Source organism: Mus caroli, unplaced genomic scaffold (assembly GCF_978045245.1).
Source record: "Mus caroli unplaced genomic scaffold, Mus_caroli_1 scaffold_11, whole genome shotgun sequence".
Lineage (NCBI taxonomy): Eukaryota > Metazoa > Chordata > Mammalia > Rodentia > Muridae > Mus > Mus caroli.
Genome location: NW_028227266.1, coordinates 21498219 through 21786576, shown reverse-complemented (window position 1 = coordinate 21786576; position 288358 = coordinate 21498219). Strand labels below are relative to the sequence as shown.

Sequence of the window (288358 nt, the reverse complement as noted above, 5' to 3'; positions counted from 1 at the left end):
CACACAATGGCAAAGGCAAGCTGTTAAGATCAATTTAAAGCTTTTAAAAACAAATTCAACCATATTGTTCTATTAAAGCAATCCTGACGGTTTAAGTGCTATAATTTGTAGAAAAAGATTGTTGATTAATCATAGGATACATTCCTAAAACTAAAAAAAAAAAGGAAAACAATTATGTACACTATCTATGTTGTATGTAAGTATTTGACAATTCTATAAAACAGAATCCAAATGAATGCAAGTTACTTATAAAAATTAGACTTTAGGACACACACACACAGGATAACTATCCCTCTCAGAAACTGATGGCTATTTGTGATTATGCTGAAATTTATCTCCTTTCTGACACAATTAAGAAGAACGTGGGTCAGAAATGCTGTAGCACCTGGGAGGCAGAACCACCAACTCCATGTCTTTTGCATATATATGATATATTTACAAAATAAAGTAATGTAAACTAGGTCATAAAGTCTTATCAATTTATAACTTGAAATCACATAGGAAATTAGAAGATACCCATATACTTGGAATATATTCAATAATCTGTGGGTCAAACAAGAACTCATAATGGAGTTAGAAATTCCAGTATGAGGGCTAGTTCTAGGGCTGGCAAGATGGCTCAGTGGAAAACACTTCTCTCTCTCTCTCTCTCTTTATCTCTCTTTATCTCTCTCTCTCTCTCTCTCTCTCACACACACACACACACACACACACACACACACGTGAAATAAATTAAGCATAGAGACTAAAAAAAAAAAATAGAAACAACTTCTAGTCCATGTGGGATATAGCCAGATAAGTTTTTAACTGGAAAAGTTATAGCCTTAAAGTAATATTTTAGTAAATAATAGAGGCCTTCCTTGTTCCCCTTAATCAGTTTGTAAATTGATTATATGCATATTTATATTGCAAACACATCTGCCTCCCAGGTTCTACATTAAGAGTCTATAACTATCACATCACACTTGGATCATTTAGTAATTTGCAGAGGGTTTTTTTTCAAGTATTTAAAAATAAATTCTATATTTTATGTCATGTTACTTATATATATTTTTTAATAAGGTACAGGGACTGAAAATATGACAATCATTTATTTTTACCAATTATTGATATAATAATTGATAAAAACCAAGTGTTTGGTTTGGTTTATGTACTTTACTGTAGTGTCTTTTCAAAAAGATTTATTTATTTATTTATTTATTTATTTATTTATTTTTAAGTGTATGTATGTGGGTCCAAGCACAGGAATACATATTCTCATGGAGGCCAGAAGAGGATGTTGTGTTCCTCTGAGCTAGAACTACAGGCAGTTGTGAGATGTCTGATGTGGGTCCTAGGAATTGAACTTGGGTTCTCTGCAAAAGCAGTACCTGTTCTTACCTGCCCAGCCTTTGGGTATGTCTTTTAAATGTACTACTTTATGTTCATCTTCATTATATATTTCTTTTTACTTTTTGGAATGCATTTTTGTTTTCCTTTTCTAACTTGGGAAGTAGATTTGGTTTATGTCAGTCCACTTCCTCATCACCCCATAATTATGCTGCAGTCTCTGGAAATGTCTTTTGCAACTCACCAGCCTAGGGACTGAACAACATGCCAGCTAGTTGAACTAAAAATAAAAATAAAAAAAAAAAAAAGTACTCATCAAGAATTTATTTTTTTTCCAAAAAGTTTTACTTTCCCAATATGGCAAATGATATCAGAAGACCTAAAGAATATCATCTTTTTATACACACACACACACTCACACACACGCACAACGTATAAATCCAAAATACTTACCAGACAAAAAAATGAGAAGGAAAAATATTCCACAGGAAATCAAGCAAAAGCCTTAGTACTTACAATTAAGAAACACAATTCAGTATTTCTAGCACAGTGAAGTACTATATCAGTGAGTGGGTCTAGCCACAGTGGTTCGAAGGAAGACTCATTGTCTCCAGCCTCCCCCTGAGCATAAAGGTGAGTTGGTTATTGGGTTCAGCCATCAACTCTGTAGATGGCTCATCCAGAATTTACTATGAGCTCAATATACATTTATAAGGCAGGGTGAGTATCAAGTGTAATATTCCCCACCTATGGGTTTTTAAATGATAAGATACAAGACTCACTAAAGCCGTGTAAAACTATCTTCCCCAAAAGACTTAGTCATTTCCCGTTATTCCTGAGAAGTTTCCAGAGGTTCCTAAATAGTGTTAAGTTCCTCCCTGTGTTCCAAGCTATCAAAAAGGTGGTTTATTTCACATCACTAAATTGCCCAGTGACCCATCAGCTGTATCTGTGAGAATAAAAACACACTGCAGTGAGAGCTCCAGTATGACCAGTCATCACTTGCCATTTCAGCTTGTAACAGAAAGACATTTCCCTAGAGGGTTTTCACTGAGGAAGAACATCCCCAGAGTTCTGTGGAGATGAGTAATTCTGACTAGAGGGTGATCTGCCATTGACACCGAGGACTGGGTGCTGGGATTCTTGGTTTCAGCTCCATTGCTACATGACCTCAAGTACCATGGTAAGTCCCCTAACTGCTGTGGCACAGTAGGGCCAAGTGTCAGGCTAATGCTATAAAGACATGCTCTGCAGCCACATGCCCCTCCTCCATCTCAGTGTATCATCATCCTTCAGTGTTCCCTGAGCCACGGGCTTCCTGTTTACGAATAGCAGAAGAGGCTGACCAGGATCTGCAGCTCTACAATGCCCAGGTCGGTCCACCATGCTCAGGATGGCCCACAATGCCTTGCCTACTTCCCAACAGTAGACATCTAATGCTAGTCTTATCACATTTTGTAAATCCAGATTTCACAGGGCAAAGAAACACAACAGTGGAAGATCTAAGTCACCTGTCATAGCAAATCCAAACCATTTATTTAACACATGGTTTACAGTGTTAAAAGAGCAAGGTGGAATGTAGAATTTCACAGCCAGCTCTGGCATCCTGTGATCACTAAGGAGCCTAGAGTTTTCCATACTTACAGTGGACTTTATATTTTTTGATTTTTAGGTGATCTAAAAGTGATACATGTTTAATCAAAACCACATCTCCAATTGTGAAGTTGCGTATTTTCATGAACTAGTAATATACTGGATTATATTTTCAGATACTGGGCAGAAGCAATGAGCCACACTCCCTAGTCATCCATGGAGTAAAGGCCAACTGCACAGACAACCCCCTAGTTATCCATGAGGATGAAGACAACTCTACAGACCACTGTGTTGCTTTAACAAAAGGTAGCTGCACTAAATATTTCAACTTATAATAGGTTCATTTGAATATAACACGTCATGAGTCAAGGAACATCTATATCTTCAACATGGGTCAGAAAATTAAAACAAAAGAGGGTTATTACTTTCCGTCATCTAATACTTTTCTTTAACTCCTGGATATGGAATCCATCTTCACTGATTTCACTACCATTCAAAGAAATCATCATGCACGAAGGGAGGTTCATCATTGAAGACCAGAAGACTACTAGTGATGAAGCCAGATGAGCCGTCCACAACAAGCCAGGCTCCTTCCAAGCCTTGATATTCTGTGATCCACTGAGTCTTGCTCCTCATTTAGCAGAGAAGTGGTCCAGGAGTTTTGGGGTTGGAGACCTCTCAGCAGTTTCCACAGATTCAGCAGCAGCAATTACATGGACTTTGATTGTTTCTATAGCTGAGAAACATCATTGAGATGAGTATAAATTAATAATCTTCCCCTGATGTGTATCTGAGTATGCTTATCAAGATCCTAATAAGCATTTAAATCAATAATAAATGCAAAATAACCTGGTTAAAAGCCAAATCAACCAGCCCAATGCAATTTTCCTGGTGTTGTATATTCTGTCTTTGTTTTACATTAATAGGAAAAGAAGTTAAATATCAGCTTTGAGGATCTTTCCACTTTATCATCTTAATTACTCCAGCTGTATTGATTAAATATTCTACTCTGTCTGAGAAAAGATGGAGATAAGACACATTTTCTCAGCAAGGACCATGTGACAAGAAATTGGCAGGTGCTGTAGATGAACCAACACAGACTAATTCTCTGAATTTGGAGGCAGTTGTGGATCTATGTTATAGTCTTGAACAGCTACAGGTTGCTAACAGAAGGACAATCAGGTATTTTCCCCCCAGAAACAAACTTCCTGATAGGTTATTCAACTCTAAACACACGTACACATGAGCAACACTAAATCGACTCCATAGTGTATGCGTGTGTGTGCGTGCGTGTGTGTGTGTGTGTGTGTGTGTGTATCAAGAATAATTGCAGAAGAAAAGATCATGATTTTGAAAGAGACATAGGGGGCATTGGAGATGGAGGTAAAGAGGTGGAAATGATGTAAATACAGTATTTACATTCCAATTTCTCAAAAATTAAAAAATTACATTGAAAAAGGAATTGCAGGTACATTTGTTAGTAGATATTAGATATGGTGTTCTTACAGCCCAAACTACAACTATGTTCTGAAAAACAGCCTTTATGCATCAGTACTTATGGAGTAGGATCAGAAGTGGGAACTGACAGACAATTGCTGACAACGTTTTTAAATTTAAATTTAAAAAATATGAATAGTGATGGCTTGTCTATTCTTGGACCAGGAAGTGGCACCATTTGGAGGTGTGACCTGGTTGCAGTAGGTGTCACTGTGGGTGTGGGCTTAATACTCTCACCCTAGGTGCCTGGAAGTTAGTATTCCACTAGCAGCCTTTGGATGAAGACATAGAACTCTCAGCTCTGCCTGCTCCATGCCTGCCTGGATACTGCCATGCTCCCACCTTGATGATAATGGACTGAACCTCTGAACCTGTAAGCCAGCCCCAGTTAAATGTTGTTCTTTATAAAACTTGCCTTGGTCATGGTGTCTGTTCACAGCAGTAAAACCCTAACTAAGACATGCATATTGCATATTTTACTTGCATGTATGCCTGTGTACCACATGTGTGTCTGATGTCAGCAGAGGCCTGAAGAGGGCATCAGCTCCTCCAGAACTTTCATTACAGATGATTGTGGGTGCTGAGAACCAAACCAAATCAAATCAAAACAGAATTTTCTTTAACTATCTCTCTGGAGATATTTTTGTCAAATTCTGTACATTCATTGTTGGATATTAAAAGAGGTTAAATCTGACTGATTGTGCCTTGAACTGGACCTGGACAGCTTATTTGCCTAATAAGAACTAGACCAGCCTGAAATTTTTTCTTTTCCTTTCTTTTCTTTTCTTTTCTTTTCTTTTCTTTTCTTTTCTTTTCTTTTCTTTTCTTTTCTTTTCTTTTCTTTTCTTTTCTTTCCTTTCCTTTCCTTTCCTTTCCTTTCCTTTTCTTTTCTTTTCTTTTCTTTTCTTTTCTTTTTTCTCTTCTCTTCTTCCTTTTCTTTTTTTAATTAGATCTTTTCTTCATTTACATTTCAAATGCTATCCCAAAAGTCCCCTATACCCTCCCCCTGCCCTGCTCCCCTACCCACTCACTCCCACTTCTTGGCCCTGGCATTCCCCTCTACTGGGGCATATAAAGTTTGCTAGACCAAGGGGCCTCTCTTCCCAATGATGGCTGACTAGGCCATCTTCTGCTACATACGCAACTAGAGACACGAGCTCTGGGGGTACTGGTTAGTTAATATTGTTGTTCCACCTATAGGGTTGCAGACTCCTTCAGCTCCTTGGGTACTTTCTCTAGCTCCTCCATTGGGGGCCCTGTGTTCCATCCTATAGATGACTGTGAGCATCCACTTCTGTATTCACCAGGCACTGGCAAAGCCTCACAGGAGACAGCTATATCAGGGTCCTTTCAGCAAAATCTTGCTGGTTGAAATTTTCATAAGCACAGACTTGGTTTATGTAAGTGTTTTTTTTAAAAAATATATACTTCTGATTACAGTCAACTGAAAGCCAGTAATTACAATAACTTAAAATTCTGAAATGAGTTAATAATGTAACAAATCGTATCCAATGTATTATTATCCTAGCAATATCAGAATCATTTTATCAATTAACATAATTTATTACACTAATAATTCAAAGGTCAAAGCAATACTATCCCTCTTGGAGAAAAAATAATTTTGTTAAAAATCAGCAATCATCTCCATTGAAACTCTTTAAAAATAAGAAATGAAATTTTACTTAACATGATAAAAGACAGTTTTTCAGAGAACAGCTAACATTAAGTTGATGGTGAAACACGTTGGTATATTTAAGACAAAAATAAACCCAGGATCAACACTGTTGCCTATGTTATTCAACACTGGCAAGTAAATTTTTTTCCAAAGAAGTAGGTAAAGGACAAGACAAACTTTAGATATGAGTAACAAACAATAAATTATCAAACCAGAGAACGTAGGCCCAACTAATACCTCTCATCCTATACATGTTAGGAGTCGTTCTTCATGATTAAATCATAGGAGTCACTCAACCTTAGAGATTTCAGACTTGACTTGTAAATTTTATTGTTCCTAACTATCTGGGTTAAGGGATAAAAACAGCAGGTCTTTGTGTCTGAGTCAGCCAATATAAGTTCTTTGTAGCATGACTTTTAAGTGTGCTATGGACATGGATTAAATGGTTTAATCAAGTTGATTGGTTCTAGATAACATCAGGTTTTCCTACTGAAGTACTCCTCATAACTTTTAGCATATTTCTCCAAGTCAGAATACTTCAGAGAGAGTCTGGTGGATGGTGCTCCCAAAATATACAGGCCATAGAGAACCTCCCCCACTCTCTTGCCTACGATATCTCTGGTGTCAATGTTCCGTGAGACATACTTCGGGAAACACTTCTGGGCTTGTCCCTCATTTCACCAATAAATGATCACCTGATCCGGAGATAAGAGGCGACTTGCTGGAGAACCTTGGGTGAACTCTCGCATAGGCAACTCATAGTGTGACTCTGCTCATCTAGTCCTCTTTCAGCTGCAGAGCCTGCCTCACTCAGAAATGTTCCTGGCATTATTTCTTCACAGGCTAGAAGGCCAGAAGCCCCCAGTTAACTTGTAGGAAGGATGTTTCCTCTTGAGGCCTTTCCCTCCTCTTTTTTACTGTGTCCCCAAATGGCCACTCCTCTGTAATACACATGTCTGTGTCCTACTCTCCTGTTCAGTAGGACACCAGCCATTTTGGATTAGAAACCAACCATATGACCTTGTTTGACTTTGATCATCCCTCTGAAAATCTACCATCAAATCAAGCCATAAGGCTACAGCATACAAATTGGGTGGCAAACAGCCAATAGCTATTTTTCAAAGTGTAGCCTTGAATTCTCAGGAGCAGGACGCATCTCATAGAGTATGTCAGATATCTTGCATAGCAGATAATTACATGAAGATTTATAACAGTAGCAAGATTATAATATGAGGTAGCAAAAGAATAATATAATGGACTGCATTAAAGGGTCACAGTATTAGAAAGGTTGAGAACCACTTCTTAGAGTATTTGATCATGATATCTTTCTACCTCCTAATCCATGAGGAATTTAAGAGCAGGGATTCTGTTAATATGACTATCAAATAGTTTACCTCATAGAATTTGCTAAATACTTATAAAAGTGTGTGAGCACCTGGCTTGAGAAGCTAAGGAACCTTATCATTCTATATAGCAGCGTGATTCTTGAAACAAATAGAGATATTAAGTACCTCCCATGATTTTGGTGAGAATTCAATAAGATACATCCTTGGCCAACTGCCTAGCACATAAACAGAGATCCATAAATGTTAATTGAATCTGTGGTTGTGTCTTCTCCCTGGATGTCTATAAAAACTAATTAATAATACTGATTGCAAATGCTTATAATCAAATTTCTGTGTAAAAACAATAGAAATGAGGCATCCTAACCTAGTCCACACAGGGGCAAGAATGATTTACCACCAACAACAATATTCTGTAAGTTTTATCACACAGGTTGATGCCAATTTCAATTCTAGGTAATTGAAAGCTTCTTGGCCAAGGACTCAGTTTCCTTTTGGCATGGGGAGAGCACTGTGTGACTTTTTTTTTTTCCCCCAAAGTGATGAACAGCATACACACTCCTGTGTCCTCTAAGGAATGGAATGCAGTTTCAGTTTCAGTTTCTCGGGACACTCCTGGTGCTGCAGTTAACAACAAACAGTGACAAACTTTGAGGTTATTCCAGGAAAAAGCATCTTGTCTAGTTTTTGTTTTTCCTTCTCTAGTTTTGATCAGAGTCAACGCATATGGTGAAGGATACCTGTCTCAGGTCACAGTGAAAATCTCTGGAGGCTAGAACCCTATCTGTTTCATGCTTTGGAGCTATCTGGTCTACCTCCCTAGTAGAGCTCCATGACAAAACACAATGCAGCTCAGGTCTCTCGATTGGTGATGAAAGGCTCCTGTTGGTGTCCTTCTAAACCCTTCCTCAAGTTCACAGTGGGACATTTCCTTTATGCTGCTCCTAACCCATGACTGAAAATATTGAGGTTACTAGTACAGACCTACTTCTGTGAAGCATGGGGCTCTTGTGGCCCTTGGCTCAAGAAATATTCATCAGACTGGTCAGAGCTTTCATAAAACCATCATATAGTCTGAGCCTTTTTTTTTTTTTTTTTGCCCTACACTCCTTTGTTATTTCATAGAAGTCCAATCTATATCTCAGTTTGAAGTTTGTCCCTATCTCTATTTCCTTACATTACCGGTGTTTCATACAATTAATCTCTTGCTTACCTAACTTCATGTTTTATATTCTGCTAAGAAGACCTGAGTTAACACACACACACTGAAGTTCAATCACTACAATCAATATCCTTTTGTTCATATGTGTTTATGAGCTCACAGAGACAAACTCCCAATTCAGCCACTGATATGAGTAAAGCTAAGGTAGTATTGCCTGGAGTTGCCCATGGATCACAGTCCGATGGTGGCTTAGTTTCTCACTGAATCACCTAGGATGAGCTCAGCTAGGAAGCTCCAGTTTGGAGACATTGAACTCTCCACCCTCAGGTTTGTGCATGTAGTATTCTCTGACGAGGAAGGATCCATGTTCTCTGCATTCTCATGTTGTTGAAACTAACATTAAAATCATATGCAGTGTTTTCTACCAGTCCATACAAAACCAACTCAGCCTTGTTTGAAGGAACAATTCCCGCTTCCTACTGGGAATAGCTAGCTGCAAAGTTCCATTGTAAAAGGCATAGTGATAGGGTCATGTAAGAAAGTTCAACCGTCACATCAAGCATCTATCTCACATTCTGTTTCTCAGCCTTCCCCCAGATATGTAAGCCAAGTGTAGTTCACACATCCACGATGGCCTTTGGTCTGACCTGTAATCACCATGTTTGGACCCTTGGCTGCCCATCACAGAAGCTTGCCATCTCCTGGATGCAGCTCCTGGCTGGTGTGAGGCACAGCAAGCGGCAAATCCCATTCTCCGGAGCTGCTTCTAGTTCTAAGCATACTGGGGAACTTGAAAAGCTTTGCTGGGTGCAACGAGTCTCTCTTCCCTCTGTTCGCTGTCACCTTACATCACTTTCAACTCCAAGTGTTAAGAGAAAGCAGGCTACATAAGCATTTGAACTCAACCACAGTTTTTCAAGGAGCAAACTGACAATTAGGGACTAGGACCAGCATCAAAAAAGAGCAACCCAGCATGAAGCCTGTCTAATTAGTCATATGAGCAGAGAGCTTCCCCTCCATTTCCTCAACAGCCCATGCTTGTCAGATCTCATAGGGAACCTTTGCTCCCTGACACGGTACTGAAGGGAAATTGGGAACAGATAGGTACATGTTAATACCATGAGCATCCCTTGCTCGCTCATGACACTGTTCCTCTGTGGCTGCTGGAGCTGAGAAGTGAGCATTTTAATTATGGAACAGGAATGCACAGAGAAGAAACCCTAGCACTCTGACGTTGGGACTTTTATACTTTGTCTCATGTTAATGAGAACCTGAACAGGTTGAAGAATTCAATATGAAGGCTAGACCTGGATTGCTAATCCTGGGCACTGGATTGTTTAGCTTCTGTGCTTGATCATTCTTTTCATCCCCTTAAAAGGTCCAAGTGCCACCAAAGGTCACCAGACCTGTCATCAAAAAAGATTAGGGAGGACATTGGCACAGCACCTTGATGAAGCAGCTCTCGATGCTGAAGAAACAATTTCCCTGCTTTTGAGGGTTCATTAAGAACCAAGTCTAGAGGAAGACAGGCCTTGGACCAGTATGTAACATGTTATTGCCTGGGTTCTCACATCAGGTTGGCCCTAACTTTCTCTGCAGGTCTGGGCATTTTCAGATTTGGCTTTTAGACAAGTGGTATCTTTTTCTGCAGGCGACTCTCGACCTAAGGACACTGTGACTACACCACCATTAGTGTAATTTTAAGCACTTATTCTCCAATTTGGAGTTCGAGCCAACCTTGTAGAAAACGTCTGTCTTTATTGAAACCACAAGCATACTTTATTTTTCTCATTTAATTATTAAGCAAAGATATATACATCATCCTGTGGCTTGGTACGTGAGGGGGAGAACAGAGAGACTGTTTCCTCTGGGCTCCCTTCACTTACCAGCTGGTAAAACCTTCTAACAAATGCCCTTGGTCAGTTTTGCCCTTCATTAGTTAACTGTGCTGCAAGCTCTTGACTGTTCATTGAGATCTCAGGAAGTTCTCTCAGACAACACGCCCACATTATCTCCCTATGCCTCTAACATGTAATGTCTTGCTGTGACCGTTTCCTCTCATGCCCACCTCACCTGTGGGCTTATACAGGCAAAGGTTAAGTTGTACAAATTGTGTGGCCCTGACAACTTCAGATCTTCACTCACTTCATTTGTGATGTGTGTGTGAAAAAGAGAGAGAAAGAGAGAGAGAGAAAGAGAGAGAGAGAGAGAGAGAGAGAGAGAGAGAGAGAGAATGAAACCTAATTATGCTACAACATACTAGTGTTGTGCATCAGGAAGCTTTGTCTATGGTACTGCCTGTTATTTAGTGAAAGGTGGGCAGCCTGAACCTGCCACAGAGGTTGATACCTAAGGTGCTGACAGACTGTCATCAAGTTGTGGGGCAGCAGGAGCTCTCAAAGGAACATTTGAATGACTCTGAGGGGTCTGCATGGCTTTCTGCATTTCAACCCTAATCCCTTCTTTTGGCCTTTGAGGGTGACCAGTGCTTGGGATGGAACTTCTCAGAGATAAGCCTCACACAAGCCACTCCCATTAGATTGTCAGCCTCGGGCCTCATGTGCTCTCCTGCAATCTGGTGTCAGTCCCAGAGACTCTAATCAAATGTTCTCTGGAAAATCACGAATTGCCTCCCTAATCTCCAAATCTAATGACTCCGTGAGTGGTTGTCACTGCTGGACACTCGTTATGGGTTTGAAATGCCCTCTTCCCATTAACTTGTTCTTCTTCACTGTCCCTCTACCTTAGAAAGTTCAGCTGATGTGAATTCCAGCTTTTGTCCCTGTAGGACTGCCTTTCTGTGGAGTGATGTACTTGAAAATGTGTTTCTATGTGGGGGATGTTAGCAGTCAAAGAACTGATTAGGAGTTCACACCTGGGTAGGAGGAATGGGATGGATATGTGTGACAAGGTGAGGGCACAGAAAAGGCATGTTAGAAAACCACGTATTTTTGTGGCATTAGCTGTTTTCCATGGTCTGTATCATACATGAAGTAAAACAGACCTAACAGTAGTACTGAGGGTAGGAACCAAGTATGTGGAGTCCAAACATTATAAGTTTTTGTATTGTTTAGGAAGACCTCATTGCTGGCAGGAGATGGAACCCCAAGAATACCCAGCATGCAATAGCAGCAAGATGACTTAATTTCAGAAAACTTGGAACTATTGCTAGAGTGAATCACTAGTTAAGAGCAGCGGCATCTGGGGCTGGTGAGATGGCTCAGTGGGTAAGAGCACCCGACTGCTCTTCCGAAGGTCCAGAGTTCAAATCCCAGCAACCACATGGTGGCTCACAACCATCCGTAACGAGATCTGGCGCCCTCTTCTGGAGTGTCTGAAGACAGCTACAGTGTACTTACATATAATAAATAAATAAATCTTAAAAAAAAAAAAAAAAAAAAAGAGCAGCGGCATCTGGAGGTTGGAGAGATGGCTCTGTGGTAAGAGCTCTTTCAGAGGACCTGAGTTCAATTCCAAGCACTGAAATGACAGCTCACAAGTGTCATAACTGTAGTTTCAGGAATCCACCACCCTCACACAGAATATATGCAGGCAAAACACCAATGCACATAAAATAAAAATTAAAATAAAATTTTAAAACCTGCTGCATCCAACCTTTACAAGAGAGATAAAGATGTCAAACACTGTGAGCTGTAGCATGATGTGCTGAAAGCTAACACACTGAAATTCTGAGATCTAACAGGAAAGCTGGTCTTATTGCTACAATTATTTACTAAAATTCGCTAATTAGACTTACATATAGTTGTTCTGGGTTGATAAAAGTTGAATGCACAGCTCAGCAAATCTCTTACACTAATGTGAATATCACCTTCTCCTATTAAAGCTTGTTTCACAGCAAGATCTGTATTTTCATCAAGACTTTCCCAATTCCCTCATTTCCTCTAAATTTATAGTTAGATCTCAACACATCTCTGTAGAGTTGGGAAATCTATTTGTGAAAATACAGTCATCCATTTTGCAAGTTTTAAGTAATTATTTTTATTTATTCATTTTAAGCCTTTTAGCCACCTTACAAAATAATATGTATCAATGCCACATTTTATTACCTTATGCTGCTGTACTTGGCTCATATCCATCCACTATATTCTCTCATGCTTTCCCCACGTCTGGTGGTCCTCCAAGCTTCCCCAGGGAGTCCCCTTTTATGGATGGGAAGGGTCAGACCTGGGGTGTGCTATAAGTTTCTGATTCCTAGTTCCACAGGTTCCTGGCCTCTTCACTTCTTATCTGTGAAATGCAAACAGATCCCAGATTCATCTGGCTTTTGTTTCAGAACGACAGGCCTTGGAGGATCTAAGGTGGTTCTTTGCAGTGTAATGAAAAATAGAAAGTAGTTAGCCTCATGCAAGGCCAGAGTTAAAGTGGACGATCTCCCTTTTCAGAGGACCAGCCTCTTAGGCCACCCACATGACTTACTCTAAGAGCTCTAGTGGGGTCGCATTCTCAGGTTTCTTGCACTCTACCTCCTTTTACACCAAGAGGCTACTCAGTCTGCATTATGGTAGGAATCAGGTCAAGAAAGAAAATCTCTCTTCACTCACAGCACACACCTCAGCACATCAGCTGTGTACCTGTGTGAGAGTGTCTGTGTGTGTGTGTGTGTCTGTTTATCTGTCTGAGTCTATCTGTGTGTGTATATGTGTCTGTTCTGTGTGTATCTATGTGTGTATGTCTGCTTGTGTGTGCCTATGTAGACTTCTCTCTTTCTGCACACACATGTGTGTTTGTGTGTTTGATAGAATGTTGCTCTTCATATATCTCAGTTAAATATATATTTATATGTGAATATATTTATATTATATAAGTACTTATGTATTTATATGTAAACATATTCATATTAGATAAATATATATTTATATTAAACTTGTTTCACAATAACAGCTCTATTTTCATCAAGACTATTCCAAGTCCCTCATTTCCTCCAAATCCGTAGCTAGTTAGAATTCAATACATATATTTATATATATTATATAAATGCAAATATAATTTATATATAAAACATATCATATATGCTATATATTTATCCTATTATATATATATATATATATATAATAGGACATATATATATATATGTCTTAGTTAGGGTTTCCATTGCTGTAAAGGTACGTCATGACCAAGGCAACTCTTGAAAAGACATTTAATTGGAGCTAGCTTACAGATTCAGATGTTCAATCCATTATTGTCAAGACACGAAGCATGACAGCATCCAGGAAGGCATGGTGCAGGAGGAGCGGAGAGTTTTACATCTTGTTCTGAAGACAGCTAGGAGAAGGGTCTCAAAGCCCACCCCTACCATGATGCACTTCCTCCAAGCATATTCAAACCAAACTCTCTCTCTCTCTCTCTCTCTCTCTCTCTGTCTCTCTCTCTCCTCTCTCTCTAATATAAACTATATTAGTATATTATTAACCACATAATATAATTTATTATCAATAATAGTATTATTAGTTATATTGTACATATATATACTATACAAATTATATTTTATATATAAGCATATTATATATTGTGTATTATATAAATAATAGATATAAATATGCATTATATGTAATAAAATTATATGTTTATATATTATTTTCTATTTACATTATATATTTATATTATGTATTTAATTTATCAATATATAAACATATGTGTATATATTTTATATATAATGTATTATTTATATTTTATACATATTAATATGTAATATAATACTTATTATATATTGTTTTTATATAATGGCACTCAGAGTCTAATCTAGATTTTAATTATATACATTGCCACATAAAACATTGTAAATACGTGGCTTAGACAGCACCTCCCTATGCCACAGTTCAGTCCTACCTACTCATTGAGAAACAGGCTATTCTTTTCCTCAGCTGGTTGGTCTCTACTCTCCTTGGCTTCCACGTTGCTGTTTCTGGTTAGAACGTGAAGCAGTTTAACTCACATTCTGCAAGCCTTACTTCCATGCCTAGCAAAGGCTCAACATTTCTCTTTCTTGGATGTAACATCAAAATTTCATGTGTCTGGAAAGTTGATTCCTCAAAAGTATGGTGATGTTGGAAAAAGAGCTGAAACACAGAGATCAGAGACCAGTAGCCATCAAGGTGTGTGTCAAGAGGGCAGAAATGGGTCAATGTGAGAGTTTAATGAATTTTATAAAAAGAGTTGGAGATAGATGGAGAGCATAAAATCCTATCCTTTTTCTTTAAACCACTTGTACTTTAATAGATCTGGCAGGTTATAAATGTGCTGAGTGACTTGTGAAAGATGGTGGCAGGGGCTGGGGTTTGGCAACTTTGAGAAAACCAAATATGCCTAACTGACAGTTGTCATGTAAAATGAGGAGCTTATGGATAGCATTTGTTCCTTGAAGATTTAATATCAAATAAGAAATACTTCTGCTTTATGAACCAGATGATTTTGGCCATGAGTCCAGCAGCTCTGGGTAGATCCAAGAAATACATACAAGATCTGAAGTCTTCACATCCTTGAAGACCTTAAACACCACATAGAAAAACTACTGTCTTAAAGAATGTGGCTTTTTCCTGAATGCTTAAAATAAATAATGAATAAATTCTATCAAACTATTTTAAAAATATTTCTGAATAATTGGTTTGTTAAAACCAAAGTACTATAACGTAGACTTTACTTACTAAAAAGTACAATTTATTAAATTTATTTCAAAGTGAAATTATATATGTGCATGTACACACACATACACCACCACTGCCACCACCACCTCTACATACATTAGATCCCAGGAAATGGTACTTAGTTTGCATAGCAAATGAACCATGCAAGAAGTATACAGTCATATTACAGGAGTCACTGGCACCTCAAAGGTGAGATGGCTACACCTACTAACAAAGCCTTCAGAAGGAATGACAGCAGCCGGAGACTCTAGAAGAAGCATCAGAGATTCTCTGCCCACTCTGCCTCCCCCAACCCCAGTTGTTTCCCTCCTGTCTCAGTTCATCACCAATACTCGAAGTCCTTTTTAGAGTCCAAGAGAACTGGGGAACTGGGTTAACAGCACTGGAGGCAGACCAGGGTTCAAGCCAAAGCACCACCATCTAATAGCTTCATGAAATACGGGAGGTTTTATTTCTGAGTTTTCCTCTGTCTGTCACCAATTAAGTGGGAAGTAGAAAGGTGTTGCTTCCTGGTACGTTTAGGCACTTGAAACCCATTATTACAGCTGCTTGTTTTACATGGCAAAGGGACAGCCATCTCATTCTAGACATAGCTAGGATTGGGCTTTGGGAAAAACTGGAGTTACTAAGATTGAAACTCAGCTCAGGAGGAAGGAATCCCATGCAGGCTGTGGGACTGGGCTGAGCGCCCAGCACATCCCACTTAAGAACCATTCACAAACATTCACTACTTAGAAGGTCACTTTACTAATTAGCCCTGCTTTGCTAATTACACTTTACTGATTAGAAACAACGCTGATAATTCCAGACTTGCTGTGAGTGCTAAGGAGGCCTTTTTTAAAAGCTAAGTCTGATAACAATGGTGAGTGATCTCTATGCCTGGGCTGTTGTTTTTAGGACTGTCAATAAGATGTCCTGTAAGAAATGTAAAGAAACTGAAGATCAGGGTGTTGGGTGACTCACAGCTCCTCTCTCTAAGCTAATATTGAAATCCTTTCCCCATAGATACCCCTTGGGATCAGGAGAAAACTTGATGGTGCAGGTATAGGAAGGTCTTTTGAAAGCCTGAAGTCTGTGGCTTGTAAAACCATTTTGATAATAGCAATCAGTAAATGCCTTGGGTATATTTACTGTTCAGCCTTCCAGGGTTTCAGCTTATTTATTGTGCCCACTGTCTATGTGACATAGGTGCCAACCCTCCATCCACTTCACAGTCATGACCAAGGAGGCACAGAGAGATGAAGGGATCTAGCCAAGGTCACACAGGTCCCAGTGAGACTGTAGTGACATTAATCCAGTCAGTGTTGAAAACCAATAACCTCCACGCACTGCTCAACTTCTTCCAACCTCCACCCCTCCGTCCTCCTTTTTAAATGAGGGGGGTAGGGTAGAGGGGTGCTTTTAAAAAGTCAAGTTTTGCCCTCCTAGTCCAGCGTTTGGGAGGTTGAAGCTGAGGAATGCCTTGAGTTGCAGGCTCGTCAGTAATGCCTCATTTTTTTTTTAAGAAGCCAAATTCTAATGTAATAGTAGCAATGCATAACACTTAAACACTCCGGGAGGGTCATCTTTCATCTTCATTAGCAGGAGCGGAATATCCCTCAAGACCCATTTTTCAGATGAGAAAACCGAGGTTCAAAATAGTTGGTGAGTGGCCTCTATCGTATAGAACTGGGAAGTCAGACGAAAGCTACGAAATCAAATTCCAATAGAACATGAGCATATAGAAAATTGGGCAGAGAAGGTCTCACGCTGCTGGACGTGTGGCCCTTTGTCACAATACCCCAGAAGTGCTGCAGCTGCGACAGGGACCCAACCCCCACCCTGCCCTGTGCTAATGGGGGGTAAAGCTGGCCGGCGCCATCCTGCAAGCCCAGTCTGATAATAGCCCTGATTAAATGGCGGGGCAGTCAGAGGAAGGCCCCGTCGCCGCCAGCGCCCGGTTCCCGCGCCGGCGGAGCAGGGACCTGCAGTGGCTGAGGCTCCACCTCGGCGTCTGCTTCCCAGCCCCAGGGCCACCGCAGCTGCAGCCCTAGGCGCAGTCCCTGGCCTCTGGTCTGGGAGGAAAGGTCATGTGCCAAAGGTGATCCGGGTGTAGATCCTCCCCCTCCTCCTCCCCCCCCCCCAAAAAAAAATCGTAGGGACTTCCGCAGCGCTGGCCTGGGGCGGTTTGCGGGAGCCGAGCCACTTAGAGCTCCATCGCGCCATCAGCCTCAAAGGCTGGTCGGCCTCTTACTGTCTGGGCCTGGGCCCCGAAGTAGATGCTAGGGATGGAGAAGAGGGAACCAAGGCATCCCAGAGCGGAGAGGTGGCTTAGGTGTTTGTGCTTCGGGGAGGAAGAGCAGGTGTGTACGACCTGCCAATCATGGCGCCAACTAGCTCCCCCCCCACCCCCACCCCGCCACAGCTCAGACACAGCCCAGCGGGTGCTCGGCGCGGCACAAGCCCTGCCCACGACCGACCACTCAACCTACACTGGCCTTCTGTAAGGTCGGGGCTACAGGACTCCCCAGTCCTTTCAAAACAAGGAAAAATAAGGCCCAGAGCAATACAGTGGCCAGGGTCACACCGCCAAAACGGACGGAGCTGACTTAACATTGGCAACGTGGCAAATTTAGGGGTCTAAGTAGATTCTGTGGAAACGAAGACGGACGCCCAGCATAACTAGGTAGCAACTCTCAGAAAAGAACTACCAAAGCTGTAGAGGCCATCGGTATCTCGAGTTCTCCCAAGTTTCTTCACACATTATCTAGTCTCCAAGGAATAGTTTCTTTCACGAACGCAAGAAGCTAGTATCGAAATTGATGTGGGCTGGAGGTGACCACTGAGGAACCAACAGACTGATCACGCAGACCAGGGATACATCCTCCAGTGCCTTGGGCAAATGACATATTGGTCATTGCAAAGCCTGGCAATACTAAGGATGTAAATAGATGCTTTTCGGATTCATGGAAAAACTGAAAGGTGTAAACACCTTCAAAGAGTTAATTACTGCGTGGCAATCCAGCCAAGAGCCTGTGGGTCTGCAGCTTTTCTAACAAGACATTCTCACAGCAACAGCAGAAAGCTGCCCTCCTCCACTTTGTTTCTCTCCACCTCACAGTTCCTAGCACACAGATGCCAGAGAGCCAGCTGTTCAACAAACTCCTTAAGAGTGTGGTTGGAACGCTGGTCTTGAACACTTTTTTTTTTTTTTTTTTGATAAGATATCATTTCTACACTAAAAAAGGGATGTTGACCAGTAGGAAAATGTATGAAGATCCTTGCTCACACACAGGGTAGATTTGGCTTCCTTTAATAGCTGGTGTAGCTATTTCATCAGTTCCCAAATTTGCAGATGTGGACACAAAACCTTCCTCTGAAAGCTGTTTATTTGTTCTTTGATGGAAATGTCATGCCCATTTTCCATATGCATGCTTTAATAAGCTGAATTCTCTTAAGTTCTCTTTTAATTTCCTTAGATCATTCCTACAATTCCTTCCTTTCTTTTTCTTTCTTTCCTTTTCCTCCTCCCTTCCCCTCTACTTCCCCCTTCTCTTTTTCCTCCTCTTCCTCATTTTCTGTTTTGTTTTCAAGATAGGGTTTCTCCTTGTAGCTCTGTAGACCAGGCTGACCTGGAACTCTTTCTGTAGACCAGGCTGGCCTGGAACTCACAGAGATCCACTTTCCTCTGTCTCTGAGTGCTGAAATTAAAGGCTTGCACCACCAATGCCTGGCTAAATATTTCCTACAATTTCTATATGTTATATGGTTATTGTGTGTGTTTATTATCCATGTCCCATATTGAGTTACACCGAGGCAAGATGTTTAGGATTTCGATCACTAAGCTTGGCACAGTAACCACACTGAAGTAAGCGCTAGGGATGTTGGTGAATGAACAAATACTGCATTTTTTGTTTACCAGATGCACAGGCATTTGCTCCCTCATGTTTGCCTCAGGCAACATCTGAAGCCAGTTAACCTTAATTTTTTAAGTTTTGTCAACTCCTGGAGGTAGGTGTGGGGCTTCAAACAGTGCCTTCTCCAGTCTCTTGCTAAGTGAGGTTCCTGGAAGAGACCTTGGAAGAAGGGCTTCGCCTTAACATTTTTAATCTCCGGATAGAGATATGGGTCTATTGTAATTGAACAGCCATTTCAGCTTCCTGGTGCAAAGTGGCAAATGTGGGACTGCTGCTGCAGTCACCAGAAGGGTCAATGCCCAGTTGTGGCAGCAAAAGAAACCATTTGAGCTGATTGGAGTTAAACGGGGTAGCATCTCCCAAACTGGCCATACTTGACAGGAAAATGGCGCCATAAGGTAGATGTTGAATTTGTTTCATTTTAAACGCCCAAGAAACCGCAGTTCTGGAGGTACCCTTTGGCTGATTATGGAGACAGCTATCCACACAGGCCCTATGCACGTCCTCCCGCACCGCGAGAGAATTTGTCCAGCTGGATTTTCACCAAAGGCCCAAGTGGACTGAGCCTGTGTCTGTTCCCCACTACCTGCTGAGGGGGCTGCTCTTAAGAGTGGACACTGTGAATGCAGGCGCGACTCTTCCAACGCTGCACATTTGCTTTCAGTCCTGATTCTACCGCTTATTGTCAGCATAATTTCGATCAAATTCTTAACCTTCCTGATAAGCTTTGGGCTGAGTGAGACTCCCAAATTTAGAAGTGACCCAACCTCAGCAATCAAGCAAATATTTTAATGTGATTTTAAAAATGGAAATATTTGAAATTCTTGACTTTTAAAGAGTAGTCTGCTTTCAGTAGCCGGTGGTTTGGTTTGGTGCGGGGAAGTGATACACTTCAAAGAAAACAGAGAGTAGGAAACAAAGATGCAGGGGTGGAGTGAACATGAGACGTCAAGGCCACAGGTCCAAAGACGCTGTGGAATGGGGCCAGGCCAACACTCTGGCAAGCGGAGGACTGGTCCCAAGAGGACATGGAAGCTACAGTCTCCTCAGCTGCTGCCTCTGGAGCCTACAGCTAAGGAAATATTCCGCAGCCCTTAGTGCCTGCTCTCCAGATCACGTGGGCACTGAAGATGAACAGCAACTGCCTAATGTCCGCGCTATGTCCCTCTCCTCCCAGCCTTGACTGGGCTGGAATGTGAGACCCCAGGTGCGCGTTCTTTTAGCTTCCGGGTGGTGACACGTAGGAAACTGTCTTTGCTTTGGCCTTAGAAAGGGAGCTGGGTAAAGAAGCCCAGCGCCTTAGAGCTACCAAGGTCCCCTGCAGATCTGGATGTTTAGGACCACAGCCCTCTGCGTTTGCTGGGACCCACATCCTTGCTTCCCACAAACCGCGAGTGTTCGAAAATACCTAACGTTTCCGTGGAACTTCTCGCAATTCTCAGTCTGATTTCGCGCGGAGCGCTCCTTACCCAGCACCAGCTCCCGCGCCCCAAGGAACGCTCCTGGGGGTGGGGGGTGGGGGCTTTTAGGGACGTGGCCGCCTCGCTCCCCGCACTGTTTGGGGCGTCTCTCCTCCTCTGCAAACCAAATTTACTGATCTAAAGGCTTGGTGGCCTTTTACTTTTAAAGTGTCTACCCGGAAGAACTGGAAGATCGGGATAGGACTTAGGGCCATTATAGGAAGCAGTTGCCTGATTACTGTGAAGCCGATGTCCCTGTTGCCCTTGACTTTTGCCTCCCAAGCTCAGCTGCGCGGTGGTGCCCTCTGCTTGGTACCTGGCCCAGCGCCCAGGCGCAGCTCTCACCCTCCGCGCCTGCGGACTGCCAGCTAGATTTTTGCGGGATCTGTCTCTATAGCTCCCGGCAAAGCGTTCAGAGAGCATTCGTTAACTCTGGAACCTTGGCTGAAAGCGGCTCGCCGATTACTTCCCTGACAGTTTTAGGGAGTTGTCTTAAGTTCCTGAGCACAGGGAGCTGCAAAAGAGAATTTTCTAATACGCGTGTCTTATATTAGGGGACATTGCCCAGACCTTCCAGACAGTATCGAAATCTTAAATGGCTCTGCTAGCTCTGAAGTTTAGCTGTCTGTAGCAGACCAAGCGCCTCTATGTGGTCTCAATCTTCGGTGTATATTCCAGAACAATCTGATATCTCTGTGGTCAAGAATATGCAGCTCAAATTCAAATAATTAAATAGCTGCATCGCTTTGCTCCTGTGGAGTCATCATTGTTACTTACAGTTGGGTGCTTTACACACACTGCACATTTTTAAATTCACAAAGCCATCTATCATATAGCAATAAAGTATCAGTCCCATTTTAAAAGTAGATGATGAGACCAAAGCTTGGAGAGGTTTGGGAAGCCCACATAGCCACAGTGCTAACAAGTGTTAAAAGTCAAGACTCAAAGCTTTCCTCAAGTCCAAAGCCGTTTCCAGTGTCTGAAAGCAGCCTGAACACACAAGCCTGTCAGCAGCCCGGGCGGGGTTGAGGGAAGTGTTAATGTGATTGCTTTGTTCTAGCTCTGCGGGGGTTTTATGCATTAACCCTTGCTCCCCGAGGGTTTTGAAGGGACCTCAGGACTAGTTATCCTCGGCTTCCCTAGGCAGGAGGTTTAGATTACCCTGAGGCGATTCCTCTCTGTCAGCACTAGCTACAGGTCTTATAGCAACACATTGATTCATATAGGCATTGGATCTAAGAGGAGAGCAGCTTACCAGTATAATAAGCCTGTAGTAATGTTTCTCGCTGTGGTGATAGTTTCAATGCCAACAAGATGCATAGCTTAGGGACACCCAAGTGACTCACCTCTGGCCTATGGCTTTGTTTAAGTGTTCATTTCAATTCCTTCAGCTTGCTGTCTCCTCCCACTTGCTCAGCCTCTTCTGCTTTTGAGTGATTTTCTGCCCACAGACATCCTAGAACTGGGACGCAGTAGCACTTGTAAGAAAGGGGAAAGTGAGCTCAGCAATTCTGCTCCTGTGCTCGTCTGCTTCTCTGAAACTGATGTATCCTTCAGGATGCCATTCCAACTACAATCTAAGCTGCTAAGGTAGTAAAGACAGTACCTCCCCTTATAAGATGGAATAATAGTTTTATTAATTGAGGTGTAACAACACGGTGAGCTATTGAAAACTAGATCCAACCAACAAAATCTACATTAGTTGAAACATTATATCAAGGTCTAAGTTAACCTCTCTCTCCCAAATAAAAACAAAACAAAACTCTCCTTTTCAAATAAACCCATCTTCCTTGACAAACTCTAAAAAAATCAGACAAGAAGCAAACCAATGGGAACCTTACAATAAAAAGAAAACAGGACCTTGATTAAGACATTGTATCTAAGGCCAGGAGAGATGGATGAGCAGCTAAAAGCACTTGCTCCTCTTTAGAGATCTGGAGGACTTCACTCCCTAGCACCCACAGAGAGGGCTCACAACAGCCTGTAATCCCAGCTCCAGGAGATCTGATACCCTCTACTAGCTTGCACTTGCATGCACACACTTATGAGTCCAGAGATTCCTGACCTGTGGGGAGGAGAGGGGAATGACTGGGACATGGTTGGAGGATGGGGGAGACTTGCAAAAAAGAGACACTGCTCTGCCAACTTGTCACCTTCGATCTTTTCAAAGTAGTTGGCCCAGACAAGGAAAAAAAAACCTTCTAGTATGAAAACTCTGCAGTTTTACTAATTTCTAATTTCCCCCAACATTGACACATTACAACACAAATGTTGAAATGAGCAGAGACAGGATGGCCAGGCCAGTCTAAATCAGAACTTCCTCAGATGCCAACATTCTGTTTACAAGGGATGTTCTTCATAGTTATTCTGGCTCTCGATTTCGCCCATAACTATGTTTCAGGAGCTGTGAAGAGGATGCAATGGGAGACAGGACATGGCTTTCTTTGTACGTTCTTCATCCCCCACCCTTCCCCTACCCCCTTAAGACCTACCAAGAGGTTCCTAATCGCCAGATCAACTGGCTGGAAAGGAGAGCAAATATTTACAAGTATAGCTTGAGTGTGTGTGTCCTCTAGAGTTTACACGGTTGAGAGTGAAGCGGATTACCGCGCGAATTTGGAGAATTCGAATTATTTAGACTGAGCAAGGCCAACAGAACTCCCTCCACAAGGCCGTGGGAAGTCCTTAGCCCAGTCTGCTTCTGCAAGGCAGATAGATGGTTCCGTGGGGGGGCGGGGGGGCGGGGGGGGCGGGGGGGGGGCGGGGAGGAGCCAGAAAGTCACTATGCATCGCATGGTCCCCTTAGAGCTCCAAGTCCTGACCCGCCCCCCCCCTTTGCTTCAGGCCACTTCCCTACTTTCAGAGTCTCCAGAATAGAAAACCCAGACTAGAAGGGAAACAAACCACCACACAGCAGAAAGCCAGGTTCGCCAAAAACAAAATCAACAAAAACAAACAAAAAAAATCAAAACAAAAGCATCCTTCCTACAGGCACCCTGCAGCTCAGCATTTCTTTCCCAGAGCCCTGCCTCCCCAGCTCTCTGTGAAAAGAGACATAACTTGGGGACTGTCAAGTAGGGGACCTAGCACTAGGCACTGTGCTGTGTCACCAGGTTAATGCCGCTCAGCGATGAGGAATTTGCTCTACTGGGCCCTTCTCAACTATTTGGGAACTTCTGAGCTCCAGTAGGAAAGGGAGAAAATGCGGAACTCAGTAGGACTTCCTTTGGTGACATTCAGTCCAGAGCAACGCAAATCCCTGGTTCTCGGTGGCAGTGAAAGTGCCTCTCTCAACAGCGCATGCTTCCCTCCTGCGGGATCAGAGACTCTGGGCGGAGGTGATCCGGCTAGCTCCGCCACCCTGTTCACTGTGCGTCTTCTCCGGCTCTCCACCGGGAGCGCAGAGGCAGGAGGGCACAGTGCCCTAGGCGCTCTCTCCCTGAGCCGCTCGGCCCCGCCCCACTCCGCAGAGTCTGGAAGCAGTGACGTGAGACCACGCTGACTGGCTGCTGCCCGCAGGGATGGCCACCGCCAGCAAATTAAGGCGCGAGGCAGCAGGCGCCTAGGCACACTTTAGGTCGCGCCTTGCTGCGCTCTGCAGAGAGGAGATCCGACTCCCCGGTTTCCGCACCCTCTAGAGTCCCACGGCTGATCGTCACCTCCCCGGACCTGGGCTACTTAGCGGACCCAAGGAGGGAAGGGAGGGAGAACTCGGCGTGGGTGCTGGGGACCCCGCGTTTTGCGCAGTGGGCTTACACACAGTTTTGAGTTCCCGGCTGGTCCCCACCCTGCTTTCCTGCTGGTTCGAAGTCTCTGCGGCTCCCCTGCTTTGCTCTAGTGGACTGGAAAGGCCATCGTAGGAACCTGGGAACGGACGCTTCGGGGGAGGGGGTCCCCAGTTCCGCTTTGCTTGCTCTCTGGAACTTTGAGCTGCAGTTTCGGGTCTTTGTCTCCCTTTGGGGAAGCTGGACTGTGGTTTGTCAGTCCAGGCTTCTGAGCAGGACCGCACGCTGGGAACCATGGAGTTCACGGCGTCGCCCAAGCCCCAGCTCTCCTCTCGAGCCAATGCCTTCTCCATCGCCGCGCTTATGTCCAGCGGCGGCCCCAAGGAGAAGGATGCAGCAGAGAACACCATCAAACCCCTGGGTAAGTCAGGGTGCTAGGCAGTCAGTATGGGCCCTGCTAATCTGTTTCCCGGGTGCGGGCGGTTTGCTCCGCGGGAAGCAAAGGTGGCTTTTTCTACCGGCTGGATCCACACTGCTAAGTCTCAGAGTATGGACCAGAAGTTGGTCCTGGGAGGAAGATTTTTTTTTCTTCTCTCAAGTTTTCTTTGGAGGCTTCACCATCAACTAAAGGTAGTGAATTCTCACTACCGGCTTGTGTTTGTATTCGCTTTCCCCAGTTTCTTGGAATCTCGACATCACGTAGATAGTATGAATGCTGTACAAATTTGTTTGAATGAAAACAAATTCAAGGACAAGTAAGGGTTAAGATGCGGGATCCACGGTGGTATAACACCGGAGCCTGCGCTTGGAATCAAAGACCCTGAGACTTCACAAGAAGCCAGTTTAATTTTTCTATCACAATTAACAGTCTTAATATGTCTGAATAGGACTATAAAATAGGCCGGTTTTTCCACGCAAGAGCCGGTTTTTTTTTCTTCCCCAAAGAAGCGCGAGGTTTGTCAGGAACCCCCATTTTATACTTGCCCATTTTCAATTGAGACTGGCAAGGCCTCCCCAAATTCCTCGAAATTTAGCACTGTTTCTATAAAAACTGTGTTCTTTACAGAGGAAACTAGGCACAGATTAAAGAGAGATGAGCGGTGAGGGTCTCTTGAGCACAGGAGGGTTGTATAAAAGAACTGCTCAAGATAGGGGTTCTGAAAACCCTTACAACCCAGGGGAAAAGAGTTGCTATTCTAAGGGCCTTGGTAATAATTATCGCACACCCTAATCGCCGACTATCAGAAATCAAGTAGCTAAGTTAAGACAATTGAAAAAAAAGTCACCACTTTTTTTCTTTTCGCTATCCCTTCCCAACTCTAATACATTTCACATCCAAGATAAACACTAGAGAAGGAAGGGGCTTGGGAAACTAAGGAGCTTACACAGTGACAGGAGATTACTAAAGTCCAAAACAACAGTGGTACCAAGGAGATGTAAGACAGGGAAATGAGTGTGAATAAGAACTCCTAACTTCCACCTAAGTCAAGATCTGCGAAGGCAATGTGAGCAAGCCAACAAATCCTGACTATTTAGAGATAGCATTGGCTACTACTGTCCAAGTTGGACCTGCTGAGGCTTCCGATCATTATCCTTGTACTTAGGGAATTTAATACCTCCATCTCATTTTGGTACCCAGTAGGAAAAGAAGATCTCAGGTCAAAATTCCTGACAGACTTGTGAGCAGTGGTCTGGAAGCTTGCCAGCTCCACTACTCTTATTTCTGTATCAGTTCTTTAACTAATTTTCTAAATAAAACAATAAAACAAAGTAACAACAAACACGTTCTTCAATCAAAATTACAAATTTTAAATGCTAAGTCAATCCTAGCTCTCACCCCGGCTACCCTTCTAGTTTCTGAAAGGAGTCTGTTCACCTGTTTGGAGAACAACTCTTGTCCATTTTATTCTTATCCCTTACACTCATCAGCCCAACAGAACGAATTACTTAATGTCTAAATCAAGACTCAGAAACTGAAACACCCAAAGGTTCTTTTAGGAGATAGAAGGTTGTTTCATTGGGGAAAAAGATGTCTGCAGACGGTGGATTTCCAATGTGTCTCTTAGTGCTCCATCACTCAAGTATATTAGTTCTACTCCAGTAACCTCCTGGGCAGTTCGGTTTTCTTGTTGTCCTTCTCTATTTCTGTAGTGCTCTGGCCAGGTGGCACTTACAGGGCTTGCCTGTCAGTCGTTGGAAAATAAGATGGTGTCCCAATTCCCTATAAAGATGTGGTGTATATTCACTTCCAAAAGTGTTTCAGGATGTTGGTACTTTCTGGGCTCCTTTGATTTTGAAACAACCTGCATGATAATTCACTTGATACTACTTAATTCACTCACGTCTATTTTCTGTTAGCCTCACATTAAGAAGCATGAGAGATAGGAACCAATTCATCGCACACACCACACACATGTGGTGCACACAACTGGCACTAGTTGGCATTCAGGAGAACAGTTGGAACATGCTGGTTTGATGGGAGGGGGCTTGAAGTAATTTCTTTTTTTAAGAGATGAAAGATAATTGGCAGAGGAAAACAAATACAATCAAACCAACACCCTGCATTGCCCCAAAGTTAGTGTCCAGTCCCTTACCTGCTGCGCCAGAAAAGGTCTGGCTCATACGCAGTGATATTTCAATCTACTGGTGGTTGGCAAAACCTTTTCCTCTTTCAATTCCTGCTATCTGGAGTTGAAGTTGTTTCTCTCACTTCCAGGGGTATTTGGAAGAAAAGCAGTTGCATACATAATCGCTCTACTAATCTATCCCTATCGTAGAAAAATAATAATCTGTTCGAGTCCACCCCTGTGATTTAGCATGCTGGGTGCTGGTATTTTTCTTGTGCTACCCTCTGCAGCAGCAAAGTCTAGAATTTGGGGTGATTGTCATAATAGTTACATTTTATCTTTCAAGACCACAGCCTTCCCTTTCCTTCATTCCTTATATTTTATTCTTAAGAGCTACAGCCACGTAAGTAATAAATCGGCCCTTGTTCTAGATAGATCCTGCTCATTTGATTTAGTTAGCGTCCAGCCCCGGGCATGTCCCAGGTTCATTTGCACAGTTATGGATCGTGCGTTTCTGCCGGGGTTTCAGAGTTTAGTCAAATCCAAGTACATGCTTTGGGTACTCTTCCCAGCTCCTTCCTACTGTGTTCCTTGTTAGTTAGTAATAGCGGTCAGTCTTCCTTCTCCTTTCCTCCAGAACAATTTGTGGAGAAATCATCCTGTGCCCAGCCACTGGGTGAGCTGACGAGTCTGGATGCTCACGCGGAGTTTGGCGGCGGGGGCAGCAGCCCATCCTCATCCTCTCTGTGCACAGAGCCACTGATACCCACCACCCCCATCATCCCCAGCGAAGAGATGGCTAAAATCGCCTGCAGCCTGGAAACGAAGGAGCTCTGGGACAAATTCCATGAACTGGGCACGGAGATGATTATCACCAAGTCTGGCAGGTAAGTTGGTGTGGGCGGGCGGGCACTGAGCAAAGGGTACACCCTGCGCTCTCGGGAGCCATGATTTAGAGCTGCCGGAAGGAGCGGGGAGCGGTGGCTGAGCTCAGGGGTCTCCGCTTCCCACCAGTTCCCTTAGAAAGGTCTGTGAAACTGGAAGTGAAACAGGGTATGGCTGCAGGACGGACGCCACACGTGGAGATCGGGACCTTGTGGCGCGGTGCTGCACGGCCTTTGCTCTGGTCCTGGCATTTTGGGTTCCGAGCAAGGCACGTGTGCCCTGCGGTTGGCTAGAGGTTACAGATAGGAGGGGAAAAAGGAGGAGGAAGCAGAGGAGGAGGAAGAGACTCCCCGTTATATTCACTTTGCGGAAGCCTCCCGCTTCCAGTGAAAACCCGGACTGAACTGAACGAGAACGTTGGAACTCGGAGTTGGGAGGAGACTGGGGCGGTGGCCCTGGACGAGGGAGCGGGGCTGCTCTGTTGAAAGGCGGGAGAGGCAGCGCAAGGTCGATCGCCAGGTCGTTCTAAACCCTGGGCAATACCTATCAGATCTCAGATTCTGACTCTAGGAATCCCCTCCCGAAGGAATGCCCGAGATTTTTGGTAGGTTGAGCGACTGAGTCATCTCTGGTTGTTGGGGAGAAAACAAAACAAGCGCAAATTTTTTTACCTACCAGTATAGTTCCTTGTAAAAGAGGTATGAAATCATTTTTGTGGGGAAAGTTGTGTCTCTGTGGGCACATCTTTCATAAACAAAACAAACCAAGCAAGCAAGCAATCAACAAAAACCAAGAGAGGAGTGGTAGTTCCAACCTTCCTTTCTCCCCAATTTGAGCTTCCTCTTTCCAAAGAGTGAATCGGGCCTTTCTTTTTCTTTGTCAGGAGGATGTTCCCCACCATCCGCGTGTCATTTTCTGGAGTGGATCCTGAGTCCAAGTACATAGTCCTGATGGACATCGTCCCGGTGGACAACAAGAGATATCGCTATGCCTACCACCGGTCATCCTGGCTGGTGGCTGGCAAAGCTGATCCCCCGCTGCCAGCCAGGTTTGTAACTCTGGACTTCTTGCAGTGTAGAGTGATATTAATCTTTCTGATTTAAGGGAATTTTAAGCGAGTTGTTTTAAAACATCGGGCTCTGGCCAGAAATGAGATTTCTAAGTAAGGACACCGCATGACTTAATACAAAATATGTCCCCTTTCAGTCTTCTAGAAAGGGGAAGTTTATGCATAAAGAAAAGGATCTCTTTAATTTTATCCTCGTAATTAAACCCAGACATTCATGAAATTTTAGTTTGAATATGTGTTAGAAATGTGACCTTTTAGAGAAACATGTATTTGTGTAATATTTCTAATAGGCTACTTAGGGTCAGATTAAATAAATGTGCCTATAATTGCCCTAAAATCTTCATGCACATAATATAGTTTAGGAAATTCTTAACAATGATTATATCTGCATAGAATAAGCAATATTTTGGTAAAACTGATTGGTTTTGACCCACAGAAGACCCAGAGGTTTTAAGCATTTCTTCCTCCTCTTCTACAGTTTTGATGGATAAACATAATTCAGTAAGCTAATATTCCTTTACATTAAACAGAACTAACACATTGGAGACAATCCAACTTGGTTTTTTGGGTTACTTTTGCTAATATTTTTTTTTCTGGGTGTACCCTGTCCTAAAAAGTCTAAACTTCTCTTTCGGAGCATTTTATTCAAAGAAGCATTCAGGAGGGTTCTGTCTGTACATGGTCATGTAAAGCAAGCAGCATGTGCTGAGAAACCCTGTCTCAAAAAACCAAAAAAGAAAAAAAAAAAAAAAAGACTTCATTGTTTTGAATAAGAAAATGTACCTTTCGTGACTCATTTTTGGCAATTGATTGACAGTTAGATCACACCCAAGCGTTTGTTTCAATGTACAGATTTAAGAGCCTTGGAGGTGTTTCAAAGATGTTACAAGGATGCTTCTTTGTAACATGTGTAACATCTTGTCTGTAGCCACTGACACCACAGACACAGTGGAAAGGTGTAGTTCTGAAAGAGCATCAGCATCACACGCACTAATTACATTATTGGCCTTGCAGCCTGTTAAAGAGAACAGGAAACAGATAACAGTATTTTCGGCTTTCTGTTCCTAAAAGAGACCTTACCAGGAAGGCCACGGTCCAAGTGAGCATATTAAACAATTAGAATTAAGAAATACTTGTAAATAGCAATTTGTTCTTCTAAGTGAAAAAGCTATACTTCATAATAGATGTTAAAATTGGTAGAATTTGGTGCTTTTTACTATTTACTTCTGAAAAGCCAATTCAGTTTATTTATTTATTTTGAATGAGATAGTGCTATTATGTAGCTCAGGCTGCCCTCAAACCCATGGTGCTACTGCTTCAAGATCAACGCTGCTCTTCGGCTTGGATTTTCATGGTTTACAAATGCGCGGGTTTCAGTTTCTTTTCAACACTGATTTCAAGGGGCCAGGGTATGAATTCGGTCATATTCCTAACCATTTTTTCTATTCGCTTTTGCTTTCTCTGGCCTTTCTTTTTCTCTAGTCTTTCATTCTTATGTATCCTTCGTCTTTCTTCCTCTCTGAAGGTATGAGCAAATGCTGCAGGCCAGCGGGGTTTCAGAAATATGACATGCTTGTTTATGTTTCTAATCTGTTCTGGTTAGAGAAAGAAAAGTGCCTACCGTGTGCTATCTTAACTGAAGCATGTTTAAGCAATTGCTGGAATTTTAGGTCAGGAGGAGGGGGAAGAGGGAAGAAGGGTTTCCTGTATGTTGTTTTGTGTATCCTGGCTCAGCTTATTTATATTAATATTAGATAAAACTATGAAATGGAAACATCTCAGATAATTCATGGAAATTCCTGGTTGTTATTATTATTACAGAAAATAGTTTGTTACGTTTTCTACCTTCATAAAAGAGGGGACTTAGGAGATTAGAATGCTTAAGTTGCTGGTACCAAGTGAGTTTCTATGAAACTTCTAAATCTGAGAAGACTTTTTTTTTTTCCTCACACTGAAGTCAGTGATTTCTAATCAGGAAGCACAATACTTGATAATATTATTTGGTAGTTTTAATAGTCACAACATTATTGATGACCAAAGCCAATATACTACTACATTTCCGTATTACTACTGTAATCTTTATTTAAACAAGTTAATAGCTATGCTAATGTAATTATGGATATTGAATATGATAAAGAATGAACATGCCATCTATTTCTAGATCTTTCAGTAGTTTGGGATTTTAAGAGAGAAGGACAATGTGAAACTGATCGATAAAATGACTATATATAAAACTGTTGGGTTGGAGAGTTAAAACTTGGGGTGCTATTGTATTTGAACTATCAAAGGATGCTCTTATTTACAAGTCAGTTATGAGCACTCTACTGAAAACAATGTAGCAAGCTCAGAGGAGGCCTGAAGAGTTCCCCTGTGGGTGGGGCAGGACTCTGGCACTTTTGCCCTGTTTCACACATTTCTGCATGGGAACAGATTCTCAGTCTTTTCATCTAATATACGGTGGCTCAGACTTCTCATTCTTTACCCAAATATTGCCAGGGGATGTTCATTTTATGACATTCCCCTGCCTTTTTCAACCAAACTATTTAGAAATTACAGCAATAAAGGTCCTATGTAAAATTGGCTGTAAATATCTGGGTATATGGGTAAAGGAATTTATCAGGGCTGGTCACATAGCTCCGTGATACAGCATGGGGTTAGCATTTTCAATTCCAAAGGTCAGTTCCCAGCGCACAACAAAAACAAAACAGAAGAAGAAAACAAAAAAGAAAAAGAAAGGGAAAGATGTAATTTGTCTTATGAAAAAGAAAAGGATTTTTGTTTTCTTCCTTCTCATTCATTCTGTCACCTCACTCTGGTTTTGGAAGATTTGGTGGGGAAGTCAGCAGGGTTAGGATTTGCAAAGTGTGGTACTTAGGGCAAGAGCTGGAATGAAGGAGTGGGTGACCTTCACCTTGTGAGGCTGTGTCCCTCCCACACAGCAACTGATAGGTAAACAATAGATTTTTCTTATCAAAGCTTCCTTGCTTAAGCCATCTATAAATAAATCAATTTAATAACCAGAGGTTCACTTAGCTTGTTAAAATAATGTTCCTTTAACATGTGTATATAGTTGGCAACAGTGCTGTAGGCTGGTGTGTAAAGAAGGCACGAATGGTGGGATCTCAGGCCTGACCTATGGACTCGTAAGCATTTGCTGTGTATCAAAATTAGCCTGCTTTTGTATTTGTAAATTAAATTGAGTCACTTTTAGGTTTAAGTAAGTGATTCTCTAAAATTATTTTCTCATTTAAATTGTTACTTTGCGTTGGTTTACAATAATGCCTCTATTGGAAACTATATTGAAAAAACCTGTGGCAGTTTTTTTTAATACCTCTAACAATAAGATCACACATTTGATAACTGTAGAACAGTAAACCAGAAGGGGAAAAATATAAAATACACAACTCATCTTTGCAAAATGGCTGGCTCAGTAGATAATAGAAAAGTATTCATTACTCCTAAGATCTCAGGGACATGAAGTACGTTAGATGCTTTGAGGTTCCCTCAGCATTGCTATTTTAATAAATTCAAGGCATATGGGACAAATAAAATGCCCCCCTTATGATGCTTATGTGTTCCCTTAGAATCAAAACATTTAGAATAAACACCGTTTTTTTTGTTTTTTTGGGGGGGGGGATTGTTTTTTTCCTGTGTGTGTGTGTGTGTATGTTTTGATTCAGGTTTCCACTTTGGTCTCTAACTCTCAATCCTTCTGCCTCAGCCTTCTGAGTGCTGACATGACAGAGGTGTGTGCCAATACACTTAGTGCAAGTCAGATTTGTTAGAGCATGCCCCAATAAAGCTCTCCAATACTCTGCAGGCTCTACGTGCATCCAGACTCCCCCTTTACTGGCGAGCAGCTCCTCAAACAGATGGTGTCTTTTGAAAAGGTGAAGCTCACCAACAATGAACTGGATCAACACGGCCATGTAAGTACAGAGCCTTGGATCCACAGGTTCCCTTAGGTGGAGTGGACATGTTATGTGAAATATCCTCTCTCCTCTCCCCTCTACCTTTCCCTCTCCTCCATCTTTCTAACTTCCTGCTATTTCTGAGTCATTCTATGAAAATCCTTACTGTTTTTTGTTAAAGCTGTTCATGGGGGTGCAATGTGGCTCTTTTTTTTTTTTTTTTTTTTTTTTTGTACAAGGGGTCCAGGATCTTCTGTGCCAAGAACTCCCCAACAGTATTGCATACGCCATTTGCCAACAAAACAAAGGAAATGTGCATTTAGGGAGGCCAGCAAGTCTCTTTTGGTGTTAAACATGGTACTTCTGTTAGTATATTAATAATACTGCACAAAGTGGGGCAAAGACTTACTGTTGGAATCTTTTAAGTGTGTTCTGCAGAGTGCATCATGTTAAGTGCAGGAGAATGCAAAGGCCAAGTAAATCTACAAAGCTGCCAATCACATAGCATGTTGCTATACAGACTGGGTAAAAGCCTGCAATGCAACCATCAGAAACAAACCGAGTGGGTAGGGCAACCTCTGCCTCAAGTTAATTCTCCCTTTGGCATTCAGATGTCTCTTCTGAATACTGCAGAGCTATCTGAAAGCCAAAGCAAGATGCCTCAGGTGCTTCTCCTAGAGGAAATGTGTTTGGGAGGCAGCTCAGAGTTCTTATGACCTAGAAAATTCTAGATAAGGTGTGGTATTCCTCATCACCTCCCTCTGCACCAAATACACCAAACTGTAAGATAAAGTTGTCTCTTTTCTCCCTAAAAGGAACCCAGAGTATCTGTGTTTCTCTCTGCAGTCTCAGTCATTGCTCTTCTCCCCCAGGACCCCAAGTTTTAGTTTCAGGAGCACTGGCAATGGCAGTTATGTCCCTTTTTGGAAGAGCTGCATACAGCTAAGATTGACAATATCTAAAATTAGGAACAAAGCAGAAGATAGCTCGCTTACCTGTAATCCCTGCAGGGGAGGCAGAGGCTGGAGGAGGCTAGCCTGGTCCAAATGATACTCAAAAAGCAAACCAATCCAACAAAAGCACATTTCATTTTGTGTCAGTAAAGAGTTCATTGTAATATGGGTTATGGGAAAAAGAGAATACAGCTCAGAGCAGAGCTGATAGAGCAAATAACCACTAAGGAACGAAGCCTTGCCTTCTGCTAATGTTCCTTGTTAAGGCATTGTCTTTGATGTGATTGGACATGCGTGAGTGTGTGTGCATGTGTGCATGTTCACTTATGTGTGAGGCGCATGAGCTCATGACATGCATGCAGTGTCTTTTTCTTCTTGCCTCTCTTCACCTTATTCTATTAAGACAGGATCTCTCACCCAACCAAAGCTCACTGTCTCTCTATGTTTTATCAGATTTTTTTTCCATTTATATCTTAAATTTTACCAGATTTTTTTCTCCATACATTTTCATTTTTTTTTTCAGAAATATTTTCTATATTTATATGTATCAGGTTAACTGGCGAGTGAGCAACTTGGACCCTGCTATCTCCGTCTCCTAGTGCTGGGGTTGCAGGTATACACAGCTGCAATGCCAAGATTTTACATGGATGCTGGGGATTTGAACTTAGGACCTCTTACTTTCAGGGCAAGGATTCTTATTCACTGAGTCATCTCCTAAGCCTCTATGATTCAATGCTCTTAAGTAGAAATGTATGTACAGATTCTCTTGTTTCTGTGAGAGAACTCAAGGCAGGATTGCATGCTCCTTTTGAAGAAATTATTTCTGTGTTTTTGTCTTCATTGCCAGGAAGAACATGGCTTCTTTCACAGTTTCTTTCCCTAACTTAAAAATCCTAGGATAGTTATTTATAGTTAAATAATAATTATGTAATCTCTCTCATTTTCTTACCAAGTAAGGCTCTTGTGACTCTAAGGCTTAGTTTGTATTGGGTTTCTGTCATAGATGAAAATGGTTTTAAATAGGCAACAACGAGAGAGTTCTAGAGATGGTTTCAAATAGTTGAACTTGGAAGTGAACAAAGGATCTGTGTTGGTGTCCCTGTCCTCGTGCCCCGGGAAGACCTTCCTTGCTTTCATGACCACATCAGGGTGACTAGGTGGCCTTGTGACTGAGTAGCACTGGGGAGACACTGGAAGTGGATTAATGAGCTTGTTGTTTGACCTGTTGGAACGTTAATAGACCTTTTCAGTGTTGGCGTAAGTTACCGTTGAAAACAGAAGATGCTGCCGCTGAGTGGCTCTTTGTCAGCTTGAGATTTATGAGCTAGCTCTCTGAGATATTATTTGTAGGTCAGTCACTGATCCTACTTAATGTGATCCATATTAAAATATTTTAGGTTATAATTGAAATCTTTTCAGGGAGAAAGTACAATTTTTTTTTTTTAAAAATTCATCTTGCATTTTCTCCATGTGGAAGTTTAAGAATTATTTGGTGTTATCCAGAAAGACTTTAGGCCTCAGTAGTAGACTATTTACTCAGAATTTAAATGTGTTATCTTATCATCATCTTCAGGTGTAGCTGGATTTCAGGAATTTTGAGTTCTATCCTGATTGCGTGACATTTTGACCTTGTCAATTTGTTCTGTTGTTACCAGCTGCTTATATTTCCTGTAGCCTTAAAACTTGTATGGTTGAATAACACCCTTCATCACCAGAATTAGTGTCCACTGAAACTGAGAAAGATGGGTTCTTAGGTACTATGTTATACAACCAGCTTCTTTTTTTTTTTTGTTTTTTTGTTTTTTTTTTTGTTTTTTTCGAGACAGGGTTTCTCTGTGTAGCCCTGGCTGTCCTGGAACTCACTTTGTAGACCAGGCTGGCCTCGAACTCAGAAATCCGCCTGCCTCTGCCTCCCGAGTGCTGGGATTAAAGGCGTGCGCCACCACGCCCGGCACAACCAGCTTCTTGAATCATTTTGATGAAGGTTCTCTTTTATCATAGATGTACTGTTTAGTTTCTGACAGGAACATCAGCTATTCCTAGGAAGTTATTTCTTTAGAAGAACACAGTTTGCTCTTGTGTTGGTAGTTCTTAGCTACACGAGAGGCACAGCAGGCTTAGGAGTCTGAGGTTGTTCAGCACCCCTTACCAAAGACACTGGCTGAGAAGGTTAGGAGCAGGAGGGCTGTTATTTGAAGTATGTTTGTTTGTTTTTGTTTTATTGGCTTTCTTTGTTATGTTTATGTGTGGGTGGGAATGCTATTTGAAAGTTTTTCCTATCTTCTTAGTTGAATTTATGGAATGCTGATAAACATGTATATTAGGAGACAAAGGAGTGTGCTTTTGTTATTTCCAGTTGGCTCCAGATCTATGGTCAAATCACCTTATCTTGAATTCCTTGGAGGAAGTACATTATACACAGAGAAATGATGTTCTTTTTCAAAGCTTATTTCAATATATTTGGAAAAAAACCTTTTTCCTTAGTTGTTTCTACTCTAGTGTGACACCCCCAAAATTGGCAGGTACCAACGTCATTTCCATTCAGTGACTCTTTCTACAGGCTAGAAAGATTGGCAGAAAGATGTTGATTATGTGGTCAGTTGTTCTCTTGTTTCTATGGATGTTGGTTCTAAGGTGTCTTAAATAGAGAAACCATGGCCCAAGTCACATATAAAATGAGACACTATTGACATATAACTTCCTCTATATTGTGAGTAGCATGTAGGCTTCTGGTAAGACCTACTGCAATGGGAATGTTATGTGAATAATTATTAGTCTGAATCATTTAGGGAATAAAGACAAGAAAAGCATACATGTCCAGTGTAGGTACAATACTTTTTCTCTTCTCTTCTCTTCTCTTCTCTTCTCTTCTCTTCTCTTCTCTTCTCTTCTCTTCTCTTCTCTTCCCTTCTTTTCTTCTCTCTCTCTCTTTTGGTTTTTCAAGACAGGGTTTCTCTGTGTAGCCCTGGCTGTCCTGAAACTCACTTTGTAGCCCAGGCTGGCCTCGAACTCAGAAATCCACCTGCCTCTGCCTCCCCAGTGCTGGGATTAAAGGCATGCGCCAAAACCTCCCAGCTGGTACAATACTTTTGATCTAAAGTATTTATTTATGACAGGGTTTCTCTATGTACACCTGGCTGTCCTGGAACTCACCCTGTAGATCAGGGTTGCCTTGAACTCAAACTTACAGAGATGCAACTCCTTTTGCCTCCCAAGTGATGGGACTAAAGGCATGCACTCCCAGTCCAATTTAAGGTTGTTTAAATTTACAGAGGCACCACTCAAAGATGCCAATGTCCACCGTGTATCAATTACCCTGGTATTTAGTGGACAGTTTGTAAATACCTTCAGCAGAAACTCCCTCCCCACCCCTGCACCATATCCATCCACATTAGTCAAGAAAGCAATGGGCCCTTCAGCTACAGTGTCCCCTAGCAAGCATCACCCAGTGGCTCATGCACTGCTTCCTGTGACCAGGGATTTGCAAAGTGTTGAGGACAGGATGCAGCTGAACCAAAATAGCAGTGTGCTGTACATTTAAATAGCTATCTGTGTGTCAGTGGAGACAAGTGGGAGACATTTTATACCTAAAAAATGAATTATGTTTCATCAAATGTGTCATAGATCATGCCTGTAATTCTAGCACTCAAGAGACAGGCAGGAGAATTGCCAAGATTTTAAGATCAGCCTGGGGTACAAAATGAAACCTTGTGTGGAAATACATCATGGAGCAAACAGGAACAAAAAGGAGTTTCTTTGTTCATTTTGTACAGTGGCAAACATTTGTTTTTTGAAAGGATAAACAAAAATACTATTTCTTATCTGCCTTTTAAACTAACATATTTACCATTGATAATAGCTTTTTTGTAACTACAGAATGGAGGATGGCCATGCTCGTGATTAAAATTTAGCTTTAAGAGTGAAAGGTAGTAGTCAAGACATTTTCGAAGCCCGGATCATGTTTTTGAGCCCTTCTTAGTTCCTGCGTATGTTCCAGGGGGGCAACTTTCCTGACAGCCCAGCAGCTGCAGGGCTCTTGCTGTTCTGCCTTGAGGATCTTCCATTAGACCCCAGCACCTGTGTCAGGCAGGTCTCAAATGCCTGTAACTCCAGCTCACGGGAATCTAGTGCCCTCTGCTGGCTTCCATGGGTAACTGTGTGTGCATGCACAAACAATAAAATTGGCAGTGATAGTACCAGCTTTTCACTTGGGAGACACTGTCTAGGATGGGGAGGTTTGCTCACTAGGCTAAGGTAGAAGAGCTATGGGGGCTGGAGATGGCTCAGTGGGTAAGAGCACTGACTGGTCTTCTGAAGGTCCTGAGTTCAAATCCCAGCAACCACATGGTGGCTCACAACCATCCAGAATGAGATCTGAAGCCCTCTTCTTGTGTGTCTGAAGACAGCTACAGTATACTTAGATATAATAATAAATAAATCTAAAAAAAAAAAAGAGCTATGAAGTAGTCGATTTGAGATTTTAACCTGTGACTGCCTAATACAGTACAGTGTTTCTAAATCACCTTACTTTTTCCTCTGTAAATCACAATGTGGCTGCCTAGAAATTTTTTTAGTTTTACTTTATTATTATTATTATTATTATTTTAGTTTTTTGAGACAGGGTTTCCCTGTGTAGCCCTGGCTGTCCTGGAACTCACTCTGTAGACCAGGCTGGCCTCAAACTCACAAATCCCCCTGCCTCTGCCTCCCAAGTGTTGGGATTAAAGGCGTGGGCCACCATACCCGGCAAAAGTATTTTTTTTTTTTATTAAGAAAACATAAATATGCATTTTATGGTGTAACTAGACCAAAAAAAACCCTGAAGACTGTTTTAGAAGACTTGTTAATTTTAATTCACTTATTTTATGCATTTGAGTGTTTTGCCTGCATGTACATTTACCAAGATCATACCTGATGGTTATGTGGAAGCGAGAAGTGAAAGATAGTGTCAGGTCCCCTGGGACTGGAAATACGGATGGCTGTTGAGTCACCTCGTGGGTGTTGGGAATAGAACTTGAGTCGACTGCAAAAGCAACAAGTGCTATTAAGCACTGAGCTGTATCTCCAGCCACCATTCCCCTCCCCCTTTAAAAATCATCTATCTATCTATCTATCTATCTATCTATCTATCCATCATCCCTCTCTTTGTGTGTATGTGTTTGTGTGTTTGTTTGTGTGTGTGTGTGTGTACACATGCATGCTATGGAGCATGCGTAGAGCTCAAAGGAAAACTTGTAGAAGTCTGTTCTCTCTTTCCATTGTGTAGCTCCCAGGAATCAAACCCAATCCATCAGAATTAAAGGCAAGCACCTTTACCCACTGAGACATCTCACTGGCCCAAGGCTTGACTTTGAAAAAATTAATAAAACATGGTCCAAGGTGATGGTTTAGTTGACAATATGCCTGCCACATGAGCAGGAGGACCTGAGTTGGAATGCCTGCACAGACATAAAGGCCAATTTTCAGCAGGGAGGCTGTAGGGTGGAGACAGATGGATCCTAGAGTTCAGTGCCATTCTATTTAGCAGTGAGCTCCAGGTTCAGTGAGAGACTCTGTCCTGTAGAAAGATTTCAGGAAATGTTCAACATTCACCTCTGGTCTCCACGTGCATAGTACAAACAAGAACACCTACAGAAAGGCATGTGTCTCACACACACACACACACACACACACACACACACACACACAAATAAGCTAATACACAGAGCATACCTTCTGAATGAGTCCTGCCCTCATTATTTTAGAAGGCAGCTTGTGCAATTTGCGTGTCTTGGTAAAATGTGGTTCACTGTGATGACTCTTTTTTTTTTTTTCAATGTAATAATTTTATTGCTTCAGAATCTATGACTTGATATTACCAACATAAATCAAGTGATGACTCTTATTGTGTGAAATTGACTTGGCAGAAGAAGGAAATGGTTAGTTCTAATCTTAGAATTGGATTTAAGTTGTAGATTAGATAGACAGGTTAAGGATGTAAAAACTCAGGACTTCCCATCTCTTTACTGCAGATAATTTTGAATTCAATGCATAAGTACCAGCCACGGGTGCACATCATAAAGAAGAAAGACCACACTGCCTCCTTGCTCAATCTGAAGTCAGAAGAATTCAGGACGTTCATCTTTCCAGAGACAGTTTTCACAGCAGTCACAGCCTACCAGAACCAACTGGTGAGTGGCCCTTGACAGTTCAGTTCCCACACAGGGGTTTTCCAGCACTCAAAACAGAAGCTGCTCTGGAGGAAGACAGCTCATAAATATGAACCTCTAAGAGTGTACTGAGCATCAGCCATCTTCCAGGACCCTCATTCTATAGTGCAGGCTGCTTGCTGGCTGATCCTAACCTGAATCCACCCCAGAGTGCCTTCTGCAGGCACCCTGGAGACACTTGTTTAAATTACGAACCCTTGAGACACTTCTTGAAACTAGCTTAGCCACAGCTTAGGATAAGGGAAACGGTGTGAATGTCTCTGTAAATAATAAGCTGCAGTCCTGTATTTAATTGACATCAAAATATCCAGTTATAATGTCAGGTTATACCTTTCTACTACTCTCTGTCATACTCGGTATTTCCAACTTGAGCACTGTTTTCTTGCATGAGATTTAGTCTTAGTAAATACGTATCAATGTCCCACTGAGGCCAAGTGCTGTTAGGGATTTGCTTGAACATTTTCTTCTTTCTTGGTTGGCAGAAGGTTGTCAGATTTATAACAACAGTGATGCAAAATGTGGAGGAAGCTGAGGGAAAGAAGGACAGACTGGGTAATTTTTCTGAAGTAAAAGAAGCAGGAAGTAGAGTTCTTTTGGAGTGTATGTAGTAAACGGTGTTCATAACTTTAGTTTAATCAACAGCTAGATTGCTCAGACCTCTTCATCTTGCTTTTGTTTGATTGGCTGTAAGTAGCTAGGATGCTTGCCTTCCTCTTGCCATGCAGTTGGTGTGTGGTCCATTCTGCATGGATACTGATCAGGTGCTGCCTGCTGGCAGAGCTTCAAACATGGGTGGGTGGGCCAGACAGGGAAGATGCAGAGGCTCTGGAAAGGCAAGAGGAAGCTGACAGCACAGTAGTCCTGGGCGAAGAAAGTGGAATGGCCAGAGTGGATGGAGAAGGCTCATGTGCCCATAACTTCTCCATGACCTTGAGGTTTATTTCACAACTATCTTTGCCATTTCCCTTACATGTAAGCTGAGGCTAAGAACCAACCAGACCATTTTGGGGGAGTGCAGTGAAGTTCAGATGTGATGATGTATACAGACATGCCTTGGAAACTTAGAGGTTGGACTGTTCAGGAAGATCAAGAGTGCTTATTCATACTTGGACCTTAAAATGTCAGTGATTATGCCATAGAGATGGCTCAGCAGGTAGAGATGAGTGTGACCTGATGACCTGAGTAAACACACACAAACACACACACACACACACACACACAAAATAAAAAATAAAATTAAAAATTCATAGGCATGTTTGCTAAGATAAATCCATGCATAGTTGTTATGTAAATCACTTGATTTTGTAAACAACATGTTATCTCTTTTGAGCTCCAAAATGATAACACAAAAGGAGAGACTTCCAGAAAATATTTAAGTGAAACTGAGAACAGACCAGAGTCTGCTACACTCTCCAGCCCTGAAGATCTGGACCTTTGAAGCTGGTCTCACTTGTATTTGAAAGCACTTGGGAAGTGGCTCTTAAGAGTTCAGAGAGGATCCTGAAATATTCTGCTCTCTCACACTAAAGGGCAGTTTCATGCTACAACACCAGATGTAGGACACTTTGAGAAACCATGTTGCTGTTTTGGGGTGAAATAAAAACTGGTCATGTGGAAAATTTCAATGCTGTTTTCAGAATTCCCTCTAAGAGGGAGGGGCCAAAGCTAGCAAAAGTAAATTACAAGGTTCTTTGTTTTTTAACCACGAACTGTGATGAGTTAGAACAAATCAGAAGGGAAGTTTCTAAGTGGAACATTTTAGATTTGTTTTAATAGGCAAAGGAGCAATCCTAAATAAATAGCAGTAGGCCTTGGGCCGCAGTGCTGAGATTGCATAAGGAAGGAAGGGTTTGGGTACTTGCTATATTGCACAAAGCACTGCCTAAAGGATGTTTTCTTATCTAACCTTTGCAGGAATATTATTCAAGCAGAGAAATTGAATTTTTATTATGCAATATAAAGCTGGGAAAATTGAGTCACTGAAGCTTGCTGTGCACATCATGGATTTGAACCAAAGTGGTTAGAGCCCTAGACCTTTGAGCTTAGCATCCTTTGTCAGGGGCAAGAACTCTTCTCTCAGCTTCTGGCTCTGTTGGACCTTTAGGTATTCCTTTGAAGATAATATTCAAGATATTATCTTTCCCCCAAAGTACTCACTGTTTATCTGCCACGTGGGGTTGTATATATTAGTGAGTGTAGCATGAGAGTTACCATCCTCACCTAGAAGGTCAGCTGGGCCCTCTTTAGCCAATAGATACCAGGTGCAATTAATGCACTAATCTCACTGAATTACTTCTCTCATCAAACTATTTACTCAGAAAAACTTCAAAACAAAGCCATATAAGTAAATGGTTAGATGAGCCCCATGTCCCCTCCACTCAGAATTTACAATTACCTTTTTCCAAGTTTGGTTCAGTCTTTCCACTCCCTGTCTGTTCTGCTCTGCCATCCAACACTAAAGTGCTAATCTCATCAACCGCTCCAGCAAGCACGTCCCCACAGTGAGGATATTATTTTTCTGTCCATATTGCCTTTGTCACACCTCAGAAAATTATTAGTTAGAAACACCCTTTAATATTATACAGTTGTCAGTCCATTTGAATTTTAGTATTAACCAATAATATCCATTTGGAGCTCGGTGCTTCCCACCCTCCCAGTTTTAAGCTTCACCTACAATTCATGGTCTAGGATGGTTATTTTAATTTAGAAAAATCCTTCCATATTCTTCACAATAATCTTGTTTAATTCTGACATTAATCCCCAATGGAAGTCCTATGAGTGTCATTTTGTAGATAATGAGACTGAGACCCAGAATGGTTAGGACATGCACCCGAGGCTACACATTTGGTAAGTGCCAGACCTGTCGGGATGGTTTGATCGTCTGGGTCTTTTTGGTGGCATTGCCAGTCTAACAAAATAATCACTTCCAAGCACAATAGTTTGAAAGCTGAATTTGAAAATGTTACTATATTAAATAAGTTAAAATGCTAACTAATGCACAGTCTAACACTAATCTTCTCACTAAAGTTTATTTTTATAATTGATATTACAAGTGGGTTCAAAATTTAGTCACAAGAACCCGTTGATCTTTGATTGTATCATAAAGTATAATAGGATTAGTGGGCCATCAGTGCCAAAGAGCCCACAGTAGTTGAAGCATCTTTCTCAATAGATCACTGATTTTATTTCTGTAATCTATCTTTAAAACACTCCTTAGCATAAAACCATCCATAGCTGAGGTTTGGTATAGCAGGGGAGTTGTGCAAATGGCTGATAAGCTTCCTTCAGTGAATAGACCCAATACAGGTCTCCTTAGAAATCAGTTCAGGGATATTCAGTTTTAGTCTTCTTGACACATCTCTAGGTTCCCTGAAGTCAACAGTGGTTTTTCACTGCCCCACTGTGTGTATTGATTTTCCTAAAGTAAACACAACCACATAAATACAATGCAAAGGAAAGACTGTGTGTCTACTGTCCACACTCAGTTTTCCATGCATGAAGAGCTAAGAAGGCTAGGAGGAATGACTTAGAAGTTTCCACTGGGCCCATGTCTCTGTCTTAAACCTTTGATGTGACTGTTATTTTTATGTCTGTTAAATTCAAATCAAAGTTCCCCAAAGATTGTGTGTAAGTGTGTGTGTGTGTGTGTGTGTGTGTGTGAGAGAGAGAGAGAGAGAGAGAGAGAGGGAGAGAGAGAGAGCTTATTGAGACCAGTAGTTTTATTTAGAATTAATGAAAATGGGGCCTTTTTACCCATTTTTTCTTCTGCTTTTTGCAAGGATGATTGCATTTCTTTACATTATTAGATAAACGCTAAATACATTACACTTTCAACAAACTATTTTATAATTTAAGATTTAAAGGTCATACGTTGTTTTGAGCCGGCAGATCATTGCTGCGGAGTTGAAGTGTAGGTCAGGTTTCATTTCTAAATGCCTTTGGTCAGATCTTTTCCTGATAATTGGAGAAATGGTCTCCAGGGGCCAATTTTACCTTTTGGCTGGGACCCCAGCTGGATTCAGAGTTCAGTGCTGTGATAGTGAATAACAACCACTGTGAAGTTGTCCTTCTCTGGCGCATCTGCTGGAGTCAAAACTGTGCAGGTATTTACTTACAGATACAGAAGTAGTAAAAAAATGAATTTTCTGGTTAGCACAAGCATTATGCTTTCTGTCACTGCAATGATAGTAAAAACATGTCTTTGCATGTACTTGAACATACAAACTGCAGGGTTTCATACACACACACACACACACACACACACACACATATATATAGTGTTATTTGTGCTTGTCAATACTTTCTCTTCAATAAGTGAAACATATTTTTTAAAAAATCTGATTTGGGGGCTGGAGAGATGGCTCAGTGGTTAAGAGCACTGGCTCTTCTAGAGGTCCTGAGTCCAATTCCTAGAAACCACATGGTGGCTCACAAACAGCCATCCTGAGATCTGATGCTCTCTTCTGGCATACAAGTGTGCATGCAGAGAAAATACTCATAAACATAAAATAAATAATAAAAAACTGATCCGCGGCACAATGAAGAGATGGTTTCTTGATCAAGAGCATTCATTTACTGCTCTTGCCAAGCACTGGGGGGTTGACTTCCAGAATTCTTGTCTAGAAATTTTCAACCACCTCTAAATCCATTTTGAGGGGTTTGGATGCCTTCTTCTGGCCCCTGAAATTACCCCCATACATGTGGCAAACATCAATTCTCCCACGCATACCCATACACATAAAAGAAAACATAAATCTTAAAAATGTGTTTTAAAAAAGCTGTCTCTTTTGGAGCAAATGATATTCAGTGGCTGATTCTCTCTTATTACCACCTTAGAGAAAGATGACATAGGGCAGCAGCCATGCAGGCTTCAGAATCTCCATGATGGAGCTGCACGGGTCCCTGTGTACAGGTCCAGGTACAATTGCTGTCTCAGTCATCCTTTCTCATAGCCCTGTTTTCCATGGTCCTCGGTTTACAAAGGGAGAAAAGACTACACCTTCAGAAGCAAGTTTCCATGTCTTTCATTTAAATGCCTTTATCTGACCGTTAATGGTCTGTTATTACCTAGAATGTGAAACTTATTTACAATTATTTTACAGCCAGGTGTGGTGGTACAAATCTTTATTCCCAGCGCTCAGGAGGCAGAGACAGGCTGATCTCTGTGAGTTTGAGGCCAGCTTGGTCTACATACTGAGTCCAGGACAGTAAGGAGTATATAGAAAGACCCTGTCTCACAAAAACTAATACACACATACAATGTGTGTGTGTGTTTTATCTTGAAATTAGAAAATAAAATAGAATACTTTTAAGCAAGTCACACTTTAACCTAGTCTGTAAAATCATTAAATCATAATTTGATGGTTTGTTCTTAATGCAAAGCTCCACAGCCCCGCCTGGAATTCCTACTGTGGTTATCTGCTGGGTCTGGAGTTGTACTGAGTTGCAGGAGGAGGATCCTCAGGTTTAACCACAGTCTTGTGCTGATGCAGTCACTGGGGATAACACAATTACAACCCCTGATATACCTGGCCTTTTTTTCCTTGTCTAATGCTCAAAACCAGGGATTTTTTTCTGGGTTTAATCAAACTCATCCATAGAGAAAGTCAGCACTAGTTAGCTGTCTTGAATTCTTTTTCTAACTAATGCTCTAAATTAAAGCATCATTGCAATTTATTCTAAGGCTGGATATACAGAGGACCTTGCCCTATTTCAGTTTTTCTGAAGCTATGGAGAAAAAAATGCTACCATTGACACCACTGAAAGTTATAAAAAGTAAAGTTTAAGAATATTAGTGGTAGATAACTCTAACAATGAAGGTCAATTCAAAGACATAAAGAAACTCATGCTGTTTTTAGTTCATTTCCAGGCACTAAGTTATGGTGATAATGTTAGACTAGCGACACATTAATTGACATGCATTTCTCTACTTGTATGGGGCACTGGAGGATATTAGCCACACTTACCTCATTCAAAGCCACTGAACTTTAACACTGGAAATATGAAAACCAAGTACCATTTTTCTAAATCCCTTCCAGAACAAACAAGACAACCATCATAACAAAGACACTTCCTTCTGTTACATGGTTTATATACAACCAACCAAAGATTGTTATGGTTCACATCGAAAAGGTTTTGGGAACTTTTAACTTTATTGTTTGGTCCCATAGTTAAAAGTTTTCATTTAGCCGGGCGTGGTGGCGCACGCCTTTAATCCCAGCACTCGGGAGGCAGAGGCAGGCGGATTTCTGAGTTCGAGGCCAGCCTGGTCTACAAAGTGAGTTCCAGGACAGCCAGGGCTATACAGAGAAACCCTGTCTCGAAAAACCAAAAACCAAAAAAAAAAAAAAAAAAAAAAAAAAAAGTTTTCATTTGGGTTTGAGTTGCCTTTAATGTAACTACCGTAAGTAGACACACACGACCCCCAGGTCCCTTCACAGAGTATCGCTCTATTTGCTCCACAGAGTTTTAGGCTCTGTCAAGGCAGAGAGCAGGTGCCCCTTACCTGGTGTTGTTATTATGCACCAAAGCCAACCAATCTTCAGTACATAGGTACTGGCTAATGATTGCCCAGATATTTCAGGAACTGTAAGATGTGTTAGCACTGTAGAGTTTTAAATTACATTTGCTGGGTAGAAAAAAGTGAATCATTTTTCCTTGAAGACTAGAAAATCTTACTGGCACTTAGAATCTCAGAGCATATTGGTGTCTGGACTTCAAAAGATTTCTACAATTTATGTAGACTAGTATGATTTTTCCTTCTTGAAAGATGACACTCAGATACAAATTCTGAATAAATGGCTGAACAGGCACGTCTTCAGGAAAAGCAGCCCCATGAGAAGAGACCCTCCTGAAGCATTGAATGTTCACACTGTAGAGGTCTGCTCCTCAGCCTGAGCACACTGTAGAGGCTAGCTCATCAGCCTGAGCACACTGTAGAGGCTAGCTCATCAGTCTGAGCACCCTGTAGAGGCTAGCTCATCAGCCTGAGCACCCTGTAGAGGCTAGCTCATCAGCCTGAGCACCCTGTAGAGGCTAGCTCATCAGCCTGAGCACCCTGTAGAGGCTAGCTCAGACTCCATGCTTATTTTAGCTCTTGCTAGTCATTGTGAACATGTCTTAGCTGTCTAGCATTCCCCCTTCTCTGTTTACCAACATCTACGTTTTTGCTGAAAAGGAACTTCATTATTTCCTACCTGCTCTCCAGTGCTATTGAGTCACTTTCAAGCTCAAGGCTGATGATAGTCACAGACTCCTTCTGAGGCCTGCCAGTGCTGGAGAGAGAGGATATCTATCTATCTGGTTCATATGTGTGATGGAGGGCTTTTTAAGGGAGGTGAAAGCTTCTTGGCAGTTTTGCAAATGCAGTTCACATTGAGAAAAGGTTAAAAAGAAAATGGTGGCTTTCTTTATAGTGAAGAGAAAAGAGAACGTAGTTGCAAATGAACTTTGGATACAACTTGATTTTCTTAAAAGTAGTATTCCATACTTTGTTTTAATTGTTGTCTCCTTAGTGTGTGAAAAAGGAGGGTATCCCACACTCCGTAACTCGTTTCTGGCTCAGAATATTTTGTGTGTGTCTCCCTCCAAAGGTGAATTTGTATTCCAACTTTGATCTTACAAGCTAAGCCTGTCTTGCAAGGCTACCATGTCAGCAATTCAGCTAGGAACAGGCTGTACTTGGGTCCAGGCACTCTTTGTACACTACTGTGACTATGTATCAGATGAGGGCACAGGCTTGCTCATCTGCGAGGTTCCTTTAAGTGCTAACAGGAATTTTTCTATCCTCACTCTTTTCGTCAGTGCTTCCTTTAGTTTCTGCTTCACAGCCTGATGTGTGTACAGCAGAGGTGTGATACAAAGTCTTTAATGGGTCTTTGTGTGTCAACAGTCACAAATCCCCTTATGCAGATACTTTACACTGGAGACAGATTCTCAATCGAAGGCAAACGCTACTAAAGAAGCATAGCCACTAAGTAACACTGAACAGAGGCTGGCAAAGTAACTGGGTTGATTCTGATTTAGTGAAATACAAAGGATAATGGTAGTAAGTTTATACTCTGGAGGTTTCATTTCCTGTATTTATGTAAAAGATGTCAGTATTAGCACAGTATTGGACATGGGCTATTATTGGTCATTTAGTCTTCTTATTTATTATAGCATGTAGTAACATGTTCATAAAGTTAACTATGAGATACTGCCAAGTCAGAATATTTGCTTTTATTCTTTACTCCCTGACAACAGACGTATTCTTCTACACAGTTCTCTCATCTAGGTAGTTTTTCATTCCCCAGTTGAGTCCTACCTAGCCTTCCCCTAGCATTTAAAGTAATTTCACAATCTAGTTTCTTATCTATCCTTACCTGAAAGGCCACCAAACCTTTGCTGTCTCAGTCATGGACCAGTATCCCTGTGAACTTGTCCCTCACTCAGATAGCTTCTCGTGATATGTGTAGATACCACTGTATTATTGGGGGCTTTGGGGAATTAACAGACGATTTCTGATTCTGTTTCTTTGACCTTGGAAATGAGATCGTTTAGTGCCCATTCTTTTCTTTCTAGATAACCAAGCTGAAAATAGACAGCAATCCGTTTGCCAAAGGATTCCGGGACTCCTCCAGGCTCACTGACATTGAGAGGTAATGAGAATTTTCTGTCTGCTCTTTTGTCCAGATAAGATAAAGAGTGGGTTGTAAGAACACCTTGCCTTTAATGCCAATGAATTTCAATCTTACAGTATGAAGTCTCTGCACCTTTCCTTCCAACCACAAACTCTAGTGTTGTACAACTCATAAGTCTTGAGAGCAGCTACTTCCAGATTCCTCAAATGCTTGATTTCGAAGCAAAGAGGTTTATTTGGGTTTTGCCATGATTAGATACTGGGTCCCAGTTATAACTGGCTGTTGTGTCTTACTGATTGGCACTTTCCAGGGAAGTGGACACTTTATAGCCATTTGCCTTCAGAAGGGACATATTTGATAACCAAAAATATAGAGGTGACTTGGGATTTTGAAATAAGGGGATGTAATTTAATTCAGGGTCACAATTTTATCTGTAAAATAAATGGACATTTTTAATAGGAGAGATATCAAATATGAGGACCTGTAAGAAGAAACAGTTGTGCATGTGAAACTTACCCTCTTCGCGATGACAGTTGCTCATTGCTGCTTGAGATCAGGAGATTTTGACCCAACTGATATTTGTACTGTTTATATATGCTCACAGTAAATTTCCATCTTTCATCTTCATACTAGGACTGATACATGTGCGATGGGTGGGACACCCCATAGACACCAGACACCTTACTTATTGTACCTTCATATCTTTGTGTGACTCTCCTGTCAACTGCCACACATTTCTACAATTCTTGTTATTGTCTACCACATTGGCTATCAGACCATGGCACTTCTGTCCATCTTGTCTTGGCAACTCAAATGAAAGGTTTATTATGTTTTAGCAACTTTTCTCTGATTCTTCTTAAACTTGCCTAAGGGACAGCATGACTGGTGGTATAATCCAAGGGAAAAGATATAGAGGCTGTGTAGGCAGCCACAGGGTTTGGTTTTTTTTAAAAAAGACTGATTTCTGGAGAATCTGGCAAGGGGTCAGAGGTGGTAAAATCAGAGAGGCACCTTAGGCTGGTGGATAGACATCTATTGCCAAAGTTTCAGAGAGAAGGCTTGTTGGAAAATTGTGGACAGTGACATTTATAAAGGCACACTGTAAATCTAAAGTGCAAAAGTGTATCCGAGTCTCTCATCTTAGATGAGCCTTGCATCTAACCCTTTAGACCCTGTCTGAGCAACTTTGAATGGTCTTTGTGAACTGATTTTAGAATAAAAATAGCCCTGTGGTTGCACACATGCTCCTGAGATAGGAGTACCCAGCCTGGCTGCCCTTTAGAACAGCAGATTTGATAATGCATGTGGCCACATTTTCCATTTATCGAATAAGCCTCCTGATGTGGGAGCACTCACTTGTATGTGAAGCTAAGTGGCTCGAGATGGTCCTAAGGCCAAGAGAGCACTCTGATGTGACTAGCTGAAAGTTTGCAAGATGACCTAAGTGGTGTGAAACTGGCCAGGGTTTTGGATTTCATTTCCAGGTATTTAAGTCTGAATTTTTCCTAAATAGCCTTTGGGGATGGGACAAATCAGATCAATTGATCTTTAGAGACCTAAAGAAATTAAATTAGTCTGGAGTCAGTTACTGCACTAAACCACGTAGTAATTGAATTGTTCCTTGTAACTGATTGAAAACAGCCCTATCTGTAACAATCCTGGGAGCTTTTCTTCAGAAGAGATCTGAGAGGAAAACACATCTTTTTTTTTTTTTTTTTTTTTTTTTTTTATGACATGATGACAGATACTGCATTTTTCTAACCTAACTGAATATGATGTAATAAATATGTGACCTTAATGATTTCAAGTTTCCTGCTCTAGATTTATAACTTACTGTTCGGGACAACCAAACCAAAATGCCTTCAGGATGGGACCTGTGTCCTTAGACTTCAGCATGGTCCTCTGCATAACTGTCGGTGCCCAGTGCTTTGTGAAGTATCTTGGTTGTTCTGGATCTAGGTTTAGCAGGCTCTACTTAGATGGATGTGTCCTATCGGCCTTTTCCTACTCAGCTTCTTTGTGCAGGGCCAGATTTCTCCTAATTTGTAAAAGAAAACTCACATCCTTATCACGTCTGGCAGCCAGCTATGAAGTGCCCTGGAAAGCCTTATGCCATGACTTAGTAGAAATGAATTTCTAGCGTTTTAGACCAGGGAAAGAAGTGTTGCTGGCTCCACCATAGTAAATAGCCTAGGATGGCTTCCTGCTGGTTGCTGTTCTTGAATCCTTCCTGCCTTTAGGTTGGCTTCATATAAGCATAAACTCTCACTGCTCCTTTTAAAGAAGAAAGGATAATTGGAAAAGGTTTAGGGTATCTTCTTCAAAATAAACTGCTTTTATTATCCCTCCTCTTCCCCCTTGACAAAAAAAAAAAGCCCTGTTCAACTGTAGGAAAAAAAAAAAAAAAAAGAAAAGAAAGAAAACCCACAAAAAAACGTTGGTAAGGAAGGAAAGAACACAAAAGGATCAGCAGACTTCAGCACCTGCACACTCTCCTGGGTTTTGTCCTATGTGGGTATCACAGCAGACAGACTTCAGTGCCTGCGCACTCTCCTGGGCACATTCCTATGTGGCCATCAGCCAGAGATACTGTTTTTAACCATTTTCCTTACAGATATGTTTACTATTAAATGATCATCGCATTATTCACTTTAGTTATTTAGAGTCCTTCTTTTCCCCCATTGTGAACAATGTGCAGAAGGAAATATATTTCATTCCATGTAGTCTTAGTTATGATCATAGGATAAGTAATCACAGGTAGAAATGCTGGGTGAAAACATGGATTTATTTTCTGCTATAGTGCTATTTTATATGATAAAAATTTAAGGAAAGAACTGAAGTGTTTAATAGTAAAACTTCATAGTTGTATGATTTAGAAAATAGTGTTCAAAATACTGTTTTAGCCATTTTTAAGCATGCTATTGTGTGAAATTAAGTAATTCATAATGTCATACAACCATCCTGTTTATCCTTTTCCTGAGTGTTGTCATTATCACAAAGAGATAGTATGCTCAATTGCACCCTCCTTGTTTTTCCTCCCAGCGCAAGCTCTTGGTAGCCTCCATTTTATTTTCTGTTTGAATCTGCCTGGTTAAGTACCTCTTGTAAGTGGATAGGAACATATTTTCAAATATATTTAACACACCGCCAATCTTTTTCAAGAGAGATTATCTAAGCATTAAAAATGAAAGGGAGAAATGGACTGCCCATCTATTTGCGCCTGTCAAACAGGATGATCATCACTTCATTTTGCTAAAATAATAGGATAAATACAAATTTTCTTTTAGGTGGTGGTGGCTAATCTATTTCCTGAGCTCTTGTTTTGCTTTATCTGTCTCTTATTGATCTATGAAAATCATGTACGCCTCATGAATACCACCACAAAAGCCTTTAAGGGAGGAACGGTTTTATTTTAGCTCACCAAGGTACAGTCTGTTCTGAAAGGAAGATCAAGGCAGCTGAAGCTTGAGGCAGCTGGTCACATCACTTCCAGGAAGCAGAGAGAGATGGACGCTTGTTCCCACTCAGTTCCCTTCTCTGTCCAAGGACAGTTCTTGGCTCTCACTCAGTTGGTACAGTCACTTATTCCCTACATGTGTGTCTAGAGGCAAGCGTCCCAGGTGATTCTTGGTTCTTCAAGTTCACAATTAACATGAATTATCATATTTCCTCCTAGTTTATTATATAAACATTTGACTCATTAAAGGATTTGTTTTGATAGGGTATAAAATGGACATATCACTTTATATTTTTCTATGTCATATATTACTGATACATTAGTTGTTCACTTAATTATGAGTCTCCCTTGATTGTATACCAATTTTCTTTGAAACTGGGTTTCTCTGTGGGTAGCCCTGGCCGTCCAAGCTGACCTCAGATCCATGGAGATCCACCCGGCTCTGCCTCCTGAAAGCTGGGATTAAAGGCTTGAGCCACTGTGCCTGGCTCCAAATTCTTATCGACACTAGGTCTTTCATTATTTCAAGCCACTGCTTTTGTACTTTTCATAAATTGATAAATATAAACAAAGACTGGAATGTCTGAGAAGTCAAATCTCCATTTTCTTGTTGCCTTTAAACTTTCTTGGTATGCTTTGACCCATATACATCTAATCTTCAGAATCCCTTGACAACTCTTCCCCCAAAATGTCATAAAGATTTTGACTGTGTTTCTGTTGAATTTCTACATATGTTTTCAGGAGGACACTGATGTATTTATAGTATTGGAGGTCCCTTTGGGGACTTTATGAAAACATACAGAAAAGCAAACATCTCCCAGGTGATTGGCTGGAGTATGGGGAAGAGTCAGTCATGGCTACATCAGGAGTGATGTGGGAAGAGCGGTGTGGAGAGTGGCGGCACGTTATGATTTAGGTTTGTAAAACCTGAGTTGTTTTTGGCAAGAAGGAAGAAGCAAAAGCAATAAATAGCTAGTCTAATGTTTGAATCTGGAGAGGACCAACGGCTTGTATGTTCAGTTGGCCTTCAACTGGGATAGAACTGCCAGGAAGTATGTGCAGTCTCATGCTTTGGCATTTTCAGGTTTTAAATCCCACTTTCCTTTTCTTGGCCACCTACCTGGCTCTATGAAGTTGCAACATTCGGTGCAATGTCTACTAGGACAAGGTAGCTGGTGAGAATTTGAAGGAAAGGTATCCCAATCTTGAAATAAGAAACAAATGTAAAAGGGGCCCACAGCGCATCTGAACTAGTAAATTGTTGCATGTAACTTTGCTACCCCACCAATGCTCTGGCAATGGGCCATGCTACCAGCCCCCACCCAGCTTCCCTTGAATCCATGGATAAAAGACACAGACATACAGTGGTTCAATTTCAACTTGCCTTTGGACCCAATTGCTGGGTGATACTATTTCCTGCCTAGAAAAGTATGCCTTTATCAATATTGTTATCTTTACACCTCTCACCTGCCCTAAACTTTAGTGGTTTAGGTACATCTAGTCCCTGATAAACACCCCTGGCCACCCACCTATAAGAGTGTCCTCAGGCGCCGGGCGTGGTGGCACACGCCTTTAATCCCAGCACTCGGGAGGCAGAGGCAGGCGGATTTCTGAGTTCGAGGCCAGCCTCGTCTACAAAGTGAGTGCCAGGACAGCCAGGGCTACACAGAGAAACCCTGTCTCGAAAAAACAAAAAAAAAAAAACAAAAAAAAACAAACAAACAAAAAAAAAAACAAAAAAAAAAGAGTGTCCACAGGCTACAGCTTCTTCTGAGACCCTTACATGGCTGCTTAGCTTTCCTCTCTACTGCATGCCGAACTCTCCTCTCTTTCCTTGCGCCTGTCTCTTTTCCTCCAGGGACCCAGAAGTCCTGCCTATTATTTTTGCCCAGCAATTGGACCATGGCTTCTTTACTGACGGATCAAAAACTAATTGGGGAGCAGGACCTTAGCATCAGAACCCTAAAAACCTTATTTAGGTCAGTAGATGTACATATATATTTTATTTAGATTTTATTCATAAATTAGGTTAAGAGTGCTTATTTGTAAGGAGGCTCTATTTCTCTTGTCCTTTCGTACTGGGAGAAATTGTTAATAGATAGAAACCAACCTGGATTGCTCCGGTTTGAACTATAGATTTTTACAATTTTACATTGGCCTTTTACATTTTTAGAAAAAGTCATGCTAGCAGAATGCTCTCCTCTCTTTCTTCAATGTACAAACATCCTGACATTTCTTTCTTTAAGACAAAAATAACCATTGCCTAGTTCCATTACCTAGTTTGTTTGCTCCTTTCTGTGGCTTCTTAGAATTGTATTTATTTTCTTCTTCAATTCCTTCTTTTTTTCCCTTTCTTCCACCCTACCTTGTAGATGTTCACTCCTACTGACCCACAGTCCACCTTTGCCTGGTTGACTGTGATCTCCCAACTACCAGGCCGGCTCTAAGTCCTCAGCTTGCTTGTCATATCTCTGTCGATTTTCTCCCCAGCCTCCACAGCTTGTCTTTCTTTTTCTGGTTTCTAATCCCACCTGTGGGCTTCCTTTCGCTACCTTCCTGCAGCTTCCTCTTTACTTTCTCCTCTGTAATGGTGATGTGATACAGACCTTAGCCCTTCCTTCCCTTCTGAGACTGCACATACTTCCTGGCAGTTCTATCCCAGTTGAAGGCCAACTGAACATACAAGCCGTTGGTCCTCTCCAGATTCAAACATTAGACTAGCTATTTATTGCTTTTGCTTCTTCCTTCTTGCCAAAAACAACTCAGGTTTTACAAACCTAAATCATAACGTGCCGCCACTCTCCACACCGCTCTTCCCACATCACTCCTGATGTAGCCATGACTGACTCTTCCCCATACTCCAGCCAATCACCTGGGAGATCACTCTTTTTTTTTTTTTTTTTTTTAATTTATTATATGTAAGTACACTATAGCTGACTTCAGACACTCCAGAAGAGGGTGCCAGATCTCGTTACGGATGGTTGTGAGCCACCATGTGGTTGCTGGGATTTGAACTCTGGACCTTCGGAAGAGCAGTCGGGTGCTCTTACCCACTGAGCCATCTCACCAGCCCCGGGGAGATCACTCTTGACTCCTCTTTTTCTGTCTTCAATCAGTTGATGACTCTTATTATCTAATCCTTCAAAATACATCCAGGCTGCTCCAAACATTGCCATGTTGCTGACCAGCACACAGATGGAGCCACTATCTACTCTTTTCCCTAAATTATGACATTAATTCTCTACTTGATCTGTTTGGCTCTGCCCTTTCTGTCCTTCAGTCTGCTTTCAATAGAGCAGTCAGAATGGCTTTCTAAGTGACAGGACACTAGGTTGCCTCTCCTCTGCACATCATACTCTACTCACCAAAGGCCAGTGAACTTTACCCTGTCTTTCAGTGCATCCATCCTTCTCTCTCTTGCCCATTTGCTTTAGACACTCTGGTCTGTGTGCCTTTCTTTTAGCATGCATAGGTTAAATGAGAACACTTAGGCCCTTCATCCTTCCCTTCTACCAGCATTGGGCTTGCTGCCCTCATGTCTGAATAATATAAACCTTTGTATTGTATTTTTGATGTCTGAACTTAGTGTTAATATCCAAGTATTATCACTGGTAAGTTGTATTGTTGGTGATGTGTGTTTAAACATGTCATTCAGTATATCTGGAAAATGCATGAGGGCTTTTGCTTTCTCTAATACAAAATTAAATAAACCTCTGTAAGTCTATTGACAGCTATTTGTACTGGGCTTCTCTGAGCTGAGGCTGCATCTTTTGACAGCTGCTACTCAGTCTAGGACCACATGAGGTGGTCATGTAAGAGTTGTTAAATCCAGCCAGGCTGTTCAGGGAAAGAGCTGCCAGGTGAGGGGCTGCTAGGTGAAATACTGTCAGATGAGGAACTGCCAGGTGAGGGGTTGCCAACTGAGGAGCTGTCAGATGAGAGCTGATATATAAATAGAAAATGTGTGTGTGTGTGTGTGTTTTCAGGCACAGGTTTAGAGAACAGGCAGGTTCCAGTGGACAACACCTAGCAGGTACAGAGCACTGAACTGAAGCCTGGGAACACACCCAGAGTTTTGTTTTTGATTTTTTTTTTTTAAGATTTATTTATGGTGACTGAGTATGTTCGTGTGTATGTGTGTGCATGTGCACCTGAGTGTACGTGCATGCAGGTGACTGCAAAGCCAGAAGAGGGTGTCAGATCCCCTGGAACTGGAGTTGCAGGTGACCGTGAGCCTCCTGATGTGGGTGCTGGGAACTGAAACTGGGCTCAAGGCAAGCATAATACATACTCTCAACTGCTGAGCTGTTTCCAGCCCTGCCCTTAGCAGTTTATGCCTGCATGTTTCATGATACATATATTAGGCAATCTGATGTCTGATTGGTGCTGCCTTGCCACGGTTACCCGCCTTATTTGAAATGTTTTAGTTGAGGTGCTTTGCTCTCCTGTGCATGGCAATCTCACAGACTTGGTTTCTTTGGCATGGTGACATGGTCTGATTTGCTACACGTCCCTGAGTTGATCCAGTAACACCATAGGTATTTCTTTGTGTCTGCCGCTGTTTATTCAGTCTGTACTGCATGTTTGTGCTAGACCAGTGGTGGCAATGGTGGTACAGAGACAGCAACCTTAGTTCTTAGACTCAAATGGATCAAGTTCCACTGTATAAAACAGAGTCCCGCATGGAAGGCAAAGCCTCAAACTGCTGTTGTTTGCAGCATGTGCACAGCCTTCTTTCTACCAACTCCCCTCTCTAATGACCATTGATGTTTAGTAACGATTACCTTTAAATTCGAGAATAAAACAATTGTGAAGTCAGTATTTCACTGTTGGGAATGGGAATGAAACTATAAACTTTCTTATCCTAGAAAATAGGAAAGAGAGTCTTCTTTGCCGTGCCCGTCATCCACCAGTAATCTTTATTTACACAGTCTGCACGGATTTTGCAAGCGTTCTTGCCTTCCTTGCCTTTGTAAAACATGAAGCACAATCATCAGAGTCTTAGCTCTTCTCACACTCTGTTGCTTCTGTTCTCTCTCCAGCAACTGGAGTTGAATTCTTTTCACTCTGAGTTGCTAGAGAACATATAAGAATTGGTTCCAGAAGGCCGTGTGTGTGTGTGTGTGTGTGTGTGTGTGTGTGTGTGTGTGTGTGATTTTCTTCATGCATTGTGTTATAGATTTATATTTCTGTCACAAAGTACCCAGGCACACTTACATGAGTAGGAACTGTTTTTTTTTTAGCTCACAGTTTCAGGTATTACAGACCATGGTTGTCAGGCTATGTCACTTTGGATCTGAGGTGAAGCAGAGTGTCATGGCTGTGGGACTATGTGGCAGAGGAGGCTCCTTTCATACCTCATGGTTCTCATGAAGGCAAAGGACAGGTATATCATTTAAAAGCACTCCCCCAGCGATCTGCTTCTTTCACTGAGGCCTTACCATAGTAACCCATCCAGCTAGAAACTCCTCAATGGACAGGATCCTTGTGATCTTTTAAACTTCTAATAACAATAGTAGTTAGGGTCAAATAGGAATCACATCAGCCTTTGGAGCCTTTAAAAAAATCTAAGTCATAATAGGAGTTATAGTATATCTGTTATGTTTGAACTTGATACTTTTCTCTTCCCCCACCCATTTTTGGGGCAGAATCTCCTTACAGTAGCCTTGAACCTCATATGTTTGCCCTAGGTTTCTGATGCTGGCGATACAGACATGTGCCAGTACTCCAGGCTTCACTTCCCTTTCATCTACCTGAGTTAAACAACAAAAGTCTTGCTTTATTCTGAAGTCCAGATGGTGATGGTAGTGGATGTCAGTCTGCATCTCTGTTCTGTATTCATATTGGAAGTGAAGATGGTATTAGGGTCATTGTAGCACTTGTGGCTCCAGCTAGAAGATGTCTAGGATGCAGTGAGAAAGCGACAGTGTGGGGATGTGCATTTGAAAGACCTTGCAAATGATTTAAAGATTAGTGTTATTTTTGCCTCTTTTCTAATCTTGTACCTCAGTTGTTACAAATAACTGAAATATTGCTTTGTTTTGCTGTATATGGTTTGCTGTGTGACATATCTCCAATGTGTTTGTGTTGGGATGTCACATCTTTGGGAGGTCACAGAGTTACTACAGCATCAAGAGGGATTAATGTTTTTTTGTTTTTTATTTTCCTCTAGGGAATGAGGTCTTGTTCTAGAAAGTTTAGGTTACTCATTTCAAGAGTGAGTGGTTACAAAATAAACCCATCTTCCTTGACATATTGTCTTGCTTTCTTTACCACATTACGGCCTCTTTTTCTTCTGATAAAACATTATACTGCCACTTGATGTCATCTGCCAAATTAAGAAACAGCATGAAGCTCTCTCCAGATGGATCTGATCTTGGCCCTAGGAGAGTGAGCATGAATCTTGGATGTTTTGCTTCTTAAAACCATGAGACAGATGAACATCTTTTCTTTATGGAGAACCCAGTCTCAAGTATTCTCTTATAGTGGAGAAATGTGAAGGAAGATGACGTGACTTTCTCTGCCTTTCAGGAGACCAGGAGCTTGAGGGCCTTTGAAGAACTGATATGAAAGAAAGCATGAAACAGGTGTTAAAAACACTCCTATGCCATTAAACAATTAGAAAATCCCTCCTTTTCCTTTGTTCCTATTTTTCTCTAATGTGTGGGTAGAATTTTCAGGCAGGGACTCTCTGCACTTACTGTGTCTCTGTCTTTTACCCATAGATATGACACTTCAAGGGGAGGGTGGCATCAATCTGAAACCTTTCTTGTTTTCTCTTCGATACACCAAGCTTCATTCTGATGAGTTGCTCTTTGAGGACAATCCAGGACTCTCCCCATACCCAGTTTGCTTCTTTGCATTGTTGGAAGTGAGGCTGATGGGTTTGGAGGTGAGAGAACAGTCAGGGGTTCAGTATGTGTGTGTTCCCTTAGTTCATCTCTGCTATTATCATCCTTGCCTGTGCTTGCTTGCTTGTGTCTGTGCTTTTTCCCTACTACTGTCTAGCTTTGAGAGAGGATTCTGCAACTCAGGGCTCCTGAAGAGGCCATGCGTGTTTTAAGCTCACTAATTCAACCTAATAGTTGTTAGCTGAGTAGCCAACAGAATTATTTTTCTTATCTTCCTTAGCTCTTGAAAGAAAGCCAATGAGATAGATTTAGGGCAAAGGGAATATTGTTCATGTCTTTTTTTTTTTTTTTTAAAGGAGGGAACCAGTTGTAGCTGGGAGAAAACAAATATAACCTTAGCCTGGACAATAACATTGTTGTGGTTTGTATCTTAAGTTTGCCAATTCCCTTAATCGTTCATTTGTATTTTGGTTGTATTTGCAATGGTATTTTATAATACATATAGCAAAATGCTTGCAGTGTCTTTAATTAAGTATGCCTAAATGTTTATCAGGATTTGTTTAATAGGTTGAGTTCTTTGAACTTTGCCTAAGAGGTTTCTTCTAGTCATAGCCAGGATCTAAGGGAGTGTAACAACATATAGTTCATGTGCTTTTCAGTGGTTCCTTCACTCATTTAAGTTGTTAATGACAATACAGAACTAGAAATATATATTACTAAGGAAAAAATCCAATAGAATTTAATCAAATACATAAAAATCAAGTCTAAAAGCTTTTTAAAAGATGAATTTAGAGTTATTTGTTTTTCCAGAATGGATTACAAAATATATTTCAGTTCTCAGATTAAAATTAATGGTTTATAATATGTCTCAAATTGTATTATCCCAAAGTTTTCATTTATTAAATGCTTTGTGGAAGCTACAGATATTGATGTATTATAACTTACAATGTATCTGCATAAATCTTTAGTAAAATATTGTGACAAGAAGTTATTTACAAAGACTTAATGAGACATGAGAGAAAGGATGAATTAATGAACAAGAAAATTTTAAATATTTTGTTTCCTATAAGTTAGATTCATTTTCTCTCTGAACATATTTTTTTGGGGTGGGTAGCAGGTCTATATTTAAAAGAGAAAGTTAGACTCAAACTTTCCTTAATTTTCTTTCTGACTTACAAATTATAGAAAAATAAATTTCATCAAGGCATGGAAAGCAGGGGCTAGAAATGTCAGTTTTATTTAAAACAAATTTTCTTACATTCAGTTTTTAAAACACAGTCTTGAAATCAGACATAGTTTTAAAATCTTTGCATACTTATTGAGTATCCTTGAGTCGGGTATCAAGGCAGATATACATTAACTTACTCACATAATCTAATAATAATATCAACAGTGACATCACATTAATGTCCTCATTTCAAAGGTATTGACATAGAATAGTGAAATAATGTGTCAAGCCTATGGGGAGAAGCTGAGAGAGAAGTTGGAGGAGAAGCTGGAGGAGAAGCTGCTGAGCTGGGCTTCTGGTTAAACACTGAGCAAACTCACTCCCGAAGGCTGCCCAGGGCAATGCTTTGCCATGTGGTTCCAGTCATTGACATCTCTACCACATGGGACTACACGACATGCTCAGGCCATACCCCAGACAGATGAACTTGAAGCCCTTGGGCAGAGCTGGACAGTCTGCGTTTTGAGGATGTATTCAGGTGACTTGAAGGCATTTCACACTGAATCCTCCAGAACCAGGCTCTGCCCTCTCCATTGTTTTCCAGGAGGCTAATGTAGGAGAGGGTCTTGCAGGTATGCTTGCCCTTAAACTGGCAGGTGCAGACAAGGAGTGTGTTCAGAGGAATGGCAACACAAAGAAGAATGAGGACCGGGGAAGGTTTGGGGATTTAAGTATTGAGAAATAAACATTTTACGACCAAGGATGATGAAAGCCATTTCCATTTCCAGCAGAGTGTGCTGGTTTTGCTTGTTCGAAACTGAAAACATCCTTGGGATGAATGATTTGCAGGCTTATGAACACTACTGCGCGGAGAATTGAATCCTTGCTTCCACTCCATCTCTGTCTTGACATCTCTGTCTGCTTGTGTCTCTAAAACTTGCTCCCAGACTTGACGGTTACAGAGCAGTCAGAAGTCCACCGAAGACCAGCTAAAGCAAAGAGGCCATCCTCTAGCTTAGATGAGTTTAGCATTAGGTGCTAGAAACACCGCTGGTCCACAGGGTATGCAGGTAAATCCAAGGCAAGTCGAGTGGAAACTACTGTCTCTCATACTACTATGATACGGTAGAACCGAGCATTACAAAACAAGTGTATCATATGTGTATCTCATCCACTACCTGAGCTTCTCATTCTTCATCGGAGCATGTCTTAGAAACCCTTCTGATAGTTTCTCAGGCTAAACAGACTCTTTGCTCCTTTCTTTCTGCTGCAATCAGAGATTCGCTATAAAGTAAACATCACGGACTGTCTACTCTTTGTAGCATCTCTGAGGAGATGGGTCTGATATGCACCACTGTGTTCAATCACTTAAAAGGCAGTAATACAATTAGGCCATCCTTTATATAAGAACTGCTACTGCTTTCAGCTCACTTCCAGGCCTGACACAAGTAAATCACTTTGATAAAATCCCGCTTCCCCCGACTCCCAGGGACTAGCATAAGTAATGATCCCAGTGATCTAGCAAGGACAAAATGAATATAATGTACTTTTTATAGAAAAGCAAAATGTTTCACAAGACAGTGATTCATCGTGTCATTTGGAAAATGAGTTTTCTTTTATTGCATGTGGAAGACATTTAAATGATGTTCTATAGAGGCACTTTGGAGAGGCAAGCACTACACACCTCTTCGGAATTTAAATGCTCACATATAGCATCTTACATGAAAGTTGTGGTAAAAGGAACATACTTTAGAAATATACTGCTATGTCCCCTTATAATTATCCCAAAGGAGATTGTTTCCCTGCTATTTAAGCAAGTTCTCTTCCTTATGTACAAATAATGACCCGTTTCTTTAAAATTTTTGTTTTAAATATTAACACCATGACTCATGGCTCAGACTTAAATGACATCAACTTTGGTATATTTTATATTGTCACTATATTTGGTTATTCAGCTAACGACTTTCTTCTTTTTTTAAAAATTAGATATTTTCTTTATTTACATTTCAAATGTTATCCCCTTTCCTAGTTTCCCCTCTGAAAGCTTCCTATCCCTTCCCCCCTCACCCTGCTCACCAACCTACCCACTTCTTCTTCCTGGCCTTGGCATTGACTTTCTTCTTAGTGACCTAAGTTACCCTTAGAGGAATCCCTCTCTGATTTTTACAGTGGATTGAGTTCTTGAGTAAGTGCTAGTAGTCTTTTAGGCTGCTAGCTTCAATAGTACTAGAGTGTGGTCTGTCATGACTAAAACCACTCTTTATGTTTACTCTTTTGATTAACATGTACTAGTTATCTGTACTGAGCTGGCTTCAGTGTTAATGTCAAAACATATACATAACACACACACATGCACACACACACACACACATTAAAACTAGTTCTCTGTTATTTTCCATCCTATGCTTCCTTCCCTAGCCTCTAATCATCACTGCTCTTCTCTCAGACTCCTTTCTTTTGTTTCTGTCACACATGAAATAGCTCACAGAGCCTATGTTTCTGTAGCCAGAGATTTCACTTGACACCATGTCCTCTAGCTCTATTCATTTTGCTGAAAAACACAGGATGTCATTCCCCTTATGACTGCATACTAAACCATCATAAATATATACCACATTTCTCTTTCTCTCTTTTTTTCCTCTCTCCTTCCCCTCCCTCCTCTTCCTCCTTTCATCCTCCTTCAAAATGCAGATATTTTAATACTTCATTTATTGTTCATAATAACAATTTTACATGTATGTGCATATATGTTTATTTACTTGAACATATGAATCTGTGAAGCAATAATTTTGGACCCCAATTTACAAAACATATAGGCTGAGGAATTAACAAATCAAGTACTAAAAGTGTTGTAGGTGGTCCACAACTTCATAGATTCATTTATCCAGTTAACAAATGGCACTAAAGTTCATGGCATTTCGAATATAACACGTAGCCTCCTATGTCTTTTGTGTTGATATACAGGATGATATGATTATTATTTTTGTTAACTCAATGTAGTAAGTCCCCAAAATGCTAATGCTGGATATTAATTCTGTTTTGTCATTCATAAGCTATGACAGCCACATGGTATTTTATAATTTATAATTATTTAAAAATAAATTACACATCAAAAATTCAAAACTTAGAGAAGAGTACCTGGTGAAAAGTTTCTACCACAAATCTCCCCTCCTTTCCTAGTCTTACTTTCCAGCTCGAGTTACCAGTTACTGTGCCACATCACTAGATGCTGTGATTGAGTTGATCTAAGAGTCCTGCTGAACTTTGGGATGCTTAGAAGGGCCTCATGAGGAACACAAATCCAGATAAATGCATTATAACAAGGGTCAGAAACAAAGAAAACATAGAAAACCTTACATGACACTGGGCCTGAGGCAATAAATGGCAGTGAAATCCTTGAGGACAAAGCAAATGAAGAGCCAAGTGACATCGTACATCACTGCTTTCAAGAGTGTTTAGACTGGTGGTCCTCAACCTTCCTAATGCTGTGACCCTTTAACACAGTTCCTCATGTTGTCAAGACCTTAACTGTAAATATTTTCATTGCTACTTCGTAAATGCAATTTTGTAGCTGTTATGAATTATAATGTAGATATGTGTTTTCAGATGGTCTTAGATCAGCCCTGGGAAAAGGTTGTTTAATCCCATTGTGAAGCACAGATTGAGAATCACTGGTTTAGACCTTGACATGGGGATGGAAGAAGAGAAGGGAGTCCTGTGATAGGAGAATTCAGAGGTTAACTGAGGGAGAGGAAGAGGCTATGACTTAAGGGAAGGAAACCCAGAGATCTATAAAGCGTTTTTTCTGGGTGTTCTGAAAGTTGCTAAACACAATTATGTGGAGGAATTTCCAGAAGGTGGAAGCAGAAAGTGTCTAAAGGGACTGCAGGATATTGACAGTGTGATTCACATGGGCCTGAGTTTTGTCTGACAGGACATTGGCAATACTTCAGAAAATTTGTTTCATGAGTAAAGGGAGAAAATATTCCTTGGTTAGGGACAATCCTATCTAAGACATCATGGAAGAAAAACTACAAACTATTTCCAACTAAAGTAACCAAATCCCACAGCAAAGTTTCAGACTATGCACCAGAATATGAGGCTATGCAATGCCTGACAAGGGTCTGTTCACAATGCTCGGTGTCTAGGCTGAGTCTAAATGCCAGCACAGAAAGAAAGAGACCAGGGATGCACATGCATGAAAGAAGATGATCGATCGATCATGAGGGCAAACTAACTGAAAATAAATGTTGCTTAAGTAATATAGATATTATAATAAACATAATCATATAGTTGCCATGGCTACATTTCATATATGCAGAAAGTTAGACATAGAAGTGATAAAGAACAGATCCCTATCAAATTCTGAAAGTGAAAACTGTTTAGAGGGTGAACTATGAGCTGAGTGGGAGTAGGGACGGATAGGTACTGCAGTTGAAAAGATTTGTGAAATTGAAGACAGTAACAGGAACTGCCCAAAGTGAAAGAGAGCAAAGAGACTACTTAGAAAGCAAACTGAGCTCAAAGAGGAACCATATGTATGTAACTGGAGACCATGGAAGGTCACGGGAGGATAGAAAAAGAAATACCTTATTTTCAAATTTAAAAACAATTAGACACACAATCCAAAAGGTCCAACAAGGTTGAGTTCAAGAAGCAAAAAGAAATGGTGAATGTGATGTCATAATCAAATGGCTGAGATCAATGGCAAAAGGAAATATTGAAGGCACTAAGGGATTAAAGACATTACATCATAGGGGCAACATGGAAGACAATGACAGACTTCTTGTGAGTAAGACAGTATTTGAAGAACTGAGGGGAAAATGTGTTGGCTAGAGTTATAACAGCCACCAAAAGTACTTGTTAAAATCAAAAGAAAAATAAAGGTTGTTTTCCAGACACATGAGAGCTGAGGACCTCACCATCACCAAGTTGCTCTGTTGATGGGTAAAGGAAGTCTTCAGGCTAAATGACTGTGCTGAGTCCCATTCTGGAATTTCATAAGGAAAGGAAGGTTGACAGAAATGCAGAGAACATGGACAGGTAAAAGTTTACATAGTGGGGTTGGAGAGATGGCTCAGCAGGTAAGAGCACTGGCTGCTCTTCCAAAGGACATGACTCAATTCCTAGCACCCACACGGCAGTTCCCAACTGTCTGTGACTCCAGTTATAGGGAATCTGGTACCCTCATGAAGTTGTACATTCAGGCAACACACTAGGACACATAAAGTAAAAATAAACAAATCATTAGAAAACGTTACTTAGAAAAAAATCATTTTAAAAATTTACATATCATTTAAATAATTAAAAAACAGCAGCATAGAAGGGAATTTATAAAATATAATGTTTGAAAAGAGGAGCACAAAGCTAGGAGTGGTAAATTAAACATACAAGTACAAGTTTCTTAAGTACCGAGGATTGATAAGATTCTTCTGTGATCCTTGGAAGGTACAATATCACCTCAAGGTAGATTGTGACAAATTAAGAATTTACTGTTAATGTGGAGACATTAACTGTTAAACTAGAAAAGGAGATAAAGAGGAACCATGAAGATGCAACCTTAATGGAAAGAGGGAAGGGCAAAGAACAACTGAGGACAAACAGAGCAAGTGAAAGACCAGCAGGGGAAGAAAGAAAGAAGAAAAGAAAGAAAGAAAGAAAGAAAGAAAGAAAGAAAGAAAGAAAGAAAGAAAGAAAGAAAGAAAGGAAGGAAGAAAGGAAGAAAGGAAGAAAAGAAGGAAGGAAGGAAGAAAGGAAGAAAGAAATGGAATGAAACTAAATCAAACCAGGTCAAAGCAAGCCAAACCCAACCCAACCCAACTCAACCCAACCCAATCCAACCAAACCCAACCAAACCAAGTCAAACTAAGCAAACAAAACAAAGCTGTAGACAAAAGAAGCTACCAGCAGCCAACCAGGAGTGTCACTTGCACATATGTTAAGCACCCTTATCAAAACGGGGGGGGGGGGGAGGATTTGGGGTTGGATTGGTGTTCATGAAGAATACATTAAATTATAAAGAGATGAGTTGAAAATAAAGTAATAGAAAATGAATATAACAAGTTAACACCAAAATAAGAGCAAACTAGTTGGGCATGGTGGCACAAGTCTCAAGTCCCAGCATATAGGAAGTCGAGGAAGGTGGTTTGGGAATTATATGACATTATGGGCTATATGAAATCCTGTCTGAAAAAGAAAAAAGTACAGAAAAAAAAAAAAAAGAAAACTAGAGCATCTGTACTAACATCAAAGCAGGTTTGACTGGGATAAAATGTCACTTTTAGGGTGCTTTCTTATACCTGCTTAGGCATCAAACACCAGAACCCCAGGTCTGGCAGGGCTGAAAAGGGGGCAGACAAATAATCAGCGCAGGAAATGTCAATGTCCCTCTCTTAGTAGGTGACAAAGTACGTAGGCAAAAATGAGAAAGAAATTAGAATATTTGAACAGCCCTGTTAATCAGTCTGATCCACTTTACATTTAGACAGCACCCCCTTCAGTCGTTGTAGACTATGCCTTCTACATAAATGACAGACAAGGACTGTGAAGACTGAGATCTGTACTATAAAACAAGGCTCAACAAGGTCAAACACACCTGAGTCATATGAAACCTATCTCTGACCACATAGGAACTGTATGAGAGAGCATTAACATGAAGAAATCTTAAAAGATTCTTAAATATTTGTAAACTACATAGCAGGTATAAATTAGGAAAATTTCAAGATGGTTACAGAATGCTTTGGACTGAAGGAAAAGGAGAACATGTGAGATGCTGGTAAATCACTCCTGAGCAGTATAGCCTTCCTTTAGAAATGAAGAAATGTCTAAAGCCAATGACTCCCATCTTCAATTGCAAAAAAAGGAAAAAAAAAAAACTCTAGGGAAAGAAGAACAAATCAGATTCAAAGTCATAAGGAAAAAAAGCAGTGCAAAACAAGGGGAGAAAAAAAAAACAATGAAGTATTAATGCAGAGATTAATAAAACTGACAATCCTCCAGTCAAACTGACCAGGAGGACAACACCATTGCCCTCATTAAACATGAGGGAACAACATCGCTGTATAGTCTGAGTAATCTATTATCTCCCTGGAAGGACTCTGCATGAAGCATTGCCCAAATCAGGTTGGCCTATGACATGTTTGTAGGGGATTGTCTTTAATTGATATGAAAAGACCTTTTCCCCTTTAAATTGCTTTTGTTGGAGTATTTTACTACAGCAAAAGATAAGAAGCTAAGGCAAGGAGTAATAAAGGAATGGTATTGTATTGTATAGTAAAATAATTAGCACACTTACAATTTCAACAGTTTGAATGAGGTATATAAATTTTTGAAGAAAAACCCCATCAAATGTCACTCAAGCAGAAAGAGGTAACTTGATACCTGTAAATTTGTAATTAACATTTGCATAAAAACTAAGATGCCCCTCAAGACTTATATGAAATATGTAAAGAGTATACAAAGACAAAATACCCAGATTCTTTTAGAGAACAGAATTAAAGGTATATGTAATGTTAGTTTTAATGATCAGTTAATGGTAGTTTGTTAGTTTTAATGTTAGTTTGACTGGACCTATAATCGCTTAGGATAAGCTTCTGATCATGCCTGTAGAAAAATTATCTTGATTGCATTAATTGTAAATCTATCAACTGTGGGTGACACCATTCCCTAGCTGGGATCCTAGACTGTGTAAGTGAAATAGCCTGCATGCATCTCTCTCATTTCTGGTTGCATCTACAATATGACCTGTTACCCGAGGGCCAACCTGTCTTTACTTTCCTACCATGGTGGACTTTATCCTTGAACTATGAGCTAAAATAAAGCCTCCCCCGCTCAAATGCCTTGGTAAGGGTATTTTATCCCAGCATCAGGAAAAGAAACCAAGAATACTTTAAAAATTAAGCCACAAGGACGTTGCTACAGTAAGACTGAAGAGAGATACTACAAAACAGAAAACTAATACTCCTTTTTGAATATACATGGGACAATTCTTAAAATAATTCTAGGATATTGTTCAACAAAAGGATGTTAATGTGACCAACTAGAGGTTCCTCAGAAACACAAAGTTAACTTGACATTAGAAATTCAACCAACAAAAACAAAACAAAACAAAAAAGAGGGAGAGAGAGTTAATTACTAAGAAATTACTTTAGTAGACAAAGAAAAATCAAAATCAAAACCAAAATAAAAAAAAAATATATGTTCTTGATTTTAAAAAAAAATCCTCTCAGCAACATGAGACAAGGAGGGACCAGTGATGGAGTCTTATGAAAAATGTCTACCAAACTCCGGGGGTTCATATTGTCCATAGAGTGAGGGTGCTCAGTAAGGGGCTCTGACTGCTAGTATTCAATACTGCACAGGTGATTGTGAACATACAGTAAACTGTGGAAAATTAAAATAAAATTTATTACAAGCAGAAGCAAACAATTGAAATTACTTCAGGTCATAGTTAGCATGATTACACCCAAAATACAAATCTTTAAAATAGCTACTAAGACAGAAGTGTTAGCAAAACTACCAGATACAAGATCAGCATGCAAAAGAAAATTATATTGATATCTAATATAAATGAAAAATTGGAAATTGAAATTAAAAAGCATTTAGTAGAACATGAAATGTTTTGGGATAATTATGTCTCAGATATGTTAAATCTATTTAACTTTTAGTGCTAAATAAATGAAAGTACATCCTGTACATGGATTGAAAAATACTCAACATCATAAATGGCAATTCTCCATCAATTGATGTTCATCTCAGACACAGCCTGCTTAAAATTTCAGAGAGTTTGAAAAAAAAATCTATATGGAAATAAATGAGCTAGAATTGCCAATACAGTTTTGAAAAAGAAAAATAAAGTTGGGATACTGGTAAAAAACTAATTGCAAGATTTTAATAGAGTGATAGCAGTTAGGGAGTGGTAGCTTAGGTGTGGAGACCTGCAAATAAAGATTAAGAAACAGCAGAAAGCACAGATGTGGGCACGTCCCCATTATCTGTTGGGAATAAATATGATGTAACCTTTTAGAACCTTAAACACTATTAATTAGATAGTATTTTTCACAAGTGTACACACATCTATGTGAAATGTCAAATGTCACATTTTGAATAGTAACTAAGACATTGGGTTTATGATGTTTATGTCTTCAGCATGCTATTGGGTATTTGGCTTCTCCTTTCTTATTCCGCACAATTAAAAATTAATCTTTTTTAAGCTGGGTAGTGGTGGCGCATGCCTTTAATCCCAGCACTTGGGAGGCAGAGGTAGGCAGATTTCTGAGTTCAAGGCCAGCCTGGGTCTACAGAGTGAGTTCCAGGACAGCCAGAGCTATACAGAGAAACCCTGTCAAAAACAAAAACAAAAAGAATTCCTTTTTGGCTCTTTGGTTATTAATTTGGTGTTGTCTTTAGGTCATAGGTATTTCTTTTGAAAGAGGTATTTGCACTTCTGGAAGACTGTATACAAAGACAACGTATATACAATGTATATGTTTAGAGAGGGCCTCAATTTCTTCCTTCCTTCCTTCCTTCCTTCCTTCCTTCCTTCCTTCCTTTCTTTCTTTCTTTCTTTCTTTCTTTCTTTCTTTCTTTCTTTCTTTCTTTCTTTCTTTTCTTTCAATTGGTTATTTTATTTATTTACATTTCAAATGTTATCCCCCTTCCTGGGTCCCCCTCCACAAATCCCCTATTCTATCCCCACTGCTTCTATGAGGGTGCTCCCCCAACCCAGCCACCTACTCCTGCCTCACAGCCCTAGCATTCCGCTATGCTGGGGCATCAAGCCTCCACAGAATCAAGGGCCTCCCCTTCCACTGATGCCAGACAAGGCCATCCTCTGCTACATCTGCAGCTGGAGCCATGGGTCCCTCATCTTTGGTTGGTGGTTTATTCCCTGGGAGCTCTTGGGGAACTGGTTGGTTGATACTATTGTTCTTCATATGGGGTTGCAAACTCTTCAGCTCCTTCAGTCCTTCCCCTAACTCTTCCATTGGAGTCCCTGTGCTCAGTCTGATGGTTGGCTGGGAGCATTTGCATCTGTATTGGTCAAGCTCTGGCAGAGCCTCTCAGGAGACAGATATACCAGTCTCCTGTCTGTAGTCACATTTTGGCATCAGCAATAGTGTCCAGGTTTGGTGTCTGCTCTGGCAGTTCCTCAGAAAATTGGACATAGTACTACCTGAGGACCCAGCTATACCACTCCTGGAGATATACCCAATAGATACTCCAATACGTAACAAGGATACATGCTCCACCATGTTCATAGAAGCCTTATTTAAAATAGACAGAAGCTGGGTACAGGAAATGTGGGCCTAGATTTCTTAATGGCTGCTCATGTTCCCCGCACAGCTTTTCTGTAGTCTTCAGTTTAACCACAACAACAATTTACTACATTTCTTATCCAAACCATCCACATAGCCAAATGCTCTTCACATTTGCACTGTTACTGAATATAGTCACATTATGGCTGATTATATTATATTAACTTTTCTCAGTGTTTTATCATATCCTGATCTAGTACATTTGAATCAACTCATACTTTGAGTCATTATCTGCTGAAGTTAAAAAGATTCATTGCTCCCTATAAATTCATTCATTAATTTTTGCTTAAATAAATTCCATATTCCCATGACCATATTTCATTGCTGTGCCCTTCCTTTTATGTTTAGTTGTATTTATTTGCTCTTAGGCATCTGAACTCATGTCCCAGAAGTCTCTGTCTGTATGGCAGGTGAACGAACATACCAGGTTCGAATGTTATCGTTCCCTTTGGCTGAGAAAAGAGATCCGTGAATTACCCTGAAGCCCCTCTCTGAAGTGAACCTGTAATGTGTCCCTGTGTTCTGCAGGGAGAGCGTGGAGAGCCTGATCCAGAAGCATTCCTATGCCCGGTCACCCATCCGCACCTATGGGGAAGAGGATGTTCTGGGGGAGGAGAGTCAGACAACTCAGAGTCGAGGTAAGGCCATGCACCATCAGGAGATGTGGAACTGCTGAAGGCCAGAGAACTTGATGGGGAATGAACATGAGCTGGTGATGGAGTGTCTAGACCTCTGGGGACACAAGCCAACAAATACCTTTAAGCCTTTTCAGAAGAGGACGTCTGTGGTGCCGATTCTCAAATGCCTCATTAATTTGCTTGAGTAGCTACTCTGCCTGAGGTGTGTTTTGCTAGTAACAGAACATAGAGCCTTTGAATGAGGATAGTATTAGGCTTTTCTGTGACTTACTGCCAAAGAGTCACCAACCACATGTTGGGACAATTTCATGCTATTTTTGAATCTCAGCTCTATTATTTGAAGACTAGAAATATTTTATTAGATTCAGTTCAAAATAAAGAACACTTTTAAAAGGGCCAAAAGAATGGGAATGGGTGGGTAGGGAAGTGGGGGGGGTATGGGGGACTTTTGGGATAGCATTGGAAGTGTAATTGAGGAAAATACGTAATAAAAAAAAAGCATAAAAAAAAAAAGGATTGTCATGACAAAGGGCCATCACTGGCCCTAATAGTTGAAGCAAAAACTAAACAAAGGGCTTGGGAGGTGGCTCAGTCTCTTGTAATTCCCTATATTTGGGGAATCAAAGACAGACAAATCTCTAAGCTCACTGACTTCCTAGCCTGTCCTAGTGAGTGAGCTTCAGAATAATGAGAGACTGTATTTTAAAAGGGGGTACAGTGGCATCTGAGGTTGTCCAGTACACACTACAAATTTGAGCATGCACACACAACACTAAAGAACTGATCCTTGGGCAGAAAGCTCAACTCAGCACATGGGAAGCAAGAATAGAGAGAAGAAGGAGACAGGGAGACCAGTGATGGCCCAACATGGGGCTTAGGATATTCACATGAGGAGAAAATCTTTATCCTCTGTGTGTGTATGTGTGTGTGTGTGTGTGTGTATGTGTGCCTAAAACAGCAAATAACATTAGTGAAAGCACAGGACATCCTTTATAACTAACTCACTGACAGGAAGCCATCCTTACTCACTTGGAAAATTCAGCCAGCATTCCCTCTTGTTTCAACTTCTGAATACTGATGAAGAAGAATTTATTCTTATGGTTCTCATGATGGCTTTGGGGGAAGGTGGCTTTGCTGAGACATAGCCAGATTTCTTTAGAGAGGTGCTGCTAATATCTGGAGATCTTTAAGGAAAATAGACTACATCCTCAGGCAAAGCGTCACTACTAGGCCACTCTGGTATATGTAGGCCATGCAATCAGTTGAATACCTTTCTGTTTAGTAAATTCTTCCTTCTATGTTGGAAATAAATGAAATCTTCTCATCTAGAAAGTTGGATCTGCCCTCTATGTTTGAGAATTCCTTTAGAATATAATATGTTATGATCTCACTCACCAACCTCTCCAAATGATTCACAGATTTACCCTCACATTTTTAACCATTCAGCTTTGAGTTCTTTTCTTTCTTTTTATATTTATGATATTTATATTATTGATATATATATATATATATATACACACACACACACACATATGTACACACACACACAGAGATGAGTGTTTTGTCTTCATGTATGTATATGTACCATGTTCATGCCTATTGCCTGCAGAGGTCAGAAGAGGGCATCAGATTCCCACCAGAGTGGAGTTAATGATGGTTGTGAGCAGCCGTGTGGGTGCTGGGATATGAACCTGGGTCCCCAGGAAGAGCAACAGTGTTCTCAACTGCTGTGTCAACTCTCCAACCCCTTCTTTTAAAAAAAGTTCCATTGGTATTGCCTAACTACTCTTGGGTGTGGAGCATTAGCAATTTTTTTTTAAAATGAAATGATCTTAAGCTGGGTGTGGTGGCATATTCCTTTAATGCCAGCACTTGGGAGGCAAAGGAAGGCAAGATCTCTGTCAGTCTGAGGCCAGCCTGGTCTACATAGTGAATTCCAGGATAGCCAGAGCTATATAGTGAGACCCTGCCACAAAACAACATCAGCAGCAACAACTACAACAAAAGAAAATAAACTGATCATTAGTTCTTTATTAGTATATTGAAGTAGCAACTTGAGTCTAATGAGTGTTTTTCTTCCAGGATCAGCCTTTACAACATCTGACAATTTGTCTCTCAGTTCCTGGGTATCATCATCTTCCAGTTTTCCTGGATTTCAGCATCCACAGCCCCTGACTGCTCTTGGCACCAGTACAGCATCCATAGCGACACCGATTCCTCACCCTATACAGGGTTCTCTGCCACCATATAGCCGCCTGGGAATGCCTCTGACCCCATCTGCAATAGCCAGCTCCATGCAGGGAAGTGGTCCCACGTTCCCTTCATTCCACATGCCTAGATACCATCACTACTTCCAGCAAGGGCCCTATGCTGCCATCCAAGGACTTCGCCACTCCTCCGCTGTGATGACGCCATTTGTATGATTCCATTGAGAGTAGGGGAAGCTAGATACAAAGTGTGCAAATGGCTATGAAAATACAGGAGGGGTGGGAACTAGGGTGGGTGGGAAGTGGGGTATTGGAGCAAGGACTCTCCAGGAAACACAGGACTTATTAAAGAAAAGAGGAGAGCTGGACTTACAAAACACCTACTCGCAAGAGAGTACACCATGGGCCAGGATTCATCTGTGATTGGATCCAGGAAAGAATCAGTGTGAAGTATATTCAGCATACTCCTACAACTAATAGGCTATCAGTTTACCCAGAAAGCTTAATAATCCTAGTGCTTAAAAGTTTTGTTGATGCAGTGCTGTATAAAATCCGTGTGTAGAGGTTTCTTTCTGCTTTCAACAGGTTCAGAGCATCATCCAGAAGGCAGTACTATATAGTGTATTGACATGACTAACTCAAGCCCATTTCTCCCAGTAGGAAATGGAAGCCAGTAGTGATATGTTTGTAGTGCTCTACTTTAAGCATGTTTAGTTTCCTTTGTGTCAGTTTGCTGCAGACGGGGCAGAGTTGGTGCTAGTATGTCCTGTGGTGTGAATGAATACGTGGTAACACATTTACCAAGTTCCTGCCATACCCACAGGCCATGACAACATAAACTCTGTCTTCCGTCCCCTTTCATTTTTTTTAAAGCCTAATAATTCTTTTTCCTGCAACAACTTTGCAGTTATGCAGTGAAAACCCTCTACATGCCATTTTAAAACAAGAAGCTCTCTCATTTTCAAAGAGGATGGCTTCTGGGGGGCTGCATTATCAACAGGCTGCTGACACAGCCACCGAGTACCCGTCCAAAGCCCGTGCATGGTGATGGCTGAAGCTCCCCCTCACACATTCAAAGTCTCGTGGCTCTCTTCTGAGGGGAATTTCTCTGCCCTGGGAACCAAAGTCCTCTTTCACTCCAGCGTCAGCAAGTCTCTTGTATATTAAAACACACTGGGCCAAATTCTGATTTTTTTAAAAAAATATAAATCTGCTTTGCTGCTGCTTCCATCTTTGTCAGGGATTTGTCAATGGCCACTCTCCATATGCATGCTTCACCACGCTCTCATGTATGCTCATGGGCATGTACATGCCCTGTAGTGGGTTTCTCCAGTCTGGCTGTATTACATTTACAGACTTCTTTCCATTTTCCCTGGTCCCTAATATGAAGCTGCATGTTAATTCAATGACTCCCTTACAGAAATACTAACAGTTCTTACCAGAATACGAGAGCTTCATCCAGTTTTTTCCTATGTTCTTAAGCTTTCCTTCTATGTGTAAACTAGAGTTTATGTTTTACTTCTGTATAACCACTATGTTATTTTTGAGCAACATGTATCTTAGCATTTACATTCAGGATAACACATATGATATTTTACAATAGTACATTTCCCTAATAATATAGATTTATTAAAGTCCTTAGACTTTCAGGTTTGAAGACACTGTGTTCCACCTATAGGATGTGACCAGTTTGCTTTATGTAGGTTGCCTGAATTTATTTTAGTTTCAATTTTTTTTTCTTGTTTTTGTTTTTTGAGACAGGGTTTCTCTGTGTAGCCCTGGCTGTCCTGGAAACTCACTCTATAGACCAGGCTGGCCTCGAACTCAGAAAACCACCTGCCTCTGCCTCCCAAGAGCTGGGATTAAAAGCATGTGCCACCAGTGCCTGGCCTAGTTTCAATTTTTTAATGAAGTTTTTATTCTACTCTGTTCTTATTTCAAAAGTATTGACTGTGCTTAAAGATACGGGAAAGAGCACTCCTGACAGTAGAAATGTGTTTAGGAGCCAATGCAATATACTTACCACATCACTCTGCTGTTTTATTTGGTAGCTTTAATGTTAGGCTTTTCCATGTGGGATGAATTCCAAGGCCATGTCCAGTCTATGAAACAAGGTACTATACCCAGTCTGAGTATGGGATGCTAGTTTTAGATTTTTGCACTTGATATTCTCCACCAAAAGTCCATAGTTTACTTACAAAGAAGCATGAACTGTTATGGAAATGATTCTAAACTCTCATGGCAGACACTGCAGGTGAGTCCAGCTTCTTGTGTGCCTTGTAGTAGTATCCACAGGTAGTTGGTTTCCATACAAAATACAGATGTGCATTTCTCTTAAAAACCCATTGTGAGTGATGTTTAAAATAAATGCCCATAGAGCAAGGATAAGGGCTTGATATTTAATAATTGGCCTCTTGCAAAAGAACCATGGAATAAAGTGCTACTATTTAAAGCAGGAAAAAAACAAAACAAAACAAAAAACTGAGGCACGACTGTGCAGGGTGCCCCTCATCTCTCCCCTGGTATATGCTGAGATTCTAAAGTGAGATTCTAAGCACATGCCCGTGTTTTCTTTTCCATGAGAATGAAAGGATTGTTTTAATATTGTCTTTGTAGGTTTTTTGAATTGATGTGCCTCACAGTTGGTTTTTTAAAATTGCTGTTAAATATGATCTTTTGTTGGTATTTCCTGACCTTATAATTTTGCTTGAGGATGAAACTCACTGAAATACATGATGACAGCAAAGAGGGCTCTTGAAAACGTTCTCCCTAAAAGTCTTTACCGGGTGTTTGGTTCCCCTGTTGGTATTATGTAAATCAGACAGAAACCTCCCAAGAGAAACAGCACCATGTGAGTGCCCTGTCATTTGACCCTGGGACCACCAGTGCCTTTCTGACTTATTTTGGCAGTTAAATTATTATTAATCCTTGGGGAGTTTACAACTTAAAATCCCAAGATCTGGTTAACAAAAACTGATGGCAATAATTAGATATTAATTGATAAATCCAATTGAATAATAATGACCAAGACTTAAAAAGCATTTGGACTAATTCAGGCCTTCCTCCTATGGCTATTACATTGTGATAAAGCATGGCGAAAGAGAGTGCTGTTGAAGAGGCCCAGCCAGGCTTGCTTTACTGAGCTCTAATGGACTTGCTCATAACTCAGGAGGTTCTCACTTATGCTCTGATTTTAAAATATTCCTCAATAATTCCAAGTTATGGTGTTCCAATCCCATATTAAATGAACCATTCCACCTGGTTCCTGTCCTTAGCAGTTCATGTGGAAATACTTCCAGTTGTGTGTGACACATCAACAATTGTCAGGTAACATTGTCTAGCTCAGTGGCTGTCTGCTCCATTGCTGGCACAGTCAGTTAACAGCACTGGAGTCTTGTCTAGAAGGTTATCAGCGTTTATGGTGAGTGCTCCAAAGAAGGTCCGTACAGGTTCATCGTCATGCAGAAGCCTTGTGTACGAGCTGCACCAACTTCTGGGGCATTCTAAGATCTTACTTTCTCAACCACTGGATAAATATCTGTCCCTTGACTTCTCCACACAGCATACTTCTTCCCAGAAGAAAAAGGAAAATGAATCTGTCACAAACCCAAGAAATAGTCTTAGCAGTAAACTGTCATGTCTCGTTGCACTGACTGTGAGCATTTCAGGGAGCTGTTAGGACATTTATCCTATTGCTCAATTTCAGATTAACTTTTTAAGCTACATTGGTTATGCAATGGCCAGTTATGTCGAGAAAATTCACTAACAAGTAAAATGTATGGGAGGACTTCCCACCCCATTAGATAGGTGGGAAAGCTTAGTGGTGGTTTAGTCACCATCGAGCAGGCAAGACACTGCATTTAAAGTCATGTTCTTATTCTGTATTCTACCGAGTATGAAAATCTACTTCCATTATTTATTGGGCAGGAAACTGATAGTTATTGCAAACAAAAATACTCTAACAAAGCAGCAGATAAAAGATAAAACATTTAATTTGTTCCTCTATAGAGTTACTGAGGGTTTTATATACATTCTCATATTGTTTTAGAATGAAAGCCATTGCTATAAACACCAAAGGTAAGATTAACCTACTTTTAAAACTTGAAGGAAGTATAAAAGCCCCTTTGTTTCAGCTTATCATTCTATGCCAGTTATAAAATACCAAAACACCTTTCCTCTGTAAGCTCAATCATAGAAAGGCACATTTATAAGTATTTGATGTGGTAATAATTCATAAGTATTTTCTAGCTTTCTTTACCTGTCTGTCTGTCTGTCTCTCTCTCTAATATAATTTCAATCTCTTACCCCTTTAAGAAAGCATCCTGCATGAAAATGTGTGTGTGTGTGTGTGTGTGTGTGTGTGTGTGTGCAATATTGAATCTGGACAAAAGATACAATTTGTTGTATTTTACTTTACTTCTGGCACAAAGACATTGTATTTAGTTGCTTTAAAATTCTTGTTTTCAGAAGTCTGAAAAGGTTCTTCTATTTGCTAAAGTAAGAGGTTCTGTAACACCGCTCAATAGTCTCTGTCACAGTCTCCCTGTTTGCTGTGTCTTCATTTGATTAACAAATTGTGTGGAAAAGTCACTGTAATGCAGTGTGTGGGATGTGGGAAGGGTGTGGGAAATGTTTTATGGGGAAAAATTATAAGCCTAATACTATGAAGTAACATTTAATGAAGTTCTGTTTAAGTGCAATATATTTATTTCTGCCAGAAATGTATTATCGACCTTATGTAATATTTGATGCATAACATCTTATTTGCAAACAGCTAAAATTATATATTATCCCAAATTGTACAGAAGCACGACTGTGTGGATGCTAGTTTTTTTCTTGTTGCTAAGAATGGTGTGGTATTTATAGATACATGCACACATTTACACTTTTTATTATCTATACACTGTGACTTCTGGTGTCTGTATATTCTCACCTGATAAAAAGAGGAGGCTTAGATGACGTAGCTGGAGCTCACCTCGCCATTCCAAGATATGGCTCTGGGTTATGATGCAATGTCATAGGGTTGTTCTTTAAGGAAGACTGTCCTCATAGCCCGGCCTTTCTCCCTTCCTAGTATTCAGTTTTCTTCATTCACTTATTCCACTCAAGAAACTTCAGGGACATATGATTTTATGTTTCCTATGTCACTTGGCCCTGAACTTGAATATATGTATTTTAAAAACTCCTGCCCCATCTAAGCCATGAGCAATGGTATACGTAGTGATGTTATAGCAAAAGGGCTGACCAAAGTAGGACTAGCCAAATTCAAGGTCTTAGTCGTCTTCCACACAATAGGCCTTCAGAATACATGGTGTTATTATACTTTCTGCTTGCAATCATTTCATTTTGGTGTATGCTGAATCCATGCTTTCAAGAATCTTATTGGAAGAATTTCACACTTAATAGAAATGCTGTAAGTATAAGAAATCTTCTGCGTTCTCTGTTCGGATTCACCAATCTTAGCCTTCAGCTGCATTTGCTTTGTCACATGTGCACTGAGACTAATACGCAGTGGTACACGTGAACAGATGTGCACAGTGTAGAAACTGTCTTCAGAAATGATGGAGACTATGTATAACCTGTGGACCATTTCACAAAGTAGTTAAAGGCATATTTATAAAAACAAAATCAACTGCAGTAGTTTTGACAACTGGAAGAAATCTAACAATGATCTATCATCTATATCATAATTTTGAGTATTGGCCGAGCATATTTTCTTTCAATACAGATTTACTCTAGGATGACATGTTGCATTTATACAGCTCCTCAACTTGTTTTGGTGTTTCAGGACAAAAGTGTTCCAATTCACCAGTGGTGTATAACATATCTATAATTATTTTACTCCTCCATTGTTTCAGTTCTTATCATTAAGATATTTTCTCTTGTTGATAGCATGCATTGATTCATTTGTAGACATTCTTCAATTCCTGCTACTATGAGCTATTATACTTTCCTTGGTAGTCTTTTCTAGAAGGAGCCTAGGCTCCTTTTAGTGGGGAAGAGTATTAGAAACTAAATTTGGGTGGCAGATGTGCTCACAGTGCTGTTATTATGAAAAATTTATAGTGTCAAGATATCAACCCACAGCTTCGAACAATCAGTCCAGCACAATTCCACTCAAAACACCAACAAGAGCTTTGTTTCTATAAACAATTTTATGTTAAAGTTTATACAGAAAAGATACATCAAGCCACCTCAATATTGATGAAGTGAGCCAAAGGAGCAGCTGTGTCTCACTTTAAAACTATGACAGAGCTTCAGTAAAATAGATAATGTTACATCAATTTTGAAAAAGTGACTAGATGAAAAGCAAGTGGATAGAGAGCCTTGCAGCATAGCCAAGCAACAACATAGCTGGTTTATATAATTAATCAAGAAGCAATGTCAATTCAGTGGAGAGCAACTCTTTAGCACTGTCCTTCAAAAGAGTAATGTCCATATACTTCAGACACATACACCTTACATCTATAAAAATTAATCAAAATGCTGTCTATAAACAAAATATAGTTATAAAGCTTTCACAGGATAATAGACAAGAAAAATTCAGGTGTGTTTTAGTTATGCTTCTACTGTGATGGTAAAACAGCATGAGCAAAATCAACTCAAGAGGGAAATGGTTTATTTCCCCTTACAGTTCACAGTCCACCATCTAGGGGACTCAGGGCAGGAATCTGCAGGCAAGAACTGAAAATCCACAGTGGGGTACTGCTTACTAACTTGCTCCCCATCGCTTGCTCAGCCTGCTTTCTTATAGCACCCAGAACCATCAGCCTAGAGATCGCCCCACCCACAATGGGCTGGCCCCTCCCCTATCAATCAATTACTAATCAAGAAAACATACTATAGGCTTGTCCATGGAGCATTCTCATAAAGTTATTTTCTCAACTGAGATTTCCAATTGACTTCAGATTGACACAAAACTAGCCTGCATACCAGTTAACCTTATTTTTCTTTTGTTTGTTTTAATGTTTTATAATACAACACCAAGAGTGTTTCATTAACCCAATAAGGTAATCTAACGGATTGTGTTAAAACGAAAACTCCTTGTGGTCAGAAGTTTCTCTGCGAAAAGCACTTGCTGAATAATGTTTGAGAACAGCACTTTGCATCTCCTGTTCCCATGAAAACACTGAGTAGACATGGGGTCACCTGTAATCCAACCATCAGGAGGCAGAGGCAAGATCCAGTGAGCAACCTGGCAGCTAGACTGGCCAAACCACAGAGCTCTGAGTTCAAATGGGAGACCCCATCTCAATACGTGAGCTGGAGGGTAATGGAAAAGGACACCTTCCATCCTCCTCCTCCCACCTGCATGTGTACCACATGCACACGCATCTTACAGGTGCACCTCCATACATACACATGCTCACACACATACAAACATGCATATCACACATGCATATCAGACACATGTACAGGCAGTATGGATACTGAGAAAAGGGACTTCTGTTTGTTGCTGGGGGAAATAAAAATGGTGCAGAGATAAAAATTGTTTGCAATTTTTGCATAAAGCTAGTTTCCTGTTATCATATGGTCATTATGCTCTTTTAGCTACTGACCAAATGATCTAGTCCTATGCCATACAAAAGTTTTCATGTAAATTTTTAGCAGTTTTTTAGAAATAATTGTCAAACTTGGAAACAACCAAGATGTCCCTCGACAGGTGAATAGATGAACTGATGACAGCATGCCCACCTTTTGCACAGCAGGCATTTCATTCATTCAGTGAATGAAAAGAAATGTGTCAGACTGGGATGCTGCTGAGATATGGAGCACTGGTCCATTGTGCACAAGGCCTTGGGTAGATCCTCAGTGATATGGCAGGAAAGGATACACTAAGAGAAAGAAAGGAAGGGCAAGAGGAAGAGGAAGATGATAAAGCAGAGGAAGAGAACAGAGGAAGAGAGGAATTAGAGGAGAGGCATTGTCAAGCTGCCAGATGAATCAGAAATGCTTTCTACTAAGCTAAAAGGGTTAAATACTGCATAGCTCCAACCATGTAATCATGAGACATTCTAGATAAAGGACTCTTACCAACACTGTAGGCATATCAATGCCTTCCAGGTTTGGGGAGGAGAGACAGGTAAACAATTCTGCTACAATACTCAAATGAGTCTGAGAGATTATGCATTTATCAAACCATACGTGACCGGGCTTCTCTAAGAATAAAGTCTACTGCCGACTAGAGATTGGTTATGAAGACATCTGCCTTGACTCACCAGTTATAACACATGAACTGCCCTCATCTAAGACGTTAATGATAGGTGAATATATGTGTGAGCTTGGCAGGAAAAGGAGCTCCAGGAACTCTGCTTCTGCAAACTTCTCCCATGAACTTGAAACTTTTCTAAAAGAATAAATCTGTTAGCAGGACAGTAGCACAAAGTCACTGCATGTCTCCAGGATAGCTGTATTCACAAGGATGGATAAAAGGCCTCAGCAGGGATGTGGGAAAACAATACCACCCCCTCATATATTGAATGTGGGCATGGAAAATGGTATGGCCACTTTAGAAAATATCTGACTGCTAAACATGAACTTACCAATGACCTATCATTCCTAGTCCCAGGAGCATAAGTCTTTACAGGCAAAATGGGAAAATTTAAATGTCCATCAAAGATGAGTAGATAAATACAATGATATGCACCCGTACAATGGAATAAAGAAAACATTACAGTGTGGAGAGACTTTGAAAGCATGATGCTTAGTGAAACAAGCCAGCCAGAAGTAATTACACGCTGTATAATCCTGTTTACAGGAAATGTCCAGCACCGGAGTGTCTGAAGAGAAAGAAAGCAGAGAAGAGAGAGAGGCAGAAAGGATGGTTAAAGGCTGTGGGGTTTATGCCAATCACAGTAAAGTGTGGGCTGGAAGAATGGTGCTGGCCACACAGCTGTGAATATACTGACATTAATGCATTACATACTTGAAGCACATATGTTCTTCTGTTACTATTTGTCATGAAAGCCATTGTCACAGATGTACATGCATACACACACATACAAGAAGTGCACTCTCCCTCTCCACAAGCAGTATACCGTTATTTTCATTCTGTGGGTTTAATTCATTCACTTTCAAAACTTTTGAGTATCAGGTAAGCCTTATGTACTTGGAATTAAGGGGAGGGGCACCTCTTTCTTTCAAATAGAAATTATTTCTTGATGTCTCAAAGCTTTGACACCTGGGTTATCAAGTTATATTACTTCATTTGCATCCCCCCCCCCTAAAAAAATCATAACTAGATCTTGGGCTTCCTAGAAGAGAATTATTCCAAGCCTGGGGATAGTGACAATTATGCTACAATTTACAAGACCTTTACAGAACACATGACTTTATGCATTTTCACTTTTAACATTTTATTTATTTATTTATTTATTTATTTATTTATTTATTTATTTATTTGAGACAGGGTTTCTCTGTATAGCCCCGGCTATCCTGGAACTCACTTTGTAGACCAGGCTGGCCTCAAACTCAGAAATCTGCCTGCCTCTGCCTCCCAAGTGCTGGGATTAAAGGTGTGAGCCACCATCACCCGGCCACTTTTAACTTTTGAAGCAACTCTGATATAGATGCATTATTGCTGTCTGAGGCATGAAAGTTGAGTCTTAGATTAATAACTTGGATATGGAGATGCCAATCCTATCTGTACTGAAAACCATGATACTCTGTAATACTGTAAGCAGATATTCTTACTTTATCAGAATTTTAAAAAGTTCCGCTCTCTTGCTTCATTTTCTGTTGCATGCCATCCAGCGGCTCAAGAGGAACGGGGTATGGCTGAAATGGCAGACTGGAGCTAAAAGAAAAGGAACTAGACGGACGAGAGAAAGAACAGAGCTAAGACAAGGTTCTCATCAAAGCTCAATTTTACTATTCAGTGCACCTGGTTATAAAGAAGGGGGAAGGGGCCCATTCCCGCCAAATCATCCTGGAGTCCAGTTGCAAGTGACCACGTGTTTGGCTCCGGAACAGCTAGGTGGCAGGTAGCAGCAGTGGGGGTGGCAGAACGATAGGGCGGCAGGCTCCACCTCGATGCTCTCTTCCTAACGGTGAAACCTGAGCAGTCAGGTTTCAGGCTAAGGGGGGGAGGGTGTTACATCTCCTCCCTGTTGTTAATATAAAAAAGAAAAGGCTGGGCTGAGGCATAAAATTTATCTATACTCTATAGTTCTGCCTGAATTCTTAGGGCCTAATGAAGAAACCTGTCTCAGTAGGATTTCCTAACTTTTCTTATGGTAAACTGTATCTGGATAAGACTGTCCTTTCTGTCCCAGTAAACATCTTGCAGACTAGCCCTGAGCTGTTGGCTCTGTCTTTTATAATGCTAATTAGTTACTGAATAGGTAACTTCCTTGTTGAATTTTTACTGAATACCAAGCAATCAGCTACATGGTCTTTCTAGGGCGTTGGAACACTGGCGAAGACTAACTGTATGATTTTGAAAGGCACTATATTATGATAAAACTGGAAGAGAGTACATGGATTCTCCTCAACAGCCTTGGATGACAGGCGGGGAACAGAGAGGAGGGGTGATGACTGGCTCTGTAGCACAAGGCCATTTGGCTTGTTAGGGTGGGAGGCTGTGAAGGGCTTGCCCTTCTCACGGTATGGTCTCCAACCTCTCTCCCCCCCTTTGAATTAAGCTTAATAAGGCCACGCTTAACTGAGGTGATCAGATGATTTCCTCATTCTTCAATGAGTGGGCTTTAACCATGGCTGGGGGAGTATTGACCCAATTCCTCCCGTGGGTGCTGTCACAACCCACAATCATGGCTCTTGGTATCTTTTGGGGAGGGGAGGCAGAGCCTTAGAAAGATATTTTTGGTTGTAACTGGAACTAGATACCAACCTCCATCCAAACCTGGTGTATCTCTCAGGGAACTCAGAAATGGTCAAGTTGGACCTTCTGCTGCAGTGTATTTCCTGCACCCACGCTGATGCCCATACTGTATTCATATTATCACGAATCAGCATTCACAGTTCTGAGTACTGTGCAGCTCCCAAGGGAGAATTTTCAACCACAGGTTCAGCAAGGCCTCTACAAGAATTATGTAACTAGTAACACCACAATTTGTGGCTCTTAGGCTATATTAGGAGCTGGAGGTCACCCTCCTCATCTCTAATATTTCCACAGCCTGAGAACCAAGGGGACCTTGCAATAGCAGCAAGGGTGGAGAACTGGAGACCAGCTAAGGGACTAAGCCTGTCTTATCAGAATAAACACCATATTCTTCTAATATTTGAAATTTCTGCCTTTCTAGCCCTAGTAGCAAACCTTAATCACAAATCAGACTGAAAGCCACAATACGTGCTGGAATGTCTTTAGAATGAAAATTAGTAGCTGCCACCTGCATGATCTTGGGGGCAGGGATGCATGCCTGCTGCATTCAGGCTGAAGGGTGTTGATTGACCTGCTTGAAAAACAAGATCCAGACAATGAGAAGGTAACAATGCAAAGCTTCTTTTGGGGAAGTCCAGGTACTTTATTCAGTTGCAAATTAGCAAGGCTCAAGCTTAGTCTCTGGCCTCCTTGTGGGGGAACTGGCTCTGAGAGTTGCAAGAAAACCCGCAGCTTTCCTGGGAGCCTGTGTTCCCAACTGACTTCTAGGCAAAAGAGGAATTTTTAGCCCTCAGAGTGATACTTACAAAAAGATTCAGGATCTGTGTCCAGCTGGCAAATTAATCTCTCAGGCAGCCATTACGCTCCATCTTCTTCTTGTGAAAAAAACACAGACTGAGCCCCTTCCCCAGATTAGAACAGGATCTGGACCCTTCCATTTGTTAGTGGGTCCTTCCATTTTACCAATGCATAAGAATTAGAAGTAACTGGATGCCAGTGGCAATCTGCTGCAGACTGATCTTTAATATCAGCAAAAAATTTAGAACAAATAAGGCAAAGGCAAGATGTGCCTTTGGTGACTTTGGGGGATATAACTGCCCATTTTGTCTTAAAAAGCCAATTCTTTAAGGTGCGATGAGCATGTTCAACTATTCCTTGTCCCATGGGGTTATAAGGAATTCCAGTTTTGTGTGTGATGCCGAATTCTTTACAGAATGAAACAAAATTTTTACTAGAATAGGATGGCCTGTTATCTGTCTTAATAAGTTTAGGCAATCCCATGCGTTAAAGGCTTGTAGGCAATGATCAATTACGTTTTTAGAAGCCTCTCCTGTATGCAGAGAAGCAAAAAGAAATCCTGAACAAGTATTAAAATATATACATGTTTGTAACAAACATGTATATATTTTAATTTTCCAAATTCCGTATAATGAGTTATATCCATTTGCCAAATATGATTAGGCATAAGACCTCTAGGATTGTCTCCTAAATGTGGCACCGGAGATAATGTAATACATTTAGGACATTGTTTTACAATCATTCTCGCTTGCTCCTTAGTGATCTTATGTCAGAGCCTTAGGGTATGGCTAGAGAGGTGAAACCTTTCATGATCACGTTTGGTCAAAGCAACAGGATCTGAAATTAAGGCTTCTCCTATTAGAGCTCTGTCAATGCAATCATTGCCTGCAGCTAAAGGTCCAGGAAGACCAGAGTGAGATCGTATGTGGCCAATATAATACGGATTTTTTCAGACAAGAATGTTGTTTTGCAATTCTGAAAATAAGGATCCTGACGGCGTATTAAAGTTAAATGTACCACAGGTCTCCAAAAAGGGTACTGATTGTGCAACATATAAACGATCAGTATAGATATTAAAAGCCTCATGCACAGACTGAAAGACCTTCAGTACTGCTGTTAATTCGGCTAACTGAGCCAAAAGGCCAGGAGTCTCTATGATAACTTGTTGATTATTAATAAGATATCCAGCTCACCCTTTAGAGGAGCCATCAGTAAAAATCAATAGAGCATTACATAAAGGCTGTAAGGAAGTCATTTTAGGAAATATCACCTCATGTACATTTAAAAGTTTTATCAACCTATCTTGGGGGTAGTGGCTCTCTATAGTTCCATTAAACCCTATTTGTGCAAGCAACCAATCCGTACTATGCTGTTTCAGCCAAGTGTCTTGACTGACGCTGTAAGGCTGAACAATAATATCTGGCTCTTTGCCGAAATAAGTTAGTGCCTGCTTTCTTCCAGTGATAATCATCTGGGCCACTGCTTCATGATGTGGCAAGATATTACGTTTAGGAGAAATCCTCGAATGTATCCACATTATAGGGGATTTTTGCCATAGCAGTCCCATAGGCACATGAGTCGTATTAAAAATTAATAGATGCAATGGCAAGGAGTAATCTAGATAAGTGACAAATTGCTCCTCAATAGCTTTTTCCACTAGCTGTAAGGCCAGCAATCCTTCTGAGGTTGGGGATCTAGGGGAAGTAGGATCAGAACTCCCTTTAAGAATATCAAATAAAGGTTTCAAATCCCCTGTAGTAAGCTTTAAATAGGGGCAAAGCCAATTAATATCACCTAACAATTTTTGAAAATCATTTAAGGTCCTTAAGTTATCTCTACGAATAACTATCTTCTGGGGAAAAACAGCTTGATCAGTCTAAAACCCAAATAATTATAAGGATCCTGAGTTTGTATATTTTCAGAAGCTATCTGTAATCCTTTTTCAGCTAAAGCCTTTTGTAAATCTCTATAACACAAAAGCAAATCCTGGGGGTCTTTTCCCGCCATCAAAACATCATTTGTGAAATGAATGATGTAAATCATTGGCCATTGTTGTCTCACAGGCTGAATGGCCTGCGCCACAAATCTCTGGCATAAGGTGGGACTATTAGCCATCCCCTGCAGGAGAACCGTCCATTGATATCTCTTCATAGGTTCCTTTACAGAAGGAACACTAAAAGCAAATCTTCCACAATCCTTTGGATGCAAAGGGATGGTAAAGAAACAATATTTCAGATCTATCACAATTTTATAATATCCCTTAGGAATGGCTACTGGGGAGGGAAGCCCCGGTTGCAAAGATCCCATAGGTACCATAGTCTCATTCACTTTTCTTAAATCTTGTAACAGTCTCCATTTACCCGATTTCTTCTTGATAATGAAAATTGGTGTATTCCAGGGAGACTGAGACTCCACCAAATGTTCTGTTTCTAACTGCTCCTGCACTAGTGAAGAAGCAGCTTCTATTTTTTCTTTAGGTAAAGACCACTGGTCTACCCACACTGGAATATCATTGAGCCATTGGATTTTTTTTGTTGTGGGATGCAGGCAAGATAGTGGCCACTACTGAAAATATCTTAAACCTCTTGTGTTAGAGTGAGGTTTAGGATCTTCAAAAGTCTTAATTCCCTGTCCTTTCTTTTTTAGTCCATGACCAGGCAGAGGTCCCTGCCTGAATGTCTGCTCAGTCACCATCTCCTTAGAACTGTACATTACAACGCCCATCTGTGACAACAGATCTCTTCCCCACAGAGTTACAGGCAAATTTGACATAACATACGGCTGGATTTTTCCTGATTTTCCATCCCCATCTCTCCAGGTTAGCAATTTGGAACTACATTTTGGGTTACTAGCATACCCAGTTTCTTGAAGGTGAGTTAAGGAGTCAGTCAAAGGCCAGTTTGAGGGCCAGTCCTGCCCTCTTATAATCGTTACATCGGCCCCAGTATCTACTAATCCTTCAAAGCTTTTTCCATCAAATGTCAATTTAAGGTTAGGTCTCTGATTAGTAATAGATTGAACCCAATTCACACCAGAGGAGTCAAAGCTACTTTGTCCTCTCATATTTTTAAAGAATCTATACGGTGACTGACATAAAGGGATTAAGGTAAGTTGAGCAATTCTCTGATTAGCGGGTACAGTTATAACACCATGAGGGGAAGCAGCTATGATTTTAATTTCTCCTTCATAATCATTATTTATAACACGTGGATAAATCTGCAGGCCTTTTACAATAGAACTGCTTCGTCCTAAAAGAAAGCCACAGGTTTCTGCAGGTAGTGGTCCAAAGACTCCGGTAGACAGAGCTTGGACTCCCATTTCTGGGGTTAATACTGCGTAGATGGTGGAATAGAGGTCCAGTCTTGTATTTCCTGGGTTTGACCTGACAAGCTCAAAAACTGATCTTTTTGGCTGGGCAGCAGATTTATAGCCCCATAAGCTGTTTTCTTCGAGTAAGTCGGGGTCTGGGGCTGACCCCTTCCCTCATTTCCAGGCACCGGGCAGCTTAGAACGTCTGGCTTAGACTTGCACTCCCTGACCCAGTGGTGGCCCTTACTGTACCAGGGACAAATTCCTGGGGCACGGCCTGCTTGCCTATTCTCGGCACCTTTGGTCTTAGGACAATTACTTTTAAAATGATCCAAACTTCCACATTTAAAACATGCATTATTCCCTCATTTCCGAGAGAGCATTGCTTGTACGTGGATCCCCTGCAAAATTGCACAAGACGGCCCGATGTCTGCACAAAGATGGACATATCCTGCCTAATCTGTCTGTCCCTTACGCGGTTGAATCGCAGCTCGGCACATTGCGTTAGCATTCTCATAAGCCAATTGCATAACGAAAGGACTTCCTGTGTCCGACTTTCCAAGGATTCTACTAGCTGAAATCAAAAGCCTGTCCACAAAGTCCTGATATGGCTTATCAGAACTCTGCTGAATGCTAGCTAAACTTCCACCAATATCTCCTTTAACTGGTAACAGTCCCCAAGCATGGTGCACAGCCGCCGTGATCTGCGTGTACACTGCAACGGGAAAATCAATCTGATTTGTCTGTCCCTCATATGGACCCTCTCCTAAAAGCATGTTGCTATTCCAGTCTAAATTACCAGCCTGAGCATTTATTTTTTTTTAAATATTTTTTTATTACGTATTTTCCTCAATTACATTTCCAATGGTATCCTAAAAGTCCTCCATACCCCCCCCCACTCCCTTACCCACCCATTCCCACCTTTTGGCCCTGGCATTCCCCTGTACTAGGGCATATAAAGTTTGCATGTCCAATGGGCCTCTCTTTCCAGTGATGGCCGACTAGGCCATCTTTTTTATTTTATTTATTTTATTTTATTTTATTTTTTAAAATATTTTTTATTACGTATTTTCCTCAATTACATTTCCAATGCTATCCCAAAAGTCCCCCATACCCTCCCGCTACTTCCCTACCCACCCATTCCCATTTTATGGCCCTGGCGTTCCCCTGTACTGGGGCATATAAAGTTTGTGTGTCCAATTGGCCTCTCTTTCCAGTGATGGCCGACTAGGCCATCTTTTGATACATATGCAGCTAGAGTCAAGAGCTCCGGGGTACTGGTTAGTTCATCATGTTGTTCCACCTACAGGGTTGCAGATCTCTTTAGCTCCTTGGATACTTTCTCTAGCTCCTCCATTGGGGGCGGGAGCAGCCTGAGCATTTAAAGCGGCAGTTTTCTTACTGGCGTCTCGCCATTCAGAATCCCAAAGCAAAAAATTCTCCTCCTGACAGGGTAGCCTTACAAAGAGTCTTCCAATCTAGGGGGGTTAAGTGTGACTCCACGACTGTATCCAGTAACGCTTGAGTGAATGGGGCTGAAGGGCCATATTGTACAACAGCAATAACTCCTTTATCAACTTGAAATCCAAAGTCTGGTAATGTCTGGCCCTAGTATCTTGCTGGTCAACTACCTCGACCACAGGAAAGGCTAGCGTATTAGACGTATTCGGTCCTCTCCCAGGAGCCTGACTCACAGCTCTTTCTAGCGGCACCTGGTGAACTTCAGAAGAGTTACTCTTCCCCACTTCTGACATCCGTTTTAGCTCCCGAAGCTCATTAGTCAACTTCTGAAGCCTAATTTCAAACTCTAACTTGCTTAGTCACATGTCCCTACGAGTAGCACCTCCCAAGATGGGGACCATAGGTGGAGCGGGAGACTCGCAAGAAAGCCAATTCTCATCAAAATAATGGGCAGCTCCTCTACTGAGTGATTTTTGTTTGAAATTAGTTCATCATCAGAGTTTCCACATTTATCAATTTTAGAGTTAAGAGGACCCTTTTCTGAGAAGGCCCTCTCCGATAGGTGCTCTTCCTGAGATTCTACAAGCTCTGCCTGGGTACAATTCGACCCCGGAGAGGTAGCAACTTGGACAGCATCTTTTAGGAGTGCCCAGAGGCCTAAGGCGAAATTATTTGCCTGAGTGATTTCCAAGGCCTCACCAACTTTCTCCCAGGTTCTGCAATCTACTGTTTCTTCTTCCTTGAACCATGGGCAACAGCTATCTATCCTATCTAAAAAAATTCTTACCAATTGTACTTCAAGCCCTACTCCTCTTGCCTGAAACAGCTCCTGAAAGCTGGGAACAACCGTCTGATTCCAGTTTCTAGTTCCGATTAATACGCTGCTGGGTTAGTGCCGATTCAAGCTTAGTTCGTATCCTACTGCACCCTCAGCAACACTTTAAAGAATGAAATTTTAAGCTAGTGCTAGCATGTACCTGTTTGTTTGCTCCAGTGCCCCATATGAAGACCATTTGCTTTTCCCGCGGAGCTCCACAAAATCCTTCTGCCATTCTTCAGGTCCCTGTTCAGGACCCAAACTGTTGCGTGCCGTCCAGCGGCTCGTGAGGAACGGGGTATGACTGAAGTGGCAGACTCAAGCTAAAAGAAAAGGAACTAGATGGACGAGAGAAAGAACGGAGCTAAGACAAGGTTCTGATCAAAGCCCAATTTTACTATTCAGTGCACCGGGTTATGAAGAAGGGGGAAGGGGCCCATTCCTGCCAAATCATTCTGGAGTCTAGTTGCAGGTGACCACGTGTTTGGCTCTGGAACAGCTAGGCGGCAGGTAGCAGCAGTGGGGGTGGCAGAATGATAGGGCGGCAGGCTCCACTCCCATGCTCTCTTCGTGCTAACAATGAAACCTGAGCAGCCAGGTTTCAGGCGGGGGGGGGGGGGGGAGTTACAATTTTCTGCTGTTTTCACAAAGTCTGGGAAACTTTTACACAAAGAGGGTTACTTAACACAATTTAGGTGACATCGATGTGCAAACAGCATGGGGTTGACATCTGAGTAAGCTTCATTGGGCTGTCTCAAAGCAGCAGAGAAGTAGAAGCAGTAATAATCATGTGCAGAAGGGTCTGGTGAAGTCACATTTGTCTTGATGTGTCTGAACTGGGTGTGCACACTTCATTAAGAATATAAAGTCTGGGGCTGGGAAGATGGCTACGTGGTTTAAGCATTTTAAACTTGTGGATTTGTCTTGAGAGATGAGTCAGTATCTAAATGGAAATGGATTCTGCTGTTCCAAACAAGGGCCTGGTGGTCCAACTATGTGGTCTTGACCCATAGTTGTTAAGGTGGGTTGCCAACTTGACCATTGAGGCGCACTGGTAGAAGTGTCTGTGAGGGCATTTTGGAAGTGATTAACTGGAGGAGGAAGATAGCACCAACTTAAGAACTGAGGTCCAGATGGGCTCCTGTACCCCCTTTTCTGTTTATTGGTATTGATATGAGCTAGCACCCACACCACTTGCTCTGGGAGCCAAAATAAGACTCTGCTCCCTTAAGTTCAGAAAGGCATCTGGAAAGGCACGGCAGGAACTTGGACACACAGGTATTCTATGAAATACATGACTTCAAAGACAGTTTTTAGTAGAGACAATGTGTAGAAGAAAATCGTTTTATATAAAAACAAACAAATTTCAAATTACCTAGAAATTATAGCCTTGCAGAAGGGCATACACATCAGCATCAAGGTGCACAACTGAGGCAGGAGGTTCTCAGGGTAGAGCCAGGCTCAGCTGGATGGTCAGCCCTTTTGGATAAAAAAAATTGCAACACATTACTAAACAAAGAGACTGATTTTTTTTCCCCCTTTAGACCTGTAGTCAATCTCTTACAGCAGGATAATTGAACAAGAAAACTAAATGATATGGTAGCCCTATAATTTTGGAATGAGATTCAACAATACAGCTCACATAATTGAGGCACTAAGAACTTGGTTATCATCTTTGTGAATAACTAATTCTGGAATTATTGTCAAAAGCCTTTTCTGCATCTAAGGAGATGGTTGTGTACATTTGGTCCTTCAGTCTGTTTATGTTGTGTGTTACATTAATTGATTTTGGTATGTTGAATCAATCCTGTATCTTTGCAGTGAAAACCATATGACTGTGGTGGATAACCTCTTTAAAATATTAACTTATTTATTTACTTATTTAATGTCTACAATCATTTACATGCATGTTTGCTTGCGCACCACATTCATGCAATACTCCAGGAGGGAAGAAGGAGTGTTGGATCTTCTGGAACTAGAGCTACAGATGGTTGTAAGCTGCTATATGGGTACTGGGAACCTAATCCAGGTCCTCTGGAAGAGTAGTCAATGTTTCGATCCATTTTTCTGGCCTCATAGTAGAAAATATTTTGACGTGTTCTTGAATTCAATTTATAAGTATTTAATTGAGATTTTTATATCTATGGTCATAAAGGATATTGATTTCTAATTACCTTTTTCCCTTGAGTCTTTATGTGGCTTTGGTTTCAGGATAATTGTGAAATCATAAGAAGGATTAGGAAATGTTATCTCTCTATTTTAAGGAATTACACGAGGAGTATTGGCATTAGTTCTCTGTTTAAAGTCTAGGCATTTTTGGTTGGGAGTTTTTTGTTTGTTTGTCTCCATTAAGTTAGAATGTATGTGTACAGACGCTTGTCTTCATGTATGTCTGCATTCCATGTGTGTGCCTGGTGCCCACGGAGGCCAGCAGAGGGCATTGGTTCCTGGACCTGGAATTAGAGCAGCTTTGAGCTGCTATGTGGGTGGTGGGAATCAAACCCTGATCTTCTGGAGGAGCCGCCAGTGCTCTAAACCACTGGGTGACCTCTTCTGCCCCTGGTTGGGAGAATTTTAATTATTGCTTCTATTTCACTGTGAGTTATGAGTTAGTTTAAATTGTTTATTTCATCTTGATTTAACTTCCAGAGATTATATTTGCTAAGACATTCATCCATTTCTTGTAGGTTTTCCAGTTTGGTGGGATACCATGAAATTATCTATGATTGATACCTGTTAGGAACACTGCATTCCAGAGCAGGCCCCATGTACAGGAGTCGTTGGCTAATGCAAAATGGAATTTTTGTGGGCATTTGCTCTTTGGGGGGGCATAATTTTTGTTTTGTTTTATTCTCTTTTCCTTTAGTATCTTTGGGGGGTCCACAGGAAAGAAAAAAATATGGAGTTGAATTAGTAGGGAGGTGGAGAGAATCTGCGATGATTTGGAAAAATAATATGATCAAAATATATTGTATGAAAAATTAAAAATGTAACTAAAAAGAAAAACCATCTTAACATACAAGAAGTTGTGAAACTGCATGAACAAAATCTCACTTTTTTGTGTGTGAGAATGTTAATTTACATGAAACCAATTGTTTTAAATGATTTAATAGTGAGTGGAAAGTTTATAAAGTTTTCAGAATTGTGGTAGCTGAATTGTTCACATACTTTGCTTAGTGTAGCCAGGCTAGATATAGCTAGAGCCTAACTGCTTTAATTTGTGCCTGTGTACTTGTTCAAAGCTAAAAACAAACAAACACCCCCAAAATATACCCCCAAACCTTGCAAAATACCCCTCCAAAACCCTAAAAATCAAAATCAAACCAAACCAACCAAACAAAAAATCATTGAACTTAACAAGAAAGGAAGGGCTCTCAGTGACACAATTTGGGAAACTAAACATTGGTCACAAAGACACCTTTATCTTTTGATATATGCAGTAAAATTGTATTTATTTGGTGTTACATTTTGAGTTTCTCTAAATTTCATATCTTGGGCACTGATCTAGCACAAGGCTAGATTTTTTTTTTTTTTTTTAATTTAATGTTAGAATGCATTCTTCCACCCAGGAAAGCATGTGATTCTAATCCTAGGACTTGAGAGGCAGAGTCAGGAGAGTCACCAACAACTCTAAGCTGATCTGCTAATCAGGACGTAGTTGTTTAGAGAAGGATTAACGAAATGCTGGTTTGATTTAAAAAAAAAAAATTAAAATACTGATTTATAGGTCATTACTGCCATCTGCTGGTTATACAGCTTAGTTGCATTTTTTAATGAAAAAAAAAAAAAAAACCAAACCTTACTGACCACTTTATTAATAATATCTAGGAAATAGATGCAACCTAAATACCCTTCAACTGAAGGACAGACAACAAAACTGTGATGCATACACACTCTGTGAAATGTGTGTACATGTACACTGTGAAATTTTAGTCTTATATAAAGAAAAGTGAAATCTTGACAATTTCACATAAATGAAAGGAACTAGAAAAGATTCGAGGCTCCAAATGCCAAATACCCAAATGTGAGTATATATCCTGGAGTAACTGTTGGAAATAAGAAAGTAAAAAGAGGTTTTGATTCAGGGAGCAATAGAAAGGGGAATAGCCAGGTATAAGCGATCTGAGGGGGAAATTGGAAATGAAGCTTTGATTAAAGAGGTGAATAAATATGGAAGGAGAAAGGGGACATAAAACATCAGTAAGGACATCTGAAAAAGTCATAGACATATAAACATACATATATAGTTAAACGGAAATTTTCTACCTGGGTTACCAATGCTCTTTCCAATGGCTAAAAACCATCTAATAATAACCCAAACAGCAGGCATGAGAAGCCTTCTTCTGAATTGTGGGCAGAGTTGTCCAAAGGAGTCCCCAAACCTACAGGCTATTGTTATTGCCCTTGGTTTTCCCCAAAGGTAGAACGTAAGTCCCTATAGCTGAAGACACCATGCACGTCAGAGGCTCCGGAGCAGGAAATGGCCTGAGTGGCTCCTCCTGGGGAACTGGCTTTTATGATAACATAAGGCATCGTGCAAGCATCCAAGCCGGAGGCAACCAAGAGCCCTACCCAGCTATGATGCCTGTGAACCACAATGGCCAGCACAGCCCTACCCAGCTATGATGCCTGTGAACCACAATGGCCAGCACAGCCCTACCCAGCTATGATGCCTGTGTACCACAATGGCCAGCACAGCCCTACCCAGCTATGATGCCTGTGTACCACAATGGCTAGCACAGCCCTACCCAGCTATGATGCCTGTGAACCACAATGGCCAGCACAGCCCTACCCAGCTATGATGCCTGTGTACCACAATGGCCAGCACAGCCCTACCCAGCTATGATGCCTGTGAACCACAATGGCCAGCACAGCCCTACCCAGCTATGATGCCTGTGAACCACAATGGCCAGCACAGCCCTACCCAGCTATGATGCCTGTGAACCACAATGGCCAGCATGGCATGGCAGCTTTAGGGGTGCAACAGTGGCATACATGCCTGTGGTAAACAGCTTGTCTTTAAACCGATTTAAGACCTGCTGGTACTGGAAACCTAGCCAACTCTTCAGGGCTAGTAAAGTCCCGGGTCTTGAAGAACCTGAAACTGCCACTTTACTAAAACAGCATAATCCCTGATTACATTCTAAATACCTGTCCTTCAGCCCACAGAGAAGTGTAGTCCTCACCTCTCATCAAGGAAACTATTAGAGAAAACCACAACCAATCAAAATGAAAAGATGTGGAGCTTAGTCCCAACGAATACATCTAAAAAACACATCTCTGACCAGGGGTCATTGGTGATGTGGGGGCGGGGAGGGGGGTGAAGATTGTAAGAACCAGAGGAACAGGAGACCTACCAGAGAAGCTACATTCATAAAGTATCACAATGTAACTGCCTAAACACGAGCAGAACCAGAACTAAAGCAATAGACATGGCAAAGTGGACAGGGCAAGCCCAAGAGATTGCAACCCTACTTAAAGAACTGCAGGCAACTAAGGAATGCAGAAAGTGGAGGAATAGTCTTCTACAGGAGAGGGCACACCAATGCCAAACTGTCAGCCCTGAAAGCATACATACAAGTAGCATACATAGACTGAGAAGGTTGTATTTAAGAATATATATATATAGTACTATATATGTACATGTATGTATGTATATATGTATATGTATATATGTATGTATATAACAAAAGTTAGTGAAAAAAGAGACCGTGAATTTATTTTTCTTTTTTAAAAGATTATTGATTTATGTGTCATGTTCTCTGGAACTAGAGTTACAGATAGCGGAGAACCATCATATGGTTATTGGGAACTGGACCCAGGTACTCTGCAAGAACAACAAATGCTCTTAATCTTCTGAGCCATCTCTCCAGCTCTGAGGCCATGCATTTTGAAGAGAGCAAGGAGGGGTATTGAGAGGGTTTGGAGGGAAGGGGAAATATGATTATATTATAATTTCACAAAACATTTAAAAACTGATTGAATCAAAAAGGGTGGTACATAGGCAAATTTTAGATATATAGCTGGATAAAGTACCTTTAGGTAAGAGAGATAATCTTCTCAATCAGAGATGTGTTTGAATAAGAATGTCCCCCACAGGCTCAGATGTTTAAGTGCTTGGTTCCATCTCTGCCTTGTGGCTATTTTCTCGGTGTGTAAGCCCTTAGCTACTGCTCCAGTAGATGCCTGCCTGCCGGCTGCCATGTTTTCCCCACCATGACGGCCATGGACTCTGCTATCACTACTTCAGGCTATTGCAATGTCAGGACTGACCATGCTGGGTTTGGGAGATATGTGCATGATTTGGGGGCTTTGAACTAGGAAAGCAGTTCAAATCCATGAGGTTGGCAGGCCATCCTCATAGAAACTTGGTAGACAGTAGTACTAGGAACAGTATGGACTGTGGCAGCCCAGTTCAAGAGATTTCAGAGGGGAGCAATATGTTCAAGAGATTTCAGAGGGGAACAATATTAGCAACTTAGATGTTAAGTCTATTCTTGTGGTATTTTAGCAAAGAATGTGGCTGATTTCTGCCTTGTTCTAAGGATTTTCCTGAAGCTAAATTGAAGAGTTTTGGGACTAATTTCAGGACAGCTCCTCGGGGTTCCCTACTCAGGTGATGAGTTGACATTAAAACCTCATATACCACTATATATTGGACTAGATTTAGGAAACACATCATGTTTATTTTTCCTTTAGCACTAATAGGAAATATTTTCTATTATCACTAACTATTCACTCAAAAATGAATTAATGGCCCCGATGCTGCATGCCATGAGTAATTCTAGAACTTAGTACTTGATGTTGAGACTATTTCTAATATTTTATTGATAACAATTAATAGCACAATGAATATCCACATAAAAGTATTTTTAAAGGGTGAGAGGGACTAGATTTTACTTTTAAGGATGGGCCATAGGTCCCTATATGCTTCACGGACAAGGGAAAGAAAGTACAGGGAAAAGTTAACAAGAAAGGAAGAGGTAATTGCTACAGACTGGACTCAGTCAGCCCCTCAACCCGCGGGATAATCAGGGTCCTGGTACCCAGGTAGGCAAGGAGTTGGCAGGGTGACAGAGTCGAACACAAGGGAGTGTTGATCTGAATGTAATTTCTGAAAGTGAGCATCAGACTTATATTACAGAAGAAGTTGGGTGACACATCAGCCAAGGTACATTGAGGTTACCTGATGCTTAATGACTTTACAAAACAGAAGGATACATACATAAAGACTTGCAGGAACTAGGCAATGCAACAACTGAGACAAAGTCAGCTCTATCTAAGGTCAGCTATATTCTTAGAAGCCAGGTGTGAGGTCGTTAAGCTCCTGGGGCAAGGGCTTTCACACCCAAGCCATAGTTCTAATTCTGATTCATTGTTTAATCCACCACCAGCAAGTTCTTAGTAAATACCTAACTATGCTATTCCTCTGGGCTAGTGAAAGTATGTGTAGGGAGTTCTGCTCTAGCTAACCTTCTCATGAATAATGCAATACTCTAGTTCCTCCTTAAACCACAACCCCATCTTCTCCCTAAACCATTGTAAATTCCTGTACACAGGAGTGACTCGGCTGTTATTCTAAGTGATTTTGTGGGGGACTTTCTTCTATTAAGTAATGTAGTCTGCCATACATAACTATAACAAGAATTCTAAACTTACTTTGCTAAGCTTGCCCTGAAATTTCTAACTCTATGTAGTAGATAGTAATACCTGATTTCTTCCACTATCTTTCTTTCAATACTAGAGGCAATTCATCAGAATAGGTAACATTCTTACAAAATTCCAAGCCCAGGGTAGGCTCAAGGGCTGCCTAGGACATTGGTGAAGGCCAGGAGGCAAAGTTCAATCTAACTTAGGTATTTGACAAATCATTGCTTGGAGGCACCTATAATAAAACAATACTGAAAGAAAGTGCACTGTCCATGCAAGGACAAGTTTGGAGCATTCATGCTATGGGATGCCAAGACTCCAGGAGACTAAGTTTCTGTGAAACTTTTTACCCCAGGGCTGCGTCCAAGCTTTTGGGCTTGCCACACAGACTTCACTGGAGTGGGTGTGGCAGTAATCCCCATGCTTCCTTGATTGCTACAAAATACAGAATTAAAATGCTTACATTAAAGATAAGATTTCCATTTAGACATTGTGTATTCATTTAAGAATAGAGTTCTGCCAGAGGAATATGGTGCCAAAAATTATAATCCTAGGATAGAGAGGCTGAGAAAGGAAGGAGTTTGAGATCTGGACTACAGAGTTAAGATGTCTCAATTGTACATTGTGTTTGTGTGTGTGTGTGTGTGTGTTTGCCAAACACCAATACCATGTATTTTAAACTCAAAGATGGGCAAACAAAATGTACAACCTGTTCAAATGTGAGCAAAGCACCCTATTTGTGGTCTTCTGTTTCGTCTGCACTGAAGAATAAAACATCTTAAACAGCAAACAGTGCCAGGAATGCAGAAATGCAGCTTGAGAAAAATCTTACAAAACAACAAATTGATAGCAACAGCACTTACTTGTTTCACATGTGTTTATTTAGATTAGGGAGCAGATGAATAGAACTTCCAGTGAGCTCTCAAATAATGTGGACTAGAAAAAGGGGCCAGGAGTAGAAGGCAGAAGAAACGGCTGGGCAAACCATGGGGATGCATGGATTTGTGGAGGGTGAGGGAGAAAGGGAAGGGCAGGGAAGTGGGGAGGGGGGGCGTTCCTGATGTGGGTCTCACTAGCAACAACAGGAAGATCTGTGTTCAGAGAAGTGGAAATTAAAGTCATAAAGGTAGGCAAGGCGATTGTGGGAATTAGGGAGTTCAAGAAGTCCTAAACCAAAATGGGGTTTACTGCAGCCAAACAGACTGACATAAGACCTGGAACGTGGTGGTGGTCTTTATAGTCCTCTATAGAGAATGCAAGGTCAGGACTGGCTTTCTTTGGTTCAGGGCGGCTTCTTGTTTAGGAGTTGTTGAACACTCTGAGCTCAACCGTCCTTCTGGCCAGAAACTGAGTGATTTTGTTAGAACAGTGTTACTTAATGAACCAAAGACTGTCCTGTAGGGGAAAACCTAGGCGAACCCCAACGCCCAGACCCTGGGAAAGGCCACACCTCTTACAAGTCCTGCTCAGGGGCGCGCGGGCTGGGCTGCACGTGGACAGCGCAAGATTGCCTAGACCGCACGCTCGCCATCCTTGTTTCACGGTCGCCATGACGACGAGGCTGCCCGCAACGGTGGCTGGTCGTTGAGGCTGCCTGGTGGTGTGTCCGGCCCCCGGACATTGCCCAGCGGTGATCCAGCTCCATCCACCTGATCACGGGCTATGAGAAGATGGTGGGGCCGACAAGGAGTAAGCTCAGGGAAGGGAGCTCAGACAGGCCACAGTCTTCCTGCACGGGGCAGGCGAGGAGGAGGTGGAGTGCAGCGACCATGGAGCCCCAGCAGGAGCGAAGCGCGCCCCAGGAGAGAACGAAGTGGTCGTTGCTGCAGCATTTCCTCCTAGGCGGCAGGAAACTGCCCTCGGGCGCCCGCAACTACGCGGCGCGGAGGATCCAAAGTCTGAACGCACAAAATTACTTTCAGCTGGAAGAGGTTGCCAAGCTCCTTCTTCTTAACCGCTTCCACTTCCTCTTTAATCTCCTGGACCACTTTCGCGAAAAGGTGCAGGCACTGCAGATGCATCGGTTCTCCCACAGAACCCTCTTTGGCCTAGGTGAGTCTGCTCAGTGTTCCAGCCGAGGCTGTGCAGGGTTTTTCTCCCAGCGTAGAGACTTGAAGGGTTTGTTTGGGTCTTGGAGACACTAGTGTTTGGATTGTTGGATGAGTTGGTGGTGAGATCTGAGAATTGCATGCCAGGAATTCTCAGACTTCTAGTTCTTGTTTTAAAACTTTTTTTTTTTTTTTTTTTTTGCGAGATTTTCCAACTTAGTGGTCACCTACACACCAACAAAATGTTATCCTAATCAGAGCGTAGAAGAGGTTGTCTACCTTCCAGATGGAATTATGTTTCTTTGTTTTTTGAAATAAAAGGTCCTTAGCTGAGATCACCAATAGTGGAGGAAGGAGGAGGGTAGATATGTTAAACCTGCTGACAGACGCTTATTTCCATCCTGCTGAGCAACTCGGGGTGCGGGTGGGGGGTTTGCACTTCTTCCATTTATTCCTCTAAGTTTTGGTAGCTTTCTGCTATAACTCAAATATTGCTGTTGTCTGGTATTTGAGCCTAGCTGCTGATATAAACGCTTCAATTTAAGTTGTTGTCACCTCCTCCCATCCTGACCTATTTGAATGCTGATGTAAAAATAAGATGAGTTGCCACATTGAAGTGCTAACAGCAGTAATTAAGGAAGATTTGAAAGTCATATTTATATTTCCATCTGATGTTTATGCAAGCAGACCCATGCCAAGTCCACAATCAACATGGGTGGTTTTCCCAAGTCCAAGTTCCAGTGTTCCAAGAGTTACACGCGGGAGTTACCCCTGAGCGGCTAGTGAAATAATAGCTCACGTTACTGAGTGAATGTTCAGGAGAGAGTGGATGTAAGATGCTGTATCAGAGAGGACTTTTAGAAAAGGATAGAACCTGAGTTTTAGGGAAGGGCTAGTATTTGGATGTGATAAGTGGGGGATGTGTGTGTGATGCTTACAGAAGGGCAGGATCCAGGTCCTAACAGTAAGACAGCATGGTGTGAGAACAAAGTCTAGTAGTAGGAGGAGGCTGTGGGGAGCAGTCCAGCTCAGAACGGGGTGTGAGGGATTTGAACTCATTCCGTGTGAAGGCATAGATTCTTTTCTTTCTTTTTAAATTACTTTTTAATCCCAGATTTTAATAAAATCACATCATTTCTATCCTCCCCTTCTTCTTCCCTCACCCTTTCATGCATTTCCCTTACTCTCCTTCAAATTCATGGTTTTTTTTCTTTAAATGTTACACACACACTGATACCTAACTCGATAAATACAACCTTCTCAGTCCATATAATGTTACTTGGATGCATATGTTTTCAGAGCTAACCATTTGATACCAGATAACCAGGTGGTGTGCTATTCCCTGGGAAGGCTGTTCTCTTTGAAACTTTTTAATGAGCTACTATAACATAAAATGTGCACTTTATATAAAAATAGCATTATATATATTTAAGACATGATTTGTTCATGTTAATGAGAACCGTCCATGGCACTTGGTAGCTATGTGATGTTGGCAATGAATGAGTCTTTCAACCTTGGAAGGCTGCTTGATCAGAGTGTGCGTTTGAGAGTGTGAGGGTTGAACTGTCTACTGTGGACTGGAGGTGGACTGAGAAAGAATAGATGGATAATTCTTACTAGGAGCAGGCTCCACGCTCTCAATGATAGTGGCACAGGAGTGGGTAGAGGACACTGATCAAGAGGGCAGCCAGTGAGACTGAGGAGCAGCAGCAGAGGCGGAAGGGAATGGGGATTATGGATTGAGCATCATTCACTTCTAAGTGAAAGTAGAAGCATTGGACTGCAAGGAGAGATTCCCAAGCTAAGCACCACTAAACAGAAAGGAAAAAGGAAGATTACAGATACTTAAAAGTGGGAAACTTTTTAAGGTTAACTTGAATAGACAAGTGGGAAAGGCAAGCTGAGCTATACATAAATAGACCTTTGGTGGGAGGTGGTCCAGAAGGTGATGAGAGATAGCAACAGTTTGTGAGAATCTTTGGAATGATAGATGGATTGATCACAGATTTGGCTGTGTGTGCGTGTGCACTTGCTCATGCACGTGAATATGGGGTGTGCACACTACTCTGTACACATGTACAGAAGCCAGAGCAGGATATGTGATTTTCTGTCACTATCTCACTTGATTGAGATAGGTTCCCCAACGAAATATAATCATTCAGTCTAGGTTAACTGACCAGCGACCTTTCATGGCCTCCTAAACTTGGTTTATATAATATGTAGCCACACCTGGCTTTATCACGTGGGTCCAGGGGAACTGAACTTAGGTCCTCATGCTTGCAGAGCAAACTCTGTCATACCCTGAAGCCGTTTCCTCCATCTTTTTATTTTAAAATGTAGTTTTAAATATTTCCCAGTATATATCAAGACTGGGGAAGAAGAAATAAATATAGTCAAATAGAACAACCTCTGCCATTATTGTGTAAACTTCATCTCAGAACAGTTTTGTCCAGTTGAGGGTTTCATTTCAGAGTGGTGCAGAGGATATTTGCGTTTGGTTTCTGTGAGGGATGGCGTAGTCTCTATTGATCATTGTTTTTATAACCTTTCGAAAATATAAAGAACATTTTTAGCTTGAGGATATTACAAAAAAACAGATCATAGGTTATACTTTGCCCATGCTGATTTAAGCAAATCTGAGAGGAATTCAAGATGAGCCCAGCATATCCCAGTTATATAGGCAAAGAGGAGTTGTGTTAGGCATTTCAACATGACAATTTTATGTTTCTGCATTGGGTTGTTTTGCATTTGTTCTGTTAGCCCAGATGAATAGCTTTTTTAAAAGGTATTTTAGGAAGGTTGTATTGAAGTATCTTGTCAAGTGATCTTGGGGCAGCCATAGGATAAGACTTTGAGTCCTACTACAAAGTCTCTGTGGGAGTTCTGCAGTAACTGAGTGAGGTAACCCTTCCATGACAGCAAGGACAGGAGATATTATCAAAATCAACTTCTTCAAAGTTTGGAAATTAGTGAAAGCTTTTGCGACGAAAGGGCACTCATTCAGGAAGAGCCAATGGGTCTCTGTAAGCAGCAGGACTTGGCAGCATTTAGTTTGGTCTGTCCCCAGCCCCATCCTTGCTGTCAGCTCCAAGATGTCCTTGCAAACAGACAGCCTCCTGGTCACTATGTTTGTAGTTCTGCAGGGAGCTGCACACCCAGAACAACAGGAAAATTGGACCACCTGGTCCTCATTCCCTGGGAGCCTCACACCAGGGACTCATTTTGGCCCTTGGGTTGCCTAGATCCAGGGGACCTAGATACAGTAGCTGGCAGTTCCTCAGGACCTGGAAAGCACAACTTAACTTGCAAGTATGTGGCTAAATAAGTGATTTCCTGCACTTTACGGTATTCTGATGTGTGCAAGGGACAGTGTTCTAGGCTGGTTTCTATAAGCCAGAGTCTTTTCTGAAAGAATCGTACCTGGGCATAGTATATGTGCTTTAAAAATTTTTTTTATATAAAGGAAAGAGAGAATAGGAAACAACAGGGAATCGTACTGAAAGATTACAATACTATCAAGCCATCTCTATTCTCAAAATGGTCTAAGAGAGTGTCTAAAGTACCTGGGTCCTTCCCACCTGCAGATATACATGGCTCCATCTGATTCACATCCTTCTCGGCTGTTGTTCTGGTCCAGGTAGACAGAAGCAGCTGGCCATCTAGCTTAGTAAGCTCTTACTCTAGGTGTGCAGTTCATTTGACGTGCTTATATTAAAGGCATTAAATAACAAAGCAGTTTTTAATTACTTCCTTTTTTTCTCTTCTCTTCCAGCTATCTTTGTGGGGATTTTGCACTGGTAAGGTTTTTTGTCTCGACTTGAAATACATAGAAATATATAGGTTAAAGCTTTCCACTACTCTTTGTCAATAGCCAAACAAACCTTCCTGCCTAGATTTTTTGCAACATGAACACCCATGCCACTTTATACCTATACATTACTTCTGTACAAAGTATGTGTGCACAGCATTTACAGTGCAGATGTCCCAGAGGATAGTAACCAATGAATTAAAATACTGTATGTGTATAGGTGTTTTGTCTGCATGTTTGCTTGTTTGTGCACCATGTGTATGCTCATGGAAACCTGATGAGGGTGTCAGACTCCCTGGAGCTGCAGTGTAGATGCTGGGTCATCGTAACTGCAGAGCCATCTCTCCAGTCCCTCAAATTAAGATGTTTTTGCTTTTCTGAAGACTCACTACTGTGTTTCTGCAAATATTTCCCATTCTCACAAGGCTTTTCAGTTTGCCTCACCTAAAGCCTTCATTACCTTGTAGTACCTGTACATTATTATTGACATGAGTTTAGAGGTAAAGTCTTAGGAATACTCACTAACTAAGTCATGAAAAGGAAGATAATTTTTTTTTGAACTGGAAATTGTAATTTCAGAACTTAGAAGCCAAGGTGAAAGGGTTGTTGAGTTTGAGGCCAGCCAAGGCTATATAGTGAGACCTGCCTCAAAATAAGGAGAAGCCTTTCTGCAGTGGTATGGCAGAAATGCTTTGAGCCCATCAGTGGGCATTCACTGGCTCTCAATTTTATAAAAAATGTTTCTTTTTAAATCATGTGCACAAAGTCGTAACTTTACCTGGGGTACTTTCATTGCTGCCCGACCTCGGGTTTTGTGCTTGTAAGAAGTCTTGGGTCTATCCCATGTTTCCTGGGCTGTGCTGCTCTGTGATCTGCTCTGTGGAGCGATTTTGATGTGGGTACTGAGGCTGGACCAGGAAGAGCCACTCCTTCACACTGTTGGATTTACATGCATATTCAGGAGAGAAGCACTGACATATGGACTTGGGGTTTTAATTTTGTTGGGAAGTGTTTTATAACCAAGGGCAGAGCATTTCCTAACCATGACTAGTTCACCCTCACACCCTTTTGTGTACCAACAACAGCCACTGAGTTTCACTGCTAATATACCTTCACAAACAGGCCTGTGGGAGAATTAAAAGGTTATTCTTTATATGAGCTTATTCTTCTTTTAAGATTACCATATTCGAAAGTGATTTTTAAGTAGATTACATTTAAAGTGCTTTTCAATATTTACAAAAGTATTTTCCAAACCTGGTATATTGCACTCATTCCTGCAACACAAAAGAAACACACAGTCCTTCCTGTATTGCTAAAGAGCTTGGAGTGGAAAAAGAATGGAGGATGTACAGAAGCTTTAGATATGCAAGAACATATGAGAATGGAGAGGAGGCTGCAGAGATGGCTCAGTGGTTAAGAGCATTGGCTGTTCTTCCAGAGGTCCTGAGTTCAATCCCCAGCAACCATATGGTGGCCCATGACCATCTGTAATGAAATCTGATGCTGTCTTCTAACATGTCTGAAGAAGACAGTGACAGTATACTCTCATACATAAAAGAAATCTTTAAAACAAACAAAAACAAACCACCAAAGGATGGAGTTAAATATTTTGGAGGGTGGGCTATGCTGAATGATAAATGCTCTCTTGAGCATATACAAGTTCATAAGTAAATTGTAAAATTATCTCAACATTTATTACAAAAGTTGTTTTCATTTTTGTGTCTTTCTCAATGCTAAAAGTGATTTAGTGCTGGTTTTGAAGCCTATTCTTGCTATAATATGTTTATTTCCCCCTAGGTTACACTTAATAACACTTTTTGAAAATGACCATCATTTTTCTCACCTTTCATCTTTGGAACGGGAGATGACTTTTCGCACAGAAATGGTAAATTTCTTCCCTCTAATTAATTAGTACTTTAAGAATAGTGAGACAAGGCAAAGGAGAGCATGGGCCGCAGAAGCAACAGAGCTTCTCAGTCCTATGGGGCTACATCTGCAGCCATGAGGTGGAGTTGATCCTTAATCCTTTGTGCACTGGTCTTTCCAGGAGAGAGGTAGTCTCCCAGGAGTGCTGACACAGGCTTACAGACTCACAGGAGGAACAAGATCCAGCCAGAGAAAACAAGAACATCTAACACCAGAGATTGCCAGATGGCGAAAGACAAACATCTTACCAACAGAAACTAAGACTATTTGGCATCATTAGAACCCAGGTCTCCCACCACAGCGAGTCCTGGATACCCCAATACACCAGAAAAAGCAAGATTCGGATTTAAAATCATATCTCATGATGCTGGTAGAGGATTTTAAGAAGGGCATTAATAACTTAACTCCCTTAAAGAAATACAGGTGAACACAGCTAAATAAGTAGAAGTCCTTAAAGAGGAAACACAAAAATCCCTTAAAGAATTACAGGAAAATACAAACAAACAGGTGAAGGAATTGAACAAAATCATTCAGGATATAAAAATGGAAGTAGAAACAATAAAGAAGGCTCTCGCTCCTTCGCCTGCTTGCCATGTGGGACTGAGTAACTGCTAGATCCTTGGACTTCCATTCACAGCTACTACTGAACCATTGTTGGGAATTGGACTGCAGACTGGAGCAGCCTGGCTGCCTCTTTAGAAGTGCTGGCTCTCTTCAGCCTTCACAGTAAACCTCCATTCCAGAGTTTGTTTCCTTGGGGCTCAGCTAGCTAACTGTGTGAAGAGAGGACCTAGGGATCAGCCTCAGAAATTACATTTTCCCGTTAGACCACCTATCAGCTGGCTGACACTGGCGATCGCAGTTGTCCGTGGTAGGTTCTGGACCTTGGGCCGCTGTTAAGTTTTATCACAGCCCCTTGGATGGACCCTCTTCTGAGGCTCTTCTGAGGCAATCTGACTGCTAACCACCTCATCAACCATGTGTCAGCTTGAAACAGCTACTGAGAGTACAGCACCCCCAAACCTCTAAAAGCCATTCAGGTGATTTCTAAAAGCAGAATCAGTGACCTGTGGGCCATCCAGCTTGGGCCTCTTTTTGCCGCTCTTTGTTTTAGACTCAGAACGAAAACAGCTGGACCGGAGCATCAGCTGCCCTCTCTGACTAGCTCTCAAGAAGCCTTAGAGAAAGCCAAGGTCAGCTTAGCATCCTTCCTGACCAGCTCAATTCCTTGACTGCAGCAATACTCCAAAATCAAAAGGGCCTCAGCCTCACTCTGGCGGAGGATAGGGTGTGTGCTTTCCTCTGCAAATGATGACTCTTCCACACCAACAAATCCTAGCTTGCTTGAGATAGGGCCCTAGGCACAGGACCAGATAAACATTCAACCACAAGCCTCCTCCTATATCTGGGTTTCCGGTTCTCTTTCACTCTGGCTCCTACCGTTCATCATTTCTTTCCTCTTTATTAATTGTCAAACTTATCTTCTTACTCTGTGTTCTACTTACAGAGCTTCCCTCCATACCCAAACAGATCATTCCACCTAGACACTCCCAATGGCTCTCTCTACAAAGTGACCAAAGGGCCCCCTCCTCAATGGCTCAAGAACTACCCACTTCCAACAAAAACCCTCCTCTGACGAAAACAAATATGAAAAAAAACTACGTTCCTGCCCCACATTTTTCTATATCCCTTTAGAGTTTAGAATGATAAAACTGTTAAACAAACAAACAAACAAACAAACAACACTTCCCATCTCCCCTTGCAGCCAGGCAACACTTGCAAGGAAGGAACTATGGGAAGAAGTATAACTGTGGCTATTATGGCTACTATGGCTACAGTCATTTCCAGCTCTCTCAGGGAATTATCCTATCTCCTAGCCTGGCTCTCAGATCAAAATCATATCACAGTATAGACACTACCTAGCCCAGTGTAGAGAAATGCTAAGCCTGCTGAGGAAAGCGAGGGAACTGTTCACTGAAGAAGCCACAGAACTGGACAATGGGTCAAGCCTCAAACTCACAGAAGCCTGCTGTACTCTGAAGATACTGAATCAAAGGGGTGCAGACAGCAGGGCTAGGAGGCAGGGGGTTAATTGATATAAACTGTCTGTGCAAGGGAAAAAAAAGGCAGGTAAAAAGATGTCTAGCATAGCTAGTACTGGGGAAGTCTCAGGCGCAGCTGCAGAATGAGCAGATGAAAAAAATAACTTTATCGACAGTAAAGGGGTACACAGCAGGGAACACAGACAACATAGGCAAGGCAGGGGTGGGGCTTGGGAAGGCAAAGTCTGACCCCATAGGAGGAGTGGGGGCATTTACTTGGTTTTAGTGGCTTTGGATGAGGCCCCTCCCCTAGCTTTGGACTGGTTATCTTAGCAAAGAAAGGAAAAATAACGGTCCCACAACTTTTGGTGAACATGTCCAGCTCAGATCTTAATCTTATCTGGATGGCCTGGATTGGTCAGTTGAAGGAGTTGAGGGCTACTGGCAGGAGGCAGCTCTGCCAGACCTCTGTTTCAGATCAGGAGGGTGAGGATGTAGCCAGAAATTTGCCATTATTATTATTATTATTATTATTAATTATTTGCTTTGGTTGAGACTAGGTCTCTCTTCATAGCCTAGTTCTGGGCTGCCCTAGAACTTACTATGTAGACTAGGCTAGCCTCAGACTCACAGAGATCTTCCTGCCTCTGCCTCTCAAGTGTGCCATCATGTCTGGTACAGCCTTTATGATTTATCTGTGTCCCCCATCCCTATCTGTCTGTCAGGAATCCAACTCCTAGTCTCTCGCTTTGACTCAAAATTCACTGGTCTCATGGATAACCCTAGCAAATTTGCTGAGAATAATAGCGCATATCAGGGTACCAGATGTTAGAGGAACCAAATCAAAAGCTCAGAGAGGTAGACATACTTGACAGATGGACATGCCACCTAAGACTGCATAACCTACCAGCTGACCGTGTTCCATGGCCAAAAAGTAATGCAGGAGTAATAACAGATCCTACATTATGGCTGTTCTCTATAACAGAGATCAGTAAGCCTTTTTTGGAAAGGGTTTGAAAACCAGTGTCTTGGGCTACGCACATCCTGTGGTCCTCTCGCCCCTGCTCCGTCCCACTATCATATCTCCAAAGCATCCTTAGACGATGTGTAAGGGAAGGAGCATGTGAGCGGAACAGATGGGTGGAGTTTAGGAAAACATAACAGAAGAGTCATCACATTGATCCCAGAGAGCAACGGGGAGACGGTAGCATAGGCATGGCGGATGAGGAGAGATGGAGACCAGACGGTGCTAAGGAATCGGTTCATGTAACTGTGAGGCCTGGAAAACTCTGAAATCTATAGGCTAGGAGCCAGGCTAAAAACTCTGGGAATGGCTGATACCACAGTCTTGACGAGTCTTGAGTCTGAATCCCATAGGGCAACAGGATTATGTTGTAATCCCAAGAATTCTATCTTTGGAAATCCTTGCTGTGTTCCTAAATCTTTCTGCTAATGTTATAAGGGCCACGCTCACCAAGTAGAAGAGCCTTCATTGCTGAGTGTCTACTGGTCCATGTGTTAATCACATCTTTGAAACAGCAACGCAGATCCCAGGGTGTAACCAAGCAACAGGCACCAGATCCTGTCTACACCGATACCCAGAATTAATCACTACGCTGACGTCCAAGCTTCCTGCAGGTGTGATAGAGGCCTCCGTTGTCACTGTCTCTGTCCAACCCTCTCTCTGTGTGTCTCTCTGCCTCTTTCTCTTTGTGTCTTTCTGTGTCTCCATCTCTCTGAGTGTCTTCATCTCTTTCTGTGTTTATCTCTTTCTCCTTCTCTCCTTCTCCCCCTCCTTCCCTCTCTCCCTCCCTCCCTTGTCTTGTTCCTGAGAATATATCCAAACAATCCTCTCAAACATGCATCTCCTTCTGAGAGTCCATTTCTGGTCTTTGTGATATGAGGTAAAATATAATGCACAAAATATGATAGCCTGAGTCATAGACCAGCCCCTCCCCACCGGGGTTTGGTTGTTAGCTTTGGTTTCTATTCGTATTTGAAATCGCTCTGGTGCCTTTGAAGGGATGCACCTTTTCCATTGTTGTGTGTTAGAGAACGTTATTCCCCTCCAAAAAGAAATCAACTGATCCATTAAACAGAAAGAAAAAAGATGATCCCAAAGAGAACCCTCTTGCTTGTTCTTTTCCGTGCCTGCTTCATGTCTGAACAGGAACTGCTTGGAGCCGGCCAGCTCCGCCCTGTCAGTCTGCTGCCCACAGTGTTGTGCATGTTCTGGAGTGTGTGCCCACAGACAAGCAGCAGATGGTCTCAGCCTGGACATCTGGAAGGCTCATCAGATTATAGGGCACACATTTGTGATAATAGATTTAATTCAGTTTTTACTTAACATTTTTGGCTGGTTTAAAGACCCTGAGGTCAGTATGTAACTTGGCAAGAGTATTTTTTTTTCAAAAATGGCCCCAAATTTACCCTCCGTGGGCTGATCTTATACAATCTTTTGTTTGTGCAACTCAGAGCAGCTGGGTGAAAACTCATGAATGGGGCCCCATTATGGGGAAGGGTCCTCGGAAGCCCTGGGAATGCATGAGTCACTCTGTAGACCCTGGTCCACCCCACAAGGCCTGCTGCAGGCAGAGCAGAGGGTGCAGCGGGAGGAGCACCAGTTCCTTGGGTTCTCTATTCTCCACCTCAGAACACGCACTGTGTTTGGCTAATTAAGGGACAATATCACAGTAATTATAGCCAAGTCATTTTGTATTTTCATTAGAACCTGATATAAACCTTGAGAACAAAATATAAATGAAGTAGAACTCCCCTACTACCATGCTGGTGCACGGTTACAGAATTTCCTCCCTTTACGATCAAAAAATAAATTTTCAACAAAAGCCCGCATTGAGTATTGGCATGGAAGTGTGTACCTTTTTTTTTTCCGTTTTCTTTTTGTAGCACTCAATTTTCACTTAAGAAAAATATGTAGAATGGATGGGCTTTCCTTTTTTCTTTTTCCTCTCCTCTCCTCTCCTCTCCTCTCCTCTCCTCTCCTCTCCTCTCCTCTCCTCTCCTCTCCTCTCCTCTCCTTTCCTTTTCTTTTTTTGGCTCAGAATAAACCACCAACGAAATAATTAACAACCCGTTAAGAAAGTGCTGAAAGGGTCAAATGTCACTAACAAGAAAAGAAATGGAAACGGCTTCTTCCCGATGTTAATGAAGAAAATATGCATAGGAGACACCACCTGGCGTACCCTTCAAGTCGGCAAAGGGCAAATGAAGTGCAGTTCAGAGTCTTGCCAAGGTGGGTCTGTGACGTCGCACAGCCTCTCGGCCATCCTCAGTCACGCTGAAGATGTACCTGCTTAACCAGAGGGGTTACCCACAATCCCCCCTGCCAGCTCTACCCCTTGGAGAAGGACACCCGCTCAACAATGTCCAATGCAGCATAGTTAGAAGTCGTGAAACAGAGACAAAGTCAGACGCTATCCACACATCCACCAATGGAAGAATCGACAAATACACTGCAGCATACATACTTACATAATGAAACGCAGTACCGCCGACAAAATGTATACAGTATGGTAACAATAACAATTAATAAAAATCCAGGGGGAAAGTAAAAAAAAAAAAAAAAGAAACAATAAAGAAATCACAAAGGGAGGCAACTCTGGAGATAAAAATCCTAGAAAAGAAATGAGGAGCCATAGATGCGAACATCACCAACAGAATGCAAGAAATGGAAGAAAGAATCTCAGGTACAGAAGATTCCATAGAGAACATGGACACAATAATCAAAGAAAATGCAAGATGCAAAAAGATCCTAACTCAAAACATCCAGGAAATCTTGCACACAATGAGAAGACCAAACCTAAGGATAATAGGTATAGATGAGAATGAAGATTTTCAACTTAAAGGGTCAGTAAACATCTTCAACAAAATTATAGAAGAAAACTTCCCTAACCTAAAGAAAGAGATGCCCATAAACATACAAGAAGCCTACAGAACTCCAAATAGACTGGAAGAGAAAAGAAATTCCTCCTGACACATAATAATCAAAACACCAAATGCACTAAATAAAGATAGAATATTAAAAACAGTAAAGGAAAAAGGTCAAGTAGCATATAAAGGCAGACCTATTAGAATTACACCAGATTTCTCAGCAGAGACTATGAAATCCAGAAGATCCTGGACAGATGTCATGCAGACCCTAAGAGAACACAAATGCCAGCCCAGGCTACTATACCCAGCGAAACTCTCTATTACCATAGTTGGAGAAACCAAAGTATCCCATGACAAAACCAAATTTATACAATATCTTTCCACAAGTCCAGCCCTGCAAAGGATAAAAAGGGAAAACTCCAACACAAGGAGGGGAACAACATGCTAGAAAAAGCAGGAAAGTAATCTTTCAACAAATCTAAAAGAAGATAGCCACAAGAACAGAATCCCAACTCTAACAACAAAAATAACAGGAAGCAACAATTACTTTTCCTTAATATCTCTTAATATCAATGGACTCAATTTCCCAATGAAAAGATACAGACTAACAAACTGCTTATGTAAACAGGACCCAACACTTTGCTGCATATAGGAAACAATCCTCAGGGACAACGACAGGCACTACCTTAGAGTAAAAGTCTGGAAAACAATGTTCCAAGCAAATGGTTCCAAGAAACAAGCTGGAGTAGCCATTCTAATATCAAATAAAATTGACTTCCAACCCAAAGTTATCAAAAAAGACAAGGAGGGGCACTTCATACTCATCAAAGGTAAAATCTACCAAGATGAACTCTCAATTCTGAATATCTATGCTCCAAATGCAAGGGCATTCACATTCATTAAGGAAACTATAGTAAAGCTCAAATCATACATTGCACCTCACACAATAATAGTGGAAGACTTCAACACCCCATTCTCATCAATGGACAGATCCTGGAAACAGAAACTAAACAGAGACCTAGTGAAACTAACAGAAGTTATGAAACAAACGGATTTAACAGATATCTATAGAACATTTTATCCTAAAACAAAAGGATATAACTTCTTCTTAGCATCTCATGGTACCTTCTCCAAAACTGACCATACAATTGGTCACAAAACAAGCCTCAATAGATACAAAAATATTGAAAGAATCCCATGCATCCTATAAGATCACCTCAGACTAAGGCTGGTCTTCAATAACAACATAAATAATAGAAAGCCCATATACACGTGAAAGCTGAACAACACTTTACTCAATGATACCTTGGTCAAGGAAGAAATAAGGACATTAAAGACTTTTTCAAGTTTAATGACAATGAAGCCATAACATACCTGTCTTAGTTAGGGTTTTACTGCTGCGAACAGACACCATGACCAAGGCAAGTCTTATAAAAAAAAAAAAACAACATTTAACTGGGGCTAGCTTACAGGTTCAGAGGTTCAGTCCATTGTCATCAAGGTGGGAGCATGGCAGCATCCAGGCTGTCATGGCGCAGGCAGAGCTGAAAGTTCTATGTCTTCATCCAAAGTCTGCTAGTGGAAGACTGACTTCCAGGCAACTGGGGTGAGAATCTTAAGCCCACACCCACCGTGACACACCTACTCCAACTAGGTCACACCTATTCCAACAAGGCCACACTTCTAAATGGTGCTACTCCCTGGTCCAAGAATATACAAACCATCACATTCCACTCCCTGGCCCTCAGACTTGTTCAAAAACATGAGTCTATGGGGGCCATACTTAAACCTAGCATAATGTATATGCACTTAGTCCAACTTTCAAAGTCCACATAGTCTATAGCAGTCTCAACAATGTTAAAAGTTCAAAGTTCAAGGGTTCTTCTGAGATTCATTCAACTTAATTAACTGTAATCCCCAAAGCAAGACAGGAAACCAGCTGGGCAAACTCTAAACTCTGTATCTCCATGGCTGATGTCAAAGCGGTCTTCAGATCTCCATTCCTTTTTCATCTTTGTTGACTGCAACAAACTGCTTTCTCCTGGGCTGGTTCCACTCCCTGTTAGCAGCTTTCCTCAGCATGTATCCCATAGCTCTGGCATCTTTTAACATCTTTGAGTCTCCAAGGAAATTTCAATGTTACAGCTTCTTGTTTCAGTGTCTGGGATTCCACTTGATCTTTTGGACTCATCCTAAGGGCTGGCATCACTTCTCCAGCTCTGTCCTCTGTAGCACTTTAGGCTCAGGTTGATCTACTCCACTATGGCTGCTGTTTTTGGTGATCATCCCATGGTACTGACATCTCCAATACACTGGGGTGTTACACTCCAACTAGGCTTCACCAATAGCCTCTCATAGGCTTTCTTCATGGTGCCAAGCATCAAATCCTTTGCCTGACCCCTTCAGTCCTGGGCCATCAACTACAGCTGAGGCTACACCTTTCCAATGGCCTTCCATGACCTCTCACAGTGCTAAGCCTCAGCTGTTCTTCATGACACCTTCATGCCTTGAAAACCAGTACCACCTGGGTGACTCTTACACATTACGAAGTCCAGCTGCACCACAAGGTACAACCTTGGCTATCTCTGAAACACATCTTCTTTGTGCTCCCAGGAAACAACTCCCAGATTTCAACTCAGTGATGCTGGTCTCTTCTTAATCATTGCTAATGTCTTAGCTCCAGCTAACCAGCATCAATTGTCCCAGTAGTTCCTTCCATTCTTAACTCTAGAGCCAGAACCACATGGCTGAAGCTGCAGAGTTCTGTTGCTCACAGGAACTAGAACATGATCCCCTTGTACTATTACATTATCACTGGCTTTATGTTTTCTAAATCCTTCACTTCCTAAGCTTGGCTATCCTGGTTCTTGCTCTATAGATTGACCTTAAATGCAGAGATCAGCATGCCTGTCTCATGGGATTAAAGGTGTGTACCACCATGCCTGGATCTAAATTCAGCTGGGTAGGATCTTGCCCCAAGGTCCCAATCCCTTAATCTGTTATTTCCTAGAACACATGATTTTGCTCCATTTCACTTCCTGGTATGCCTTTAATACTCAAACCATATATTTTATATTTTGCCTTTTTAAGCTTGCTATGCTTGTTCATACTTCTTTTTGTGAGACTTAACCAGAGAACAAAGTCTCTGCTGGGCTTTTTTGAAACTTCCTTTGTCAATGCAATTAATGCAATTAATCCAAGTCTCTTCACCTTAGCCTCACACAGACTTGTCAGACAAGGGCAAAAAGTAGCCACATTCTTCATCAAAATACCACAAAAAAAGTCTTTATGCAACATACTGAAATTCTTCTTTGAAATATCTTGGGCCAGGTCAACACAGTTCAAATTACTCCCAGCAACAAAGTCTTCCATATTCCTACTAGGATGACCCATTAAGCCCCATTTAAAGCAGTCCACTGAGTTCCAAATCCAAAGACCAAAAAATTCACATTCTTTCAAATAAAAGCATGGTCAGGCTTATCACAGCAATACCCCAGTCCCTGGTACCAACTTCTGTCTTAGTTAGGGTTTTACTGCTGTGAACAGACACCATGACCAAGGCAAGTCTTATAAAAAAAACATTTAATTGGGGCTGGCTTACAGGTTCAGAGGTTCAGTCCATTATCATCAAGGTAGGAGCATTGCAGCATCCAGGCTGTCATGGCCAGGCAGAGCTGAGAGTTCTATGTCTTCATCCAAAGGCTGCTAGTGGAAGACTGACTTCCAGGCAACTGGGGTGAGAGTCTTAAGCCCACACCCACAGTGACACACCTACTCCATCCAGGTTACACCTATTCCAACAAGGCCACACCTCCAAATGGTGCCACTCCTTAGTCCAAGAATATGCAAGCCATCACAATACCCAAACTGATAGAACAGAATAAAAGCAGTCATAAGAGGAAAACTCATAGCTATGAGTACCACCAAAAAGAAACTAGAGAGAGCATATACTAGCAGCCTGACAGCACACCTAAAAGCTCTAGAACAAAAGGAAGCAAATTCACCCAAGAGGAGTAGACAGCAGGAAATAATCAAACTCAGGGCTGAAATCAACCAAGGGGAAACAAAAAGAACTATACAAAGAACCAACTAAACCAGGAGCTGGTTCTTTGAGAAAATCAACAAGATAGATAAACCCTTAGCCAGCCTAACTAGAGGGCACAGGGACAGTATCCTAATTAACAAAATCAGAAATGAAAAGGGAGACATAACAACAGAACCTGAAGAAATCCAAAAAATCATCAGATCCTACTACAAAACTGGAAAACCTGGATGAAATGGACATTTTCTAGACAGATACCAGGTACCAAATTTAAATCAGGATCAGATTAATGATCTAAACAGTCCCATATCCCCTAAATAAATAGAAGCAGTCATTAATAGTCTCCCAACCAAAAAAAAAAAAAAAAAAAAAGCCCAGAACCAGATGGGTTTTATGCAGAGTTCTATGAGACCTTCAAAGAAGACCTGATTCCAATACTCCTCAAACTATTCCACAAAATAGAAACAGAAGGCACTCTATCCAATTCATTCTACGAAGCCACAATTCCTCTGATACCTTAACCACAAAAGACCCAACAAAGAAAGAGAACTTCAGACCAATTTCCCTTATGAATAGCGATGCAAAAATACTCAATAAATTCTGCCTAACTAAATCCAAGAATACATCAAAATGATCATCCAGCATGATCAAGTATGCTTCATCCCAGTGATGCAGGGATGTTTCAATATACGGAAATCCACCAACATAATCCACTATATAAACAAACTCAAAGACAAAAATCACAGGATCATCTCGTTAGATGCTGAGAAAGCATTTGACAAAATCCAACACCCCTTCATGATAAAAGTCATGGAAAGATCAGGAATTCAAGGCCCATACCTAAACATAATAAAAGCAATATACAGCAAACCAGTAGTCAACATCAAACTAAATGGAAAGAAACTTGAATCAAGTCCACTAAAATCAGGGACTAGAGATGGCTGCCCACTTTCCCCCTACCTATTCAATATAGTACATGAAGTCCTAGCCAGAGCAATTGAGATCAAAGGGATACAAATTGGAAAGGAAGAAGTCAAAGTATCACTATTTGCAGATGATATGATAGTATATATAAGTGACTCCAAAAATTCCACCGGAAAACACTTAATCCTGATAAACAACTTCAGTGAAGTAGTGAAAGACTCCGAAAGGAGCCCCTCGCTCAGGCCTCAGGACAATAGCGGACACCCAGGAACTCATGACAGACCGAGCTTGTTGCAAACCACATGAGGCTTTATTCGGAGAAAGCCAGAGCTCTGGGGATGACTCATATCCCACGCAGGGGTAGAGGAGTCGACCTCGAGAGGAAAGAGGTCCCACTTTTTATAGGCCCTCAGGGGGGGGAAGGAGAAGGGGGAGAGTAGGGGATTTCCAGATCTAAACAATGTCTATTCTCAAGAAATGGGTATGGGAGGGGTACAAGGAAAGAGTCTAATGAAGGTGCAGCAATGGGCACACACCTGGTCAGAACATTGGCTGACACACAGGTTCAAGGAGTGGCCAGAGCATTGTGCACCTCTATTTTTCTAAATCAGTGAAGCTAGTTCTGCTAACACTGACGTCTATCTTGCCAATTTCAGGGCTTCTGTGTCATTTTACATTCTGCCAGGATCTTTCATTGGGCCTCCATTCTGCAAGGATCTTTCATTCCCCACTTCTTCTAGTTACTAGTTCTAATCTTAGAACTAAACTGCAACCTCTTTTTCAAGGTTCTGCAGAGACTGGTATTGTTTTCTTAGTACTAACAGCTGGACGGCACCAATCTTCTCTTTAATAAAGGTCACCAATTTATTAAGAACTATCGGGCTACATGTCAGCAGTAAGAGCAAAATTATTAGAGGATCTATCAGAGTAGAAATGAGGGTGGTCAACCAAGGGGATTTATTCTTCAGGAGCTCGCTTTACATGAGAGGCATGAATCTAAGCAGAGATGCCTTCTACTTTGACAGCAGAGGGGGTGGTCAGTAGCACGATGCAAGAGCCTTTCTAACAAGATTTTAGATTCTCAGCTCAATGTTGTCAGACGAGAACTGCATCTCCAACCTGGAACTGGTGTGGTATCATCAAGTCTCCTGGTTTGTACGCCTCTTTGAGCTGCTCTCAGGTGGTGTTTCTGACCACTTCTAGGGCTTTCATGCATGTAAACAATGAAGAACCAGGGCTAAATTTTAAAGGATCTAACACTCTCTCTACTTCAGTGAGCGGGGGAGCCCCCCCCCCCCCATACAGGATTTTATATGGAGTGAGCTTAAATGTTCCCAGTGTGTTCCTGATGATGCGAAACAAGGCAAAGGGAAGGAGGGCTGTCCAGTAATTTCCGCCAGTCTCTAAGATTAATTTAGTCAAGTTTTTTTTTAGAGTTTTATTTATCCTTTCTACCTGTCCTGAACTCTGGGGTCTATAAACACAATGTAATTTCTAATCAATCCCCAGTTGGATGGCCAGTCCCTGACTTACCTAGGCAACAAAAGTCGGTCCATTGTCAGATCCTATTACCTTAGGTATTCTAAACCGTGGAAAAATTTCTTCTAGGATTTTCTTAACCACAGCATTGGCAGTTTCTCTTTTGTTGGGTAGGCCTCCACCCATCCTGAAAAGGTATCTTTAAAAACTTCCACTAGGAAACTACTTCTGTCTGTGTACCAGTTTGGAACACCTGGCCACGGCTGGTCACGTAGATCACTTTGCAGGCAGGGTTGAGAATAGCAGGAGGAGCAAACATGACCTGTTCAGTCAGCAGCAGACTCTGGTAGTGAGTCATCCAGGCATTTGTCATCCATCGGTCTGGGGGCTGGCAGATAATGCTTTTAAGAGAGTGGGGGGCTACCACAGTTATTTGCTGTCCCAGAGTTAATTTGTCAGCATCCTTAACGAGTAGGGCTACTGCAGCAACGGCCTTTAAGCATGTGGGCCATCCGCTGGCCACTGGGTCCAGCTTCTTAGACAAATATGCCACTGGCCTCTTCCACAGCCCTAGAGCCTGAGTAAGAACTCCTCTGGCCACCCCCGTCCTCTCATCAACATAGAGGATGAAGGGCTTGGTTAGATCTGGCAATGCCAAGGCTGGCACAGTCAGCAGGGCCTCCTTAATATTTTTAAAGGCTTTCTGATGTTCTGATGTCTATCTGAATTCCCCACTTTCCTTGGTCAGGGGATACAGGGGGGCAGCCAGTGTTGCAAACCCAGGTATCCAAAGTCTGCAGAACCCAGCGGTGCCCAAGAATTCTCTCACCTGTCTTGGAGTAGCCGGTGTTGGTATTTGAGTCACAGTCCTTTTTTAGCCTCTGTCAGCCACCCGGAGGGTATATCCCAAGTAGACGACTTCCATCTGATATAGCTGGGCTTTTTTAGCAGAGGCCCGGTAACCCAACTCACCCAGTTCTGCTAGCAATCTCTTGGTCCCCTGCCAGCATTCTCTCTCAGTGGTTGCAGCAAGGAGCAAGTCATCAACATATTGAAGCAGAGTTATCTGGGAGTTTTCAGCTCGGAAGGAGGCTAAATCTCGATGTAGAGCCTCATCAAAAAGGGTGGGGGAGTTTTTAAACCCCTGGAGTAACCGTGTCCAGGTCAATTGTCCCTTTTGTCTAGTGTCAGGATCTCTCCACTCAAAGGCGAATATGGGCTGGCTGGAGGGATGTAACTTCAGGCAAAAGAAAGCATCTTTTAAATCAAGTACTGTGTACCATTTTCGCTCCAGAGAGAGTGAGCTGAGGAGGTTATAGGGATTAGGAACAGTTGGGTGAATATCTTGGACCCTCTTATTGACCTCTCTCAGGTCTTGGACTGGTCAGTAGTCACTCGTGCCAGGTTTCTTTACCAGCAGTAAAGGAGTATTCCAGGGTGACTGGCAAGGTACCAAAATACCTAATTGTAATAGTCTCTGAATATGTGGCCTGATTCCATCTCTTGCTTCATGGCTCATTGGGTATTGGCGCACTCCTATAGGGGTTGCATCCATCTTCAGTCCCACAACCACAGGGGGAACTCTGATAGCCATTCCCATGCCTCCAGTCTCTGCCCATGCTCTAGGGAAAGCAGTCAACCAATCTTTTAGGTCTGGCACCTCCGTTTGCTTTATGCCTTCATGCAATTGGCATTCTTCCTCAAGCTGCAGGGCTAAGACTACGGAGGTGGGAGATTCCCAAGTTACTCTCGGCCCTTCTTGGGTAAATCTGATCTGGGCCTTTAATTTAGTCAGAAGATCTCTTCCTAGAAGCGGTGTGGGACACTCAGGAATGACCAAGAAGGAATGACTCACTTGGCCTTTCCCCAGATCTACAGTGCATGCAGTGGTCCAGGGGTATTGTTTCTGACCAGTGGCTCCAATCACTATGGTTTTTTTATTTTTTTAATTTTCTCAGTGGATGTTTCAACACAGAATGTTCTGCCCCTGTGTCAATTAAAAAGTCCATGGTAGTCTCTTCCACCATCAGGGTTACCCTAGGCTCGGGGAGGGGGTCCGATCCCCGTCTCCCCTATTCATCATCTTTCAGAGTCAGGACCTTAGAGGCCCTTCACATTGGTCCTCCTCTAAAATCTTCTGGACAGATCTTCCTTTAGGTCTGGGTTCCTTGTTGCCCAGGTACCCTGCCTGTCTATTCTCTGGTCTGTTCCTTCCCTTCACGTTCCCTCTGTTTCTCTCTTGTGATACACCTTCTCTGACTCCTTAACTAAATCTTGTAAAGCCATGGCATGTAATCTTTAAAAGCCATAGCAACCGCGGCTTGTTGACCCTCAGAGGTTGGGCTAAAAGGAGTGTAGTATCTATAAGCTTCTATCAATCTTTCTAGAAAAACAGATGGGGGCTCTGTAGGGCCCTGCATCACTTTTCTTACCTTAGCCAAATTGGTGGGGCATATTATTGCTCCCTTTAGACTTGAGCCTGGCCGGTAAACTGTCAACCTCTCCTTACCTTGAGCCATGTTGTAGTTCTAATCTGGCCGGTCCAGAGGGAACCCAGCGTTCCAATTGTACAGATCAGCCAATGAGAAAGGCCAATATTGGAGGGTCTGCAGAGACTGCCTGTCTATGGGCGGGTTGCCCAGAGCTCACAAAGGAAAAGGCAGAAGTGGTGTCAGGAGCTTCATCTGCTGGGGGACTCTGGGCTTGGCTCCGGGTCCCAGCTGCAGGTCCTCAGTCCTCAGACGGTGCCTCTAGCAATCTCAGAGCCGGGTGCAGGGACTGCTTCTTAGGGCAGAAAGCGAGGACACTGTGCTGACCCACTTGCGTGCATGGGAGCAGCCGGGGGAGGGCTCTGATAGGCGAGGGGGAGTCCATGGTTTGATTTATGGCGGTGAATTCTGAATGAGGTAAGGATGTTGATCCGGGTGGAACCCAGGTCCACTCTGAAAAACAATGGCTTTAACTTTAAAGATAAGAGTCAAACCAAAAGTCCCCTCCAGTGACCATTTTACATTAAAAGTCGGCCACTCGGAGACGCAGAAAGTCTGCCAAGGTCCCTTCTTAATTTCTACTGAAAGATTATGGGCCCTTGATCTAACTTCAGTCCAGTGGTCTAAAGTCAAACTTAGGGGGGTGTCGTTACAGTCCGTCCAACATCAGGGAAAACAGACACAACACACATACACATACACACACACACACACACACACACACACACACACACACACTGACAAATACTGACAAATACAAATACCTGAAAACAGACACAAAAAACAAACACACACTGACAGATGCCTGTTTTCCATCAAACAGACAAAACCAACTCAGAAATGCAGATGGTCGAGGGAGTACACTCCCCGCCTCAGACGGACTCCTGGAGTCCTTCCCCTCGCTCAGGGTGTCCCCCAGAGCGAGCAGCAGCCAGTGATTCCAGCACGTCTGCTGTTCACACTCAGTGCCTCATCCCGAGGCAAAGGTCTCCGTTTCTCACGAAATGTCGCGGCTGCAAATTTCAGCACAGAACCTAGCCGGCTTACAGAAATATTTTTAGACAAAAAATTTCACCTCCAAGTGGGTCTTCAGAGACGTGGGTGGTCACGCCAATCCCGGACGAGCCCCCAAATGAAAGACTCCCAAAGGAGCCCCTCACTCAGGCCTCAGGACAATAGCGGACACCCAAGAACTTACGACAGACCGAGCTTGTTGCAAACCACATGAGGCTTTATTCGGAGAAAGCCAGAGCTCTGGGGACGACTCATATCCCACGCAGGGGTAGAGGAGTCAACCTCGAGGGGAAAGAGGTCCCAGTTTTTATAGGCCCTCAGGGGGGGGGGGAAGGAGAAGGGGGAGAGTAGGGGATTTCCAGATCTAAACAATGTCTATTCTCAAGAAATGGGTATGGGAGGGGTACAAGGAAAGAGTCTAATGAAGGTGCAGCAATGGGCACACACCTGGTCAGAACATTGGCAGACACACAGGTTCAAGGAGTGGCCAGAGCATTGTGCACCTCTATTTTTCTAAATCAGTGAAGCTAGTTCTGCTAACACTGACGTCTATCTTGCCAATTTCAGGGCTTCTGTGTCATTTTACATTTTGCCAGGATCTTTCATTGGGCCTCCATTCTGCCAGGATCTTTCAGTAGCAGGATATAAAATTAACTCAAACAAATCAGTAGCTTTTCTCTATACAAAGGATAAACAGGCTGAGAAAGAAATTAGGGAAACAACACCCTTCACAATAATCACAAATAATATAAAATACTGTGGCATGACTCTAAGGAAATGAAAGATCTGTATGATAAGAACTTCAAGTCTCTGAAGAAAGAAATTGAAGAAGATCTCAGAAGATGGAGAGATCTCCCATGATCATGGATAGGCAAGACTATTACAGTAAAAATGGCTATATTGCCAAAAGCAATCTACAGGTTCAGTGCAATCTCCATCAAAATTCCAACTCAATTCTTCACTGAGTTAGAAAAGGCAATCTGCAAATTCATCTGGAATAACAAGAAAACCTAGGATAGCAACAACTATTCTCAACAATAAAAGAGCCTCTGGTGGAATCACCATGCCTGACATCAAGCTGTACTACAGAGCAATTGTGATTAAAAAAACAAAACAAAAACAAAACAAAACAACAACAAAAACAAACAAACAAAAAAACCCTGCATGGTACTGGTACAGCGACAGACAGGTAGATCAATGAAATAGAATTGAAGACACAGAAATGAACTCACACACCTATGGTCACTTGATCTTTGACAAAGGAACTAAAACTATCCAGTGGAAAGAAGACGGCATTTTCAACAAATGGTGCTGTCTCAACTGGTGGTTATCAGGTAGAAGAATGCGAATTAATCCATTCTTACCTCCTTGTACAAAGTTCAAGTCTAAGTGGATCAAGGAACTCCACATAAAACCAGAGACTCTGAAACTTATAGAGGAGAAAGTCAGGAAGAGCCTCGAACATATGGGCACAGGGGAAAATTCTCGAACAGAACACCAATGCCTTGTACTGTAAAATCAAGAATTAACAAATGGGACCTCATAAAATTGCAAAACTTCTGTAAGGCAAAGGACACTGTCAATAAGATGGCAACCAAAAGATTGGGAAAAGATTTTTACCAATTCTAAATCTGATAGGGAGCTAATTTCCAATATATATAAAGAACTTAAGAAGTTGGACTCCAGAAAACAAAGTAACTCTATTAAAATTGGGGTACATGCCGGGCGTGGTGGCGCACGCCTTTAATCCCAGCACTTGGGAGGCAGAGGCAGGCGGATTTCTGAGTTCGAGGCCAGCCTGGTCTACAAAGTGAGTTCCAGGACAGCCAAGGCTACACAGAGAAACCCTGTCTCGAAAAACCAAAAAAAAAAAAAAAAAAAAAAAAATTGGGGTACAGAGCTAAACAAAGAATTCTCAACTGAGGAATACCAAATGGCTGAAAAGCAGCTAAAAAAATGTTAAACATCCTTAATCATCAGGGAAGTACAAATCAAAACAACCCTGAGATTCCACCTTACACCAGTCAGAATGGCTGAGATCAAAATCTCAGGTGACAACAGATGCTTGCTAGGATGCAGAGAAAGAGGAACACTCCTCCATTGCTGGTGAGATTGCAAGCTGGTACAACTACTTTGGAAATCAGTTTGGCAGTTCCTCAGAAAATTGGACATAGTACTATCGGAGGATCCAGCATTACCACTCCTGGGCATATACCCAGATGTTGCTCCAACTTATAATAAAGACACTTGCTCCACTATGTTCATAGTGACCTTATTTATAATAGTCAGAAGCTGGAAAGAACCCAAATGTCTCTCAACAGAGGAATAGATACAGAAAATGTGGTACATTTACAAAATGGATTAATAGGCAGCTATTAAAAACAATAAATATTTGAATCCAGGCGTGGTGGCACACACCCTTAATCCCAGCACTTGTGAGGCAGAGGCAGGTGGATTTCTGAGTTCGAGGCCAGCCTGGTCTACAAAGTGAGTTCCAGGACAGCCAGGGCTATACAGAGAAACCCTGTCTCGAAAAACCAAAAAAAAAAAAAAAAAAAAAAAAAAATTGGGGTACAGAGCTAAACAAAGAATTCTCAACTGAGGAATACCAAATGGCTGAAAAGCAGCTAAAAAAATGTTAAACATCCTTAATCATCAGGGAAGTACAAATCAAAACAACCCTGAGATTCCACCTTACACCAGTCAGAATGGCTGAGATCAAAATCTCATGTGACAACAGATGCTTGCTAGGATGCAGAGAAAGAGGAACACTCCTCCATTGCTGGTGAGATTGCAAGCTGGTACAACTACTTTGGAAATCAGTTTGGCAGTTCCTCAGAAAATTGGACATAGTACTATCGGAGGATCCAGCATTACCACTCCTGGGCATATACCCAGATGTTGCTCCAACTTATAATAAAGACACTTGCTCCACTATGTTCATAGCGACCTTATTTATAATAGTCAGAAGCTGGAAAGAACCCAAATGTCTCTCAACAGAGGAATAGATACAGAAAATGTGGTACATTTACAAAATGGATTAATAGGCAGCTATTAAAAACAATAAATATTTGAATCCAGGCGTGGTGGCACACACCCTTAATCCCAGCACTTGTGAGGCAGAGGCAGGTGGATTTCTGAGTTCGAGGCCAGCCTGGTCTACAAAGTGAGTTCCAGGACAGCCAGGGCTATACAGAGAAACCCTGTCTCGAAAAACCAAAAAAAAAAAAAAAAAAAAAAAAAAAATTGGGGTACAGAGCTAAACAAAGAATTCTCAACTGAGGAATACCAAATGGCTGAAAAGCAGCTAAAAAAATGTTAAACATCCTTAATCATCAGGGAAGTACAAATCAAAACAACCCTGAGATTCCACCTTACACCAGTCAGAATGGCTGAGATCAAAATCTCAGGTGACAACAGATGCTTGCTAGGATGCAGAGAAAGAGGAACACTCCTCCATTGCTGGTGAGATTGCAAGCTGGTACAACTACTTTGGAAATCAGTTTGGCAGTTCCTCAGAAAATTGGACATAGTACTATCGGAGGATCCAGCATTACCACTCCTGGGCATATACCCAGATGTTGCTCCAACTTATAATAAAGACACTTGCTCCACTATGTTCATAGCGACCTTATTTATAATAGTCAGAAGCTGGAAAGAACCCAAATGTCTCTCAACAGAGGAATAGATACAGAAAATGTGGTACATTTACAAAATGGATTAATAGGCAGCTATTAAAAACAATAAATATTTGAATCCAGGCGTGGTGGCACACACCCTTAATCCCAGCACTTGTGAGGCAGAGGCAGGTGGATTTCTGAGTTCGAGGCCAGCCTGGTCTACAAAGTGAGTTCCAGGACAGCCAGGGCTATACAGAGAAACCCTGTCTCGAAAAAACCAACGCCCCCCCAAAAAAACAAAAAACCCCACCTCCCAAACCCCCAAACAAACAAACAAACAACCCAATAAATTTATGAAATTTTTGGCAAATGGATGGACCTGGAGGATATCATGCTGAGTGAGGTAACCCAATCACAAACGAACACACATGATATGTACTCACTGATGAGTGAATATTAGCCCAGAAGTTCAGAATACCCAAGATATAATTTGCAAAACACATGAAACTCCAGAAGAAGGAAGACCAAATTGTGGATACTGAATTCTTTCTTAGAATGAGGAACAAAATACCTATGGAAGGAGTTACAAAGACAAAGTCCAGAGCAAAGACTAAAGTAATGACCATCTATTGACTGCCCCACCTTGGGATCCATCCCATAAATAACCACAAAACACAGACACTATTGCTGATGCCAACAAGATTTTACTGATAGGAGGCTGATATAGCTGTCTCTTGAGAGGCTCTGCCAGTGCCTGGCAAATACAGAAGTGGATGCTCACTGCCATCTATTGGACAGAGCACAGGTTTCCAAATGAAGGAGCTAGAGAAAGTATCCAAGGAGCTGAAGGGGTTCTTAGCCCAATAGGAGTAACTACAATATGAACTAACTAGTACCCCCAGAGCTCCCCGGGATTAAACCACCAATCAAAGAAAACACATGGTGGGACTCATAGCTCTACCTGCATATATAGCAGAGGATGGCCTAGTAGGCCATCAATGGGAAGGGAGGCCCTTGGTCCTGTGAAAATTCTATGCCCCAGTATAGGGGAATGCCAGGGCCAGGCAGCAGGAGTGGGAGGTTTGGGGATCAGGGGGCGAGGAGGGAGTGGATAGGGGATTTTCGGAGGGGAAACTAGGAAAGGGATTAACATTTGAAATGTAAATAATGAAAACATCTACTAAAAAAAAAAAAGTACCGTGGGACAAGATGGTAGAAATTTAACAGGAATTGAAATGAATTTTGGTGCAATTCATTATTTTTATGTGCTTACTGTGTGTGCTTGTCTGTACACTCCAAGCCTTGGTCACTGCCTTTCATTTCCTTCTCATAATCCTCTTGAAGCACTTGCATTCAGGGTTTGAACATATTATTAATGTTTATATGGCCTTTGAATATTTCAAAGGTATTTCCAAGGATGACATAAACCTACCATTAAATAAGCGCATGGCTGTGGCCAGCAAGGCTTTGATGACAGGCACAGGATGCAGACAGTAGCTATGTGGGTTATTTCTTTGATGACTGGCCAGGTGCCTCTGATCTCAGTCACAAATCATGTCAGACTTACCAGGCTGTGGTGTGATGAAGGGAAAAGTGAGTGGAAGAATATGCCATAAAAACAATAGCTTGCTATTAACCAAAATCATTTTATATTGTTTCCCTAAGTATAGACATTGACATATTAGGTATCTTTCAATTGTTGTATTGCTGAGTGACCCTCATGAGGTGAAAAAGGAAAATCTAAAATGTACCGAAATGGCTCATTAGAAAGCAGCCTGAATTCGGAAGCCCGGAGTGTTGTTTAACATATCAACCCGAAAGCAGGCTGATGAAGCAGGAAGGAATGTAGAGTTTTTAGTCTTACTGTAGCTTGCATGGCATCTTTGGTTGATAGCCCCTGGAGGCCTATTCTCAAGGCAACCTGAGGAGCAGTGGGTCTAGAAAAGAGGGGATTGGTGGGAGTATGGTGGGGAACCTGGGAGGAGTGGTGGAAGAGGATGGTGTGGTCCGGATGTACTGTATGAGAGAAGGATAAATAAAAAGAAAACAGAAAAGTTGTTTTTAATTTTTCTTTTTGAAGAATAGGACACTTGATTTTCTCCTGTAAAACTGTGGCACTTTGGTTTTTATTTGAAACTAGAAAATTTATAATGAAAAGAATGTGAAGTAGCACAGTCTCTAGGAACCCTCCAGTTTTATGTTGAAAGCCCCTACTGATCTAAGGAGGCTACTGTTCCCTGTGCTGGGTTTACCACACCAGGGTGAGCTCTTTGCAGCACAGCCTTTATGAGCAACAGCAGAAGTCAGTTCAGTCCCCAGGTATAGATATTAAGTAACCTGGGCCAGTCCCCTGATTCTGATGAGCACGTGTTACACCTTAGCCGAGCAGCCATTCCTCTCTTAATGCAGGGCTGCACTATGGTATGGAGACGCCCCTGTTTCTGATAGAATTCATTATATGCCAATGTCTAAGCATATGGAGAAAATGTTAGATTTGGTCAAGTTAAAAGTCCATCTGAGTCACACTTTAAAGCACCCTCAGTACTACATACCACCATCCATCTAATCTGAAGAATCTCAGACCTTCAGAAAACTAGGAAGAATTGTTTATAGTTTTGAGAATGTTAATAGCAAGGAGTCATTAAGAAGTCTTTTTAGGGAACAATTTCTTATTTTTTTATTACATAAGAAAGATATTCTTAAAAAGAGAGTGAATAATTTAAGGTTTATTGACATTAACAATGTGTGTCTTTCTTTAAAGGGACTTTATTATTCCTACTTCAAGACCATTATCGAAGCACCTTCGTTTCTGGAAGGACTGTGGATGATCATGAATGACAGGCTAACTGAGTATCCCCTGGTAATCAACACAGTGAAACGCTTCCATCTTTACCCAGAGGTGAGGAATCTTTACAAAACAAGTACTAACAGACTTATAAAAAATGGTAAATGTAAGGACATCAGAGGGGAGAAAGAGAGGGGATGTCTTAGACTTATTAATTATAGATGTTTTAAAAATTTGATCACACCATAAAATGTTCCTCTCCTCATGTGATGTTGGAGAGAACACCTTAGTGTGGAAATAATAACAGAGGGAGCAAATGGGACACCTGCATCCAGGACTCTGCTGTGGCCAGTCTCTTGGCTTTGAGGCCACAGGGAGTCATGGAGACCATGTGAAGGGGCAGAGAGAGTGGGAAAAGCCAAAGTAAGATTTATTTGGTAACATATGAATCAGAAATCCTTGAATGTTTAATGTTTACTTTTACAAAGTCTGGTTTTTAATGGGAGTCTAGAAATTTGAAAAACAACAAAAAATATTAGGAAGCTTAATTTGTGATTATTTTTTATTGAAAAATAGTTTTTCATGTAATATGCTCTGATCACTGTTTCTCCTTCCCCAAGTCCTCCTAAATACTCCCCACAGACACAACTCTGCATCTTCTTTCTTGCTCTTTGAAAAACAATCAAACAAAAACCAAGCAAACTAGAATAAACAAACAAACAAACAAACAAAGTAATGGGAGACAAAATGTCTACAAAAAACCCACAGAGTGTATTTTGTGTTGGCCATCTACTTCTTGGGTATGAGACTTACCTTTAAATGTGGTTAATATTCTTACTGAGATTCAGTTGGATCTGGTTGATAGGTGACATGGGTAGACAGGACTATTGGTTGTTTCCCTCCTTTATGTACTTGCCTGGCAGCTACTGGTACCATGGAAGTTGGTCCTCAGGGAGGAGAAACTCGGGTGAGTTCTAGTTCAGGGGCCTGGATTTGAAGTGCATGGTGCATGGTGTCTTGAGACCAGGGGCAACCAATAGCAGAAGCAATAGCCTGTATGTTTCGGGAGTCTCGTGGACAACACTGACCAGCACCTCAAAGAAGGACTTCTCATGCCTGGTATTTAATTGGCTTAGGTGGACTTTGGCTCCTGGAAAAAGTGTTTTCAGCCCAGACAGAAAAATTTCATCTGAACTATATATGTGTATTTATGTGTCAGTTTACATGTATTATAATTATTTTAAGGTAGGTGGTTAGTCAAGTGATTTCTCATGACTTTTTCAGATATCCTTACTGTTGTTTTCTTTCTTTCTTTCTTTTAATTAGACATTTTCTTCATTTACATTTCAATGCTATCCCAAATCTTCCCTATACCCTCCCCCTGCCTTGCTCCCCAACCTACCCACTCCTACTTCCTGACCCTCACATTCCCCTGTACCCGGGCATATAATCTTCGCAAGACCAAGGACCTCTCCTTCCACTGATGGCCTAAGGCCATTCTCTGGTACATTTGCAACTAGAGATAGATGCTCTGGGGGCGGGGGTTACTGGTTAGTTCAATGGAGGAGTGTTCCTCTTTCTCCACATCCTCGCCAGCATCTGCTGTCACCTGAATTTTTGATCTTAGCCATTCTGACTGGTGTGAGGTGGAATCTCAGGGTTGTTTTGATTTGCATTTCCCTGATGATTAAGGATGTTGAACATTTTTTCAGGTGCTTCTCTGCCATTCGGTATTCCTCAGGTGAGAATTCTTTGTTTAGTTCTGAGCCCCATTTTTTAATGGGGTTATTTGACTTTCTGGAGTCCACCTTCTTGAGTTCTTTATATATATTGGATATTAGTCCCTTATCTGATTTAGGATAGGTGAAGATCCTTTCCCAATCTGTTGGTGGTTTTTTTTGTCTTATTGATGGTGTCTTTAGCCTTGCAGAAGTTTTGCAGTTTCATGAGGTCCCACTTGTCAATTCTCGATCTTACAGCACAAGCCATTACTGTTCTATTCATGAATTTTTCCCCTGTGCCCATATCTTCAAGGCTTTTCCCCACTTTCTCCTCTATAAGTTTCAGTGTCTCTGGTTTTATGTGAAGTTCCTTGATCCACTTAGACTTGACCTTAGTACAAGGAGATAGGAATGGATCGATTCGCATTCTTCTACATGTTAACAACCAGTTGTGCCAGCACCATTTGTTGAAAATGCTGTCTTTCTTCCACTGGATGTTTTTAGCTCCCTTGTCGAAGATCAAGTGACCGTAGGTGTGTGGGTTCATTTCTGGGTCTTCAATTCTATTCCATTGGTCTATTTGTCTGTCACTATACCAGTACCATGCAGTTTTTATCACAATTGCTCTGTAGTAGAGCTTTAGGTCCGGCATGGTGATTCCACCAGAGGTTCTTTTATCCTTGAGAAGAGTTTTTGCTATCCTAGGTTTTTTGTTATTCCAGATGAATTTGCAGATTGCACTTTCTAATTCGTTGAAGAATTGATTTGGAATTTTGATGGGGATTGCATTGAATCTGTAGATTGCTTTTGGCAAGATAGCCATTTTTACAATGTTGATCCTGCCAATCCATGAGCATGGGAGATCTTTCCATCTTCTGAGATCTTCTATAATTTCTTTCTTCAGAGACTTGAAGTTTTTATTATACAGATCTTTCACTTCCTTAGTTAGAGTCACGCCAAGATATTTTATATTATTTGTGACTATTGAGAAGGGTGTTGTTTCCCTAATTTCTTTCTCAGCCTGTTTATTCTTTGTGTAGAGAAAGGCCATTGATTTGTTTGAGTTAATTTTATATCCAGCTACTTCACCGAAGCTGTTTATCAGGCTTAGGAGTTGTCTGGTGGAATTTTTAGGGTCACTTATATATACTATCATATCATCTGCAAAAAGTGATATTTTGACTTCATCTTTTCCAATTTGTATCCCTTTGATCTCCTTTTGTTGTCGAATTGCTCTGGCTAGGACTTCAAGTACAATGTTGAATAGGTATGGAGAAAGTGGACAGCCTTGTCTAGTCCCTGATTTTAGAGGGATTGCTTCAAGCTTCTCACCATTTACTTTGATGTTGGCTACTGGTTTGCTGTAGATTGCTTTTATCATGTTTAGGTATGGGCCTTGAATTCCTGATCTTTCCAAGACTTTTATCATGAATGGGTGTTGGATCTTGTCAAATGCTTTTTCCGCATCTAACGAGATGACCATGTGGTTTTTGTCTTTGAGTTTGTTTATATACTGGATTACGTTGATGGATTTCCGTATATTGAACCATCCCTGCATCCCTGGGATGAAACCTACTTGGTCAGGATGGATGATTGTTTTGATGTGTTCTTGGATTCGGTTAGCAAGAACTTTATTGAGGATTTTTGCATCAATATTCATAAGGGATATTGGTCTGAAGTTTTCTATCTTTGTTGGGTCTTTTTGTGGTTTAGGTATCAGAGTAATTGTGGCTTCATAGAATGAGTTGGGTAGAGTACCTTCTGTTTCTATTTTGTGGAATAGTTTGTGAAGAACTGGGATTAGATCTTCTTTGAAGGTCTGATAGAACTCTGCACTAAACCCATCTGGTCCTGGGCTTTTTTTAGTTGGGAGACTATTAATGACTGCTTCCAAAACTTTTATCATGAATGGGTGTTGGATTTTGTCAAATGATTTCTCATCATCTAACGAGATGATCATGTGGTATTTTTCTTTGAGCTTGTTTATATACTGGATTATGTTGATGGATTTCCGTATATTGAACCATCCTTGCATCCCTGGGATGAAGCCTAGTAGATCGTGATGGATGATAGTTTTGATGTGTTCTTAAATTCGCTTAGGCAGAATTTTATTGAGTATTTTTGCATCGCTATTCATAAGGGAAATTGGTCTGAAGTTCTCTTTCTTTTTTGGGTCTTTGTGTGGTTTAGGTATCAGAGGAATTGTGGCTTCATAGAATGAATTGAGTAGAGTACCTTCTGTTTCTATTTTGTGAAATAGATTGAGGAGAATTGGAATTAGTTTTTCTTTGAAGGTCTGATAGAACTCTGCATAAAACTCATCTGGTCCTGGGCTTTTTTTGGTTGGGAGACTATTAATGACTGCTTCTATTTATTTAGGGATATGGGACTGTTTAGATCATTAATCTGATCCTGATTTAACTTTGTACCTGGTATCTGTCTTGGAAATTGTCCGTTTCATCCAGGTTTTCCAGTTTTGTTGAGTATAGCCTTTTGTAGTAGGATCTGATAATGTTTTAGATTTCCTCAGGTTCTGTTGTTATGTCTCCCTTTTCATTTCTGATTTTGTTAATTAGGATACTGTCCTTGTGCCTTCTAGTTAGTCTGGCTAAGAGTTTATCTATCTCTTTGATTTTCTTAAAGAAATAGCTCCTGGTTTGGTTGACTCTTTGTAGTTTTTTTTTTTTTTTTTTTTTTTGTTATTTGTTTCCCCTTGGTTGATTTCATCCCTGAGTTTGATTATTTCCTGCTGTCTACTCCTCTTGGGTGAATTTGCTTCCTTTTTTTCTAGATCTTTTAGGTGTGCTGTCAATCTGCTAGTGTATGCTCTCTCTAGTTTCTTTTTGGTGGTACTCAGAGCTATGTGTTTTCCTCTTAGGAGTGCTTTCATTTTGTCCCATCAGTTTGGCTGTGTTGTGGCTTCATTGTCATTAAACTCTAAAAAGTCTTTAATTTCTTTCTTTATTTCATCCTTGACCAAGTTATCATTGAGCAGAGCATTGTTCAGCTCCCACGAGTATGTGGGCTTTCTATTATTTATGTTGTTATTGAAGATCAGTCTTATTCCATGGTGATTTGATAGTGTGCATCAGATAATTTCAATATTTTTGTATCTGTTGAGGACTGTTTTGTGACCAATTATATGGTCAGTTTTGGAGAAGGTACCATGAGGTGCTGAGAAGAATGTATATTCTTTTGTTTTAGCATAAAATGTTCTGTAGATATCTGCTAAATCCATGTGTTTCATAACTTCTGTTAGTTTCACTGTGTCCCTGTTTAGTTTCTGTTTCCAGGATCTGTCCATTGATGAGGGTGGGGTGTTGAAGTCTCCCACTATTATTGTGTGAGGTGCAATGTTTGCTTTGAGCTTTACTATAGTTTCCTTAATGAATGCGGATGCCCTTACATTTAGAGCATAGATATTCAGAATTGAGAGTTCATCTTGGAGGATTTTCCCTTTGGTGAATATGAAGTGTCCTTCTTCATCATGTTTGGTAAGTTTTGATTGAAAGTCTATTTTACTGGATATTAGGATTGGCAGCTCCAGCTTGTTTCTTGGGACCAATTGCTTGGAAGTCTTTTTTCCAACATTTTAGTCTGAGATAGTAACTGTCTTTGTTAGTGAGGTGTGTTTCTTCTATGCAGCAAAATGCTGGGACTTGTTTACATATCCTGTCTATTAGCTAATGTCTTTTAATAGATGAGTTGAGTCAATTAATATTGAAAGATATTGAAGGCAGATGGCTGTTGGTTCCATTATGTTTGTTTTTGTAGGTGGCTTGATTTGCTTGTGGCTCTCTCCTTTTGGTTTTGTTGTGAGATGATTAACATCCTGTCTTCTTTGGTGTAGGTACCTCCCTTGTGTTGGAGTTTCCTCTAGTATCCTCTGTTGGGCTAGAATGATAGATACTGTTTGAATTTGGTTTTGTCCAGAAATATTTTGGTTTCTCCATCTATGTTGATTGATAATTTTGCTAGGTATAGTAGCTTGGGCTGGCATTTGTGTTCTCTTGGAGTCTGCATGACCTCTGACCAGGCTCTTCTGGCTTTCATAGTCTCTGTTGAGAAGTCTGGTGTAGTTCTGATAGGTCTACCCTTATATGTTACTTGGCCTTTTACCCCTGCTGCTTTTAATATATATATATATATATATATATATATATATATATATATATATATATATATATTTTGTTCTGTGCATTTAATGTTTTGATTATTATGTGACAAGAGGATTTTCTTTTCTGGTCCTGTTTATTTGTTGTTCTATATATTTGGCTCTTTACACATTCATGTCCATCTCTTTCTTTAGGTTGGTGAGGTTTTTTGTTTCTATGATTTTGTTGAAGATGTTTACAGGTCCTTTGAGCTGGGAATCTTCCTTCTCCTCTATTTAGATTATTCTTAGATATGGTCTTTTCATTGTGTCTTGAATTTCCTGAATGTTTTGGGTTAGTTTTTTATGTTTTGAATTTTCTTTGACAGTTGTGTCAATTTCTTCTATGGTATATTCTACACCCGAGATTCATTCTTCTATCTCTTGTATTCTGTTGGTAGTACTTAACATCTGTAATTCTTGACCTCTTTCCTAGGTTTTCCATTTCCAAGTTGGCCTCCATTTGTGTTTTCTTTATTGTTTCTACTTCTATTTTCAGGTCTTGGACCACTTTATGCAATTCTTTCACCTGTTTGATTGTGTTTTCCTGTATTTCTTTCAGTGATTTATTTATATTCCCTGTAAAGACTCTATTATCTTAATGAGATCGGATTTTAGGTCAGCTTCCTGATTTCCCTATGTGTTGGTATATTCAGGGTGGGAGAACTGGATTCTGATGATGCCCACATATATATTCTTTTGTTGCTTATGTTCCTGTGCTTGTCTCTTGCTATCTGGTTATTCCTAGTGTATGCTAGTCTGGGTGACTCTGTCTGAAGTCTGCCTCTTTTGCTCCTGGGTTGCTTCAGATCTCCTGGTAGACCTATGGCCCCGGTTATAGCAGACCTCCTGTAGGATATTCCAACTAGGGGTTCTTCTGAGGGGCAGAGAAGCTGCTGATCTGTTACCCTGGCTGCAATAGATCTCCTAGGAGGCCTTCATACTGTTGGGTCTTCATAGGAACAGTCAAACTGTTGTCCTGTGTGAAGCTGTTCTCCAGGAGGATCTATGCACTTTGGTTTCTGCTTCCCTGTGTGCAGCAGAACACCAGGGAGGCTTCCCGTCTTTTGGGTCAGTTGCTGTGCATGACACAGAGCCCCTGAGAAGTCTTCAGACTGTGGCATCGGTTGCTTAGTTGCCCTGTGTACAAGCGGATCTCCTGGGATGGCTCAGACTGTGATGTCAGTTACCCCGAGTGCAGCAGATGTCCTGAGATGCCTCAGAATGTGTTTTCTTTAGGGAAAAAGACTAGCTATCAGTTTGTCCCAGCAGAAAGGACTGGGCAGAAGGGGTCTTCCTCCTCTTCCTCCTCTTTCTCTTCCTTCTCCTCTTCTTCTCCCTCCTAACTCCTCTTCCTCTTCCTTCTTCTGTAAGCGTTCAGGAATCACTGAAGAATAGTATCCCAGACTTAAATAGTATGCAAAAGCAAAGAGAGTTTATTCTGCAGAAATCAGTACCCAGTGATCTACCATTTATCAAAATGTGATAAATGTGGGTGAGATTTCAGGCCCAATTTAAAGCCTATTCAGGGAATTCCAGGGAGGGGTAGATGACCTTTATCTTGATTGGTTGTCTCTCTGCCTCTAGTGGGTGTCTCTTGGATTGGCTAGGGTTCTAGAAACTTTTCAGAACTGTTGCTGACTATTTTTGCCTCTAGACAGATGGTGGGCAGCTCTTGCTTGGCTGCCCATGGGGTTTACATTTTCCTGGAACTGGTTTGTTCATTTCTGGGTAGCAGAAACCTAAGCCTAATTACCTGAAATGCATTTTGCAGCTTGTCATGGAGTCAGCTTGGCTCCACCCTGTCCTCCCCCTCCTTCCCCTTTTTCTCTCCCCTCTGGCTTCCCCCCCTTCTCCTCCTCCTTTTCCCTCTCCTCCTCTCTCTCCTCTTCTTTTCCTGTTCCTCCTCCTCCTCTTCTCCCCTTTCCTCCTCCTCCTCCTCTTCCTGCTGCTTCTGCTGCTTTTTGGTTTTTGAGTCAGAGTTTCTCTGTGTAACCCCGACTAGCTGATAATTCTCTCTGTCCACAGGCTGGCCTTGAATTAATAGAGATTTGTCTGCCTGGGCTTCCTGAGTGATAGAATTAATGGCATGGACCACTGTTGTCTGCCGTTCTTTTTATCTTTTCAACCAGCTCTTAGATTCACTGATTCTCAGTATTGATTTCTTTGTTCTATTTTTATTGGTTTCTTCTTCAGCAGTTTCTGTTCTTGCCTCTGATTGGGTTTGGATTTGGTTTGTTCTTGTTTTTCCAAAATTTTAAATTGCATCATTAAGTCATTTGTTGTTTCTGTGATTTTTTTCATATAGGCACTTAGAACTTTCAGTTACCTTTGTAGACCTTCATTCAGTGTGTCCAGGAGATTTTTTCATTGTCTTTTCATATTCATTTAATTCCAGGAAATTTAATTTTTTTCTTCTTTGAGTCATTCATTATTCAGTAATGAGCTGTTAAATCTTCATGAGTTTGTATATTTACCAGAGATTCGTTTAATGACATTTTAAATTTTATTGCATTATTGTCAGGACACAGGAGCTATTTTAATCTTTAAATTTTTTATTTAATTATTTTATCTATTTACATTCCACCCATTGCTCTCCCTCTGTCCCCCTTCCCACAGTTCCTCATTCCATTCTCCCTCCCTCTTGCCTCTGAGAGAGTGCTCCATACCCCTACTGCAGCATCTCCCTTCCCTGGGGCCTCAGGTTTGTTGAGGATTAGGCACATCTTCTCCCACTGAGGCCAGACCTCTGGAATATATGTGCTGGGGTCCTCAGATAAGCTTGTGTATGCTGCCTGGTTGGTGGCTCAGTCTCTGGGAGCTCCAGAAGTTTGGGTTAGTTGAGACTGCTAGTTTCCTATGGGGTTGCCCTCCCCTTGGTCTCCTTCAATCCTTCCCCTAATTTCTCCATAGGGGTCTCTGACTTTAGTCCAATGGTTGGGTGTAAGTATCTACATATGTCTCAATCTGCTGCTGGTAGGACTTCTCAGAGGACAGCCATGCTAGGCTCCTGTTTGTAACCATATCATAGCATCAGCAATATTGTCAGGCCTTGGTGCTCCACCATGAGATGGATCCCAAGTTGGGCTGGTCACTAGACAGCCTTTACTTCAGTCTTTTTTTCATTTTTGTCCCTGCAGTTCTTTTAGACAGGAACAATTCTAGGTCAGAAATTTTTATTGTTGGTTGGCATCCCCATCCTTCCACTTAAGGCCCTGTCTATCTACTGGAAGTAGACTGTATGATTTCCCTCTCCCCATTGTTGGGCATTTTGGCTAAGGTCACCCCCACTGAGTCCTGAGAGTTGCTCACATTCCAGGTTTCTGGAGCTTTCTAGAGTCCCCTCCCCCTTACCTCCTACCGTCAGAAATTGTATATTTCCATTCATTCTCCTGGTCCTCTAAGCATCTTTCCTGTTCTCCACCCCCAAATATGTAATCCTGTTCCCCCTTTTCTCTCTCCCTTCTCCTACCATCTGTCTCCTGTGATTATTTTGTTCCTTCTAAGTGGGATTGAAGCATCATCCTCACTTGGGCCTTCCTTCTTGTTAAACATTTTATGATCTGAGGATTGTATCCTGGGTATTCTGTACTTTTTGGCTAATACCACTTACCAGTGAATACATAACATGCATGTCCTTTTGAGTCTGGGTTACCTCACTCAGGATGATATTTTCTAGTTCCATCTATTTGCCTGCAAAATTCATGATGTCCTCATTTTTAGTAGCTGAATAGTATGCCATTGTGTAAATGAATCACAATTTCTGTATTCATTCTTTATTTGAGGGGCATCTGCATTGTTTCCAGCTTCTGGCTATTACAAATAAGGCTGCTATGAACATAGTCGAGCACATGTCCTTGTGGTATGGTGGAACATCTTTTGGGTATATGCCCAGGAATGGTATAGCTAGATATTCATGTAGAATTATTCCCAATTTTCTGAGGAACCTCCAGATTGATTTCCAGAGTGGTTGTACCAGTTTGCAATCCCATCAGCAATGGAAGAGTTTTCCTCTTTCTCCACATGCTTTCCAGTATGTGCTGTCACTTGAGTTTTTGATCTTAGCAATTCTGATTGGTGTAAGATGAAATCTTTTTTATTGTACATGACTTTCATTTCCTTGATTAGACTTATTCTAAAATGTTTTATTTTATTTTTTTGAGGATAATGTGAATGAGGTTGTTTTTCATGATTTCTTTCTTAGCATGCTTGTCATTGGGATATAGGAAGACTACTGATGTTCATATTTTGATTTCGTGCACCAGGGACTCAGAGCTTCAGACCATAAACACTTGAGGTCACCACAGATGGTCTGGCAGTGCTAATTGTGGAACATATGCATGGCTCAGGTTACATATGATCAGATAGTGGAGATTTAGGATCACAGGAGGGGAAGTATATGCATGTTTTAGTTGATAAGTCCTTAGATAACAGCATAGGGTTGTGTTGGGTTTGGGTCCATAGATCCTCAGAGCTTCCTCTTGAATAATTAAATATCATTGTGAAAATGTGGTAATATGCAACCAGAGGTGTATTTCTAGATGATACAAAATGGAGAAATCTTCAATTAACCAATGATTACTCAGTATCAGTTTTATATATTCATTTATTTTGTACTTATACTGTCAATATCTAATCTATGGGTTAAAGATGTACATTTAGAACAATATTTTTGAGAAGGTTAAATATATTTCTTACAATCTCTAAGCCAGCCATTTGTGCAGAAGACCTCTCATTCCTTTTGTAACAAATGGTTATTATTAAGTTCACCTGAAAGATGAGTTGACATTCTGAGGTTGAGAGGTCACTTGAAAACATAGAAATTATTATATGTTGAGTATAAATTTTTAATATGATTTAATTTTGATTATGTACAATGGTCTTTTTTGTGTGTGAGTTTATGAGAATCTGAGTGCAAGTGACCATAGCATTGAGGAACTGTCATCAGAGAGTCTGTTGCTGGAATTATAGGTGACTGTTAGCTACCCAGTGTGGGTGCTGGGAATGGAACTCTAGCCATCTGTAAAAGCAATGTGTTCTCTTAACCACTGAACTATCTCTCCAGCCCCAGGGGCAGAATTGGAGTTCAAATTTGATTCCAAAATTATATTTTTCTTACTCTTTCAAAGTTCATACCCAAAGGAATATGATTCTAGATTTAGTAAACATATAATATGGTCTATATTTTGTATAGGCACCACAAAGTAAAAGAATACAAATAATAATTTTTTAAACAGTATCTCAATTTTTAAAAGGCAAAATTATAAAATCTAAAGTTTGGACCAAGAAATATCATTATGGGATTGCTCAGCTGTGTATTACTGCATGTAGCTACATGCAGTCAGTGGCACACAGATGAGAAAGGTGACATCAAATATTAAGTGTCAATTCTATGTGTTTTTTTCTCTTTGCTATTCTTTTGTTATTTCCCCCAAAGGAATCTCACACTATTTTTACCCAAAATCCACCATGTTTGAAAAAAATCCCAAATATGAGCATTATATTTATTTATTTAATTTATTCATCTATCTCATTTAATTTACCTCTCTTGCCTCTGAACTTTCAAAAGTAGGTTTTAGGTTGAGAAGAACCAATTACGTCCATCTTATTGTTCCAAATTTTAATCTGCCCTGGAGCTGTGACTCCATTGCATTGCAATTTTTAAAATGATGTGTTCTCACAATAAAGAAGAACTCTAGAGTAAAGTGAAATGTTTTGAAATGTGTCTGTACACTTTTTGTTTTGCTTTAACCATGTCCTCTTATATTTGGTTGTATGGTTCTGGCACTATAATTAAGTTGACTACTACATATAACTATTACCAAAATTAAATTACAAAATAGCTATTTTTCAGATAAGTTTACTTAGGTTTTTAATGTTAAAACAATGTCATCATAGACTAGACAATGTTTTCTAGAGAAGTCTATCATTGTGATTAGAATATGTTTTATTTCACCTTCTCTTTTATAGGTAGTCATAGCCTACTGGTATCGCACAATCATAGGAATAATGAATTTATTTGGGATAGAAACTAAGACATGTTGGAACGTCACCAGAATGGAGCCTCTTAATGAAGTTCAGAGCTGTGAAGGCACGTGTCCTCCTTAATGTCGCTGTGCGCGCACTCATGTTTTCATAGACAGCTGATGTTGTGACTCATTTAAAATTTATAATAAACTCTGACCAATTTTATTTAAGACATTATAGAAATGTTGCATCTCAATACATATCTTGTACTTTAAACTTTTTTTCTGAAGAAGCTATATACTTAATAATTTGAGTATAAATTAGAAATTTAATTTGAGTATCAATATATCCAATGCAAGGTACTTGAGTAAAAGTCCATTTCAGAATAAGATAGTACAAATAATTTGGGATAATATCAGAACCCCCTTTTGGAAGATAAAGAGACAAATATATACTTGCAGTAGTTATATATTAGTTGATGCTAATAATCAGCTATTATATTTTTGGTTGTGAGCCTAGCCTTTAACGACTGAGCCATCTCTCCAGCCCATAATCAGCTATTATAAATATTGCTTTATCCTTGTTCATAGTACAAGAGGAATCTTAATGAAACTCTCTCTATATATCTTCTACATTTGTATCTTTGCCAAACAATTTAAAAACAAAAACGAACAAACAAAATACCCTTGAGAATTATGTAACAGTTTTCCAGCTGCCCTTGTGACTCTGTCCATAGCTACACAGAATTATGTATCATATATACAGGTGTTTTTTCATATATTCATACATGACTATTTTCCCACAATATTGCTACTTTCTAAATTTATTTAACTCTTAAGGGTATGAACAAAATTTGAATTTTCCATACTTTTTAAAAACTGATTTCCTTAAATACCTAAAATGATACTGGCAAAGGTTGTTTAAGGAGTGGTTATACTTTGTGGTTTTTGCAACATACAGCAATAGAGACTATAGCTTATCAAACATTACACTTTATAGAGTGTCCATCTTCAAAAATGTATAAGCTTTTCTGATGGTTGAAAATCATTACCTTGAACATATGTGGTATATATTAAGTTCCCAATCAGCAAGAGGCCAGTGTTTGATATTTGGAGTGCATAGAAGATTTGGGAGACATTGCTTTACAACTCAGAGAGCTTATGCTATCAACAGGCTGTTAGCAGTTATAATGGTAGTGCATATTACAAATGTGCAGATGCTGACAATGTAGTTAAAGGCAGACCACACTGGAGCACGTGCTGGCTGTGGATTTGCACTGTTTTAATGGAAAACCATAACAGATCCACATGCTGAAGCATCACTGCTAGCTGCATCACTGCTGGCTGCATCACTGCTAGCTGCATCACTGCTGGCTGCATCACTGCTAGCTGCGTCACTGCTGGCTGCATGAAAAGCTCATCTGTGAGGGGTAGAGGTGGGTTCCATGGGGTCAGGTAGATCACTGATGTGCTCTATTTAGTTTGGAAGAAAAGTCACTGCAAATGTCTGGGTTTAAGAAGCAGTTGGATATAGGATGTTTAGCAAGAAGGATGGTGAAGAGTCATGCAATTGGCTTCTAGTTTGAGTCTATAGACTGACAGGAGAATGAAAAATAATGAGTGCACGTATTAGAACCTAAATACCCTGAGCTGGAAATACTAAGTGGGTATGTGGCTGTAGAAACTTAGAAATAAGAAAGATCTCTTGTCTGAATATAGATTTGCTACCACCTGTGTGTGGATGGCCACTGGACATAGAAAGAACATGTGACAGAGGTCATGTGGTCTTGGGATGAAAGGGTGAATGAAACAGAGCAAGCAGGGTCACAGGGCTTATCTCTCTGTAGGCAGAGCAGCATAACCTTGCAAATCACCTAGGTTTTAAATAGTTTTCTCAAACATAAAACTCCTTCATACCAGTTAATCTCAAAACTTTGCCTGAGACTTGTATGAAATGATGAATATAAAGCACACAGGAAGTAACATACATGCAAACACATTCATATATAAAATTTACATCATATATATCATATATCATATATATCATGCATGTCTACAGCATAACAGATGAAGTGAGTAGATCATATTACAGACAGCAAGAATCTTCCTTGAGGTTAGGGCCTGTGTTACACTGATCTGAGGGCCCAGAAAAGACAGAAGTGGCTCCAGAGAATTCTCCAAGTGTTTCTACAAAAGTCCCAGACACTGAAGAGTAACAGCAGCATTTGAATTAATGTGACCCTCAGCATATATTACAAAAACATGCCATTAGGGAAAACTGTAAATATAACTAAGTATACATGGTAGGGGTTGTGGCTGGGTGAGGACCTGGCCTTGGCCCCTGGGATAGCCAACAAATCAGCGCACTGTGGAGGTAAAGATGATTGTAGCATTTACGAGTGAGCATGAGAGCAAACGTTTTGAGTACATGTATAAGTTTTTGTTTATAAAGCACTGAAATCATATTGCTCATTAAATACTGAATAACCTTTGTCTTCTTTAAAAAAGGATTGGGAGACCCAGCTTGCTTTTACATTGGAGTAATTTTTATTTTAAATGGACTAATGATGGGCTTGTTCTTCATATACAGTACATACCTGAGGTAAGACTAGTAAAGAGACCCTGTAAGAACTGGTTGGTACCCATTAACTAAGTGAAGAGGGAACTTAATGAAACAAATTGACTAGTTCAGGGAATTTTATAGAACTGGTTTTCTATAACCAATGCTATGCAAACAGAAATGAGCTGCCACTAAAGAACACCACAGGCCTCCCTTTTACCCTTCTGGGGACTTTTGAAAACTGTTTGGAGTGTGAATGTGTCTAGTCTGAGATCATGAAGTTAATCATGATAATCACACATCCACTCTCCATTGCTCCTTAGGAGAGCCAAGTGAATTAGCTTTTGTCAATGAAAATTAAGGCAAAGTTAGCCTTGGTTATATCTAGGAATGCTTTGTTATACCCGGGACCTGCAGGCACCGCTGCTGCTTCTCTATGTCTTCTGATTTTTGCTTGAATGTGCTATCTGGAGTCATCCTGTGACACAGGACAGAGGGAAGACCACAAAATAGCTATTATATCTGGCTCTTTGCAGACTAGCAACCTGGCACTGTTGAAATAATGCCAACAGATAACTTATATTTTCATTTGTGTTGAGAGATATAGTATATATCTATATTGTCTGACTACTTTGTCAGACATTTTGTTTCTTTCAGTGGAATACATTCTACTGAAACATTAGCTTTCTTTACATTCCTGTGACTCTTGAATCACATAAAATTACAAATAAAAAACATCTGGACTTTGGGTCGGGGGACAATATCTCAGCAAGTGTCCCCCTCTATTCCTCCACACCTTCTGTTTTAGGCAGGATCTCTCACTGAACCTGGAGACCACTGATTGGGTAGCCATTCTAGCCAATGAACACCCTTAATCTTCCTGTCTCTACCTCTCAAACTTTTATGTAGGTACTGGGGATCCAAATTCATGTCCTTAAGTGGTGTTTTGGGGATGACTGGATGGGAAACCTCTCAATAGCTCCATGAACAACAACGAACTTTAAACACTCAAGGATAAACTGTAATATAATACCAGAAAAACATTAAATAATAGGGCCACAAGCAAGGACTTTCCTAACAGCATTCTAATAGCTCAGGAAATAATTGCTATCATGTGCAGTCATACTAATTGAATGCAACTGGTCTGGTGTGATCTTGGAAGCTAAGCAGGGCTGATCCTGGATAATACATGGTGTAAGAAAATAATTATAGTAATCAACAAATTGGATTGTTTGAAATAGAAAAGGTTTTGCACGGAAAAAGCAATATTTTACAGAGCTAAGATATAAACCACATAATGGGAGAAACATATGGAAAGACTCAAAGTAAACACACCAAAGAGTTTCTTGCAAATCCATCTTTATTGCTATACTAGTCACATATCCAGAAACAGAAAGCAGCCTAGTTATAAGTCAATAGATAAGCTGATAAGGAGAATGCACATATATACAACAGAATAGCTTCAGTCCTGAAGAGGAATGAAATCATGGCATTTGCAGCAAAATGAAAGCAACTGAAAATCATTAGGTTAAGTGTAAACAGCCAGACTCTGAAAAACAAAACAAAAACCAAACAAAACAATAAAACATCTCCAAAACAAAAATCAAACAAACTTCATGAGGAACCCAGATTTCAATAAAAGTATAAGGGTGTACACATGTCTATGTGTGTTCATGTCTCTGTGTATGTACTTTCTCAAAAGTCATGAAACCAGAAAGGGAATTTTGAAAGGTGAATAAGGCTCTAAAGAGTGGTAAAAACCAGAAAGAGCAACAGAATACACAAGATTAAAAAGTAGAAGGGGCTGGAGAGATGGAACAGCAGTTTCAAAGACTGGTTGCTCATGCAGAGTCTATATTCATTTCCTAGCACCTGACTGGGCAACCACCTGTATCTCCCGTTCCAGGGGCTCCAATGCCTTCTCTGACTTCTGCAGAAACCTGCACACATATAATGCACATACAGACAAGCAGATGTGGGAACTGACTGGGAGAGGAAAGAGAACCAATGGAGGGGGGAGAGTTTATGTTCAGACAGTAGGGGAGAAAGTAGCTTAATGACACACTGATGGAAATATGCCATGACAAAATGCATTAGTTTATATGCTAACCTAAATAAAACTTAAAAGTAGCAAAGAAAGTCCTGTACATATACATGGTAGACATTATTCAGTTATAAATAAAAATGAGATTATTTCATTCCCAAGAAAATCTATGGAGCTGGAGAGTACCATATTATGTGAAATAAACCAATAAATAAAGACAAATACCATGTTTTCTTTTATATGCAGATTTAACCTAGACTTTAAAACTATAGAATGAGTTGTGAAATTAAGAAGGAATACTGTTGTTAGAAGGCAGAGGCCTAATGGGGATGGAAGTAGGGAACAAAAGTAAGTAATGGGGAGGGTGGCTCAGTGGTTAAGAGTACTTGCTGTACTCTAGACAGACTGGTGTTCAGCACCCACATGGCAGGTCATAATCGTGTGTAAGACCAGTTCCAGGTGACATGGCACCCTAGTCTGGCCTCTTTGGGCACCAGCTATGCACACATGTGATGTACATACATGCCAGAAAACACTCATGTTCATAAAGTAAAAATGAATAAATGTTTTTTTAAGTTAAAAAAAGGGTAAGTAATGAGGGAAAAGAAAATCATCACAGTGGGAGTCTCTGGGTGTAGATTTATATAGGTATATAATAGTTTATATAATACAGGTTTTATATTAACTATACATACTACATATATGATATATGAGACACAAAAGCAGAAGGCAGATCAACAAGAACGCAAAATGGGAAAGGAACAAAGGAATGTAATGGGCTGAATGTGTGCAAAGTACAATCACATATATATATATATATATATATATATATATATATATGTATATATATATATATGCCCTATAAATATCATAATGAAGCTGTTATGCTGTATGCTAACTACATGTCTACAATATAAAAACAAAGGCATTTGACATGAGTCCCCTTCTGATCAATGTGCCTATGTCACCCTTTCACCCCTCACACCTCTTCCACAGCTATTACTATATTCTGTCTATTTAGTGGTCAGGGTTGTTACCTCTTGCTGTTTTTCATTTATTTTTTTAATCTCATTTCTTCCTCCTTTCATTCCACCAATGTCTCTGTGTCCTAAGATGAACAAACAGTGGTATTTGAGCGCGTACAGGATCTACTGGCTTGGTGTGATAGCCTAGTGGCCTGGGATGTGGGCCACAGCTGAGTATGTAACAAGACAGGAAACACTCACTATAGAACACTTGTCTGAGCATCTGTGATGAGTATTAGCCACCCTAGGTCTGGTGTGGAAAGTCAGAGTGTTTTCAGTCAGTCAAACAGTTGAGTTAGTGCTAAGAGAAACTGTTAGTCCTTTAGCTTTAATCCTCCACGTAAGCCTAATTACAAAAGACAAAACAGGACTCCTTTTACATTATGGACATAATGGTATACAGACAAAAGTACTGGGCTGCATGTTTAAAATTAGTTTGTGCTCATGGTTTATTTATAAAGTGTTTTAATGTAACTATAAAACTGAGATAGCATTATATGTACACTCCGTGTCCTTGTATAGTCAGGATTAAAACACCAACTACACAGGCATTTGGGAAATATTTGGGCTTATATGGCTTAATTATTTGTGTTTTAAGCACAGAAAGTTATGGTTTTTAATTGTGAGATACTTTTGTGAGAAGAACCTGTATGTTGCATGTTATGACTGTGTACTTTCTTCTTTTTACAGTGGGAGTCAGTTAGGAGGTCTGATTACAGTAGCCTGCTACTTTTTCAATCATGGAGAGGTTTGTTTTCCATTTAGTTCTTTATAGACAGAGAGAGTGGCCCCTATGAGCAAGGAAATACAATCACTAAACTAATATGATTACATAGTGTTGGACTGTAATACCTTAAAGTATTTTATGCTGCAAACTGGTATGTGAACTATATTCATCTAAAATTGTAAATGAGTAAAATCTAAATTATGTGAACTATACCAAGCATTTGGTGGTTGGTCACACACATATGTTCTGTAGACAAATGGCAGTAGAGGCACTCTACATACATGTCATCCAGCGCCTATTAAACCCGTGGTGGGCGAGTGTTATCATCATCATAACATAAAGCTCCAAATGCCAGTAGCTTTCCCACTGCTTCTATTCCTGAATTATTCTTCCTGTTTCTGTAACAAAATAATGGATTTGAAACAGAACTGACATAGTAGGTCATCCTAATCAGACATACCCAGGCCAAAAGGAGCTCTTAGAAACGTTCATGATATGATGGATTTATTCCGTGCTCCATGTTCTAGATTCTGTGTGTGATATTGAATGCATGTTAAGGAGAGAGAATCTGAGTATTAACTTTTTTTGTTGTTGTTGTTGTGTTTTTTTTTTTTTCTTCGAGACAGGGTTTCTCTGTATAGCCCTGGCTGTCCTGGACCTCACTTTGTAGACCAGGCTGGCCTCGAACTCAGAAATCCGCCTGCCTCTGCCTCCGAGTATTAACTTTTGGAAATCAAATGTGCTATGTAATGGCACACATTACACACAGCAACTGTCTGCATCTCCTGTTATAGTATGCCAATTTAAAAATCAGCTAAATAAGGAATAGACAGTGTCTCACATAAAATACTTTAAGTATATAATATTTAAAACCAATGCCTTGTGGAAAAAATACCTTGCCATTCAACAGTCTGCATTTCATTTGGGTGTGCCAGGCTTCGGTAGACTGAGTTTGAATTTGGAATACAAACCATTTCTCTTTTAAAGGCTTACAAGTTTGGTTTCTTACAAAATTTTATGTTTTTGAGGCTTTTTAACAAAGAAATAAGCCTCTTATCAGTTGTTAAAGACTTAAATTCTTTCTACAATTTTAGGATTATAAATACCATAATCCTAAATTTCTATAATTTTAAAAATTATATTTAAACTTATGTTACATTTAAATTTATATAATTTTAGGATAGAAAATTTTATGCAATGTTGTTCCACATGTCTTAGGACAGTCTAAGTATGTATAGGAAAGGTTAAAGATATGTATAGTGTCCCTTACTAGCAACTCTGTTCTTTCAATTGTTTCTAAAAATTTATCTCATATAGCATTTATTTGATTAACTCAGAGCCAGTTTTGACATCTGGTAATGTATATCTATATCAGTTGGTCATAATTGTGTATAGAATTGCTATTTGCAAATGCTCTGTGTTTTTGGTTAAAATGGTTTTCTTGCCTCTATCATGTACCTCAAAGCTCCAAATGCCAGGCTCGTGCCCATAGGGCTGTGGTGTATTCTGGGCCAGTGGTCCTCATAGCTCTTATCCCTGTGTATTTGTTGGTACTTTGGCTTAATTGTGAGTGATTTGATACAGTTTTTCTTGTTTCTAAATTTGACATTTAATAGTGTATCCTTAATGGACATAGGAAAGAATGTCAAAGGGCCAGAAGCTATGCCAGGCAGTGAGAAATAGAATCTAATGAGCCTAGTATTAAAACTCTGAAAGTAAGCCAACTCCAAAGATATAGGTAATATTTACTATAAAATGGAAAATAATGCAAACTGAGTGTTTTATGGATTCAGGCCACCCGTGTGATGTGGACACCGCCTCTCCGGGAAAGTTTCTCCTATCCGTTCCTTGTACTTCAGATGTACGTCTTAACTATAATCCTCAGGTAACTTCAGTCATAAGACAAAGCTAAATAGATTATTATGTTGCCTTTATGAAAATATGCTTTAACCTACTAAGTCATAATTATAAAATTGAAGCTCTGTTATAAAACTATTTTAAAAATGAATTGAGTAATCAAATAATGTCAATATAAATTTATAAACTATTTTTCTATTGAAAATGTTACCCTACTGGTTCTAGATAGTAATATTATGGTTTGAAAATATTTAGTTTTATTTTGTGTGAATAAATATTTTGCCTACCCATGTGCACGATCACTGTATGCAATCCTGGTGCCCACAGAGGCCAGAAGAGTGTGTCAGATTCCCTGAAAATGCAGCTACAGAGCATACAGATCAGTGCAAGTCACCATGTGAGTGCTGGGAAGTAAACCTTGGTCCTTTGCAAAAGCTATTGTTCCAGCCCCATTCACAGGCTTCTGAGAAACAAGTCCTTAGTTTCTCAAAACTAACACATCCCAGCACATCCCAGCTCCTTTCCCCCAAACTGTTCTCCTTGAAATAAGTTTAGCATATGTGTCATAAAAAGGGACTCCATATGCAAATGGATTAGGGAACATGTAAATTTTATAATCCCAGGGAGTGTATAGACAGAGGGGTGGGGGTGCAGGGAGGGGACGGAGGGCAGGGGAGGGGAGGGAGGGAGGTGTATATGAATAATATACACACATTTAATACATGTCTGAATGATGTTTCAACAATTCAGTCAGATTCAAATCTAATGTCTTGGACACACTCTTAGATGAATTTTTTAAGCATTTCAGAAACTTCAGATGTTTGAGAAAAAATAACAGTATTATAATTAGCTTTGTTATATAAATAAATTTCACAGGCATTCACAAAGCTGTCACTGAGAGATCATAAACGTTATCTCTTCTAAACTCCCAGGGAACCAGATATTCAGTTTACTGCCGGCAGCTTCCATCTAATATGAAAATGCTCACTCCCTTTGCTTCCTTGCTCCCTGTCCTCACTTCTCCCTTTCTCCCCTCCTCTCTTCATTCCTTCCTCTCTCTCTCCCTCCCCTTTCCTTCTAAAATTGCATATCATGTCCATGTACATAAATGTCTGCATTTACATTTTTATGTTTTTAAAAGTACTCATAGAAGCAGGAATTATGCTGAGCTTAAATATTTAGCCACAGACAATTTAGCACACATTCAAGCAACTGATTAAGGCATGTGTTTGTTAGATGACTGACTAAAGACAGAGTGGGTATCCTGAGCTCAATACAGATCTGGAGAACAGAAGCTGCCTCCTGGTGTGCCACCAAGTAGGGGTTGAATCTGAATTTGGGAATCTGCTTCCAGTTTAGGTTTCAATGTTTATTCATTACATTACATACATAGAAAAAAATCATAGAGGACCATGCTAGCTACCCTCTCTTCCCAGGAGATGGTGTGTGTTCATCTGAAGTAACATTAGTCTGACTAATTGGGGGAGGGGATTTGTTCAATGGAATGTGCTAGTCAGGACTTTTAGGACCATGACCTTGAAGGCATGCACTCTGTTTGACTGAAAGCAGTTTTGTGTGAAAAAAATAACTTTGTGTCCCCCACAAGTTTTGGCACAGTCCATGCTAGCATGTGTGCTTCTTCTCCTTGTTTTCTGAGTCATGTGAGTGATCAGGTGTGGGACTGACTTCTCTCTGCAGTGATGGACACTGTGAGGAACACAGGATTGATGTCATGTCCTGTTTCCTGAACTTTGGCGGAGAATTAAAAGTGAATGGCAAACTTTTTTCTTTATTTTTTATAAGGACCTAATGTTATATTTTAAATAATTCAATTTCCTGAATACTCGTTTGAAATAGTCTAATTTGGTTTTACTTAAGCATTTCAATTGTTCAAACATTTTAAATAATTTTAGTAAATTGATTTTTAAAATTATGTTTTTTTGCGTTATGTAAAAGTTAAGGAGTTCAGCTAGATTTTTAAAAGATATTTAACAAGGACTCCTTTGTCTTGAGTTACTGGCTATCTTTACAGCAGAACTTACAGTGTTACTTTTTTCTATTAAGGACCTCCACCGTTCAAAAAAAACACTACATGGCTCTCTGCTTCTCCAACGTCGCTTTTATGCTTCCGTGGCAGTTTGCTCAGTTTATACTTTTTACACAGGTAAGATGGCTCAATGCAATTTAAGCTGAATGCATGTGTGCACGGTTGTGCTGGGAGAGGGTTGGAGAATGCTTGTTTGGCTTTTGAGGCTAGCCTCATATTCACTATGTAGCCCAAGCTAGCCTTGAACTTGTGATATTCCTGCCTTCACTTCTCAAGTACAGGGATAACAGAGGCAACCACCACACCTAGCTGATTTCACTTATGCTTTCAGGGCTATGAAATTATGGGCTAATCATAAGGTCTTTACTCTGTTTTGTATGAGGAGAAAAATTCTACCAGGAACCAAGATCTTTAATCAAGACCTTGCTTATATGAAGTGAAGCCATATTCTTCTTCCTAAAATATTTATGTAACTAATAGCAAGAAATTATACTTGTGAAGCAGAGTAAAGGGGCAAAGTGATAACGTTTAATGGCAATAAATATCCCCAGGTAGGGCCTTTCCACCAACAGCGGTGCTCTGTACTGGAAGTGAGACTTCTGGCACTAACTGTCCATAAAGACTGAATTAAGACTTCAACCCAGTCAGCACAGTATGTTCAAAGAATGGTTAAAAAATTTGCAGTTCTTTATTAGTGTTGGCTGTAACATAGGTCATTCTACAGTCATTATTTGTGTAGGCTGAAATAGTAGAACATATATAGTATATCTGTTATAATATATATAATAAGCATGACATGGATTCAGTTCCTGCAGAGGCCCGAAGATCATCATGTTGGATCTCTTGGAGCTGGAGTTAACAACTGATTGTTATGTGCTCTGTGGGTACTGGGAATTAAATCTAGGTCCCCTGGAAGACTAGCCAGTGCTTATAACCACTGAGCCACGTCTCCAGACCCTAGGTTAGATTTTTAACAAGTCACTTCATTATTAGCAAATTTATTAATTAAGTAGTACTTGTGAAACTATGTGAGAAGCACTTTAAGGAGTTAAAGACAATCTTAGTAATTTCCTGACCATTCAAAACATTTCAAGACTTAATTTTTTTTTCGTTTTTTAAATTAAATTAATTTTTTTTACATATTCACTTTACATCCCACTCACTGCCCCTTCCTTGTCACCCCCTTCTACAGTCCTTCCCCTCTCCCCACTCCCCTTTTTCTATGAGCGGGTGGTGGCCTCCCTGGGTACTCCTCCACCCCAGCACTTCAAGTCTCTGCAAGGCTAGGTGCTTTCTCTCCCATTGAGGCCAGACAAGGCGGCCCAGCTAGTAGAACATATTCCATGTACAGTCAACAGCTTTTGGGATGGCTTGCACTCCTGTTGTCTAGGACCCACATGCAGGCCATGCTGCACATCTGCTGCATGTGAGTGGGGAGGCTGGACCTAGGCCTCCAGGTGCATATGACCACTTAATTTTCTTAACTAAAGCAGGCACCTACATTTGTGTTTGTGTTCTACATTAATAGGGAGAATCAAAGTCCCAACACCCTCTGGAAATTTTTACATTTCATTTTTTATAATATCCCCTAGTCATTTTGTCTGAAAATGGATATCCAGGAAGATGGGTCACATTTCAAAGGACAGACTGAGAAGAGAGTCATCAGAAGTCTAGAATATTTGATCTGATAAGTCTTTAGACTTGATCATTCCAAGATACTAGGAATTTTGGCAGTTAGATTTCAGTTTCTCTCAGGTTCACTCTGGAGTCCCTAGGCATGTTGGAGAAATTGTTGTTGCAGTGGAAAGTGAGGAGATTACTGGCATGGAACTTGAAGAACTAGTTAAATAGATATACATTGTGTTTAGACAAGATAGTGCTGGCATATTTATGCAACATTGATTAACAACAATTCAATTGTCTTTCTTTATATTACTGATTTTCAACCTAAGGTATGTAATTAGTTCATATCTTTTGTAATATTTAAGTCGGTATGACTATGCGACTTTATTCTGCTGGTAACAACAGTGTCTACTTCACTGCCTGGAGTCTCTCCTGCTGTTGGTAATGTCTTGGAACAAAGAAAAGTTCCAGGTGCCCTAGCCTAGGCATAGGAGCCAGAAAGCAGGTTGCCTGCACCTGCAGAACTGTGTACCCACCAGGTAGCCCATGTACTGGGGAAGATGCCATGACACAGCTTCTAACAAAACACTTTCCTCTTGTGCAAAACAATGTGAAAAATAAAACATAAAAATTAGATGCTCAGTACAAGTATATTCTGTGTTAGGATATAGAGTCTTTTATGTGATGTCAAGGGGTGGTGTAAGTAGCCATATAATAGTTCTAACTTTTGCTTTTCTCCAAGCAAATCTAATTTTTAAAGTTAAGGACAACGATATCCCCATCAATTGGCATATCAACTGGGGTCATTGTTCTTGTTTTTGTTTAAGCTGCCATATTGTTGAGAGATCATAGTTGCTGTTTCTTTGTCATGCATAGAAGACACACTATGACAGCAGGCTTCCTTCTTCATTGTCTCTTATACTTTTCCACCCTTCATCTACAATGCTTCCCAAGCCTTGGGTGGAGGAATTGTAGATGTATCAATCAGGGTTGTGCACCCCTCAGACTTGGTTCTTTGCATTTTGACCTGATATGCCTTTCTGTAATGGTTTCCATCTGCTGAAAAATGAAGTTTCTGACTCAAAATGAATTTTTCTTGATGAAGAAAATTTACCTGTGGATATAAGTATTTAGAATGCAGCTAGCAATTATACTGGTTTGGGAATGTGTCAGTAGTAGGTCCTCTTCTGGGTTGTGCTAATGTATTTAGGAATAGATACAGATAGATATACTCATCCACAGTTAAAAAAAAAAAAAAAGAAGGCCAGAACCATGAGTTTAAGACAGAGGAGGGGGTATGCACAGTAGGAGAGGAGGTAGAGGGAGGAAAGGGAGAGGGGGAAATGATGAAATTATATTTTCATTTCAAAGGATAAAAAAAGGTTATATGAAAAGCTGTTTACTTTTTATTGGGGGTGAAGAAACGCACAAAGCAAGACACACAGAAAGACTCTACAGAGTACAGGGAAACTTAGAAGCCCCAAATTCCCAGTTGTGTGTTTTGATAAAAATGAACTTTCTTCTTCTTCTTCTTCTTCTTCTTCTTCTTCTTCTTCTTCTTCTTCTTCTTCTTCTTCTTCTTCTTCTTCTTCTTCTTCTTCTTCTTCTTCTTCTTTTTTTATAGCATAAACCATCTTTTAATTAGGTATTTTCTTCATTTACATTTCCAGTGCTATCCCAAAAGTCCCCCATACCCTCCCCACCCACTCCCCTCTCCACCCACTCCCACTTCTTGGCCCTGGCGTTCCCCTGTACTGAGGCATATAAAGTTTGCACGACCAATGGGCCTCTCTTTCCACTGATGGCCGACTAGGCCATCTTCTGATACATATGCAGCTAGAGACACGAGCTCTGGGGGGTACTGGTTAGTTCATATTGTTGTTGCACCTATAGGGTTGCAGATCCCTTTAGCTCCTTGGGTACTTTCTCTAGCTCCTCCATTGGGGGCCCTGTGATCCATCCAATAGCTGACTGTGAGCATCCACTTCTGTGTTTGTTAGGCCCCGGCATAGTCTCACAAGAGACAGCTATATCAGGGTCCTATCAGCAAAATCTTGCTAGTATATACAATGGTGTCAGAGTTTGGAAGCTGATTATGGGATGGATCCCCAGATATGGCAGTCTCTAGATGGTCCATCCTTTCGTCTCAGCTCCAAACTTTGTCTCTGTAACTCCTTCCATGGGTGTTTTGTTCCCAATTCTAAGAAGGGGAAAAGTGTCCACACTTTGGTCTTCATTCTTCTTGAGTTTCATGTGTTTTGCAAATTGTATCTTATATCTTGGGTAGTCTAAGTTTCTGGGCTAATATCCACTTATCAGTGAGTACATATCATGTGAGTTCTTTTGTGATTGGGTTACCTCACTCAGGATGATGACCTCCAGATCCATCCATTTGCCTAGGAATTTCATAAATTCATTCTTTTTAATAGCTGAGTAGTACTCCATTGTGTAAGTGTACCACATTTTCTGTATCCATTCCTCTGTTGAGGGACATCTGAGTTGTTTCCAGCTTCTGGCTATTATAAATAAGGTTGCTATGAACATAGTGGAGCATGTGTTCTTTTTACCAGTTGGAACATCTTCTGGATATATTCCCAGGAGAGGTATTGCTGGATTCTCCAGTAGTACTATGTCCAATTTTCTGAGGAAGCACCAGACTGATTTCCAGAGTGGTTGTAAAAGCTTGCAATCCCACCAACAATGGAGGAGTGTCCCTTTTTCTCCACATCCTCACCAGCATCTGCTGTCACCTGAATTTTTGATCTTAGCCATTCTGACTGGTGTGAGATGGAATCTCAGGGTTGTGTTGATTTGCATTTCCCTGATGATTAAGGATGCTGAACATTTTTTTCAGGTGCTTCTCAGCCATTCGGTATTCTTCAGGTGAGAATTCTTTGTTTAGCTCTGAGCTCTGGTGGTTATTATGTAGAAGAATGTGCATTGATCCATTCTTACCTCCTTGTACAAAGCTCAAGTCTAAGTGGATCAAGGAAATCCACATAAAACCAAAGACACTGCAACTTATAGAGGAGAAGGTGGGAGCATGGCAGCATCCAGGTAGGCATGGTGCAGGCCGATCTGAGAGTTGAGAGCTCTACATCTTCATCCAAAGGCTGCTAGTGGAAGACTGACTTCCAGGCAACTAGGGTGAGGACCTTAAGCCCACATCCACAGTGGCACACCTACTCCAACCAGGTGACACTTATTCTAACAAGGCCACACCTCCAAATGGTGCCACTCCCTGGTCCAAGAATATACAAACCATCACAACAGGTATGTAGTTTTAATTTGTGTCTTGAATTTGACTAATTGATCAACCTATTTGCTTTTATGCCAGTGCCTTGCTGTTTTTGTTATTATAGCTGTTTTTGTTACTGTAGCACAGCTTGAGATAAGGATGGTAACACCTCTGGGAGTTCTTCTTATGTACAAGATTGTTTTAGTTATCCTGGGTTTATGTTTTTCTATATGAAATTGAACATTGTTTTTTTTTTGAGTTTTGTAAAGAATTGTGTTGAAATTTTGATAGGGATTGTGTTGAGTTTGTAGTTTGTGTTTGGTAAGATGGACATTTTTGCTATATTACACCTACTGATCCATATGCATGGGAGGTCTTTCCATCTTCTGATGTCTTCTTCAAAGATTTCAAGTTATTGTCATACAAATCCTTAACTTGCTTGGTTCACTGTTGGTGTTCATCAGCCTTAATTATATTAGGTAAGTTCCTTTTATCCCTGCTCTGTCTGAGACTTATCATGAAGGGGTACTGGACTTTGTCAAAGGCTTTTCCAGCATCTTATGAGTTGGTCATTTTTTTTCAGTTTATTTATATGGTAGACTTCACTGACATATTTCCCTATGTTGAACCATCCCTACATGTCTGGGATGAAGCCTACTTTTTTAAAAAATGTGTTCTTAGATTCAATTTATGAATATTTTATTGGGTATTTTGAATCAATGTTTTGGAGAGAAACTGGTCTGTTAATGTCCTTTCTTTGTTGGATGTCTGTGTGGTTTTGTTATCAGGGTGGCTATGGCCTCAAAAAATGAATTAGGCAATGCTCCTTCTGTTTCTGTGGTGTGGAATAAATTGAGTAGTATTGGTGTTAGCCTTTCTTCGAAATTCTCAAGAGAATTCTGTGCTAAAAGTAGCTGGTCCTGGGATGTTTTGGGTTGGGAGAGTTTTAGTTACTACTACTATTTCCTTTCAGGTATAAATCCATTTAAATGTTCGTCTGATATTTATTTAATTTTAGTAAGTGGAATCTATTGAGAAAAATTTCTATTCCTTTTACTATTTTCCAAGTTTGTAGAATATGGGTTTTTAACATATGAACTAATGATTATTTGGAGTTCCTTTGTTTGTGTTGTTATGGCCCCTTTACCTTTCTGATTTTATTAATTCTCTCCTGTCTTTCAGTAACTTTGGATAAGGGTTTGCCTATCTTGTTGATTTTCTTGAAGCATCAACTCTTTGTTTCATTGATTCTATGTGTTTCTCTTTTATTGTTTTCAGCCTCTGTTTGATTATTCCTGCCATGTCCTCCACTTGGGTAAGCTTGCTTCTTTTTGTTCTAGTGCTTTCAGATGTGCTGTTAACTGGCTGGGATTAGATCTCTCCAATTTCTTTATGAAGGCAATTAGGGCTATGAACTTTCCACTTATCACCGCTTTCAGTATATCTCATGAGTTTGGGCATAGTGTGCCTTCATTTTTATTGAATTCAATTAAGTTCAGTTTCTTTTTCTATTTCTGCCTTTTCCCAGCAGTCATTCAGTAGAGAGTTGTTCAGTTTTCACGAATTTTGTAAGCTTTTAATTTCTGTTGTTGTTTACATCCAGCATTAATCCATAGTGGTCTGATAGGATATAGGGAGCTATTTAACTTTTCCTGCACTCCTTGAGTTTTACTTTGTGACTGAGTATGTGGTCAAGTTGGAGAAAGTTCTGTGAGGCGCTGACAAGAAGGTCTATTCTTTTGTGTTTGGATGGAATGTTCTGTAGATATCTGTTAGGTCCATTCGGTTCATGTCTGTTAGCTCCCCTATTTCTCTGTTTAGTTTTTCTCTGGATGATCTGTTTGTTGGTGGTAATGGGATATTAAAATCTCCCACTATTAATGTGTGAGGTCCAATGTATGATTCAAGCTTTAGAAATGTTTTATTTTTTTATATGTGTGGGTGATCTTGCATATGTCACATGGACGATAAGAATTGAAATGTCATCTTGTTGAAATTTTCCTTTGATGAGTACGAACTGTCTTTCCTTATCTCTTTTGATTAATTTTGCTTTGAAGCCTTTTTTGTTAGATATTATAATAACTACACTGTCTTGCTTCTTGGGTTCATTTGCTTAAAAATCTTTTTCCAACCCTTTACTCTAGGCAATATCTATCTTTGATGTTGAGGTATGTTTCTTGTATGCAGAAGGATGAATCCTGATTTTTGTATATGTTTATTGAGGGAATTGAGTCCATTGATTGAGAATTATTAATGACAAATGATTGTTAATTCCTGTTATTTTATTGTTGTTTTGATGGTTTTGGTGTGTGTGTGTGTGTGTGTGTGTGTGTGTGTATGAGAGAGAGAGAGAAAGAGAGAGAGAGAAAGAGAGAGAGAAGACAGAGAGAGAGAGAGAGAGAGAGAGAGAGAGAGGACAAAGAGAGAGAGAGAGAGACAGAGACAGAGACAAAGACAGAGGCAGTGGAGGGAGAAGGAGAGCAAGAACACATGCTTCCCTTCTTTTGGTTTTGCTGTTGAGAGATCATTTGTATCCTGTATTTTTATGGGTGTACTTAACTTCCTTGGGTTGGAACTTTCCTTCTAGTACCCTCTGTATGCTGAATTTGTGCATATTGTTTAAATTTTACTTTATCATGGAATATCTTATGTGTAGTGATTGAAGGTTTTGCTGGGCATTGTACTCTGGGTTGGCACCTGTGGTCTCTTAGTGTCGTAGAACATCTATGCAGGTCCTTCTGGATTTTAGAGTTTCCTTTGAGAAGTCAGGTGTAAGTTTAATAGGTTTGCTTTTATATGTGGGTGCTCTTTTTTCCTTTCAGTTCTCAATATCTTTCTTTGCTCTGTATGTTTAGTGTTTTGATTATTATGTAGCAAGGGGACATTCTTTTCTTGTCCAAGTATTTGGTGTTTTGTAAGCTTCTTGTACCTTTATAGGCACATCCCTCTTTAGATTAGGAAAATTTTCTTCTTTGATTTTGTTAAAAATATTCTCTGGGCCTTTGAGCAGAAATTCTTCTTGTTTCTCTATTTCCATTGGTTTTAGGTTTGTTTTTTTCACAGTGTCCCATATTTTCTGGATGTCTTATAACAGTAATGTAATTATTTATATTTAACATTTCTTTGACTGATATATCTATTTTTATCATATCTTTAATGCATGACAATCTCTCTTCTGTCTCTTGTATTCTGTTTGTGATGCTTGCATCTGTACTTTCTGTTTGCTTACCTAGATTCTTTATTTCCAGAATTCCCTCACTTTGTGTTTTCTTTATTGATTCTATTTCTTATTTTCAGACCTTCAATAGCTCTGTTCATTTTCTTCAACTGTTTGTCCCCACACACCCCAGATTTCTTTGAGTAATTTATTCAATTGTTTGAGCTTTTGTGGATTTCTTTATGGAATTTATTCATTTCCTTTTTAAGGACCTCTATCATCTTCATAAAGTTAGCTTTAAGGTCATTTTATTGTGCTTCAGCTATGTTGAAGTATTCAGGACTTGCTGTCATAGGATAGTTGGGCTCTGGTGGTGATATATTGTCCTCGCTGGTATTGATTCTGCTTCTTTCACTGGCATCTAAGCTTTTGGATTTGGGACAATTATAGGTGTAGGTGCCAATTTTTGAGTTTGTCTTTGTTGGATGTGTGTTTTGTTTCTTATTTTCTAATGACCTCTGGCCCAGAAGAGAGTCTCCACTCAAGTTGTGGGGTGGAACATATTGATAAGGAGGGGAGTTGGAATTGGGAATAGTGTTGGAGAACACTGAGAGAGTGGAAGACATCTTAGGTGGGTTGCCTTTCTAATGTCTGGAGGCACATGTGGTCTCTGGTCCAGCAGGGAGTCTCTGTCTGAGTTCACCTATCTGTTCTTCTGGCTGGCTTGGTCTGCACCTGTTCATCTGCCTTGGATGGACTGTGTTTGAGCAGCAGATATGCACACAGTTGGTGGTGTGACATGGGAGTTGGGGTAGACATTGGGGGCAGGAAGAGGTGGTAGCAGGGTTGGTTCTTTGGAATAAGAACCAAGGGTATGGGAGGGTTCTGAGTGCAGGCAAGCCTCTTACCTATTCTTCTGACTTGCCTGGTTGCTTTTTGTATGTGAAGTAGAATTAGCTTAAGGACAAATTGGTAATAATTTTTCCCCAGAGAATAATGAATCTGTTTCCAACAGGCAAACGTTCTAGCAATCTTAATTTGTTGGCAAAGAGTAAGATGATTCAAAAGTGGGTTCTGTTCTCTATTATAGCTTCCTTCTTTCTGACTCACTCTATAATGTAGATCTTTCAAGCCTCAAACTGAAGCCCTGGAATTTAGGAGGCATCTGTTGGTGTGCCCTTCTACCCAGTAGGCCTGCTTAGGCTGTTATTTTTCACCTGTCACACAATTAGAACCCTTCATCCAATGTTGGTCCTGCAAGGCTATACTGGAAGAGGAATTCCCCAAATATCGTCAGAAGTAGAAATTCCCATTATTTCCTGTGACTTATCTTCTAGGTCTTAATTGTCTTGCTACAAAACAATAGCAGCAATAATAAAAACCTATGGATACCATGCATTTATGTATGCCTATACTTTTCTATGTTTTCCCCACTGAAAAGTTAGATAAACTCTTTTTGCTCTCATCATAAGAAATAAACGTGTTCCCTTGTATTTCTTGTTTTAAATGAATAGTTAACTGTATGTTTTCAACAATTTTTTCACAGTGGGTTTTTGTATTTTTGTTTCAGATAGCCTCGTTATTTCCCATGTATGTTGTGGGATACATTGAGCCAAGCAAATTTCAGAAGATCATTTATATCAATATGGTAATATTTTTAATATTGCAAGTCTAATATCAAAATATCTCAGTTTGTAAAGAGTAACTACTTCTGTTTTATGGGGCACTTGTTTTTGATGGCACTTTAGGCACAAGATATCAAAAGCGTCATGTCATGCTGTGCTGTCCTGTGCCTTTGCTGGCAACCATACAGTAGATGGACTGTCCTCTCTAAAGATGTGCTTATTTTTGTTTGTGTGTGTATGAGTGTTTGTCACATGCATGTATATACATTAAGTGTGTGCAGTGTCCATAGAGTGAAGAAGAGGGCATCACATCTCCTGGTACAGTAGTTACAGATAGTTGTGAGTTGCCATGTGGGGGCTGGGAACTGAACCTGGATCGTCAGCAAGAGCAGCCAGCACTCTAAGCTGCTGAGCCCCCTCTCCAGCCCTTTAATCTTTATTTTTACACTTTAATATTGTCATTATTTCAAAATACATTTTCTCCTTTACACCTCCTATTGTTAACACTCGACAACTCTAAAATTCTGCAACCGAGATTTTATATTGTTGCATTTTTATCTTAGTTTCCAAACACATCTTGCTTAAAACCACAAAATGATAACAAAATATATCTTACATAAAATGATGCAACAAATCATTAGTGAAAACTTATTCATCACTGTCTTATTATGTCACTCTGTTACTCACACTATGAAAACCATGGCCCTGCATAGAAGATAAATTCTGTTGTAAGTAATTTATAAACTTGAATTTTAATTCTTCAATCCTAGCAGTGACTTGAAATTCTATTTTTATTTAGCCAAACACATTAATATTTATATGAATGAAATTTATATAATCAGTGGTTTATATGATATGATCAAAGTATACATGAAAGGACATGATGAAATATATTGAGTACAGTAAATATATACTAATAAAAATCTAAAGACATAATTACCTACCTGTCTTCAAAGTATGAATACATGTAATGACTATGAATCATTTTTGTTTCCATTTTCCAGAGTTCTGTTGCCCTGTGCTTCATTTTGATGTTTGGGAATTCAATGTACTTAAGTTCGTATTATTCCTCATGTTTGTTAGTGACATGGGTAAGTTGCAGAAAGTCAAGCATAGATTTTGATGGAAAGGAGAATGCAAAGAATTGTGTTATCATGGTGGAACAACAATATGAACTAACCAGTACCCCCTGGAGCTCGTGTCTCTAACTGCATATGTATCCGAAGATGGCCTAGTTGGCCATCAGTGGAAAGAGAGGCCCATTGGTCGTGCAAACTTTATATGCCTCAGTACAGGGGAATGCCAGGGCCAAGAAGTGGGAGTGGGTAGGTAGGGGAGGTGGGGGGAGAGGGTATGGGGGACTTTTGGGATAGCATTGGAAATATAAATGAAGGAAATACCTAATAATAATAATAATAATAATAATAATAATAATAATAAAGAAGGAAGGATGTAATAATAAAATATGTTCGAATTCTGGAGCAATCTCCAAAGATTCAATTAAGGCAGTGCTCCTGGGAAAGGCATTTTTTGCTTTAGTATTGCTAGAGTGTCCATTAAATAGGAGAGAGCAGAGAATATTCTCAATTCTGACTTAAGCATATCAGAAGCTTGACTAAAAGAAAATGGGTTTATTGAAGCATCACTCTCAATACAAGCAATAAAATATGGTTGTTTGTTTTCAAGAGTACCTCAAGCAAGCTTAGGTTGATCTAAAATATTACAACACTAGACCCTTGCTGATACCTACTAATATAGCTATTATTCTCTGTCCTAAACTCAGCCAGTCTATCACCTCCACCCATGGAAAGCCAAGTAGAAAACCACTAATAACCAATCTTGCCTGCAAAGACATTAAAATAAATAGGGTATGACTGTAGAAATGAGCCCACTGTATTTTTGCTGAGAACAAACACAGGTGTAAGCAAGAGAGGGAAGTATAGGGGGCTCTATGATGTGTGAGATTGTATCCTCCCAATTATGCAATCAGGTGACAATGAGGACCAGAGGAAAAGCTATGTGTCCGCATTTAAAACTGAAGGTTGCCTTTCTCAGCATGGTACTAAATGGTCCCAGTGTACCTAATCCCACCTACTCCCCCCAGGAGCTACCTGCAAAGAATGGGACCACATGATTCAGTGAGGTAGAGACATGATTCAGAGGTAATATTTCAGCACACAAGCACTTTTCTGTATCTTCAAGAAAGTTTATAACTTCCACAGTTTGAAAAGTCAATAATTAAGGCAAAATAATAAATGTAGTTAAGACAGGAGAGAGGGATTGTACAACATAAATATTAATTTTCCTTCATCCATTTTTTTTTTTGGTTCCAATCTTTTAGGCAATAATGCAAAAGAAAAGCAAAATCCAAAAATTGGGAGGCACTGAACTCCAGTTTTGGGTAAGATTTGAACAGTGTTTTTTTTTTCTTCAAGTCATCATTTTTATTTATTAAGCATAATGAAGTAGATTTTATTGAATAATACATAATAAATAAATGTAATGGGATCGCATGCTCTTTTTGAGACATTTCTACAGCTTATGATGGAAATAAAGAAGGATTTGTCTACCATATAGTTGATAACATGACACTTCTAAGATACAGTAGACTTAATTTTAGAAAAGTATCATTTTGATAAAATTAGTGGACATCGATTATTTTACTCATGGACTATTGAAAGCAGTAAGTCCAACTGTGGTGATGGGGCATTTAGAAAAATTTGCCAAACTGAACATCAAAATCTGTTGTTTTAGCATTTTCTACTGGCAGAGACTGAGCAGGAATTCTATCAGTAGCCAGGAGACAAAGGTGTGGAGAGAAACCCAAAAAGTTAAGCCAGGGACATGCTCCACCCTGATGATCTGGCCTTGACTATTCCTCTCTGGTCTCAATGGGGAGCCATGGAGGTCATCAAGACAGGTAACAGGAAGACAGTAGCATCAGCCTTCTTTCCATCATTTTAACAAAAATTAAAAATCACCCTGAAGGAGAAAAGGTGTATTTGTCCCCTGTGTCAGAGGTGCCAGGCTATTGCCACTAGGCTCTGTTGTTTCTGAGCAGCAGTGATGCTGAGCACCATGTGGTTACTCAAGACTTGCTCACTTATGGCAACCGGGAAGTAAAAGAGAGAGGGAGGGAAGGATGTGGCAAATATTTATAATGAGATCTCACTCCCAAACTCTGTTAGTCTAGGAATTGATAAGTGGATTAATATTTGAAAGGTCAGAGCCCTTATGATCCAATTATCTTCCAGAGGCTTTGGCTCTGAATCCTGCTGAGCCGAGCTTTGATACTCTGAGAAAGCCCTTCTTTCAGCACACCTTCCTTGGAGGACATTTGAGATCCAAACTAAAAAAAAAAATTGTAAGGAATGAACTTTCTCTTCTTTACAAACCTGGTGTCTGCCACCCTCCCTTTAATGGCAAGAGGACTCGTGAGGTGCATTCCCTTTTAATGTACATGAGTTTGGGTTGAGATGAAGCCATACAAGGTGCCAGGTGAACTAAACTAACAAATGCAGCTCTGCAGAGATTCCCAAAACTAAATTATTATTTTATCAAGAGTATATAAAAGGTCAGGTATTATATAAGTTGAAATGTAGTATCATTTTGGGTTAAAATGGGATATTAAAAGGATTTCCACATTCTGTATCACATGATTCATAATGCACCAGATGCAGTAGCAACCACCAATCATAGTGAGAATGAGAAAAATTCTCACTTTTGAGAATGAGAAACATGAGTTAGAAAACTCAATCAGTAAGTGTCAGCATTGAGATGAATAGAATGGTGGAATCTTTGGAAGAATGTCTTTATTTTTACTAATTATTTTAATTGTATAGATTTATAGGGTACAATGTGATCATTTGGGACTTGTATATAGTGTATAGTGATTAGAGTAGTTAGCCGTTCTAACTCCTTAGCTGTAGTCATTTAGTGTATTTATGGTATACAATATGATATTTCAGTTACAGAATGCCATTGTTCTGACCACCAGGGCAACTCCTACCTCTCCATATTACTTTATGTTTTGGGCATGCCCGTTTTCTAGTATTCATAAAACACACAGTAAATTATCATGAACTATAGTCATACCTTGGTGTGAAATGCTAGCACTTATTCTGTCCATATTGGCACTCTGGGTTTACAGCCAAAGAAAACAGCATCAATACATCAGAGAGACACCTGACAGTCAATGTTTATGGCAGACTATCTTCAATAACTAAGACATGGAATCAATGAAGGTGCTTATCATTAGAAAAAGAAAATGAGGTGTGCCTATGCACAATATAATATCATCAGTTATAAATAAGAATGATACCCTGTGATATTTAGAAAATTCACAAAGCTGGAGGGAATTATGCAAAATGAAAGAAGTCAGGCACAAAAAAACCAAAGCCTGTTCTCTCCCTGGCACAGATGTTTTACAAACCTTGACTGGAACATATTGGTGAATATTGCAGGCTGTGAATAATAGAGTGGGAGGGGAGAGGGAGACTTGGCAGTAGTATGATCTGAGGAACTTTTAAAAACAGTCACCATAAAATGCTTCAGTAAACATATTTAGATATGAGATTATAACAAACCAGAAAATAGAAAGTTTTAAAAAGAGAACTTGAGAACGATATAATTGAGAAATAGAGTAATTTTAAGTTTAAAATCCTGTGACTATGTTTATGGCAAGAATGAATCACAGCTAGCAAACAGCATCTCTAGCAGACACATATGGCAGGAGAAACAACTTGATCTAAATCAAGAACACAGTGGTGACATGACTGTACCTCAGAGATGCATGGGCAATAAAGAAACGATCTGATATGTTTATATCACCAAAATTCTAGAAGGGTTCAAAATTAGGCTAGGAAATACTTGAAAAGCAATTGATCAAACTTATAATCTGTCAAAAGATGAATCCTGGTTAAGATAAACCCAGTGATATTCAAGGCAAGATACATTATAACAAAAATTTGGAAAATGAAGACTAAAGAAAGAAATGTTGTTATCAGCTAGGGAAAAGTAGAGTGTTGCCCAGAAGGGTAAAACTAAGAAGAATACCAGCATCTGAAGATCCTCATCGCCAAGTGTGGAGACTGGCAGGAGCTGGTAGGATTCTTGTCAATGTCTGAAGAAAATGTCAATTAAGAATTCTATGTACAGAGAGGGTGTCCATTTCCCTTACTTTTCTGTTGCTGTAAAACACCATCACCAGAGGCAACTTCCAGAAGGAAGAATTGATTTGTACCTACAGCTCTAAATGGTTAAGAGCCCATCTTGGTGGGAGTCATGACAGCAAGCAACATGCCTGGCAGCATGAGCAGGAAGCTGAGAGTTCACATTTCAACCACAAGCAGAGAGCAGAGACTGTGAATCTGAAGCGACCTGAGACTTTGAATTCTCAAAGCTTCAGGGATGAACTCTTCCAGTCAGGTTGTATCTCCCAAAGCTCAGTAAACAGCACCATCACCCAGGGATCAAGCATTCAAATGCACAGGTTAATGGGGACATTTATCACTCAAACAAGTACAGTGTTTTTTTGTTTTTTTTTTTTTTTTAAGAATGGAAGGAGAATGAAGGCATTCTTAGATGAGTGATAATTAATGGAACCTATTAAGAAAGAAATGATGGGGGATTAATTCTAGTTCATAAAACAGCAAGGAATGAAGAAAGGAGATTTTAGAATGTGGTGGGGATTTATCTTATTGGTGGCCTCTACCTGGCCTGTCCCAACAAAAAAGGAAAGAAGAAAAAAAGAAAGAAAAAGAAAGAACATCTACTTCAACATGTCATGTGTGTATGATATGTACATGCATACATGCATACATACATACATGAAAGCTTCTATAATAGTAGGTTTCCTTATAGCTTTTTCCTCAACTCTGACCTCACACATCCTACACTGACTTAACCCTTCTTGCTCTATTATTCCCCTCTAACACTTCGAGACCACTTCATCCTGTCACTCCCTCCTGAAAACGCTGCTCTTCCATCTACAGTACCTTACTAATTTCCAGGGCTGTGTGGGTATTTCAGAAGGAACAGTCATATCTGAAGATTCAGAGACAGCATCCACGAATAAGAGAAATCATGTAACATTTGTTCTTCTGGGTCTGGTTTACCTCACTCGGATTATTTCCAGCTCTAAGCATTTACCTGTGAATTTCGGAATTTCACTTTTCTTAACATCTGAGTACTAGGCAGTTATGTAAATATATCACATTTTCAATATGCATTCATCAGTTGATGGACATCAAGGCTGCTTCCATTTTTGATCTATTGCGAATATGAGAGTAATGAATCAGGGATCTCTGTAGTAGAATATAGAGTCCTTCTGGATATACACCCAATAGTGTTATAGGTGGGACTATCATAGATCTATTTTCAGCTTTAGGGAGCCTTCTACACTTATTTTCATAGTACCTGCAGCAGTTTGAACTCCCACAACAGTGAGTACATGTCCCCTGTCTCCCATCTCTGCCAGCATTTATTGTCATTTTTGTTTTTTAATATTAGTCATTCTGAATGAAGTAAAATGAAGCATCAAAGTTTGCATTTCCATGACGGCTAAAGATGTTGAACAATTTTTACATGTTCCTCAGATGTTTGTGTTTTATCTTTTGAGAGCCCTACCTAGCTAGCTCATGCCCCACTTTAACTGTTGGTCTTAATTCCTAAACTCTTGGTCTTATGTTGAGAAAGTCCTTTCCTATAACATTGAGTCCAAGCGCATTCCCTACTTTCTCCTCCCTCAGGTTCAGGACATCAGGTCTTATGTTAAGGTTCTTGACCATTTGGAGTTTAGTTTAATGCAAGATGCAAGAAAAAGATCAAGTTCCATCCTTCTGCCTGAGCTATCCAGTGATCAGCACAATTTATTAAAGATATTGTCTTTCTCCAGTGTCAACAATTAATAAATGGGACCTTATGAGACCAAAAAAACCAAGTCCAGCAAAGGACACACCTCATCAAGTGATGAGACCAGCTACAAATGCAGGGGATTTTTTTTTTCTTACCAGCTATATATCTAATGGAGGATAAATATGTAGAGTACGCAAATAATTCTATGGTCCTTTGTCTTGCCAATCAGAGGGAGTGGACTAGATAATCATGACCAGCATGAGTTCCCTCCTTTTAAGCTAGGCTACTTCAGGATATAACTCTCACTATTGTACCTTTGGGAATCGTGCTGTTTTAGTCTGAGTTCACAGGCAGCGTTTCTATGTAGGAAAATTAATTGCTTTTCTCCCTTGGCAGCTTACACAGCTTCCCCCAGAACTATGAGAGGTAGTCCCTAATGAGGAGGCTTCCAGGTTGGTTCCAACTCATTTCGACTAAAATAACAAGAGTCAAGAAAACAAGACCCAACCTAAAAAACAAAACCATAAAAAAACAATAAAAAACCCAACAACAACAAAAACAAACAAGCAAACAAACAAAAATGGGCTACAAATCTGTGTAAGGGGTTCTCAAAAGAAGAAATAAAAGGTTAAAATGTATCCCCCAACCTGTCCATCACTCTTAAAGTTATTTAAATAGAAATTCAAATTACTCTGAGATTTCACCTTACTCCAGTCAGAATGGCTAAGATCAAGAAAGCTATGATAACAAATGCTGGTAAAAATGTAGGAAAAGGGAAACCCAAATTCCATGTGGATTGCAAAGTCACTAGGAAAATAAAGATGGAAAATCCCCCAAATGCCAAAAGTAGATATTCCATATGGCTCGCATCTTCTACTCCATGGCATTTACACAAAGGATTTGACGTCCTACTCCACAGATTCTTGCTCATCCAACCATGTTTTTTGCAGCTGTACTCAGAATAGCTAGGAAATGGAACAAATGTAAATATCCTTTTATTGATACATAGGTAATGGAAATGTAGTACATATGCACTGTGGAAAACTATTCACTTGTAAGGAAGAATGAAATACAGCTTTCAGTAAATGGAAGGAAGAGGAACATGTACTGAATGAGGCACCCCAAAAAGACAAATCCCGTGTGTGCTCTTTCCTATGTGTGGATCCTTGTTCTGAATCTCAGATGGGAGCAATTTTTTTTTTCCTAAAGAAAGACACACATTCCCGCAAGTATAGGGAAATTTTTAAAAATTATTTTTATTTTTTAGATATTTTCTTTATTTACATTTCAAATGTTATCCCCTTTCCTAATTTCCCCTCCGAAAATACCCTATCCCCTACCCACTCACCTTGCTCCCCAACCCACCCACTCCCATTCCTGGTCCTGGCACTCCCCTATACTGGGGCATAGAACCTTCACAGGACCAAGGGCCTCTCCTCCCACTGATGAACAACTAGGCCATCCTCTGGTACATATGCAGCTAGAGCCATGAGTCCCACCATGTATTTTCTTTGATTGGTGGTATAGTTCCAGGGAGCTCTAGGAGTACTCGTTAGTTCATATTAATGTTCCTCCTATGGGCTTCAGACCACTTCAGCTCACTGGGTATTTCTCTAGCTCCTTCATTGGGAACCTTATGCTCCAGCCAATAGATGACTGTGAGCATCCACTTCTGTATTTGCCAGGCACTGGCAGAGCCTCACAGGAGACAGCTTTATCAGGCTCCTGTCAGCAGGCTCTTGTTGGCATCTGCCTAGTGTCTGGGTTTGGTGATTGTTTATGGGATAGATCCCCCAGTGGGGCAGTCTCTGCATGGTCATTCCTTCAGGCTCTGCTCTAAACTTTGTCTCTGTAACTCCTTCCATGGGTATTTTGTTCCCCATTCTAAGAAGGAACGAAGTATCCACACTAGGGTCTTCCTTCTCCTTGAGTTTCATGTGTTTTGCAAATTATATCTTGGCTATTCTAAGTTTCTGGGATAATATCCACTTATCAGTGAGTGCATATCATGTGAATTCTTTTGGAATTGTGTTACTGCACTCAGCATATCCTCCAGATCCATCCATTTGCCTAAGAATTTCATAAATTCATTGTTTTTAATGTCTGAGTAGTACTCCATTGTGTAAGTGTACCACATTTTCTGTATCCATTCCTCTGTTGAGGGACATTTAGGTTCTTTCCAGCTTCTGACTATTATAAATAGGGCTGCTATGAACATAGTGGAGCATGTGTCCTTATTACCAGTTGGAACATCTTCTGGGTATATTCCCAGGAGATGGATTGCTGGATCTTCTGGTAGTACTATGCCCAATTTTCTGAGGAACGGCCAGATTGATTTCCAGAGTGGTTGTACCAGCTTGCAATCCCACCAGCAATGGAGGAGTTTTCCTCTTTCTCCACATCCTTGCCAGCATCTGCTGTTGCCTGAGTTTTTGATCTTAGCCATTCTGACTGGTGTGAGGTGGAATCTCAGGGTTGTTTGGATTTGCATTTCCCTAATGATTAAGGATGTTGAACATTTTTTTCATGTGCTTCCCAGCCATTCGGTATACCTCAGTTGAGAATTCATGTTTAGCTCTGTACCCCATTTTTTAATGGGATTATTTGATTTTCTGGAGTCCAGCTTCTTGAGTTATTGTTATATATTTGATATTAGTCCCCTATCTGATTTAGGATTCATAAAGGTCCTTTCCCAATCTGTTGGTGGCCTTTTTGTCTTATTGACAGTGTCTTTTGACTTACAGAAGCTTTGCAATTTTATGAGATCCCATTTACTGGTTCTTTTTGTTTGTTTGTTTTTGTTTGTTTTGTTTGCTTTGTTCTGTTTTCCTTTTTTTCATTTTTATTAGATATTTTCTTTATTTACATTTCAAATGCTATCCCAAAAGTTCCCTATACCCTCTCCCCACCCTGCTCCCCTACCCACCCACTCCCACTTCTTGTCCCTGGTGTTTCCCCTGTACTGGGGCATATAAAGTTTGCAAGACCAAGGGGCCTCTCTTCCCAATGATGGCCGATTAGGCCATCTTCTGCTACATATGCAGCTAGAGACACGAGCTCTGGGGGTACTGGTTAGTTCATATTGTTGTTCCACCTATAGGGTTGCAGACTCCTTCAGCTCTTTGGTGCTTTCTCTAGCTTCTCCATTGGGGGCCCTTATATGGGCAAAGGGGAAAAATTCCTAAACAGAACATCAATGGCTTGTGCTGTAAGATGAAGAATTGATGAATGGGACATCATAAAATTGCAAAGCTTCTGTAAGGCAAAAGACACTGTCAATAAGACAAAAAGACCACCAAGAGATTGGGAAAGGATTTTAATCAATCCTAAATCTGATAGGGGACTAATATCTCTTTGTCGATTCTTGATCTTACAGCACAAGCCATTGCTCTTCTGCTCAGGAATTTTTCCTCTGTGCCCATATCTTCGAGGCTTTTTCCCACTTTCTCCTCTATAAGTTTCAGTGTCTCTGCTTTTATGTAGAATTCCTTAATTCACTTAGACTTGAGCTTTGTACAATGAGATGAGAATGGATCAATTCAGAATGTTTTACATGATAGCTGCCAGTTGTGTCAGCACCATTTGTTGAAAATGCTGTCCCCCCTGCCCCACTGGATGGTTTTAGCTCCTTTGTCAAAGATCAAATTACCATAGGGGTGTGGGTTCATTTCTGGGTCTTCAATTCGAGTCTATTGATCTACCTGTCTGTTGCTGTACAGTATCATGCAGTTTTCGTTTTGTTGTTCTTGTTGTTGTTGTTGTTTTTTTTAAATCACAATTGCTCTGTAGTACAGCTTGAGGTACAAATTGGAAAACATGAAGTCAAAATATCACTTTTTGCAGATGATATGATAGTATATATAAGTGACCCTAAAATTTCCACCAGAGAACTCCTAAACTTGATAAACTGCTTCCATGAAGTAGCTGCATATAAAATTAACTCAAACAAGTCAACGGCCTTTCTCTACACAAAGAATAAACAGGCTGAGAAAGAAAGAAATTAGGGAAGCAACACCCTTCTCAATAGTCACAAATAATATAAAATATCTTGGCATGACTCTAAGGAAGTGAAAGATCTGTATGATAAGAACTTCAAGTCTCTGAAGAAAGAAATTAAAGAAGATCTCAGAAGATGGAAAGATCTCCCATGCTCATGGATTGGCAGGATCAACATTGTAAAAATGGCTATCCTTCCAAAAGCAATCTACAGATTCAATGCAATCCTCATCAAAATTCCAACTCAATTCTTCAACAAATTAGAAAGTGCAATCTGCAAATTCATCTGGAATAACAAAAAACCTAGAATAGCAAAACCTCTTCTCAATGATAAGAGAACCTCTGGTGGAATCACCATGCCGGACCTAAAGCTTTACTACAGAGCAATTGTGATAAAAACTGCATGGGACTGGTACAGTGACAGACAAGTAGACCAATGGAATAGAATTGAAGACCCAGAAATGAACCCACACACCTACGGTCACTTGATCTTCGACAAGGGAGCTAAAAACATCCAGTGGAAGAAAGACAGCATTTTCAACAAATGGTGCTGGCACAACTGGTTGTTAACATGTAGAAGAATGCAAATCGATCCATTCCTATCTCCTTGTACTAAGGTCAAGTCTAAGTGGATCAAGGAACTTCACATAAAACCAGAGACACTGAAACTTATAGAGGAGAAAGTGGGGAAAAGCCTTGAAGATATGGGCACAGGGGAAAAATTCCTGAATAGAACAGTAATGGCTTGTGCTGTAAGATCGAGAATTGACGAATGGGACCTCATGAAACTGCAAAGCTTCTGCAAGGCAAAAGACACCGTCAATAGGACAAAAAGGCCACCAACAGATTGGGAAAGGATCTTTACTTATCCTAAATCAGATAGGGGACTAATATCCAATATATATAAAGAATTCAATAGGGTGGACTCCAGAAAATCAAATAACCGCATTAAAAAATGGGGCTCAGAGCTAAACAAAGAATTCTCACCTGAGGAATACCGAATGGCTGAGAAGCACCTGAAAAAATGCTCAGCATCCTTAATCATCAGAGAAATGCAAATCAAAACAACTCTGAGATTCCAGCTCATACCAGTCAGAAAGGCTAAGATCAAAAATTCATGTGACAGTAGATGCTGGCGAGGATGTGGAGAAAGAGGAACACTCCTTCATTGTTGGTGGGATTGCAAGCTTGTACAACCACTCTGGAAATCAGTCTGGCAGTTCCTCCGAAAATTGGACATAGTACTACCGGAGGGTCCCACAATACCTCTTCTGGGCATATATCCAGAGGATGTTCCAACTGGTAAGAAGGACACATGCTCCACTATGTTCATAGCAGCCTTCTTTATAATAGCCAGAAGCTGGAAATAACTCAGATGCCCCTCAACAGAGGAATGGATACAAAAAATGTGGTACATTTACACAATGGAGTACTACTCAGCTATTAAAAAGAATGAATTTATGAAATACCTAGGCAAATGGTTGGACCTGGAGGGCATCATCCTGAGTGAGGTAACACAATCACAAAAGAACTTAAATGATATTTACTCACTGATAAGTGGATATTAGACTGGAAACTTAGATCTTTGAGACAATTTGTAAAACACATGAAACTCAAGAAGAATGAAGACCAAAGTGTGGACACTTTGCCCCTTCTTAGAATTGGAAACAATCACCCATGGAAGGAGTTACAGAGACAAAGTTTGGAGCTGAGAAAAAAGGATGGACCATCTAGAGACTGCCATATCCAGGGATCCATCCCATAATTAGCTTCCAAACGATGACACCATTGCATACACTAGCAAGCATTTGCTGAAAGGACCCTGATATAGCTGTCTCTTGTGAGACTTGACCGGGGCCTAGCAAACACATAAGTGGATGCTCACAGTCAGCTAGTGGATGGATCACAGGGCCCCCAATGGAGGAGCTAGAAAAAGTATCCAAGGAGCTAAAGAGATCTGCAACCCTGTAGGTGTAACAACATTATGAACTAACCAGTACCCCGTAGCTCTTGACTCTAGCTGCATATGTATCAAAAGATGGCCTAGTAGGCCATCACTGTAAAGAGAGGCCCATTGGACATGCAAACTTTATATGCCCCAGTACAGGGGAACGCCAGGGCCAAAATGTGGGAATGGGTGGGTAGGAGAGTGGGGGGGAGGGTATGGGAGATTTTGGGATAGCTTTGGAAATGTAATTGAGGAAAATATGTAATAAAAATATTAAAAAAAGAAATATTAAGGAAAATAATTGCTACTTCCTGTTATTTTTGTTGTTAGATTTGGGATTCTGTTCTTGCAGCTATCTTCTTTTACATTTCTTGCTTTTTCTAGGGCATTATTTCCCTCCTTTTGTTGGAGTTTTCCCTTTATTTTCCTTTGAAGGGCTGGATTCATGGAAAGATATTTTGTGAATTTGGTTTTTACATGAAATTCTTTGGTTTCTCCATTTATGGTAATTGAGTGTTTTGCTGGGTATAGTAGCCTGGGCTGGCATTTGTGTTCTCTTAGTGTCTGTATAACATCTGTCCAGTATCTTCTGGCTTTCATAGTCTCTGGTGAAAGTCTGGTGTAATTCTCCTAGGTCTGCCTTCATATGTTACTTGACCTTTTTCCCTTACTGCTTTTAATATTCTATCTTTATTTAGTGCATTTGTTGTTCTGATTGTCGGGAGGAATTTCTTTTCTACTCCAGTCTATTTGGAGTTCTGTAGGCTTCTTGTATGTTCATGGTCATCTCTTTCTTTAGGTTAGGGAAGTTTTCTTCTATAATTTTGTTGAAGGTATTTACTGGCCCTTTAAGTTGATAATCTTCATTCTCATATACCTATTATCCTTATCGGTCTTCTCATCGTGTGCAAGATTTCCTGGATGTTTTGAGTTAGGATCTTTTTGCATTTTGCATTTTATTTGATTGTTGTGCCCATGTTTTCTATGGAATCTTCTGTACCTGATATTTTCTCTTCCATCTCTTGTATTCTGTTGCTGATGCTTGCATCTATGATTCCTGATTTTTTTCCCTAGGATTTTTATCTCCAGAGTTGTCTCCCTTTGTGATTTTTTTATTGTTTCTACTTCCATTTTTACATCCTGGATTGTTTTGTTCAATTCTTTAACCTGCTTGGTGTGTTTTCCTGTAACTATCTAAGGGATTTTTGTGTTTCCTCTTTAAATACTTCTAGCTATTTACCTATGTTTTCCTGTATTCTTTTAAGGGAGTTATTTACTTCCTTCTTACAGTCCTCCATCATCATCATGAGAAGTGACTTTAGATCCATATCTTGCTTTTCTGGTGTGATGGTGTATCCAGGAGTTACTATGGTGGGAGAGTTTGGTTCTGATGATGCCAAGTAACCTTGGTTTCTGTTGCTTCTATTCTTATGCTTGCCTCCTGCTATCTGACTATCTCAAGTGTTTGTTGCCCTCAGTATATCTAATTGGAGCCTGTCCTTTCTATAATCCAGGTTGATTCAGGACTCCTCAGAGTCCAGCTTTCTCTGTGATCCTGTGATTTCAGGATCTTGTGAATCTGAGATTCTGGGTGTGTCAGAGTTCTTGGCAGTCAAGTTTCCTCTGAGACCCTGAGATACTGGTGTGACCAAGTTCCTGGTATTCTGAAATCCTAAGATCATGGGCATGTTACAGCACCTGGAAGTGGTGTCTCCTCTGGGGACTGTGGGGTTGCCTGGTGTGTTTGAAACCAAGGTATACCAGCACCGATTATCAGGAACCTGAGCCGCTGGTCAGGCAGGGCTCCTGTGTCATTGCTCCTGCTGTCACAGGCCTGTCATGATTGGTTTGGAACAGATGTGTTCCACTCACCAGTGAACCTAAGATCCTGAGTGTGCTAGGGCGCCTGCCTCATGAAGAATCCTCTTGGGACGTGGGACCATCTGCCGAGTTCGTGCCCAAGGTCAGGAAAATATTAATATTAGTAAAATATTTGTATTTTTCTTTTAAGAATTGGCTATACTCACTAACTCCTTTCAGATTCAGCCCCATTTCCCCATTCCTCAAGTTTATGTCCTTTCCCCCTCTTGTTTAAATAACCTATGGAATCTAGTATATGCTGCTCACATATTTTGTTGTTGATGTATTAGTGACCACACTCCTAAGAGAATAGACTTTCCTTCCCACAGATACCATCAGATATCTCTCCTTAGCTCCTCAGCTATGCATGGGGCTTGTGAACTCCTTCTTCAATCATACTAAAGTGTAGACTCACTTGACTTGTTTAGGCCATGTGCAGCCAGCTCCAGCTGCATGAGTTCTTGACTCTAGTGGTCCTGCCCTGGCATGTCCAGAAGATACACTTCCCTCCAACCTTGGGATCTCAATATTTCTTACCCTGCTCCTTTATCCACTGTTCTTCAGTGCTCTCTCTGAGGCTTGATTTTTAGCTGAGGATAATGTTTAGGAATAAAACTGTCTATGTCTTCAAAGAGACTAAAGGGAAGATTTTGTTTGTTTGTTTGTTTGGTTTGATTTTTTTAGAATTATTTTTAGATTTAGGATATGTAGTACTCTGATGTTTTAGGTATGTTATAACAGTGTCACAGTGTTATCAAATTTAATTCCTTGCTAATGAACAGAACTGTAAAGGGCTTTCCTTGTCTAGACATTCCCTCTTCCCAGCACACTGGTGCATCTCACATGACTTAGTCTTGCTCTTCTACTCATAGCATTGAATATTTTTAACTGAGTCATATCCTATTTATTTTCTAGCTAATCCAAGGCTGTTTTTGGTGGTGTGGAACAATTATTTTGAAATTTCTGACATCAAAAATCTGTGGTGTTTCAGACCATGTAAGTATATTCTGCTTAAAAAGTAGATAAAATTTCTAGCAATACACAACTGGGTAAGAACTTGAAGCAGCCTATTCATATCTCTTTATTGTACTGGGACTTCTATGTGTCCAGGTTCCAAGCACATAGGCTTCAGAGCCGATCATAAAATTCTGCAAATCAACAAGGGATAGTGAATGCTCAGGAAAAATGTCTCAGTCAATGCCAATGTAGTCTTCCAGACACAGTCCCTGACTAAATCACTAATCAAAGAAATCACATGGTGGTACTCGTGTTTCTAGCTGCATATGTAGCAGAGGATGGGTGGGTTGGGGAGCAGGGGGACAGGGGTGGGGATAGGGGATTTTTTGGAGTGGAAACTAGGAAAGGAGATAACATTTGAAATGGTCCAGCACAAGAAAACTAAGAATTTCTTTAGTAGTAACTTGTAATATTTCAGCTAAAGATAAACATGTGCTTAATGATAATTTTCCCATTACTGAAGATGTTAACATATGACCAGTGTATACTTACCTGTGTAATACGGAACTCTTTTTTCAATGTAGTTTTGCTAATTAAGTATAAGAGGCTAAAATTATGTTTTTGGTACATTCTTATTGTGTAAAAACATGTCAACAGCTTTTTGTCTTTTAATATATTGGAAAATATAACTGTATTCCTTATCTCTAACTTGGTATTTATTTGTTTAATGCAAATATTTTAAAGAAAATCCCTTTTCAATATCTAATCTAACTTACTAACTAGTTGAAGGAAAAGAAAACCATGCATGCACATCATTTCTAGCACTTCCTATCATGGAATAAGCATACCAAAAACATGAAACTCAAGAAGGAGGAAGACCAAAATGTGGATACTTTGATCCTTCTAAGAAGGGGGAACAAAATACCCATGGAAGGAGTTACAGAGACAAAGTCTAGAGCAGAGACTGAAGGAATGGCCATCAAGAGATTGCCCCACCTGGGGATCTATCCCATAAACAATCACCAAACCCGTACACTATTGTAGATTCCAAGAAGAACTTGCTGACAGGAGCCTGATATAGTTGTCTCCTGAGAGACTCTGCCAGTGCCTGGCAAATACAGAAGTGGATGCTCACAGTCATCTATTGGACGGAGCACAAGGTCCCTAATGAAGGAGCTAGACAAAGTACCCAAGGAGCTGAAGGGGTCTGCAGCCCTATAACAGGTCCAACAATATGAACTAATCAATACCTCCAGACCTCCCTGGGACTAAACTGCTAATCAAAGAAATCACATGGTGGGGACTCGTGTCTCTAGCTGCATATGTAGTAGAGGATGGGCAAGTTGGGGAGCAAGGTCACGGGAGGGGATAGGGGATTTTTTGGAGTGGAATCTTTTTTTTTTTTTCCGTTAAGTTGTAGGAGTTTATTTTAAATAACCTACAGTTGATTAAAAGGGAATTCATGATAAAAATAGAAGATACTTGAGGAAAGATGTGGGAATGGACTCTGCACACACACTAACTAACAATGCCTCTAAAACTAATGATTATAGCAAAAAAAAGTCTTCACATTAAAATTTTCCTTTTTATGTTTTTTTTTCCATTTTTTACACAATTACAAAAGAAAAAATAAAAGCCCTAAAATCTTGATTATTTTTCCTTTTTTGTTTTGTTTTGGTTTTTGTTTTTCTTGGACCAAATGCTCATTTTCCTCTAAATTTATTGACCTGTGGAAGTTTTTATACAATAACATCTTTCAAATGAAAGACTGGGGTTTCCAAAGAAAAAGATGGATCTCTTAAAGGGTACAAAGAATGGTCAGAACAAAGGATGATGGGAAAATGGTTTCAGTCACTGATTATTACATTATCCTTAGACTCACTCGCCCTTCATCCCTCCCCAACCCCAAGCTACACGATCTTTAAGATCAAGAAGAAGGCTTAAATATTTTAAAATAATTAAAACGAAATAAAAATTCACATTTAAAAAGGAACACTCAAGTCAGGAAATATTTTCCCATCATGCTTTCCTGTGAATAGGTGTCTGAACCAAAACACTGCCGATGTCACAACTGCTTCAAGTTTAATGAAAACTGATTCCCATGACGATAGAATGACAGCTGTAATAGGTGCGCTGGGTTTTTGTTTTGTTCTACTTAATTTTAAATTCCTGAAATAGGGGAGAGGAGGGAGTTTAGGAATTTGTTTCTATTAAAATATAGAAGTTATTGCAAAACCCTAACTGTAAAAACGCACCAATATAATCAAACTTCACATACAGTAGCTGAGAGAATCCAAACATTGCAGCAAAGCTGAATTTGCCTGGCAGGATGCTGACAAATTCCCATCCACTTGCTCTCTTGAAAGTAAAAACAAAATTCAAAACAAATCATACAGCTAGAATTTTGATATCTGAAATATTTTTAAATAAGTTGTCCATAGGACAACTGGCTCAGCTCTCCCTTATAGTATCTCCAGGTCTATCTTTTTGCAAAGATGTTGGTTTGTTAAGACTTGTGGCCTCTCCCTCGGGTGTGAGGGCAAGTGAGGCTCAGTTTATCCATCTTCCCCAAACCACACTGTTCCTTTTCACAGAACCCCTGCCAAGACTGGTCAAAACTCGTAGTCCTCATCAGTCATATCAATGGCCCAAGCAAACTTCTCCCTCTGGGTTTTGTTGTAAATCTTCTCAATTGGGACCCCCCATTTTTTGCACCAAGCCACTGTGATCCTAGGGTCCAGATAATTGAGTTTGGAGGTCCCCAAGGCAATTTGTTTGTTCTCCTCTCGATCTGTGGCTTGAACTTCCAGCTTCATCAGCTGCTCTTCTAGTCTCTGTACAGCCTTCTTTTTTGACTCTACTACCTTCTTGGTCTTTGCATCCTTCATGACTTTGGCATCAGCCTTAGCACTTTTCAGGTCCCTTCGAGCATCTGCTAACTGGTCTTTCTTGGCATCAATCTTAGACTGCAAGTTCATCATTGACTTCTCAAAGGTCTTTGGTGGCGCCCTCTGGTGGTTACAAAGAATTGCAACAGCTCGATTGGCACGGTTATAAGATAGAATCTTCGCTGGTACATTCTCATCAGGGGCTGTGAGCTCTTTAAGCTGCTGCTGTAGTGTGATAGAGGCATTGTAGGTACGGAACACCTTGGCAGTCAAGCCTTCCATGAGATCCTGAAGATGTTTATTTAGAATACCAGTATTAAGTCGATCAAAAAGATCGTCCTCAGGCTGCTTGTTCTCCATAAACAGTTGTAAGTTTTTAAAAACTCGTTTCTCAACTGGGACTTTGTTATAGTATCTGATTGAGTCCTTCCCAGGAAAGTCAAATTCCACAACATACTCCTGACCATCCAATTCTGGGTGTAGATTGATGTGTTCCACTCTAAGTGAACAGCAGCCCACAGTGTCTGCCGTCTCTCCTTCTTCCTTCTCATTGCCTGCTCTCAGAGCAAGCTTATCAATGAAGTACAATGCTACAGCTCTCTGATGAACTTTCATCTCTTTGGACTTCCAGTCTTCCCTATACTGATTTCGGATCTTGTCCACACACTTCTTCAGACGCCGCGCAGTCTCATACTTCTGCCAGTCTTTCTCACCCTTGATTCGAGAACTGGGATTCAGCATGATATATTTGATAGAACCTTGGATATTCTCTGTCCAGGAGACCAGCCAAGTAACCTTGTTATCATGTCGGACTTCCTTCCATTTATGTCCAGGAGGAGGAGAAGGAACCTTTGCATCTTTGCTACAGTTGATGATGATGTCCTCAGGCATGATCCTTCTCTTCAGCATACCCATCTTGGGGTGGTTGCCTCGGCCTCGGAAAAGCCCTGGAGGCTCTATCTTGAAGTTGGCAATCCGCTCTCTATGATTATCCATTACACAAAAGCCATATTCTTTCAATAATTTTTCATTTTCTTCTTTGATTTTCAATTTTTCTTCCTTGCTCATCTGTTTCCGAGCTTCTGACTGCGCTTTGAAATACTGGCTCATCTGTGTAAAGTCGCATTAGCTTAGGTTGGTAATCGTATTTTTTTCGTCATTAGTCATTTCCTTTCTCCAATCTTTAAAGAAATTTTTCCTGAATATTTCCTTAGTAGTATATTCGTGGTCAAGCATTTTTGCAAAGAATGTAGCTACTTCTTCTGCTTTAGGACTCAGCTTCATAACTTTACCATCATAGTAAAACTTGACACTCTCTGGCAGAGGCTCATATGGTGGAGCAAAGACAGGCCCTTTATGTTCTAGGAATTTCCATTTGATGCCTTCTGGATAACGTTCTTCTTCCCACCATTTCCACTTCTGTTCCTCTTCCTTTTTTGGCTTCTTTTTCTTATTATCTGGCTCAGCAACTTTTTTATCTTTATCTTTATTCTTGGGCTTTTTAAGTTTACCATCCTCTTCTTCTTCTGATTTTCTTTTCTTCTCCTTCTTGATATCTTCTGTCTTAATTTTCTTAGGTTTATAATCAGCATCATCTTCATCTAGAAGCCTCTTCAATGGCTTAATATCCTCTTTTGGAGGAGCAAAATAGCCATCATCCTCAGGTTCATCTTTAATTCGTGGTGGACTAGAGAAGCCATTTTCCTTTTCCTTCTTTATTTTTGCATCCCCAGCAGCTCTAATCTTTTCCTCCTTTCGTCTTTCCTTGTCTCTGTCTTTATGTTTGTCTTTATGTTTTTCTGAGCTGCCATCTTTATGTTTGGTTTTCTCTTTCTCTTTGTGTTTCTTTTCAGAATCTTTATGTTCACTGTTGCTATGCTTAGACTTTCCCCGGTCCTTATCCTTATCCTTCTTGTGCTCCTTATGCCGGTGTTCTCGATCTTTGTGTTTATCTTTGTGTTTGTGAGAATCATTCAATCGGAAATCCGCTTCGATCTGGGAGTCGTTGTGGAGATGGTCCCCGCTCACATGCGAACGCTGCGGGCTCAGAGGCAGCGCGGGGGAAGAGAGGCGGACGGCAGGGACGGCCTGAACGGGCGGAAGGAGCTCCTGATAAGCACTAACAGAGGGCGACAGCAGCCACGGGCCGAGACTCCCAGGACAGTTGAGGAGGCAGCGACGCGGCTGACAGACTGCCGGGCGGGCTGACAGCGAGAACCGGAGTGGAATCTTTGAAAGGGGATAACATTTGAAATGTAAATAAAGAAAATATCTAATTAAAAAAAGATTTTAAAAAAAGGAATAAGCATACCATACATGAAGGTTACAAAAGAAAGGGTAGGTGGAAAGTTTCCTTGTCTAATACTGTGCAGTGTGGGCTTGCCCTGTAAAGAATCACATTACGCTTGGCAACCAATTGCAGTATTGCTTCTGCAAAAGCAAAGGAGGTGGGAATGGCCAACAGAATGGAACACACTCACATAAAAAACCTTCTATGTATAAAACCCCATTTCCTACTTACTGAGATGGCAACCATGGCCTCTTTGGTATATTTGTTGTTTCTGTTTCTAGGACGTGAGGTGCCAGTTTTAATTCAGTAAGGTATCTTTTTATTTAACTTTATTTAGACTATTTAGACATTACTTGTCCATTTACTTGGCTGGTAATTTTACTTCTCACAATTTCTCATATTCCTACTCAAACTCTGCAAGTCTAAAAAAGAAACTTACACATCATCATCCGATGAAATGAAAAATACAGTCCAGTCATTTCTATGGTAAATTATCGGATTATAGCTCCATAATTAATGTGATGGTAGTGCAAACGACTTTCTCTAGGTGAAAGTTTAGTAATTTTATTGTTATTATTAGTTGCCAGGAGTATTTTAAGTTGAAAAGTGTTAACTCTTGTTGATCCAGTATTGAGTTCGTGGTGAACACTGGTAGCCATCAAAGTTAGTAAAATGATTTTTGTGTTTCTCAGAGTTGAATCAATGTTTCATGCATCAAAGGACTCATAGTGGAAAAATAATTGTCTCCTCAGTGGCAGAAAGCAAGGGTTCTTGAATGGCTTTGGTAGATGGTGTCACATAAGTCAACATACTAAGTGTAGCCATGATTCCTATGAGAGAGAATTCCCATATTTCATGGACGAATAGATGTGTGAAAATGTTAAGAAGTACCAATCACAGGCAGTATGTGAGGCTTTGTGCAAACCATATTTAGAAAAGTTCATGACATGCAGTTTACTGAAAGGTGAACTAAAAGTGTCCCCCACTGTGCACACACACATATTATAGGATTAAAAATGTCACAGACTCCACAGTAGTTTACTTCAGGCAAACACTGGCTTTAGCCTTACAATCTCTAATGATCTTTTTTTTTTTTCTGACTTCTTTCCACTTCTTACCATCTCTGTATTTATTTATTTATTATTTATTTATTTGAGAATTTCAAGTTTCACACCATGTACTTCAACCATTCACCTCTTCACGTCAACTCCTCCCACTCCTACTCTCCTTTCCTACCCACAGAACTTTTTGTCCATTATTCTCAAACTCTTTAAGACCTGTTTATGCTGTCCAGTTACTTGGATATGTATGTGGTCTTCCACTGACTAGAGTTGGGCCAAATTTCTAAGGGCTACCATCTTAGGGAAAACTCTCTCTTCCTCTCCCAGCAGCTAACAGTTTCTAGTCACTCTATGGCTCGGAGTGGGATTGTGTAATCAACTCCTCAGTGCATGCTGGGATTCTGTTTGACTTGGTCTGTGCATGCAGTTACAGATGCTGTAGGTACATAGGTGCAGCTTCCCTGTGGTGTCTAAATGCTTTGTTGTAGTCATCAACTGCTCTGGCTATCATACCTTGCATCACCTTCCACAATGATCCCTAAGCCTTTGGAGAGTTGAGTATTTTGTAGTATTTTATTCTCCACCCTTGGTCAGTTGTGGGTCTGTGTTAACGCTACATACTATGTATAGAAGTATCTCAGTTGAGGGTTGAGAGATATATTGATGTGTAGGTATAACCATGAGCCATATGGAGATGGTTTAATACTATGCCCATTTGGTATTAAGATCAGCCCTAGTGGCTATGACTTTTGTAGCCACAAGCTCTTGTCTTGATAATGGTGCCACATATGAATTGCATCTTTTGGGGTGGCAGGTATGGGTTGCACCTAGTGGAGTGGGACTTCAGTCAAAATAGAAAGTGGCTGTTTATTCCAATGGCATTCATGACACTTTACTCTGTTGCATTTATTAAATCTTGGCCAAAACAACTTACAGTTCATCACTGAGAAACATTGGGCAGAAGCTCAATAAGGAACCTGGAGATAGGAACTGAAGAAGGGACGTGGAGCAACATTCCCTACTGGTTTATGATCTATTGCTTGCTCATCTTACTTTCTTATACAACCCAATTTTTTTTTTTTTTTTGGTATTTGCATTACCCACAGTAGGGTGGACCACTGATATCTATAATTGATTTTTAAAATGTATCACAGACATGCCCACAGGACAATCTGACAGAGGCAATTTCTTAATTGTGGTTCTTTCTTTCCAAAAGACTCCAGTTTATGTCTACTGGACAAAAATTAACCAGAACACTTGATAGAAATTTTATTTTAAGTAGTCTTGATAGCTAATTCATAATACACTCATCTCTGTGGATTTTTGATTCTGAGGCACACGTATACTTCTTGTAATTACTTACACTGTAGACGTTTGGTACACTTAGGCGATATTTATCTATCAATGGCTACACCATTTGTTTAATTTTCATTCATTTTGCCTCATTTTCTTTCAGATTCGCCTGAGTGACCTTATAGCAGCCAGGATACTAAGGTATACAGATTTTGATACCTTAATATACACCTGTGCTCCTGAATTTGACTTCATGGAACAAGCGGTAAGAATGCTTCTCTATTTTTCATCCTCTGCACACATACAATGATTTTGTGGTATGCTAGCTTTCCATTTAGTTTGAAACAAAATAAAATTTGTACTTGAAAACACACAACTTACTCTTTTTCTTGTAGAGTTTGCTAACCATATGGCATTTATCACCAATTTTATCTATAAAACAGATGCCTAGATGCATCTGAAAACACTATGGATGATAATTAAATCAGTGAAGTGAGAAAAAGTCTTGAATGAAGTAATCACTATGTTTACAAATAATTCCCTTTGAGCAATCCGGGCCATTGAGATTTCAGTTTTAGAAAAGTGAAATTAAAATTCTTTTTTTTTTATATACCTCAGTACAGGGCCAAGAAGAGGGAGTGGGTGGGTAGGAGAGTGGGGGGTAGGAGGGTATGGGGGATTTTTGGGATAGCATTTGAAATGTAAATGAAGAAAATACCTAATTAAAAAAAGAAAATTAATTAAAAAAAAGAAAAAAAATCTTTTTTTTAAAGACTTTTTTTTTTTTTTTTTTTTTAAAGAAAGTTGTAACAGGTTGTTGCCTAAAAAGGCAAAGGACTAGTGAATGTAAACAAATAGAATGGCAGATCAGTCATCTTTTAAAAAGACTCAAGCTAAGAGCCTTTAAATCATTGCCTTGCTGGAGGATAATGGACTAAGAGGACAAAAACCATATAACAATTCTTTCATTTACATTGGAAATAACTAGACACATTGGCTCATATGGGTCCTTAAAGCCCCAATGAAATATTTTTCCTCAATATGGGGCTTAATTTTCTTTTTAGGCTCTGGTTCTGTCTTTGCCTAGTACCCACAAATTCTAAGTCAACATAATGACATTTTATTATCTCTTATCTCATAAATCAGAAACTGTTATTGATTACAAATTCTCTGTTAGCTGGTTTATAGTAGGGCTTCAGAGAGAAAAAAAAGACTTGTTTCTTTTAAAATAAATTTACTCTTTAATCGTTTTTTACAGTCCAGACTTTATCCCCCTTCAGGTTCACCATCTAACTGTTCCACATCCCACATCTCCTTCTCCCATCTCCAAGAGGATGTCCCCGACACTCTACCAGACCTCCCTACTCCCCGAGGCTCCAAGTCTCTTGAGGGTTAGGTGCATATTCTCTGAGTCCAGACCTGGCAGTCCTCTGCTCTATGTGTTGGAGGCCTCATATCAGCTGGTGTGTGCTGCCAGGTTGGTGACTCAGTGTCTGAGAGATCCCAGGGGTCCAGGACAGTTGGGACTGCTGGTCCACCTATAGGAGTGCCCTTCTCCTCAGCTTCTTTCAGCTTTTCCCTAATTCAGCCACGGGGTCACCAGCTTCTGTTCATTGGTTGGGTGTAAATATCTACATCTCACTCTTTCAGCTGCTTATTGGGCCTTTCAGAGGGCAGTCATAATAGGCCTGTTTGTAAGCACACCATAGCATCAGTAATAGTGTCAGGACTTGGGACCTCCCCCTGAACTGGATCCCAATTTGGGCCTGTCACTGGACCTCCTTTTTCTCAGGTTCTCCATTTTTGTTCCTACAGTTCTTTCAGGCAGGAAAAATGCTGGGTCAGAGTTCTTGACTGTGAGAAGGCAACCCTATCCCTCATTTGATGCACTGTCTTTCTGCTGGAGATAGACTCTACAAGTTCCCTCTCCTCACCATGGTGAATTTCATCCAAGGTTCCTCCGTTGGAGATCTGAGAGTGTCTCAACTCCCAGGTCTCTGGTACATTCTAGAGTGTTCCCTACCTCCTACCTTTTGGGGTTGCCTGTTCCCATTCTTTCTGCTGGCCCTCAGGGATTCAGTCCTGTTCCTCCCAGTACCTGATCATGTTCTCCTCTTACCCTCCCTGTCCCCTTTCCCACTCAGGTCCCTCCCATTCTCCCACTTCCTGTGATTGCTTTCTTCTCCCTCCTAAGTGGGATCAAGGCATCCTCACTTGGGCTCTTGGGCTTGGTAGCCTTCTTCAGTTCTTTGGATTGTATCTGGGTATTCTGTACTTTTTTTTTGTCTAACATCCACTTATTAGTGAGTTCATATCATGCATGTTCTTTGGGGTCGGAGTTACCTCACTCAAGATGCTATTTTCTAGTTCCATCCATTTGCCTGCAAAACTCATGATAACCTTGTTCTTAATAGCTGAGTGGTATTCCATTGTGTAAATGAACCTTATTTTCTGTATCTATTCCTCTGTTCTGGGACATCTGGGTTGTTTCCAGCTTCTGGCTACCACAAATAAAGCTTCTATGAATATAGTGGGACATGTGCTCCTGTAGCATGGTGGCATATCTTTTGGGTATATGCCCAAAAGTGCTATAAATGAGTCTTCAGGTAGATCTATTTCCATTTTTTTCACATCTGATTGATTTTATTTTCACCATCATACAAATTAATTTGTGGTGAAGAGTGGCCTTGACAGGACCACAGCTCAGCTCCCAGACCCGTTCACTGATATTTCATGGGTCTTTCTTTGGACCCGTTCGGGGTCTAGGAGCTGGCCAATTCTCCATTCGGAGCCGGGTCTCTGTCAAGGTATGGTGGAACTTCCTCTGGCTCAGACACATTGGCATTCTCATGAGAGAACAATGCCACTGTAATCTCGCTTGGCTCCAAAGGCTCAGTCGGTTCCGGTTCGATCAGCTCCAGTTGGCTCCGCTCCAGTTGACTCCGCATCAATCGAAGTTCAGTAGCACGCTTGATTCGTCTCCTAATTCTCCTTCGAAGTGATTGTTCCCCCTTCTTTGTAATCTTTAATGTAGTTCTGCTACGAGAACGAAGACAGCAACAACAGGAACGAGAACGAATTAAGGAGTGACGAGATTTCTTGGGAAGCTTAGATCTAGGGTTTCGCTTCTTATTAAGCTTGAATCTTTTGGCGGCAGTCTTCTTAAGCTTTGATCTTTTGGCTTTGGCAGCGGCGGCTGCTGCTGTTGCTGCTCTAGACCAGTGGACTTTCTTGGCCACCCGAGTCATAGCTGAGCTCTCCAGGGACTGGCCCCAGAGCTCTGAGCACCCTGGTTATCTACCTGTCAGAACAATGGTGGGCCACACCCCTCAGCCCTGATTGGTCAGCAAAGCTCTCCCTAGCCAAAGGCAGCTAAGGAGTGACTGAAACCTCACAATGCCCTACCTCTGACCACTTTGAGCTTGAAGGGAGTCCAGATCAGACTGCCCGAGAATCTCAGATATCCCTTATTTATCAAAAAGTGTCACTTTCATACACTTTCTAGGGGGTCAATATACTAGAACTACAAAGTCTTGTTGAAAATAGGCTTTACTTAAACCTCTGGAAGATGTTTTAAGCTTTCTTCCTTCTTCTTATACTAAATTAGACTGTGCTGAAATTCTGTGCAAGTTTGCGACTTCATTTAATCCCTACTCTGTCCTTTTGCTTACACTGACTTTCCCTTAGTCTTCTCATTGTATTTTAGATATTATACCTAATCACTACTCAAATAGGACACTATTATGAGTACGTTGATATAAGGATCATCTACAAGTAGTAACGGCAAAAAAAAAAAAATGTGTCCTATAAAGGCATATCCTGACTTACAACAACAGCAAAAAACATATGTATTCCATATTGGCATCACCTTACCTATTACAATTTGGCATCTAAGACTGCCTTATTTTTAAATTCCTAGTTTAAAATAGATGGGCTTTTTTTTTTTTTTGTTTTCTACCAGCACTGTCACTTATTGACAGGAAGTAGAGTGAGCTGCCCACGGTGGAAGGTTATATGTTCATTTGCTCACATTATTGAAATCTGTCACACTACTTTTTATTTATTTTTTATTAGATATTTTCTCTATATACATTTCAAATATATTTTCTCTATATACATTTCAAATGCTATCCTGAAAGTTCCCTATACCCTCCCTCCACCCTGCTCCCCTACCCACCCACTCCTGCTTCTTGGCCCTGGCATTCCCCTGTACTGGGGCATATAAAGTTTGCAATACCAAGAGGCCTCTCCTCCCAATGATGGCCGACCAGGCCATCTTCTGCTACATATGCAGCTAGAGACACGAGCTCTGGGTTACTGGTTAGTTCATATTGTTTTTCCACAGGTTGCAGACCCTTTTAGCTCCTTGGGTGCTTTCTCTAGCTCCTCCATTGGGGGCCCTGTGTTCCATCTTATAGATGACTGTGAGCATCCACTTCTGTATTTGCCAGGCACTGGCATAGCCTCATACGAGACAGCTATAACAGGGTCCCTTCAGCAAAATCTTTCTGGCATATGCAATAGTGTCTGGGTTTGGTGGCTGATTATGGGATGGATCCCCGGGTGGGGTATAAGAATTTGAACATTTTTTGAGTGCTGTTCAGTCAATTGAGATTCCTCTATTGTAAATTCTCTGTTTAGTTCTATACCCCATTTTTCATTTTTTTTTTGTTTGTTAGCATCTTGAGCTCTTTATATATTTTGGATCTTAGCCCTCTATAGGATGTGGGGTTAGAGAAGATTTTTTTCCCAAACTATCAGTTGCCAATTTGTCCAATTGGCTATCTCCTTTGCCTTATAGACGCTTTCCAGATTCATGAGGTCCCATTTATCAATTCTTGATTTTAGAGCATGAGCCATTGGAGTTCTGTTTAGGAAATATCCCCCCATGTGCCAATGAGTTCAAGGCTCTTTCCCACTTTCTCTTCTATTAGATTCAGTGTTTTATGTTGAGACCCTTGATCCACGTGGAGCTTTGTGCTCAAGTACACAGATATGGATCTATTTTCATTCTTCAACATACAGTCTGCCAAATAGACCACGTTATTGAAGATGCCTTCATTTTGTCTATTGTATATTTTTGGCTTCTTTGTCAAAGATCAAGTGTCCATAAATGTGTGATTTTATTTCTGGGTCTTCAATTCTATTTCATTGATCAACATATCTGTCTCTGTACCAATACCATGCAGTTTTTTTTTTTTTAAATCACTATTGCTCTGTAGTATAGCTTGAGGTCAGGGATGGTGATTCCCCCAGAAGTTCTTTTATTGTTAAGAATTGTTTTCACTATTCTGAGTTTTTTGCTTTTCCAGATGATTTTTGAGAAATGCTTTTCCCATGTCTTTGAAGAATTGTTTTGGGATTTTGATGGGGATTGTACTGAATCTGTAGATTGTTTTTGGTAAGATGGCCATTTTTTTTAATACTTTTTATTAGGTATTTTTCTCATTTACATTTCCAATGCTATCCCAAAAGTCCCCCATACCCTCGCACCCACTCCCCTACCCACCCACTCCCACTTTTTGGCCCTGGTGTTCCCCTGTACTGGGGCATATAAAGTTTACAAGTCCAATGGGGCTCTCTTTCCAGTGATGGCCGACTAGGCCATCTTTTGATACATATGCAGTTAGAGTCAAGAGCTCCAGGGTACTGGTTAGTTCATAATGTTGTTGCACCTATAGGGTTGCAGATCCCTTTAGCTCCTTGGGTACTTTCTCTAGCTCCTCCATTGGAGGCCCTGTGATCCATCCAATAGCTGACTGTGAGCATCCACTTCTGTGTTTGCTAGGCCCCGGCATAGTTTCACAAGAGACAGCTATATCTGGGTCCTTTCAGCAAAATCTTGCTAGTGTATGCAATGGTGTCAGCGTTTGGAAGCTGATTATGGGATGGAATCCTGGATATGGCAGGCTTTAGATGGTCCATCCTTTTGACACAGCTCCAAACTTTGTCTCTGTAACTCCTTCCATGGGTGTTTTGCTCCCATTCTAAGAAGGGGCAAAGTGTCCACACCTTGGTCTTTGTTCTTCTTGAGTTTCATGCGTTTAGCAAATTGTATCTTATATCTTGGGTATCCTAAGTTTCTGGGCTAATATCCACTTATCAGTGAGTACATATTGTGTGAGTTCCTTTGTGATTGGGTTACCTCACTCAGGATGATGCCCTCCAGGTCCAACCATTTGCCTAGGAATTTCATAAATTCATTCTTTTTAACAGCTGAGTAGTACTCCATTGTGTAAATGTACCACATTTTTGTATCCATTCCTCAGTTGAGGGGCATCTGGGTTCTTTCCAGCTTCTGGCTATTAAAAATAAGGCTGCTATGAACATAGTGGAGCATGTTTCTTTCTTACTGGTTGGAACATCTTCTGGATATATGCCCAGGAGAGGTATTGCGGGATCCTCCGGTAGTACTATATCCAGTTTTCTGAGGAACCGCCAGACTGATTTCCAGAGTGGTTGTACAAGCTTGCAATTCCACGAACAATGGAGGAGTGTTCCTCTTTCTCCACATCCTCGCCAGCATCTGCTGTCACCTGAATTTTTGATCTTAGCCATTCTAACTGGTGTGAGGTGGAATCTCAGGGTTGTTTTGATTTGCATTTCCCTGATGATTAAGGATGTTGAACATTTTTTCAGGTGCTTCTCTGCCATTCGGTATTCCTCAGGTGAGAATTCTTTGTTCAGCTCTGAGCCCCATTTTTTAATGGGGTTATTTGATTTTCTGGAGTCCACCTTCTTGAGTTCTTTATATATATTGGATATTAGTCCCCTATCTGATTTAGGATAGGTAAAGATCCTTTCCCAATCTGTTGGTGGCCTTTTTGTCTTATTGACGGTGTCTTTTGCCTAAGATGGTCATTTTTACTATGCGAATTCTGTCAATCCACAAGCATGGGAGATCTTTACGTCTTCTGAGATCTTCTTTAATTTCTTTCTTGAGAGACTTGAAGTTATTGTCATGCAAATCTTTCCATTTTTTTAATTAGAGTTACCCCAAGATATTTTATATTATTTGTGACTATTATGAAGGGTATTTTCCCCCTAATTTCTTTCTCAGCCTATTTATTATTTGTATAAAGGAAGGCTACTGATTTATTTGAGTTAATTTTATATCCATCCACTTTCCTGAAGTTGTTCATCAGCTGTAGAAATTCTCTGGTAGAATTTTTTTTGGGTTGCTTATGTATACTATCATATCATATGCAAATAGTGATAACTTGATTTCTTTTCTTTGCCAATTTGTATCCCTTTGACCTCCCTTTGTCATCTTATTGCTCTATCTTGAACTTAGAGTACTATATTGAATAGATATGGGGAGAGTGGACATCTTTGTCTTGTCCCTGATTTTAGTGGGATTGCTTCAAGTATCTCTCCATTTACTTGAATATTGGCTGTTACTTTGTTGTGAGTTGCTTTTATTATGTTTAGTTATGGGCCTTGAATTGCTGATCTCTCCCATACTTTTAATGTGAATGGGTGTTGTATTTTGTCAAATGCTTTTTCAGCATCTAAGGAGATTATCATCTGATTTGTTTCTTTGAGTTTGTTTGTATCGTGGATTACATTAATGGTTTTTCTTATATTGTACCAACCTTGCATCCCTGGGCTGAAACAGTAGGTTTGATTATGGTGAAGGATAGTGTTTATGTGTTCTTGGATTCAATTTGCAAAAATTTTATCGAGTATTTTTGCATTAATATTCATAAGCAAAAGTGGTTTGAAGTTCTTTTTTGTTGAATCCTTGTGTGATATAGGTATCAAAGTATTTGTGGCTTCATAGAATGAATTAGGTAGTGTTCATTCTGTTTCTATTTTATGAAATTGAGGAATATTGACCTTCAATATTTTTTGAAGGTCTGGAATTCTGCACTAAAGCCATCTGGCCCTTGTTTTGGGGGTGGTTTTCAATGACTCTTTCCATTTCCTTAGGGGATATGGGCCTATTTAGATAGTTTACCTGCTCTTGATTTAACTTTTGTATGCGGTATCTGTCTGGATAATTATCTGTTTCATCTAGAATTTCCAGTTTTATTAAGTAAGGTTTTTGTAGTAGCATCTGCTGATTTTTTGAATTTCTGCGGTTTCTGTTGTTATGTTTCCTTTTCATTTCTGATTTTGTTAATTGGATACTGTCTCTGGGCCATTTAGTTAGTTTGGCTAGGGGTTTATCTATCTTGTTGATTATCTCAAAGAACCAGCTTTTGGTTTTGTTGATTCTTTGTGTCAGTCTGTGTGTTTCTATATGGTTGATTTTGGCCCTGAGTTTGACTATTTCCTGCAGTCTACTTCTCTTGGGTGTGTTTGCTTCTTTTTGTTCTAGAGAGTTCAAGTGTGCTGTTAAGTTGCTAGTGTAGAATCTCTTCAATTTCTTTACCTGGCAATTAGTGCTATGAATTTTCCTTGTAGCACTGCTTTCATTGTGTCTTATAAGTTTGGGTATGCTGTGTCCTCATTTTCATTGAGTTCCAGGAAGTCTTTAATTTCTTCCTTTATTTCTTCCCTGACCAAGTTATCATTGAGTACAGAGTTGTTCAGTTTCCATGGGTATTTGGGTTTTCTATTGTTTTTATTGTTATTGAAGGATGCATGGGATTATTTCAATCTTATTGTATTGGTTGTGGCCTGTTTTGTGACAAATTATATGGTCAGTTTTGCAGAAGGTACAGCAAGGTGTTGAGAGGAAGGTATATTCCTCTGTTTTAGGGTGCAATGTTCTGTACATATCTGTTAAATCCATTTGGTTCATAACCTTCACTAGTTTCACCATGTCTCTGTTTAGTTTCTGTTTCATTGACCTTCCCATTAGTGAGAGTGCTTTGTTGAAGTCACCTGCTATCATTGGGGGGTTTTCAATGTGTATTTTGAGCTTTAGTAAAGTTTCATTTATGAGTGTGGGTGCCCTTGCATTAGGCACATATATGATAGAGTTGAGACTTTCTCTTGGTGGATTTTTTTCTTTGATGAATGTGAAGTATCCTGTCTCATCTTCCTTGATACATTTTGGTTGAAAGTCTATTTTATTGGATATTAGGTTGGCAACTCCATCTTTTTTCTTGTAACCATTTTCTTGGGAGACTTTTTTTCCCAGCTTTTTACACGGAAGTAGTGACTGTCTTTGTTATTGAGTCATGTTTCTTGTATGCAGCAAAGAGCTGGGTCCTGTTTGCTTATCCAGTCTGATAGCTTATGTCTTTTTATAAGAGAATTGATTCCATTAGTATTGAGAGATATTAAAGGCAGACAATAGTTAATTCTTGATATGTTTGTCTTTGTAGGTGCCACTACTTGCATCTGATTCTCTCCTTTTGGCTTTTTTTTTGTGACATGATTAACATCTCATTTTTTCTTTGGTGTAGGTACCCTCCTTGTGTTGGAATTTTCCTTCTAGACTCCTCTGTAGAGCTGGCTTAGTAGCTAAATATTATTTAAATTTGGTTCTTGTCCTGGAATATTTTTGTTTCTCCATCTACGTTGATTGATAGTTTTGCTGGGTATAGTAGCCTGGGCTGCCATTTGTGTTCTCTTAGAGTCAACATGACCTCTCACCAGGCTCTTCTGGTTTTTTTGTGTCTCTGTTGAGAAGTCTGGTGTAATTCTGATAGGTTTGGACCTTTTTTCTTGCAGCTTTTAATTTCTTTCTTTGTTCTGTGCATTTAGTGTTTTGATTATTATGTGACAAAAGGACTTTCTTTTCTGGTCTCATATATTTAGTGTTTCTATAGGCTTCTTATACATCTATGGCCATCTCTTTCTTTAGGTTGGGGAAGTTTTTGTCTATGATTTTGTTGAAGACATTTTCAGGTCCTGTGAGCCAGGAGTCTTCACTCTGCTTTATTCCTATTATTCTAAGATTTATTCTTTTCATTGTGTCCTGGATTTCCTGGATGTTTGAAGTTAGTCATTTTTTATGTTTTGAATTTTCCTTGACAGTTGTGTCAGTATCTTCTAAAGTATCTTCTATACTTGAGATTCTCTCTTCTATCTCTTTTATTCTGTCAGGCAATGGCTGACCTGTTCTTATAGAGTCTCTCTGACTCAGTACTGCAAAATTTCTCCACCCAGCTTGCTAAGTTCCCACTGGCAGGCCGTTACCACACCAGCCCCATGCTTCAAATCCCCACTGCCTTTGTGGTGCACATCAGGCAAACTCAGGCTTTGCCACTGTACTTTTCTCTCTTGAACCCAAAACACCACACAAACTTAGTTCAGAAACAATGGCAACTCAATTGCTGGGTGCAACAACTAAAATCCTAATCTTGTAAGCCTTATTAAATCTAAATCCTCTGGTGGAAAATCCTAATGGATCCACCATTGAAATTGGGCAACACTAGTAATTACATCCTGTTCTCATGCTATTCTTGTCCAACCCCCCCCCATCTCCTCTTCTTCCCTTCCCCTATTCAACCCGGAAGTCCCTACTACTCACCCAATGATTTGTTCCTTTATTCACTAGGGGATGGTTTAAAAGAAGTCTCCTGAGTACATGACTTACTCCTCATCCACAACCCCTCTCATGAGAGTAGAATTAATATAAAAATACAAACACTACCAAGCCCACCCACAGCACATGTTAGTTTCTATAGTGGCTCCTCTATATCCTCATACATCCCACCAGTGGTGTATGAGGGTTTCCCTTTCCCCATGCCCTCTCCGGCATTTTTTGTTGTTTTCTTGATAATTGCCATTCTGACTGGAGCGAGATTCATGAAAATGTGAATGTGGATCCCATTTCAAATATCTATTGTCATTTCCACTTCTTATTTTAGAGACATATTATTTAGTTTATCAGTTCATTTATTGGTTGGATATTTTGGTGCTTATTTTTTAAAGCCCTTCATAGAGTGTAGATTTTAAGTTGGTGCCTGACCTGGCAATCATTTCCTTTGTCATATAGAAGCTTTTGGATTTTATACAAACCCACTTGTTAGTTCTTGAGATTATTTCCTTTGCAAGTGAATTCTTTAAAGAGAGCCCTTGCCTATGTCTATCTTGAAGTATGCATCTGCGTCTCCCTCTAGCAAGTTCAAAGCTTCAGGTCTAACATTTGGATCATGTGAGGGATGAATAGTTGTCTGGAAGGTAGCACCATCAGTATCGGGTCACATGGCTTTCTTTTTGTTTTTCTTTTGTTATTTTTATTGTTTTCTCATATACTATATCTCAACTACAATTTCTCCGCCCTTCACTCCCTCCAGTCTCTCCCCACTACCTCTCTCTCCCTTAGACCCACTCCTCTTCTGTCTTCCCTCATCAAAGAGTAGGCCTCCCAGGGACGTCAATCTATCATGGCATATAACAAGAAGAAAAAAAGCGCCTACAAGTAGAGTCCAGAACAGCCCCTGCTTTCACTGTTAGGATTCCCACAAGAACATCCCAACCATAACATACTTGCAGAGATTCTAAATCAGACACAAACAAGAAGCTTCCTGATCTGTAAGTCTCCATGAGTCCTGGTCAGTTGATTCTGTGTGTTACATTCTTCTGATGTGTCCCTGACCCATCTGGTTCCTCTGATCCTTCCCCTCTTCCACAGAACTCTCCAAGCTCCACCTAATATTTGGCTATGGTACTCTACATTTCCTTCCAACAGATGCTGGACAAAGTCTCTCTGGTCTCTTCAATGACTGTTCTGCTAGGTTCCAGTCCTAGAACATTCTGCAGGCAGGACAAACTGCAGGTTGAAGGTTTTGTGGCTCAGTTGGTGTTTCAGTCCCTCCACTTGAGGCCTTGCATGGTTACAGAAAATGGCTTGTTCAAGTTCTTCCTTCATAACTAGAAGTATTTCCCAGAGTTATTCTCCTAGGTTCCATAGAGTTTCCATGACAACCAGGTTTCCACCTTGCCCCTGAAATGTCCTCCAATTTCAGCCATTTCCCCTCCCTTATCTCACTACACCTCCTCTTCCCACCTACTTCTGGCCTCACTTGAGAAATCTACTTCCCAATTTCCAGATACATCTTTGTGTCCCCACTTAATCCCTCCCTCTTACTTAGCCTCTCTGGGTCTGTGGCCTGAAGCATGATTGTTTTTTTTACAGATATTATACACTTATAATTGAGTGCATATCATGTTTGTCTTTCTGAGTCTCGATTACCTTAGTTTAGGATGATTTCATTTCTATTTCCATCCATTTCCGTGTGAATTCCATAATTCCCCATTTGTGTAAATGTACCATATTTCTGTATACATTCCTTGAATGAAGGAGATCTAGGATGTTTCCCATTTTTGGCTATTATGAATAAAACTATTAGGAACATAGTTGAGCAGATATTCTTGTGGTATCATGGAGCATCAGTGTGGTTTACCTGGGTCTTGAAGTAAATGAATTTCCAATTTTCTGAGAAACCAGCATATTTGTTTCCAAAGTGGCTGTAAAAGTTTGGACTCCCAGTAGACATGGTGCAATGAAGGAGTATCTTTGCTACACATCCTTATTATCATGGGCTCCCCACCCTCCTATTTTTATCTTAGCCACTCTGACAGAAGGAATAAGATAGAATCTCAGAATGGTTTTGATTTGCATTGTCCTGAGGGCTAAGGATGTTGAATGTCCCCTTAAGTGCTTCTCAAACATTTGAGATTCTTCTGCTGAGAATTCTCTGTTTAGATCTGTTATAATTAGATTATTTGAATTTTTGATGGCTAGTTTCTTTAGTTCTTTATGTATTTTGACTATCAACACTGTCAGATGTAGGGTTGGTGAAAGTCTTTTCCCATTCTGTAGTTTTGCCATTTTGTCCTATTGATTTTATTCTATGCCTTTCAGAAGATTTTCAGTTTTATGGAATCTCATTTATTTATTGTTGGTCTTCTATTGATGTTCTGTTCAGAAAGTTGTCTCCTTGCCAATTTGCATTTAAGGCATTTTGCCCACTTTCTCTTCTATCAGGGTCTGTCTATCTGATTTTATGTTGTAGTATTTGAGCCACTTGGACCTGAGTTTTGTGTAGGATAAGAATCTATTTGGGTTTTACATGCCAACATGGCAATTAGACTAGTGATATTTGTTGAAGATGCTTTCTTTTTTCCATTGTATATTTCTGGCTATTTCATAAAAAAAATCATGTGTCTATAGGTGTGTAGATTTACTTCTGGGTCTTTGATTCTATTTAATTAATGAACTTGTTTGTTTTAATGTTAATACCATGTGGTTTTTTTTTTTTTAATTTTTATTACTATAGCTCTGTAGTATAGATTGATACCAGGGAGGGTGATACCTCTGGAAGTTTTTCTATTGTGCAGTATTTTTAAAGATATACTGGGTTTTTTTCTTTTTGTATGTGAAATGGAGTATTGTTCTTTCAAGGTCTGTAAAGAATTGTGTTGGAAATTGAATATAGACTGTGTTGAATCTATAGGTTGCTTTCAGTAAAGTGACCATTTTTACTATATTACTCTTTCCACTCCATGCACATAGGTGACCTTTCAATTTTCTGATACCTTCTCCAATTTCTTTCTTCAAAGACTTGAAATTATTGTCATACAATATTTTCACTTATTTGATTAGAGTTACCCCAAAATATTTTATATTGTTTGTGGCTATTGTGAAGGGTGTTTCTCCCCTGACTTCTCTCTCAGCTGTCATTTGTATATAGGAGGGTTACTGATTTTGTTGTTGTTGTTGTTGTTTTAGTTAGTCTTATATCCAGCCACTTCAATGAAGGTTAACCAACGCTGTTTCATTAGTTTGTTGTATTGTTCTCTTTATATCTACTTCATTGATGTCACCCCTCAATCCGATTGTTTACTGCTGTTTACCTCTTGGGTGTCTTTGCAGCTTTTTGTTCTAAAGCTTTCAGGTGTGCTGTTCAGTTGCTAATATGAGAGCTCTCCAATTTCTTTATGAAGGCACTTAATACTATGAACTGTCCTCTTAGAACTGCTTTCATTATGTTCATAGGCTTGGATATGTTGTGCATTAATTTTTATTGAATTCTAGGAAGTCTTTGATTCCTTTCTTCTGCCTTGAGGTCATTCAGGCTGGGATTGTTCAGTCTCCACGAGTTTGTAGGCTTTCTGTTGTTTCTGTTATAATCCATAGTCGTCTGATAAGATATAAGAAGAAGTGTCTTAGTCATTTTGATGAAGGGACTCTGGTATAGCTGTCTCATATGAGGCTATGCCAGTGCCTGGCAAATACAGAAGTGGACGCTTACAGTCATCTATAAGATGGAACACAGGGCCCCCAATGGAGAAGCTAGAGAAAGTACCCAAGGGGCTGAAAGGGTCTGCAACCCTATAGGTGGAACAACAATATGAACTAACCAGTACCCACAGAGCTCGTATCTCTAGCTGCATATGTAGCAGAAGATGGCCTAATCAGCCATCACTGGGAAGAGAAGCCCTTTGGTATTACAAACTTTATATGCCCCAGTACAGGGGATTACCAGGGCCAAGAAGTGGGAGAAGGTGGGCAGGGGAGCAGGGCAGGGAGAGGGTATAGGGAACTTTCAGGATAGCATTTGAAATTTGAAATGTATATAAAGAAATATCTGATAAAAAAAAGAAGTGTCTTAGTCAGGGTTTCTATTCCTGGACAAACATCATGACCAAGAAGCAAGTTGGGGAGGAAAGGGTTTATTCAGCTTACAATTCCCTACTGCTGTTCATCACCAAGGAAGTCAGGACTGGAACTCAAGCAGGTCAGGAAGCAGGAGCTGATGCAGAGGCCATGGAGAAATGTTTCTTCCTGGCTTGCTTCCCCTGGCTTGCTCAGCCTGCTCTCTTATAGAACCAAGACTACAGCCCAGAGATGGCACCACCCACAAGGGGACCTCCCCACTTGATCACTAATTGAGAAAATGCCTTGCAGGTGGATCTCATGGAGGCATTTCTCCAACTGAAGCTCCTTTCTTTGTGATAACTCCAGCCTGTGTCAAGTTGACACAAAACTAGCCAGTACAAGAAGTTATTTCAATTTTCTTTTGTTTTGAGACTTTCTTTGTGACTGAGTATGTGCTCAGTTTTTGAGACTGTTCCAAGTAGTTCTGAGAAAAACATATATTCTTTCGTGTGTTGGTAAAGTGTTCTGTAGATATCTGGTAGGTCCATCTGAGTTCTATTAATGTTGATAAGTAACATTATTTTTCTATTTAGTTTATGTCTGGATGACCTGTCGACTAGTAAGAGTCAGGTATTGGAGTTTTTTCCACTATGAGTGTGTGATTTAAGGTTTTTTTTAAATTTTTTATTAGATATTTTCTCCATTTACATTTCAAATGCTATCCCAAAAGTCCCCTATACTGCCCCCACCCCCTGATCCCCTAGTGATTTAAGTTTTAGTAAAGCTTGGTGTTCTTGTGTTTGGCATATAGATGTTAAAAATTGAAATTCCATCTTGGTGGATTTTTTTTCTTCATTTGGTGAATGTCCTTCTCCATCTCTTTGATTAATTTTCGTTTCAAAGTCCATTTTGTTAGATATTAAAATAGCTATAACAGCTTGTTTCTTGGGTCCATTTGCTTGAAAATCTTTTTTTCCAGACCTTTACACAGAAGTAATATCTATTATCTTTGATGTTGAGGTGTGTTTTCTATATTTAGCAGAATGATAGATTGTGTTTCCATATTCATTCTGCTAGTTTGTGTTCTTTTATTGGGTAATTGAATCCATTGATAATAAGAGATATTAATGACCAATGATTGTTAATTCCTGTTATTTTGTTGTTGTTGGAGGTGGTGATAGTGTGTGTGTGTTCATGCATGTGTGTATGTGTTGCCCTTCTTTGGGCTTTGCTGGTGTGAGATTATTTATTGCCTGTGTTTTTATGGGTATAATTTACCTCTTAAGGTTGGAGTTTTCCTTTTGTTGCTTTTATAGGACTGAATTTGTGGATAGCTGCTGTTTAAATTTGACTTTGTCATGCAATATCTTGTTTGTTCCATTTGTGTCAATTGAAGGTTTACCTGGTTATCATTTCTGGGATGGTATCTGTGGCATCTATGGTCTCTTAAGAGACTGCAAGGCATCTGCCCAGGCCCTTTGGTTTTTAGAGTCTCTGTTGAATAGTCAAGCATAATTCTTTCTTCCTTCCTTCCTTCCTTCCTTTCTTTCTTTCTTTCTTTCTTTCTTTCTTTCTTTTTTTTTTTTTTTTTTTTTTTTTTTTTGGTTTTTCGAGACAGGGTTTCTCTGTGTAGCCCTGGCTGTCCTGGCACTCACTTTGTAGACCAGGCTGGCCTCGAACTCAGAAATCTGCCTGCCTCTGCCTCCCGAGTGCTGGGATTAAATAGGTCTGACATTTAAGGGCACTTAGTCTTTTCCCTTGAATCTTTTAATATTCTTTCCTTGTTCTTTTTGTTTAGTGTTTTAATTACTGTGTGTATGTGTGTCTTTCTTTTCTGGTATCATTTATTTGGTGTTCTCTAAGTTTTTTTTACCTTTATAGGTATGTCCTTCTTTAGGTTAGGAAATTTTCCTCCTATGATTTTTAAAAATATATTTTCTGGGTTTTTGAGCTGGGATTATTATTTTTCCATTTTTATTACTGTTAGGATTAGTCTTCTCATAATATCCTGGATTTCCTGAAATTTTGTGTCAGGTACTTTTTAGATCTAACATTTGTGTTCATGTGTTCATGTGTGTGTGTGTGTGTGTGTGTTTAAATTGGTTCTATTTCCATTTTCAGGTCTTTTTCCATTTATTTGTTTATTTTTCTTGGCTTTGATATTTATTTGTTTTCTTTAAGGGATTTATTGATTTCCTTCAATTTCTTGTGTTTTTCTGGGTTTTTTAAGGGAGTTTTTTTTCCTATTTCTTCTTTAATAGTTCTCTATCATCTTCATAAAGTTGATTTTAAGGTCATTTTGTTGTGTTTGAGATACACTGAAATATTCAGGTCTTGCTGTCATAGAATAGCTGGACTCTGGTGATGCCACACTGCCCTGTCTGTTGTTGATCGTGTTCTTATTTCTTGAGAGTAGCTTGCCTTTGTTGCAGCAGAGTTTCTCTGTTTTTCTGACTGGTGTGGCCTGTGCCTAGGTATTGGGAATCTCCCTGAACTGAGGGAAGAGTCCTAACAGGCACTGCAGTGGAAATATAGGCTGTGGAATGTGCCTTTGGGAGTGGGCCTGTTCAGCTGATAGGTAATGGGCTTTCCCTTTAGGTGGGCTTTTCTACCTCTCTCCTTACCAAGTAGCTGAAAGGTTGGAGTTGATTTTGGTACATTGTTTTAAAATCTGTGTTTTCTTGCTGTGAAGAGACACCGTGACTCTTATATTATACTTCGGTCCTTCTTAGAAGGGGGAACAAAATACCCATGGAATGAGTTACAGAGACAAAATGTGAAGCAGAGACTGAAGGAAGGACCATCCAGAGACTGTCCCACCTGGGGATCTATCTCATAAACAACCACCAAAACCAAACACTATTGCAGATGCCAACAAGAGCTTGCTGACAGGAACCTGATATAGCTGTCTCCTGAGAGATTCTGCCAGTGCCTGACAAATACAGAAGTGGATGCTCATAGTCATACATTAGACAGAGCACAAGGTACCCAAAGAATGAGCTAGAGAAAGTACCCAAGGAGATGAAGGGGTTTGCAGCCCCATAGGAGGAACAACAATATGAACTAACCAGTATCTTCAGAGCTCCCTAGGACTAAACCACCAACTAAAGAAAACACATGGTGGAACTCACGGCTCTAGCTGCATATGTAGCAGAGGATGGCCTAGACAGTCATCAGTGGGAGGAGAGAACCTTGGTCTTTTGAAGGTTATATGCTATAGTATAGGGGGGACTGACAGGGCCAGGAAGGGGGAGTGGGTAGGTTGGTGAGCAGGGGGAGGAGGAAAGGATAGGGGGTTTTTAGAGGGGAAACTAGGAATGGGGATAACATTTGAAATGTAAATGAAAAAAATCTAATTAAAAAAGATAATAAAAACAAGCATTCAATTGGGGCTTTGCTTACAGTTTTAGAGGTTTAGTTTATTGTCATCATGGTGGAAAGCATGGTGGCCTGCAGGCAGCCATAGTACTGATGTGGTAGCTGAGAGCGCTACATCTGAATCAGTAGCCAGCAGAAAAGAGAGATACTGGATCTTTCTGGAGCTTCTTAAATCTGAAAGCCCCCTCCCCTCAGTGACACACTTTTTCCAACAATACCACACCTCCTAATCCTTTTAAATAGTGCCACTCACTGTAGAATAAATACCCTAATATGTGAGCCTGTGAGGGCATTGTTTAAACTACCACGTACATTAAAAATCTCCTTCACACTACTCAGCTGTTTTTTACGACCTTGGTGAATTTCAGAAGTTCCTCTCTCCCTTTAAAATAGAACCTCTTATTTTTAAAACCAACCCCATAGCCAGGTCACAAAGACAGCTCCTAGTCTACTCTCTTTGTTGGATGCTTTTTATCACCAGTTTAATAATTTCATCCATGAATTTGACTGTGGAATTGATAAGCACACATTTTTCTAAGGAAATTTAATCTTATCAAAAATCATTGTGGTAATTAGTTTGACAGATTTTTACTGCTTCAATGTAAAATTTTATAATTAACCATTTTGAATTGTTTTCTGTATTTCAGACTCCACTCAGATATATAAAAACATTATTGCTTCCACTTATCCTAGTGATTACTTATCTTATCTTTAAAAAGGTATGTAAAATTCATCACTTTTATGGATTCACTATGAGAAATATAATAAATTAATGCAAATTGCTCAAATTCCACCTTTCCTTTTAGAATGCATTCTTTGTATCTTTCTAAATCATTTTATTGATGTCTCCATTGGGTACTATAATTTTAAAAATCACATTATTAATGATATTTTGTTCTATTTTTTCAAAGATAATTTTTCAAACATAACTTTTACCCATCAGTGACTATATAATTACATTTACTTAGGGGTGAGGTATGACAGACAATCAAACCATGGCAACTCTTGGACAGCACCAACTGTGCAGTGTGAAAAGCTGCACAAGTATTTGAAGAATAAATGTGATGTCACATACCATGAGTGAAAACTGTAAACACAGTCAAAGACATCATCAGCTACTTCAAGTAGTTAAGCACAGGATAAATTTATATAGCCATTAAAAAATCATAACCTACACAGACACTATTTTTATAACAGAATACAATATCATATTAGAAGAACCTATCTTTAAAACTTCACTTGCATATTTTCATGGTGTTTCATGGCTTAAGACTTTAATAATTGAAATCCTTATGGTACTTTTAACAGCTTTGAGCCATCTTTATTTATATTAGGCATATATATTAGGCATATAAATATTGGGCATATTTAGATATGCCCAAAGTCAACATACATTTATTTTATACTGTTGGCGATATAATGATTTCTCACCAACAATTCCATTTGTAGTCCAATTGAAAGAATTTTCTGTACTTAAAATTTTTAAGTACTCCATATAGTTCCTAAGCCCTGTGTTTCTGCATAGACTATGACTAGTCTGTGAATAATGAAGGCAGGTACCAGTCTCCAACTCTGCTCCTTTGCTGTTTACTCCTGACCTGGCTCTGTCCCGGTGGGAGAAATCAGGACAAGAAGAACAGGAATGGGCTGGATAAGAGCAAAAACTATTGTCTTCCTGTGCCCTGATCCACCCAAGCTCAAAGTTAAGATATTTTACAAAGCCTATTTCTACTCCATCAAAGTAAACTATGGCATTCTTGACAGGCTCAACTTAAGCTTAGGGGGTAAAGCATAAAGTAACTGTTGAATGTAGAGTCCTCTAGCATAATGAAGGATAACTTGATGTACTATTTTTTAAAATTAAACACAGACACTAACAAATATTTGATTAGCATTCAAACACTGTACTACCTAAACTTAACTCATAAATGTGTAAAGAAACACACATGCACATACACACACACACACACACACACACACACACACACACACACCTGTAGCCACTAAAGTTCAATTTGCTTCTTTCTTGTCAACTCTTCAGTCTTGCTTTGCTGTGATGGCTTACTTTTTACTTCATGAATATAGCTAATGTTTATTTAAATTTTTATTTATATAAAGTAATCCCATAGAATACGGATGATACAGACCTGTAATCTCAGAATGGGAAGGTGAGGCACAAGGTTCACCTGTTCCAGGCCAACATAGGCCAGAGACACACTTATTTTTAAAGATACAAAAACAAAGGAACAAACAAAACAAAGGAAATAAACCTATTTGTAGGTTTGGGTGGTTTATTGCAGCAGGAGTTTCAGTGTGTTATAGAATGTCATAGAGAAATCTTATCGATTGATTCTGTTCACAGATTGTTCGTGATATCATGTGTGTCTTATATACAAACACTTATGTAAGGTAATTATTTCACAGTTGTTTTTAAAGTCATACCATGTTCATTATTAAATAACATTAAACTATTAAGAATTATTCAAATGACTATGCATTTACTTCAACATTAAAATTAATAAAGGAGATAAGAATGAAATTTTTTTCAAGAATGTTGCCTTTTGAATTTTTCTATATGTTAAAAATTGCCTTATGTTTATATTTGTAAATATAAATAATACATTTATAATAGATATTTATATTTGTGAAATAGCTCATATTTTAAACTTACTCAATTTTAAAAAATCACCAGAGTTTCAAGCTCATAAACAGAAATAGCCTAAGTTTTATTTGAGCCATCCTTATTTTTAATTTTCTGAAAAGAGATGATTATTATATTTCAAAATATTTTAATTTTTTAAATAAAATTTATTTTTGAAAATATTTTATACATCATTTTTAGAGGTTTCAGTAAAATTGCTAAAGTCAAGACATGGACTAAGGCCAGTGAAATGATGTAATATAACACATGTCACATAAATTGCTAAGCCTTAGGAAATAATCCTTGAGAAAAGTACTTTCTGAAGAAATCTTATTTCAAAATACATTTTATATTAGTAGTTATATAATTTAATTTTACTTAATGTATTTTATGTTTTGAACAGCTTATATATAGAGAAAAATTGTGCCAATAGTGCTGAGTGTCTTCTCAAGCCTTTATATTCTCAATGCTGGTATTTTTTTATGAACAAATTTATATGGTTCTCAGAGAGCTAATATAAGACTTTGAATGCATTGTTGAAATCATTTTCAAAACAAAGTGCTAACAAGCACACTGTTTTCTTTGGGTTAGATGGGATCTGGAGATGTGTGTCTTGACATTCTAAACATGTGTCCTTGATAAATTATTCTAAAAGAAATGCATAAAGGGCGTGGCACATTTCACTGAATGAAATATAACTAATAAGGATTTGCAAACTCTTCTCAGATGCCTGCAAAGTTATGAAATGTGAGAAAGGAAAGGCTTTGGGGGAGGGGCAAATGATTGAAAGAAAATAATTTAGAATACGGAAGTCTTTCTTACTGATTAAGTAAGTAGCAGAATATAAAGTTTTATAGGTTTTCCAAGGCCTGTTTATTATATGTCTTCTTACCGATTTGTTTCTTCTTAGACAATAAACTTTTATTTAGTATTCATGCCATATAATTTGAAGCCTGGAATAAGTTTATAATTTATATGTTAATTTTGAAATTTCTATATAGTCACAACTATATAAACTGTTTTCTGTGTTCATTTGTTGGCTAGAAATATTGTCTATATAGAAAAGAAACTATTCAAACTTTCTCAGATATTCTTCTATTGCACACAGAGATCATTGCATTAGTTGCTGTGATAAGACACTCAGAGAATACCCTGAGTTGCTGTGATAAGACACTCAGAGAATACCCTGAGGAAGGTGTAGTTTACTGTGCCTGAGTTTTCCAGGGGATACAGCCCATTGGCTGTAGGCACAGAGGGAGTGACTGGAAGGCTGCATGTACAGTCAGAAAGCACAGAGTGATAATGCCTGTGCTTGTCTTTCTTCCTCTTTTTATTAATTAGTCCAGGGCTCCAACCATGTAACTGTGATGGCCACATTTAGGAGTGTTTTCCCATTTTAATTAACCTAATCCAGATACTCTCTTATAGATGCTCCAAAGATTTGTCTATTTCCATAGTGATTTTAAATACTGTCAAGATGGTAATCTGAATTCATCACCCCAACTCTCCTCCTTATCATCTTGGCTTCCCCCAAACAAATCAGCTTGAAGACATAACCTTCTATCTCTTGCTTCCATTGACTCATGGCCATTTCATAATGTAAAACACATTTATTAATCTTCAAGTGCTTATTGTGTTTAAGAATCTTAACACAGCATGAAAGTCTGAAGTTCTCTTGCCTAGAGATTGTTCTTGTGATATTTTGTTGAAGAATGTGGCTGCTGTTTGCTCTTGTCTGAAGAGTTTGCCTGAGGCTATAGTAAAGAGATTTGGGTTACTACATTGGCAAAGGAAACCTCAAAACAGCCTAGCATAGACTCTGTCCTGTGAGTCAGTTTTATAAAGACCATTTTGATGAAACATTGCAAGACAAGAAAGGAAAAATACAAAATGTGTGTTTCAAGGATTAAAGGGACACCAGAAATTAGCATGGAGCTAAAGCCTGTGTTCAAGAAGATGAGCAGATTAAAGGTATTAAGTGTAATTAAGGGAGTGATGAGCTTGGGGCAAGACCCCACCCAGCTAAATTTCCATTTGTTGAAAGTATGTTCCTAAGGGACATTCCCACTTAGTCTAAATTTACAATGCATTTGTAGCTGTACTTATATAATGGATACTTATGTTAGACATTATTATAACCTGGTTATTGTTTTCATCTGGACATAAGGATACAGGATTTTGTGTCAAGTTGGCAAGGGGTGGATTGTGATGGCTATTCTCAATTGTCAACTTGACTATATCTGGAATGAACTAAAATTTAGAAATGGAGGGCACTTCTGATCCAGATCGTGAGTCAGGAAGGCAACATACTTTTTGATCTGGATCTTGAGGTGGGATGACACATGCTTTTGATATGGATTGACACAAGACTTTAATCTAGATCTTGAGACATAGTGGCCATGCTTACAAAACTCTATAATGAAAAGAAATGAAAGAAAAGCTTAAGTCTAGATGGAGTGGTGTACACCTTTAATCACAGCACACAGGAAACAGAAGCATGCAGATCTCTGAGTTCAAGGTCAGTCTACAGAGTAAGTTCCAGAACAGCCAAGCTTATTCAGTAAAGGAAATCATTGGAAAAAGAAAGTTGGTGAAGATGTAATTATAAGGAGGACATGTTTCAGCCCCAGCAAGGAGGAGAACTAAGCAGCTTTGGCCATGTGGTTCTGGCTTTAGAATCAAGGTCTAAGGAAAGCTGTTAAGGCCATGAATGTATCAGGGTTGTTCTTGCATGGAGGCCATGCAAGGTGGCCAAGGTTGTATCTTATGCTGGCATTTGGACTTGGTAATGCATAAGAGTCATCCACGTGGTACTGGTTTTGAAGGCATGAAGGTTATGCATAATAGATGAGGTTTGGCACTATAAGAGGCCATCAGTGAAGCTGAATGGGACATGCAAAGAAGCCAAAGCTTGGCACCACTTTCACTGCTATGAAAGGCTGTTGGTAAAAGTGTAGCCCAACTACAGCAGAAGACCCTATCATTTTGGAGATGCCAGTACTAAGGTGTGATGGTTTATATATGCTCAGCCCAGGGAGTGGCACTGTAAGACAGTGTGGCCCTGTTGGAATAGGTGTATCACTGTGCGTGTGGGCTTAAGACCCTCATCCTAACTGTCTGGGAGCCAGTATTCTGCTAGCAGCCTTCAGATGAAGATGCAGAATTCACAGTTCCTCCTGCACCATGCCTGCCTGGATACTGCCATCTTCCTGTTTTAATGATAATTGACTGAACCTATGAAGCTGTAAGCCAGCCCCAATAAAATGTTGTCTTTATAAGAGTTGCCTTGGTCATGGTATCTGTTCACAGCAGTAAAACACTAACAAAGACAGAAGTTGGTATCAGAAGTGGGGTATTGCTGTGATAGGCCTGACCATGATTTTGTTCGTAAGAATGTGAATTTGGGAACTTTGAATTTTAAAAGCTGTGGAATGCTTTAAGTGGGGCTTAAGGGACTATCCTAGTAGGAATATAAAAGACTTTGTTAATGAGAAAGGTTTGAACAATGCAGACCTGGTCCCGAGACATTTCAGTGGAGAATTTCAGTATGTGGCCTAGAGACTATTTTCTGAGATCTTGGTCAAGGATTCTTCTTGCTTGTCTGAAGAAGAGTCTAGTTGAGGCAAAGGTAAATAGACTTATATTAATTACATTGACAAAAGAAAAAAATCTCAAAAAGGCCTTGCAGAGACTTTGTTCTCTGGTTAAGTCTCATGAATAGCATTTCAAATAAGCATAGCAATCTTAGAAAGAAAAAATATATAAAATTTATGGTATTAAAGGGCCTCAGGAAGTAAAATGGAGCTGAATCCTGATTTGAAGGATATTAAATTGAATTAAGGAAGTGGTGACCTTGGGGCAAGATCCCACCTAGCTAAGTTTAGGTCCAGGGATGGTAGTACAAACCTTTAATCCCAAGAGACAAGCAGATCTCTGAGTTAAAGACCAGCCTAGAACACAGCAAGTTCTAGGTGAAGAAAAGCCTAAGTCTAGGCTTGGTGTACCACACCTATTATCCCAGTGCTTAAAGGACAGGCACGCAGATCTCTGAGTTCAAAGTCAGTCCACAGAGCAAGTTTCAGGACAACCAAGCTTAGGTAGTGAAGGAGTTGGTGATAATATAATAGAGCAAAGTGGTCATGTTCCAGCCCCAGCAAGCAGCAGAACTCAGCAGCTTTGGCCACGTGACTCTGGCTTTAGAGTCCAGAGTAGAAGGGACTACTGGGTCAATTGATGCAGGTTAGCTGGAGCTAAGAAATTAGTGGTGACTAAGAAAAGACCAGCATCACTGAGGTGGAATCCTCTGGCAAGGTTTTTTTCTGAGAGCAAAAAAGAAGCTGTGTTCCAGAGATAGCCAAGCTTGCACCTTGTGCTGCAGCTGAACTTTACCAAGTGTAAGAATCACCCAGGTGATACTGGTTTTGAGGCATGAAAGGGTCATAAATACCAGCAGCTCAGGCTTGGCACTGTAAGAAGCATAGAAGGTCATTGGTAAAGGTGCAGCCTGTGTTACAGTTGATGGCCCAAGACTGAAAGAGTCAGGCAAAGGATATGATGCTTGGCACCAGGAAAAGAGCCTATGCGAATCTATTGAAGTCTAGTTGTAGCAGAAGACCCCAGTGTATTTGAGACGCCAGTACCATAGATGATCACCAAAACAGCAATGACAATGGAGTGGATAAACCTGAGCTTAGAGTGCTACAGATAGTAGAGCTGGAGAAGTAGCACTAGCCCTTTGGAGGACACCAGAAGAACATGTGTAGATCCCAGACATTGAAACAAGAAGCTGTAACATGTCTTCCGGCACCCTCCCAGCTGGAGGACAGTGACCTGCCCTGCAGGGAGCGCCATCTTGGCTCCGGGACTCCGCCGAACTTAGTCTGTACAGGTTAGAGTGAGGACCACAGAGGCAGACAGCTTCTGGGACAGGCGAGAGCCACAGAGCCGCTGAGGCAGCACCCTTTTGGGGCCGCAGACATCCGGCACCCTCCCAGCCGGAGGACAGTGACCTGCCCTGCAGGGAGCGCCATCTTGGCTCCAGGACTCCGCCGAACTTAGTCTGTACAGGTCAGAGTGAGGAACACAGAGGCAGACAGCTTCTGGGACAGGCGGGAGCCACAGAGCCGCTGAGGCAGCACCCTTTTGGGGCCACAGACATCCGGCACCCTCCTAGCTGGAAGACAGTGGTCTGCCCTGCACAGGAGCCCTCTGCCTCAGGAGCAGGGAGCACATCTTGGATCCAGGACTCCACTGAACTTAGGAACTTAGTCTGCACAGCTGAGAGTGTGCACCACAGAAGCCTACAGCTTCTGTGACCTGCCAAAGCAACACAGCATCTGGGAAAGGTCCTGTTTTCCGCCTTCTTCTTCGGCCAGGAGGAGGTCCAAACGCCAGATATCTGTACACCTTCCCTTTAAGAGGAAAGCTTGTCAGCAGGGAGTGCTCTAACCACTGAAACTCAGAGGAGAGAGCCTGTCTCCCAGGTCTGCTGACAGAGGATACTCAGAATCACCAGAAGAACAACCTCTGAACAGAGACAACTATAACAACTCCAGAGATTACCAGATGGCAAGAGGTAAAGGTAAGAATCTTACTAACAGAAACCAAGACCACTCACCATCATCAGGACCCAGCACTCCCACTTCGCCCAGTCCAGGGCACCCCAACACACCTGAAAAACTAGACCTGGATTTAAAAGCATATCTCATGATGATGGTAGAGGACATCAAGAAGGACTTTAAAGAACTACAGGAGAACATGGCTAAAGAGTTACAAGTCCTTAAAGAAAAACAGGAAAACACAACCAAACTGGTAGAAGTCCTTAAAGAGAAACAGGAAAACACATCCAATCAGATGATGGAAATGAACAAAACCATACTAGACCTAAAAAGGGAAGTAGACACAATAAAGAAAACCCAAAATGAGACAACACTGGAGATAGAAACCCTAGGAAAGAAATCTGGAACCATAGATGCAAGCATCAGCAACAGAATACAAGAGATGGAAGAGAGAATCTCATGTGCAGAAGATTCCATACAGAACATCGGCACAACAATCAAGGAAAATGGAAAATGCAAAAAGATCCTAACTCAAAACATCCAGGAAATACAGGACACAATGAGAAGACCAAACCTACGGATAATAGGAGTGGATGAGAATGAAGATTTTCAACTCAAAGGACCAGCAAACATCTTCAACAAAATTATAGAAGAAAACTTCCCAAATCTAAAGAAAGAGATGCCCATGAACATACAAGAAGCCTACAGAACTCCAAATAGGCTGGACCAGAAAAGAAATACCTCCCGACACATAATAATCAGAACAACAAATGCTCTAAATAAAGATAGAATACTAAAAGCAGTAAGAGAAAAAGGCCAAGTAACATATAAAGGCAAGCCTATCAGAATTACACCAGATTTTTCACCAGAGACTATGAAAGCCAGAAGATCCTGGACAGATGTTATACAGACACTAAAAGAACACAAATTCCAGCCCAGGCTACTATACCCAGCCAAACTCTCAATTAACATAGATGGAGAAACCAAAGTATTCCACGACAAAACCAAATTCACAAATTATCTCTCCACGAATCCAGCCCTTCAAAGGATAATAACAGAAAAAAACCAATACAAGGACAGGAACCACGCCCTAGAAACAACAAGATGGTAATCCCTCAACAAACCGAAAAGAAGACAGCCACAAGAACAGAATGCCAACTTTAACAACAAAAATAACAGGAAACAACAATTACTTTTCCTTAATATCTCTTAATATCAATGGACTCAACTCCCCGATAAAAAGACATAGACTAACAAACTGGCTACACAAACAAGACCCAACATTTTGCTGCTTACAAGAAACTCATCTCAGAGAAAAAGATAGACACTACCTCAGAATGAAAGGCTGGAAAACAATTTTCCAAGCAAATGGTCTGAAGAAACAAGCTGGAGTAGCCATTCTAATATCAGATAAGATTGACTTCCAACCCAAAGTCATCAAAAAAGACAGGGAGGGGCACTTCATACTCATCAAAGGTAAAATCCTCCAAGAGGAACTATCAATCCTGAATATCTATGCTCCAAATACAAAGGCAGCCTCATTCATTAAAGAAACTTTAGTAAATCTCAAAGCACACATTGCACCTCATACAATAATAGTGGGAGACTTCAACACACCACTTTCACCAATGGACAGATCATGGAAACAGAAACTAAACAGGGACACAGTGAAACTAACAGAAGTTATGGATCAAATGGATCTGGCAGATATCTACAGAATATTTTACCCTAAAACAAAAGGATACACCTTCTTCTCAGCACCTCATGGTACCTTCTCCAAAATTGACCACGTAATTGGGCACAAAACAGGACTCAACAGATACAAAAACATTGAAATTGTCCCATGCATCCTATCAGATCACCATGGACTAAGGCTGATCATCAATAACAAAATAAATAATAGAAAGCCAACATTCACATGGAAACTGAACAACACTCTTCTCAATGATACCTTGGTCAAGGAAGGAATAAAGAAAGAAATCAAGGACTTTTTAGAGTTCAATGAAAATGAAGCCACAACATACCCAAACTTATGGGACGCAATGAAAGCATTTCTAAGAGGAAAACTCATAGCTCTGAGTGCCTCCAAAAAGAAACTAGAAAGAGCACACATTAGCAGCTTGACAACACACCTAAAAGCACTAGAACAAAAAGAAGCAAAGAATTCACCCAAGAGGAGTAGACGGCAGGAAATAATCAAACTCAGGGGCGAAATCAATCAAGTGGAAACAAGAAGAACTATTCAAAGAATCAACCAATCAAGGAGCTGGTTCTTTGAGAAAATCAACAAGATAGATAAACCCTTAGCCAGACTAACTAGAGGGCACAGGGAAAGTATTCTAATTAACAAAATCAGAAATGAAAAAGGAGACATAACAACAGATCCTGAAGACATCCAAAACACCATCAGATCCTTCTACCAAAGGCTATACTCAACAAAACTGGAGAACCTGGATGAAATGGAGAAGTTCCTAGACAGATACCAGGTACCAAAGTTGAACCAAGATCAGGTTAATGATCTAAACAACCCTATATCCCCCAAAGAAATAGAAGCAGTCATTAATAGTCTCCCAACTAAAAAAAGCCGAGGACCAGATGGGTTTAGTGCAGAGTTCTATCAGACCTTCAAAGAAGATCTAATCCCAGTTCTTCACATACTATTCCACAAAATAGAAACAGAAGGTACTCTACCCAACTCATTCTATGAAGCCACAATTACTCTGATACCTAAACCACAAAAAGACCCAACAAAGATAGAAAACTTCAGACCAATATCCCTTATGAATATTGATGCAAAAATCCTCAATAAAGTTCTTGCTAACCGAATCCAAGAACACATCAAAACAATCATCCATCCTGACCACGTAGGTTTCATCCCAGGGATGCAGGGATGGTTCAATATACGGAAATCCATCAACGTAATCCAGTATATAAACAAACTCAAAGACAAAAACCACATGGTCATCTCGTTAGATGCAGAAAAAGCATTTGACAAGATCCAACACCCATTCATGATAAAAGTCTTGGAAAGATCAGGAATTCAAGGCCCATACCTAAACATGATAAAAGCAATATACAGCAAACCAGTAGCCAACATCAAAGTAAATGGTGAGAAGCTTGAAGCAATCCCTCTAAAATCAGGGACTAGACAAGGCTGTCCACTTTCTCCATACCTATTCAACATTGTACTTGAAGTCCTAGCCAGAGCAATTCGACAACAAAAGGAGATCAAAGGGATACAAATTGGAAAAGATGAAGTCAAAATATCACTTTTTGCAGATGATATGATAGTATATATAAGTGACCCTAAAAATTCCACCAGAGAACTCCTAAACCTGATAAACAGCTTCGGTGAAGTAGCTGGATATAAAATTAACTCAAACAAATCAATGGCCTTTCTCTACACAAAGAATAAACAGGCTGAGAAAGAAATTAGGGAAACAACACCCTTCTCAATAGTCACAAATAACATAAAATATCTTGGCGTGACTCTAACTAAGGAAGTGAAAGATCTGTATAATAAGAACTTCAAGTCTCTGAAGAAAGAAATTAAAGAAGATCTCAGAAGATGGAAAGATCTGCCATGCTCATGGATTGGCAGGATCAACATTTTAAAAATGGCTATCTTGCCAAAAGCAATCTACAGATTCAATGCAATCCCCATCAAAATTCCAACTCAATTCTTCAACGAATTTGAAAGTGCAATCTGCAAATTCATCTGGAATAACAAAAAACCTAGGATAGCAAAAACTCTTCTCAAGGATAAAAGAACCTCTGGTGGAATCACCATGCCGGACCTAAAGCTTTACTACAGAGCAATTGTGATAAAAACTGCATGGTACTGGTATAGTGACAGACAAATAGACCAATGGAATAGAATTGAAGACCCAGAAATGAACCCACACACCTACGGTCACTTGATCTTCGACAAGGGAGCTAAAAACATCCAGTGGAAGAAAGACAGCATTTTCAACAAATGGTGCTGGCACAACTGGTTGTTATCATGTAGAAGAATCGATCCATTCCTATCTCCTTGTACTAAGGTCAAGTCTAAGTGGATCAAGGAACTTCACATAAAACCAGAGACACTGAAACTTATAGAGGAGAAAGTGGGGAAAAGCCTTGAAGATATGGGCACAAGGGAAAAATTCTTGAATAGAACAGCAATGGCTTGTGCTGTAAGATCGAGAATTGACAAGTGGGACCTCATGAAACTGCAAAGCTTCTGCAAGGCAAAAGACACCATCAATAAGACAAAAAAAACCACCAACAGATTGGGAAAGGATCTTTACCTATCCTAAATCAGATAAGGGTCTAATATCCAATATATATAAGGAACTCAAGAAGGTGGACTCCAGAAAGTCAAATAACCCCATTAAAAAATGGGGCTCAGAATTGAACAAAGAATTCTCACCTGAAGAATACCAAATGGCAGAGAAGCACCTGAAAAAATGTTCAACATCCTTAATCATCAGGAAAATGCAAATCAAAACAACCCTGAGATTCCACCTCACACCAGTCAGAATGGCTAAGATCAAAAATTCAGGTGACAGCAGATGCTGGCGGGGATGTGGAGAAAGAGGAACACTCCTCCATTGTTGGTGGGATTGCAAGCTTGTACAACCACTCTGGAAATCAGTCTGGCGGTTCCTCAGAAAATTGGACATAGTACTACCGGAGGATCCAGCAATACCTCTTCTGGGCATATATCCAGAAGATGTCCCAACCGGTAAGAAGGACACATGCTCCACTATGTTCATAGCAGCCCTATTTATAATAGCCAGAAGCTGGAAAGAACCCAGATGTCCCTCAACAGAGGAATGGATACAGAAATTATGGTACATTTACACAATGGAGTACTACTCAGCTATTAAAAAGAATGAATTTATGAAATTCCTAGCCAAATGGATGGACCTGGAGGGCATCATCTTGAGTGAGGTAACACAATCACAAAGGAACTCACACAATATGTATTCACTGATAAGTGGATATTAGCCCAAAACTTAGGATACCCAAGATATAAGATACAATTTGCTAAACGCATGAAACTCAAGAAGAATGAAGACCAAAATGTGGACACTGTGCCCCTTCTTAGAATTGGGAACAAAACACCCAGGGAAGGAGTTACAGAGACAAAGTTCGTAGCTGTGATGAAAGGATGGACCATCTAGAGACTGCCGTATCCAGGGATCCATCCCATAATCAGCTTCTAAACGCTGACACCATTGCATACACTAGCAAGATTTTGCTGAAAGGACCCAAAGATAGCTGTCTCTTGTGAGACTATGCAGGGGCCTAGCAAACACAGGAGTGGATGCTCACAGTCAGCTATTGAATGGATCACAGGGCTCCCAATGGAGAAGCTAGAGAAAGTACCCAAGGAGCTAAAGGGATCTGCAACCCTATAGTTGGAACAACATGATGTACTAACCAGTACCCCGGAGCTCTTGTCTCTAGCTGCATATGTATCGAAAGATGGCCTAGTCGGCCATCACTGGAAAGAGAGTCCCATTGGACTTGCAAACTTTATATGCCCCAATATAGGGGAATGCCAGGGCCAAAAGAATGGGAATGGGAGGGTAGGTAAGTGGGGGGCGGTATGGGGGACTTTTGGGATAGCATTGGAAATGTAATTGAGGAAAATATGTAATAAAAAAAAAACAGTGAAAAAAAAAAAACGTTAAACCAGCTGGTTAAACTAAAAAAAAAAAAAAAAAAAAAAGAAGCTGTAACATTCAAGTTGCCTTGGAGACCCTAAGATGTTTGAGATGCCAGATCCATGGGCTATCTGCTGAGGGAAGCTTCTGACAGGGAGTGGAACCAGCCCAGGAGAAAGAACTTTGTTGCAGTCAACAAAGATGAAAAAGGAGTTGGAGATCTGAAGACCACCTTGAAATCAGACATGGAGATGCAGAGTTTGGAGTTTGCCAAACTGGTTTACTGTCTTGCTTTGGGAGTTAAAGTTAAGTGATCAGACGAATCTCAAAAGAGAGTTTGAACTTTGGACTTTTAACATTGTCAAGACTGCTATAGACTATGGGAAGCTTTAAAGTTGGAATAAATATATTTTTCCTTATGCTATGTTTATGTATGGCCCCTATAGACTCATATGTGTGAACAAGCCTATGGAGGCCAGGGACTGTAATGTGATGGTTTTTTTATGCTCACCCCAATGAGTGGCACTATTAGAAGGTGTAGCCCTGTTGAGGTAAGTGTGTCACTGTAAGTGTGGGCTTTAAGACCCTCATTCTAGCTGCCTGGGAGCCAATATTCTGCCAGAAGCCTTCAGATGAAGATGTAGAACTCTCAGCTTCTCCTGCACCATGCCTGCTTGGATGTTGCCATGTTCCTGCTTTGAAGATAATAGACTAAATCTCTGAACCTGCAAGCCAGCCCCAATTAAATGTTGTCCTTTCAATAAGAGTTGCCTTGGTTATGCCTTGGTATGTGTTCACAGCAGTACAACCCTAACAAAGACACATGGGATGATCACCAAGAACAGCAGCAGTAGAAGCTATGAAGGTGAAACCTGGAGTTCAACCCTAACAAAGACACATGGGATGATCACCAAGAACAGCAGCAGTAGAAGCTATGAAGGTGAAACCTGGAGTTCCCAGGAGACCCTAAGATGTAAGAGATGCCAGAGCCATGGGATACCTACATGGAAAGATGCTAACAGAGAGTGGAACCAGCCCAAGAGAAGGAGGTGTGTTGCAGTCAATAAAGTTGAAAGTTTGGAGTTTGTTTAGCTAGTGTTCAGTATTGCTTTTGTCCAGTGTTTCCTCACTGTCCTCCCATCTCTATGTTTTGGAACATTAATGTATATTCTGTGCTATGATTTGTTGGAAGCACATGATCTGCATTTTGATTTTAATTTTATAGGGGATTACGGTTAAGTGATTGCATGAATCTCAGACAAGAGTTTGAACTTCTTACTTTTAAAACATTATTGAGACTGTGATAGACTATGAGGACTTTTGAATTTGGAAATGCATTTTCCATTATATCATGGCTATAAGAATATGGAGGCCAGGGAGTGGAATGTTGTGGTTTGAATAGATTTGCCCCTATTAGATTCATGTGTTTTAATGCTTGACCATATGGAATATCACTATTAGGAGCTGTGGCCTTATTGGAGGAGATGTGGCCTTGTTAGAGGAAGTGTGTCACTGTGGAGGTTGGCTTTAAGGTCTTAAATGTTCAAGTTATGCCCAATGTGAAACAAATCCAGGCTCTTTCTTATTGCCTGTTGATCAAGACATAGAACTTTCAGCTCCTTCTCCAGCACCATGTGTGCTTGCACACTGCCATGCTTCCTGCCTTGATGATAATGAACTAAACCTCTGAAACTGTCATCCAAACCCAACTAAATGTTTTCCTTTATAAGAGTTGCCTTGGTCATGATGTCTCTTCACAGAAATGGAAGTCCTAACTAAGACATTCTGATTAGATTTCCCTCTCCAAATTACTCTGAGATCTTATTTACCTCTTTCTTAGAAATACACATCTGTCTTCAGAAAGCCAACAGATATTTATAGGATAATTATAAAATAAGATAAAATAAACAAACAAGCCAGAATAGGACAAAACAAACAGGAAAAAATAGCCAAAAAGCATAAGAAATACATGTAATTGAACACACATGTTCACGCTTAGGAATCCCATAAACACACAAAACTAGAAACCATAATAAATATACAATGGACTGGAAAAATTTTAAAAAGTCCTGATAAAACATTATGGGTCAAAGGACCATTATTTTCTTTGATGCCGTTGAGCTTGTTTTGTGTTTATCATCTAATGCTGGGCATGAGGATTGTACTCAAGAGTAGTTTGTATACACAGTGAGACTCCATTGGAGAGAGCTACATTTTTATTTGAGAGTGGATATCAGTTCAAGATAGGTTCTGGGATAGGGATGGGTGTTTGTGTCCACTTCTCTCAGCTCTATGATACCATTTGTGCAGTACCAGTGCACGCTCACAGTCTCTGTGAGTTCATATGTGTACTAGTCCTGTTGTGTCTAGAAATCCTGATTCCTTGGTGTCTTTTAATCCCCCTGGCTCTTGCACTCTTTCTGCCTCTGATTTTGCTGAGTTTGTGATCACTGAGTGGAGGAATTTGATGGAAACATCCCATTTAGGACCGAAGTTTTCCAAATTTCTCACTTTCTGCACATTGTTCATGTGTGAGTCTCTTGTGTTTGTTCACATCTACTGCAGGAAGAAGCTTCTCTGATGATGACTGAGGAAGGCACTGATCTAAGAGTAGTTCAGAATATCATCAGGGGTTATTGTAGCAGAACAGTAGCATTTAGTTTTGGCCTAGGTCCCTGGGATATGTAATCTCAGGTTCTTGGCCACCCATTCACTGTTGTAGATGGGTTCTGATCCATGGATTGGGTCTTATATCCAAGTTAAGTCAAAGTTAGAGAAAGATAATCCAAATTAACAAAATTAGAGATGGAAAGAGGGACATATCAAAGGACACTTTGGAAATCCAGGAATCGTAAGGACATGTTTTAAAAATCTATAGAACACCACCTAGTGAACTATAAAAGAAATGGATAATTTCACACACACACACGCATTTAATATATATATATATATATATATATATATCAATTATCAAAGTTAAATCAAGATCAGATAAACAATTTAAGCTTGTCTATAACTCCTAATAAAGTTGAAACAGTATCTACATAACTGTCTGTGCACTGTGTACATGTTTCATGCTGGTGGATGTGAGCTGGCATGTGAGTGCTGGGACCTGAAGCTGGGTCCTCTGCAAGAACAGCAGGTGCTCTTAACCTCTGACCTCTCTAGAGAGCCCCAGCTGAGGCTGGCTTTTCAGGTCTGGTCACATTCACACATTTCACATCACCTGTCACTAGCCAGCCTGTGGATTGTATTTTTGGTCAAGGACCACTCCACTGAAATGCAAAACTTTTTTCAAGTTGAGCATTTGTGGCTACAGACAAGGGCACTTCCTGAAAAGGGCTACATCCTGTAGAAGACAAATGGTTTATTTGATAACTGTATTATAGTCTCTGGTCTTACAGAAATAAATAAAAAAAAAGTTGAAGAAGTATTTATAAATCTACAAGGAAACAACAACAAAAAGGCCATGCCCAGATGGTTTTAGCACAGAATTCTACCAGACTTTATTTTATTTTAGTTGTATTTTCTTTATTTACATTTCAAATGTCAGCCCCTTTCCTAGTTTCCCCTCCAAAAATCCCCTATCCCCTCCCCACTCCCCCTGCTCCCCAACCCACCCACTCCCATTCCTGGTCCTGGCATTCCCCTATACTGGAGCATAGAGCCTTCACAGGACTAAGGGCCTCTCCTCCCATTGATGACCAATTAGGCCATCCTCTGCTACATATGCAGATAGAGCCACAAGTTCCACCATGTGTTTTTGTTGATTGGTGTTATAGTTCCAAGTAGCTCTGTGGGTACTAGTTAGTTCATATTTATGTTCTTTCTATGGGGCTTCAGTCCCCTTCAGCTCACTGGGTATTTCTCTGGCTCCTTCACTGGGGGCATTGTGCTCCATCCAATTGATGACTCTGAGCATCCACTTCTGTATTTGCCAGGCACTGGCAGAGCCTCAAAGGAGACAGCTATAGCAGGCTCCTGTCAGCAGGCTTTTGTTGGTATCTGCCTAGTCTACCAGACTTTCAAGCAAAACTTAATGCAAATACTCATCAAATCATTCCACAAAATCAAAACTCAGGTAACATTGCCCAGTTCATTCTATGAGGCCACATTTACTCTGATATCTAAACCTCATAAAGTCCCAACAAATAAATAGAATTACAGACCAATTTGTCTTATGAACATAGATGCAATAATTCCCAGTATAATAATTACAAACTGAATCTAGGATTCTATATAATTGTTCATCTACCATGTGATCATGGTGGATCATTACAGAGATGCAAGGGTGTTTCCACCCATTAAACTGATAAATTTTATCCACCATATAAATAGATTGAAAAACACAAACCACATGGCCCTCTCATTAGCTGTAGAAAAGGTCTTTGGCAAAAATCAACACCTCTTTATAATAAAAGTACTAGAGAGATTATGAATACAAGTCACATTCCTCAACATATTAAATGTGATTTACAGGAAGTCCATACCAAACATCAGCCTAAATGTGCAGAAACTCAGATCATTTCTACCAAAATCTGGAATAAGACAAGGTTGTTAAAGTTCTCCATACTTATTTAATGTAATATTTGAAGTCCTAGCTAGATCAATAAGACAGCTGAAGAAGATCAGGGAATATAAATATGAAAGGAAGATGTCAAAGTACCTTTATTTGCAGATAATGTGATTGTATATATAAATGACCTTAAAAATTCCACCAGGAAAATTCTACAGCTAATAAACACTTTCAACAAGGTAGTAGGAGGCAAAATTAACACACACACACACACACACACACACACACACACACAGAGTAAGTAGCCTTTATATATGCAAACAACAAGTAGTGAAATATATATATACATATATTGTGATATATATAATATATATCATGTATATTATATATATATATAATATAATATAATATGTTATATTATATATTATATATAATAATATAATATAACATGTATATTAATATATACATACATAGTGATATATATAATATTATATATATATATCACAAGCCAAGGAAGTTCAAGACTTAACATAATGAAAACTTGAGAGATAGTGAAGAAATAACCTGAAGATAACAGAAGATGGAAAATCTCCTATGGTAATGGATCAGTAGAATCAATATAGTAAAAGTGGCCATTTTATGTAAAGAAAACTACAAATTCACTGCATTCCTCATTAAAATTCCAATGCAATTCTTTATAGAACTTGAAATGATAAATTAAACTTTGTATGGAAACACAAAAATGTCAAGATAGCTAGAATAATACTGAACAGTAAAATAATTGCTGGAGGTATCACCATTCCTGATTTCAAGTTGTACTTCAGAGCTATAGTTATAAAACAGGATTGTATTAGCATAAAAACAGACATATTGATATATGGAAGTAAACCGAAGACCCAGATATAAATCTATACATCTTACAGGCAACTGATTTTTGGTAAAGAAACCAGAAATACACACTGGAAAAAAGAATGTATTTTCAACAAATGGTGTTGGTCAAATTGGATGGCTGCATGTAGAAAGAATGCAAATAGGTTCATATTTATCATCTAGCCCAAACTCAACCTTAAATGGATCAAGGATCTCAACATAAATCCAGTTGCACTGAACCTGATAGAAGAGAAAATGGGGGATAGATTGGAACACATTGGCACAGAAGACGACTTTCAGAACACAGCACCAATAGCACAGGTAGTACTAAGATCAACAATAAATAGGACTTCATGAAACTCAAAAGTATCTGCATGACAAAAGACACTTTGTCATTTAGACAAAGCAGCCAGATAGAGAACAAGAAGAGGTTTTTGTCAACTAAACATCTGATAGAGGGCTAATACCCAAAATATATAAAGAATGAAAAAAATATGACCTGGACATTATGAAAAGAAATAACCTAATTACAAATGAGGTACTGATCTAAACAGAGATATCGCAAAAGATGATACAGAAATATCTAATATTCACTTAAAGAAAAATTTAACATCCTTAATCACCAGGGAAATTCAAATCAAACCTAGTTTAAAATTTCATCTTTCTTTGTTGAGTCTTTTTGTGGCTTAGGTGTCAGGGTTATAGTGGCCTCAAAGAATGACTTAGGTAGTGTTCCTTGTGTTTCTAATTTGTGGACTAGTTTGAGAAGTATTGATATTAGCTCTTCTTTGTATGTCTGGTAGAATTCTGCACCTAAAACCATCTGGCCCTGGGCTTCTTTGTTTGTTTTGTATGGTTGAGAGGTTTTGAATGACTGCTCCTATTTCCTTAGGGATTATGAAACTGTTTAGATAGTTGACTTGATCTTGATTTAACTTTAGTACATGGTATCTGTCTAGAAAATCATCCAATTTATCTGATTTTCCAGTTTTGAGTATATAGGTTTTTGTGGTAAGATCTGAGTTTTTTTTTTTTTTTTTAATTTCCTCTGTTTCTGTTGGTATGTTTCCTTTTCATTTCTGATATTGTTAACTTGAATGCTGTCTCTGTGCCTTGTAGTGTCTAACTTGTTAAGGGTGTGTATAACTTGTTGATTATCTCAAAGAACCAGCTCTTAGTTTTGTTGATTCTTTGTACTATTCTCTTTGTTTCTAATTGGTTGCTTTCAGCTCTGAGTTTGCCTATTTTCTGATATCTACTCTCAGGTTTGCTTCATTTTGTTCTAGAGCTTTCAGGTGTGCTGTTAAGTTGCTAGTATAGGATCTCTCCAATTTCTTTATGACGGCACTTTGTGCTATGAACTTTCCTCTTAACACTGCACAACATAAAGGTATGTTATGCCTTCATTTTCATTGAATTCTAGAAAGTATTTAATTTCTTTATTTCTTCCATGACCAAGTTATCATTGTATAGAGAGTTGCTCAGTTTCCATGAGTATGTGGGATTTCTGTTGTTGAAGTCCAGCCTTAGTTCAAGGTGATTCGATAGAATACAAAGGTTATTTCAATCTTCTTGTATCTGTTGAGGCTTCTTTTGGTCAATTTTGGAGAAGGTTTCACGAGAAGGTGCTGAGAAGACAGTATATTCTTTTGTTTTTGGGTGAAAAGTTCTGTAGATTTGTTAGATTTATTTGGTTCATAACTTCTGTTAGGTTCATTCTATTTAGTTTCCGTTTGGATGACCTGACCATTGGTGTGAGTGGAGTGCTGAAGTCTCCCACTATTATTCTGTGGGTCTCAAAGTGTGTTTGAGCTTTAGTAAAGTTTCTTTCAGGAATGTTTGTGTTTGGGGCATGGTGGATTTTGCCATTGATGAGTATGAAATGTCCTTCCCCATCTGCTTTGGTTGAAAGTCTATTTTATTGGATATTAGAATGGCTACTCCAGTTTGTTTCTTGGGACTGTTTTCTTAGAAAACATTTTTTCCAGCCCATTATGCTGAGGTGATATTTATCATTGTTGCTGAGGTGTGTTTTTTGTATGCAACAGAATGGTGAATCCTGTTTATGTATCCAGTCTGTTAGCTTGTGTCTTTTTTATTGGTGAATTAAGTCCATTAATGTTGAGAGATATTAATGACCAATGATTGTTAGTTCCTGCTATTTTGTTGTTGGTTCTATGTGTGTGTGATTCTTTTCTTTTGGGCTTGTTGTGAGATGATTAATTTCTTGTGTTTTATTGAGTGTAGTTTCCCTCCTGGTGTTGGAGTTTTCCTTCTAGTATTCTCTATAGGGCTGGATTACTAGATTATATATTGTTTAAATTTGGTTTTGTCATAGAATATCTTGGCTGCTCCATCTATGGTAATTGAGAATTTCATTGGATATAGCAGTTTGGGTTGGCATCTATGGTCTCTTAGGGTCTTTAAGACACCTGTCAAGGATCTTCGGGACTTTTAGAAACTCCATTGAGAAGTCCAGTGTAATTCTGATATTTCTGCCTTTATATTTTACTTGGCCTTTTTCCCTTACAGCTTTTGTTATTCTTTCTTTGTTCTGTACAATTATTGTTGTGATTATTATGTGGCAGGAGGATTTTCTTTTATGGTCTAATCTATTTGGTGTTCTGTAGGTTTATTGTACATTTATGGCCATCTCTTTCTTTAGATTTGAGAATTTTTCTTCTATGATTTCCTTGAAGATGTTTTCTGGCCCTTTGAACTGGAATTTTAGCCCTCTTCTATTCGTATTATTCTTAGGTTTGGTCTTTCATTGTGTCCCAAATTTCCTGGATATTTGGGTTAGGAACTTTTCACACTTGGCGTTTTCTTTGACCAGTGTATCAGTATATTCAATGGTATCTTCTACCTCTGAGATTTCTTCCATCTCTTATATTCTGTTGGTGATGCTTGCATAGTTCCTGTTTCCTTTCCTATGGTTTTTGTCTCCAGGATTATCTCCATCTGTGTTTTCTTTATTGTTTCTATTTCCATTTTTAGGTCTTGAACCATTTTGTTCATTTCCTTTACCCATTTGATTGTATTTCCCTGTACTTCTTTAAGGGACTTATTTGTTTTCTCTTTAAGTACTTCTTCCTATTTGACTGTGTTTTCCTGTGTTGCTTTAAGAAAATTATTTATATTCTCTTTAAAGGCCTCTATCATCTTTATAAGATGGGATTTAAGGTCAGAATCTTGCTTCTCAGGTGTGTTAGGGTATCCAGGACTTGCTGTAGTAGACCTGTGTTCTGATGGTGTCAAATTACATTGATTTCTGTTGATTATGTTCTTGTGCTTGCCCTTTACCATCTGGTTGCCCCTGATGTTAACTGGCCTGGTTGTTTCAGATTGGAGCAGGACTCCCCAGAGGCAGATTGAACTGTGTGTCTGGGGTTTACAGCAGGCTTCCTGTGATGTAGGAAGCTCTGTGTCTCTGGTAAGAGCAGGCCTCCTGGGAGACAGGCTGAACTTGAGGGTGGGGAGAATACCAATCTGCCTCAGTGTAGGTAGAGTTATGGATCAGAAGGGTGATGGGGGCTATGGCAGGGTAAGACACAGCTCAAGTCTGCATGGCTTTGTGAGGTTCCAGCTGGCATGTGTATTGGGGTGGGGGTGGGATGGTCTCATCTGTGTCCTTGTGTCCCATGTCCACATGGGAGACAAGTTGAGCTGTGGAGTGTGGGAACAGGATGCTGATCTGCCATGGGTACCTGTGGAGGTGTGGACTGGAAGAGTGATGGTTCTCTGTAAGAGCCAGACAGATCCCACATCTGCTGGGTTCTGTGGGGTACTAAGATAAGCCCTTTGCTGCACTCTCCTTTGTCTTCACCATTCAGGGTTCTTAGTTCTGATTAACCAGTGCACACATCTGGCTGAGTAGTGGGGGACCTGGGAGCTTCCAGGGGCAACAGGCTGAGGTTCCCAATGCCACACTGCATCCTACAACTTTACAACATCCAAGCGTGGGCTCTAACAGTTCTGGGATAAACAGCAAGATTTGCTGTATATAGATAGCATCATGTCTGAAAATATGGATAATCTTTCTTTTCCTTTGTAATTTGATTGCGTTTTTGTCTTTTTTCTAGCCTGTTGCTTTGGCTACTATGTTAAATAAAAGTGGTGAAAATGGCTATCTTTGCCGTGTTCCTGATTCTAGAGTAAGATATTTCAGTTTTTTCCATTGAGTATCATGTTATCTATGGGCTTTTAACACATGGTCCATACTACATCAAGCTACTTATTTGTTGAGAATTTCTCTCTTGAAAAGGTACTGATATTGTTAGCTACTTTTTTGTATTTATTGAGATAATTATGTGACTTATATCTTTTACTCCATTAATGTGTTAAACCAAATTAATTTTCTTTTATTTTATTTTTATTAAAAATGTATTTTTCTCTCATATAATATCCTAACTAGTTTCCCCTCCCTCCCCTCCTCCCAGTCCCCCTACCATGCCTCCCCTTACCCCCAAGATCTACTACTCCTCCATTTCCCTTCAGTAAAGAGCAGTTGTCCAAGAGACAGTGGCCAAACATGAGAAAGCAAAATACAATAAGGCAAGGCAAAAGCCCTCACAGCAAGGCAGCACAAGGCAAGCCAACAGGAGGAAAAGCGTACCAAGTCAGGCAAAACAGTCAAAGTTAGGAATCCCACAAAAACCAACAAGCTATCAGCCACAGTATATATGCAGAGGCCCTAGTGCATGTTCTGACTACCACTGCACTCTCAAACATTTGAGTCTTGCTTAGTTAAGTAGATCATGTTCTCTTGGTATCCTCTGACTCCTATAATGTATTTGTGGGACTCCCTGAGCTCCAAGGGAAGAGTTCTGATGGAAACCTCCAATTTAGATTCTCATAATATCTGGCTATGGGGCTCTGCATCCACTCTCATTTGCTGCCAGTCGAAGCCACTAACTGGAAATGGTACTAATCTATGAATATAAGAGAGTATCATTAGAAATGATTTCATTGAATTTCTTCTAGACAAGTATTGTTTGATTATCTCTCTGGGATATTCAGTGTCCAGTTCTGGTCTTCTACTCAGTGTTGGACACAGGCTTCCTCATGTGGAGTGGGCCTCAAGTTAAAGCAGACATTAGTTGGCTACTCCTACATGGTTTTCATGACCATTGCCCCAGCACATTTTGCAAGCAGGACAGATTGTAGGTCAAAGGTTTTGTGGTTGGGTTGGTGTCTAAATTTCTCCTCCTACATAGCCTGCAGAGTACCTTTTCACAGAGAAAGAAAGAGAGAGAGAGAGAGGAGAGAGAGAGAGAGAGAGAGAGAGAGAGAGAGAGAGAGAGAGAGAGAGAGAGAGAGAAAGAGAACAACATAGGAGTATTATCCATCCATATGCAGGTACCAGATCAACCTCTGCACACCCAATGAGCTGTAGATGTTGTCATACACAATGCCCCTCCCCTCAGACACTGTCAGTTTGCAGAAAGTGACCCTCTGTTCTGGCATCAGCATGGGTTATTTAGTGATCTATGGGATCCAGTCCTGACACTGGGAGCCTTCCCTAGCTACAGCAGATAGCCATTCAGACTATATCATCCACTACTACTGCCAGCAGTCCTCATTAGGATCACCTTCATAGATTCCAGGTAGTTTCCACTACACTAGGGTTCTAAATCACTCAAGAAATGACCCTAATTCCAGACATCTTCTCCTGAACTCTTTCCCTCTATTCCATTTACTTTCCTTTCTGATTCTCCCACTACACTTGCAAAATTGACTCTAGTTCCTCTTTTCTCAAGATTCATGCATCCCCACTAAAGACTTCCTCTTTACCTAGTCTCTCTGGGCCTATGGACTGTAGCTTGGTTATCATTTACTTAACCGCCAGTATGTACTTATAAGTGAATACATACCATATTTGTCTTTATGGGTCTGGGTTATCTCACTCAGAATGACTTTTTTTTTCTAGTTTCATCCATTTGCATGCAAATTTCATGATGTCATTTTTAAAAACAGCTGAGTAATACTCCATAGTGCAAGCATACCACATTTTAATTATCAATTCTTCAGTTCAGGGATAGCTAGGTTGCTTCCAGTTTCTGGCTATCATGAAGCCACTATGAACATAGTTGAGCAAGTGTCCTTGTGGTAGCATGAAATAACCTTTCTGTACCCCATTTTAAAAAGTGAAACATTCCAAGCAAATGGTCTGAAGAAACAAGCTGGAGTAGCCATTCTAATATCTAATAAAATCGACTTCCAATCCAAAGTTATCAAAAAAGACAAGGAGGGACACTTCATACTCATCAAAGGTAAAATCCTCAAAGAGGAACTCTCAATTCTGAATATCTATGCCCCAAATGCAAGGGCAGCCACATTCATTAAAGAAACTTTATTAAAGCTCAAAGCACATATTGCACCTCACACAATAATAATGGGAGACTTCAACACACCACTTTGATCAATGGACAGAACGTGGAAACAGAAACTAAACAGGGACACAGTGAAACTAACAGAAGTGATGAAACAAATGGACTTAACAGATATATACAGAACATTTTATCTTAAAACAAAAGGATATACCTTCTTCTCAGCACCTCATGGTACCTTCTCCAAAATTGACCATATAATTGGTTACAAAACAGGCCTCAACAGATACAAAAATATTGAAATCTTCCCATGCATCCTATCAGACCACCATGGACTAAGGCTGATCTTCAATAACAACATAAATAATGGAAAGCAAACATTCACGTGGAAAATGAACAACACTCTTCTCAATGATACCTTGGTCAAGGAAGGAATAAAGAAAGAAAGACTTTTTAGAGTTTAATGAAAATGAAGCCACAACATACCCAAACCTATGGGACACTATGAAAGCATTTCTAAGAGGGAAACTCATAGCTCTGAGTGCGTCCAAAAAAAAAAAAAAAACTAGAGAGAGCACACACACTAGCAGCTTGACAACACACCTAAAAGCTCTAGAAAAAAGGGAGCAAATTCACCCAAGAGGAGTAGACGGCAGAAAATAATCAAACTCAGGGGCGAAATCAACCAAGTGGAAACAAGAAGAACTATTCAAAGAATCAATTAAACAAGGAGCTGGTTCTTTGAGAAAATCAACAAGATAGATAAACACTTAGCCAGACTCACTAGAGAGCACAGGGACAGCATCCTAATTAACAAAATCAGAAATGAAAAGGGAGACATAACAACAAACCCTGAAGAAATCCAAAACACCATTAGATCCTTCTACAAAAGGCTATACTCAACAAAACTGGAAAACCTGGATGAAATGAACAAATTTCTAGACAGATACCAGGTACCAAAGTTAAACCAGGATCAAGTTAACCATCTAAACACTCCCATATCTCCTAAAGAAATAGAAGCAGTCATTAATCATCTCCCAACCAAAAAAAAACCCAGGACCAGATGGGTTTAGTACAGAGTTCTATCAGACCTTCAAAGAAGATCTAATTCCAGTTCTGCACAAACTATTCCACAAAATAGAAGTAGAAGGTTCTCTACCCAACTCATTCTATGAAGCCACAATTCCTCTGATACCTAAACCACAGAAAGATCCAACAAAGATAGAGAACTTCAGACCAATTTCCCTTATGAATATAGATGCAAAATTACTCAATAAAATTCTCGCTAACCGAATCCAAGAACACATTAAAACAACCATCCATCCTGACCAAGTAGGTTTTATTCCAGGGATGCAGGGATGGTTTAATATATGGAAATCCAACAATGTGATCCATTATATAAACAAACTCAAAGACAAAAACCACATGATCATCTTGTTAGATGCAGAAAAAACATTCGACAAGATCCAACACCCATTCATGATAAAAGTCTTGGAAAGATCAGGAATTCAAGGCCCATACCTAAACATGACAAAAGCAATCTACAGCAAACCAGTAGCCAACATCAAAGTAAATGGTGAGAAGCTTGAAGCAATCCCTTTAAAATCAGGGACTAGACAAGGCTGCCAACTTTCTCTCTACCTATTCAACGTAGTACTTGAAGTCCTAGCCAGAGCAATTCGACAACAAAAGGAGATCAAAGGGATACAAATTGGAAAAGATGAAGTCAAAATATCACTTTTTGCAGATGATATGATAGTATATATAAGTGACCCTAACAATTCCACTAGAGAACTCCTAAACCTGATAAACAGCTTCAGTGAAGTAGCTGGATATAAAATTAACTCAAACAAGTCAATTGCCTTTCTCTACACAAAGAATAAACAGGCTGAGAAAGAAATTAGGGAAACAACACCCTTCTTAATAGTCACAAATAATATAAAATATCTTGGCGTGACTCTAACTAAGGAAGTGAAAGATCTCTATGATAAGAACTTCAAGTCTCTGAAGAAAGAAATTAAAGAAGATCTCAGAAGATGGAAAGATCTCCCATGCTCATGGATTGGCAGGATCAACATTGTAAAAATGGCTATCTTGCCAAAAGCAATCTACAGATTCAATGCAATCCCCATCAAAATTCCAACTCAATTCTTCAATGAATTAGAAAGAGAAATCTGCAAATTCATCTGGAATAACAAAAAACATAGGATAGCAAAAACTCTTCTCAAGGATAAAAGAACCTCTGGTGGAATCACCATGCTGGACCTAAAGTTTTACTACAGAGCAAATGTGATAAAAACGGCATGGTACTGGTATAAGGACAGACAAGCAGACCAATGGAATAGAATTGAAGACCCAGAAATGAACCCACACACCTATGGTGACTTGATCTTGGGAGCTAAATCCATCCAGTGGAAATAAGACAGCATTTTCAACAAATGGTGCTGCCACAACTGGTGGTTATCATGTAGAAGAATGCGAATTGATCCATTCCTATCTCCTTGTACTAAAGCCAAATCTAAGTGGATCAAGGAGCTCCACATAAAACCAGAGACACTGAAACTTATAGAGGAGAAAGTGGGGAAAAGCCTCGAAGATATTGGTAGAGTGGAAAAATTCCTGAATAGAACAGCAATGGCTTGTGTTGTAAGATCGAGAATTGACAAGTGGGACCTCATGAAACTGCAAAGCTTCTGTAAGGCAAAAGACACAGTCAATAAGACAAAAAGGCCACCAACAGTTTGGGAAAGGATCTTTACCTATCCTAAGTCAGATAGAGGACTAATATCCAATATATTTAAAGAACTCAAGAAGGTGGACTCCAGAAAATCAAATAACCCCATTAAAAAATGGGGCTCAGAGCTAAACAAAGAATTCTCACCTGAGGAATACCGAATGGCTGAGGAACACCTGAAAAAATTTTCAGCATCCTTAATCACCCGGGAAATGCAAATCAAAGCAACCCTGAGATTCCATCTCACACCAGTCAGAATGTCTAAGATCAAAAATTCAGGTGACAGCAGATGCTGGCGAGGATGTGGAGAAAGAGGAACACTCCTCCACTGTTGCTCGGATTTCAAGCTTGTACAACCACTCTGGAAATCATTCTGTCGGTTTCTCAGAAAATTGGACATGGTACTACTGGAGGATCCCACAATACCTCTCCTGGGCATATATCCAGAAGATGTTCCAACTAGTAAGAAAGAAACATGCTCCACTATGTTCATAGCAGCCTTCTTTATAATAGCCAGAAGCTGGAAAGAACCCTGATGCCCCTCAACAAATGAATGGATACAAAAATGTGGTACATTTACACAATGGAGTACTACTCAGCTATTAAAAAGAATGAATGTATGAAACTCCTAGGCAAATGGTTGGACCTGGAAGGCATTATTCTGAGTGAGGTAACCCAATCACAAAAGAACTCAAATGATATGTACTCAATGATAAGTGGATATTAGCCCAGAAACTTAGGATACCCAAGATATAACAGACAATTTGCTAAACGCATGAAACTCAAGAAGAATGAAGACCAAAGTGTGGACACTTTGTCCCTTCTTAGAATTGGGTATAAAACACCCGTGGAAGGAGTTACAGAGACAAAGTTTGGAGCTGAGACAAAAGGATGGGCCATCTAGAGACTGCCATATCCAGGGATCCATCCCATAATCAGCCTCCAAATGCTGACATCATTGCATACACTAGCAAGATTTTGCTGAAAGAACCCAGATATAGCTGTCTCTAGTGAGACTAAGCCAGGGCCTAGCAAACACATAAGTGGATGCTCACAGTTAGATATTGGATGGATCACAGGGCCCCCAATGGAGTAGCTAGAGAAAATACCCAAGGAACCAAAGGGAACTGCAACCCTATATTTGGAACAACAGTATGAACTAACCAGTACCCCGGAGCCCTTGTCTCTAGCTGCATATGTATCAAAAATGGGCTAGTCGGCCATCACTGGAAAGAGAGGCCCATTGGACTTGCAAACTTTTTATGCCCCAGTACAGGGGAACACCAGGGCCAAAATGTGGGAGTGGGTGGGAGGTTATGGGGGACTTTAGGGATAGCATTGGAAATGTAAATGAGGAAAATACCTAATTAAAAAAAAGTGAAACATTTGTTACTTTATAACTAGTTTCTTGAGCTCTTTAAGTATTTTCAATAGTAGTCCTGTATTGAATCTATTTGATTGTTGTGTGTATGTTTTAAAGTGGTGGCGCACGCCTTTAATCCCAGCACTCGGGAGGCAGAGGCAGGCGGATTTCTGAGTTCGAGGCCAGCCTGGTCTACAAAGTGAGTTCCAGGACAGCCAGGGCTACACAGAGAAATCCTGTCTCGAAAAACCAAAAAAAAAAAAAAAAAAGTCTGCCCTAATGCTTGCTGGATCTCTTTGATGTCTGTTATGCCCCCCCCTTTTTTTTCTGATTTTGGGAATTGGATATTCTCTACCCATCTTTTGGTTAGTTTGGATAAGGGTTTGTCTAGCTTGTTGATTTTCTCAAAAGAACTCTTTTTTCACTGATCCTTTGCATTGTTCTCTTTGTTTATATTTTATTATTTTTCAGCTCTCAATTTAATTATTCCCTGTTATGTCCTCTTTTCATTCAAGAGCTTTCAGGTGTTCTGTTAAGTTGCTGGTATGAGATCTCTCCAGTTGTTTCATGTAGGCACCTAGTGTAATGAATTTTTGTCTTAGAACAGCATGCATTGTATCCCATAAGTTTGGGTATACTGTATCTCCATTTTCATTGAATTCATAGAAAGTCTTTAACTTCTCTTCCTTCCTTTCTTCCTTCCTTCCTTCCTTCCTTCCTTCCTTCCTTCCTTCCTTCCTTCCTTCCTTCCTTCCTTTCTTTCTTTCTTTCTTTCTTTCTTTCTTTCTTTCTTTCTCTTTCTTTCTTTCCTTCCTTCCTTCCTTCCTTCCTTCCTTCCTTCCTTCCTTCCTTCCTTCCTTCCTTCCATCTGTCCATCTGTTTGTCTGTCTGTCTGTCTTGATCCATTTTTCATTCAGTAGAGGGTTGTTTAGTTTCCATGAGTTTGTAAGCCTTCTGTTGTTTCCATTGTTATTGGTATTCAGTTTTTATCTGTGGTGGTCTAATAGGAGTCGGGGAGTTATTTTAATTTTCTTTTGTTTGTTGAGATTTGCTTTGTGTCTGCGTATGTGTTCATTTTTTTTCTTTTTTTTATTAGATATTTTCTTTATTTACATTTCAAGTGTTATCCCCTTTCCTAGTTTCCCCTCTGAAAATCCCCTTCCCTTAACCCCTACACCTACTCACCAACCCACTCACTCCTACTTCACGGCCCTGGCATTCCACTATACTGGGGCATAAAACTTTCCCAGGACCAAGGATCTCTCCTCCTATTGATGACCGACTAGGCTATCCTCTATTACATATGCAGCTAGACCCATGAGTCCCACCATGTGTTTTCTTTGGTTGGTGGTTTGGTCCCAGGGAGCTCTGGGGGATACTGGTTAGTTCATATTGTTGTTCTTCCTATGGGGCTGCAAACCTCTTCAGCTCCTTGGGTACTTTCTCTAGCTCCTTCATTGGGGACTCTGTGCTCTGTCCAATGTATGGCTGTGAACATCCACTTCTGTATTTGTCAGGCACTGGCAGAGCCTCTCAGGAGACAGCTATATCAGGCTCCTGTCAGCAAGCTCTTGGTGACATCCACAATAGTGTCTGGGTTTGGTGGTTGTTTATGGGTGGATCCTCAGGTGGGGCAGTCTCTGGATGGTCATTCCTTCTGTCTCTGCTCCATACCTTGTCTCTGTAACTCCTTCCATGGGAATTTTGTTCCCCCTTCTAAGAAGGATTGAAGTATCATATATCTGTGTTATCCAGCTTCCAATTCTTGGTCATCCAGGTGCTATTGACCATGGGCTTTCTTTCATGTGTAAGCCTTAAATTAGACCCATCATCCATTGGCCTCTTCTATAAGGTCTATACCTCCATAGCCTTAGTATGTCTTGCATGCAGGCTAGAATATAAGCCAAAGGTTTTCTGGCTGGGTTGGTGTCCTAGCCTACTTCTGGAAGACTTGCCTGATTACAGAGGATGGTGGGTTTCACATTCTGAATTCTCCATAACTAGAAGTGTTCCCTATCATCACCCTCACAGAATCCCAAGAGTTCCTACTGGTCTAGATTTCCACATCACCATAGTATCTGTCAAAATAGATTTCAAACCTAAACTAATCAAAAGAAATGAGGAAGGACATTTGATACTTATAAAAGAAAAAAAATCCACAAACACAACATTTCAATTTTTATCATCTATGACCTCAGACACAAGCGAATCAACTTTTGTAAAAGAAACACTACTACAGCTTGATTTATGTATTGACTCTCACAAACTGGTGTAGTGGGAGACTTCAATACCCCACTCTAACCAATGGACATGTCATCTAGACAAAAATGTACAGAAAAATACTGGAGCTCACAGACAATATAAATCAAATGCACTTGACAGGTATTTGCAGGCCATTTCACTCAAACATAAAATTATGCCTACTTCTCAGCTCCCCACAGAACTTTCTTCAAAAGTTACCACACTGTTGGTTGTCTTTTTGTCTTATTGACAGTGTCCTTTGCCTACAGAAGCTTTGCAATTTTATGAGGTCCCATTTGTTAATCCGTGATCTTACAGTACAAGCCAGTGGTGTTCTTTTCAGGAAATTTCCCCCTGTGGCCCATATGTTCAAGGTTTTTCCCCACTTTCTCTTCTGTAAGTTTTAGTGTCTCTGGTTTTATGTGGAAGTCCTTGATCCACTTGGACTTGAGCTTTGTACAAGGAGATAAGAATGGATTGATTTGCATTCTTCTACATGCTACCCGCCAGTTGATTTGGCACCATTTGTTGGAAATGCTGTCATTTTTTTTTCCACTGGATGGTTTTAGCTCCTTTGTCAAAGATCAAGTGGCCATAGGTTAGGGTTATTATTAGATATTAGTTGTACTATAGAGCAATTGTGATAAAAGAAAAACTGCATGGTATTGGTTGATCAGAGGAATAGAATTGAAGACCCAGAAATGACCCCACACACCTAAGCATGATAGGGGAAAAAAAGCAATAAAATGATTCCTAAGGATAACCTCATATACTCATAGATGGGTGCCTAGTTCAGTCATCATCAAATAGGCAACCATTGTCAGCTGATGCAAGCAGATGTAGAGACCCACAGCCAAACATTAGGTAGAGAGAGAGTCCAAATTAAAGATCTCCATTGGGACCCTTCCCTTGGAGCTTGGGGAACCCAGTGGAAGAGAGAGAGAAAGACATGTAGGGCCAGGGGTATCAGGATACTAGGATACCAGCACACCAGACAGGATACCAGGAGAACACAGCCCACAAACTTCAACTACATAGAGATCATAGGGACTCACAGAGACTGAAGCACCAAGCACAGAGCCTGCATTGGTCCTCACCATGCCCTCTGTATATATGACATTGATTTATTTGTAGGACCCCTAACAGTGGATCTGGGGGTATCTCTGCCTCTTCAGACTCTCTTCCTCCTACTGGGTTGCCTTAACCAGCCTTGATATGAGGGTTTGTATGTACTCTTATTGTATCTTGTTATGCTGTGTTCAGTGGATAATTTTGGTAGGCCTCCTCTTTTCTGAATGACAAATGGAGGAGGAGTGGATTTGGAAAAGAGGAATTGGGAAGAATGTAAGGAAATGAGTAAGGAGAAACTATGGTCCAGGTGTAATGAAAACAATCAATAATAAACAGCCAAACAAACAAACAAAATAGAATGGCTATACCAGGTCTAGTTGCTTAGAATATATTTTCCAAACTTTTACCCTGGGGAAATTTCTATGTTTGATGTTCAGTTGTGGTTTTTTTTTTTTTTTTTTTGTAAGCAGAACTATGGATTTTGTCTTCACATCCATTATGTTAGTCTGTGTCTTTTTATTGGGGAATTTAGTTCATTGACAATTGATATTGAAAGATATACATGGCCAGCAATTGTTAAATTTCATGATTTTGTTGTTGCTTATGGTGTGTGTTAATGTGAGTGTGTGGATGTGTGTGTGTTAATGTGTGTATACTTCCCTTCTTTTTGTTTTGCTGGTGTGAGATCATTTCCTATGTTTTTATGGTTGCATTTAAGCATTTTAAATTGGAGGCTTTCCTTCTAACACCTTTGGTAAGGCTGGCTTTGTAGGTCAATACTGCTTAAATTTGATTTTATTATGGAATGTCTTATTTTCTTCATCTATGGGGATTGAAAAATTTGATGAATATAGTAGTCTGGCCTGGCAGCTATAGTCTTTTAGAATCTACAGCACATTTGTCCAGACCCTTCTGGCTTTTAAAGTCTCCATTGAGAAATTAGGTGTAATTATAAAAGGTCTGCTTTTATATGTTACTTGCTCTTTTTCCTTCACAACTTAATATACATTATTTGTTCTCTACATCTAGTGTTCTTATTATTATGTGGCATGGGAACTTTCTTTTCTGATCTAATATATTTGGTATCTATATTCCTCTTGTACTTTATAGATGTCTCCTTTTTTATGTTAGGAAATTTTCTTGTGTGATTTTGTTGAAAATATTTTCTGGTCCTTTGAGCTGAGATTCTATTTTTTTTTTTTTAATATTTAAAAACTTACTTATTTACATTTCAAATGCTATCCCCTTTCCCAGTCTCTTCTCCACAAACCTCCTATCCCATCCCCATTCTCTCTGCTTCTATGAGGGTGTGCCCCCAGCCACCCACACACCCACTCCCACCTCACCGCTCTGGCATTCATTCCCCTATACTGGGTCATGGAGCCTTCACAGGACCAAGGGCCTCTCCTATTCAAGACAGATAAAGCCATCCTCTGCTACATATGCAGCTGGTGTCATGTACGCTTTGGTTGGTGGCTTAGTCCCTGGGAGCTCGGGGGGGGGGGTGTCTGGTTGATACTGTTGTTTTTCCTATGGGGTTGCAAACCCCTTCAGCTCCTTCAGTCCTTTCTCTAACTCCTCTATTGTGGTTCCTGTGCTCAATACAATGGTTGGCTGCAAGCATCCACATGTGTATTTGCCGGAGCCTCTCACGAGAGAGCTATATCAGGCTCCTGTTAACAAGCACTTCTTGGCATCTGCAAGAGTATAGGCTTTTGTAGTAGGATCTGATGATATTTTTTAAATTTCCTCAGTTTTTGTTGTTATGTCTCCCTCTTCATTTCTGATTTTGTTAATTTAGATACTGCTCTGGGCCCTCTGGTTACTCTGGCTAAGGGTTTAGCTATTTTGTTGATTTTCTTGTGCTCCGATTCTGAGGGAACCCCAGGAGAACTCCAGAACTGCATGGCCCTATGCAATTATGCATAAGAGACTTTATTATTATAGTCACACTCGGATTGAAAACCTTCCCACTGCACAGGACAGTAGTATGACCACGAGCCTAGAAGGCTTGGCACTTATACACAGCATAGTTTGAAATCCTTTGGATTTTAGGGTGATGGGAAGTGAAAAAGCATGTTATTTTTCAAACAGGATATCATTTGTTCAGGAGGCACGACAGAATCACATGACTGGGGTGGGAGTGGGGAACTTTTTCTGACTTAGGGAGTAACTTTAAGGTGTTAGCAGGAATTAGTGTGTTTTATGGGCAGTCATTCCCACCTGTGACCCTTGATTATCTTCTCAAGGATGTTTTCTTTTGCTTTATTCCCAAGAACAGGACCTGCTGCACCTGAGAAGTGCTTAGCTGTTTAGTGCCAGCCTTGGTGATGCAGAGGCAGAGGTGAGGGAGGCTACCATTTGTCTATTCTAAAGCAGGCATTTTGCTTCCTCAGGAGGAGTTTCATTAAGGGGTATCTTTATGGAAACAGGGGTAATGACATTCTAGACTGAATCTTCTTGAAGCTTCCAGGGAGGGGGAGGAAGCCTTGCGCTTGCTGCAGGAGGGAGCAGGGGGTGGGGAGAGTGGAACTTCTGCAAGAAAGCACAGAGGCAAAAGCTGCCTGTGTATTTCATTCTCAAATAACCAGCTCCTGGTTTAGTTGATTCTTTGTATAGTTCGTTTTGTTTCTAGTTGGTTGATTTCATTCCTGAGTTTGATTATTTCCTGTCCTCTACTCGCCTTCAGTGTATTTGCTTCTTTTTGTTATAGAGATTTCAGATGTGCTATTAAATTGCTAGTGTATGCTCTCTCCAGTTTATTTTTGGAGGCATCTAGAGCTAGAGTTTTCCTCTTAGCACTGCTTCCACTGTGTCCCATAAGTTTGAGTATGTTGTGCCTTCATTTTCATTAAATTGCAGAAAGTCTTTAACTTCTTTCTTTCTTTCTTTCTTTCTTTCTTTCTTTCTTTCTTTCTTTCTTTCTTTCTTTCTTTCTTTCTGTCTGTCTGTCTTCCTGTCTTCCTTCCTTCCTTCCTTCCTGTCTTCCTTCCTTCCTTCCTTCCTTCCTTCCTTCCTTCCTCCCTCTCTCCCTCACTTCCTCTCCCTTTCTCTCCTTTCTTTCTCTCCTTTCTTTCTCTTCTTTCTTTCTTTCTTTCTTTCTTTCTTTCTTTCTTTCTTTCTTTCTTTCTTTCTTTCTTTCTTTCTTTCTTTTCTCCCTCCCTCCCTCCCTCCCTCCCTCCCTCTCTCTCTCTTTCTTTCTTTCTTTCTTGACCAAGTTATCATTGAGTAGAGAGTTGTTCAGCTTCCATGTGTATGTGAGCTTTCTGTTGTTTTTGTTGTTATTGAAGACCAGCCTTAGTCTGTGGTGATCTGATATGATGTATGGGATTATTTCAATCTTCTTGTATCTGTTGAGGCCTGTTTTGTGACCGATTTATATGGTCAATTTTGGAGAAAGTACCATAAGGTGATGAGAAGAAGATATGCAATTTTAGGATGAAATTTTCTATAGAAAAATCCATTTGATTCATAACTTCTGCTAGTTTCACTGTGTCTTTGTTTAGTTTGTGTTTCCATGATCTGTCCATTGATGAATGTGGTGTTGAAATCTCCCACTATTATTGTGTGAGGTGAAATGTGTGCTTTGAGCTAAGTAAAGTTTCTTTTATGTATGTGGGTGCCCTTGCATTTGGAGCACAGATGTTCAGAATTGAGAGTTCCTCTTGGTAGATTTTTCCCTTGGTGAGTATGAAGTGTCTTCATCTTTTTTGATAACTTTTGGTTGAAAGTTGATTTTATTTGGTGTTAGAATGGCTACTCCAGCTTGTTTCTTGGGAACATTTGCTTGGGAAATTATTTTTTCTAGCCTTTTACTCTGTGGTAATATCTGTCTTTGTCACCTAGGTGTGTTTCCTGTATGCAGCAAAATGCTGAGTCCTGTTTTCATATCCAGTCTGATAGTCTATGTATTTTTATTGGGGAATTGAGTTCATTAATGTTAAGAGATATTAAGGACCAGTGATTGTTGTTTCCATTTATTTTTGTTTTTAGAGGTGGAATTATGTTTGTGTGGCTATCTTCTTTTGGGTTAGTTAAAAGAAAATTACTTTCTTGCTTTTTTCTAGGGTGTAGTTTCCCTCCTTGTGTTGGGGTTTTCCATCTATTGTCCTTTGTAGTGCTGGATTGTGGAAATATATTGTGTAAATTTGGTTTTGTTATAGAATATCTTACTTACTCCATTTATTGTAATTGAAAGCTTTGCAGCATATAGTAGCCTGAGCTGGCCTTTAGTGTCCATATGACATCTGCCCAGGATCATCTAACTTTTAGAATCTCTGTTGAAAAGTCTGGTATGATTCTGATAGGTCTACGTTTATGTGTTACTTGACCTTTTTCTCTTACTGTTCTTAATATTCTTTCTTTGTTTTGTGCATTTGGTGTTTTGTTTATTATGTGATGGGAGGAATTTCTTTTCTGGTCCAATCTATTTGGGGTCTGTAGGCTTCTTGTATGTTCATGGTCATCTCTTTCTTTAGGTTTGGGATGTTTTCTTCTATAATTTTGTTGAAGATATTTACTGGCCCTTTGAGTTGGGAATCTTTGCTCTCTTCTATACCTATTATCCTTAGATTTGGTCTTCTCATTGTGTGCTGCATTTCCTGGATATTTTAGATTAAGACCTTTTTGCATTTTACATTTTCTTTGACTGATGTGTCAATGTTTTCTATGGAATCTTCTACACCTGAGATTCTCTCTTCTATATCTTGTATTTGGTTTGTGATGCTTGCATTTATGTCTCCTGATCTCTTTCCTAGGTTTTCTATCTCCAGAGTTGTCTCCCTTTGTGATTTCTTTATTATTTCTATTTCCATTTTTAGGTCCTGGATGGTTTTGTTCAATTCCTTCACCTGTTTGGTTGTGTTTTCCTGCATTTTGTGTACATTCTATTTGTCAGCCTGAGTTTATGGGTTTTAAGTTGGGAAAACATATTTATCCCAGAATTTTAGGAAGCTCCTTTTCATTGCAGTTCATCTAATTATGTAAAAGTGATGTCTTCTCAAATGTCTCTGAGGCAAAATATTAACTTTTGCATTTAACACTGTCTTATATCTACTGAATTAATGTTTCCAGGGAGGACATGAGTTTTGCTTATTTATCTCTATAATTCCCTTTTGTGGTACTTGCATTTTGTTTGTTCATATAATAAACTGGCTACTAGATTTTTTCATACAAGTTGGATGGCCCCTGATGAATATAAAATAATCCTATAAATGCTAGGTCATTCCTTTGCTCCCTGTAGGGTTCTTTTGTGATTGGAAGAGTTCAGGATACAGAGATGGCTCCACTCGCTGGCTGCATAGGTAGAAAAGAACATACAGGGTACTCAGAGAAGTTTGAGTCTACTACCTTCCAGCAGACCATCTATAGCCACTTAAAAAAAAAACCCTACAGATGTGAATTCCCACTAGTCACAATCTATCTTGTCTTTCCTAGAATGTTTCTTCCTGTAAAGCCTTAATAAAGTGCAGTCTTTTCTGTAGAGAAATAGAATAGGCATCTTTACTTGAGGATTGGATTACTATAAACTCCATGAACATGAAATTATTTATATAGTATTCATAGTCTACTAGCTGTGCAGTATTTAGAACACTATACATTACTATATGTATTCAAATAGAGCTGCTTTTCAGGAAGTAAAATATCTATATATCTTAGCGATATTTAGCAAGTTATATATAAAATATTCATGTAGTTTATAATTGTGAAAATTCAAACAAGCCAAAAGTCCAACAGAAATCATTGGGAGCACTTTATTTATAGTACATAGCTTAAATACATAAAGAGATGTCTTCAGGGATCAGTAAAACATATTGTAATTTAATCAAAGATCAGCTTTTTAATATACCATAAGTAGAATGATGGTGAATTGCGCCTTTGAAATTTTGTAATTTTATTAGCGTATATAGTGCTTTAAATTTTATACTTTACACATTCTAGAAAGAATCAAGAATTTAAAATCCAAGAAGAAAATAGATGATGTTGCTCTTATGTTATTATGTTGTAATGGATATTCAGTAAATAGATCATTTTTATTTTCTTCCAGAAAACAGCTTCTTGACAACGCAGAGGTAAAAGCCCTCATTCTTGGTAGACTTATGTATTAAATCCCACTTGAAGTATAGTTCATGAATGTGTGGCCCTCCTGCTGATGTGCATCAGTGCAGCTTGAATTTGGGACAGGAATAATCATTTCTGCCTGGCCTTCCTTCTCTTGTGTGATCTCAAAATGACTAGTAATAAGAATTTGAAAGCCATCTCAGAAAATGCAAGAGAATTATCAGAAGTGACCTATTTACTTTTTTTAAAGAGGAGGTTGTTTCCTAACTTCCTCCTTACACCCTATGTATAAATACATGGTTTTTAAAATTTTATTTATCCATTTATTTTATACACTATTATTCCGTTAATACATAAGTGTGTATCCTAAAACTCTTTCCATTCAATTAATTATCTTTTAATGCTAAGTTCTTATTGTCAGGTGTTTGTTACTTGTTCTTTTTTGTTGGTCATCAACTGTGTTTCCTGTTGGAGCTATTAAAATGTTCCCCAGTGTGCTCTGGTCATTTCTTCAATACGGTCCTAGAAAGAAGTACAAGTCAAAGTAACTGACCATTCTCTGGGATACTGAGAGTTTGGAATTACAGAAAATTTTAGTATTTCAGTGGTTTTATTTTCATTTCATTTTAAAGTATAAGCTGAGTATTTGCCTTTTGGTAAATGTAAATACCACATATCTGTAATGTAGTTGAATATCAGTAAATTAGGGTATAAATGTTCAGCTGTCATTACACTTGGTTGCATTGATTATTGCTACATCCACTGCAATTTTTCTAGTGGAAGTTTGTGTTTTATGAATAACTCAATTAGGAAAATTTTAATTTGAACTCTTTGTCCCACGGAACTCTCAGATTTGTTCAACTAGGATAGAGGATGGATTAGTAGGAAGCCTTAGACAATTCCACTTTAAAACTTGTCTGGCTTGTGTGCTGCTATGATATCTCTTAACTGAAGTGCACATGTGTATATGACGTTTTTTTTTATTTTGTCCCCTTGTCTTCCTCCCCTCCTGGTTCAAAACCTTTCCTAGATGTTACCCTCCTTAAGGCACTGTCTTCACTGTGGCCTTTCACACATCTGTGCTGCTGGGCTTGTTCCTCTTCTCCATTTTCTTCCTCATTGTTCTTGTCACTGTCTAATCAATTGCAACTTATTTATGTACAGGGGCCTACCAGTGCCCCTTCTAACTAAATGCACTAAGGTGTGGGCCTCGTGAGGGCCTCAGGGTTCTGTCTGAAGCACTCAGATCAGTTCCTTTCACAGATTATTATATTGTTAAATCACAGCTGAATGGATGGATGCATGTATTAACATGCTTAATGCTATGCTGGGAGAGTTCTGCCCTCAGGTATAAGAAACATTTTATTTTTGTCTGATAATTTAAACATGGATGAAGTGCAAAGGTCACTGCTTTGTGTCTTGCAGTTGATTTTCCACACCTTGCAGTTGTTGGCATTCACAGGTCTTGCCATCTTAATCATGCGGTTGAAGCTGTTTCTGACCCCCCACATGTGCATTATGGCTTCCTTGATCTGCTCACCAAGGGTAAGCCACCATTCTTGAGTGACTGCTATTATAACAACTGAAGCAACTGCCTTGGAGCTGCTGTGGTTTGCTAAGTCATCCAAAATCTGAAAGCAGCGAGTGCTTTAAGCTGTGTTCAAAGATTTTAAATGCCAGTTGATGATTCGAGGTTAGCAAGAAAGTAGCTTTGAAAAATTCTGATAGACTATAAAATGATGTTTCTGTAGAGAAAAATTAAGTATTCCTCCCTGCTGTTAATCATGATGTCTACAAATTAGTCTTTTAGCCTTTAGGTCTGTGCAGGTGTTTCAGGCCCACAAAACTCCCAAATGGCAATTTTTCAGTGCTGAAGAGGCCCGTGGTGGTCCTGCTTGGATAAAGAATTCCTAAAATTTTTTTTTCTATTCTGGCATTCCTTACTATATAGTTAATAGATACCTAAGCTAGCTAGATAACTATGTAAACTAGACAGACACTCAGTAGATCTAAAAGCACCTTATTGTGGTCTGACAGTTTAGCAGCCATTTTTCTGAGAGGAACATGCATGTCAAATGCTAGTGGATTTTCTCTGGTTATTCAAGCCATCATAAAAATCAGCCAAATGTTTAGCATATTTCAAGTTGCAGTTCACTAATTCTACTGTCTGGCTGCAAGTCAGTACTGGAAAGACACCCAATTCTTTCGAAAACACAGAAAACTTGTTTGTAACAGGTCTAGTAACTCCAGAATGTTGGCTGTTTGCAAGCAGCAGACAGACATTCCATGTGCCTGTGTACAGAGATATAATTACCCACTTTGGTTTCAGCAGGAAGGTGAGAATGTAATTTTGATCCAATAGTACTCTTCATATAAGAAATATAAATAAATGGTCTTTTTATTTCAGCTCTTTGGCTGGCTTTTTTGCAGAATTCATTTTGAGAATGTTGTCTTCGGCATTCTGACACTGATGTCAATACAAGGTTGTGCAAATCTCCATAACCAATGGAGCATAATGGGAGAATTTACTAACTTGCCTCAGGAAGAGCTCATACATTGGATCAAACACAGCACCAGGCCAGGTGAGCGGTTATGCATATATAATATAATATATATGCATAAATTTCTTTGTCACATACAGCTAAGAATTCCATCTGTGCATATATATGTGTATGTACATATATATACATACATATATATCTATCTATATCTATATCTATTTGTGTGTGTTCATGTGAGAGGCAAGTGTGTGTGTGTGTGTGTGTGTGTGTGTGTGTGCAATTCTGACTTGCAGTAGTTTTCCTTTTAATTACATTATTTGCCAGTCATTTGGAAGAAATACACTTTCGGTAGGTATTATACCTCAGTTTTGAGTTGCCATGACACTGTCATGATGCTAGAACTTACATCATGCCTCTCCATCACTGAAAGATAAAGTTGACTCTCTGTACTGTTCTATGCCCTTACTATTGATTGACATGTTTTCAGGAAGTAGTATTTAGAGTGCTTAATTATATTTCGAAAAAACAGTTATTTCACTGTAATTATTGATGAAATAATTGTAATAAATCATGTGGATGTGTCTAGTTGTGGCATGTCACTATGGAGATTTAAGGTCAGATCTAAATAAAATGCTATATGTTTCAGACCAATTTTTATTAAAAAATGTTAGCAATTATATAAACATTTAGTATATTAAAATGACAAGAATTAAGCTTTTTGGCCATATAGTTGACTTTGATGTAATATTAACAATGGCCAAATTTATTCTTTCAAAAATGTATACAACAAGTAATGTATGATTTGAAGAACTGGAGAAGCAGTAAAGATGCGAGCCTCCATGTAAGTGCAGGGAAATAATCTTGAGACTTCTGCAATAGACTACAAAGCTATCTGGCCAGTTCCCAAATTATAAATACTGACCTACTGAAGGACAACATTTTCTTATAACAAATCAATGTGACTCTAACTCACTAGCATAGCAACACAACAAAATTCTTCTGAAAAATTGTACCATGACGCTGGGCTTTGACATTGTTCATAGGAGGACAGAATGCTTTTCCTTTTGCTGAGTTTTCTACCTGTAGTATTAGAGCAGTGAAGGTAAATTTGTAAGTGTTTCAATGGTGTAGTCCTGGCAGCTCCATTAGCTTTGATACTTCTGAGCCTATTTTTTTACACAATAAGAAAAAAAACAAAAACAAAAACAAAATTCATTGAGTTATCCTACAAAACAAGTCACTGGATCCCTATAAAAAGGCCACGTCTCTGGGGTCAGTGAGATAGTTCAGTGGGTGAATGCACCTGCTACAAACCTGAGGACTTGATTTAGATTCCCAGACATCATATGGTAGAGGAGAGTCAATTCCCAACAGTTGTTTTCTTTATGTATGCTTCATGGTGTGCTTTTACACACAACACACACACACACCAAATAAGTAATTAAATGTAAAATGAAAATTAAAAGTATGTGCATAGCTCCTAGCACCAGGGAAGCAAAGTTTAAATATTCCCGAAGACAAAGGATACATATTGAATAAATAAGATATCTACCTCAGGGGCCATTATGCAAGATCTTTAATTTTTTTCTTAACTTGAATTGAGATTTTAGGGGCACATTGAACTTTTTATTTTCTTGGAAATGTTTTGTTAAGGAATGTTATCATGTTTCCCAGATGCCGTCTTTGCAGGTGCCATGCCTACAATGGCAAGCATCAAGCTGTCTACACTGCGTCCAATTGTGAACCACCCACACTATGAGGACGCAGATTTGAGGTGAGCAGTCACCTGCATCCATTGGATAGAATTTCCCCTACTTTAGCCCTTAGAAAAAGGAAAATTTTCATTTACACACACACACACACACACACACACACACACACACACACACGTGCGCATACATGAACCACACACACATATACTCACAAAAAATGGTTAATGTGTATGGGGGTTAGATGCTATGAGGGAGGAGAGAGACAACACATACAGTGATGGTGAGACAGAGAGATGCACACACTTCACTGCGCCCAACCCCCACACATACAGAAAGGGGTGGAAAGGGAGAGAGATAGACAGAAGAGAAAGGCAGAGAGAGAGAGAGAGAGAGAGAGAGAGAGAGAGAGCAAAAAAGCATAATACTCTAAAGAAGAAGTCAGAAGAGGTTAAATAAATTTGATTCACAACCACATTTTGCCAGCCTCTCTCTCAACTTCTTGTTTCTTTGCCTGATTTAAGAAATATTTCAGATCTTTACAATGGTTAATGGGTAGTTGATTTCCCTACATAAAGATTAAAAATAAAAAAATGGAATTTGCTATAAAACGTTTTTTAAAATTATGGAACTTCCTATATGATTAAGCAAAAACTCTACCTTTCCTTTGATGAGTAAAACTTCTGTTTACCTCTGTGTGTGTGTTTGCACATGTCTATGAACCAGAGCTAGTGGTGGATGTATTTTCTGATGCCTCTCCACGTTATTCTTGGAGACAAAGTCTGCTTAGCATAGAATTCAGCTAGACTGGCTAGAGAGTGTCTTGGGTCTGCATGTCTCCTGCTCCCCCTGCTCTAGTTGCAGGCATGAGCTGATAGTTTTGGCTTTGGGTTTATGGGACCAGAATTTGGGTCTTCATCCCAGTGCAGCAGATATGGATTTAAAAATGATTTATCAGTCTGTCTTTGTTCAAAGAATCTTTTTCTCTTAATTTTTGGTACATTGCTAGAAGAAATAATTTTGATTTATCCAAAAAATTTCTGTCTAGTTATAGTGATTAAACATCCCAGACAGTAGGGCCACAGGCCTCATCCGGCCGGATCAGCACAGGGGTAGCTAGAGCGCAGGGTCGGGTGACACCCGCCAGCTACCCACGACCCCCGCCACAGGATTTTGAGACTGCTGGTGAGTGGAACACAGCTTCTGCTCCAATCCAATTGCGCACGGGACCTGAGACTGCATTAGTTAGGGAAGCAGAAACCGGCCTGAGTAGGGGCACAGGCCTCATCCGGCCGGATCAGCACCTGGGTAGCTAAAGCGCAGGGTCGGCTGACACCCTCCAGCTACCCACGACCCCCGCCACAGGATTTTGAGACTGCTGGTGAGTGGAACACAGCTTCTGCTCCAGTCCAATCACGCGGGACCTGAGACTGCTCTGGTTGGGGAGAGAGAAATCCAGCCTACATAGGGCCACAAGCCTCTTCCGGTCAGAAAAGCACCGGGGTAGCTAGGGCGCAGGGTCGGCTGACACTCGCCAGCTACCCACAACACCTGCCACAGGATCTTAAGACTTCTGGTGAGTGGAACACAGCTTCTGCTCCAAACCAATTGCACGTGGGACCTGAGACTGCATTAGTTAGGGAAGCAGAAACCGGCCTGAGTAGGGCCACAGGCCTCATCCGGCCGGATCAGTACCAGGGTAGCTAGAGCTCAGGGTCGGCTGACACCCGCCAGCTACCCATGACCCCCGCCACAGGATTTTGAGACTGCTGGTGAGTGGAACACAGCTTCTGCTCCAATCTTCAAACAGTGACAACGACAACAACTAACCCCAGAGATTACCAGATGGCGAAAGGTAAACGTAATAATCTTACTAACAGAAACCAAGACCACTCACCATCATCAGAACCCAGCACTCCCACTTCGCCCAGTCCAGGGCACCCCAACACACCAGAAAAGCTAGACACGGATCTAAAAGCATATCTCCTGATGATGGTAGAGGACTTCAAGAAGGACTTTAATAACACACTTAAAGAAATACAAAGGAACACTGGTAAACAGGTAGAAGACAGTAAAGAGGAAGCACAAAAATCCCTTAAAGAATTGCAGGAGAACACTGCTAAAGAGTTACAAATCCTTAAAGAAAAACAGGATAACATAATCAAACAGGTAGAAGTCCTTAATGAAAAACAGGAAAACACATCCAAACAGATGATGGAAATGAACAAAACCATACTAGACCTAAAAAGGGAAGTAGACACAATAAAGAAAACCCAAAATGAGGCAACACTAGAGATAGAAACCCTAGGAAAGAAATCTGGAACCATAAATACCAGCATCAGCAACAGAATACAAGAGATGGAAGAGAGAATCTCAGGTGCAGAAGATTCCATAGAGAACATCAGCACAACAATCAAGGAAAATGTAAAATGCAAAAAGATCCTAACTCAAAACATCCAAGAAATACAGGACACAATGAGAAGACCAAACCTACGGATAATAGGAGTGGATGAGAATGAAGATTTTCAACTCAAAGGACCAGCAAACATCTTCAACAAAATTATAGAAGAAAACTTCCCAAATCTAAAGAAAGAGATGCCCATGAACATACAAGAAGCCTACAGAACTCCAAATAGACTGGACCAGAAAAGAAATACCTCCCGACACATAATAATCAGAACAACAAATGCTCTAAATAAAGATAGAATACTAAAAGCAGTAAGAGAAAAAGGCCAAGTAACATATAAAGGCAAGCCTATCAGAATTACACCAGATTTTTCACCAGAGACTATGAAAGCCAGAAGATCCTGGACGGATGTTATACAGACACTAAAAGAACACAAATTCCAGCCCAGGCTACTATACCCAGCCAAACTCTCAATTAACATAGATGGAGAAACCAAAGTATTCCACTACAAAACCAAATTCACACATTATCTCTCCACGAATCCAGCCCTTCAAAGGATAATAACAGAAAAAAACCAATACAAGGACAGGAACCACGCCTTAGAAACAACAAGAAGGTAATCCCTCAACAAACCTAAAAGAAGACAGCCACAAGAACAAAATGCCAACTTTAACAACAAAAATAACAGGAAACAACAATTACTTTTCCTTAATATCTCTTAATATCAATGGACTCAACTCCCCGATAAAAAGACATAGACTAACAAACTGGCTACACAAACAAGACCCAACATTTTGCTGCTTACAGGAAACTCATCTCAGAGAAAAAGATAGACACTACCTCAGAATGAAAGGCTGGAAAACAATTCTCCAAGCAAATGGTATGAAGAAACAAGCTGGAGTAGCCATTCTAATATCTGATAAGATTGACTTCCAACCCAAAGTCATTAAAAAAGACAGGGAGGGACACTTCATACTCATCAAAGGTAATATCCTCCAAGAGGAACTATCAATCCTGAATATCTATGCTCCAAATACAAAGGCAGCCACATTCATTAAAGAAACTTTAGTAAATCTCAAAGCACACATTGCACCTCATACAATAATAGTGGGAGACTTCAACACACCACTTTCACCAATGGACAGATCATGGAAACAGAAACTAAACAGGGACACAGAGAAACTAAGAGAAATTATGAATCAAATGGATCTGGCAGATATCTACAGAACATTCTATCCTAAAACAAAAGGATATACCTTCTTCTCAGCACCTCATGGTACCTTCTCCAAAATTGACCACATAATTGGTCACAAAACAGGCCTCAACAGATACAAAAATATTGAAATTGTCCCATGCATCCTATCAGATCACCATGGACTAAGGCTGATCTTCAATAACAAAATAAATAATAGAAAGCCAACCTTCACGTGGAAACACTCTTCTCAATGATACCTTGGTCAAGGAAGGAATAAAGAAAGAAATTAAGGACTTTTTAGAGATCAATGAAAATGAAGCCACAACATACCCAAACTTATGGGTCGCAATGAAAGCATTTCTAAGAGGAAAACTCATAGCTCTGAGTGCCTCCAAAAGGTAACTAGAGAGAGCACACATTAGCAGCTTGACAACATACCTAAAAGCACTAGAACAAAAGGAAGCAAATTCACCCAAGAGGAGTAGACGGCAGGAAATAATCAAACTCAGGGGCGAAATCAACCAAGTGGAAACAAGAAGAACTATTCAAAGAATCAACCAATCAAGGAGCTGGTTCTTTGAGAAAATCAACAAGATAGATTAAACCCTTAGCCAGACTCACTAGAGGGCACAGGGAAAGCATCCTAATTAACAAAATCAGAAATGAAAAAGGAGACATAACAACAGATCCTGAAGACATCCAAAACACCATCAGATCCTTCTACCAAAGGCTATACTCAACAAAACTGGAGAACCTGGATGAAATGGAGAAGTTCCTAGACAGATACCAGGTACCAAAGTTGAATCAAGATCAGGTTAATGATCTAAACAGCCCTATATCCCCCAAAGAAATAGAAGCAGTCATTAATAGTCTCCCAACTAAAAAAAGCCCAGGACCAGATGGGTTTAGTGCAGAGTTCTATCAGACCTTCAAAGAAGATCTAATCCCAGTTCTTCACAAACTATTCCACAAAATAGAAACAGAAGGTACTCTACCCAACTCATTCTATGAAGCCACAATTACTCTGATACCTAAACCACAAAAAGACCCAACAAAGATAGAAAACTTCAGACCAATATCCCTTATGAATATTGATGCAAAAATCCTCAATAAAGCTCTTGCTAACCGAATCCAAGAACACATCAAAACAATCATCCATCCTGACCAAGTAGGTTTCATCCCAGGGATGCAGGGATGGTTCAATATACGGAAATCCATCAACGTAATCCAGTATATAAACAAACTCAAAGACAAAAACCACATGGTCATCTCCTTAGATGCGGAAAAAGCATTTGACAAGATCCAACACCCATTCATGATAAAAGTCTTGGAAAGATCAGGAATTCAAGGCCCATACCTAAACATGATAAAAGCAATCTACAGCAAACCAGTAGCCAACATCAAAGTAAATGGTCAGAAGTTTGAAGCAATTCCTCTAAAATCAGGGACTAGACAAGGCTGTCCACTTTCTCTCTACCTATTCAACATTGTACTTGAAGTCCTAGCCAGAGCAATTCGACAACAAAAGGAGATCAAAGGGATACAAATTGGAAAAGATGAAGTCAAAATATCACTTTTTGCAGATGATATGATAGTATATATAAGTGACCCTAAAAATTCCACCAGAGAACCCCTAAGCCTGATAAACAGCTTCGGTGAAGTAGCTGGATATAAAATTAACTCAAACAAATCAATGGCCTTTCTCTACACAAAGAATAAACAGGCTGAGAAAGAAATTAGGGAAACAACACCCTTCTCAATAGTCACAAATAATATAAAATATCTTGGCGTGACTCTAAGTAAGGAAGTGAAAGATCTGTATAATAAAAACTTCAAGTCTCTGAAGAAAGAAATTATAGAAGATCTCAGAAGATGGAAAGATCTCCCATGCTCATGGATTGGCAGGATCAACATTGTAAAAATGGCTATCTTGCCAAAAGCAATCTACAGATTCAATGCAATCCCCATCAAAATTCCAAATCAATTCTTCAACGAATTAGAAAGTGCAATCTGCAAATTCATCTGGAATAACAAAAAACCTAGGATAGCAAAAACTCTTCTCAAGGATAAAAGAACCTCTGGTGGAATCACCATGCCGGACCTAAAGCTCTACTACAGAGCAATTGTGATAAAAACTGCATGGTACTGGTATAGTGACAGACAAATAGACCAATGGAATAGAATTGAAGACCCAGAAATGAACCCACACACCTACGGTCACTTGATCTTCGACAAGGGAGCTAAAAACATCCAGTGGAAGAAAGACAGCATTTTCAACAAATGGTGCTGGCACAACTGGTTGTTAACATGTAGAAGAATGCGAATTGATCCATTCCTATCTCCTTGTACTAAGGTCAAGTCTAAGTGGATCAAGGAACTTCACATAAAACCAGAGACACTGAAACTTATAGAGGAGAAAGTGGGGAAAAGCCTTGAAGATATGGGCACAGGGGAAAAATTCCTGAATAGAACAGTAATGGCTTGTGCTGTAAGATCGAGAATTGACAAGTGGGACCTCATGAAACTACAAAGCTTCTGCAAGGCTAAAGACACCATCAATAAGACAAAAAAACCACCAACAGATTGGGAAAGGATCTTCACCTATCCTAAGTCAGATAAGGGACTAATATCCAATATATATAAAGAACTCAAGAAGGTGGACTCCAGAAAGTCAAATAACCCCATTAAAAAGTGGGGCTCAGAACTGAACAAAGAATTCTCACCTGAGGAATACCGAATGGCAGAGAAGCACCTGAAAAAATGTTCAACATCCTTAATCATCAGGGAAATGCAAATCAAAACAACCCTGAGATTCCACCTCACACCAGTCAGAATGGCTAAGATCAAAAATTCAGGTGACAGCAGATGCTGGCGAGGATGTGGAGAAAGAGGAACACTCCTCCATTGTTGGTGGGATTGCAAGCTTGTACAACCACTCTGGAAATCAGTCTGGCGGTTCCTCAGAAAATTGGACATAGTACTACCGGAGGATCCAGCAATACCTCTCCTGGGCATATATCCAGAAGATGTCCCAACTGGTAAAAAGGACACATGCTCCACTATGTTCATAGCAGCCCTATTTATAATAGCCAGAAGCTGGAAAGAACCCAGATGTCCCTCAACAGAGGAATGGATACAGAAATTATGGTACATTTACACAATGGAGTACTACTCAGCTATTAAAAAGAATGAATTTATGAAATTCCTAGCCAAATGGATGGACCTGGAGGGCATCATCTTGAGTGAAGTAACACAATCACAAAAGAACTCACACAATATGTATTCACTGATAAGCGGATATTAGCCCAAAACTTAGGATACCCAAGATATAAGATACAATTTGCTAAACGCATGAAACTCAAGAAGAATGAAGACCAAAGTGTGGACACTGTGCCCCTTCTTAGAATTGGGAACAAAACACCCAGGGAAGGAGTTCAGAGACAAAGTTCGTAGCTGTGATGAAAGGATGGACCATTTAGAGACTGCCGTATCCAGGGATCCATCCCATAATCAGCTTCTAAACGCTGACACCATTGCATACACTAGCAAGATTTTGCTGAAAGGACCCAAATATAGCTGTCTCTTGTGAGACGATGCCGGGGCCTAGCAAACACAGGAGTGGATGTTCACAGTCAGCTATTGGATGTATCACAGGGCTCCCAATGGAGAAGCTAGAGAAAGTACCCAAGGAGCTAAAGGGATCTGCAACCCTATTGTTGGAACAACATGATGTACTAACCAGAACCCCGGAGCTCTTGTCTCTAGCTGCATATGTATCGAAAGATGGCCTAGTCGGCCATCAATGGAAAGAGAGGCCCATTGGACTTGCAAACTTTATATGCCCCAATATAGGGGAATGCCAGGGCCAAAAGAATGGGAATGGGTGGGTAGGGAAGTAGGGGGCGCTATGGGGGACTTTTGGGATAGCATCGGAAATGTAATTGAGGAAAATATGTAATAAAAATATTAAAAATTAAAAAAAAACATCCCAGACAACATTTAGTTCATTCAGGATTTTGTAAAAACTCCAATTTACCTTCTAGTGTGCTACATTTGATTGGCCATCCTGGCATTTCAAATTTTTCTATGCTACTTTTCCTACCCATGGACTTATCCTGGATGCTCACTGCTAAATATTCCCTTGGCAGTATTCCACATCAGTTTGTCTGATTTTAGTTTCTACAGAGGAAATTATCTACCAAGATTTATATTGTCACATGCCTCAGCTTCTACATGACATATATAGACATATATATCTTCTACATAACAGATTTTTTTTATGTGGACTGTATGAAGTGAATTATCATCTGGCCATCTAGTACAAATTATCTATATATTTGTCTTAGATATATCAGGCTTCAAACTGCTGTAGAATTCATATGTTGAAAATAGAAATAGACACATGAAAATTAATCTCTCAAAGCAATTGCAGAATTTGTGGCAATATCCATTGAGGGTTAGGGTCTCAATTTGCTAGGAAATCTTCTTTAATCTATTATTTATCTTAAAATAAGTTTGTAATTGTTGTTGTTTACATTTAAAGGGCTCGGACAAAAATAGTTTATTCTGCATATAGTCGAAAATCTGCAGTAGAAGTGAGAAATAATCTGTTGAAATTACATGTGAATTATTATGTTCTAGAAGAGGCATGGTGTGTTGTGAGAACAAAGTGAGTATCGATAATAGTATGTATAATACAGTATATTGTAAAGCTCCAAATGCCTTCATTCTGTACTGACACAGGGCTGCAAAATAAGGCCTAGTATTTTGGATATATCCCACTAACCTATGACCATTGCAAGTTAGAGAAGTTAAATTTTACTATCTTCTCATAATACCATTAAAGCATATCTTAATATCTTAATTTTCATATGACCTTTTGAATTTACTTTTCTCTGGAAGCATAAACTATATAAAGACTAAGGAAGTAAGGTATTGCTTTGTCACAGGCATTTATCATGAAATACTTAAGTCAGGTTAAAATATCTATTATGAATGCATGTTCCATAATTGTTCCAATGTTTGCCATGTTTATATTAGATGTCTAAAGTATAAGTGAATTGTAGTTATCTGTTACTGTTAATCAGTTATACTGAATATAAGGCTTCAAATTTCTCATAACTAAAGATTATGTAAATAAAAACATGATAAATATTTTGAGATTTGTATTTCCAAAATTAAAACAAAATAATGTCTTCTTTCTAGAGCAGTGGTTCTCAATGTGTAGGTGGTGACACCTTTGGGCATCAAACAACCCCTTCACAGGGAACACATATCAGATATTTACATTATAACTCATAACTAGAAAATTATAGTTATGAAGTAGCAACAAAATGATTTTATTTGGAGGTTACCACAGCACAAGGAACTGTATTCAAGGGTTGCAGCATTAGGAAGGCTGAGAACCACTGATAGAGAGAGTCCATATTCAAAGAATTAATCAAAAGAACAGGGCTAGCCACAGAGTTCCAAGGATTGGCACACACCTGGCATGTGCAGGGTCCTGGCTTCTGTTCTAGAAACACAAAAAGTAGAACCTGGCGTGAGTCAGAGGAAAGATACACCATCTCTGTGCAGCAATACCAACTGCATTCGGAGCTCTAGAGGTGAGCTCTAGAGATAAACTCTAGAGTTCAGGTGCAACATTCAAAAAAAGTTCTAAACAGCAAATCTGATTTGATACAAGAAAAAAAAATCAGTGAATTTGAAGTAGATCAAGAAAAAGTGACTAACACAAGCAGGATTTATGTAAATTATTTACTAAGAAAAAGTTGCAGAGATCTGGATGGTATAATTAAGTGACTGCCCATGAAGGCCATGGCTGAGACAGAGATGGGACCTCAATATAACACAGGAAAGAAGGAGAGAAGTAATAGAAAACAACACGCCAAGAACTGTCTAAGTCTCTGAGGTTGGAGAAAGTCACTAACTGAGAAATCTTCTCCAAAGTTCAACAAGTCTATAAAGGGCAAACCCTGCGAAAACCAGGGCAAGGCACATGCAGCCAATCAGAAAGATCAGGTGAGGATGCCTTGAAGAGAGGAAGAAAGCAAGCATACCGTGAAGGGCACCCAACTTCTCAAGAGAAAGACCAAATTAACCAGTGCACGAATAAGCAAAGTCATGAATAAAGAAGTCATGAATTCTATAGTCAGCAAAACTCTATCTGTACGAGAGGGTCACCTGACAGTGTTCAGGTCAGTAGAGGGTCTAAGTGGCCTCCTGCAGGCAGACTTATCATAAGGGATTCTAAATGTTTGAACCAAATAAAAATGAACATACAACATCAAACAAAAACAACCTATCCAATTGAAATGTACAAAGAAATCTGATATTTTGATAAAAATTAATAGACACACACACAATTCTTCTCCAAGCCTAATACAACACAGACAAGGAGATAGATTACAAATCTGAATGTGTGTGAGTGTGTTTAAATGATTGGAATTATATTCCTTAACAGGCTGGAATTAAATTACAATTAATGAATAACAAGAAAGCTACCTGGATAATATCTAAACAATTGCACTATAGATAATGCAATTAAAGATCAGACATAAAATTACAAAAGGAAATTCTAAAATATTTGAACCAAATAAAAATGGACACAGCATATCAGAGTCTGTGGGAAACATCACTGCAGACTAATAAAGGACTTTAGATATAAAAAGAACTCTTAAAATGCAATTAGAAAACAACTCAACTAAAATAGACAAAACACTTGGATGCTATAAAAGGAAATACATGAATGGTAAAGAATTATATATAGAGATGCTTTATGTTACATTTGCAAAATGTACATCAAACTCACAAGGAAATGCCCTTAAATCACCTAACTCAACCTTGAAAGTGAACAAGAACTGACTGTCCCAAGTGTTGCTGAAATGAAGGCAGACCTACTACTCTTAATATCAGCTGTGGGAATAAAATGTACAAACCATGTAATGGCAGAGTTTTACAGCTTCTTAAGAAACCTGACATCTACTCTGTATATTTGATTAAAATTAAAGATGGGATTTATTGAAGCTGAAGAAATGGCTCAGGAAATAAGAGCATTTGCTGCTCTTGAACGGACCTGAATTTGGTTCTCAGCCCCTAGGTCAGGCAGTTAACATTCACCTGTAACTCCAGTTTCAAGGGATATAATGTCCTCCTCAGGCCTCCATGGGCACAAGAACACACATATCACTCTCTCTCTCTCTCTCTCTCTCTCTCTCTCTCTCTCTCTCTCTCTCTCTCTCTCTCGCATAAAGTAGAGCTTAAAAAAATAAAGCATTCATCTATACTTAAAATTGCATGCAGTTATTCATACCAGCTTTGTTTTATAGTCTCAACTGAGAAATAGTTAAAATATTTACTAACAGGTGAATTTTTTTATTACATATTTTCTTCATTTACGTTTCAAATGCTATCCCCAAAGCCACCTATACTCTCCCCTGGCCCTGCTCCCCAATCCACCCACTCTTTCTTCCTGGCCTTGGCATTCCCCTGTACTGGAGCATAAGATGTTTGCAAAACCAAGGGTCTCTCATCCCACTGATGGCCGACTAGGCCATCCTCTGCTACATATGCAACTAAAGACACAGTTCTGGGGGGGTACTGGTTGTTCATATTGTTGTTACTCCTAAAGAGCTGCAGGCCCCCTTAGATCCTTGCGTACTTTCTCTAGCTCCTTCATTAGGGGCCCTGTGTTCCATCCAATAGATGACTGTGAGCATCCACTTCTGTGTTTGCCAGGCATTGGCATAGACTCACAAGAGAGAGAGCTATGTCAGGGTCCTGTCAGCAAAATCTTTCTGACATATGCAATAGTGTCTGGGTTTGGTGGTTGTATATGGGATGGATCCCCGGGTGGGGTAGTCCCTGAATGGTCCTTCCTTCCATCTCAGCTCTGAACTTTGTCTCTGTAACTCCTTCCATGGGTATTTTGTTCCCCATTCTAAGAAGGAATGAAGTATTCACACTTGGGTTTCCTTCTTCTTGAGTTTCATGTGTTTTGGAAATTGTATCTCGGCTATTCTAAGTTTCTGGGATAATATCCGCTTATCAGTGAGTGCATACCATGTGTGTTCTTTTGTGACTGGGTTACCTCACTCAGGATGATATTCTCCAGATACATCCATTTGCCTATGAATTTCATAAATTCATTGTTTTTAATTTCTGAGTAGTACTCCATTGTGTAAATGTACCACATTTTCTGTATCCATTCCTCTGTTGAGGGACATCTAGGTTCTTTCCAGCTTCTGGCTATTATAAATAAGGCTGCTATGAACATAGTGGAGCATGTGTCCTTATTACCAGTTGGAACATCTTCTGGGTATATGCCCAGGAGAGGAATTGATGGATCTTCCAGTAGTACGATGTCCAGTTTTCTGAGGAACCGCCAGACTGATTTCCAGAGTGGTTGTACCAGCTTGCAATCCCACCAACAATGGAGGAGTGTTCCTCTTTCTCTACATCCTCACCAGCATCTGCTGTCACCTGAATTTTTGATCTTAGCCATTCTGACTGGTGTGAAGTAGAATCTCAAGGTTGTTTTGATTTGCATTTCCCTGATGATTAAGGATGTTGAACATTTTTTTCAAGTGCTTCTCAGCCCTTCGGTATTCCTCAGTTGAGAATTCTTTGTTTAGCTCTGTACCCCATTTTTAATAGGGTTATTTGAATTTCTGGAGTTAGCTTCTTAGCTCTTTGTATTAATTGAATATTAGTCCCCTATCAGATTTAGGATTGGTAAAGATCCTTTCCCAATCTGTTGGTGGCCTTTTTGTCTTATTGACAGTATCTTTTGCCCTACAGAAGCTTTGAAATTTTATGAGGTCCCATTTGTCCATACTTGATCTTACAGCACAAGCCATTGCTGTTCTGTTTAGGAATTTTTCCCCTGTGACCTTATGTTTGAGGGTTTTTTTCCTCACTTTGTCCTCTATAAATTTCAGTGTCTCTGGTGTTATATGGAGTTCCTTGATCCACTTAGACTTGAGCTTTGTACAGGGAGATAAGAATGGATCAATTCGAATTCTTCTACAAGATAACCACCAGTTGTGCCAGCACCATTTGTTGAAAATACTGTCTTTTTCCCACTGGATAGTTTTAGCTCCCCTGTCAAAGATCAAGTGACCATAGGTGTGTGGGTCATTTCTGGGTCTTCAATTCTATTTCATTGATTTACTTGTCTGTCATTGTATCAGTACCATGAAGTTTTCCTCACAATTGCTCTGTAGGACAGCTTGAGGTCAGGCATGGTGATTCCCCCAGAGGTTCTTTTATTGTTGAGAATACTTTTTGCTATCCTAGGTTTTTTCATTATTCCATATGAATTTGCAAATTGCCCTTTCTAACTCAGTGAAGAATTGAGTTGGAATTTTGATGGGGATTGCATTGAATCTGTAGATTGCTTTCGTCAGGATAGCCATTTTTATTATATTAATCCTGCCAATCTATGAGCATGGGGGATCTTCTTCAATTTCATTTTCTGAGATCTTCTTCAATTTCTTTCTTCAGAGACTTGAAGTTCTTGTCATACAGACCTTTCACTTCCTTAGTTAGAGTCACACCAAGGTATTTTTTTATTATTTGTGACTATTGTGAAGGGTGTGGTTTCCCTAATTTCTTTCTCAGCCTGTTTATCCTTTGTGTAGAGAAAGGCCACTGATTTGTTTGAGCTAATTTTATATCCAGCTATTGCACTGAAGCCAGGGCCAGGGATAGGGAGTAGGTGGGTTGGTGAGCAGAGGGAGCAGGGAAGGGATTTGGGGTTTTCGGAAGGGAAATGAGGAAATGGGATAACATTTGAAATGTAAATATAGAAAAAATATAATTAAGAAAATCTTAGACAATATATTTGCATGGAATTGTAAATGCTGCTGTGCACAAAGGGGTCCAGAGAGTGCCTGGGCCATGTTTTGGGAAGAAGTTTGACCACAGAGTGGACATGATAAGTGGTAGGAATGTCTCTAAATTAGTAGTGGTGCTCTTTACATATAGTTAAACTTTACATAGGTAATGTAGAAACTTTTTATGTTATACTTCAAAAAAAACATTAAAATTTTCTGTAGGGTTATTCTTTATCAAGACATATTACACCACTTAGCGTATTCTTATAGACACCCTGAAAAAGGAGAAGCTAAAAAGAACAACTTGAGTCTCCTTTCTCTGCCTTGGATATATATTTGTCTACTAAATCAGGGCACTTCACGTTTAAAAAAGTATGGATCTTCAAAGGAATTTAATTAGCTCTTCTTTAACTTATTTCATCCAACCACAAATGTGTCTTATGACTAGATGAGAATAGTGATTAGCCAGCATAGTTGTGTTTCAGTTGGGGGTAAACTTTCTCAGATGTGTATTTCTGACTCCACATTTTACATTTTGCACGTGTTGACTGGGGCTAGAGATGTATCATGCTTCAGTTCATCTTATTCTAGGTGTTGGACTTAATGGTTTCTTGAGTTATGGTTTTAAATGTTTCAGTAGTTAAATTAATTAGCCTCTGGAAATTTTGGAGCTCTTTCGTAATGTGAACATGTGATTTTATTTAATATGACTATTTATCTATATGCTTTGTTTTTCAGACCTGGTTGCAGCATGCTTGAAATATGGGATGTGGAAGACCCATCCAATGCAGCTAACCCTCCCCTCTGCAGTATCCTGCTCAAGGATTCTCGGCCATACTTTACCACAGTGTTTCAGAATAGTATGTACAGAGTACTGAAGATTAACTGAGATCAAGGTGTCCCAACATGCTGTAGTGGAAAGATGTGTATCAGAAATGAACACTTCCAGCCTTATTTACAGCAATAAAATTCACAAGCTTTACTAAGAAGACACTTTTAAAGCAAGATAAAAACTATTTAAATTTTTCTGGTTACTACTAATCATAAATTACTTCATTATTTACATTGAATGCCAGTCTGTCAAGCTTACCTCATAAATGATTAAGTCATCAACAGATGTTCATTTTAGAGTTCCAAGGGAACATGGATGGAAAATATCAATATAATTTTAGAAACCAAAGCTAAGTAATTCCTTTTCAGTCCGGCTAGGTGAGTTGTTTCAGGTTTCCCTAGTACCCATGGATCAGCCCAGACCTTCTCAGCCATGGAAATGAGCACAGGCTCTGAGAAACCCAATGATGGTGGTAGCCTCATTCAGTTTTAGTTTATGATGAAGACGGTATTGCTTTATAAATTTTATCTCCCAATAAAAGCTATCTATCAAAAATGCTTTGAAAATTGGTAATTACCTTGAAGATAGAGTATGTCCATCAAAGAGTCAAATTGTCTCTTTCTTTTCATGATAAACTTTAAACATGCTAGATGTTTGATATGCATCTGCTCCGAGTTAAGCATCTTGGACTTTTTATACTTGTATTTTCCTTATGTTTTTGGTCAACCATAAAAGATGATTCAATTTCATAGATTAGTTACATATAATTACTTGCAATAGGTAAGCAATTATATCCCAACTTTTATAGTTGGAAAACATCTTGATGCTGAACACAAAATAGCTAAGAAAGAATGCTGAATTGTGTTGATTTTAACATTTTCAAGTAGTTTCTTTTCTGTGTGGAGCAAAGAGGGGAACAGATATAACATTCATTTAAAAGTACATGTTTTGGACAATGTCACTAGAGGGATATTTTAAAGTAATTATTAGAATTCAACAAAAATGGTACAAGCTATGTTAACCAATAAAGTGTTCCTTGCACATAATTTTGTCCTATGAATTTTATTATTTTCATGTGCAAATCCTATTACATCATTTTAAAGGTCCTCCCCTATTTCCAGGTCTCTGGGACTTCCTACAGACCCCCCTCCACCAGCTCCAATTACTCTCCTAGCCCTCCAGGCTTCTCTCCTGTCTCTCCCCACATCTGATCTTGCCTGACCATTCCTCTTCCCCTCCCCATCTCCCACCCAAATCCCTCCCTCCCACTGCCTCTTCTGACTATTTTGTTTTCCCCTCTGGGTGTGATTCAAGCATCCTTTCTTAGACCTTCTTCTTTAACTGCTTTGGGTCTGTGATGTGTATCATAGTCATTCTATTGTTTATGGACAATAATCACTTGTCAGTGAGTGTGTTCCATACATGTTCTCTTGAGTCTAGCTCACCTCACTCAGGATGATTCTAGTTCCATCCATTTGCCTGCAAAATTTATGATATTCTCATTTTAATAGATGAATAGTATTCCATTGTGTAAGTGAACCACAATTTTGTATCCATTCTTCAGTTGAGGGACATCTGGCTTATTTCAAGTTTCTGACTATTATGAATAAAGCTGCTATGAACATTGTAGAACACATGTCCTTGTGGTATGGTGGAACATTTTAGGTATATGGCCAGGAGCTACTAAAAATGAGAAAATCATAAATTTTGCAGGCAAATGGACAGAACTAAAATAATCCTGAATAAGGTGAGCCAGAATCAAGAGGACATGCATGGTACATACTCATTAACAAGTGAATATGGGTCTTAAGTGATAAAAACTGCATGATATTGGTACAGAAACAGACAGGTTGATCAATGAAATAGAGTTGAAGAACCAGAAATAAATCCACATACCTATGGACACTTGATTTTGGACAAAGAAGCAAAAACCATACAATGGGAAAAAAAAGCATCTTCAACAAATGGTGCTGGTCAAACTGGATTATCTGAAGAAGAATACAAATAGATGCATATTTATTACCTGGCACAAAACTCAAGTCCTAGTGGATCAAGGACATCATCATAAAACTAGATACTCTAAATCTCATAAATGAGAAAGTAGAAACAGTCTTGAATGCATTGGTACAGGAGACAATTTCCTGCACACACACCAATCTTATTGTAATATCTATATTACATATCTATATTACATAATTATTTATATTATTTAATTATGTAACATCTATATTACATAATTAAATATCACAAACATTTTCACTGAAAGAATAAAAGTTGTTTAGAATAAAGAAACAATGACCTAACCCAAAGATGTGCAAGTTGCAATATAAAAACCACAACAAACATGCAAAATTGTGAAAACCTAACTCCCTTAAAATTTACTAATCTCATCGAGACAAATAATTCGATAGAATGGCTATGTTCACAGAAACCCAGGAGGATATAAAATCCTAAATGAATTGAGAGGGAACAGAAATGTCTAAATGAAACAACAAAGTAATACAGACATATAAACACTGAAAAAAAATACTGAACTGGAGTATTGATAAATTCAATAAAAGAGATCCATAGAAAGCATCAGTAATAGAGCAGATCAAGGGAATGACAAAATATCAAGATTTAAATACATGGGAGAGGAATTTAAAAACATTCAGGCAATAAAAAAGATAAAGTGAAAACATTTAAGATCTATTGGACACTCTGAAAGATTAAATCTCTGAATCATCATAAAAAAGGAATTTCATTCTAAGATCATGGTATAAAGGAAAAATTATAAACTCATAGCATAAAATGTCCTAAATCATGGCAATGAAATGTATCCTTGTGTACAGACAAGACCAGAAAAAAAATCTCATGTCATATTATACTTAAAACACTAAAATACAGAACAAAATATATTGAAAGCCACAAGATACACCAAGTAACATTTGAACAGGTTCTTCTGAACAATAATTGATATATCATGATCAATTCATGAAGGCTTGAAATGATGCATTTCAAGTGCTGAAAGGGAACAATGCCAAGCCAGACTATTATACCTAGCGAAATTGTCATAATTAAAGGATAATGAATTTTTTTTCATGATCAAGCAGAAGATAGCATATCAGGACTGAAGTTACGTAGAAGATGTGGTCCAAATTAAAAATGATATGAAAATAAAAACACAAATAATGAACATACAAAAAATGTGGATACCATCCAAAGATCAAACCTTCAAATCACAGGCATATTTGAGGAAAAACAATCCCAACTCAATGACATGGATCAGATATTCAACAAGATCACAGAAGAAAACTTCCTATAAGTAAGGAATAGCATGCCCATACACATACAAGAAGCACACAGGATACCAGACAGACCAGACTAGAAAGAAAATCCCCACAACATATCATAGTTAAAGCACTAAGTATATATAACAAAGTGTATTAAAGGACACACACACACACACACACACACACAAAATCCACAAGTAACATTATGAAGGGAAAACCACCAGCACAACAGCTGATCTATTTTCAATGGAAAATTTGAAATCTAGAAGAGACTGGAACAAATAAATACATTTTAAATAAAAAAATACAATAACAACTAATTTAGACTAATATACCCTGCAAAACTATCTGCCATAATTGAAGGAGAAGGAAAAACTTAGCATGATTTAAACAATCTAAAAATGTTACATACAATACCAACCCAAAACACCTATAAAAATACACAAAGCAACATTTTACTCTTAAAAGAGGTGTGAGCACCGGCAATTTTTGGAAAGAAATATCAAGACCTAATTATTAAGGAACAAAATGACACTAAGAAAACAAAAAATGATCCAAAATTTAACATGATTGAAGTTTACACACACATTTAAACCTTACCCTTAAGTATAAATGGCTTCAATTGTCTAATCAAAAGACAAAGACTGACTGATTTGACCATGAAACAAAAATGCATATTATCTGTTGCCTCCAAGAAACACTGTTTAGTTTAAAGATAGGTACCATGGTAGAGTAAATGGATAAATGAATATACTCCAATCAAATGGGACCAGGAAGATATCGGATGTCATTATCCTAGTAGCTGACAAAATAGAAATCATACTAAGTTAATTCAAAGGATCAGTCACCCAAGAAGATATTACTTTCCTAAAAAATATATAAACTAAACTTTGGTGCATGAAGTGTCACTAAAAAGTGTACTATTGCATTATTAGATTTAAAGACATAGATTAGCATCAACCCATTAATACAAGGTGATTGTCATATTCCACTTTCTCCAAAAGACCAGTCATCTGAACAAAAAATAAATAGAGAAACATCAGAATAATTTGATGCCATACATCAAAATGAATCTAATAGATTCCCTATAGAATCAAACACCAAATGATACACGTTCTACTCTACGTTCTACATACATACTGTGACTCAAAATCCAAATCATTTCAAATTTGAAAAGATTGAAACAACTCTGATATTCTGACTATAGTGCAATAAAATGTAAAATCGACAGCAAACTAATGTAGCAAATATAGAAACTCTTGGAGATTAAACAACTCATGGTTCAGTGATTAATGAGTCAAAGAAATCAAAAAAATAAAAATTTACTCAAGGTAAAAGAAAATCATAACCAGATGACAAAACCTTTGTACACATTGATAGCAGTGGTATGAAAGAAATTAAGAAATTTATAGTATAAGTGTCTACATAAACAAACACATAAACAAAAAGAAAAGGCCAAATAAATTACTTAATGTTGTAACTCAAAATCTGGAAAAATAAGAACAAGCAAAATCTAAACCCAGTCAGCAATCAGAGCAGAAATTAAGTAAAAACAAACAAAACAATACAAAGAATCATTGAATAAAATAGCTTTAATGAAATTGGCAGACCCTTTGCCCAACTAACCAAAAACAAAAAAAAGAGAGGGCTCCAAATAATAGAATAAGAACAGTCACCAAAGGAATTTAGAATATCAGAGTTTAATAAATTGTACTCCATTAAGCTATTAAAACTAAAAGAAATGGATAAATATATAGGTTCAATTAAAGACCAAAAATAAGCCAAGGAGAAGTCGACAACCTAAATAGACCCATAATAAGGGATGGAATAATAATAATTTTAAAACCATTCAGCATTAAAAAAAGTTCAGGAGCAGATATATTTACAGCAGAATTCTACCAGATTTTAAGAGATCTAAAGCCAGCCATTCTTTTTTTTTTTAATTTTTTTTGTTACATATTTTCCTCAATTACATTTCCAATGCTATCCCAAAAGTCCCACATACCATCCCCCCCACTTCCCTACCCACCCATTCCCATTTTTTGGCCCTAAAGCCAGCCATTCTTAAACTATTAAAAAATAATAAAAACAGAAAGAGCACTCCAAAAGTTCTTCTACAAAGCCAGTGTCATTCTAATTTCCAAATTAGCTACAACAAAACAAAAACTATAACATAAAGGGGTAAATTATAAACCAATATTTCTGATGTACACTGACTCAAAATTTTTCAATAAAACACTTGCAAATAGAACACAGACATACATCAAAAAGATCACCCTTACAAAGTTGGCATTATCCCTGAAATTCGGGAATAGTTAACATATGCAATTCAATAAATGTAATTAACTATATAAATGGCCAAAAAATATCACATGATCTTCTCAAGAGATTCAGAAAAGGTCGTTGACAAAAATCCAACATGGCTTCAAAACAAAAGTCCTTGAAAATGTAGTACTAAAGGGAGCTTACCTCAACAGGATAAAAGTTGTGTATGAGAAATCTAGAGTCAACATCATACTAAATGGAGAAAAGCTTGAGGCAATTCCACTCAAGAATGAGACAGGGGTGTCCACAGTCCACACTGCTTTTCAATACTTTATTCAAAATATAACCTGGAACAATGAGACAAGAGAAGGAAATTGAAGGAATGCAAAAAAGAAAAGAGCACTTTGAGCACGTTGGTACAGGAGACTACTTCCTGTGCCAGTACACCAATAGCTCTGGCACTAAGACCAAGAATTAATAAATGGAAATTCATGAAACTGAAAAGCCTCTGCAAGGCTAAGGCCATAATAAATAGGAAAAAATCAGCAGCCTTCAGAATAGAAAAGGATCTTCTCTAACCCTACATCTAACAGAGGACAAATATCCAAATACATAAAGAACTCAAGATATTAGACACCAAAGTAAAAATGTGATAGAGAGCTAAACATAGAATTCTCAACAGAGGAATCTCTAATGACCAAGAAGTACTTAAATAAATGTTCAATGTCTTTAGTCATCAGGGAAATGCAAGTCAAAATGTCTCTGAGATACCATCTTATACCCATCAGAATGGCTAAGATAAAAAAAAAAAACAAAAAAAAAAAACAAGCAATGGCACATGCTGGTGAGGATGTGGAATAATAGGAACACTCCTCCATTCTTGGTGGGAATGCAAATTTGTACAACCACGTTGGAAATCAATTTGGTGGTTTCTCAGAAAATTGGGAATAGTTCTACCTCAAGACCCAATTATACCACTCCTGGGTATATACCCAAAAGTTACCCCACTGTACCTCAAGTACATTTGTTCAACCATTTTCATAGCAGCGTTATTCATAATGGCTAGAAACAGGAAACGACCTAGATGTTTCTCAGGTGAAGAATGGATAAAGAAAGGGAGAATAAGTGAATCTCACTCAGAAGGGGAAATAAAATAGACATTAGACGTGGATGGGTGGGCGTAATTTGATGGGAGAGGGTGTGAGGATGAGAATGCAGATGGGGATTAAGTGTGGGGAGAAGGGGGATTGGAGAAGGCTAAGAGAAACAGAAATCCAAGGGGGACATCTCTGGCTCCCAGGAGGCTATGGTGGTGACCATAGCTGAGACTCATAGCAGCAGGGGATATGGAGACTGAAGTGGCCACCTCCTGTAACCAGGCAGGACTTCAAATGGAGGGAGGGGGACATCAACCCACCAACAAAACCTTCAACCCAAAATTCATCTTGCCTACAAGATGCTCAGGAATGAAGAAGCTAGAGCAGAGGGATTGAGGAAATGGCCAACCAATGACTGGCAAAACTTGAGACCCATCCTATGGAAGAGAGCCAATCCCTGACATTGCTAAAAATATTCTGCTATGCTTGCAGAGAGGAGCCTAGCATAATTGTCTCCTGAGAGGCTTCATCCAGCAGCTGATGGAAACTGGTGCAGAGACCCACAGCCAAACATCAGGAGAAACTAGAGGAGTCTTGTGGAAGAGTAGGGATAGGATTGAAGTAGGTAGAGTGGTCAAGGACACCACAAGAAGACCTACAGTGTCAAATAACTCTAGGGGTTCACAGAGACTGAACCACCAACCAACAAGCATGCAGGGGTTGGACCTATGGCTCCTACATATTGTAGCAGATGTGTAGTTTTGTCTTCATATGGGTCCCCAAACAACTGGAGCAGAGGCTGTCTCACACTCAGTTGCCTGCCATTAGACCACTTCCCCCTAACTGGAATGCCTGAGTAGATCTCAGTAGGAGAGGATGTGCTTAGTCCTGCAGCAACTTGATGGGTGGGTGGTGCCCAAAGGGGACTTCACCTTCTTTGAGGAGAAGGGTACAGAGTAATGGTGGGGGAGGGATTTATGAGAGTGGGACTGGGAGGAAAAGAGGGAGAAGAGTGCTGTGACCTGGATATAAAGTGAATAAAGAAAGAAATTAATGAAAAAGAAAATCAATTAGGAAACAATTTACCCAAGAATTGAAGTTAACAACTGACAAGAGAAGACCATAAACACTTCTGCAAAGAATAGAACCTTTGTCTGATATATATCAAACAGAGTCTGAAAGAGGATTAATATTCAGAATATACAAAGAATGAGACACAGAGAGAGACAGAGAGAGACAGAGGCAGAGACGAGAGAGAGACGAGAGAGAGAGAGAGAGAGAGAGAGAGAGAGAGAGAGAGAGAGAGAGAGAGAGAGAGAGAGAGAGAGAGAGATTCATTAGAATAATGAGCCTAGGATCTGAATAGATAATTCTCAGAAGAAGAAAGATGTGTTTAAGAAATGTCTTCTTCCCAAAATCATCAACCCTAGTAATTGGTGAAATGGAAATCAAAACAACTTTGATATTTCATGTTACCTCAGTCAGGATGGCAAAGATCAACAAAACAACTGACAACAAATGCTGGGGGACTCACAGTGGTATTGCAAACTGGTGCAGCCACTGAAATCCATTTGGAGAATTCTCATAAAGCTGAAAATATAACCATGTGCCCAAAGAACTCGGCACACTACTTCACAGATACTTGCTCAGCTGTGTTCATTTATACTCTATTCACAAAAGCTAGGAAATTGAAACAACCTAAATGTCCTTCCACAGAGGAATGGATAACGAAAGTGTGGTACATATGAACCATGGAATACCATTCAGCTGTAAAGAAAAATAAAATCATACAGGCAAACGAGCTAGAACAGATCTTGTTGAATGAAGTCACCTAGACTCAGAAACACAAACTCCATGTGTCCTGTTTCATTTGAGGCTCCCATCTCCATATCTTCAGATGTGATGACACAGCCTGTATTAACTATAAAACTCAGGAAAGTAAAACAAGACTATTGCCAGAATAGGTGTTTGTGAACCAAAAAAAGAGGGGAGTGACTGGTTACTGTTGCATCCAACTTGACCAGCAAGGAAAATGCAGCCACAGGTTCTTCTTAAAGCAGTTTACTCAGGCAGCTTCTCTCTTCAAATCCCCCGTGCCTCCGGGTACAAGCGTTTTTGTTTGTTTGTTTGTTTGTTTGTTTGTTTTTTGTTTTTTTGTTTTTCGAGACAGGGTTTCTCGGTACAAGCGTTTTTTATCCACTCAAGCCACAACCACGCCTCAACCAATCACCACAGGTCACATCACCTCACCAGGCAGGCTTGCTCAGCCAATCAGGGATTAAGGGGGAGCCATCCACCAAATATGGGCTTGTTTACTGCCTGACATAGATTTCCATCGGCTGGCCAGGGAGTCTGGAATGGCTTCCCACAGGTTACAAGTGATCTGATAAGGGAGATGGTGAAGAGAGGACGCTAGGAAGTGGGTAGGGAGTAAAACCAAAAGAAGCAAGATAAAGTAACAATAAGGATGCCTGAATATCCACAGGGAATCATACTATTAGCTATCAAAACATCTGTAATATGGATAGTCCTGTATATAAATACACATATATAGCTTTAATGAACTTTTTTCTCTTTCTGACTGGGCTCCTTCCAAGAGTCCAACAAAATCCCCAGTACCCAAACCTGAGAAGTCCTCTGAGTTTGTTAGCCAGGGCTGCCTAAGAGATTTGAAAACATGGAGGCTATTGATGTTGCTCTTGGCTCCCCCCACCCTGCCCCCAGAGGTGGAAAGTTGTAATTCCTTGTTTCTCCTGACCTGGTGAGGTGACAGGGTGCCTCTGAAGGTTTGGAAAGGGAAAGGCAAAGTCCAGAACATGTGGAGTATGTAGCCTGCCTCTTCGCTCTGAATAATCAGATGTCGCTGAACACCAGACTGAGGAGGGTGAAGCAGAGTCTGCTATGAATAGGGCTCTGGTCCAGCTAGGAATGCCAAAAATGATACAGCACTTAGGAAAGTAATGAAGTTTGGGTAGTCACTGAGGGGCAAGTGGCCAGGGTCCCATAGCAGCTGCAGCAGCACAGCAGTGATGTCAGGAGCCAGTGCTCAGATCTGATGAGTCTCCACAGCAGTGGGACCCTGACCATCTGGCTGGTCCAAAGTCCACAGATGTATGCTTGCAGGGACAACCAGTCTTATACATTCCTTGATGAAATATCTTGTGTGCTTTATTCCATGTGAACAGGGACTATATGAACCTTGGGGAGTGGGGTGGGATTTTGGTGGTAAACGCTTTCTGTTGGCTGAAGCTGAGATGCTGATGATGCTCTATTTGCATGGGGAAGAGTTTCACATGCTGTGCTATGTATCCGACTGCCCGTGATTGCCTAGTTAGAGGTCATGCTTACCTGCCTCTAAACAGGCATGGAAGTAGGGAGGAAGTTAGCTCTATTGGTGCTGATCTCAAATTCCAAGATTTCTGGTGTTTATGTTCCACTTTTCCAGTCCCATGAGCATTGCTTTGGTGGCACAGTCCATGCACTTGAGATGCAGAACCCAGAGATCCCTGAGCTGGAACTGCCCTGAGTTCCCCTTCCCTGAGGAGGGAGGCAACCAACAGTCCTACTCAGTTATGATGCCTAAACCACATCAACATCCAGCATGGCACAGGAACTCCAAGAGTACAAGAAGTGACACACATACCTTGGGAGTAATCAACAGATTTATAATTGTACCTAACACCTTATCAGCAAGAGGGAAACCATACCTGGTTCTGGAACTCTAGCTCACTACTCAGTGCTAGTGAACCCAAGGTTATCGGAGAAGAATCTACAACCATCATTTTATCAAAACAGCACAATTTCTAATAACAATCCAGAAACATTTGTCCTTATGCCCACAAATAAGTGTGGTCTTTACCCCTCATCCGGGAAGGAAACTTATCTTTGCAATAAAGAGAGACCACTGACAGAAAAACCACAACCAATCGAAATAGATACATCTACAAAACATTCCTGTAATTACTCAGTGAACATCACAAGACAGGAGGTATGCAAAGATAACCTCTCGTGCACCATGTAAAGATGCTTTTTGTATTATTCAAATGCTAATTTCTCCGTCCCAATATCTGATTGAAATCCATACATGACATTGTAATGATTATTCTAAGAATCTCAATGTTGGGTAAATATTGTTCACAACTTACTTTCTGGTTTGTCAATAAGAGCTGATCAACCAATGGCTGAGCAGAAGAAAGAATAAGACTGGACTTCTGATCCCAGGAAAGGGATGGGGAAAGAAGCGAGGATTCACCTTGAGAAAAAGATCCAGGAGACACCCTAGAAACACACCTTGGGGAGAGAACTAGATCAATACTAAAATGCAAATATCTCAGTGTCTGTGGCTGAGAGGTAGCTAGATTATCTCAGAGGATTAGAATAGATTAATAACTGCTCAGTCATTGTGCTGTAAAACTAGTTAAATAAATATAAATAGTCTCTATCATTTATTTAGGAGCTAACAGGGATAAAGAAAAAACTATTACTTTTTAAATTGTTCTGACAGAGGTGGAATGATTTTAAGAGCTGGAGGATCAGGGAGTTTGCTGTGTGATTGTGTCATTTAGTAATGACAGAGCCTGCACCCATGAAATCTCACCAGCATTACTATCCAATCTTAAATGAGCAAGTACATTACCAATGGGTATGCCAAAGTGAACAAGGAAAATCGCAGGAGGCCGCAACCCTACACAAAGCACTATCGGAGATCCAGAAAAGCTAGGAGGAGGAGAGGTCGTCTTCCCCTGGAAAGAGCACAATAGTTGGTTGTCCAGTGCCTGAAGGTCAGCTCTGAAAACATACATTCAAGTAAAATTATACAGACTGCATAGGCTATATTTAGGAATGTATATGTATAAATATTTTTATGCTTGAAGTACAATTGATGAAAAAAGTGACTATGAATTTGAAGGACCTCACATGAGAGAAATCTTTCTGAAGTATAGAATCCCTTGTAAGGAGGGGATACCTTAAACTTAAGACATGTCCTTCTTAAGTATATGGAGGGCAGGGTTGGAGGTAGGAAAGGGAAGAGAGAAATATTCTGATGATATTCTAAAATAAATTTAAAAATTGCATTGGAGAAAGACAGCCTCATCAACAAATGGAGCTGGAGGAACAGGATATTCCCATGTAGAATAATGGAAATATAAAATAATAAAATAAATAATAAAGCCAGATCTTAATCTCACTTCATCCACCAAAGTTAACTCTAGATGGACCAAGGACCTTAACGTAAGACTGCAAACTCCAAAGCTCATGGTAGGAACAGGGAGAATACTTCAAGATCTAGGCTCAATGAAGAAGGTTTTGAATAAGATTCTGTTTTGTTTGTGATGATGAAAAAGCTTCCATACTGTAAGGAGACAAGTGAATGGAAAGCCGAGGGATGAGGAGACTGCTCTTACCAGATGTTCCTCTGCCTAAGAATGTCTAGAGTGCAAAAGGGATTCAAAAACCAAGTGATCTAATGAAATGAACTCAAAGTTCTCAAAAGATAAACTATTAATGAGCAGTAAAATGAAAACATGCTTATTTTCAGTAGCCATCGGGGAAAGGCAAACTTACATTCCAGTGTGATTCCATCTCAAGCACTTCGGATGGAACGTGGCCGTGTGCATCCACTGTAAGCATTACCGTAGCGGGTCCTCAGAAGACTAGATATACTGTGTGCCTCAACCTTTTACCTCCTGGGTGTTTAGCAAGGATGTTTAAATCAGCATGTCACAGAGATACTTGTGCATCAAATGTTTATTACAGCAGTATTCAAAATAGTTGTCATGGAATAACTTTGGTACTCGTCAACAGAAGAAGCGGTAAAGAAAATGTACATATGTGTTGGTGAATATGGATGTGTACATACTATCATTTTGATTCGTAGCCTTAAGATTTCCACCATTCAAACTTTCCTCCTCCTCTGACGTTATACCTGTCACCCCTTCCTAGATTTACATTTTCACCAACTCTAGTTTTCCATGAATTTCTCTGGTATCCAGATGCGATGCCACTTGGGCATTGCTCATTTTACACCCTTGCTGGTTTATGACCTCACATGAGAGAAATCTTTCTGAGGTATAGAATCCCTTGTCAGGAGGGATACCTTACACTTAAGAGATGCCCTTCCTAAGTGAAGAAAAGTCCCCTGGGAACAGCAGAGACTGAGCACTCAAACAGTTTAGGCACAGTACACAGCATTGTATGCACTTTGAAGACAAGTTAAATACTGGTGTTGAACTTAGATAACTCTGGATATATTTAAATAAACATTAGCTGTATTGTCTTTGCATATTGTGAAAACCAAACAAAATCACAGTTCAAATGATAGCTGTAGTTTATCCTCTGTGTTTAAGTGATTTACTACATTATAAAAGCTAGCTTTATATCTTTAAAAAATAAGTAGAAAGGGATAGATACCTCAAAAGAATTTGTAATGCACAAAATAGCCTTTTATATCTCATTAGTGCCATCTTCTGGCTGTGAACTATATAATGTTTGCCATGGATTTATGAAAAATATTAAGATACCATTTCTATACATTTTATTAGAACCCAAAACCATGAATATTCTTTCTCCACCTGTGAGATTGCAATGGCTAGCAGCAACACTGGCTCTTCTGCCCCTCACCTCTCTCTTTCCAGAGTTTCCTTGCTCAATCTTCCCCACTACTACCAGTGAGAATTTAAACTGGGTCATCCACATAGGAAGTAAGCGTTGCTACAAACAGCAAAGTAAAAGTAAACTACCATGTGCCAGCTGTACCACTCCTGTCTGTGTACACCAAGCACTGTAAGCCCTATCAGAGAGATGCTCGCACACCTTAATCCTGCTATCTATGGCAAGGATGGGGTGTGCAGCCTAAGGGAAGGAGTGAAGGTTGTTGACTACAGTTGTCTGGCCTGCCCACTGCTGGATGCCAGTCCAATCGCATGGTCTTGAGGCTAAGTAGACCTTTGTATTACTTTCTCAGTGAGAGTAAGAAACATAATTACAAGATCCATATTGGGGGCTTTGTCTGATCCTGCCCAGCTTTCCCACCTCTGCCATTGTACTGACCACAGCCTCTGCTAAACATGCAGTGACTTTCTCTGGGTGTTTCTTTCCTTCTACAATACTCTCCAGGAAAACAAAAAGGCTTCAACTTCAGAATACTTTGCCCAGTGTCATTTGCTTGTTTTAGAGGGTTTAAATATATAGATTCATGTACATGTGAGATTATATCCTTTGTAAAACGCCCTCATGCATGTTTCTTGACCTACATACAAACTTTACACATAGTCAGTCTGCCCAAGCAATCCTCGAAGCTGAGGCCAGGTTATTATTCTGGATCACAGAAAGGTAAGAAGCCTTGCCATTGCATCCCTTCAAGTGTAAAGTTTCCATGAAGAACCAGAACTGAGCAGAAGAGAGAACATGGGCCTTTAAAATGCAAAGGAAATGATAATTGTGCATCTTACAATACTGTATTGATGGTTATTGAAACCAGATCTTCCATGATGAGTAGCTTATCTGCAAAAGCTTATGTCTATTCTTGCCAATAGCACTGGCAACTCTAGAAGATCTCTAAAGGCCTGTTGCTCTGAAAACTTTGTGACTACTGTGTCACTTGTTGGCATTGGCTTTTTTTTTTTTTTTTAATTTCAGGAAGGAGTTTAAAAACAAAATTCAAGAAAAACCCAAACAACCCACTAAAACCATGGTGCACACATAAGGCACTTACTCTATATTTCACAATAATTTCATGGATGCTATTTTATCACTAGAAGTAACCAAAAAAGACTTGGGCTCCTAGTGGTTTCTTGTGCTACACCTTTGGCCTCTAGAGACCAATTCCAGGAACAGGAAGATGACAAATACAACTGATCATATGTTTGTTCCCTGAAATAAACAGAGAGGTCACCACTGGAGAAAGGCTATTATGTTTCATTTGGTAGGGCTACTAAACCAAGTATATGCTTGAGGCTTCTGGAAGATGGACATAAGAGGTCAGGAAGTCAGCAGCAGTTTTCTCAATGTGGTTTCACATGGGTTTTCCTTGCTCTTTGTCCTAAGAAGCTTTTCCTAGAAAAACATTAGTCTTATAAAATGGCTTTCCACACAATGAACTCATTTAACTTTGTCACTTTAGAGACCATAGCTCTAAACATTTGAATTACTAGAGGTCAGGGATTCAAATATGAAAATGATGGGAGAATACAATTCAAACTATAATGTCTGTTTGACATGTACTAGGAAAGGAAGAAGCCCTTTGGCAACATACATGACAAAAATTCTTTTTAAAACTTTGTTTGGTTAGTATTCAGTAACTAAACACATTCCCGGCATGATGGACGCCATGGTTCTTAGAACTACAAGGGGGCATGAATAGTATGAGGCATGTGGAAGAAAAAAAAAAAAAGATGAGCAACAGACGTGTGAAAAGATCCCATGACCTTGCCTGTGTTGGGAGAGGATGTCAGTAGTTCACTGAGAATACTTTTTCTCAAGTTAAAACTTTATGAAGTTTATGTACTTAGACTTTTGTACAGTATAGACTCAGTATGTATTAATTATCTCTTTACCATGTTTATAAAGTTGAAGTAAAAGATTTTGGTGACTGAATACTGCATCCTACAGTCACATTTCTAGAGCCCAAGTAAAGATTGTTCTCAGTGAGACACATTGTATTAGTTCCTATGTAATGCCTTATGTGGCAATGCCACTAAAGACCTTTACAGCTATAGCCATAGAGGAGATTGGAACCAGATCACATATAAACAGAACAAGTAAAATGTCATTAACTCCACACACAAAACCATCTATGAAAGCTTTACTATCATGACTATCTGTTCTGACATATAAAGCAGTGATTGAACAGATGAATATGACATAATCTAGCCCTTCAGTGTTTCAACCATTTGCTCTAGATTTTTTGTAGACAATCTGCCTAGCTATCAAAATTCAGCCACATATTGATTAACACAAGACACTGTAATTTGCCTTGGAGTAAAGCTGTTTTTTTAGAATTTATGTTATATACCCTTGCTTTCTCATATGAACACCTAAGGAACTCTGATAATGAAATAGCAAAGAAGGCAGAGAAAACTACTGAAAAGACCCATGATCCAGTTCAAAGTATACAGTTAGTATAAATGAGGACTGGGCCAAGGGTTTACTATCAGTTATGACTCAGGGCTATATGATCAGATTAAGTTTAAAAAGCATTTGGAACCAGGCAACAGTCATCAAGGGCATGGGAAGATGCTATGAAAATACTTATAGTCACCAGTTATATACCTTCTGTGTGCTAGACCCATCATGTAATTTAATCTTAAGACCATCTTAGTAAAGTTGTTTTACAAATGAAAAAAAAAATCAGGTGCCAAAGATGTTGATGACCTTTCTAAAAGTCTCCCTAGAAAAGGGGCAAGGCTCACAATTAATATTTACTCTGTCCAATCTCCCAATGCAACCAAAACTCAAAGGACCCTAAATGGAAGCCATTTACTTATGGGGACATCTAGAAAAGTAGGGGATCCAGGACTTGTCGTTTTATGTTTGCATCCAGGTGAAGGGGAACATGGAAGACAAGGACTATTGACTAAGAGGAAAGTGATGGTACTCCTTGAATGTAACATGTAACAGAAACCTTAAGTTTGAGGCTCCAAAGCATATCTCAAGAGTTATTTCAGAAGTTGTTGCCCTAGTAGATCACACAGGTCTTATTCTATCTTTCCCAGGTTTGCTATAGGCCAGGGGCCTGGAGTAGGAAGCCTATGACCAGGGCTTCCTAGGGTAGAGAGAGAAAGAGAAGCTAGTGATCAAGCTATTAACCAAGCTGAATGGAGATAGGAGCAAGGAAATAACCCTTGAGCTTAGAAGAAACAAATCAGTGGGAAGGGTGAGGAAACCCCTTTCCTTTCTTCACCCAAGTTTGGAATCTTGGATTTAGGATATACTAAGCCTCAGACATCCCATGTATGCCTTTGAAGAATGTCCTGTACAAGTAGTCACTGCTGCCTACTTAGTAGGATTTCAGATTATCTGAAGGAAGGCCCATTCTTGCCTGAAACACGTTTGCCATAGTGTGTTGTTGTAGTTGATTAATCTGCTCTAATCTCCCTGGAGGTGAAGTGAGTTCCTCGATACCTGCCTAAAGTATTGGATTCCTGAATGAAAGACACATATGCAGCCTTATAGTTTAATATGCTCTAAGCAGCTTAATGGTGGGGCCACTACCAAATCCTCCACGTGGCTAGCACATTCTCCCCTCTGATATTCCTGAATTATTACTTAGTAAAACCTGTATTCCATCCTGGCCACCACAGATCTAGGCCTGCAGCCTTCCTTGGCCATGGTCCTCGATTCTTTCATGTTTTCTGTCTCTCTGTCCTGCACTTCTAAGTCCTGATCTCTCTGTTTTCTTGGCATGGCAATTCTAAATCCTCATTCTTTCTCATAGTCCCCCTGCCCTCGAATCCTCAAGTTCGGCCTCTGTCTCCCTGCACAGCCATTGACTGCTGGGAACTTTCTTTACCAATCAAAATCAACTGGAGGCAGGGACCCTCAGCATCTTACATGCGAAATTCTCGTGCAATTTTGGGAACCCAATCAACATAATACAAGTGCTAAACCAAATCCACAGCAATAGTGTGAGGTGTATGTGAGACCCAGGGGCCATCAATTATTATTGAACATACTAATGAAGGCAGCATCAAAGTCTAAGTAGGGTTGTTTCTTAGAGAACCCTCTAAGAAACTAATGACTAATGAGACACGTGACTGAACACCCATATGTTTTTGTAACACTACCCATGTAAAAGCCTAAGAATATAAGATGAAAGCCCCCTTGATTGTGCTCACCTGAATGGAAAGGCCTTGCTGCTTTGGAGACTAAAGTCCATTTTTAAGGCTCTGACGCCACAGAGGGATGAAATGTCAGTAAGGCATACAGCTCAGCAGTGTATTTGATGGATAATGCAGTCAGAGACCCAGAGAAAGTCTCATTCTCAAGGGAGGTCTTAATGGAAAGAGGAAAGTGAGGCTTGGGCTTGTGACTGTGCAGCTATGGGAGCCGACAGCCACACTATCACAGTAGGATTCAATTCTCTACTTTACCTTCATGGTGGGCTAGGACTGTACTCTCAGTCAAAAGACTTCTCCAACCTTCCTTCATATGCCTATGAAGAACAGACTCAGTCTTAGAACTCTTGGCAGCTCTATGATGCTCAAATTACTAAAGGGTTGGTTGGCATCTCTTATGCAGGGAAGGGCAGTGATTGTGGCACAGTTCTCAGAGATGAGTGATGTGATTCTTATCAAATATATTTAATAAGACATGGAAAATGTTGTTTCTAAAGCCAAAAATCTGCTGGCCAATTTGAAAACAAGGAAGACATTAAAAATAGATATCATCATCCTTCTATGTGCCAGAAAAGTGTTCTCAAGAACCTAAAAAGGAAAGCATCACTGTGTTAGATTGACTTAGTTTATCAACCCAGCACCTAGGTACTTTTGATAACTTACAAAGAGTGAATGCTTATTTTCCTTCTGGTTTGGAGGGGTCGGGCTGGGTTGGCTCCATTGTGTTTGGGTGATGTTGGTAAATATGATGGGAACGTGTTTCAGACGTAAGCATGTTGCTTACCTCAGAGAGCAAAAGTAGAGAGTGACCAGGAAGCAGAATGTTCCAGTGACCCCTTACTCAACTCATCTCAGGCATTTTTTACACATAATATTTCTACAAACCATGGACTCTATATGTCTTTGGGCTTTTAGCAGTCTACTGTAAAAGTAGCTTTTATTTCCTGATGTAAGTACTGTCTCCGAGGCTTACTGCTTAGTAAGCTCACCTTTTCTAGTTCTTTCAGCACTCTGACTGTCTGGCTTAACTCATCTGTTTTGGCCCAAATTTCTCTCCATGTTGACTGATTCAACCTGACTTCTATTAGCTTCTCACTGAATTGCCCTACCTGGACTCAAGCTAACTCAGGCAATTTGCTCTAATTGTCCAGCTCCTTCTTATTCTCTGGCTTTAACTGCCTCTGCTGACTTGCAGTGAACTGCATGAGTTCACAAAGGAACTCAATTCTGCTTTGTTGAACTCACTACACTGACTCCCAACACTCTCTCTCTCTCTCTCTCTCTCTCTCCCCCCCCACCCCCATCTCCCTGATTGCTCTTAAATAGCTTCTCTTTCCTGTGATGTTCTCACGAAAGGTGGACAATCCTATCTTTGACTCATTCTGTCAAATCTTCCTGATTCATCACTTTGCCTCTCATTTAGACACCACTTTCAAACTTGGCTGCTTCCTTCTACAAATTTTACCTTAAAGGTGTATACTAAGGGCATGTCTGATTTTAGCCAGAGGGATTAAAGGTGTGTGGCATGTCTGCATTTCAGCTGGATCACACAGATCTATGTCTTTGGAAGTGATCCCTTGAAAAAGCAGTCATGTTGCTGGATTAAATTCCTTTACAGTATATATAGTACATTTATAGCAAGAGCATGTGATACAAGAAGCCTATTTACCTCCTGGCAGGTGAAAATTAGAGAAGTGTGTGTGTGTGTGTGTGTGTGTGTGTGTGTGTGTGTGTGAGAGAGAGAGAGAGAGAGAGACAGAGACAGAGACAGAGACAGAGACAGTGAGAGACAGAGACAGAAGCAGAGAGGCAGAGACATACAGAGGATAGAGACAGAGAGATGAAGAGAGAGGCAAAGAGGCAGAGAGACAGATTTCTAAATCCTGTTCAAGATCATGACTGTAATGAACTAACTTCGTTTCATTAGGCCTACTTCCTGAAGGTTCACTATCTCCCACCAGGATCCCAGGCTATGGACCAACCTTTTAACAGTAGACCTTTGGACGATTCTCATGACCCACATGCCAATATTTTAATGAACAGAGAGGAAAAGCACAGAGGCAAAAAGTTTAAGCAACTAATTCACCATGAATAGTTTATTTTAAGGAAGAATTCAGAACAAACTCAACATTAATCAATTAATGTATTGTATCATATTGGTAGGCCATGGAGGAAAAATGATGTCTATTTATAATATTTGAACTTTTTAGTATCTTTTTATGATTTTAAAATTCTTAGGATACTCTTCATGAGGGAAACTTATTAACTGATAGTGAAGTGTTTGATATTGAATATAAAAAGACTGAACACTTTATTTTTAAAATTGGAAAACATGGCAAAGTAATTTACCCGCCTCATTTTATACAGCATTGTACTGAAAGCTCTGGCCAGTGTGGTAAGGCAAGGAAAAGAAAAGAGAAGCAGATCACAAAAGAAGAAACAAACCCTATTTAAAAAAAACAATTATTTCTATATTCCTCTCTCTCTCTCTCTCTCTCTCTCTCTCTCTCTCTCTCTGTGTGTGTGTGTGTGTGTGTGTGTGTGTTATGTGCCAGCTTTGTGCATATGGCTGCAGAGGTCAGAAGGTTCCCTAGAACTGGAGTTAGAGGCATTCGTGGACCACTTGATATGAGTGCTGGCAATCAAGCTCAAGACCTCTGGAAAAGCAATGAGTGCTTCTTTGTGCTGAGCCATCTATGTACTGAGACATCTATTCAGGTCCTCAAACTCTTTTCTCTGTCAACGTGATTTCATAGAAAATACCATAAAATCCAAAGAAAAGGTTCTAATGCTAAGAAATTACAAGTGACTGAAATGTCAATAGAAATTAATTTTATTTACACATACTACCAAAAAGAAACTTGACATTGAAATTTCACAGGTATGCTATTTATACAAGTACCAACAAATAACCTATTTAAAATATACTTATAATCTCTAGATGCTAAAAATTGTCAGTCCTGGTGTTAAAAGACTCAACTGGCTTATCGTGATAGATGTTTGTAGTTCCATTACCTAATAAGAGGATGGGATGGAATTGACATGGAAAGAGTAGGAAAGTTCAAGGCCATCCTCTGCTACATCGTGAGTTTGAGGCCACCAGGGATTTTATAAGACCTTGTATCTCCTTCTTCTCCTTCTCCTTCTCCTTCTCTTTCTCCTTCTCCTCCTCTTTCTCCTCCTCCTCCTTCTTCTCTTCTTCTTCTTCATCATCACAATTATCATCATGATTATTGTTATCAAATATAATAATAATAATAAATCTCAAAGAAAGTCTAGAGAATGTATTATGTTCAGAGAATATATGATATATGTAGATGTATATAATGATATAAATGGGTTATTAGTTTTCCTATACTACATTATATAGTCAATGAAATTTAGTGGGGAAAGGATGATTTCAACAACTTGAGTCAAGATGAATCATAGGTCTAAAGTCTAAAGCTGGATATTTTGTAAGCAAACATATGAGGAAAATTATTACATCATATGGTCTGCTAAGAGAATCCTTGTATATGACCCCCCCAAACCTGATGTATACATGTAAAATTGAATTTAGTCAAAGATTTAGAATTTTCCCAGCAAAAGTAATGACAAAAGAACAAAGACAAGTCAAATTACTACAAAAACGTTTTTAGAATATGTAGATGCCAAACAGACTTGCATCCAGCATATATAAAGTGTTCGTCATGTAACAAAATGGAAACAACAAGATTCTAAAACATGTCACAAATTTAAATAGCTACTTCAACTACCTTATATGTGTAGGTACGTATGTATATAACTGCAGTAGCAAACAGGCACATGATAAGACAGTCTCATTAGTCATTAGGGCAACACAAATCAAATCCAAGTTATTCATAACCCTAATTTTGAATGCTAAAGTTTCGATAAACATATAGCATTATAAATGCTAGTTAGAACTCAGAGTCACCTCAGTAACTGAGGAAAGTGTTCAGCAGTGTACTGTAGAATATCTCAAACACGGCTCTTCAATATGACCAGTTACCTCACAGGAAGGTATTCATCCAAACAAATGAAAACTGGTATTGACACAGAAGCACTATGCAAATGAACTGCGGCAGCTTACCTGTAACCCACGACAGCTGGGAACTACTGAGATGAACTTTAGGTAGTCAAGGGATGAACAATGAAGAGGAAACTCAGTCAAAGGACAAAACAAGTTGTTGATCTGTGCAACACACATCAGACACTAAGTTTAAAAAGAGACTCAAAAGCTGAATATGGTGAACCTGTTAACCCGAAATCTTGGGAAAGGTGAAATTATAGGGAGGAAGATGAGGTCAGTGGATGACAGGAGTTCAGACAGAAAGAGTTACAGTAAATAGGGCAGTTGGAACATTTGGGAAGAGCTCTACACAGTTGGGTAGATTTGTAAAAGTATCTTTACTCAAAATGAGTGAACATCATTATATATAAATTTAAAATTTTAAATTAGTGTTAAATTAGAAAATTAAGAATCTAAGTTAGTGTTAAATTAACATAAGATTCACACATTTTAAATTAAATAATTGATATAAGTAAGGAGACTGAGGATGGAGGATTTTGAGTTTGAGGCAACCTGGGATACATAATTAGTTACAGGCCAACCTGGGCTACAGAGTGTGAGACCTTTTATCAAGAAGAAGCTGAAAAAGAAGAGGTAGAAGAGAGGGCAAATGTGCATACAAAAGCAGTTTTCCTTTATAATAATTTTCATTAGTAAGGGGTTTTGAGTTGTCTGTCTGATTTATAACAAACCTATGAAATAGGTTCATTTATCCCCAAATTACAAATGATGAAACCCAGATTCATCAAAGACACAAACACTTATTGTCCTTGTAACTAGGAAGAGGCTGAGCATTGAGAGTCTTCTGGCTATAAGGGCTGAGTTCTATGATGAGCTGATTCACAGACAGCAACACAAACACTCCATATATATATATCAACAAGCACACACTGCAAAGATACTTGTAAATTCAGACCCACATGTGAGACTCTGCAACTAACAGCAATATTCAAATGTGCAGAATGGAAATTGTGTTGTTTTGATCATTATCCTATTTAGCATATATAATGTGTCAGGAGTTGCAGACCCTGTTTTCTTGGAAATTGATGTTTCTAGGAAATAGCAATTGTGTTGCAGAGGATACTATTCCAAACTGCAGCAAGTGAAATGCGCATGATCCCTGCCCTCGTTAAGTTTCTGGTCCAGCAAGTCTATTTAAAGCACAATAAAAAAATGTGGAGAGATGCATACATAGTCATGAGGTCTATGAAGGTGAAACCAACTAAGGCCAGGAGACTGAGTAAGAGAAGGGTCTGTGTGAGACTTAGACCTCCTGAGGTGGCCTGTTAGATAGAGAGATCTGTCTGAAACAAAAGGTAGTGGGGAGCATTAGAGAGGTCTAGGAAGGTTTCCCAGTCTATAAAAATGGCTAACACATGTGCCAGAATACTGGGCATATTTGCAGTGTGGGTGAGCTGGCAGAGCTGAGAGAGGAAGATGCGTTTTAACGGCATATCCCTGTAGCTAGCTTCTAATTTTCCCATGTACATTTATCTCTCTGGGTAGCCTCAAATTCTTTTTAGGGTCATCGCTTGTGCTTCCTTTATTTAGCCTCACTGCTTCTGACCTTGACACTGCACTGGGCATGGAGCAGATTCTGAACAAAGTCATGATGGGTGAAGATGTTAGAGTAGTGCAGTAGAAGAAGTAGCTGCAGGCCAGTAAGTCCATAACAGGAGAGCCAGGATTTCCCAGAGTACTTCATATTTGTCCTGGTTTGCTTTCTGTCATGGTGATACACATCCAAACCAAAAGCAACCTCCAGGCCCATCATCTGTGGAAACCAGGGCAGGAGCTTGAGGCAGGAATGTGGAGACAGGAACTGAAGCAGAGACGACAGGGAAACCTGCTTACTGGCTTGCTCTCCATGACCTGTTCGGCTTGCTTTCTTTTAGCTATCCAGGGGTGTCACTGCCCATGATGGGCTGGACTTCCACATCCATTTTTAATAAAGAAAATGTCCCCATAAACATGTCCGTGTGCCAAACTGACAGAGATAATTCCTTGATTCGAGGTTCCCTCTTTGCAGATGTTTCTAGTTTCTGTTAAGTTGTCAAAAACCAACCAATCATATATTACTTTTAGCTCTAATAGAGAGTTCTTCTGAGGGCAATGCCCTCACTTGACCATGGTGGCACTCAGCATCAACTAGCCAGGGTTGATCCAGTGCTAATTCAGGGCTCATGCTCCACTGTGACACTCAGGCCACAAAGTATCCCATGTCCTCAAGGTACCCAGGCCCCCTAGAGACACTAGTAGTTCTTTAAGGAGACTATTAGGAAGGTGGTTTTCCTACAAAGTGTTCTGTAGGACCATGGCTTTCCACTTGGGTAAGGATGTTATTACTCCACTGTGGGTTTCTGACATGACACAGGGACAGTGGAGACTCACCCGGCACTGAGTCACTTTGTCCTCAGAGGATTTCCACACACCACTCTAGAAGCTCTGATACTTTCTTGTATGAACGAAATCAGAGATGGGAGCTAAGCAAAATCAACTAGGCTTTTGAAATGGTTTGCTTCTGCCCTAGGACTTTACAGAGCCTTAAGCATCCTAAAATGGCAATATTCCTTTGTATAATGCTTACAAAAAATGCATAGTGAATTGGTGTCCTTGATGACTTAGCAAAATGTACTCTACACACATCTCTGTTAGCTTCACGACTGTATATTGGCTAATTAGCTGCAATTGAATTTTTTTAGACTATAAGCAAAATAATAACCTAGGTTTGCCATCTGGGAAGCTTTCCCTACTCCCAAACATTTCTCCTGTTTTCCTTATCCTGTATCTCCTCTCCTCTCCTCTCCTCTCCTCTCCTCTCCTCTCCTCTCCTCTCCTCTCCTTTCCTCTAGTCTCCTTATCACCTTCCCCATTTCCTAATCCTTCCTCACTTATTCTCTATATCATACAAGAACATCTTGAATAAAATAAACTCAGAAAGCAAATAGAAACTTAGCAGTGATCATTTTTAACTGGCCATAGAGCTCTTGGAAGGAAAAATTATGAAAAAAATATCTTAAAGACATAAATAACACATAATTATTGACTTAAGTGCTCTGTGGATGCCAAATGAAGATATATTATATGTATCTATGAATTTATCTCTGAAAATATAATACACATATGTCTGAATGAATGTGCCCACTAGGCATTGAGCACAGTGCTGCTGTGATGCGCTGCAGTACACTAGGGGGAGCCATTCATCGGGATTCTGTGTAGCCATCCCCTGGAGTACAGACTTAGAATGCTGCAGTAGATACAGCCAAGGAAGCAGATGACAACTGAGGATCTTAACAGGGCATGGTTAACTCAGGAAAGACGCTAGACCAGCACACACCCAGAACACACATTTTCCCTGTAAGCAACAGAGTAGGCAGGTGGGATGACTCCCATCTACCTCTGCAGTACTGTCTGTGCTAAATTCCGAACAGACTACCAAGTTACGAGAGAAGAGGCAGCAAGAAAATCAAGGCAGGCGGTAGGCTCGGTGCCACCTCTCAAAGAAGACAGAGCCACCTGCGCACAGCAAGATTCCAGGAAAAGCCAGAGTGCCCTGGAGCCTGTTCCTGGAGACCAGCAGTCACTGGGTGTGTTCGCACTGTAGGATCCTGGTGGGAAGGAGCTGCCCCTGGATGCCAACAGGAAGGAAGAAATCCAGGCTGGCAGAAGGCTTGTGTAATGCTTTAACCTCCATTGCTTCCAATGGCTCAGAAGTCATCTGGCTAATTCTGCAGTGAGTGGATGAATTGATTCTAGCCAAGCAGCTGAAAAATCCCCGAGTGATCCTGGAAGTCACTTTCTTGTAGCCAACAGCACAGAGAACGACTCTTGAGTTTAAACAGCAAGAATGTATTAACTTACACTGCTTTGGGAGTTGGCACATTCAGCCAGGAGGTTTTCGTCCTTTGCTAATGACAGTATCTAGGGCTAGGCTTCTTTTGGGAACTTTTCCATTTGTAATGCCCAGAGCCTGGGCTGGGAAGAAGTACACATCTGGGGCTGGTATCCTGAGGATGTCTAGTACCTCTCGTTGCCACAGTGGGGTCTCTCCTTCTGCACCCCCTGGCATGGTGACCAACTGGATCCAAAGGTGCTTGTCTCAGGTGGAATTGCCAGTTTCTTTTGTGATTAGCTGCTCTTGGACCAGGAGGCTGGTCACCGTGTTATTTCCAGCACTCATTCCTGGGGGCAGAGAGAAGTATTGACTGGGATCCTGGAGACAAGCCAAAAACCCTCAGAATCAAAGGATATGTAGGTTGTTTGGAGAGTCCAGCGGGCCTAAGTTTCTCGTAGGTTAAGTGCAGCTGATAACTTGCAATGGAGTTCTGTGGAGCATGGGGGCATGGCTGGGCTGATGAGGCAGATGGATTCACCTGGTGAACACTGGCCTGCTGCCCAAACAGAATATGGAGGAAGACTAACTAGCAGCTGGCACTATGCCTTACTGCTTTGAGCCTGAAAGTCACAGCTTCTCATTCACAGTGCACTAGAGAACAGATAGCCACCCAAACAGCCAAAGGAGCATTTCCCCCTTTAGAGTAACAGTAAAGTCATTTTGAATGAGACAGGAATATTGCCAGTCAGTAGTTTTGCTTTTGATCCAAATCAAGTGCTTAGACCTGTCACCCAATCTCCATCCAGCAGGCTCAGTCAAGAGCGGTAGTGATTTAGTTGCCATTGGCGTAGTTACCAGAAACCATTCCATTTGTGTAAGATGGATAAACATCTTGTTCTATGCTCTTTTCAGTAGTCATACAGTTAAGTTCATCAACTCTTGGTTTAGAAACATTAAAAAGACAGCTGTATGAGCCCACCTACTCAGGAAAACATCAGGTGCTCAAGTACAGGAGTGTTTGGGGTGAGACTGGACTTTGGAAAGGGCCTGGAACCAAAGACTAGTGGCACATGGCATTTTCTGACTGGGACATTCTGTCCCCCTTCCTTCCCTCCTTTCCCCTCCCTCTTTCCCTTACTCTTCTCTCAGTGTGCTGTACACCTCCTCTGGTGTCATGCCAGCCCTACCACGTTCCTTTTCTGAGTTGGACCTCTGCCCTTGCCTAAACTCCATGTTCCCCCAGTACAACAGTAATATTGGTTCATCACAGACTTGGGATTCATGGTGAGGGCTATCTTCAATAATTCATTGCTGAGTTAGGGCAGAACATGGTTTTCTTCATATTTGCCCTCAAAATCACGTCTGTTGCCCAACCCCTAGTAGGCCCTGAAGTTACAAATCAATGTTGTTGGTGGTTTGTTTGTTTTTTTTTTTTTTTTTGGTTTTTCGAGACAGGGTTTCTCTGTGTAGCCTTGGCTGTCCTGGAACTCAGTTTGTAGACCAGGCTGGCCTCGAACTCAGAAATCCGCCTGCCTCTGCCTCCCGAGTGCTGGGATTAAAGGCGTGCGCCACCACGCCCGGCTGTTGTTGTTGTTTTTAATCATCAAATTTCCTAACCAACAAGGCCTTGAGAATGTTGAGATAACTAATTGATATATTAGTATGGACTTATATCTCTTATGGGCATTGTGATCATTTGGAATCTAACCAAAGGAAACATACTGATGTTTCAAAACTAACTTCCCCCATATAATTTCTTCTTTTTAATGAAATATCCTCAAATGTGTTCTATGTAAGAAAGAACTGGGGGAAAGAGGATATATAAGAATACTGAACTGAATGCTGAAGCCCTGGCATTTCCACACAGACATTATGTAGATCCATTGGCTTTTGTCTAAATAACACTCATGTGTGGGTTGAATTCAGCAGTGTATCACTTAGTATCTGCAGCCCAGAGACACACATGGGATCCACAAAGCTATTCATTTGAAATGAAAAAGAACAAAATTTGGGGGTGGATTTCTAGAAGAAATGTGAAGGCAAGAGGAAATAAGCATTGAGAGCAGAGCAGTCAGAGTTCACCCTTTCCAGGGCGACTGACATCCATCTCAGTTTTGCTTTTATTAAAGCTTTGCAGACTCTTCTAACTGGATGGGAATGCAAGATGTGTGTGCTTCCTCCCTTCGGGGTACCAATGAATGACTCCACTAAAGTGACATGACTGCTGTGGCACATCTGAGGACCAAATGACCCCAGGAAGTACTTACATGTGTCCCTGGAGAAGCCCTGATTTCTTCCTTCATGAAGAGTCACGTGACCTTTCAGAGAACATTCCCAGTCAAGGAATTGAATTCTTTAGCAACAATAACTCTGGGGCTTATCCTGAAGCCTGGGGTCCTCCCCAGATGACCCAAGCCTACTAGAAACCCCCATCCCTAGTTCCCAGCCTCTACTTTGGCACTACAGGCTTTGGCTTTACCACCAAGTACTGTTTTAAAAATCTGTTTTCAGGAAGGCTGGAAGACTGACATGCACTGCTGATGTCTTGTTTTGTGTGTCTTCCAACTACGTTTCCAACTTGGTTATATAAATATCCCCCATTCACATTTATTTTCCAAGCCAGTGGCTTCCTAGCCATGATGGTGTCACAACACACTGGCATGCTGCTATGGGCTGTGAGCAATAGAAAAGTCATTTGTTACTAACAATAGAATGTCAGTCTGCCAGGGGCTTAGTTATACGTATATAAATTAAAGGGAAGTCAACTTAATCCCCGTAAAATGCCACACTCTGTTGCTCTGTACATACTTCTGAAAGCCTATGATTGGAATGACGGCCACATTTCCAAAGAAGTAATTTTGAGGTTTTAAGAGAAAGCACAAAACACAGTGCCTGGCCTTTTATGTACATTGAAACAGCAAATGCAGTAGTATTAGGGCAGAGTTGGAGAGAACTGCTTGAGTCTACTCTTGACCTGCTGTGTAACCTTGAATGAGTTACTCAGTGTCTCTGTGTCCTTCTGCTAAGATACTGGGAATGACAGCACACACCTTGCACAATGCCATGAGAATTACACATTCTCGTGTTTGGCAAGGACTGAAACAGTGCCAGTACCAGGAAGTGTCTAGCCTTTGAGTGTTCCCCTTTAGAACACTGAGGTTTCCCCCCTTGCTTTTGCCCTGCTGTCTGACCAATCTGCCTTTGGGTGGGAAGAGCAAACTTGCCTTTACTGTGATGAGTAGTTGGAGCAGACAGGTGAGGAAGTAGCCTGATTGTAGCAGGTGGCTTGTCACAGGGCTCCAGGGTAGTTTCTTTGAGGCACTACACTAGCTGTGGGAGAGACTCCAAACAGTTGTGTTACCTCTGTTCCAGTTTCCAGTGAACTGCTCCTCGCTAACTGGCTCCCTTTCTCCTCTCTATCTGCCTGTGTTCTTTGCCTTTACTGTCCTTGTCAGGGTCCTCTGTCCTCCTTGCCTTTCCTTGGAATCTTTCTCCCAATGATCTTATAGAGTCAGGGGCTTTGAGAACACATACAGCTGGCAAACATGGCCAGTGAAAGCAATGCAGTCAGATCTCTATAGTGTTCAATGAGGAAAATAGATGTGCAGACTGGGCTTCTTGCTCTTGGAAGTTTCATCATCTCCCTGCATAGCCTCTACAACTTGACTGGGCTTCATAGCAGTGGATGGGTCTGCCCTGACTGTCTGGCGTGCTCCCCAGGGCTAGTTCCTTCAGTCTCTCCATGCACACTTGACTCCCATGGAGAAAATAATACTGAAGGTTCAACTTTGAAGCAAATACTGAAAGTGCTCTGTAGGTAACTTCTTAGAGGCTCGGTTGTATATATTCCATCATGGGAGAGAAGAAAGGAGAACAAACTTATGTCTGTGTGTATTTCAGAGCTACAACAAGATGCAAAGGGAACCACAGATCAGCGTGTGGGTCAGCTTTCCCACAACACTGTTTTAGATGCAGCTGTGAGTAAACTTGGTATCACCAAGCAAGACACAACACTCGACTATCACCAGGAAAGACCACTGTACCATCCGATCAGAGGAATCCAGCGGCTCCACTTGACTTTCTCTGACTTTCACACTTGAAGCAATTGAGAACTGAAGGAAGTTCAGAAGAATTTGGAAGGACACCAGGCTGTAAGTGTCGTTAAGTTACTGTGTTCATCACCAGACATCTCACCGACACCACTATATAGCCCTCAAGCATGGCTGGAAGCCTGTAGCATGTGCAGTTCCAGGACCAAGGATAGAATCTAAGCCCATCTGCTTCTTTTGTTGACTGTACTGTAAGAACACACTGCTGTCCCCTGTCTGAATGCTCATTTTGTCTCACAGCAGTAGCAATGGTGGTTTCTGTTCCTCTCAAGACTGTTCAGAGGTCACACTAAGTATTACTCCCAAGACTGTTGGAACCTACGATGGTTTTTTTTTTACTGCTCCACAAGCAAGGTCAAGGCCAGTAGCACATGATTTCACCATACTTTGTACTTTGGATCTTCTGAAGTAGTATTGATTTCCAATGCACAATAGCCACAGGTC

The 288358-nt window shown here is 40.0% G+C and overlaps 2 protein-coding genes and 2 pseudogenes across 3 annotated transcripts; 2 read left to right on the top strand and 2 right to left on the bottom strand.

The window, feature by feature from the left end:
- The first annotated feature begins 24143 nt into the window (after positions 1 to 24143).
- Tbx20 (T-box transcription factor 20) lies at positions 24144 to 78480 on the top strand. Of its 2 annotated transcripts, none has more exons than XM_029481669.2 (8): positions 24144 to 24763; positions 27664 to 27796; positions 28678 to 28842; positions 32684 to 32792; positions 39739 to 39897; positions 48499 to 48575; positions 70878 to 70987; positions 73070 to 78480. In XM_029481669.2, exons 1-8 carry the CDS (start codon positions 24637 to 24639, stop codon positions 73408 to 73410), a joined length of 1221 nt encoding a protein of 406 aa, XP_029337529.1. In that variant the 5' UTR covers positions 24144 to 24636; the 3' UTR covers positions 73411 to 78480. The 2 variants fall into 2 exon arrangements, with proteins under 2 accessions (XP_029337529.1, XP_021028097.1); XM_021172438.3 differs by having other exon boundaries at positions 24145 to 24763; positions 27547 to 27796.
- A 21137-nt stretch (positions 78481 to 99617) lies between these two features.
- Dpy19l2 (dpy-19 like 2) lies at positions 99618 to 259468 on the top strand. The gene is made up of 22 exons (XM_021171758.2): positions 99618 to 100121; positions 103890 to 103914; positions 105723 to 105810; positions 128114 to 128251; positions 139982 to 140102; positions 142486 to 142579; positions 146297 to 146354; positions 148127 to 148218; positions 150255 to 150354; positions 159826 to 159903; positions 160885 to 160971; positions 162222 to 162281; positions 175455 to 175535; positions 183192 to 183293; positions 201560 to 201631; positions 203275 to 203321; positions 239939 to 239963; positions 241378 to 241497; positions 242360 to 242534; positions 244128 to 244227; positions 252308 to 252433; positions 258339 to 259468. The coding sequence occupies exons 1-22, from the start codon at positions 99740 to 99742 to the stop codon at positions 258487 to 258489; spliced, it is 2322 nt and encodes a 773-aa protein (XP_021027417.1). The 5' UTR covers positions 99618 to 99739; the 3' UTR covers positions 258490 to 259468.
- On the bottom strand, positions 177141 to 181930 carry LOC110301375 (DNA topoisomerase 1 pseudogene; annotated as a pseudogene).
- On the bottom strand, positions 185650 to 186301 carry LOC115031952 (cysteine-rich perinuclear theca protein 1 pseudogene; annotated as a pseudogene).
- Positions 259469 to 288358: the final 28890 nt, after the last annotated feature.

What these genes read in the sequence shown, in the direction of transcription:
- Tbx20 (XM_021172438.3), top strand. Translation starts at nt 24,637, where the DNA reads ATGGAGTTCACGGCGTCGCCCAAGCCCCAGCTCTCCTCTCGAGCCAAT. An exon ending in GAACACCATCAAACCCCTGG is followed by an intron (nt 24,764 to 27,546) that starts GTAAGTCAGGGT and finishes CCTTTCCTCCAG; the next exon opens with AACAATTTGTGGAGAAATCA. An exon ending in TCAGACAACTCAGAGTCGAG is followed by an intron (nt 70,988 to 73,069) that starts GTAAGGCCATGC and finishes TTTTTCTTCCAG; the next exon opens with GATCAGCCTTTACAACATCT.
- Dpy19l2 (XM_021171758.2), top strand. Translation starts at nt 99,740, where the DNA reads ATGGTGGGGCCGACAAGGAGTAAGCTCAGGGAAGGGAGCTCAGACAGG. An exon ending in TTTGTGGGGATTTTGCACTG is followed by an intron (nt 103,915 to 105,722) that starts GTAAGGTTTTTT and finishes ATTTCCCCCTAG; the next exon opens with GTTACACTTAATAACACTTT. An exon ending in GCTTCCATCTTTACCCAGAG is followed by an intron (nt 128,252 to 139,981) that starts GTGAGGAATCTT and finishes TCTCTTTTATAG; the next exon opens with GTAGTCATAGCCTACTGGTA.